The sequence below is a fragment of the Lissotriton helveticus genome, chromosome 1_1 (assembly GCF_964261635.1).
Source record: "Lissotriton helveticus chromosome 1_1, aLisHel1.1, whole genome shotgun sequence".
Lineage (NCBI taxonomy): Eukaryota > Metazoa > Chordata > Amphibia > Caudata > Salamandridae > Lissotriton > Lissotriton helveticus.
In genome coordinates this window covers 1,056,075,269-1,056,363,626 of record NC_136057.1, presented here as the reverse complement: position 1 = coordinate 1,056,363,626, position 288,358 = coordinate 1,056,075,269, and the positions used below count along the sequence as shown (strand labels likewise).

Sequence of the window (288,358 nt, the reverse complement as noted above, 5' to 3'; positions counted from 1 at the left end):
CTGAGGTCATATTCCCTATAGAATCCCAAATGCTCATGTTATTTCCTTCACACTACCAGTCTGTGTGAGGTTTCCCAGACAGACACCGCATGGGCACTTCCTGATCTTGCACCTTAAGCAAGCAAGTGGAACTTAACTACTTGGAGCCCATGGCTTGTTACTTCACATTCACTGCAGCTTAGTCCTCTACCTTCAGCCTGATCTATAGGTCTTCCAGATAGAATTGGGTCTTCATAGCTGAATTTTCAGACCACCTCATCCATCCTGCATGCCCACATCACCCTCCTCCTTGACTGCAACCGGCAAGACAATTCAAGCACAAAACGAATCAAAGAACCCCCTCATCATCTTCATCGACACACTCAACGTAGTATCATGTCACAGAAGACCAAATCCTCCACCTTGTCTTCTTGACGTCATCACCATCCAATGCAAACTTGCTATACAAATGGACCAATCACCTTGTCATCTTGATCAGCATCCAGCCATCACAGCACAGTCAGCACAAATGACAACAGCCAATCCTGTCTGCTTAAAAGACTTAATTGAATACTTTTGCCCTGCCACCTGCTTAGCAGATATCAACACCCAGATTCATAACTTCAGTGCATTTCTGAATAAAACACATGAACACCCATGCGCCAACTGAAAATCCCAAATGTTTGTGAACCCTTTAGCACCCTGATACACCAAAGAACCTGCAAACAATAAACTTTCTACATGAAAAAAACGAAGAAAAACAGAATCTCGGATGGCTGTTTACTACTGAAATCCCTCTGTGCAACACTAAAACAACTCATCACATCAGCTAAAACCAGGTAGTAGCTTGATGATTGAAGCTGCCAGCTGAAACAGAACACTCTAAGAGACATTCTAGCGTTACATCAACCCCTATCTGGCCCTTCAATCCACAGTTCACAGAAGATTGCACTGTCATCAACCTCTTGTTCAGTGAAACAATAAAGATCAGTTAGCACATCAACTAAGCGGCTTCTTCTTTGACACCCACATCTCCATGTTGTATCCCACAATGGTTATCATTTAAACCTTTGTCTCTAACAGACCTCACCGTAATCCTCAAATCTCTGAAATCACCCTTTTTTAAACATGATTGCTTACCCTGTTCCTTCATCAAAAACGTGTCCAGAGATGCTCTTTCACCTCTGCTCATCATCAGCAACACCTCCCTGCATCAAGGCATCTTCACAGAAACTGTAAAAATAGTCCAGATCCTCCCACTCCTGAAGTAACTCACACTAGACCCTGACGGCCCTACCAACTACTTGCCCATCACCAACCTTCCCCATAAGATCATTGAAAAAGTGCTCCCTGGCCTACTCCAATATCACATTGTGCCAACCATCTCATGCCTAACTGGCTAAAGATCATTCTACAGCATGGCGATAGCTACGTTCAAATCATAGTCTGTGTCCCTCTGACTAAAGACAAACTGCTGCCTCCTGTTTACCTCTAAGCTGCCTTTACACCCTGAAGTCTTGAATTAGATTCACTGGCAAAGTCCTTCACAGATTCTCCACATACCTTTCCAACCAACACCAGTTCATTCACATGGACACCTCCAGGTCTTGGAAGATCCATATCTCATGCGGAGTCCACCCAGGTCTTTTCTGTCTCCTATAATCTTCAACCTCTACATGGAGTCTCACGGACTGTACTGATAACATCATCAACATTCACCAATGCTCTGACAACACCTGACTCTAATTCAAAATATCCTGTGCTTCAGGTACACAAAGTCTTAACCTCTGCCTGCATCTCATCCACGCCTGAATGTCCATCATGTATCTATAGCTTACTCCCCACCAAGACAACATTTCTTCAATTCGCTGAGGAGAACAAGCAATAACTAGTCTAAACCTGTCTCAATGACAACTTTCACCCAGTGCCAAGTCTCGCAGATTTACCTTAGGCATCAGACTCAACCCCACGCAACACACTGTGAAGAAAACACAAGATAGCCTGGTACCTGTTCTCTCTGCTGAAGATACTGAAATAATTCTTCCCAGAAAGCCATTTCAGAATTTCTATTCAAGCCCTTATACTTTGCATCTGAATGGTGGCATCCCTTGTACATGACCTCGCAGACTCCACACTCCTTAAGAGCATCCTACACAAATGACTCATCTAGGCCCTGAAGAAATATGGCTCTGCTTGGCAGGCTTAACCATCTTCAAAACCAGCTCTGTTCTCTACAAGTCCATCACCCATGCCTGTTTGGCTCTGTTGGCTGTCAGCGCACCTACTTTCAGGACGCCATCAGACTGGAGATGAAGAAGTGCAAAAAAAGATAACACAAGGCAATAGGAATTCTCCATTTAGGCACCCAAGAACTGCAGAAACAACGTTATAACCATAGGACTGGCCAAACTTGCTCCAGTTTCGGATAGAGCTGAAGATAAACATCTATAAAGAACACTACCTCATGACAAAGTAGCAGTCCAAATCCACTCTCAGAAGCTAGCTTTAGCTAGCTCCAATCATTGTTTGTAATGAGGGTCTTTGACCCTTTACAGCACCCAGCTGTCTTCTAGCTGTACTGGCACTATTCAAATTGCACATACACACCTAGACACATACTACATATGCATAATATATTTTATACAGCTATAACCTGTCCATGATATTCTGCATATAGTCCTTTTATCCATGATATCCCCAACACATTTTCAGTCTTACTCATGATATTTCATTACACAGTTGCTATCTGATCTTGATATTACTAGGCAGTAAACATCCTGCCATAATGTGCATTAAAGCTTCATTCACTGTCAAGATATTCTACATATAGCCACGATCTGGTCTTGATATTCCATTTACAGTCGGTCTATCCATATTATTCCATATAAGGTCTTAGTGAGGCCATGATATTTCCATGCAGAGTTACCATTTGCCCATGATATTCTGTACAGAGTTCATCTGTGCCCGTGATATTCTAGATACACGTACTTTCTGTTTCCTTATAAAGTCTCGGTTTGATCATAATATTCCAAATACATCCACATACTGATATTCCTTGTAAAGTTACAGTCTGTCCATGATATTCGATACACAGCCACCATCCTGCCACAATATTCAATAAAGCCGCAGTGGCTGCCATGATATTCTATATACAGTCATACACTGTCCATGATATTCCATGCACTGTCACAGTCTGGTAGTGATAAGTCTCAGTCTGATCTTGATGTTCCCTTACTGAGTAACCATATTGTCATGATAGTCCATACACAGTTACTGTCTGGGCTTGATGCTCCATATATAGTCACATTCTGCCCTTGAAATTCCATATACCGTTGCAGTCTGTCCATAATATTCCTATACAGAGTTACCTTCTATCCATGATATTCCATATACAGTCTCAGTCAGCCCATAATATTCCATATCGAGTTGCAGTCTGTCCATGGCATTCACATGATGAGTTACCATCTATTCATGATATTCCTTACAGTCTGCCCATGATATTCCGTACAGAGTTGGTCTATCCATAGCAGTCTCATATTGAGTTACCATCTGTCCATGATATTCCATACAGTCCCTCTATCCATGATATTCCGTATACATTCTCAGTGTGACCATATATTATTCTGTATAAAGTCGCAGCCTGTTCAGGATGTCCACTACACACTTACTGTCTGCCCATGGTATTCCCATGCACAGTCACCCTCTTGCCACAGGGTTCATTAAAGCTTCATTGCCTGCTGCAACATTCTCCACACAGCCCCCCCCCCCCCGTCTGCTCATGATACTGAAGGGGGCGGGGCATTGATGAACTGTGATATGCACAACTGACCTCCCATTGGTTACTTGCCTGTCCCTTGTTGTTAATAATTGGCAGGTTCAGGTATGAATGCAGCCTTCCCACCTCAAGCTCTTTTTCCTGCCAGCTGCAAACAGAGACTGAACAGAACCAAAGAAAGAGGTCCCTGAGGAAGAGGCGGAAACCAAGGTGAGCAATGTGGGAATAAATGCAGGACCCTTGCAGAGCCACTGGGCAGGCCTGACTCCTAGGAGACACTGCAGGGGTCACCGACACCTGCACAGTGCGTGGCATGGGGTATTTTTGTCCCCTCTGGGGAGTTGCTCATCTCCTGCAGTGTACAGGCTTTGGAGATCACTGGGCAGCCGCCTTGTACTGAAGGTGGCAGGTATGAACCTTCCTTGTGGTGAGCACAAGCTGTCCGTTACTGGTCTCGTGCAGCGCATGGACTGCAGGAATGATTCACCATGAGCAGTGGAGACTGTAGCCACTGCCGATCTCCTCAGAATCTGTACCCTTCTCGCGTGTGGATGGTAAGTAAATGCCGACCTCGTGCAGGGCGAGGTCTGTGACTGTAAGAGCAATTTACCTCGTGTTTGGAACCGACTGGGAAATCACTCATCTAGCGCACTCTAAGAGGGAATACCTGTTCCCGGCTTCGCATCAACTGCGAGAGAAGAACATGCACTTCAAGGACTCGACACTTTATGAGTCGGGTGCAGCGTAAATGCCAGAGGAATGACCGCCCCTCGCAGTGGAGTGAGCATGACATGCCCTGTGGGGAGTGCGCACTGCAGCGGTCACTGTCCGCGTTACTTGTCCGTGCAGTGCTCCAGCTGTGTACGACTCCCGAGGGTGGCCGCACTGGACAGGCGGTGGCTTTTTAAGGTTTCATTCGACCTGGCTGTGTGCTCGCAGTCCACGAGCTGTCCCTGTGGAGGCTGCAGCGTGGCGGCAGTGGTCGAGTAAACCGTCACATTTAACTGAAGCAGTCGGACATGATTGTAAGATTACAGGGCCTCATTTATGAGGCCATGCGTCACTTTTACGCCGCTGGTGCGTCACTTTTATGCGACGCACCAGTGGCGTAAAAAATGCGCCTTGTTGCACCATATTTACAAAGTGACGCATCTAGGTAGATGCGTCACTTTGTAAACCCCTGAGCCACATTATGCCTGCTCCAGGTATAATGTATGCAAGGGGGCACGAAAGGATCATGGAAGTGATGCAGTGAAATCTATAAGATTTCACTGCGCCACTTCTAGGACACAAATGCGTCAAAATCTTACGCCTGCTTCATGGCAGGCATAAGACTGACGCAAGCACTAACAACATGGGAGTTGCCCATGTGAAAGTACACATTGCTGGAGTTGCGTCACTTTTGTGACACACTCCAGCAATGCATCACTTTTGCGCCTACAGTTACGTCAGAAATACTGACGTATCTGTAACTCCTTGCGACATGATGCGTCATATTATAAATATGACGCATCAATCATGATGCAAGGAGTGCGCACTGAGAAGTGACGCATCGCTGCTTTCACGCAGCGATGCGTCATTTCTCTTAAATGAGGCCCTTAGTGTGCAAACAGTGACGACGTAAGACTGCAGAGAGCAGAGAGTGGCTCTTTTGACTGCAGTAGGAGAGGTGGCTGTAAGGCTGCAATAGTCAGGGGGCTGCCTGTATGACGCAGGGGATGTGTAATACTACAGTGTGAAGGACATCTCTTTAAATCTGCAGTGAGCAGTGGTTGCTGCATAAACCAGTAGGAGGTGCCAGTGGCTATTTAACGATGCAGTGGGTGGATGTCGATGTAAGGATGCAGTGGGCTGTGGTGGCTGTAAAGAGCAGCAGCAGGTAAATGTAGCTGATTAAGGCTAAGATGGCAGTGATATGACTCCAGAGATGCAATGGGCAGGGTGCTGTATATGGCAGTGGTGGTGGATGTGTATGCCTGCACTGGGATGACAAAGCAAACACAAGGAGATGATGGACGGAGCACTGAAACTTTTCAGACACTTACCCCAGTCACAGATCTGGGTTGAATCCATCATCGTTCTTTAGCTCACTTCGCCACCTCAGTTCAGACACAGGTATATGCAAATAAGTCTTGACCCTGTGCCTCAAGGGAACAGTCCAGCCTCAACTGCCAAGCCAGGTCTTCCCTGAATCGAAAACGAGCATCCTGGCACCGGTTTCAGGGTAACACCCCTCATCAGCCAGGCTAGCTTGAATCCAGTGGCAAAGTGAGCAAGGAACCCACGTCTGGGCATACCCTGCCAACTTAGGGCAAACCAAGCAAACAGAAGGATGACAGTGGATGTGTAAGGATGCAGTGGGCCGGAGTGGCTTTATAAAACAGGAGCAGATAGCCATGAATGTGTAAGAATGTAGTGGGAATGAGAGTATCTTGTAAGGCTTCCTTGGACAGTTGTTGAATACATAAAGCTGTTGCATCAGTTGTGTTTTTGCAGTGTAAGTCTTGTTCCTTTTTTTTTTCATCTTGTGTTAATTTTCATTGTTTTCTCTCTTTGTCTCCGTCCTTTGTTCTCACTTCACACGTACCTTCTCTTTACTTCCTCCCGGTTACCCCCAAGTTAGATGCATTTTCCCACTCCTGCCCTTTTTCTCCTTCCTTCTACCTTCTTTTTTATGTTCCCCTCGCTCCCTTCTCTTTTGTCCTTCTTCGCTGTCCCTTCTTCTTCAGCTCTGTGTGTCCTATGTATCCTTACGCTTGCTCTGATCTCTTTCTCGATCAAAACCATTTCAGATGAAGCTCATGCTGTGGGGGTGTCTGGCAGTTCTGCTCTTGGGATGCACAAAGGCTCTTCACCTTCCAGAGTACCATGATTTTATGGTGGAGCTGCAATCTACAGGTAAGTCAGGTCAATTTGGGGTATCTTCTTACACAAAATACTATCAGGAGTCCTTGGGAGTTCTTGTGTGTACAGAATAAGTATAAGTGACATTTACTTCAAAGCTCATGACTCTCAGCTCCATTAATAGTTCTAACCTCCAGGGTTATGCTTTTCGTAGCAGACTTTAGAGGTTCAAACAGGTGTATTCACACCTCCCGCCTTGGCATACAAATACATTTTTGACCAGTTGCAGTGGTCCCCATTGACTTTAGCAAATGTTTTCAGCCCAGGTTTGTCTTTTGCTTGGTAAAACTTTACATTTTGGTCCTAAACCTTCACTTTCCCTCCTGTGCTCCTGGACCTTGAGCTCTGGTGGGCTTATTTATGAGAGCCCTGCTTCGCTTTTGCACCCTGATAAGTGGTACGAGCGTGGAGCTGGGCTCTCATACAGATTTATGAAACCACGCAAAGTCACCCTGCTTGGCTTTGAGTGGCCTCATAAATGATGAATAAGGCAACGTAATGCAAATCGCTGTGTCGCCTTACTCTGGGCCCGGGAGGCGTTCCATGGGTGTTGCGGCGGGTGTTCCCACGCAATAGTTAACAAACAGAGGGGGGAGAGAGAGAGATCAGAATGGATTCATTCTCCCTGGGCATACATAAATAAACAGTAAGAATCCACTCCTGGGAAAAGAGGGTGTCTCCTCCGCAGTGGGGAACACCTTTATGTTTTTAGGCCCCCTCACACACCAACAGGCCCCTTGGTGTCATGCTTCATCATCGGGGTCATCGTACCCCTCTACGGGGTACGGCGTGCTGCGACCTACGAAGACGCGGGAGCACTCGTTTGGACTATGTGTGGTGTAGGTGAGGGGATTATTTAAATGAATACCTCCTGATCGATCCCTTCGTGGCTCCGGTGATAACCGGAGCCACGAAGGGATCGATCAGGAGGTATTTCCTCGTAGAAATTGTGCTAAGTAGCACACCAGATCCTGATGTATGGACTCATGAGGTTTATCCCCAACTGGAAAACAGTTGATCAATAGACAACGTTCTTCTTGTTTTGCTAGGTATATAACCTGCACTGTAATTTTTCCTCACTTTTATTAGAAATTTCTAGTATCAGTTAGAGAAACGTGAGTAAGGTGGGGATTTGTGCACCCCGTCCCGAAGAAGGTGTCTTTGGCACCGAAACATGTCGACGCACACATGATGGAGGTAACGCACATTGTCAGCGTAGAGACCTCCCATCTCTAATTTTAACAGGACCAGCCCGGGGGCTCATTAAATAATTTTTAGTCACCCCACGAGCCAGGTTCTTTTTAATTTTTTCACTATTTTCCAACCCCACTATACACTCACATTAATTTAAATAATCCCCTCACCTACACCACACATAGTCCAAACGAGTGCTCCAGCGTCTTCATAGGTCGCAGCACGCCGTGCCCCGTAGAGGGGTACGATGACCCCGATGATGAAGCATGACACCAAGGGGCCTGTTGGTGTGTGAGGGGACCTAAAACCATAAATGTGTTCCCCACTGCGGAGGAGACACCCTCTTTTCCCAGGAGTGGATTCTTACTGTTCCCACCCAATATCCATGGAATTTAACGTTGCTGCAGATTTTCAAATTGATGTAAACCTTGGGAAGCATCAAATCTGTACGCCTTTCGAGGTGAGGCGTAACAACAAGAAATATGTTAATTTTTCCTAGTTTTTCCCTTTTTCTATATGTGCTCATTCTACAGCAGACACATAGAAAGAGGAAAACACCTCGTAGGATTGTTTTTGTGCAGGAATGTGCCCCTTACTGCACACAACAAATTCTGTCTGCAATGGAGGCATCCTTGGACCATGGTGCAAGGGTGCCTACATTGGCTCTAGGCTGTCAAAACGTCGTCAGCGCAGGCAGAAAGGACAGGAATCCACATTATTGATTAATTAGGTGCATTCCTGCCCTTTCACTTTGGTGTAGGCAGTGCAGCAGCAGCCCTACAGCAAAATCCAATAAATAAGGCTCTGTGTCCTTGATGATAACAGATGTTGAGGGCCTCGGCACACAAGCAAGAAGGGGAGCTGTAACATGGAGATGATGGACATGTGAAATGTGGCTGTTCTCATTGCTGGGGACAGTGGGCCACCTCCATCCACTTCCCTGATGGTGCTCCCTTGTGTGAGTGGCACTTCCTTCTTGAGTGGGGAGTTCCTGAGTGTGGGTGTTGGTGTTTGTGTTAGAGGACTTGAGATGTGGCAGGATCCACACAGACTGTTAACAAATATTTAAATTGTCGGTGCTCTTTGAGAGTGCAGCACAATGGGTTCGTGGTAACTATCAAGTGTTAAAACCAATATCAATGTAATCTTGAATTGAGTGTCCTCCAGGTGCCCCATATCATCATTTTAGCTCACACCTCTGTTCATTCTAGTGCCTGTATTTAAGCATATATTTCACAATAGTATAGCATGTAGTGCATGCTATTACGACGCAGTCTGCCAAACTGAAAAAATGACAATTTTTTCAAAGTAAGGTCATATTTACTAAACTTCAAAGCTTACCCTTCAAGGACCCTTGTACTGCAGCCTCCAAGAGCCCATGCCTGGAGTACAATGAACTTGGACAGTTTCCTGCCTAGTGTGATAAACTCTGCCTCTATTCAGCATGATTATCACAACGTTGCTCTCCGCCCAGAGTCTGGGATCAGCTCACCCTGCCCCAGTATATCAAGCTGTGGTACTGGCTGTCCGGGGGTACTGGGTATGGACATTACCTTGTTGGGGATCAAAAACTGAATTACACCTAAAGGATAGAATCAAGAAGTAATCAACACATCAAGGTCCTCGATAAGAACTCTGAAATGCGACACCGTAGGTGGACGTAAAATGGTAGTCATTATTTCTGCACACAGTGACTTCAGCTTAACTGCTGTACATGGCCATCTTTTTGCTCTCATTATAGTGTCTTCTGAGAATTTCCTGAAATGGGGAGGCTTGTGTTTGAAAAGTAATGTGTCAGGGTGCATGGAGAACATGGCAGGAGCACATATGGAGGCGCCGCTGCCGCTTTTAAGGCCTGGTGTCGTTGGCCCTCTTCGACATTTCCCTACCACCCACTTCAGATATGTCGTCCCAGGTGGGTGTGGTGAAACACACGCCCCTTGCTTCAGGGCAACCACTGCCCATGTGATGGCGACTGAATGATCAGAGCATCGCAGGGCCATGGCTGCAGTCTCAAGCAAACTGCAGAATGCAAAGTGACGTGAGATTAAACAAGCTTTTGCAATGCAATAGGTCTTGAATTTCCTAGAGTTTAAGCTATTGGCATTGTAAATGACAGTGCATTTTATTTATCTCTTTTGATAATTAACACATAAATAAAAGGTATTGTCATTTACAAAAGCTCTAATTCTTGTAAATGCGAGACCTTTTTCATTTCAAAGAAGCGGCCGCCATTGTCCCGGGCTGCTTGGAAAGTGAAAGCGCGCATGGCACGCTGAATGTTGCAGGAAAGCATGTCTTGCCTGCAGCAGGAGAAACTCTTGAAAGAAAATAGTGCTTACAGACTTAATAAGACATTTCGTGTAACAACAGAAGTAAAAGGGCCAGTCCTCATGGGAGGTTACAAATTCTATTCTATTCTATTCTGAATTTGGTAAAGCGCAACAGCTACCCCGGCAAAGGGGTGTCCCGGCGCTAAGAACAGACAAACTAATCTGAGACAAATGAAGACAAGGCGATACTAAGTAGGGACTAACAAGCCTATTAACAAATCAGAAACCAGCATTTATAAGGGACAATGACACAAGTCAATGAAAAATATGGGCGGAGCTTCAAGTCTTTACTGGAATACATTATTTACAACAAGGGGTGGTGATGGACAAAGTCTCTGAATTAAGCAGAATACTCTCACCCAGTCAAGAGATCAGGGCTAGATCCAACACCGTTTTTTAGCTCATTGCACCATCCCAGTTTCAGAACCTGGCTGTATGCAAATTAGTCTGTCCCTGGCCCAGTGCATCATGGGAACAGGGCAGACCAGACTACAAAAGCCAATTCTTACACTGGGAAGGAAACAAGCTTCCGGGGACCGGTTTCTGGCATTTCAGCCGTCTTCGGCCCGGCTTGCTTGAATCCTGATGGTGCAATGAGCAAGGGACTCACATCTGAGTACTTCCACGCTTAGGGTGGACAAAATTATTTACAACAAGGGGTGGTGATGGACAGAGTCTCTGAATTAAGCAGAATACTCTCACCCAGTCAAGAGATCAGGGCTAGATCCAACACCGTTTTTTAGCTCATTGCACCATCCCAGTTTCAGAACCTGGCTGTATGCAAATTAGTCTGTCCCTGGCCCAGTGCATCATGGGAACAGGGCAGACCAGACTACAAAAGCCAATTCTTACACTGGGAAGGAAACAAGCTTCCGGGGACCGGTTTCTGGCATTTCAGCAGTCTTCGGCCCGGCTTGCTTGAATCCTGATGGTGCAATAAACAAGGGACTCACATCTGAGTATACCCTTCCACGCTTAGGGTGGACAAAATTATTTACAACAAGTGGTGGTTTACTGGAATACAGCATGCGCTGCCCAGGCTCGACCTAAAAACGAAAACTAGATAAACATTTCTCACCTGACTAGAGAAAGTGGGAGTCTGTATTATCTGAAGAAGTGGATTCACACTCTGCTGCGCGACGTCAATGGAAGGAAAATCGATTAAACCCAGTCAGCAGCAAAAGGTTAATTGAAGAAGGAACATTTCGGTGTCTAGATAGAAAATAATTCTTGTCACTAGGAAAATGGATGTGGAATTTAAAGAAGGATATTAATTTAAAACACTTTTCACCACTTTCAGAGGTGCGCATTCCAGCCATTGCCTGCTCCCTGCTCATCTACGTCTTTATGGACTGCCCCAGTCTTTCCTAGACCATTTCCCAGATACTGAGACCCACGCAGAAGGTGGCTCACTGCCCGGTGACTCAAAACACACAATTCTCAGACTTCTATCAGCCTGGTTTAGCTTGGTTTTTCTTCTTTGTGTTGCCTGTAGAGCAGCTCGATGCACACCTGAGTTACTTAAACATGGTTTAGCCAGAGTCCTCCTCAAACTCTTCTGCAGGCTCGATTAAATATGTTTCTCTTGCGTTTAGTCTACATAAAACTGATGTTTGTTTCCCAATGTTATTACATGGTTGGAGGGTCTTTAAAGTCCACCACTAATTTCACCACCAAGCACTTTGTCCCATAACACAATGACCACATGTGAGTGGTCCTCATGCAGCGCTGCACCCGAGAAGTTGCGACTTGAATGACTGATACTACTTACCCAAACTGTTTGCAAATGCTGAGAGCATAACAGTTGGCAATGGGTAGCCCCCGCACAATTGCCCAGCAGCCCAACCCACAGAACAACAATCCAGACTCGGTGGCCACGGAAAACGGCACCGCCACGGAGGTGGCACATGTAGTGCTCTCCAACAAGCTGGATTCAGTGCTTGCGGCAGTGGACAAGAGTGGAGCTACACTTGATCAAACCCGCTCTTCACTGGAGTAAAACATTGATAAAGTTACTCCGGATTTTACCCTGCTGCGGGCCGATCATCATAACCTGAGGGAGAAAGTACGCCAGCAGGAGCCAACACTCGCGGAGCTGAAACTCGTTGCACAGAGTCACACCACAGCCCTACAAGACTTAATTGATCGTGTGCATGAGTTGGAGGATAGGTGGAGGACGCCGAGGGGTGGACCTGCCAGAAGGTGAAGAAGGACGCAAACCTGAAGAATTCACAGAGCCTGGATCAGTTCACTGTTGCCCACTGGCATACTGTCCTCCCAATTTGTTATTGAGAGAGCACACCAGGTACCAGCACAGAAACCCCCGCCAGTAGCCCCCCATGCCCATTCCTATTCAAAGTCGTAAATTAGAGGGTCATAGAGACACAATACTAATAAAAATCCGCAAGCTGGCAGACATTCAGATAGGCAACAGCCAAGTTATGATATTTCCAGATTACACGGCATAAGTGCAACGCCTGTCCTGATGAAGACCCTCTAGCAAGGTTCATCCACGCCTGCATTTCAACTGGGTCGAAACGTCGACACTCCCTCCTGTGCTCAGCCTCCCTTATCATTTATTATTATTGATTTTTTCTGAGGCATGACTGTCTCAAATATTTGTTCAATTAATTGTTTTATTGTGTAATAATTCTGTTGTAGTTTGGTCTTGCTGACCTTTTCTTAAGTTCTTATCTTTTCACTATCCCAGCACTACCCTCCCTATTTCCACTCTTATAGGGGCACACTAAAAATGTGATTCAATATGTATTCCATTTTATGAATAACTCTTATACAAAACACGTTGTGATTAAAAACAATGGTGCTATAATCACTTGTGTATCTATTTTTATCCTTGTTTACAAATTGTGCTTATTGCATAGAATGACTGCACAGCAGATGGAGAGGCCAAGTGTATGGCACACGCTATTCTGCCCACTCGTGCGGTGTACTCATCTGGGTGAGAGCTGGTATCTAGTTCATAAGCAAGGACGTGCTAATTGACCCAGAAGGAAGGTACGTGTTAGTCAGTGGGCGACTTAATGGCCAAAAGATACTTATAGGCTCCATCTATGCCCCGAACATCAGTCAGTCATCTTTCCTAGACAGCCTAGCAAAGATATTAACCAAATGGGTTGGGATCCCCTGGCTCCTTGGAGGAGACTTTAACTCTGTGCCTAACATAGACTTAGACAGGTCGTTGCCGCCTCTGACCAAGACGACAGTGGCATCCAATGCACAGACCCTCACAGACTGGCTAGCACACTGGACACTCTTAGACATATGGCGCACCATTAACCCAGACGCCCGGGTCTACTCATACTATTTAGCGGTGCACAGAATGCACGTGCGTCTGGACCGTGTGATAGGATCCCCTGCGTTGCTCCCCTGGTCAATCTGATAGAGTACCTAGGCAGGGCACATTCTGACCACAACCCCTAACTACTGCAACTTGCCTGGGAGCCTGAGCGCACCCCTGCCCCCACATGGAGGCTCTTAACAGCAGCATTAGAAGAGCCAGCATTTCACTCGATGCTAGGGTCAGCACTACTAGGATATTTTGAACTCAATGAAAACACAGCAGGGGACACACTTGTGGAGTAGGAAGCCTTTAAAGTTACAACAAGAGGTCATTGTATGGTTGCGACCTGGAGCATACGTAGGTAGCTAGATTCTAGCCTAAGCAAAATAGAAATGAAATAGATGGGGAAGAAGGGGGAAGGGATGCGCGTCACCTAGAGAAGCGGCGCACAGAACACACTGAACTCCTAGAACGCCTTCGCTGCCACAATTATGCTGCACACACGGACCGAGCTCATGTCACCGCTGATCGGGCGGGCCGTCTTCTGGCCTGGCTAATTCATCAGGAACATGCTCACAAATCGATAGGTGCACTGCGCACTAGCACAGGGCTCCTAGTACATACACAGCGCAACATTCACACCACCATGGCACAACACTACAGTCAACTGTACCAGTCCCAAAGCAGCAGCAACACACACACCCTAGCAGCCTTCTTAGACCAAATACACTTGCCTGAAGTAACGCCGGCACATAATGAGATATTGAGCGACCCGATCTCACTGGAGGAAATCCGGGAGGCAATATTGTCCTTGGCCACAGGGAAGACCCCGGGACCCGATGGGCTCCCACTAGAATACTATAAAGCTTATTGTGTATCGCTAGTGCCGCGCCATCAAGCTCTCTAAGTAACAGATGTAGAAGCAGGGCAACTCCCTCCTACGAAGCGCAAAGCTCATCTAGTATCACTGCCCAAGCCTGATAGGGATCCAATAGACATGAGTTCCTATAGACCCCATCCTCTACAAAAACTTCGACTACAAACTGTTAGCAAAAGTCTTAGCAGACAGATAGGCGCAAGTTGTTCCCCCTCTGGTCCATTCGGACTAAAACGGATTTGTGCCATCCCGAAACACCTCACTCAATCTACGTCGCTTTTCCCGAGTTGCAGCCTTCTCTGTATGCGCGTAGCTGAGGGCGGGTTGCCTCATACTTGATCTCGAAAAAGCCTTTGATTCTCTCGAGCTGGATTATATGTTCCCCACTCTTGAAAAATACAACCTAGATCCCTCTTTCCTGAACCTGACCCGCCTGCTTTATATAAATCCAGTGGTAAGGGTGAAAACGGGCCATACATATCAGACACGATCCCAGTGCGAAAAGGCATGCGGCAGGGCTGTCCATTGTCCCCCCTCCTCTTCGCGCTTGCGATGGAGCTACTCGCAGAATCAATAAGGTCACATCTGCATGATGGCATTCCATTAGGAGATGGCACACATACAGTGTCATTGTATGCTGATGATCTACTGGTCTATCTCAGAGACATATTTGATGTGCCTTCGGCGAAGGCAATCACAACTCAGGGCTTGTACTCAGTGGCAAGAGAGTGCTGTGGAATCAGGGCACATTCCACTACTTAGGCATACAAGTGTATCGCCAGCCGCTGGATCTCTTTGATAGTAGCCTGGACAGGACACCAACTGCCATCAGATCCCAGATGCGATTCTGGAGCATGCTCCCACTGGCAGTCACAGGAGGAGTGGCACTGGTAAAGATCGTGGCTTTGCCAAGGTTTTTGTACTATTTTGCCAATTTGCCTATCTATATACCCACCTCTTTTTTCACCCCCTAGAGAAGATGGTCAGGGACTTCATCTGGGGCCCCAGTCGGCACAGGGTGGCGGTAAAGAAGCTGTAGACCAGGGAGACCTAGCAGCACCCTGTTTCGAATACTACTATCAGGCAGCCCAGCTCCATTGGATTGCCAGGTGGATGGCAGACCGTCAGCAAGGCGACAAGGCAAACATGCACCCACCATATATACCCAGCTCCTCAAGCTTTTTCATCCTGGCGCACGAACGCGACCTTCGGAGCTCCTGATGTTGAATGTGGTGTACAAATGCTATCGAAGAAGCCTCTGCATAACCCGAAGCATTACGCCCTACGCCCCTGCGCTCCCTCTAGAAGACACTCTAGGGGTCAGGCAGTATTTGCAGCTGCTGAACTGCTACATTTTCATGAGGCAGGATATCAGACTCCAGGTGACTTATAATGCGATGGCTCGCTCGCTCATTTCGTACGTGACATTAATAGAAATTGAAGGGCTCCCTGCAGGGCAATTCCTTCTGCATAGATCGCTGATGGCCACGCTAACAGTGAAATGGGGTGACCTCACCACCGAGCCACAAACGCATCTCTGTGCAATACTTACACGTCATGGAACAAGGCAGACATCTTACGCGCGGGTTGGCGCCCTCACTGAGACAGCATGCAGCGCTAAGCCTAGACCCTCTTCGGCACAAGTGGGAGCACGACCTGGGCCGGCAATTTTCAGACAAAGAATGGGCACAAGTACTGACCAGCCCAGTACAGATCACCAGAAATATGAGATTCAGACAAATACATTATTATATTACGCAGAGGGCATATTTCACACCTGTAAAATCAACAGATATTTTCACTGTTCCGACTCTGCCTGCCCCAGATGTGTCGTCCCCGACGCTGATCTCGTACACATGCTCTGGAGTTGCACCAGCCTCGGCTCATATGGGAGGGCGGTGGCAGACGTACTTCACACCTGCACTGAGAGAGACATACCCTTTGACTGGCCGGCGTACCTACTACACAAATTCCGTAGAACACGTAACCTCCAGGTTTTTAGATCTGGGCATAGTGACAGCCAAAAGACTGATCACGAAAAAGTGGAAGGTGCCCAACCCCCCCACATATAAATGCATGGAGACGCTCCACTCTTGCATGGGCTAGAGCAGAGAGCATAGCGATCCGACGTGAAGAAACCATGGGACTTAGGAAAACGCCTATAGCCGCAAACTGGGATGTAATCCTGGCAACGCTACAACAGAGTACAGATCAGCCAGACTAGCCCCTGCAGGCACCTGATCTACCCAAGTGATGCCACGCCTGTGTCCTGCATCTCCAAGCCACTCAAAGACACTTGACCTGTTGTCACCAACCGCATGACGATATCCGGGGCAGGCATTGGCCGGGGGACAGCAGATGGAGTGGCGGGCGTAGGTGCAAGGGACTACTCACATACACACACACACACGGAACCAGTCTCACAGGATACTCCAACTCAGGTCCAAGTTTACCCCCCTTTCTTTTTTGGCCCTGTTCCCCTAGTTCTTTAAGTTCATCATGCATAGGATTATCTTAACAGCACTGCTTATCGTATATCGCTCATTGCACGACATAACTATATACCAGGCTCACTGCCCTAGACAGACATTATGAGCCCAGATGAGTGACACTTAAAAGCATCTGCACGTCATCATGGAGTCTCTTCATGAGGCCTGCGGTGATTCTAATGTAGAGCGTATTTCCATAGTCCATAGCTGGTGATAAGGGTCTGCGTAAAGATCCTTCTGGTGTTGGCTGGGAGCCTCTTCAAAATCTTACAAAGCATGCAAAGGGTGTGGATGCAGGTTGATGAGACCGTGTTGACTTGTTTCTTCATGAGTAGCTGACACGCCATAGATGATGCCGATGTTGCCGGCATGGTCTGTCGGAGTGGAGGGTGGACCGAGTTCTGCAGGCCACCATTCGTTGTTCCATGGCTAGGTGTTATTCCCAAAAATGAGGCCTTCCCTCTTGTCCATGTTGAGTTTGTGACCGTTGTCCTTCATCCAGTCTACAATGTTCCTCATGGATCTGTGGAAGTTGGTTTTGGTGGTTGAAGGATCTTCAGACAGTGAGAGGATGAACTGGTTGTCGTTGGCCTATGAGATGATGTTGAATCTGTGTGATCTGATGGTGGCAGCCAGGGGGGTAATGTAGGTGGGGCTGAGGGACGATCCTTGGGGGGCTCCGCAAATGATCTTCTTTTTGCTCCGAGGTGAGCGGTGGGAGATGTATCCTCTGGGTTCTGCCAGTGAGGTATGAGGTGATGCATCTCAGGGCGTCTCCCTGGATCCCTATGTGGTGAAGCCTGTTGATCAGGATGTGATGGGAGATGATGATGAATGCAGTGGAGAGGTCTAGGAGGATGAGTGCTGCCATTTCTCCGTGGTCCAGGAGGGCTCTGATATCATCGGTGGCTGCGATCAGGGTTGTCTCAGTGCTGTGGTTAGCTCAAAATCTGGATTGGAAGGAGTCCAGGAGGTGTGGTCTTCTTGGATTTGGGTGAGTTGTTGGTTGATTGCTTTCTCAAGGACTTCTGCTGGATAGGGAAGGAGAGAGATAGGCCAGTCGTTCTTTGGATCGGCTGACGGTTTCTTCAGAAATAGTCTCACTTCAGCATGTTTCCAGTCCTCAAGAAAGGAGGCCACAGTGATGGAGGTGTTCAGGACTTTCCTGAGCACTTCACTGATTGTCTTGCTTGGAGGTTGAAAATGTGGTGGGGGCATGACTCCATGGGTGCTCTCGAATGTACAGCGTTCATGATGGAGATAGTGTCTTGTGTGGTGAGGGGGTTCCAGTTGTTAAGCGTGTGTTCTGATTTTGTCTTCAAGGTTGTGAGCCGGTTAAAGCTATTGGTGGCAGAGGGTTGGAGTTCAAAGTTTTCGTAGATGGCTGAGATCTTGTTATGGAAGAAGTCAGCAAGGTTGTCGCGCAGTTCCTTAGAGGGTGTAATGTTCTCGGTGGCTGTGGGATTGGAGAACTCCTTCATGATTCCTTGCTGTGGCATGTGCTGGCTTTAATGCGGTATGCCAGGGAATTCTTTTTTGTTTCTTTAAGAAGGTGGGGGTATTGGTTGAGAGCGATCCTGAAGGTGGTGCGGTCTTCTGTTTTTTTACTGATGCACCACTTCCTTTCTAGCTTCCTGCAGTTGCATTTGGTGGAGTGCAGTTCCTTGGTGAACCAGTAAGGCCTTTTGCTTGGTACTTTGACTTTGGCGGTCTTGGCAGGGAGATGGTGTAAGAGCATTCTGTGATCCAAAGGAAGTCGTTTTTATTCTGGGTCTTGTGTAGAGACTGGGAAGTAGGGACAGAGAGCGGTGTTCCACTGACCTTCTGATACCTTTTCCAGTCTCGGGCGTGGTTCAGGGCGATATGGTGCTGAAGTGGGTGGGTCCTGCAACGGTGAAGTGGGATGTTGTGCAGCGCATAGTGTCTTTATAGAGGATGCCGATTTCACCTCCATGTTTGTTGGTTCGGTCCCGGTGTGTTATCTTGTATCCTGTACTCTGCAGGGATGGACGTGGCGATGTCTGGTGCGGAGGTGGGGTTTAGCTAGGAAGATTACATCCTGGGTGAGGAATGAGATTGTGTCCCAGACCTCCGTGGCATGTTTACCAATTGATCAAGCGTTGAGTAGGATGCATTGGAGTTGTGACTTGGTGGTCTCGGGCGATATGGCGGATGTGGCTGCATTTGCGGTGTCTCTGGTGTTGTTGATTGCTTTGGTGCTTTGGTGAGGTTGCAGTATCGGCAGAAGAATGGTCCTTTGGTAGTGCGTGGTGATGTGCAGCAGCAGTGGGTGTTGGTGCATCTGGGCTCGGAGGTCTGCAGCTGTGTAGCTTTGTGGGATTTAAGATCCAGAGGTCCTGGGGCTGGGTGCGGTCTAGGCGTTGACGGGCGCAGACAAGTTTGTCTTTGGTGCACTGGTGGTGCGCCTGCTGCGTGCGACCACGCAGCAGCCTCCATAAGAAGTCCTGGGAGGTGGGACGGGCCAGCAGGAGGACAGGAGTGGAAATGTAAAATGTAAATGTAAATGTATAGGCATTTATATAGCGCACTACTTACCCGTAGGGTCCCAAGGCGCTTCGACCGCTGCGAAACCCTTCCTGGCTTCCCTGAGAGATGGTCCCTTAATGGGTATCTCCAGGGTGAGACCAGGCATCCCCGGCGGTCTGGTGGGGCCGTTAGTGAAGATGAGGCAAGTTAATGCCCAGAGTTGCCGAGTGTGAACGCTGATCAGAGTGGGCACCGAGGCGAGAGAATTATCGAGTCCGCTGACCCTGGTCCAGAAACCTGCCGCGCCGGGAATCGAACCCTGGTCCCGGGCCGTCCTCTGCTCTCGGGTCTGCCGCCTCTAACCAGTGAGCCACACTACTTCAAAGAGACAGAATTGGCAGGAGAATCGGGGTTTGCAACAGCAATACGTCATGAAAACAAAAACAAAACAAATTACCACTCAACAGTTGCTTATGATGAAATAAAAGTGGAGGTAAAAGAATTTAGGCAAAGCAAAACAGGGGAGCAAAGCCAAAGGTAAACAAATAACAAGGCAAAAACAAACCGAAAAGTTGAATCCACTCAGCGGGATCGAACCAGGGGTTCAGTAACTTAATCAGAAAGCCAAGGCAGAATGAGCGGTAGTGGGAGAGCGGCGAAACTAGACCACGAAGGTCAAGAGTTACTCACAGGGGCCACTCATTGGCCTTCATAAGTAGTCCTCGGAGGAGCCGGCAGGAGGCGGGAGGGCGGGATTGGGAAGCAGCAGGAAGGGCGGGAGAATCCGCGTCAAAACAGCAAAACACAAACAAAACAAAAACAAAACAAATAATGAAATTACCACTAAACAATTGCTTATGATGAAATAAAAGTGGAGGCAAAAGAATTTGGGCAAGGCCAATCAGGGCAGCTAAACTGAAGGCAAACAAATAACAAGGCAAAAACAAACCAAAAATGTTAATCCCCACAGTGGGATCGAGCCTTGGGGGACTACAGCGCAGTACCTTAATTAGGGAGCTAAGGCAGAACGAGCAGCAGCAGGAATGCGGTGAGACTAAACAAAGGACTCAAAGAAAAGACAACGCATTTCCAACCATGCACTCAGTGTACCTTGCTATCCCTATGAGTAAGCGCATCAGCGCCCCACATAGAGGTAGTAAGCGCTATCCAAATGTTATAATTAATACAATAACAATTCTGTAATGTGGCACTGTTGCTGTGGCGTCTTGGGAGAACTTAATTTCTTTGCGTCTTGCTGGTTCAAATTTCTTCACGTTTTCTCTTTGAAGCCTGCTTCCCCATGGCAAGCAGTTCCTGCTTGTTTTCATGAAGGGTACATGATGGAACAAGATCAGCCTGTAGGGACGAAGCTCTCTTATCCTTTTTATTTTAATCATATTTTATTGAGTTTACATTTACAAAGTTGTGAATTCCAGGTCTCCATTACTTACACTTTAACGTAAATTTCCCAACTGGGTGTCCATAATCCAGCAGAACATTTGCACAGTCTGCATCTCCCTCCCACATAAGCTCTCCGTTTCTGATGTATTCCTGTGCACCCAGCTCAGAAAGCTCTTCCTCCCCTTGAAGGGTACTGACTAATCTGAGCTGAGTTTAGTTGGCTCTGGAGGAAGATGATCACTTCCACTCAAAGTAAGTAGTTGAAAATCCTGTATTAGAGGAAAATGCCAGTCTTGAACACAAATGTAGTCACTTGGACCTTTTAAAGTACCAAGTTTATAAGTCTGGTTATCCGGTGAGTCCATTTGAAATCATCCATTCAGAGAAAAGAAATTGCTCATTTCTGAATGTTTTTTGCATTGACCGAGCAACCCTTGAACTTACGCACCTAGGGAAACATGCCAACGGGATTAAGTAATACTTCATTATTTCACCAAACTTAATATCCTTGTGGAAAGGGACCATATATTGAAATCGCTCATGATTATTGTTGGAAAACAGCCCTCTCTTGAGGGGCACACCAAACGTTTTGCCTTCCTCCTCTATTTGCTGAATCTTTTCGTTGGGTTTAGGACGCTGAGCACTTTACCACTGGTACCCAGTGCTAAAGTGAGTCTATTTTTTCTTCTAAACATGGTATAATTGTTTTACACCTGTTTGCCATATTTAATTTACTTGTAAGTCCCTTGTAAAGTGGTATACCATATACACAAGGCCTGTAGATTAAATGCTCCTTGTGGGCCTGCAGCACTGACTGTGCCACCCACACAAGTAGCCCTTTAAAGCTGTCTCAGGCCTCCACTCAAAAGCCTGAGGTTGCAGTTTTACTGCCACTTCGACTTGGCATTTAAAACCCTTCGCCAAGTCTTAAACTAGCGCACGTAAAGTGGTTTTATTTATTTATTTAATTTTCCCTATCCAGTCGTATGTCGACTCTACCCCCCCACCCCGCAACACCCAGCCCTGCCCCAGCCCCACCGCTCTTACCTGTACCGGCCGCGCCTGGTGCTGTGTAAGTCAAAGGTAGGACATGTACTTTTGAGTTTTGCCTGTCCTGGTAGTGAAAAACACCTACATTAGTTTTTCACTACTGTGAGGTCTACTCCTCTCTTAGGTTAACATTGGGGATTCCTTAATAAACATCGACGTTTTAATTCCTTATTAGAAGGGAGTAGTTTTGTCATGTTTTTATATCTGTAGCATGGTAATGATAAATCCTCTTTACTGGTAAAGTTGGATTTAACATTATTATTTTAGAAAGCCACTTTTAGAAAGTGGGCATTTCTCTGCTCTGTGTGCCTGCGACCTATCTTCAATACACGTTTGGGGTCGGTGACAGTTGCACTTTGGGCTTGCACTCTAGATAGCCTCAAACACAGGAAGGAAGGGCTGAGCACTCATCTGCTTCATGGGCAGGAAGGGAAGTAGGGGCTGACACACTTGAATAGGCAGTTCCCTTTTTCCACACAAAGGTCTGATTACCCCCTGCTGGAGCCAGGCCTGGAAAGGAAGGGCTTCTGAGCTCTTCAAAGACTCTTCTTTGCAGTCACTGCCACTTCAAAGGCATAACTGGGTATAATTACTGGGCCTCTGACCACACCAAGAGAGTACACTACTGGACCTGTGAAGAACTCTGCCAGGAGGAAGGACTGCGCTGCTGCTACAAGGACAGCTACTCTGCTGGACTGCTGCCCTGAAAGAACTGCTTTTCTACTCTACTGCCCTGCTGCCATCTGCCCTGCTGAATAAAGGACCTGACCCATTTCACTTGAACCCTGATTGACTCCAAGGGCATGCTGGCTTGCCCCTGTTGGGAAATCTCAGGGACATCAAAGATTTCCTACAACCCTGCAAAAGCACCTGGACTCTGCCATCTGTGAGTCCTGCCTTGCCAATGGGTGTCAATCCAGTCCTGGGCCCTTGGAAGTGACTTTCTCTGTGCTGGCCCAGCAGAATCCACGCATCAACAACTTTGCACTGATCGGAACAGTCGCATCTCCTTCCGTGCCAACACAGTTGCTGCTCGGCAACTGCCTCAACAGACTGCGCAGCTTGACGACGACAGACTGCACGGCTTGAGAATGGCGCAAGGCCTTCAACGAAAAGGAGTTCGTCAATTAAGTTTTGCTGACTATGCAGGTCGAAACCTACGCATCGCCTACATCCATGGGATTGACAACAACGCATTGCCTCCTCTGGTCCTTGCATCAGGTCTTCCACATCGATGCTTCCTCCTTCCAAGGTACTTTTTCAGCAGGACCTGCGTGAGAACTGTAGCCAACCTGCACTCCATTATGGTCAGCCTGAACTTTAGATTTACCCCGGTCTTGCATGACTATATAATCCTGGTTTGCGCTTTATGGCTCTAAGCACTGTAGTTTCATTTATTTAAAAAAAAATCATAACTCTGGTTCTAATTATTGAATTTGTGTTGCTTTGGGCTTGTTTTACTCATAAAATTATTGTCTATTTTTCTAACCCAATGTCGAGTCTTTTGGGGTATTTTCATTATGTTACGGCGTGTGTGTGTATTGCAAAAATACTTTACACATTGCCTCTTTAGATAAGCCTGACTGCTCTGTGCCAAGCTACCAGACGGTGAGCACAAGTTATCTATTAGTGTGTATCTAGCTTACCCTGACTAGAGTGGTGGTCCCTACTTGGACAGAGTGCATACCTCTGCCAACTAGAGACCTAATTTCTAATAATTATTATCATGACTTTCATGAAGTGTGAGCCAATCTGGTCCAAGTCTCCCAAAGGCAGTGATAATTGTTGGAAATTATAGATCATTTCTCTGAGGTTTACATACACATTTATAATAAGATTGCTCTCTACTGTCACATTGTCAAAGAACAAGGTGATCTTACAAGGCTGCAACCAGTCGCTTATTGGGAATACCTGAATAACCTATTTGCAATCCGGGTTGAGACCAAAGTAATTCGCTTCCTGAGTTGCATCCAGCAGTATTCTGAGCGGTGTATGAAAATATTTGAATAAAGTGAGGAACTGTTATTTTATGCCACGAAGCCAAGTTCTTGAAGCATAAAATATCATTCTCCTCCCAAAAAATGTCATATAATCCCAAATGTAGCAAATGTTTTAACACATGAACGTTCCAAACTACCAGGGATAGATTCTCAGAGCTGGACATATCCTAATTGAGATTACTTAGATCCCAAATCTCTGAGCATGCTGAATCCTCCTCGCTCATTCATAACTATTGTTATCTCTCACCATAACAACAATATGCACATTTTCTACGACCTGCTCTACTACCCTATGTTGCTGATTACTAGCTCGCCCACCCTTAGTGACGACTACATATCTTGATCCCAACCCCACATGAAACTTCAGGAAGGAACTCGAATGCTGTTGTCTGACTTCAGAAGGGGCACTATCCTAATTCCTGGGGAAGCTAACTCTTTTCCTGCTGCTATTATAATACTCTTAATAGTGTGGGGAAATAGTGTACCTTTAGTTATTTCTCTGGGCACTAACACCTTCGCAAATCCCACTCCTGGAAGTCTCCAGAATCAATGTGTTTTAGGGAGGAGCAGAATTTAAATGTCTCCGATAACTTGGATCTATTTAATGGCTTCATCTTCTGCCCTTTTTATCCTACTTTTGAAGTATCAAAGTATATAACTAGAGAGTCATCTAGTACTTTTGATAGTACTTTCGATCCTTCACTGCACCTACCCATCTTTCAAGTAGAGCATATCCTGGGTCTAGCCATCTTTTCCCTAGAATTATTTTGATAATTGTAATTACTGTTACTGTACTGAGACTCTGTGTTGGCACCAGTAAACGACGACAACATTTCTATTTGTCTTTTACTACTGAACATATATAAACATAGCAGAAAGTAGTTGTTTTTCTATCATTACAGCACTAACCGAGGTGTTTGGGCTTACTCAAAAAAAAAAGCACATTGGGCATCATGAACCTGCACTGCTCCACAGGGCTTTAAATTGCTACACTGTTTTGCAAGGGTCTGAAATCCCTAGCAGCTATTCCCTGTTGTTGTACACCCACAACACAGGGCTTTTAAAAACACGCATTGGCAAAGCTAAAATGCCTTGCCTGTGCGAGAGCTATTGGCTTTGGTAATGGATTTTAGCCATGTTGTACACCAATGTGGCTGCTGCTCAGCACGGCTTTAGGTTAGTGGCGTGAGGTATAGTGTGGTAGATTTGAGTGGGGGTAGAATGCAGTAGATTGGAGTAGCGTGGAGTTGGTAGATTATGTCCGACGCACTATGTCCGACGCCTGGTGGAGCTGCTCTGTTCAGCTATTGAGGAGATCGGCCTTGGTTCATCCCCTGACCGTCACCTACCCAGCCGGACTTTGGGCACAGTTTTTCTCCCCGCCTCCCTGTCTCGCTCACCCCTCCCATCGTATTTCTGTTACTCTGCTTTTTCCTTGTCGCCTATCTTTCTAACTGTTGCCATTCAGCATTCTTTCGTTCTTTGTCTACTTCCTTTGCTCCTATCCCCTCTCACCTGAATCTTTCCCCTTGCCCGCTACACCGCCTAGACCCCTGTCCTTCTGTGCCCTTTGACTAAGCACTCCTTCTCCCCTTGTTGGGGAAATATCCAAGATATATACGCTGGAGTCTCAGCGTACCTGCGGAGAGAGTCCACAGCGTCAAGGGAGCTACTCACAATTGAGGTATGGTATGGCACCCCTTGCCAAAGCACTCCCTATCCCCTTTTTGGGGAAGAATCCAGTAAGTAGGCCTTGGAGTCTCAGAGACCCCTCTGAGAGAGTCCACTGCGCTTTGGGAGCCTCTCACAACAGAGATGGGGAAATGATACCACTCCCCCTGGGATCACAGCTTACTGGACTTTGGACACAGCTTTGACTCGTCTACCGGTTTGTGTCCCCCTCCCCCTCTTACCATGCTGTGTCTCTAACCCTCCCCTCCTCTTTCCCTCCTCCATTCTCTGTCTACTTCCCCTGCTCCTACCCCCACCCCACTCCTCGGAATATCTCCCCTTGCCTGCTTTTTCCCTTACCCATATGTTCATTTTTATTTGTTTCAACCTTACTTGTCACTATGGTGCCCTGCTCTAATAACTGTGTAACCTTTGTAAAGATGTAACCTGCAATTATTGGCGGATACTCATGTAAAGCGCTCTGATACCTCCGGGTCTAGCCAGCGCTATATAAAACCTTTTAAATAAATAAAATAGATTGGGGTAGAGTGTAGAGTGACAGATTGGGGTAGAGTGGAGTAGGGTAGATTGGGGTACAATGTGGCTGATTGTAGTGGGGTAGAGTGAGGTAGACTGGAGTAGGGTAGATTGTACTGGAGCAGAGTGGGGTAGATTGGAGTAGAGCTGAGTGGGGTAGATTGGAGTACAATGGAGTAATTTGGAGTGATGGCGGAGTGGGGTAGATTGGGGTGGTGTTGGGTAGATTGGGATACATTGGAGTGGAGTGGGATGGATTGAGGTTGGGTAGGTAGGAGTGGGGTAGATCAAGGTAGTTTGCAGTAGAGTAGAGTGGGGTATATTAGTGTTGATGTTAGTGAAGTGGGGTAGATTGGGATAGACTGTAGTGGAGCCGATGGGGTAGATTGGGGTAGATCTGTGTGGGGTAGATTGAAGTGCAATAGAGTAGATTGGAGTGAAGGTGGAGTGGAGTGAAATGAGTGCTTAATTTGAGCCGGTGTTTTCCAGTGCTGAGCACCGGTACTTAATCATCAACACCGGCGCTTTGCTCCAAACGCGAAGTGAGCGCCTGATGGGCGATCACCCACATATGGTAAGTATCTGGGTCTGTATGAGCGATGCGTGTACGTGCAGTTCCTAGAGGCCCATTGGTGAGCTTTGCCAGCTCGTGGGCCTGCACATTTATCAAAGAGACAATCAGTGACTCGCTAGGAGTAACCTGGCACAGGGACACTACGGGATTACCTGTCAGGCTTGTGAGGAGACTCTATGCAGGGGACCTGGGACGCGAAGTGCCTCAGGCCCTCCAGCCCAACCGGACCTATTGCAGACCATTGGCCTCCTTGGGCCTGCATTCTTCTGGTTACTGCACAAACTCTCCGTATTTCATTTTTATGTAATTTTCAATAAATTGTAAATTGGTACGTGATGAGAGGTGTGCAATCCTTTTTTGTTTAACATTTGCAAAAGTTAAACATGTTTTTTTCCTTTATTTTGCCACGTCTACAGAAAACAGTGACAAATTAGGGCCCCTTAAATCAGAATTTAAATATTCTACATAAGATTCTCTTGTTAGTGTTCTGTTCCAGCCCAATATTCATAGTTCTTGTGGTCCCAGGCATTGCTTCATGAGGTGAATCCTACCTCGGGAGACAGGAAACTTCAGCAAAATGCTGCCAGTAATCCTCTGACCTCCCTCATCTGGGCACCCTGAGACGCCTGGCATTCCCAGCATCCCGCAATCACTGCCAAGCGCTTGTTGAAGGCCTGATAGCGAGCAAGGACTGGGAAGAGGAGGGGTAGCATTATCAGTGACGAAGATTACTATTAAGTAATGAGAATGGGACATAGTAGTGAGAGTTGCTGACTCAGCAGCAACATGGGGAATAACGTTCAATTCCTGACCTCGGCTCAACAATGTGTGTGAATCTCGGAAACACGCTTAATCTTCCTGCCCCAGTACTACAGAAAACGTAAAGCACTTGATTTCCCTTAGGCCAGGTGTGTGCTGTAAAAAAGGTTCCAACATTTTTTGGGAGTTTTATATAAAGCAAAATCAACCCTAGGTAGCCAAGCTCTTTACGTGAGCACTGGTTACATTACACAAGGACGCAATCATTTTTGGTAGGCAAGGGGAGATTAAGTTATTTGCCTAGAATCACAGGATGTTGAGCAGACGCTGAGACTCGAATCTGGATCCCAACTCGGAAGTTGACAGCTTTGGACATTAGGCCACATCTTCTCCCCCAATTCATGGTTCTGTTTTAGGCGGCACTAACAGGAGAAATGGACTGGTGCAAACTGCCTCCTGACGAGAAACCCTAGCACTTATTTATTTACAAATTAACCACTGGGTGGAATAGGGTAGTTTGGAGTGGAGCGGGGTGGGGCAGATCAGAATTGGGGTAGATTGGAATGGAGTGGGGTTGATTGTATTGGAGTGGGGTCACTGGATTGGAGTGGGGTGGATTGGGTAGATTCGAGTGGGGTAGATTGGTGTGGAGTGCAGTAGACTGGGGAGGGGTAGATAGAAGTGGGGTAGATCAAGGTAGATTGGTGCAAAGTAGAGTGGGGTAAATTGGGGTGGATTGGAGTGGAATGAGATTGAGTGGATTGGAGTGGAGTGGGTTTAATTGGATTGGAGTGGGGTCAGTGGATTGAAGTAGGGTGGACTGGAGTAGAATTGAGTGGGGTGGATTGGAGTGGAGTAGGGTATATTGGAGTGAAGTAGACTGTAGTTGAGTGGGGTAGATTGGGGTGGGGTAGATTGAGGTAGCGTAGAGATAGGCATATTCTAGTACATTGTTGAAGAGTTGGGTACATTGGAGTGTGGTGGGGTAAATTTGACTGGAGTAGAGTGGGTTAGTTTGGGGTAGATTGAAGTGGAGTGGTATAGAAAGATTTGGAAAAAACATTGGCGCAGGGACAGGCCTGGTACTCCTCGACTGTGCTTCTGTGTCCCATTTTGCATTCCATTTTAATTCAATAATGAGAAAACCGCCTCTCGTCACACGCGGCGCGGCGGGGGACAGCAGACGCTGCAGGCAGGCCGCGGGTGGGCTCCGCGAGCCTTGCTTAATTAATTGGTCGTATCAGGCGAGTCAGCGCTCATAGTCTATGGCGGGTGGGCTCCGCTTTCGGGTGCTTTACAGTCCGGGGCTCAGCTTCGGCCGACGGGCCTGTTCTTCCGCGGGTGGGCACCGCGATGGCTTCTACGTCCTCATAGGGCAGCGCCACGGCAGGGCCGTCCACGGCAGGCTGGAGAGGTGCGGGTGGGCTCTGTTCACCTCTTCTTCTTTTCCTCCAGGCCCAGGGCTCTTCACACGCCTCGTGGGCCTCGCGGCGGCCGGCTCGACTCTTCCCAGGGGTGTGCCTTATTTGCAGCAGGCAGCTCCCCTTTCCTTTTTCCTTCACAATGTTTTTGTCATGGCTGGCACGCGTGGCATCGTATTACCGCCTCGTCGCCATCGTAAAGGGCTGTGATGGGCCCTAGGCCCTCATGCTGGCAAGCACACATATGCTGACACAGGACACACTGGAGGTCTGGTGCAATTGGCGCAGAGCACGTGGGTTCGGCCTCTTTTATTACTCCTGTGTCACCTGACCAGTGACATCAGTGGTGGGTGGGTGTTCAGTGTAGTTACAGGCTTCAGCACTAGAATGCTGACTTCTGCTGGGCATTACAATGAGCACCTGCATAAACCTAAAACACTACAGGAGAGCATTCAAATGGCGACAGCAGATTGCTGCAAAGTCTCTTTTGAATGTATTTCTGTCATCTTGCAGGTGGTTTGTTTTTGTTTGAGTTTTATGTTTTTTTTGCAAAGAGGGTACACCCTATCTAGCCTGGTAAGAGACATCAATCTCAGGTGACAACAGAAAAGATCTCATTAGGGTCTTCAGGTCCACCACCCATTTGCCTTTACCCAGCATGAATGATTACTGAAGTGCAATATGTCTGTCTCTTCTGAGATATATTTGGCTGTGACTGTGTTCAAACTTGTCTTTTAGAGGAAGGGATCTTTCATATGTTCAATCAATCAATCAATCAGGAGCTTATATAGCGCGGCTACTCACATGTGTCTTGCCCTGTTTCTCCAAGATTTTGAGATCTTTGTAAAGAGAATGCGAGAAGCAGAATCCCTTCCTTTGTCGTGGGCTGCTGTCACTTCCTCCGATTACATTGGTGGGTTTCCTGCCACGGAGATGAGAACATCTTTTGGCATTCATTATTTGTAGTTTAACTCTTTACCTTTCCATTTCCTAGAATGAGGTTTCTTCTAAATAATGCAAATCATGTTCCAGAACCACGATGTCCATGCTCAAGGATGTACTGTGTGATCTTCTAAATGTAACAACTTTGCAGAAATTGCTTTTATTCTTGGCAAAGGACAAAGCAGATAATTGCTCCTGATTGTTTTTTAATCCTTCTTCTAGTCCACGTTTGAGCTCTTGGGATTTGTTGGTTCTTCTGTTCCAGAGGAACTCTGCATAATTAAGGACCTGCCGTCACTTGCTAATGGAAGTCTGGCGCGCCTGATTATGAGGCATTAGAGCCTAGGAAATCTTCCACTTCTCTTGGAATCACCAAAATAGGCTTTTTACTTCTTACTATGTTCATTCAGAAAAAGTATCAATAAAAAGTTCACTTACTTGCTTAACGATCGGCAAGTGATATTTTGGCGGTTTATAGCACCCTAGATTGGGTCTGGCTGTGTTCGTCTAAAACAGTCTTTAATTAAGTCACAATACTCAGCCAAGGAAGCAAAGACAAAAAGGGAAATACTCCTAATGGAGAACAGTTGTAGAGAATCAATCAATCAATCAATAAGAATACTTGTAAAGCGCGCTACTTACCCGTGAGGGTCTCAAGCGCTGAGGGGAGGGGGGGGGATGCTGCTACTGCTCGAAGAGCCAGGTCTTGAGGAGCCTTCTGAAGGTGAGTAGGTCTACTGTATATGGGTGGGGAGGTGTTCCAGGTCTTGGCGGTGAGATAGGAGAATGATCTGCTGCCGGAGGTCGTCCGTTAGATGCGGGGGACAGCGGCGAGAGCGATGCTGGCGGAGCGGAGCTGGCGGTGGGGGTGTGGAAGCTGAGTCTGCTGTTCAGGTAGGCTGGTCTGGCGTTGTGGAGTGCTTTGTGTGCGTGGGTGAGGAGCTTTTTTTTTTATTTGTAAGACCTTTATTTGCATTAGTCAGTGAATACACAGCCGTAAGCCTACAACCCGGGGGCCGGCTGCAACGTAGTAACAATGAAATCAAAAGAGGTAATAAACATTATGGTCAGCATATCAATTCGTACCGCCCCTTATCCAACCTCATTAGGCCTTGTGGTGTAACGCATTACCTTGAGTCTTACATTTTGTAATTTTATAGATAACAAACAGTAGAGAAATAACTTAACTCAGAGACCTAAGATAGAGACCATCACAATATGGACCTGTATACATTGCAATCAGTTCGACCCCCCCAGTACACTCAAATAGAGAGGCTCGATCTATATATGATGTTTTCCTCCACATGACTGCACAGATGGACAGTCTACACTTCTGTGTCCTCACTCAGTGAGTTTATATAGTCTGTTAGGAAACACCAAAAATTCTTGGGCCTAGATCTCTCAGGGAGGTTTTCCTCGTAAGTCATTAACTTATCCCGACAACCTGACATGTCATGGAACCATATAGACTTTTTGGGCACTTTCTTACTGTGCCAGCACTGCGCAATCTGTCGTTTGGCCAGCAATAAGGATATCACACAGAATTTACGTTTAATTGCCCGGAATTGTGGCACAATACCAAGCAGGCAGGTTTTTATTGTGCATTCCACTTCCGCCTCTAGCATGATAGTGAGCGTGTCAGTAATGTCCATCCAGTATTTCCGTATTTCAGAACAGTACCATGCCAGATGTGTAAAGTCCGCACCTTCTCTGCCACATCGTTTGCATCTATCTTTGCCTTGAAGCCCGAACTTAAGCATTTTTGTAGGCGTATAGTATGCCTGATGGATGAATTTATAGTGTATGATTCGTAAGTTCCCATTAGGGGTGAGTATTTGTGTCATTGCACAGGTCTGTTGCCATTCTACATCAGTTAACGGATTCTCTAGTGCCATGTCCCATCGTGTCTTAGCCTTCTCAGCGGTTTGTGCTATCTCCGCCTGTGCTGTTGCGTATAACCTTGACACTAGGTGCGATAAGTCCCGTGTTGTGATAATCAGTTGTAGCGGGGCCAAGCTATCTGGTTCGGTGGGAAATGTGGGGTAATGTTCTTTCAACGCGCGTGTTAATCTATAGTATGTGAAGCGAAATAGGGGTGACTTATTCTGAATATACGTTAAGTGTTCAATGTCCAAAAAAGCGCCCTCTTGAAACAGATCTCCCATACTGTCTATGCCCGCTTTCTGTAGTAGGGACATACCCACCTTTTCGCCTGTGACTGACAGTGCCTGATGGTGGTGTAAAGGCATCGCTGGTGCATATAACGGGAGCTTGCGTGCCAATTGACCAAGTTTGCGCCAGGCTTTTACTGTGGTGTCAATGGTGTTGATGTCTTTCGCATGTAAAGGTGGTCTCGCATGGGATATGATTGCTGTTAAAGGAATAGGATCTGCGTCTCCGTTTTCTATGGCCGTGTGGGTGAGATATGGTGTCTCATGATACCAGTAAGCTGCATATTGTGCTTGGGCGCATAAGTAATATAGGAGGAAGTCCGGTACCCCGAATCCACCACATACATACGGAAGAGTCAAAGTCTGAAGATCTATGCGAGCCTGTTTGCCTGCCCATATTAGCATCAGGACCAGTGATTTGATACGGCGAAATATCTCACCAGGGGGTGTGATTGGAATGTTGTTAAAGAGGTACAACAGTTTGGGTAAAATATTCATTTTCACGACCGCTATACGATCCGCTAAGGACAGAGGCAATTGGATCCAGCGCTGTACTTTGTCTTCCAACTTGGATATTGCTACCCCATAATTAGATCTTATGACTTCTTCTGGATCCCTATGGTACATTACCCCTAGATATCGAATTGGACCTTGTTGCCATTCCAGTGGGAAGTCAGTGTCGAAGGGAGTGGTGGTATCTGTTAAGGGAATGATGAAGGACTTGGTCCAGTTGATTGCCAGTCCGGAATGCCCACCAAATTTAATGTATTCTCTGAGTAAGCCGTTCAGATGCGTGGCTGGATCGCGCACATATAGCAGCATATCGTCTGCATAAAGCGATATATGCAGTGGTCTCGATTTGAACCTTAGAGCGGATTGCTTGTAATTTTGTCACACTATGCAGGCCAAGGGTTCTAGAGGCAGCGCGAAAAGAAATGGTGACAGAGGGCAACCTTGCCTGGTGCCACGTTCCACGTTAAAGGGCTCAGATATATAGCCGTTTATTCGGACTCTAGCGCACGGTTTGGTGTATAGTAGCGAAACCCACTGGACGAAGCGCCTGGGAAAACCCATTCTGTTTAAAATAGTAATCATGTAATTCCATTCAATGGAATCGAACGCCTTGGCGGCATCGAGCATGACCGCCACGGCTTTTACGGATGGTTGAAGGTAGTGAGACAGAGCAAATAAGGACCGTGTATTGTGGGACGTCGATCTCGTGGGGATAAATCCGGACTGATCTGGGAGGACCAAATGTGTCATCAGTGGGGATAGGCGAACCGCCAGCAACTTTGCGAGTATTTTTGAATCTACATTAATGAACGATAGTGGTCTGTAGGAGTCACACTCTTCCGGGTCCTTGGAGGGTTTTAAAAGGGCGATGATCATCGCTTCGCGGAGTGTGGGGGGGAGTATGGACTTCTCGAAAGATGTACCAAACATGTCTACCATGTAGGGCGCAATAATATCGGAAAAGTGTTTATAGAATTCATTAGTGTACCCGTCGGGACCAGGCGCTTTGCCATTGGGAAGAGATTTAATCACTTCAGTCACCTCCTCCACTGTGATGGGCCTAGCTAGATGTTCTTGTTGTGCATCCGACAACCAGCCTATTGCTACATTCTCCAGATATTGAAGAATCTCATCCGACGATGCTATTGGCTGTGATTTGTACAGCGTACCAAATGTTTCAACGAAATTATGTCGAATATCTGCGGATTGTGTCTGCAGTTCCCCATCTTTCGATTTAACGCGAAGAATGGCCGAGTGACTCCTCCCTTCGCATATTTTCCTTGCTAGAGTCCCCCCTGGTCTGGTGTGTTTGCGATCCAGGTATTTTATTTCATCGTCCGCAAACGTGTGATGTTCAGTGTGTAGTTGGCGTAGTTCTGCTAAGAGTGCGATATCCTGCGTGTCTTCAAAGGCCAGTTCTATTTCCCTCATGCGTGCTTCGCAGCGCTTAATCTGACGTCTAATGTGTTTTAAGATTCCTATAGTGGTGCCTATGCATGCGCCCCTTGTCGTGGCTTTGAAGGCTTCCCATAGGAGGCCTGGATCCTCAATTACTGGTGAGTTAATTTGGAAATATTCCTTGATTGCCTTTCTTATTGTGTCTGTATAAACAGTATCAGAGAGGGCTTGTGAATTGAACCTCCATTGAAACGGGGGTGGTGTGTAATGTGGTAGCACGAGTTGAAGTAAAACAGGATTGTGGTCTGAAAGCGTGCGCGGTAAAATCTGCATTCCTTTGTCCATAAAGCAATACTATCCGCGCCTAACCAGTAGTCCAGGCGAGACCAGCTGCTGTGAACCGCTGAGACGTGGGTGGCACCTGGTTTGTTAGCATACCGATGCCTCCAGATGTCAGTTAATGACAGATCCTTCAGCATGTGTCCTATCGTCGTCCTCGCTTGTTTATGTTGTTCTGAATAGTTAGGGGATCGATCCAGCCCGTCCACCAGAGTCACGTTCCAATCTCCCCCGCATATGATATGCGTGTTTGTGAATGATTGTAAGTGTCCCCATAGTTCTCGAAAAAACTCTGGTGTATCTGTATTTGGGCCATATACATTAAGAAGTGTTATGTGCTGTCCACGTAACGTGCCGGATACTATCACATATCTGCCATTGGGGTCTTGCGTGACTTTATGCGCTGTGAAGTTTACTCCCTTACGAATCAGTGTGATTACTCCTCTCGAATAAGAGGAATAGGAAGCTCTATAAGACGATTCCGCCCACCGTGTACCCATATGTTGATGTGTGCTAGGCGCAATGTGAGTTTCCTGCAATATTGCTACATCGATGTCCCACCTGTTTAAATAGGCAAATACCTGCCGCATTTTCTTTGGTTGAGTGAAGCCTCTAATATTCCACGTGAGGAAGTTCAGGTGTGTTCTACCTGTATGTCCAATATCCTGAGTCATCTATAAGGCCGTAGTGAACCATCCAGAAGTAAGCAATAATCAGGGTTGAAAGCAGAACCCATCGCAATGCAATTAAATACATCAGAGCACAACGCCCCCAGCATGTTAATTTCACAACATTCATATATCAGCATACAGTTTCGGGTGCACATAAGTGCGTGAGATAAATCGTGTCATCGTACAGCACATGTTTGTAGACCCCATCGTCCAAGGGATTGCACCCTCCACAACCCATAGCTGAAGCGCGATTAGGGTGTACTAGTGATCGGAGTGAGAATGGGTCCTTGATCTTTCTACGGTACCGTGCAGTACAATAAAGAGGCTAGCGATGATTACTAGGACAGCGCGCTGGAACACCAGTGTTTGCGGCCTGCAAGAGCAAAGTTAGGCGTTGAATATCGTGTGATACTGCCTCCCGCCAGTCACCCCAGGTCTATTTAGCTGTACCCTTACTGAAATCTAGAAGGTGATTCGGGTGGTTACCCAGTACATGCAATGTTCGCTGCAGCAGTTAGTTCGTCACACCCACAATCACAGAACAAACCATAGTTCACTGTTCATGACGATCCCAGGAACGTGCAAAGCTGGCCTGCGAATATGAAGAGTCTTACCGCAGGTCTCTGGTAGGTCTCACCGGTACAGTTAGTCCGAGTCTTGATGCTGGCCCCCATGTTCATTGTTCCTTCATTCTTGTATAACTTTTTTGACGAATTCCTGTGCTGCCTTAGGTGAGGGTAGCAGCACCGCCTTGTCGTGCCATGTAACGCGTAGTCTGGCCGGGTATAGCATGGAATAACTGATATTAAGGTCCCTGAGTTTGGCCTTGACGGATGTGAATTCCTTCCTGGCCTGTTGCACTGCGACGGTGTGGTCCGGATAAAATTCCAGAGAATTGCCTTGGTGGGTGATTTTCCCCCTTTCGCGTGCAAGTCTGAGGATGGTATCTCTGTCGCGATAATTCAATATCCTCGCCACAATTGGCCTCGGCGTCGCTCCAGGTGGTGGACGAGGCGCCAGGGATCTGTGTGCACGTTCTACAATAAATACTGGCGACAGCGCTTCTGCTCCGAAAAGATCCTTGCACAGGTTTTCCACGTATAGTTCCATACGTCCGGTGTTGGTCGTCTCCGGCAAACCTGTAATGCGCACGTCATTGCGCCTCGAGCGCGCTTCCAATTCCTCCTCCTTCGCCTTAATCACCTCAAGGATGCGCTCCATACCAGTGCATTTGGTGGTAGACGTACGTGCTTCATCTTCCACAGCTGATAGGCGTGTTTCTGCTTGGTCCAGGCGTTCACCGTGTTTCTCTTGTCTTGCAGCCATGCCATCCATTCTGCATGTCAAGTTATCCAGTTTGCCGTTAATATCTTGTAAATTCGCCTGGATAGCTAACAATATTTTCTCCATGTTGCTGTTCGGCGCCGGATCGGCTGCCCCATCGTTGTCCGTCATGGTCTCCGAGGGTTTGGTCACTTTCCTGTTGTCAAAAGACAGTTTTTGCTGTTGTTTGTCCGGCTTCCCCATCGCCACTGTCTGTGGGGTAGTTGCCTTCGTCGCGGGGCCTGATGCCCTGGTGGTTCTTGCTGCCGCCGCTGTCTTGATCAAGAAATTAAAGGACACAGCCAAGGTCTCTGTGTGCGTGTGTAATCCGGGTACCTCGATCTCCCCTGACCAGGCGTGTCCACGATGCCCCGTGTCTCCTGAGCTGCGTCCAGAGGAGGCACAGTATTTCCGTGGCTGTCCGATAATTGCCGGGAGTGCAAAAGTCTCACCTATACATCCCAATGGGAGATGGGGGGGGGCTGTGTCGCTTCTAGTGGCGGAGCTCGCACAGGAGCGAAGGCAAACTATTACCCCAATCCTCCTCACAGTTTCCTCGGGGTCAGGGGAACTCGGCAGCAAGCGTGAGTATTGCTAGCAACTTCGCGCCAATTTGTGTCTGTTATTTTCACGTTTGTTAGTGACCTGTAGTGTTCGAATTGTTTATCATGAAGCAGCCTGCATCCGGCCACCGCTAGTGCAATCGCCGCTAGTGTTTTACAATAAACAGATAGGGCACCTCAGTAAGTGACATCTCGTACCTCTGGTACCGTTCGGCCATTTTGCTTCCTGTACTGCCGGGATCGGTGAGCTGAATACAGAATGTCACCTGTGTTCCAGCGTGCGGAAGAGGGCTGTCTGCTGCAGTTGTGCTCTCGTCTTGCCCCTACCAGCCTTTAATGCAGTCGCGACCGTTTCAGAGCTTATTCAGCCGCCGCAGACGCATCCAGGTCGGTGATCCCGCACTCCGCCATCTTGTCTGCACCGCCGTCCCGCACTAGGTTCATCGCGGATTTCCGCCTCTACCTCGGGGAGTATTCAGTTCATGTTCAGTCCGCCGATGCCCGGTACATTCCTACACCCGAGGATCTGATTAATGGGCGGAATGGTGGGGCCAAAAGCGGGGACAGACCATATCGTTTGTGGTCGTCCGGCGGAGCTGTGAGCTTACACAGCCATTCCACTGTGCGCCCCCTAGCGCCTCTGTGGGTGAGGAGCTTGAAGGTGATCCTCTTGTCGACGGGGAGCCAGTGTAGGTCTCCCAGGTGGGGGGTGATGTGGTTGCGGCGGGGGACGTTGACGATCAGTCGGGGGGAGGCGTTTTGGATGCGTTGTAGTCGTCGTAGGTGTTTGGCTGGGATTCCTGCGTAGAGTGTGTTGCGGTAGTCCAGTCTGCTGCTGACGAGGGCCTGTGTCACCGTTCTTCTTGTTTCGGTCGGGATCCACTTGTAGATCCTGCGGAGCATGCGGAGGGTGTTGTAGCAGGAGGAGGAGACGGCATTGACCTGCTTAGACATGGAGAGAAAGGAGTCGAGGATGAAACCTAGGTTGTGTGCGTGGTCGGTGGGTGTTGGTGCTATTCCCAGTGTGGTCGGCCACCAGGAGTCCTCCCAGGCTGAGGGGGTGGGTCCGAGGATGAGTACCTCTGTCTTGTCGAGTTCAGCTTCAGGCGGCTGCTCCTCATCCAGTCGGCGACGGCCTTCATTCCCTCGTGGAGGTTGGTTTTGGCGGTGTGTGGGTCCTTGGTGAGGGAGAGGATGAGCTGGGTATCGTCGGTATAGGAGATGATGTTGAGGTCGTGATGGCGGGCCCCTTGTGCGAGGGGGGCCATGTAGACGTTGAACAGCGTCGGGCTGAGGGATGAGCCCTGGGGGACGCCACCGATGATGCCGGTGGCTTCAGATCGGAAGGGTGGGAGGCGGACACTCTGGTTTCTGCCGGCGAGGAAGGACATGGTCCAGTCGAGAGCCTTCTCTTGGATTCCGGCTTCTAGGAGGCATGTCTTTGGAGTGCGATGGCAGACCGTGTCGAAGGCGGCTGACAGGTCCAGGAGGATGAGGGATTATATTTCGCCGTTGTCTAGTTGGCGCCTGATGACAAGGCTCACAACCCAGACGCAAGAGGTATCTAACCCCTTAGAGGAGGAAAGCAAGATGCGTGTTGGAGGCATCATGGAGTCGTATAGTGGGATGAAAAAAATGCGAGGAAACATTTGGTAGCAATAGGTTACTGCAACCTCAAGTGCATCAGGGGTCAACTCTCCAGATAATCTTGCAAAGAGCTGATACTGGGACTAGTGCTTCATTTGTAAAGAAATGAGAGCAGGGACCCAACGATTTGCTTTGGAGCCAGTCACCAGCACTGCTGAATGATGGAGTTGCCAAATACCAATGCTGCCTTCCTTGTTTACAACACATTTTGTCAAACTTTCTGGTACTTGATCTCACCCTTGTAGGTTCATGTCTAATGTCTCACGTTGTCCCTGTTTTCTTATTTATTTTCCTTTTTTCTCCCTTCCCTCCCTATTTCTTGCTCTGGGTCTAATTTTAATTAAGTAAGTTGCAATCCCCAAAAATGAATTTGGGGCAACCGCCTGCACAAACTAAGCACAGACTTGGATTCATAAATTGACCATAGTTTAGACCTTCACAATTTGAGGGGGTGGGGGATGCATTAGGTTGTTTCCATGAATGTGCTATCTTCAGGCGTGCAGCCAAAAGAAAGTGGCTGAAAGGTTTGCCTGTAAGAGTAGTTAAGAAGTACTCTCAATCCCCTCCCGTATCTCCTAATAATAGATTTAGAGGATTCAGGGCAAATCAATAACTGTTCCTAATTTAATGTGATCTAAAGCCTTTCTCCAAACTGGCTGAACTAGCCTTCAAGACCAACAGACATACGTCCCCGCAATTTCTAAAGCACACGTTGGTAACCCAAACATTGCGTGACGGCGGGCTAGGGTTAGGTACCAAGTATTATTTTGTAACTATTTCTTTGTGTTTTTTGCGAATCGAGGTTTAAGCTGCCAGTGTTAGAAATGTTAAATTAGGTGTCCTCTGCTATTTGTGTATCTGGTTCATTTTTCTGAAGGCTTCGGAGTTTGACGTAAGTTGCTGATCGATTTGTATAAATTGATATATCCCTTCTTGTGGACCCACCACTTAGAAAAGACTCAAGAGGAGTTATATCTCTGAGTTCGGCCTTTTTATTGTCTGAAATTGTGTCCAGTGAGTAACTGCATATATTTAAAAGTATCTTCTGTATCAGCGAAGGCTACCAAATTTCCTTTCTGAATTGTGTAGAGTTGTGCTTTAGTCTTCACGCGTTGCGTCATGACGCAACACGCGAAGACACCCAGTCCGAGCGAATGCGCATGCGCGAGAGAGACCGCGGTATCGGAGCAGAGAGGACGCTCGGGGCTCTCCCGCGATCGACATAATTAAATAAAGCGACCTTCCCCCCAGTCCCTGAGTCTGCCTCCTCATTCCTGTACGCATTTAGCACCATTATAGTGGCGACGAGGAGTGGGATTACCCACAAAAAAAATAATTTAAAAAAATTAAATAAAGCAGAAAAACAGAGGAGCAGCACGAGGAGGAGGGGAACACACCCCACATGAGCCCACCTTGACAGGGGACGACGTGGGAAGAAACAACGTCCAGGAGGTCACAGGAAGATCTTAGGGAGAGTGCGGAAGAAGCGCACATAGGCGGAGAGCACCTACTGCATGCACCAGTGCCAGAAGGCGGGAACCAAGGGGGTGAAGCACGGAACAAATCTATAAAACCCCACAGAGGCTCTGGCGGAACTAGAAGACCGCAGAGAAGGGGGTGCAGGAGAACCCCAACCGAACCCGACGCAAGGTGGGAACGCAAGCGTGCCCTGCAGCCCAAGAAACCAGGGAGCAGAACCGGAAGAACAGGCCAGAATGAGCACGCAGACATCATCACTCACTGCGCCAGTCCCGTTCTTGCCCAAACCAGGTGAACCCCAGATGAAGTGAGAAGACAGGAGGGAGTATTTCAAAAATTATCTTGAGTCCCTGGAAGATGAAAACGGGGAACCTTTCCCCAGTGCGAGGAGAAGAAGGATACTCACAATCTGGGCCCGGAGGGGATAAGAGTCTTCACAAACTTAGTGCCCACGACCAGACCACAAGCGGATGTCGACGTCTTCAAGCATGCCTTAGAAGATCTAGACAATCACTACCGCCCAGCAGTATGTGTTCGGCATCGACCGCTACAATTTCCAGCAAAGGAAGCAAGAAACAGGAGAATCCATCGATGATTATGTCGCTGCTCTACGACGGTTAGCGATGACGTGTAAATATGGGCCCCTGCATGACGAATTTATAAAAGACCAAATTGTCATGCACACCACCAACAAGACTGTGCAAGATAAACTATGGGCACACGGAGAAGCGACGCTGAAGGAAGTCATAGCCATGGTAAAGAAAGTGGAATTGTCGAAACGATGTGCCGAAGCAGCGAAAAGGGAATCCACCCTGAAGACCATGGTGAACAGGGTAGAAGATCCGGAACCTTCAGCAAGAAATAGAACTGCGCCTGGAGAAAGTAGAGTGACGAACAGATGGGTGGAAAAAAACGGACAGACAAGGAAACAACCCATGGAAAGCAAGTCCACGTGCTACAGGTGCGGAAGCCTGAACCACGCAGCCCAGGATAAACGCTGCCCGGTGTTCCGGGCGAAATGTATGTTCTGTGGCCTAATGGGCCACTATGAAAAAGTGTGTCGCAGGAAAATGAAGAGACCAGTAGTGTAGTAACACAAGACCACACAGAAGGAGAAGAGGACGAGCTGGATGACGATGACCATGTGTTGTGTGTAGAGGAGCAGGTGCTGGGAATAGGAGACAAGCGTTCTCACAAACCTCAATGCGACATGGTAATAGGAGGTGTGAAAATCAAGATTGTGATAGACTCGGGGTCCCCGTTCACCATAATCCAAAGATCAGTATGGGAGGAAGAGTTCGTGCCCAGCCTAGGACCCAGACTGGAACCACCAGACATACGGCTGGTGACATACTTGAACACACCCATCCCCATGGTAGGGTACAGGACTCTAACGTTTGAATTCAGAGGAAGGACAGCAGAGTGCAAGCTGTATGTAGCAGAAAAAGGTCCATCGGTCTTAGGTTGGTTGGATCAAGGTGACTTGGGGATAAAACTGGACCCTGGAGGAGACATTCAAGTGTTGATGACAGCCGCCGAGAGCTGGCTGGACCTGGAGAAATTAAAAAAGGACTTCCCGAGGGTGTTCGGAGGGAAGGTCGGCAAGCTAGAAAAGTTCACGCTCAAAATTCTGCTCAAGGAGAATTCCAACCCAGTGTCCCACAAGGTTAGGAATGTGCCCCTAGCAGTAAAGGAAGCAGTACAACAAGAATTGCATAGACTGGAAGAACAAGGAATAATCGAACCCATAGACAGTTTGGAGTGGCTGGCGCCCTTGGTTGTGGCAAGAAAACCAAATGGCAAGGTGCGTCTGTGCGTGGACCTTCGGGAACTTAATAAGTGCCTGATCGTGGAAAAATTCCTGTTACCCCGCATAGAAGAAATGCTGGCCAAAACAAGAGGAGTAAAGTGGTTCTCCACTATCGACCTTATGTCTGCCTATCACCAAATAGACCTACACCCCACAAGCCGGAAACTCAAATTCCTTCATAACGCCCTTTGGATGCTATCAATTTCGCAGGATGCCTTTTGGTCTTGCCTCAGCTGCAGCGGTGTTCCAAAAGCTAATGCATCGTCTATTCAAGGACATCGAAGGCATCCAATACTTTCAGGATGATATTTTGGTAATGGGGAAGAACCGGAAAGACCATGACAGGAAATTGGACAAGGTGCTGGGTGTGCTACAAGAAACAGGCCTGACAGCAGAATGGGAGAAATGTCGACTAGGAATGACATCAGTCACTTACCTTGGACACGAAATAGGAGAACACGGAATAACGCCAAAAAAAGAGAACATAAAGGCAATCTGTGAGGCCAGGGCACCCGACAGCAAAAAGGAGGTGAGATCCTTCCTGGGGATGGCCGAGTATTATAGCAAGTTTGTCCAGCACTTAGCTACTAAAACACATCACCTGAGGCAGCTGATAAGAGACAAGACAGTGTTCAAGTGGAATGAGGAAGCGCAGAAAGAATTTGAAGAGTTGAAAAGGAACATAAGTCAAGCGGTGCCATTACAAGGATATGACCCCATGGGACAGACCATACTGACGACAGATGCCAGTGAGAAAGGACTGGGAGCAGTCCTCGCGCAGGAGAGAACAGATGGAACAGTGGAGACCCTCAGCTTTGCTTCCAGGACTCTATCACCCACAGAACAGAAATTTAGTGTGATTGAGAAAGAAATGCTAGCGGTGGTATGGGCCATGGGGAAGTTCAGGCAGTTCCTGTGGGGCACGAGATTTCGACTGCAGACGGACCACAAACCACTAGTCAAAGTGCTAACCTCGAGTGGACATGCGACTGCCATGCCACACATAGCCAAGATGTCGTTGAAGCTACTGGAGCACCGGTATGACGTGGAGTATATACCGGGGACACGCAACAAGGTGGCTGATTACCTTAGTAGAACCTCAGCCATGGAAGAAGCCCCAAACCTATCCTCTGAAGATGAAGAGATGATATCGATAACGGAGGATCCAGAAAGAGTGATCAGTAAGCAAGAATGGGTCCTAGCATATGATGAGGATGAAGAGATCCGTGAGGTCAAAGAACACATAATCAAAGGCTGGCCCGAGAGTGAAGGAGGAGCTCCGGAAATTCTATGAAGTCCGTGAGGAACTGTCTGTGAGTGACTCAGGCATCTTTCTATACCGAGGAGACAAAGTGGTGCCTCCTACGAGATTGATCCCGTTCCTGTTGACACAGTTACATGAAGGGCATCTCGGGATTGTCAAAACCAAAATGAGAGTGAAGCAAATGTATTGGTGGCCTGGACTAGACATACAAGGTGGAAAGACATGGGAGAGACTGTGGCCAGTGCCAAGGAGCTGACAAAATCCTGAAACCTCTAAGGCCAGCTTTGTGGAAATTTGACCAGCCACGCGACCCCTGGGAAGATGTCTCGGTCGACATTTTAGGACCTGATCTGGACAACCAAGGAGTGCCGAAGTATGTATGTGTCTTGGTGGACAAATGCTCAAAGTGGCCGGAAATTCATATCCAAGAAAAAATGGACTCCGAAACTGTGATAAAGTTCCTCACGTCGGTTTTCCTGAGAGAAGGGATCCCGAGGACAATCCTGAGAGACAATGGCCCGCAATTTACCTCTGAGAAATGGTACAAGTATGCAGTAAGGAATGGGATCAAAACCAAACACACTTCGATATACCACCCCTCGAGCAACGGACAGGTGGAAAGATTCAATCGGGTCATCATGGGGTACATCCAAACTTCCATCATGAAAGGCAAGGATTGGGAAAAAGAGATACTGAAGATGATATGGGCCTACCGAATTACCCCCACCTTCACCGGGTACAGCCCATTCCAAATCCTGAGAGGCAGGCACCCCTTCACTAAGGTCAATGTGGTCTGGAGAGAAAAGACCATCACCAGCAAATGGTCCCCTGCAGTAGTACAACATAACCTAGAGAGAGCTCAGAAAGTATATACCGACCATTATAACCGGAGAAGAAACGTGCAAGAGACTGCACTTGAAAGAGGGGAGTGGGTGAGAGTCAAACTGGCAGTGCTGAAAAGGAAAGGAGAAAGCAAATACAGCCCGCCTCTGCAAGTAGAAGAAGTATATGATAGAGCGGCGTTACTCAGCGACGGGAACGTGTGGTCCCAAGACCGCATGGCTAAAATCAACAAAATCCTACAGTGGCCTGCGGAAGAAGAGAGAACTCTACAAGATCAAGGGCCAAGAGACATAGAAGGAGGTACATCAGCTGGGGAAGAGCGCCAGACGGAAGAAGGATCTTACGAGGACCTGGGAAATCAAGAAAGGCCAGTTGCAGAGGAAACACAGGGAGAAAGGTGTGTAACACCAAAAAGAGCAGAGCAGAGTCAGCAGAGAGACAAGACTATAAGCCCTGCAGAGAACTGCACCAGAGAAGCCTCCACGCCGGTAAGACACACACGCGCTGGTAGAGTGGTGGTCAGACCCAATCATTTCAGAGACTTTGAACTAGGAGGATGTTAAACCCCTGGGGACTCAGAGGACTCTTTTTTGTATGTGTAAAAAGGGGAGATATGTAGAGTTGTGCTTTAGTCTTCGCGCGTCATTACGCAACACGCGAAGATGCCCAGTCCGAGCGAGTGCGCATGCGCGAGAGAGACCGCGGCATCAGAGAGGACGCTCGGCGCTCTCCCGCGATCGACATAATTAAATAAAGCGACCTTCCCCCAGTCCCTGAGTCTGCCTCCTCATTCCTGTACGCATCTAGCACCATTATAAATTGCTGGAAGAAAGTCATAAAATAAGTATTTGTTTTTTCGATTGGCACAGAAAGGTCTGCTGAGAGCCGTACAGTGCTCTCTAACTGTCGTGGGTATATCCCATTCTGTTTTCTGACGCTCCTGATAAAGTGCGGTATCTTTCTGTGAACTGTTCTGACACTTAATGCAGAATAAGGATCGTGTTGCAGTCTTAGCACAGCAATGGGATGGGAGATGTATCTAGATTATGGTTACTCAAAATGGCTGTTCCTTCTTTGTGAGGACAAGCTGACCAATAAAGGCACTGAATACAGTGACATCAGCAGGCTCAAAAACACAGAAGGATTACTAACAAGTAACAGCAACTAAGAAAGACATGAAACGCATATGCAGAATCCCTACATTGTTTAAAACATCTGCACGCAGGAGAAGTTCCAGCTTGCAGACAGGAGGCGATTTTCTGCATGCACCTTAAGTATATGCTTTTAAGTATAAGCCTTTACACCATGCAAAGTAATTCCAGGTCCTGCCACAGGGTGGCGTCAAGTTTTCAGGAGCTGAGAACAAGAGCAACGTTCGAGAAGGGATATGAATAGTTTATTTTATGATTAACCACTCTAAAAACCAAAACATGTGGGCGTGGCCAAGATGGCGGGCTAGGAGGACGCACTCTCCATGAGCTCCCGTGTTCCCGTAGCCCCAGCACCGCTTTGCACCGCTGATCTCCCCCGGATCGAGCGGAAGCGACACCTGGAGCCTCCGAGACCACTGCGGCACAATCTGGATCCTCCAGCGGCCCCATAGCCCGAGAACGCGCAGACCAAAAGGTCCGTGGAGCGGGGCCGGCCGCAGAGCAGACAGAGACACCGGAGCCAGCGGACACCGCCCACCGGAGGATCCGGGACCGGTCTCAGCGATCCTGCGGAACCGGCGGCTCATAGACACTGCCAAAGGAAGCCACCGGTGAGACCGGGGGATCGGGGGGCGGAGACCTCAAATGAGGCGATCGACGCCCCGGCCGTTGTGACGCAGAGAGGAGCCGGCGGAGAGCAGCTACGCCAGGCCGGTGATCGAGAGGCCCAGTAGGCCCGCGTGTCCGCACGGACCCCCGATCCATCATTTCAACGCCCGGAAGGGAAGGCGAGGCCGAGTGAGACACGCCTAGCAGTACCCCGGCGACCACAAACACGAGTTTTGGCCCTCGTCCAGCGTCCTCTCCATCGGGCCTACGGCGCGAGGCTGATCCGCGAGCCCGGGGCCTGGACCGGAAGCAGGCATTTGCCTCCACGCCCCCTTGCTGAGTGGACTGGTGAACCCCTGAAGTGTATTGGACACCCCGGTACTCCACACGAAACAGGACGGGGACCGCAGCGGCCGACGAGAGCCAGAGGGGAATTCAGCACGTGGCGACCCTCCCTCACTGGCTGGGCGGTGCGGCCCGATTCCCGGAGGGAGCAGTGAGGCCTGGGTGACGGCCTAGACCGGTGATTGCTCGGTGAGCCACTGCTTTCCTTTTGATCCGGGACGCAGCTGAGGAGGCCTCCGGCGGACCACGACGACCTACCCCACGCCGACATCTTGAATGTCCTGAGAGTCCGTTGCCTGGTGTTGGTTAGAGAAGCGTGTCTTGTGGGGGAGTCGTCGGGCACAGAACTTGTCATCCCCACCAGAACTTCGAGAGTTCCTTTCCGAGTTCGCCGAGCCCGCTCATCCGAGATGACCGTCAACAGAGGGGGAAAGAAAGGAGACCGCACCTTGCCGGAGATGCTGGGCAGGGGCGCCCCGCGACATGACAGAGGTCAGACTGCCCCAAACCCCCCGACGAGCTCTCGTGGTGCGGAGGGGGGAGAACCCCCAGTGACCAGATCCTTTCTGGAGACGTTGTTCGGCACCCTCAGAGACGATTTCCAAACGCTGAAGCAGGAGGTGGCCGGGGAGGTTCGCGAGGTGAGGAGAGAGGTCGACACCCTGGGAGAGAGAGTGTCCACTATGGAGGAAGCTAACCACTCCAGGGATGAAGAGATCGCACACCTGCAACAAGAGGTCTTACGGCTCAGGGACCAACAAATCGATCTCCAGGCCCACAATGAGGACCTCGAGAACAGGTCCAGGCGCAATAACATCCGAGTACGAGGCGTTCCGTCCAAAGAAGAAGGAGAGAACATTACCGCCTATCTGAGAGACCTGTTCCGGGACATCCTGGGAGAGCCCAGCGACTTCCCTGTGAGGATTGATAGAGCACACAGAGTAGGCCCACCTCGACGGGCTACAGCACCACCGCCGGATATCTTGGCCTTCCTGCCAGACTTCCCTTTGAAAGAGCGGATTCTCCGTGAGGCACGGTGGCAACAACCCCTGAGTTTCCGAGGTCAGCAGGTGGCCCTCTTCCAGGACCTGTCAACGATTACGCTGCAGAAGCGCAAGTCATTCAAAATAGTCACAGATTTTCTGCGAGAACATGACACACAGTACTCCTGGGGCCACCCCTTTAGGCTTATCTTTCGCTGGAACGGGACTCTTCACCAGCTGCGGTCCCTGCAAGACGCCTGTGGAGTGCTAGGCCTCACAGCGACCGAAGAAGATACCCCCACACCTCGCCGCCGGCGCAGCACCAGAGACGGTTGGCGGTCGGTCCGAAGGCGGCGATCAGCATCCCCGCCTTTACGTCCCGACTCACCCACGATACGGGCGGAGATGGACAGTGCGGTTCGAGAGGTGATCCGGGATACGTCGTCTGGAGATATGGCCTTGACGGCCTGAACGGACTCCCGGGGAGATCACATTAGCCTCTTCAATAATGCAGGTGCGGGGGTTCCGGGAACGGGGGGGGAAGGAGGAGTGGGTTGTGGCTGGACGTCCACTTCAGTAACTTTCCACGGACTTGTCCGATAAGGACCGGACTGGGACAATGATGTGTTTTGAAGGGTTGGGTGAGAGGGGGGAGGGGGCGGAGGGGAGTGAGGGGGGGGATCCGCGGGGTTGTTGGAGGGAAGTTCTGGGGGGAAGGGGGGGATTGGGGGAGCGGGCTGCATTGTTGAGTATTGTTGTTGCATTTGGTTTGACTTCGCTTCATTTCTGCAGAAGATTCGAGGACCGCGCTGCCCCGCTGCTACACTTGTCACACCCCACGCCAGCACTTCACACGGTCCTTGATGTTGATGGGCCTTGGGACACGTCAGGCTTGTTAAGCGCTACCCTTACGATTATCACCGATGGCCCTTGAGATAGTTACCCTCAATGTGAAAGGACTGAACAACCCGGTCAAGCGGAAGGCGGTGCTGTCCCTCCTTGAAAGCACCCAGGCAGACATCTGTCTCCTACAGGAGACACACCTCCTTGCCGGGTATTGCCACAGGCTGCGGTCACCGAAATTCCCAGTACAGCTCTTCTCCTCCGGGGCTACCAAAACGGCAGGGGTGGCAATCTTGGTGGCTAGGAAATTTAAGGGGGAGGTCCTGCACAAAGTGGCGGAGCAGAAAGGGAGGCTTCTGGCTTATAGGGTCCGGTTGGGAGGTCTGGTGTTCACGAAAGGTTCGATATACAGCCCCAATGACCACCAAGATGGGTTTCTGCAATCTGCTCTAGAGGAAGTTGCGACTACCCCAGATAGGCACATAATTATCGGTGGAGATTTGAATATGGTCTTTGACTCATCCATGGATAGATCAGCGCAGCGACGCCCACAGGTGGGAGAGGTCTCGCTGCGGAGTAAATCCTGCTGAGGCGATCATGACCTGCACGACTTGTGGCGACGTCTCCACCCCACTGCCCGAGCCTACTCCTACTATTCACACGCACACAAGACATACGCGAGGTTAGACCATTTATTAGTAACAGGTCCGTTTTGTGAACTAGCGACGGCCTCTGACATGGGAGTTCTTACTTTGTCAGATCACGCCCCGGTGACGGGTACTTTTCAGCTACCGCCGGTGTCTCTCCCAAGAGGGGTCTGGCGCCTCCGGGACACCCTGTTGCATAGGCAATCTGTTGTGCAACAAATTCGAGACTCAATTGGCGAATACCGACGGCATAATGATAATGGCGACACCGCCAGAGCGACGCAATGGGCTGCTTTGAAGGCAGTGCTTCGGGGTGAGTTTATCGCCATCTCCTCGGCGGAAAATAGGGAGCGGCAACAAAAAAGGGAAGAACTTACGAGTAAGGTGAGGGAGCTAGAGCACGTGCATCAGAGGACGGGTGCCCCCAGAGTCTGTAGGCAGCTTAAAGCAGCCCGTAAATTGCTGACCGCCCTGGACATGGACAGAGCGGAATACGCAGCGTTGCGCCTGAAACACGCATACTACACCGGAGGGGACAGGTGCGGCCGGCTCCTGGCGAGCAAGCTTCGTGTTAAACACCAAAACCATAGGCTGAAAGAGCTGTCGGTACCCAACGGTGCGACAGCCACGGAAGATGGTCAAATTGCGGACGGCTTCCGTCAGTACTACGCAGATTTATATGCAGGCGAGCCCTCCTCGCCACAGGCCGAGACTGACTACCTGGCCTCGGTCGATCTCCCCACCCTTGCCAAGGAACAGGCAGAATACCTGGAACGGGAAATACAGATCGAGGAGGTGATTACGGCGATTTCCCGCCTCAAACACGGGAAGGCCCCGGGACCTGATGGGTACACCCCGCTTTTCTATAAAACATTCTGCCAGGAACTGGCGCCGCTGCTGACACGACTCTTCAACTCCTTTGCGGACCGGGGGGCTATCCCCCCTGACTTGCTCCGAGCGACAGTGTCGGTTATCCCCAAACCGGGGAAAGACCGGAAGGAATGCGGCTCCTATCGGCCGATCTCGCTGTTAAATGTAGACCTTAAGCTGTACACCGGGATCCTGGCGGCATGTCTAGCACCTCATCTGCCAGGACTGGTGGACTTGGACCAGGCGGGGTTTATCCCTGGCAGACAAACGGTGGACAACACCAAGAGGGTAGTCCATATTCTGGAAAAAGCCTCCCGTGTTCCTGGGGAACGAATGCTCCTCTCGGTTGACGCGGAGAAGGCGTTTGACCGAGTACATTGGCCATACCTAGAGAGGGTGCTCTGCAAATTGGGTGTAGGTGAGACATTTCGCACTTTAATATTCAATTGTTACAGATTCCCATCCGCAGTGGTCCGAGTGAATGGCCACAGCTCTCGCCCATTTGCGATAGAACGGGGCACCAGACAGGGGTGCCCGTTATCGCCGCTACTCTTCAATCTCTACATGGAGCCATTTGCACAGAGAATTCGGCAGAATCCGGACGCGACTGGGGTCTGGATGGGGAGGTATATCCACACCGTCAGCTTGTACGCAGATGATGTGATCCTAACACTTGATGAACCACGAAGGGCGCTGCCGGCTTGCATCGCTGAGCTGGAAGCCTTCGCCGCGGTGGCAGGTTTTAAAATGAATATGGGGAAATCGGCGGCCCTGGACATCTCGCTTACCACTGCCACGAGAGTCGAATTACAGAGCCTCTTTCCCATGCGCTGGTCTAAGGAACTGGTTCCTTACTTGGGCATTCTGCTAGCGCCCTGTTTACCTGCTATGGTGACGGCCAACTACGCGGCACTAGGCAGGAAAATTAAGGAAGAGTTGACCCGCTGGAACAAAGGAACGTTATCGTTGCTGGGCAGAGTGGCGGCGGTGAAGATGACGCTCTTACCGCAGGTGCTGTATCTCTTTCGAGCCTTACCTCTTCAGCCCCCGAAGGGATGGATCGGACAAGCCCAGGCGGACATCGCACGTTTTGTGTGGCAGGGCCGCAAACCCAGACTCAAGAGAGCCTTATCCACACTAGCACCAATTTCGGGTGGACTCGGCATACCGGATTTACACAAATACTTCCAGGCAGCGCAGCTGCGGTACTTAGTGGAGTGGAGCAGGTGGGAATCAGATAAGCACTGGTTGTTCCAGGACCAGGCGGTGGCGGGTAGAACCCTACAGGAGATACCCTTCCTGCGCAGGGCTCATCGCCCCCCCAATCTTTACGCTTCCTTTATCACGCGAGTCCCACTGCGAGTTTGGGACGCTGTGAACGCTAAGCACGAACTCACCACCTTCCCGTCTCCATTCACGCCACTTGTAGAGAATCCGGACTTTCAACCTGGGATGGAACCTGGAGGCTTCGCGCACTGGCGGAGGGCTAGGTGCAGTGCACTTTTTCACATATACGGCCCAGAAGGCGCCGTTTCAGGATCTCAGCAAGGAATATCAGCTGCCTGAGACCGAACGGATGAGGTATCTACAGGTACGACACTGGGCGCTTCAGCCGCAAGTGCGTGACCTGGCTGACAGGAAACGTACTCCCTATGAGACGTGGCTGGCGACGCGCTCCTCGGACTCCAAACTCATCTCTGACTTATACAAGCTCTTACAACCACCCCATTTACACATTCACAACCCGGGGCGGGAACGCTGGGAACGGGAGCTGGGTAGAGAGTTGAGTCACAAGGACTGGGAACACATTTCTTACCGCGCACGCCACTCAGCGTACCACACCGGGCTCACCGAAACATACACCAAGATATCCACCTATTGGTACTACACCCCTGAGAGATTGCATGAAATGAACCGAAACATAGTGAATACCTGTTGGCGAGAGTGCGCGCAGATTGGAACACTAACACACATTTTATGGGATTGCCCTCTATTGAGTCCCTACTGGAAGGAGGTCCTAGATTAAATAGACCAGTGCTTTGACATAGAACTCCCCCGCTTCCCAGCCTATGTCCTGTTGGGGTTGCCCAATGGCCTGATGTACCCGCTGAGGTCCAGAAGGGGTAGACAGATAGCGATCGCCCTGGGTTCAGCGATACAGAACATACTCATCTACTGGCGTTCCACCACACTCCCCTCCATTGTTGGCTGGTTACACAGGCTGTGGCACGTTTTGGGGATGGAGAAGTTGTCACTCACGGTGGCGGGAGAGGTAGATAAGTTTGAAGAGCTGTGGCAGCCTTTCCATACCTTACTACAGTCAGAATTCAAAGAAATCACCTGTCCCCGATATCTCCGCCTACTGCGACTAACATCCCTGGATAACCCACCCACCTAGCTGGTATGATAGGGTGGCCTGACAAAGGAAACGGATATTCTGCAGAAGGGCGTGGGGTGTGGACATTCGCACAGCGCGGGAGGGAGGGGGGTAGGGAGTTGGGGGGTGGGGGGTCGGGGGGGAGTTGGGGAAGAGGATAGTAGCTACTGAACTTGTTGTCACCGCATATCCACCTGGACTCATGCAGCGGAGGATGCCATCCTTGTAGCATCATACAGGTTGAGGGCGCCCGTGGTGCGGAAGCTTTGCATCACCCCGTTCTGATGATTGTTTTCATTTGTTTGTATTGTTTTTGCAATGAAGTAATAAAATACTTTAAACCTAAAAACCAAAACATGCTAAATATCCCTCACGATCCAGACTACATTAAAAAGAAGTAAAATCCCTAATTTTTAAACAAACACAGACCATTAAACGAAAATGCAGCAACACAGGTTATATAACACCCTAGCAGGGAAAAATACGGACTCCAAGTTAGGAAGGTCCCAGGGCTCCAGTTTGTTAAGTCCACATTCTTTCAAGATAATATTACAAATCCAAATTTGTAAAGCGCACAATCACCCGTAAGGGTTTCTAGGCGCCGTCGGGAAGATTAAGCAAGCTATTGCCCAGAGTCACATGGTGCTGGGCCAATCTGCCACCACGGATCGAACTGTGATCCTCAGATTCTGGAGTCAGTCGCCCTAGCCACGGCACCACACCTCTTCACTTTGGTTAATGATTGATGTGTTTTGAATTTTAAAATATTATTACTAGCTCTTGTTTTCATTATCTTGGATTCTGCCTTCATTCCAAATATTAATACATTCTCCCTTTTGGTCACTGTGTGTTTTCGTGGGGTGGCTGAAGGGATACTATTTACTAATGCAATGAATGAATGTATTTATAAATTGAAATGATATCATAATTTATGTTGCCTTTTCTTTCTCTCTTTTCATTGTCTTTCCTGAAAAACCAAGACGGGTCCAAAGAGGAGTACCCAAACCCCAACCTCCAGGATGTCATTCCCCCTTTGACTGACAAGGGCGATGAGGCTGAGCTGGTGGAACGGGAGGAAGCCCAGGGGCCTGTCCGGCAGATCCACTTCCCTGATAATATTAACCTGCGCTGGGAGGAGTGGACGGGTTCTCTTCCCGAAGGCGCTGTCTCTATCTGGAACTCGTACACCTCGCGCACGGACAATGTCTGCGCTGAGCCAGGGTGCGCAGTGGGTTTCTACAGCCCTGCCACAGGGCCATACTGCTATTACCCCTATGGAGACCGAGAATACCGCACCTCCACCTTCAGAGTGTTGGTCAATCTTCAGGACTTCGAGTCTCTGGAGTGGAAGTCCGGGTCCTACGGTTCCATTCCTGAAAACTCCATTGGGAGCTGCTCCAGAGTGAACATCTACGTTGGGAAGAACAAGTACGGCTTAGGAAAAGTCGACACTCATCATGAGGCCTTCTTCTTGCCTTACGAAGGCAAGGAGTATTGGTACAAGAGCTATGAGGTGTTGAGCATCTTCGCTGATTACAAGGCTCAGAAGATCTCAGATGTGCAGTACTTAAAAGATGAGATCAAATTTTACCAGCAGCCCCCTCAACTGCTGGCTTCATCCCGGGTCATCAACAACGACTGTAAGACAGTGAAGAAGACCGCCACCTTGAGCAGAAGGACCACCGTTGAGCAGCGCTGGGACATTGGACGTTCAACAAAGTTCGGGGTCAACTCCACCATCAGTGCTGGCATCCCCAAGATTGTGGAGACATCTTTAACCATTTCAGCAGAGGTGTCCTTCGATTGGCGAGAAGGTACAACTCGTACAGAGTCTGTGACGCACATCCACTCGCTGGAGATGGAAGTCCAGCCGAACCACGTGTGTGAGGTGATTATGGAGGGGAGGGAGATGACAGCAGATATGCCTTTCTCAGCCACTCTCACACGCTTTTATGGAAATGGAGAAACGCGCTCTACCATGGCTCGAGGGGCTTTCATCGACGTGCAAATTGGAGCGGTGACGGTGCATGTGAAGAGATGCCAGCCCATTCCTGACGCAGAGCCATGCTATTAGGGCCATGCTCCGAGACACCATCCACTTCAACGGTGTCCTAACATACGCCTTCATGTTGACACAGTCCTCTCTCAAACTTACAGCGTGATAGACCCACTGCCACTGTCTTAGTGCAAGGAGAAGCTATAGCAATATCTATTTCCACCTTAATCATCTCTTTTCTTTACTCTCTGTTTCTCTCCACTCTCAATACATCTGTTACCCCGCCCCTTTCTCGTAATTTTAATGAAACAATGTTTACCTCCAATTATAGGCCGTACTAAGTTTATTCTCTACTGAATAATCATACCATAAAGAGTCTATTTACCCATAGGGCCAGTTCAGGATGCTTCCTATGGTAGATAGGAAACCAGGTGATGAAACATGCCACACTAGACGAGTGTTTTTTTTTTTTTTTAGTTTTATATAGCGCAAACTAGACCTGAAGGTATCAGAGCGCTTTACATGAGCTCCAGTTACGTTACAGGCAGACACATTCATTTTGCTAAGCACAAAATGGTTCGTCATCCAGTTGTGACCAGCTGTCCTGACATAACACAGTAGGGTTCCAACTTTATAATTAGGTGCTAATAAGACTGTGTTCCTTTTCAGTGTAGTTGAGGGAGGACATACGGTCTACCACTGTGGAGAAATTCCCCTTCCTTTTCATGGTTTCAATATCATCACCATGTAAAACTAAAATAGATCTCAGGCCAACACATCTATCCCGTAACCTATCCCTAAATAGCTGTGACCTGATATCCCACGCTCTCGCCATGTATGGTTTCGGTAAACACGGCTTCCAGCAAACCATCTACCTTGACCAGATCACATGGCCGACACAACCCTCACTGTCTAGGGATCTGCTCTCCTTCCCACCCGCTGTAGGAATCAGTGCAACAGCCAACCCTAGACAGTATTTCTCGACTCTTTATATATAATGTGGCCTTAATTAGCCCTCAGGAACGACCATGTCACACTCTCACAGAACAGGCCGATTTAAAATAATCACATGGTTGTGCTAAACTACCTTTATTTATGAGAACATTTTTGACTGACACCTTGGCCTGCATTTGTTAACTCAAGCTGGAGTCCCTTCTACCACTTTCAGAAACGAATTCACCCCATCAGCCTGCCAGCCTGCCTGCCTTAGCACCACCCCCTAGCTCCACACACCCGAAGAGCAATGCTGTGGAGGAAACGCTCCTGGAGCTGCCTCCTCTGTGGATCTGCCTTGTTGAGCAGTGTCCTAGCAGGCCCAGACTTTTGTCCAATCACTGACCAGCTCTCTCCTTCTCAATCGCATGCAGCGTCCTATGTGATACTGACGCATGATCAAATACTCTTGCTCTGGTCTTATTTTCAAGTTTGGAAGTTAATCAATAAAATCCTCTTAAAAGCATTGTGCATTCCTGACTGATTCCAGATGAGAAGGTTGCCAGGCTTGGGCACTGACAGGAGCAGTGAAGGCAGCTAGTGTGATGCCTGGCAGTGTCCATGGAGGGTGATTTGATACAGTGCCGTGCTGAGACTGTAAGGCCGTGGCTGTGTCAGTGGAGATTTTGGGGCCTCATTTATGGCACCTTGCTGCGCTGCCCTGCGCCAAAGTGAAAGGGCAGAAGTGCACCGTAGTGAAGCAATATGGTACATTCCTGTTCTTTCTGCCTGCGCTGGCGCCGTTTTGGCAGCCTAGCACCTACTTAGGCAAACTTGCACCATGGTGCAAGGGTGGCTCCATAGCAGGCAGGATTGTTTTTGTGCAGGAAGGCCATTCCTGCACAAAAACAATCCTGTGCTGTAGAACGCAGCACACATAGAAAGAGGAAATAACTAGGAGAAATTAACATATTTGTCCTCATTACAAGGCGTAACAAGGAGAAATATGTTAATGGTAAGGCACCTCGGGTGGCATACAGATTTGACGCTTCCCCAAGTTTACATCGCTTTGTAAATCTGGGGCAGCATCAAATTCTATGAGGGTTGCATGGGAAAACCCAACGTAATGCTCATGGAATGCTTCCAGGGCACAGAGTAAGGCGACGCAGCAATTTGCGTTGCGTCACCTTACTCATGATTTATGGGGCCACTAGAAGCCACTCAGGGAGGCTTTGCGTGGCTTCTTAAATCTTTATTCTTTACGTGGTGCAAATGTGGCACAGGAATCTCATAAATAAGCCCATCATAGTCTGAGGAGTTGGGAATGCCTTCATTGGGCTGATGAGAGTAGGAGGACCTGGCAGGGGCAGTGGGTGCTGACAGTGTGAAGTTGGGTGGTGCCAGTACAGTCCTGCGGATGCGAATGTGAGTTTGGTGAGCTTATGCAATTTGGGACTTGGGCAGTGCAAGTTCATGGATGAACATGAGATGAGGCTTGGACAGTCCCGGTGCAGTCCCTGGAGGCTGATGATGTGAGGTAACAGCAGTGCCAGTGCTGGACTGGCAGTGCGCAGCTTTACAGCGCCACCACAGGACTAAGCATGCTGCTTGACAGTGCCAGTGCAGGATTGTCACTATGAAAATTCGGCAATGCCAAAGCACCACTGATAGCATGAATCTTTAGGGGCTACCAGTCTATCCAAGGCTTGGCATTGCCAGGGCAGGTATGGCCATGTGAATTTTGGACAGCACCAGAGGTTTTGGCAGTGCCAGTGGTGGACTGTCAGATTGTTTGGACAGTGCCATTACTGGCATGAGAGTGTGAGGCGTAAGCAATGCCTGTGCAGGGCCAATTGTGCGAATCATAACCAATGCCAGTACATTTACTAGCAGTGCCAGTATGTGAATGATAATGTGAGGCCTTGGCAGTCTCATTGGAGACTGTTAGTTTGAGTTGTGGGCACTGCTAGTGCCAGGATGGTAGTGTCGCGCTTTGGCAGTGCCAGTGCAGACTTTTAGTGTGAGGGTTTGGCAGTGCCAGTGAAAGGGTGATGCCGTGAAACGAGGAGTGTGCCAGTGCAGGTTTAATAGAGTAAGGCTTGGGCAGTGGCAGGAGAGGCTCATAGAGTGATCCCTGGACATTCCCCTTGCAGTGGGCACTAGCGCCCCTCTTGAGCACGGACAATGGAATAATGCCAGTGTGCAATGTCATACACGGGGGCCTGGGCAGTGCCAGCTCAGGGCTGATGGGGAGAGCCTAGGCGCCTCCGGTTGAGGCTGATAGTCTGATACGTGGGCCCTGCCAGGTAGTACTGTAAGGCTTAGGTCTGGACGTGCCAAGGCAGGGCTACCAGTGTGAGGCTTGGACAGGGTTGGCATACAGAGGTTAAGGGCGTGTCAGTGGAGGACTGAGCATTATGAGGCCCAGGCAGTGCCAGGCCAGTGACGACAGTAGGAGGCAGGGGTTAGGACAGGAAACAGCCATTGCCTGGCAGGTGTGAGTGGATGAATGGCAGGGCTTCTAAAGAAGTGCTATTTATGTACTGCACAGACTCTTATGGAAGTATAAGGATACTTTACACTGAACAGCAGACACAGCAGTGTTTCTCATTAACCAAAAAGTGTGTAAGCAGGTGGGTAAGCGAAAGGCATGATACCCAGAGGAAATTCAATCTTAGGTAAAGAGGAAAAGTGATCTTGTAAACATTGTCTGGATGCCATGAGCAAGGGTTTGGGTCTCAGATGTGCAGACAGAGCGTTACAAAAAGAAGCTACTGCTTCAGACAAAGATTGCTGTTGGGCTTCCGCCATTCTGCACACATTCTGACGTGCTGATTGCTGGCGAGACAACACCATAAATTTAAGGCTGGATGAATTCAGTGGCTGATGAATGCATAGACTGACTGCCTGATGGATGGGTGCATTCATTGGCTGATGGAGGAATGTATTAGTCCACGGATGGTTGCATGCATTCATTGATTGACGAGAGGGAGCACTGATTGATACCTGGATTCTTGCCTTGATTGCTTGATGGAAGAATGCATGGCTAGATTGTTGGATACATGCGTCCATTGATGGATGGATGATAAAAACATTGAATGAATGTTGGATTTACTGCGAACAGATCCTCACTGACACCCATTGGATGGATATTGAGACCGTTTTATTTTAAACAACAGTACAAATCAAGCACAAATTGCAAAAAAGCCACTTCCTATTTACATATGGTCCCATGAACAATGCCACGGGGAAGGCACAAACCCTGCCAGTCCTGTCAGCTGTCCAACATTCATCGTATGGCACTGGCAGTCAAACAATACACATTGTCAGCACACTCGAGAGAGCAGCAGCATTATGCTGAGACTAACAGCAGCATCTGGTGGGGGCACGGCAATTCCTATGGTCCTTATCCAATTAAGATCTAACATTTTCATCTGTGTTCAGAGTTATCCCTGGACCATAAGCACCGACACTGATCATCCATTCCTAAAGCGGTCCTCAGGATCCAGAGTCATCCCTGGCACTTGAACTCCCATAATGACCATCCACTCCTGAGGAGTCAGAGAGACCCTATTGGTTGAGACTAACATTCAGTCTTGCAGATCTCGAGACACCTTGTTGGCCCCCTGAAGATTGTAAATCCTCTTTGCCCCATGGACCTGCCTCTGGCGTCACTTCCCTCACATCATGCCTATTCATCTTCGTCCTCACTCAAGCAGGAAATTCACCTGGCCCTCACCGAGTGGAAAAGAACACAGTATGAACATCTCTTTATGAAAGAATCTACTCAGAGGAAAGTGATATGGTCTGGGGAGGTGAACATAAAACACACACATATATATTGCACAATATTCTATGCACGGCGCTTTGCTATCAAAAGCCTGTGTATATACATGGCACCAGCTTACAGAAGCTTGTTCTGTATCTTTACTTAATCGAACACTTCTTACCCTCATCTCAGGCCCCTCACTGTTGTTCCCTTCAATTTCACAGTATTCCTAACACGGCCTCTCTCCCTTCTTCCCGTTTCACGAAGTTCCTTCCCTTCAATACAACTCTTCCCTCATCTGCATCAGCTCCCTCCCTTTCCTGCAGGACTTCTCTCATTTTCCCTTGAGGGAAGTAGGCCTTACAGAGCCTCTTTCCCTTCTTTCCCACTCTTAGCTGAAGTCATTTCGATCTGTTGCCCCATCCTGTTCTGGAGGACTCCCCCACTGGAATAGAAAGCTCTGCCCTTTGACCCCAGTGGCACAATACCACGCTGCCCACAGACCTCCACTGACACTGGACCCAATGGAAGCCCAGCGGCTCTCACAGGTATCTTGGTTGGAGCCCCAGCTGCAGCATGTCTTTCTATGCAGTAAGCGGAGTGCTCCAAACCGCACACCGCCTGCCTGGTTATTCTTGCAACAAGCCAGGCATTGGAAGCCAGATGCAGTGATGTGGAAGCATCTTCCATGTCAAGGAAGTGAAGTATGGGTCTGTACTGTAAACCCAACCTGCAAAGGTAGCCTGGAGCCAACAGTGTGTAGGCGATACATTCAAGCATTCATTCTCAGCTAAATTACAAATACACAGCAGGATAGCTCTTTAAAGACTCCAGAGGAAAACACACAAGATAGGCCTGTTGAAACCAGACATGCTTCAAAGCACACAAGTGCCTTTGTCCCGTGTCTACGCCTTTTGTACTGCTGCAGACCAGATCTGATCTCTTGTTTCACCCAATGCCTCTCGGTGGTAATGACTCCTTTGGCACTGGCTTTTTTGAGTAGTGTCCGATGCAGTAATCCGACCAAACCATGCAGCGCTGGCTAAAGTCACTAAGAGCAGGAAGGTTCTGTGACTGAGTTAGAAGCATTTATAACGAGGCTGGACAGTCAGTATCTGACAGTTCAGAGGAAGTACCCAGGAGGTACCAGGTGAGTAGAGGTTATATACATATGTCAGTAGGATCCGGCGGGAAACTGCAGGTCTCTGTGGAAGTATTGACAGAGGAAGATTGAGTGCTGGAACGCCTAAAAACCACACGTCATATACCCATCATGATCCTCTACTTTCAATGGATTACTATCCTGAAGAATTTGACGGACCGCAGACCTGGAGTGGCCCAGAGTGACAGCACACTATCTCCTCACACATTATTCTTATCTCGCTCACATACATTAAACCTATCCCTGGCAATCGCACACACTACTCCTATCTACCGCCCCCTCATATTTACCCTATCTCCATTTTCCTCGTGCTCTCTGTACACATCAGCCCTCATGCATATACGTCACTCTCTCTCTGTCACACACACACACACTGTCCCCATCTGTCTTTGTCAAGCCTGTGTCCTCGCCTTATGCACGCACTATCCCTAGCACCCTCTCTTGCACACTATCCTCTACAGCCCTCCGTATGCCTTCTCTAGACACTGTGTCGCCGGTTGTTAATCATTGTCACGATATGGGTCAGGTCCAGGCTGTTCATCATCACCTCCATGAACTCCCCATCCTTCCTGGCACCTTCCACAAACTCTTCCAGAGAGAGCTCACCTGTGGATGACAGAGAGGCCAAAGGGTCAGTGTGTGGTGTGCACCAGCGTATTAAATGCTGCAAACAAGAGCATGCAAGAGTAAGGTTTGCAAAGAACTGCGATTGCCTGGCACTGATGCCTCAGATCCTCGACTGACTACAAGGACCAAGGACACCTCTGTGGGAGGAGAGAGGCAGGGCCGGACTGGGAACATCAACCGTCCCTGGCAAAGTGCTCCGCCGGCCCCCCACCTCCCCACTCGGGGGAGGGGGGGGTGGAGGTGCTGCCGAGCAGGTGCCGCCGGTTTTGCGCCGATTTTGGTACAGGGCCGATTTTGCAGCTATGCGGCGCACCGGGTGATTGTCCGGTGCCCGCTATGGCCAGTCCGGCCCTGGTGAGAGGATGTCCTTGTCCATTCTCTTATGCAGATTCCATACAGAGAGCAACATGTCCTCAGTGTGTCGGGGTACTACCTGCATCCTCCTTATCCCTGGTCTTTCCACCCTGTTTTCTCTTCAGGCTACCTACATTTCTGTAGGTAGACTGAATAGATCCAAGACAACTGTGTACTGCTTGGTAGCATTTATTCACAACATATGTATCCCAGCGGCGTCTTTCCCCCAGACTTCTTCTGTTCCCTAATGGTGCCTCTTTCCCTAACAACTAGCCCAGACTGCCTCTACTCTTTCGGGCAGCCTATGTTATTTCATGTATTGTAGACATCTCCCCCCTCCTGTTCTGTTTCCTTACTCTAGCCTTTCCCTTTCTTTGCCTCATCTCACCACCGCACTCTCCTGTACTTAATCACCTCATCAATTTATCCTCTACTTAACCCCATAATGTCTCGCTCCTCCACCTGATCCCAGCACAACCTTCTCCTCTACAAGACCCTAGCACTGCCCTCTTCTCGTCCAGGTCCCACCAAACATTCTCTCTCCTCCACCTGACCACCCTATGGATCTCTCCTCTACTTGACGTCATCATGGCTCTCCCCTCCACAGACTTCTATCTCTAATTTCACCATGGTCCTCTCCTCCGTCTGATCCCAGCACTTCCTACTCCTCTAGAAGATGCTAGCACTTCCCTCTCCTTGTCTGTGTTCCAACATAAGTTCCCTCCCCCCATTTTCTCCTATAGTAAATCCCCAAAAGTTTATCCTTTATCAAGCCGCACTCTATAGTGTGAAATCTGGATTTCCACTTTCTGATGCTGTCATAGAAGGATTAGTTACTTACCTGTAATCCTAGTTCTCATCCAGGGATAAACTCATCAAAGTCATAATTTATTAATAATCACCGCCCATATGCGGGATCCCGGAGCATATAGAAAATACATATATATACCTATTTATGCATATGTGAAAACATATAAATGCAGCCTAAAACATTTCCACAATGGCCAAAATGCTGAAATTACATAGGTTTGCATTGTAACACCTATACTCTCCCAACCCCTAAGGAATAAAGAGAGCAGAAAACACTTGTCATACAACAATGCTTTATTGCCATAGAGAAAACCTGTAATTGCAGGCATTTGCCAGTAGGCTGCAGTAGAGTATAAGGAAACAAAGAAAAAACGGACACCTTGCATTTAAGGCATTAGAGTAGGGGTACCGTGACTTTAAGACCTGCAGGAGACCCCTTGCTCCCATGTTGCACAACAGGTGGCAGTTAGGTCAGTTCTTTTTTCCGGCTCCTCCTATGAGGATCCTGGAGCTTGAGCTCTTCAGTTTTTTCACTGAAAGTGATTGAATTGGTATTTTTCTTAGAAAACTCGACATTTTCTGATATTTAACATCTTATTCTACTGGTTTTGTGGCTTTGTCATACATTTTTCCAGTCAGAATGCCAGCTTTATTCAGGGAAAATGCCCTTCCTGTGGTAAGAAGATGGCACTGGCAGATCCACACTCCGTGTGTATCGTGTGTCTTCCATTCACACACTCTCCTGACCAGTGTTACCACTGCCAGAATTTTTTTAAACGAACTCTGTGTGACAGGGAACGTATAAAATTTCATGCCCAGCTGGAGAAGGACAAGAGTCATCATGGAGGTGACCATGGAGGCCTCAGACCACCTTCTTCAAGCAAATTACACCGAAAACGGCGACATACCACCTCTCCTGAGTCCAGAAGAAAGAAGGTAACAGGAGATTCGCCGTCAAAGTCGAAGTCACCGTCGAAGAGACCCAGACACTCTTCAGCGTCGAGGGATAAAACACCATCTCGACATCGAGATTCTCCATCGCATGCAAGTAAGTCGGCTTCGAGGCACAGCACTTCAGGCTCGAAGGCTGTGGGGCCTGACAGGCCCAGAAGATCTCCGTCGACGTCGAGACACTCTCCGCCACCTTCGAGGGGGTCGGCGTTGAGATGAATGACGGTGAGCACTTCGCTGCAAGTGGGAATGTCGACGTCGAGAGCGTCATCCCACCACTCGACATCAAGAAGGTCTTCACCAACACGACGTTGGTCCCCTACTCTAATGCCTTAAAGGCAAGGTGTCAGTTTTTTCTTTGTTTCCTTATACTCTACTGCAGCCTACTGGCAAATGCCTGCAATTACAGGTTTTCTCTATGGCAATAAAGCATTGTTGTATGACAAGTGTTTACTGCTCTCTTTCTTCCTTAGGGGTAGGGAGAGTATACGTGTTACAATGCAAACCTATGTAATTTCAGCATTTTGACAATTGTGGAAATGTTTTAGGCTGCATTTATATGTTTTCACATTTGCATATATAGGTATATATATGTATTTTCTATATGCTCCGGGATCCCGCACATGGGCGGGGATTATTCATAGATTATGACTATTGATGAGTATCCCCTGGATGAGAACAAAGCAATCCCGCTGCTCTTCCTTGAAGGGAATCAAGGTTAGGTGAAGGACTAGCAGGGATAGAAGGAAAGTAGATTAGGAACAGGGGGTGTAGAGATGGTGGGCTTAGATTTAGTAGTGTATGAGAGTGAAACATAGGAAGAATTAAATGTGAGATTGAAAGACAGGAAGCATGAAAAGTGGGAGGGGTGGATGTATAACAAAGGTGGAGGTGAAGTAGGGTGGTCGGGTTGTGGTGGGGAGGGGGCTGGAGCAAGGGAGAACCGGAACGGATAGGTGTTGAAGGTCTCTTAGTAAGAGAGGTAGAGGCAGACTAACAGGATGGAGATAAGAAGATGACTGAAACGTGAAAGTAAGGAGAATAGCGCTAAGTGTGGTAGGCTGGATAACAAGCAGGTAGGGTGAGTAGTAACCGATGTACTAAAAATCAGTGTGTACCCTGAATATCGGCTCCTGCAGATCGATGGGACAGAATATAGAGGACAAAATATCCCCAAAATATTGAAAGGTAACTAGGTCTACATTTTCTATACCTAACTTCACATATATGTACCTACGCGGTACATATATCTTCAAAGCAGGTCGCTGTGGAGTGAGGAATAGTAAATCTGTATTTCACAATACGCACTTACCTCTCAATATTTTGACCCTCGATATTCTGTCCTGGATATTTTTATATGACAATATTATGGGTGTCGATATTCAGGATTGGAGTCCTAAAAATCTAACAGGTTGGAGGAAAAGTGGAGGAAATTGGCCACATATAGCAATAAAAAGTGTTGAAATGAAAATAAGACGGGCCTCACCATCGCCGTTGACGTCGATCTTGTCAAAAACACGGTTGGTAAACTCCTCTGCAGTGCATTCATGCTCACAGCCACTGATAGCACGAACAGCCTAGAATCAGAGAAAGAGGGGGATAGTGAGACAGTTTGGTAGAATAGAGTGTGAGGTAGAACAGCAAGCGTGAGAGAGACATGCAGGAGGGTGAGGTGAGCAGGATGGAAATAGATTGAGCAGCAACTGACAGATTTAACTGAGAAAGAAATAAAGAGGGTTGAGAGATAGACTAAGATTCAAAATGAGATAATCATGTCGGAAAGATGGAGAAAAAGTGGGAAAGAGGTAAGGAAGAGAAGAAGAAGTGGGCGAGAAGATGAAATATAGAGTGAGCCAGAAAAGGAAAGAAAAGCTTCCTAAAGGCAGAGAAATGGTGGCAAACAAAGGTAACATGAAAAAAAGTTAGGAATACGATGTGAGAGAATGGTGGGAGGGATGCATTAAAAAGGCAAGCAGTGAGCTAGGGACGTGTGAGAAAGTGAGAGAGAGACAGGAGACATTAAATAGAGAGACAGCTCTTTGATACACGATTTAGGGATGTCGAAAGGACGTCTTTTCTCTTTTGAAAGGGGTGGATAATTTTAGATTTAGTTTAAAGAACACAGTCATTCATGACAACTCTACTAGTAACATAAGATTATGTCAGTGAGCTTCATACTGGCAGGACGTGTCATGTCGTGGGTCTTTGATACCTGGAATAAACCCATACTCGAACGTGCTTTGCTTTGTGGACTGACTTTAACCATCACAGTAGTAAACCAGCTATTTGTGTGGTCCCAAATATACCATCATGAATGACAGAAATGTTCGTGTGAGCTAAAACAAAACCTTCACATTCCCAATGCACCAACGGCACTATACATGGCCTAGTGCTGACTGGCCTTCCACCATGCCTGTAGGAAATAACACTGTGAATTATAAGCAGGCAGTGGTGGCTGGCATAAACGGGGAAGGGGGTGCGGGATGCACACAAACAAATACAATTAAAAAATATGAAAATAAACGGGCACACTCGCACAAATAAAATTAAATAGTGTAAAAATAAACGGGCATGTGAGCACAAATAAAATAAAAATTATAAAATTAAACTTACCGTAGGAAAGGACTTCCTGTTCCTGACCTCTCGCAACTAAAGCTTGGCCACCATGAAACTACCTACACCAATCCTGGCGCTGCTCTCATACTGTGAGAGCAGCATCCTGATTGGAGTGAGCAGCCTCACTTGATTCTCCCAAGGACACTGGAGCCCTGCACTTAGTCTAACCCAGCTGTCTTAAGACAGCGATAGTTGGGTTAGGGGTTTCAAAGAGCGCATGTCTGGCTGGCCGCCTCAAGATGGCCAGCCAAAGGAACATGCGCACTTTGGAAAGCGCGGAAACAGCCCACCCTCCTCCCTGCTGCTGTCATTGAGCAGCGGCCCCCGCCTGCCCGTCCTGACTTGTAGTTCAGGATGGGAGGATGGAAAATAATAATGAATTACCATTTTATTTTTCATCTCAGGCTTTGGGGGAATTTTTAAGCGGGTGCTACGCTCCTCAAAGTCACCCCTGCAACTGTCTAGCTTTCACTAAGGGAGTGTAGTGTCGTTGGCATGCTAGGTAAAATTCCAGCGTTTGAGGGATATCACACATGAGGTCACTGACAAAGCATCCCTACTTTAGGGACACATGTCTGATACCAACAACCGAGACTCCTCTAAATTTGACGGGCATTGATGGAAAATCTCCCCAAAATGAATCCTCCTGTGATTGATGCAGCCACTTTGGTGGAGACACGGGTGACGCCCTATCAGTACATCCTTAATATTGGATTTTCTAAAGCTGCTTTAGTAGATGTAGAACTTTGGCTATTTGGGTGGATGGAAATTATAGTAGCTATAAAGCCGGACAGAAAGGGAAATAAATGCCCCCATAGAGTTGCAAAAGGTTTGCTCATTAAAATAATATTGTAGAACTTGCCCGTTACTATGTTATTGTAATCTGTAGTTCTGACATGAGAGGAGAAGTATGGGATAGCCTCTTTTATTTTCAAGATAGTAGGCAAAGCATCGAAGATCTATTGTTTAAAGACTCTTGTATGCCTGGAAACAAGGAGGTATTATAAAGGACTGCTGAAAGGATCAGAAGATGTCTACTTGTGTCCCTGTTGCAAGAAAGGAGTGACTGGAGTGGATACCATCTTCAGTAAAGAGTTCATAAAAGAGAAAAATGCCTAAAGGAAGGACAAGAATTGGCAAGTCATCGGCCTGGCTTGCATTTTAAGTCTTGACTAAAACATTAAAGAGTGCTGCTTAAAAAAATGTAATAAAAAAGATTGCTTTCTATATACAATTTATCTATGAGAGAAATAATTTAATTAGTGATGATTGAGTGTACTTTTGAGTTGTTAAATCGTCCCTCATGCAATACAATGCAAGCAGATGGAATGATGCTCCACTCAGCCAATAGCATCCGGTGAGTGAGAAATACATATACACACACACACACACACATATATATATATACACACACACACATATATAATTTTCCACTCACTGGATGCTATTGGCTGTTTGGTGCATCATTCCACCTACTATATATATATATATATATAAATTATGGAGTATTGAATGAACTGATTTGTACTAGCTCAATTTAGTAAAGAAACACACCTGGGAGGATTGAGTACCTCAATATGTTAGGTGCGGTAATGAGTTCATCTATTGGGTATTAATGAGACAAAATACTTAGACCAAAATACTTATAAATATGAATTAATATTGAATAATTATATATTAATTTCTGAAAAGTTTTGCAGTAATAGCATATAAGTAAGAATGTACTGTTAAATAAATACAGACTGAGTTTGCAAGTATATAGAATTGCACTGACAAAGATGGCCCCTATGATGTGTAGGAACCTGATGAAGCAGTCACACATTGTTTCTATGTTTATGTCATGGGAGGCTGATAAGGGGGATTCAATAACGTGGCCGATGTCATGAACAATGCTTGTAAAAGCCGAAACACGCTGACATTTATTTTCTCAGCACTGCAATATTAAAAAAGTTATCTTGAGTGTCAACCTCTTTATGAGGAAAAACAGAAGGAGGGAAGAAAGGAGAGTAAGACGGAGTGGTGGCAGTGTTACAGTTTGTTCATCACTGACAGACGTGTACCCCTGTCCTGAGTGCCCCAGCTGCAACAATGTCTGGATACGTGGTGCTGATTTCTGTTGTTACTAGCGAACACGATCATGGGTGTGTGCCATGACATAGGCTTGTCTCAAGGATTGCCGTCTTTTTGGACTGGGTGGTGCACCCATCTTCTACCCTCAAAGTGGTGAAAGGCTTCAGCCTTTTCCAGAGCTAAGCAACACAAGCTCGGTGGTGGAAGCATGCAGTGTAGTAATCAGTAGAAGTGAACAGGCCTTTTTAGGGGGGTGTGGCATCGGAGGCCAATATGTCAGATGCTCTCAGAAGGAGCTCTGTACCATGTCCCTCTCATCCTCCATTTATCCAATGCACTAGGTGCATTCATTGACGGAGGCGGGGTATGCCTACCCTGCAGATGGATTGGGAGCTGCTTTGACTGCTTTTCCAGCTCCTCACCTCCTGGGCTCCTGACAGCAGAGGGCTGCTGTGCCAAGCCGCGCCCGTGGGCCAGCGCACATCTCCCTTGGCAACTCGGACTTTACCACCCCAGTATCTGGTAGGGCATTATGCTCACTTTCTGTTACTTCCAGTCCCGGCCAATCTTTACTCTGGGGCCCCGCAACCGCCACCAGTGGGCAGGCTTGCACGCCCTTTCTCTGTGTGTGCTGGGAATGGCTGAGGTGCAAGGAGGGCAGTGCTACAACACAGGGACTAGGTCCTCCCCCAGACCGGAAAACAAGGCCCCTCCTCCCCTTATTAGAGCAGGGCCCGGACAGATTACTTTTATCCTGGGGCCACATCTGGAACCGAGCATCCACCCAGCAGTGGAGCGGTGCGCTGGAGTTCGGCGCCCTTGAATTAGCGCCACCACCGACATCATAGTGTGTGTTACTGGCGATTGGGCGGACGCACCGGAGGTGTCATGGGGAACTCAAGCACAACTGCTCTCCCCCTGTTCCTGTGCTGCCTTGTTGGATATGGGGTGCTGACCTGTTTGTTGACCCCCTGGGAGCTGGTTGTGCCTCAGGGACCTGTTGCACAAGATGGAAGTGAAGACATTTAAAGATAGTGAAGTCAAGAAAGCTGTTGCATAGCTCAGCCGGAAATGAGTATGCATCAGCAGTGGCTTAACTTAATTGGGCTCCCCTACAAGGTACATGGATGCCCCCCCCTCCTGACATACTCCGGAGCTTTCAGGCTATTCTTTTGGGCTGAGGGGGCCCCCCTGGAGCTCAGCCCCCCGCCCCCACACTGCGGGGGCTGCGGAGTCCTTTGTTTATTCAGTTTGCTACTTTTGAGGTCACAGGTTCAAATCCTTTAGAGGTTAGTTCATGTTTGCAAAGTATATGAAGTGCGTGATTGGAGTGGGGTAATAGTTGAGTGTTTTGAGGCATTTGAGTTTGATCAGTTAACGAATAAATGATTTATGAGTGTCACTGAAAATTAAGTTGAGCAGTCACAAAGTTAGAATGTTAGAAATTTGACTTTACTCTAGCTCCCTTTCACAGTCTTTAATTTTTAGCATTAATTATGTTTCACCACTAGGAGCTCTGCTGCTCGGTTTTTGTAAACAGGACTGTGAATCTTGTTTTTTTATCTGGTCACAAATGTGGCAGCTGTGTCTCTGTTCCCAGTGGCAATTCCTCTTTCTTAGTCCTCTAGGCAGTGCTACAGCGGTGTCTCTGTTTTACGTAGTATTTCCTCATTCTTAGTCCTCTAGCCAGTGCTGCTAGCTGCTTCTCTGGTCCCAGTGGTAATCTCTCATTCTTTTTTTAATTTTTATTAACCATCAAAAGTCGACATTACAGGGCAATGAAAATGCATACATGCTTCGAGTCTAGAGCATACTTGGGTACAAGGATACAAATATTTCTGAGTGACAACAATGACTATGGTGCAAGTTGGTCATCTGAAACAGGATCTAGGGAGGGTACAAATACATCTGCGATAGTTATTCCATTTGTTCCATATGGAGGACTATTTCCTGGGACACCCACGGGAGAGATAAACCGTTTTTTCCCTGAACATACACCAGTCCATGTCATTTTTCCCGGAGTCCACCCTGTGTGGCTCCTGCGCTCTCCATAGCTGCGCAATGTTCTGTTTAGCTATCATCTGGCCCAGTGTAGCCTAAAGCTTATCTCTACTGTTGAGGTCGGTAGGCTCCCAAATATTCAAGAGACATCTCTTAGCCGCTGGCCAAATGGCTACTCCAGACACATGTCTCATTCATTCATGCACTCGTGACCAATAGGACTGGATAAGGGGGCACTCCCATATTATATGTATAAATGACCAATCTGCCCAAATCCGCGCCTACAGCTACCCTCATCTATCTTTCCCATTTTAACCAGGGTTGGTCCGGAAACATATATCCTGTGGAGTACCTTTAACTGGAACAGACATAGCCTAGATGAGATTGCAACCTCCTGCCAGTCCTCATCGTCCATCTCCAACCCATCTCCCTCCCAGCGCTGTAATCTCTCAATCTTAGTCGTGTAGACAGTGCTGCTGCTGCTTCTCCGGTCCAAGTGGTAATTCCTCAATCTTAGTCTTCTAGGCAGTGCTGCAGCTGCATCAGTGTTTCCCGTGGTAATTCCTCATTCTTAGTCCTCTAACCAGTGCTGTTAGCTGTTTCTCTGGTTCAAGTGGTAATTCCACATTCCTAGTCCTCTAGACAGTGCTGCAGCTTTTTTCTGGCCCCAGTGGGTATTCCTCATTCTATGTCCTCTAGGCAGTGCTGCAGCTGTGTCTCTGTTCATACATCCACTACACTCCAAACCAAAACACATAGGTAAAATACATTGTCATGTACAACACCAATAGCTCTAACTCTCAAAAATGCGAGACCTACTACATTGCAAATGCTTGTTTCATTAGCCATTGAGCCACTGGAGTTGGCACTTCAGGCTGATAGTTTTACCTGGGGTATCCCACTAGGGAACACCTTACACTCAGTGTCATTGTATGCTGACGACCTTTTAATATATCTCAGGGATGTCAAATTGTTGCCGGAAGGCATAGCCTCTATATTCAACATGTTTGCTGTCATTGTCTGGACTGAAGGTCAACTGGACCAAATCCTGTTTATATCCATTCACAACCACAATATTAGACCCAGTGTCCATGCTAAACGGTGTTCGCCTGCCTTGCCAGTCACATATGTTTCAATATTTAGGCATTTATTATTCAACTACAGATCTATTTGATGGCAACCTCACCAGGGCACTAATGTCTGTGCGCGTGCAGATGGGATCGCAGGACGCGTTGCCCTCATTAAGATGATTATGTTACCCCAATTTCTTTATTATTTTGCTAACCTTCCCCTTTATGTATCAAAGCCCTTTCTCACCACACTGGAAGGTCTGATGTGATCATTGATCTGGCATAATATGCACTGTTGTGTAACACTACAGAAGCTGTATTTGCCCAAGGACAAGGGAGGGTTACCTGTACCCAACTTTGAGCAATATTATCTGGCCTCTCAGCTGCAATGGTTGGCCATGATGGATGGCTGGTACATGCCTGACAGACACCGCCACCACCACTCCTGCCTGGGACCAGTCTGCACTGTTGCATTTATTCCACCCCTGCACGTTGCTTTCCAGTGCTAAAGGCTCTTCCTTTTCATCACCAAACATATCTACCCATACACACCAGCGCTTCCATTGTTAAAAACACCACTTGACGTTTCATCCACATTGCTGGCTGAGCTCACCTCATCGCATACTGCAGGAATCCACACTCTTTGGGATCTGTATTGAGAAGGCGCCTTTATACCACTAGATTCCATGATTAAGGATGACAGACTACCCCCGGCCAGTTTCTTCTCTACAACTTACTGATAGTTGTGCTTGGCAACAGCAGGGGGACGTACAAAAAAAATGCCCCATGCATCTCACCATACAAAATGTACATGTCAAGGAAGCAGGCACACACTTGATCTGCTTGTTTGCTGATTCCTTGCGCACCCACACAGCTCCAACACTCCTCACATTGTCCCGCCAGTGGGAAGCACGTAGGCTGCCCATGCGTGAACAAAGAGTGGGATGTGGTGCTGGAGGCACCCAGTTGCATCCCACGCAATGCTCGCTTCTGCCTTATTCATCACCACATCCTCCACAGGGCTTATCTAACCCCACAAAAGATAATTGGTATTTTCAGCATGTTGACGCACCTTGTCCAAGATGTGGTCTTGTTGATGCTGACATCATTCATATGCCGTGGGCTTGCCCCTCCTTAACTTCCTATTGGCCGGAGGTTACCTCTTGGTTGGCGCACTGCACCAAGCACCCAGTTATGGGTGCCTGGGAGATCTGTATAATGGGTTTACACCACTATGACAAAAAACATAGAGCCACAGACTGGTTCCTTGACTTAGGTTACCTATTAGCCAAGCAACTAATTACGCAAAAGTGGAAATCCCTCACTCCCCTCACATACATGGCATGGGAGCGTTCGGTGGTAGCTTGGGCTCAAGTGGAAAGCATCACACTGCATAGGGAAGACACGCTAGGGTTACATAAATACCGCTGAACCGGCAGCTGAGACACTATCCTGGTGCATTTTCAAACGAACACTCCACCACCAGACTACTCACAGTGACCACACTGCCTGAGATTCATGTGGCATAGTAAATGAATGTTTTCCTACACAGAATTGCATATCGTGCTGCTTCTTCATTGTTTAGATCACATCGTTCCTTTGCACCTTCACCTCAATCGCCACATTGCGCACTTGGTAATAGCCTACTACTTCACGAACACACAGATTGGCCGATGTTTAGTTCAATGTTCAGAAGTTTATTACAATTGGCAATTAGATTGTATTTGCACCTATTTGACTGTAACATGATGACAACTAGAATATACCAATGGAGAGATTGATTTATGGAGAGATGGCCCCTGGGCCACTGTTAGTTTGCAAATCCTTTAGGCCACAAATGACACATTTTTCATGATACATTAATCAATGTTCCCTACTTTACAGCTTTTGGTTGCTTTGTTTGCTGAATAACTGTTCAATGGAACTAAAATGATATTCATGTTATTGTATTGCATATCATTGTGTAATCAAAATGACAAAATGTTAATAAACAGATTTAAACAAAAAACAAAACACGCTTATTTTACCTGTGTCATTGAACTGAGGCCTACAGGCACACTCATGTAAAGTTCCTCTGCTCTGTGCAAGTTAGTATGTAGCTATGTGCAGTGTGTGTGTGTTGTATGAATGTGCTGAGTGTATGTGTGTATATATATGGTACAATACATGGAATATTCTGGGAGAGTCAGGACAGATTTGTAGATTGCCGCATTCCTATGAACTGGGGGGCACATACCACACCTCAAAGGGTGCTCTTTGATTCAGAGAGAGGTCACTGGAAAGGGGCCTGGACACATCTCAGGGAGGAGATGGGGGCCAATAAGAGAAACATAAGGAGTAAGTCCTAGGCCCTGGGGTAACCTTTTCATACACATAACACTGTGGCTGACATTTAGGTGTGAGCCTCAGTAATTCCCATGGTTTATGTTGTGGTGCTTTGGAGTGGCTCCTGCTGTGACAGACTGCTATCTGGAGCATGGGCAGGGCAAAGGAGTAGGCATTTCAAGAGGAAGAAGAGCCCAACATAATCTTCAAAGGCTCAGACCCTAAATCGCATTTGATGTCTGGAAATGGACTATACGAAAGGGAGCTCGAGGCCCCCAAAATTATGAACTTTCAAACAGCCAGTCAGCTGTGTGAGAAGGGGAAGCTCTGGATTACTTCTGTGTCTGATGAGGGCTGGAGGCTAAGACCTGCTGGTCTCCCAACTGGGTCAGGGGTCTCACCCAGGGACATCCAAGACTATCTGCCCCTGGAGCACCAGTGCTTGAGTGCCTACTAGGACCAGTGATCCTTGTAAGGTAGCGGAGATTGTTGGAGGATGTAAAGTTCTGGGTGGGATCCTGGTGAATGGATCCTTGTAGTGGGTGTCAGGAGATGGCTGCTGCACTGATCTGGTAATTGCCAGCGTACAGGTACAAATCGGCGACCCTGTATGCCATAGGGAGCATCGATGAAGTTAGTCATGGTCATCATCAAAGCAGTGCCGACTGGCCACTGTCCATGTGAAGTCTGCAAGTCGGCAACAGCTTATGCCTGAGCGGGATGCCATGAAGTGAACCATGCCGATCCGGCCATCGCCCGTGTGTGGTGTGTAACTCTGCGACCCTGTATGCCAGAGGAGCCCTGGAGTGAAGTTAACTGTGCCGATCGGGCCATCACGGGGGTGCAATGTGTAGGTCCACAACCAAGTATGAACACAAGGGAACCACATTTGAATCCCCATAAAGCTGCACAGCCAATTTCACAACGAGTCCAATTAATCAAATGCATAATAAACTCTTCATCTTGTACCATATCTTTATCCATTTTTCATCGACCTATTTCTCCCATTGTATTCAATTCATTTTACTCATTTTCATCTCCATTCAAATATGTTTACGTAGACACAGGAGTAGCACGCCTATCAGGTTTAATTTACTGAGTACATTTACTGAGCAAAGCGATGAAAAAATGGTGTGCATCTCACCATCTTGCATTGTTACCACAACCAAGTATGCCAGAGGGGGCCCCCATGAAGCGAACTGTGCTGATCAGGCCCATGTGCGATTTATAAGTTAGTGACCCATATGCCAGAGGGTGCTGCCATGAAGAGAAATCTGCGGCTGTGCCGATTGGGTGGTTGTCTAAGTACGGATCCAGTGTGGTGACCCAGTATGCCAGAGGGGGCCACCGTAAAAAGACAAGGATCATAGCCTGGTGGTTGTCATCGTCGTGAGGAGAGGCCGCTATGGTGACCCCAGGCCAGAGCCCCGATTAAGTATTGGAACCAGAAGCTGTTGAACTCCACTCGCTCAACCTATGTGGAAGACCAAAGGAAACTCACCATTGCATTAGAGGAGCACCAAGGACACCCAGCTGCAGTCCCTACAGAGCTGCATGTGTGATACTCACCAGAGGTAGCCTGCTGCAGCCGCCACACCTATGTAGAGAGGCTCTCTCAGAGATTACGGTCGGACAATCTGTGCTGGTACAGGTATGACTGATCGAGGGCCAGAAGTCCCCAGGGTAACTTGTCTTCCAGATAGCACTTCGGCGCTGATATACTGTTCTAACAGATTGTAATAAAAGAAGGAGGCTTCCAGTAGAAAAGGTAAGTTTATTTTTTGCAATCTTTGCCCATGACAAGTAACCGCCGGTCAGCAGGAGCTGCAGAATCAACTGACTCTACAACCGACAAACCCACCTACAGGCTACCACTGCCATGGGCTAAGCATAGACATCTCCAAACCATAGCAACTTTGAAAATAAACAAGTAATGGTGGTGTGTCTCGAGACAGAGCTCACTAGAGAGCAGCAAGTAAAGCCACAAGAGACATCAGGTTCCCGCATAGTTCCTTGCGGCGTCTACCACAGTCAGAGTGGGACTCCTGAGACTTGGACTGCTAATGGGGCATAACCTGAATGTCGCCTATAGTGAATGGGAAATAACCACCACTGCTAGGGGAGGGGAATGGGGCTCGGGGGCTTGCTTATTGAACACTAGATCCCTGACTCCAGGAGACTGTGGGTATTGTTTTGTAATGCCATATTTCACTTTGTGTTTGTGTATAAATAATACTTTTATCATAAAAGCAAGTACTTTTGTGGTCCATCATTTATTGCTGCTATTGAATGTACTTTGAAATGTGGGCCTGTGTTCACCCCCCTGTACCTATCTCCTCCTCAGGAAGCCTTGGACTAGTTGATCCGCAATAACTCTGAGTGTCAGGTCCGGGACGGATTCTTGGCCGAGTTGCTCATGATCCACAGTAGGTCAGGCCCGGGAAACCAGGAGTGAAAAACCCCACCCACACAGTTGGGCCTAGTAGCTCCTGCTTGCCCCATGGCTCTCCGGCCCTCTAAACAGTGTTCTAACAAATATATAGTCACGGTCAAAGTATTCCTTTTGATTGTATCCGATTTGATATACTTAAACTAAGTCACAGAGGTAATTTAGGGGAGACAGGGGCCAAGAAAATAATCAAAGAACTGTATCAGTGGCTTTATATGGAAACTATAGTAGCTTTGTACAAAACAGCACAGATTGTGCCAGTTCTGAAAAAAATGTGAAAAGGTTCAATTTCCCCACACTTTCTATGCAATATCCTGAAGCTCTTCAGCAAATCCTTAGCAATAGTTTCTTAGGACGTTTCCACACATTATCTGCTTCCTGTGAATATATTTTAGTATTAGTGAATTACGTTTCCAAATGGGTGGTTAAAGATCCCAGCATTTAAGATGTTTTTTCTATTTTGATTGAACGCTTTTACAGGGAAGGTTTTCCTTTGTCCAGTACCAGAAACAACGGACCATAGTTTACTTCACACATTATGTAAGATTTACACTGGGCTAATGGCACAGAACATAAATACATTACCTGTTACTCAACAGTAATTGTCTTGCTAAGAGGGTTAATAAAATCTTTGTAGAAAGAGAGAAAATGACTACATGTATGTTATGTCTTTTTTTTAACAGGTAACTATGTGACATAGCTCCGCACCCCAACTATAATTCACCTTTTGAAATGTTGAAGAAGCTCGGATTTGTACTCCAAGTGGCTTACCATCTCAGATCGAACATTGGTATCCAAAAATCTATGAGATGGCTAAAAAGAACGTTTTGTCCAAACAATTTAAGAGTGGGTTGTTACATGAGTCTAAAAAACAAGCCCAGCACCACACAATTCTCAAAGGTGATTTAGTCAAGCTCAAGAACCCCAAACATCTGGCCTAAGCTTTGTCTAAGTACTCATCTGCTTACAAGGTATATACCTGGGTAAACATTCAGCAAAATTAGAAGACAATAGTCAGAATACTGTTGATAAGAGGCAATTTATTGCAAAGTTACAGAAAGACGACAGTGTGCATCGCAGTTCTAGTAAGATGGTTCATTCTAAGCACCTCAAAGGTTTGCACATTCTAGCTTTGCAATTTTTCCACTGTTATACTCTATGAACAATTTACTTATGATGCTTTTGTGTTTTAAAGGAGAAATGTTTGCTAAGTACTTGTTTTCTTTGTATGATGTTTACATTATACTACCATTTGTTCTCTTAGTCCTCGTTCCATTGTGTCCTTCCATATCTGTCTCCCCCCCTTACCTCAACTTGTCATTGTGTCCTACGTTGTAAAGGCTTGTGACTTGTTTATCTTTTTTGTGCCATATGTTCAGAGCGCCTTGTAGTTATTTACTTTGGAACTCCTGGTCCCTAGAACAGCCATTCTTGCCTGTTCATGAGTGTAGATGGCCGGTTTAGTATGGTGCACTCTGTAAGTGATGCATCTTGCCCTAATTCAGACAACCCTTAGGGACTTTAGTAGTCTTTGATAATCATAGAAAGCTCTCAAAATGGTAGCTGTGGAGAGTAGCCATGGGGGCTTATCTTTAAAGAGTGTTAAGCAGCTTGTTTTACCAGTTTAACATTAGGATGTAAGTTAAACGAAAGGAAACTACACAGTGTATATATAAACATACTTCTATTTATTACACAACACCCACTAACACATTGGTATATCTCCTACCCAGATATATCAACACAAATACACAATAATACTTCAATTGCAATAAGGTAGGTAGCAAAAAATACTGTGGTTTCCAGGGGAAGACCAAACCGTATATTAAGAAAGTGGAATGCGAACTGCAGAAGAGGACAGGACTTGGACCAGAAGACCCAGAGGAGCCGGGGAGACAAGGAACCACACAAGGTAAGTACCCAGGAGCCCCACGTAGGCTGCGTGCAGAGTGGGGACATAGTCGATTGACCAATGGAAGTCAATGGAGAAGTTGTGGTTGCAGTTTGGTAGGAGAATGACCCAACCCATAGGACCCCGAAGAAGATCCTTGGACAACAGAAGGTTGGATAGCCACCTCACCCCTGGATCTCCGGGGTGGCCAGGTTACCTACATCAGGGAAACCAGGTGCATTGGGGTGAAGAGACCTCGGAGACCTCCGTGGGCGACAATGGAAGACTTGGAGAAAAATGCCTCTGAAGAAGAAGGTGAAGACGTCTGGTGGAGTCCAAGTATGGATTCTTGAAGTGAAGAACATGCAAGCAGAGGGGACAGAGTCTATGCCACTCAAGAGTGACCAGGAGGCATGGTAGAGCAATGCCTACCGATGACGGTTCAAATGGGTTGACTGTAACCTTGTCGCTGCAGCTGTGAGGACCAGGTGACACTAAGGAAGACTAGGCGCCATGCCTGAGCTGTTCCACATAGGATGTCAGTGACTAGGTAGTCAGTGTCTGGGAGGAGCACCACCAACAAGCCTCGGTAGCTGCAATTTACATGGAAAGCGAAGAAGGAGCAATGTTGGGACCAGCCAGCTCCAAGGGACTCACCAACAGCAGGAGAGTCACAGCAGGCCTGGAGCAAGCAAGGGAGCCCACTGAAGCAGGAGAAGACCCTCAGGAGGACCCACATGCTGTATGCACTGGAGTCGCAAGAGGACCTCGAGCAGATCACCAAGAAGGAAGGCCCACGGTGCAGAGGATGCGGTGTGGTCGCTGTACTTGGCAGGAAGAGATGGTGGAGGTTGGAGCTTCTTGTAGCCTGAAGATCTCTGGAGTGGAAAGCCAACAAGCTTTGGCAATTGCAAGTCAATGCAGTACACAGGGGTTCAGTTCCAGTGGTTCCGGAGAGGGATACTGGCCTCAAAATTGCAGAGAGGACATGTCAGGCCTCGAGGGAGTTGAAGAACCACCATCTGTGTTGCTGGGAAGTCTGTGGAACCACAGGAGCAGTAGACTAGTCAGCTTGGTTGTGGTTCCTGCAGAGGCAGGACATTGACTCCTTCACTCCAAGGGAGGTTACTTCAGGTGTCCTTGATGCCCAAGATCCTGGAAGAAGCACAGTTACAGACGATGAAGAGGACTTATAGAACAACGTGACCAGGAGCAGCAGGAGTCTTTCTTGATGCTATATCGTTTTCAGCGAAGTCCAAGTGTCTAGACAGTCAAAGAGTGACGTGGTTTCAGTCTTGAGTATTGTCCCACACAAATCTGAGGACCCAACCACAGGTAAGTCCTAAAGTACCCTAAGGGAAAGGTTGAAACAACTCAAGGGTCCTTCCCAAAGGAAGGGCTAAACAGAGGGGAGGATGTTCCCATTTCCTTTGCTCAGTTTCGGGTCAGAGCGGGAGTCAAGAGGTTACTGAACTGGCTCAAACTAGAGTATGCAATGAGGGCACCAAATGTGCCCTTCAACACAGTCTGGTAGTGCTGGCAAGTGCCCCAACCCCAGCCAAATACACTAAGTCCTGTCTGGGAGGTGGTCTTGCCTCCCTTCAACAGGAAAACTAGTGTTCTACCTTCCCTTGCTCGAGCTTGGCTCAGCAGCAGGAGGGCAGAATCATGTCTGTGGTCGGTAGCAGCACTAGCTTACTGTCTGCACTAGCTTACTATAAGGCTGTAACCGGTAGTAGAGGGGGTACCTCAAGGGAGTCCCCAGTGCATACGATCATACTTCCAACAGTGGAATCAGTGTTTGGGTAAGATTCCAACATGTTTGATACCAAACATGACTGGGTTCAGTGCCGCCACTATATCGTTAAACATCTTGTAATGACTGATGCCCACTATATGTATAAAAATGGCTGACCGCACTTACAAAGCCTGGATAATCGACTCCGGGGTTTGTAGGGCTGTCCTGCTCATGCAGGGCACCCTCACAGTCTTAACCAAGCACTCAGGACTTAAGAGCCTGCCATAGGGGTGACTCATAGGTATTAGTAGTAATGACCTCAGATATAAGGAAACTTATATCTGTTGTGAGAGGTGCAGGCACCAACTCGCAAAGGCTGTAATAGCAGGCCTTTAGTCACAGTTTGAGTGGACTCCCACGGGTGGCACAATACATGTCACAGCCCAGGGGAGTATCTTGGTGTGACTATGCCCTGGGTACCTTAGAACCATATAATAGGTACTTACAAGTGTACACCAGCTGCCAATTGTGGATGTATACAAGTATTGACCATGGTCAATTTCGGAAGGAAGTACAATGCCTGGGTCCTGATTAGCAGAGTCCTAGTCAGACTGAGTCAAAAACATACTGACACCAGGTAAAAAGTGGGGGTAACCATGCTAGAAGAATCCTACCTTCCTACAATGCGTGTGCCACGGATCCCAAAGTTTGTGCTGTGAAGAAACAAAATTCGTAAGGGACAAGCAAGACTATGATTTGAGCCAAGTGTACAAATTTGCTAGGAAATCTGAATCACTGGGAAACGAAACAGCCAAAGAATACACCTCTCAGAGGCAAGAAGTAGCACAAGCACAAGCGTAGGGTCGAGAATGGTCTCAGAACTATAAGATGCCAGTACAGTATCTAATGAGGAACCAGAAGTTATTTGGGGCACTTTTTGGACAAATTCAGATTGATAAAAAGGGACAGCAAAAGCAACACAGAGGCCGGGTGGGACTGAGCGCGACTGCGAGGCAAAGCAAGAGCTCAATATGCTGTGAACAATGCAGAAGAAACAAAAGAGGAGGAAAAAACAGGAAAAAGGGAATAAGAGAAGCAAGAGACAACAGAGAATAATGAATAATCAAATTTAATTAACAGACAAGAAGAATGAAAAACTATAGTTAACTTATCAAAACATATTATGACAAAGGAAGAGGAAGAGACTTTACTTGACGTTTTGCCTAGGGCAACATCTTGGCTGTACACATATGAGGATTGACACCTTTAAATTCAGCAGGCAGCTGAAATTAGCTAAGCATGCTTGAATTAATCTTAGCCACTGGTAATTACTCGGACCGCATCTCAGTCCATAGTTGCCGTCCTCAGCATGTACTCATCCATATGCAAATCAGTCTCAACCCTGCTCCCGTGGGAACAGTCCAGTATGAGGTCCCAAGCTTCTGGTTCAGGGAGGACCTGGCCTAGCAGTTCGGGCTGGACTGTTCCCATTGGAAAGGGTCAAGATTGATTTGCATATGGCTGGGTCCAAACTGAGATGACATGGTTTGCAAAATAACAATGGACTGTGGTGTGACCCAAGAAATTACCAGTGGCTGAGATTAATCCAACCATCACTTTTTGTATACTTCAGTGTATCACCCTCAGTGGGACGTGTATGCTCAGATGTGGATCCAGTGCACACTGTGTCACTGTAACCAAGCTATACCTGTCTGATGAACCCTAATCTGTGTGAAATCGGTCCTTGGCTGTTTGTGTTCTGGCTCAGGGAGGACCTGGCCTGACAGTTTGGGCTGGACTGTTTCCATTGGAGTATGGTCAAGAATGATTTGCATATATGACTGGGTCCAAACTGACATGGCATGGTGTGCAAAATAACTATGGACTGGGATGCGGCCCTGAGTAATTACCAGTGGCTGAGATTAATTCAAGCAGTCCATCCATCCCTTTTTGTATACTCTACAACCCGTTAGCCTATGGAGCGAACAGTGCAGTTCTCTGATGAACAACAGAGAGATCATGTAAAAAACGTCTTTATATCCAGGGAGATTAATGAAACATCATTGTCTGTGACAACAGTTTTGGGAATCCCTTGTACAGCAAAAGTATTCTTTCGGAATTCTGTCACTACTCTGGTAGTAATGGTACCAACACAACTTTCAGTAACCCATTTGGAAGTATAGTCAACCAAGAGAAGCACATGCCTCTCAGATCGCAACAACAGCTATAAGAGGCCTAGTATGTCTAACCAAAGCCTAAACCAAGGATTCTTCAGGAGTCTCCACATGTGAAAGAGGAACAGCCTAACTACTTTAGACCTGCTGTTGGCCACACACACATTGCAATCTCTGACCACATCTTGAACCTCCTTGTCAACCTTGGGTCACCATTATTTCTCTCTGAACTCACTTTAGTCAAATATATTCCCAAATATCCTTGATGGGTAAAATGTACCATCTTCTTTCTGATGCACCACCCAGTCACCCCTAAGTGAATCCTCATAAGAAATGCAGAATTCTCCAATTAAATTCTAGAACTCTTTCACCATCTCAGACAGGTTTGCAAAATGTGACCAACCTTCCAATGCATACTTCATTATTTCCTGCCCCAGGGCATCCAACTTCTGCTTACTTTCCCACTCTGTCAAGGACAAGACCCCTTTGTGTACCCATAATTCAGATGGCTCCATGTCACAACACTGCTTCTTCAAGGGCAAACACGACAGACAATTGCTGCTCCATTCTTAATACCAGGGATCTAGTCAGCCCAGAAATACAATTCCACCAACCCTTAAGTTTATGTCTTGATGTGAGGGGTTGCGTTTCTGCTCACTTGCTGATATAAATTTGGACTTGAGGCCTGTGGTACATTTGTACAATAAATGGCAAACTTGAAATGATGAATTGCCCATGAACAAGCTAGTGCCTCACGCTCAATGACGGAGTAATGTTCCTCAACACCTTTTAGTGAGTCTAAGGGGAGAGCAATTACTCTTTCTTTACTGACTACAAATTGGTATCTTACTGGTCCCACACAATTATGGCTGGCATCAGTGGTACCCACTGCTCTTCTAGTGTCATCACAATGCCAGAATAGGGGCTTCCTCCCAATCTCAGATGTTACTGTCGAAAAAGCTTGTTCTCATTCACCAGACCAGGAGAACCTGACAGCCTTCCTCAACAGCATTCTTAAGGGTTGGACTGCACTGGCAAAATTCTTGATAAATTTGGAATAGTATTTGGTCAGGCTAAGAAAAGATCTTCTCTAATCTTTATCACTTGGTGTGGGTGACTTGATCACTGAAACTACCAGGTCTAGATTCGACTGACTCCATTGCCTGATACCGTGTAACTAAGTTAACACCCTGCACTGGATGTATGACGTTACAACGCATACTTTTACAACGCCTACCTTTACAACGCGGTTTTTACCACGCATACCATTACAACGCATAGCGCTTTGGGGTGCTGGACAGTGAATAGTTTAATTTACTATTCCAACTCCAGTCCCCGTGGATAGTAGGGAAGGTTATTGGATAGTAAATTAACCAATTCCCTATCCTAGAGAACCCCCCAGCGCAATGCGTTGTAATAGTTTGCGTTGTAAAAGTTGCGTTGTAATGTTAGGTCGTTGTAAAAGTTTCGTTGTAAAGGTTGTATACCCCCTGCACTGACCCTGAACTTACACTTTTCTCTCCAGAGGGTGAGGCCACTGTGATTCAACCTTTCGTACACACACATACGGTCTTCTCATGACATTCTTCGTTCCCTGAAATGTCATCCTGGAAAAACATCACATGATCTATACACTCTAAAGTTATTTCTCTTATGTTATTTCATGATTTTCTGGAAATATGCAGCTATCAATGGTATCCTTAAAAGCTTGAATGTTTCCAGAGGTGTCATAAAAGAAATCAAAGTTCTGGCTTCTTTCTGAAGTGATACCTGGTGGAGTGCCATCACGCTAAACAATTCATTGCACTTAACATTGATAGGGCTTCTGATATAGTTAGTAGAGGCTGGCGGTCCACCCATTTACTCTGATTAAGATTGTAAAGATGGACCCCAGTTCTGATCTTGGTGCCACCGTCCTTGGGTTCGAAAGCCACAGGTGCAAACTATTCAGAAGCCTCAATCTCCAAGGCCAGAGTTGTTATCTGCAAAACTAGTTAATGAACATTACTTATAACTCCTTCCACACTTTTCACTCTTGCATGGTGGCAAACACCCAAAATGACCATGTTTGCCACAGTTTTTGCAAGTGGAATTTCATGTATAACACATATCACTGTTATACAACCAGCCCACCGCGTTTTAATCTGGAGTCCCTTCAAGTAAAAAATTCTCTCTGCACAACATCCTTTGGATCTTAAACATCAAGCTTAGGCACCACTCTCTGAGTGATGCTCTCTTAACTCATCATGGCAGCTTCTTTCATCTGTCTCATCCGTCTTGAGGTGTGCTGCATACCTTCAAAAATATCAATCCTCTATTTCAAAGTCTCTGTCTAGAATGGCACAGTAGGCAAAAGTGGTAGACTGCAATTTGGCCCTGAGTGGCTGAGATTAATTCAAGCATTCCTTACATCACCTTTTGTTTTTTTGCCGTATATGGTTACACTAGGCTTCTCCAATGAGTAGCTTGTGAGCAACTGGTAGTTCTCCACCTGACTGTAGGTGTCTCTCTTGTGTGCAGCACAGCCTTTAGAAGCCTTAGAAGCCTTTCCTTGGCTGAATTTATAAATAGATACAAAAATTGAGACTGTATATTTGAGATGAAAATGTGTGTCATTTCAGAACTCTTAAACAGATGTTTTGATAAAAATTGCTCAGTTTTCAAAACATATTTAAAGCTGATATTTGAGAGATAAATCATGTGGTGTTGGGCAGACTTACTGCTAATACCATAATTAGAGCTCCCGTTTTTATGATATTTATTTTTTTGACATTTCCATCAGTATTTATCCATATATATTTTTTGCAAATTTCATCTGTATTTACCCATATTTATTTTGGATTTTGTGAAAAAAATATAACTGAAACTGGTATATTTCCACGTTTATTTAACCAATAAATATGCACTCATGGTTGAATGTCTGCCAGTTTTCAGTGATCTGAACACGGAGAAGATAAATAAATTAACTTATATGAAAATACGCAAATTTAAGGATAAACCTTTTGCATATCTACTGCAGTTTAAGCCTTTTTAATGAAATTCCTGTATTTTTTAACCCCTTTATCTATCAACCCAAACAGCTATTGGCCTGGTGATCATGGCAGCGAGTATTTACAATCACTAAAAAAAAAAACAATTTCCGTTTTTATCCACATTTAAAAATAAATACAGACAAGAAAATAAATGTTATTCTGTCTGTATTTATCTAAAAAAATCAGTAAAAACGGAAAACGGGGAGCCTTAATCATAATTTTGTTGCGACAGGCATTGCAGCTGTGACTTTCATGTTTTACCCATGTAGAGTCATCCGTACTGGCAAAGGCTTTTTTAGGTTTTGCCTGCAAGTGCGCACGTAGTGCGCATGCGCTAAAAAAACCTATTGAGTTGTATATGTGATAGATGACCCGCCTCTGTCTCTCATTGGCTAGCTCCATAAATGGAGGCTAGCCATTGGGAGACAGAGGCTGTCAATCACGCTTTCTGGGGGAAAACGCGATTCGGGGGCGTTTCTCTGGCTTTTTTAAGCCCCGCCCCTTTGTCCCGGGCCGCGCTGTGATTGGCTGCCGGCCCGGGACACCCCGTGACGTCATTTCCCGGGCCGCGCTGTGATTGGCTGCCGGCCCGGGACCGGACTTGTTTTGTTTAGTCTTTTGGATTGTCAAATTGGGTTTAAAAGCAGACAGCTCAAACTTTGCTCAAGGGTTTTTTTTTTTTTTGGGGGGGGGATGGAGGGGACCACAAACTATGAAGCGAACTCCGGTACGGATGGCAAGAAACAGATAAATCTATCACGCTGTTAACAATACAATATACTACTCTTGGTCGTATAATGACGGAGAAAATACATTGCAAGGAATTGTGCATCTTGTTTTTCGAAAAACGTACTATGCTTTTCAATGGAGAAACCCTACATTAAAGATTACTTGCACTAAAACACTTTGTTCCTTCCACTTGAAAAGGCACAGTTAAACATACCGACCTCGAATCCGCGAAGCCTGAATACACATTCATAGGCACAGACTGGCAGGGGCTACACGCAGGCAAATATAGCGAGCGGCCCATAAACACCGGAGGGGGCCCAGCACACCAGACACGTGTCAGTCATTAGTCACAGGAAACACCCCCTGCCAAGAATCGAATCACTGCGTCAACAGCTCTGCCCTAAAGATCCGCTCGGGGTGTGCTGCAGGTACATGCGGTGCTAATGAGAGGGCGGTGCCCCGACAGCCCAAGGCCAAGGGGTGCCCGACCTCGTCAGAGATAAGACTCGGAGGACAGCAAAGGCTGGGCTACAGGAAATGACGGCTAACGACCCAATACACAGCACCTGTAATCCATTTAAAGACGCTTCTACTGTGCGTCAGGGAAAATCTGGCCAAGAGCCCATATTGGAATAGGCTCGTTTTTGGCATCCTGTGATTAGGTAAATAAAAGTACCAAAATATGGTTTCACTTCGGTTTCTAGTATTAACAGTAAAGGTCAGGTCTCATCTTGACCCTCTTTCGTAGAGAGGTGATTTTAGACTAAATAACTTAATCTGCATGTGCTTGTTATATTTCTTCGTAAACTTTCAATCTAAGTGGTAGGGAGTAGCAAAGCTCGTATTTACCATTTAAAAATCTCATTACATTATTTGCTGAAGTACTCAAAACAGCAAATTGAGAAAAAAACGTGTACAAGTGAATGTATGGTTACGTTATAAAAGCTCAGATTTCTCAGGCTGGCCCGTTCTGGTTACACTTAGATGTATAATGGGTCTAATGAATGGAAGTGTTTGAGGGGCGGCGGGCGACTTACTGCAGAGTAGGCGATCAGAACTGCCTACCTTCAGAGGAATTTAGTTATATACGGTTCCCCAGTGCACCTGCCTTCTTTGGAATGATTGGTTTGTTTTTTTCATTCTCGAGTCTGCAGGTAATGAAAATGCTTGTTTCCGTGTTGCGTGAATAGTACAGGTAGTCCGGTATGGTGCGGTAGTAGAAAGCAGTCTGCAGTGACGGCTGCAGGAGATATTACATTCCTGGGCTAAGGGGGGCAGAGATGAACAAAGCTCTGAGAGCCAACATATGAGCCGAGGCGTCAAAGCATCAAAAGATGTGATTCGATGGACAAACATCTATTCAAATATGGTAAAGGCACTTCAAAATCGTTGACTTTACTGCTAATGTGTGTTTATTTTTTTTAAGGCTTATCCCGTGTCCCGTCGTGCCTGGCTGTCTTCTCCGTTTCCCGTCGTCCATGTATTCCTTTCCTATATTTTTAGATGTAATCCATTTTGACTTTGCTGCAAATTTGTCTTTATTTTAAATTCACTTTTTAGCCTTAACACGTCGCGAATTGGGGGCGTTCCCGTGCATTTTTTAAGTCCCGCCCCCTTTTCTCGTCACCCGCCCCTCTTTTCGTCACGGCATTTTGTTTTGGTGTTCATTACGAGTTTTAGAGGTAAGACGTGTTTATTATTTATTTTTATTAGTAATTTTTGGTTTAGAGTTATGTTGACTCTGCTTTTAATGTTTTTATTAAGGCTTCCTGTGTCCCGTCGTTGACTTTACTGCTAATGTGCCCCCCAGTCACAGGGCTGCGGATGGGGCGTCGAGGGTCACGTAAAAGACATTATGGAGTTCTATAGCACTACACAGCCCTGGCGTGGTTCCTGAAGCTGGGAGATCTCTTCGGGAACCTGCTGCAGTAACAATATCTATTGAGCATCATAACACAGCCGTCGAATGAAAAGCAATAATGGAGCTCGGCGTCCTGGCCGCTCACCTGAATCAAATGCATAATACTTTCATTTTTGGAAATATTTTAGGATAGAAGTATAGCATGGCAGACACGCACAGAGATAAATAGTTATATACGCACACTCGCACATTTTGCAAACGTAGCATTAATATATGCTCATCAATATATATTACTCATCAGTTTTCAAACATAAACAAAAAAAATTGTCATGGAGATTGTCAATAGCTCTAACTTTTTGAAAGGCGAAACCGTTGCATTGTAAATGCTTGTTTTACATTACTGCTGGCAACCCTGCCTGATGCATAAAGATGATTTAAGCGGGTAATCTTGCAGAGGATGACAACCAATGTAATTTTGTCTATCATGGTTACTATTACAACACTAATAATGTTACTAGCTCAGCATAGTTTTTATTGAAAATAATTAACTTTTGTTATAGAAAAGTCTAGTTGGTTGGTTGGTTGAAAGCTTTATTTCGATGTGCAGAGATATCTTAAAAGCATTACATACATATAAAACTGCAGATCGATAATACAAATGTTTTTATTGAAAATAATTAACTTTTGTTATAGAAAAGTCTAGTAGAGACCCCTGGTTTATAAAGTCCTCAGTGTATTTTTCTATTGTTATGATGTTTATGATTTACCAATATACGCAGTTTATGAGCAGTGCTCTGCCTCATGGCCTGTGTAAGTGTATTCGAGCAGGGATCTGTGTGTTTTGTACCATGCTGTGTGTGTGATTTGCAATGTACTCTGTGCATTTTGAACAGTATTTGGAAATTGTTATTGTTTCAAGCACTGTGCGTACTGTGGACTATAGTCTGTATTTTGGATAATGTTCTGAGCATTATTATTATCTGATGATGTGCATATTTTGGGTATTATTATTTTGTTTAGTGCCGTATTTCTGTGTGGGCGGAGGTGAATATTTGTATCTGTGTGTTATATTTTAAGTCTTGTGTGTGTTCTTAATAGTACTTGCTTTTTGGAGCACTTCATGAGTCAAACTGTTGTCCCATATTTGCTTTCTTGGGCATTATTGCATATTTTAGACCCCTGTTGTATTTTGAGCATTACTTTGAGTGTTCTTATTGTCTTGCTTCTGCGTGTATCATGTTGTTTCCTTAATGTATTTTCTCATAATGTGTGTATTTTGGGCACTGTGCTATAGATTTTGTTTTACAGTGTGTTTTTTGGGGGGAGGGGTGTAGTGTTATATACCTGTTGTCTAATGTCGTTGGGGTGTTTAGCTGTGCTCTCTGCGGCTGTTGCGCTCCCATAATGGACTGTCGCCTCTATTTGCTGAGCTCGGTTAGATTTAGAAGTGGAGGGCTGTAATTAGGTCATGGATTAGAAGGCGGGGTGAGTTTACAAGAAGAGATTAATTATTATTAGCATCAGCTTGGAGATTACCTCCCTTTACAGGATCAGGTAAATGCCTTCGCCCGCCACGCGATGCAGCAGGCTGGGTGCCATGTAAAAGAGCTAATGGCCCTGCAGGAAGGAACGCAGCCACCTCGAAAGCATGGCGCCTGCCTTAAGGTCGGGTACTGTTCATGCACGCAAACGGAACCGATTCAGGCGGGAGACTCCCGACTTTGAAGCAAAAAATGAACTCATTTTGGCTGTCTTCCGTCTGAAATCGCCTCAGTTTCTATAGAACTCAATGTACATGCTCCCAATTCTTATTTTTTTTAATCTTCTGCTTTCCTCTTTTAAAATGTTGACATGTATGGTTAGAGCACAGTTTAAAATAGTATTCCATTTAAAGCACGGTGTCTCTTTATTGAGCCTACACGTGTAGCAAGTCTAGGCAGCGTTAAGGCTGGGGTTTTACATCACAGGGATTCCCCCGCAGGCTAAGGACCATACAGGCAGTTTTCACAAGTAGTGGGTTCCTCTGACCCGTCCCAGCCATGCGCAGGCCAGGCATGGCCAGTGTCAGAACCTGCAAGCACGGTCTGTGCGACAAATTTACCCGATCTGTCCACGGGCTTCATCTAACCAGTTCCGGGTCACATACATGCGTACGATACAGTCATTTCCCCCGGATCTCTCACCAGCGTTTAAGCTTTATATCACAGTAATGGCTACTGAATATATTATATATATATACTCTGCCCAAAACTCGAAAAAATATTCATGGGGTCGTGTGGGGGGCTGCATAGATAAGGCTGAAAAAAAGTAGTAATTTTGAATTGGAGAAAGTGCTGCCCTAAGGGCACAGGTCAGGGTAAAAAACTAGGAATAGTGCTACATAGAGAAGACGTCAGCATCACCTCTGAGTTGATAGTATTTGATGCTGCGGATTTACGAATGTGACAGTTCTTTATGTGATTGGCTATAGTTATAGAATACCAATGGTGCACATAGATCATTGTACTATTATACAGGGCCTGAATCTCGGTCATCAAGAGATTATGTAGTGCTTCGCCCATAGTATACTTCAATACAATTAAATAATTAGTAATTAAAGCTAACGAAAATTGGTCAATTTTTGATTCTGACTTACTCAACTCAAGTGACATTTCTAAAATATCGAGGATTATATTGAACTTGTGAAACGTCTAAGGGCCCAGGCCCCAGTAGATGTGAAGGGTTGTCATTTTAGAAGAAGCTGATGTAAGGTTGATTATAACGTCTTAAGATAATTAAATATATATTCAACTCTGAATTAATCAACGTTCTGCTGATTTCCACAAGTAGAAGACAACAAATAGAAGTTGCTTCTGCTTTTTGATGTTTGTGCCCCCTGAAGTCTGACTCCAAAGAAGCCAGGGTGTCTTACTGACCAAATAAATGTTATCTGGATTTGTAAAACCTGAATTATCACCCAAGGGGTATCCAGGGGCTGGAGTAGGTGCAAGTTGTCTGAAGGGTTTCAGTGTAAGAGCCAGGTCTTCAGTTTCTTGCTGAATACCAGAAACAAGGAGGAGGACCTTAAGTGTAGAGGGACCTTGTTCCAATTTTGGGTGCTAGTTATGAGAAAGTTAAGCTGTCTCTTCTGCTTTTGCGGTTGCGGGGTGCGTGTGTGCGAGAGAGAGAGGGAGAGAGGCAGAGCATAGGTGTCTGGTAGGCTGATGGAAGTGGAGACAACAGTTGTGGCATATTGGTCCAGTATTGTGCAGTGCCTTGTACGCGTGTGTTAGGATTTTGAATTGGCAGCAGTTGTGTATTGGCAGCCAGTGGAGATCTCTGAGGTGAGGCATGATGTGAGTGCGCTGAGGGAGGTCCAGGGTGAGTCTGGGATCAGCATTCTGGATAGTCTGAAGACGGTGGAAGAGGTGATTGGGGATTCCAGAGTACACTGCGCTGCAATAGTCAAGTCTGTTGGTGATTAGGGCTTGAGTGATGGTGCACCTGGTTCTCTTTGGAATCCATCAAAGATTATTTTGAGAATCACATGGAAGCAGAAGGAGCTAATTGCATTCACTTATGCGGCCTTTGTGAGTTTGTAATCCAATATGATCTCCAGTTTATGTGTTTCGTGGGTGATGGAGTTGGACTGAGCTCTGCTGGCCACTATGTGGAGTCCCAGAGGGAGTTCTTGTTCCCGAAGATCAGCACTTCTGTCTTAACTGTATTGAGTCTCAGGTAGTTGGTTGTCATCTATTTTGCTAGGTGGGTCATGCATTCGGTGAAGTTTGATCTGGTCATAGGGGACATAGAAAGGAGGAGCTGGGTGTCATCGGCATAGGTGATGATGGATATACCGTGGGATCTGATGACGTCAGCGAGTGGTGTCATACCATTGTTGAACAGCGTGGGGCTGAAGGATGATTTTTGGGAGAATCTGCAGATCAGGTCCTTGGGCTACGTTGTATAGGGAGGGAATTTGACTTCTGAGTTCTCCCTACTTGGACGCAGCATATCAATTTGAGGGCTGTTCCTTTGATGCCTGTATTGTGTAATCTTTTGATGAGGCTGGAGTGTGACATGGTCCAGCAGTTTGAGGGTGGCGGTTTCTCCTTGGTCTAGAATCTCATTTGAGTCGGTGATAAGTGCTATCTCTGTACTGCAATTGGTGCAAATACCGGATTGGGAGTGGTTGAGACGATTGTGGAGTTTCAGGTGTTTGGCGAATTGATAGGTGATTGCTTTCCCTATCACCTTTGAGGGATAAAGTAGTAGGGAGATGGGTGGTTGGAAGTTGCTTTGTTCGTTGGGGTCAGCCAATGTTTTTTTTAGGATGGTTGTGACTAGAGCATGCTTCCACTCCTCTGGGAAGTTGGGGACTTGTGGGTGAGGAATTTGCTCTTCACAGGTCTTCCTAAGTTGTAGATATGGTGTCTGTTGGAACCCCGGATTGGACAGTCTTCATGATAGTAGAGGTGTCTTCCTCTGTGAGTCTTTTTTCAGTTGTTTAGATGCCTGTCCAATTGGTAGGTGTGCCGTTTGCTTTTGATGTGCTCAGGGTTTGGTTGCTTTTCAAAATTATAGTAGATCTTCTCGCTTTTGCTGTTGAAGCAATTTGAACGGTCATTCCTGTGAGGGGGCGAGGGAGATGGTTGAGGTGTCTGGGGTGGTGAATTCCTTGATAATGGAAAATATCTCTTTGCTGGTGATGGAGCTGGCTTAAATCTGATCCATGAGGGCTCTTCTCTTGGTAACTCTCTGGAGTTGGTAGTAGTGCCTGAGGGTGGCCTTGTAGAGTAATTTTAACCACAGTGACTAATGTCTTAGTCATTTGTCTGATTGGTCCACTAGTGGGCTTAAATTCTCCTGTTGAGCATGCTTCCACTAACGCTAAGTCTAATTCCACTCACCTAGATGAACAGCATACATTTATATTGAAGGTTTTGCATAGAGATGGTTATGAAGGGAATTTTTCTAATAATGTATTTTTTTATTTTTTTTTATTTTTCAGTTTACACAACATAAACAATAACACCCAACTGGCATCATATCAGTGTATGTAAGCAGATTGACAACCTCATTATCGGCACTTAGGACTACAGGCAGCATCAGGGAGGGAACAGACTCATGGGGAAGGAACACAATAGCATTTAATTAAAACATCATGAGGAAGGAACCAAGCATGGCACTACTTCAGGTGGCGAATATGCCTAGGGTCCACCACCTCGCTCCCTGTTAGACCCAGACCCAACTGGCGTAGTCAACCCACTGCCCCCACTGTCAGACACGTCATGTGAGGAAAGCTCCTGGTCTGTTAGCCCCGATGCACACATAGCTCGCCAGGCCAGTAAGTCGTCCTGCAGCTTCTCATCCTCCCGAGTGAGTTGCATGTGAGTTTCCTCAGCCAGGGATCACTCCCGTACATCTCTGAGCCAAATGGGCACCTCCGGAGCCCTCTGCCCCATCCAAGTAATCGCCACCCTGTGTCTGGCTAGCACCAACATTAATTGTAAGAGTTTATACGAAAGTTTCTGTTTCTTGGGCGTCCGGACTAACGCAAGCAGACAATGCAGGGGGTCGAGTGCCATTCGAAGGCCTGTAGCTGTGACTATTCGCTCCACGACCCCCACCCAGAATCACCTGACCAAAGGGCAGTCCCAAGCTAAGTGTAAGAAACCCGCTTTCTCTGCGTTACATCTAGGGCTCCCGTCTCCCCTATCCCCAGAGATACGCCTCAGGGAAACTGGGGTTAGGTAGGTGCGGTGTAAAAAATTGAAGTGTATCAGTTTAAACCATGCGTTGCATGAGACCTTGCGCGTGAGGGAGCCTATGCACGCCCACTGCCCCTGTTGCAGTGAAGTGCCGAGATCCGCCTCCCAGGCCGCCCGGGACTGTGGCACCGGGGGGGGGGGGGGGTGGAGTCCTGTCTCATGGCCTTATACAGGAGAGAAATCAATTTACGCCCCTTGCTGCAGGAAAGGAGGATGTCTAAGGTGTGAGTCAGTGGTGGAGCATCTGGGAACTGGGGCCAGGTGACCTTCACCACAGCTTGGAGTCCCCGGAAGTGAAGATATTGTCCCGCCCAAGGCCAAAGGCCTCCTCTGCTTGCTCATAGGTTAGGAAGGGCTCGTTGGGGTAAAGGTCAGCCAGAACCCCGCAACCACTCTCCCTCCAGGAGTGAAAGGACATGTACTGCCCCATGTCGATGAAGGGGGCCAGTATCCATATCGGGAGCTCCCTGTGAAAGGGTGCCCTCTGTAAGACCCTCTCAACAATCCCCTGCCATATGCCGGCCGTGTGTCGCACAACATAGGGAAGAGACATGTGCGCCCCTCTGCCCTGCATTATGGTGACCTGCAGCGTCAGGATGTCCGCCCTACCAGAGATGAGGCGCGTCTCCCAATTGTCCGCGTCTGTAAACCAACGGGCCGCATGTTGTAACTGAGCTGCATAGTAATATAAGTCGAAGCGTGGCGCTTCCAGGCCCCCCTCCTCGTAGCTGCGGACAACAGTGTGGAAAGCTACCCTAATGCGTCGTCCTACCCACAGTAGAGAGGTGAGCAGCATATTGAGAGTGCGGAAAACTCACGGTGGGAGCGGGCACAGTGAGTTCTGGAGGACATATAACGTCCTAGGAAGCATTACCATCTTGGTGATGGCCAGACGTCCCATCAACAAGAGTGGCAAAGAATTCCAAAAAGACACTGACTGGTGTGAGGACGTGAGTATACGATCCACATTCCGGGCTAGCACCTGCATGTCTGTCGGAGCCACTTGTATTCCAAGATAACGGAACCCCTCTTGTTCCCATCGCAGCCCGAGGTCTGGTAGGTCCACCAAGGGCACCGAGTACAGCCCCGCCAGTGGAAAGATCAAAGACTTACTGCGGTTAAGTCGTAACCCCGATGCCTCCCCAAACCGATCAAAGTGTAGGGGTAAAAATTACTATTCTAACTCCAGGGGGTGTGCAACAGTAGGGTAAGTGTTGGATAGTGTAGGGGTAAAAATTACTATTCTAACTCCAGGGGGTGCAACAATAGGGTAAGTGTTGGAAAGTGTAAGGGTACTATGCGTTGTAATGTTATGCCTTGTAATGGTATGCTTTGTAATGACATGCGTTGTAGTGGTATGCGTTGTAGTGTCATGCGTTGTAATGGTTGCGTTGTAATGGCATGCGATGTAATGGATGTTGCATTGTAAAAGTTTCATTGTCATGGTAGTGCGTTGTAAAAGTTGTGTTGTAAAGGTTGTTTCCTGACACCAACACCATTTGCTCCTCCCGACCACGCACCTCATGCAGAATGTGATTCAACCGCTGCAGGTTCATAGCCATATTGTGCCCCAGAATGAAAGCGCACTGGTCTTCATGGACGAAGTGAGACATATACGGCTCCAAGCGCGAGGCCAGTAACTTGCATAAAATCTTTATGTCCGTGTTGATCATCATGATCGGACGATACGATGAAGGTTCATGTGTGTCCCACCCCCCGGTTTCAGGATAATAAATATTTCCCCCAGCATCATGCTCGGCAGGAGAGTACAGCTCTCAAACGCCTCAAGATACACCTGCAATACGAGTCAAGAAAGTGTACTCTCGAATGTCTGGTAAAACTCAGGAGGGAATCTGTCGCTTCCTGGGGACTTGGCCCTCGGAAGGCTCTGCAGCGGGGTACGCACCTCACCCAATATCAGAGTTTCGTCTAGGTCCTTTTGCACTTATTTGGGGATAGACCGCAGGGTCAACTCGCAAAGGTAAGGGAGATAAGAGGCCTCGGAAACGGAGGGGTCCACAGCGTACACCCACTGGAGATGAGATTGAAGGACTCGTAGCAGTCCTACTTCAGAGTGGACCATGGCCCCCGTAGGGGCCACAATCCTCTCCGGGGCCTGTTCCCGTCGAAGAATCCAGGCCAAAAGTTGACCGGATTTATCACCCTCCCTATGAAAGTGCTGCATATATATTGTGTGAGGGTATACTTATTGAGCCTCCCCAGGATATCGTGGATACGTGTCCGAGTGTCCTGTTCCCCTTCTCGTGTCAGAGCGTCAGGTGCCTCCGAGGTCAGCAGATCCAAGAGGCTGCTTTCCGCGTCCTGCAGCTCTCGTTGGAGCTGCTTCCGAACCCCGTAAGTTAGGCCCATGCACGCCCCCCTCACCACTGCCTTTAAGTGTGATGCTTCCCCACCTGGTCCTGAAGGATCTCCGTTGGTAACCTCCAGGTCCGGGGGCGACATAACTGGGCCCCCCAAGTCACCACACATGCCACAGGAGACTGATCAGATAGGAAACGAGCCTGATGGGTAACCTCAAGGGACATGGTAGGCTCTGGGTTATCGACTAGGACCCTGTCCAAGCGACTATGTGCATTGTGAGTGGAGGAAAAACAGGTATATACCTTCTGATTCTGGTTTCTCTGGCGCCAGACATCCCATGACCTCCCTTAGTTTCATTGTCATTTGTGGTTTCGTGCCAGCACGGGGTGGAAACCTGTCAAGAGTGGGGTCCAGGACACAATTAAAGTCCCCAAAGCACCGGTACTTCCAGGTCCGGGATCAGGACCTCCTGCAGGGACTGAAAAAAATCTGGGTCATCTGTGTTTGGTGCATAAGAGTTCAGTATGGTGACATCCCTGCCATTCTGTTTCGCTCTAAGGAGCAGGTATCTCCCATGAATGTCAGCTTCCACTTACTGGACAGCAAACGGGACTCCAGGGGCCACCAAGACTGGCACCCCCCAGGCATATGTGGAAAACGAAGAGTGGAAAACCTGTCCCCGCCATTTTTCCCCCAATTTTTGGGCCCCTTCGTCTGTGAGGTGAGTTTTTTGGAGGCATGCGATTGATACTTTATGCCTGCGAAGGTAGGACAGGACCCTATACCTCTTGGTGCACGTACCCAGCCCCCTCACGTTCCAGCTCAGAAAAGTATGCCCCATGCAAGGTGAAGTGACCGATCATGCCGTAGTCCGCTTCCCATGGAGCCACCCCGATCCTGTGCCTGAAATGCAATACATACAATGCCTGAAACAAACCCCCCCCAACAACCCCTCCCTAAAACACCCCTCCCACGAGCAATTTACTGACAACAACAGAACATACAGAAATGCCCTTCCCATGCTCGTGCCAGGACGTGCACAGCCAACCCATGAGCCCAACCGGTCCGAACCACCTAACAAGTGGAGAAAAGAACCTTCCTCCCTAAACATGCTCCCGACCCATGCCAGCCGCCTCAAGTCATTAAGCAGGGTCTCGGATCATCCGAGGATGTGTCTGGGCAATTCTCAGGACCCCCACACCCCCAGCACCAGCGCAAACCCCAATCCAGTCACCTTAATAATGCTCTCACTATCTCGAATAGCCCAGGGGAGATCATCTGAAGCCCTCGGGCTTTGCATTAAGGGTTATCCAACCCTGACTAGGGGCCTACGCACCTCACCCCCTCATGTCTCATTCCCTCCGCTGGCTACTAGCAGTGGTTTGACTACCCCGAGCCCCCCCCGGCATGTGACAACCTCCCACCCTCCAGTGTCGGACCTCCCCCACCACATCCGAATAAGTAAAGGACACAGCAGGACATTTCCCTCATGGCAGAACTGAGGAGGTTGTAAGTGAGCTCCTGACAGTTTCAGGGACCGTATCAGTGGTGGGCTGGAGAGTTTCTGGGACCAGTTACCCCTCCTGAGGAGTTGCCACAGAGAGCACTGGAGGGCCGTCGGCCCCCGAAGACTCCAGGCGGAGGGCGCCGTCGTCTCTCACAGTGATTCGCTGTCTCTCCCCCTGGATGGCATCCGCCGATGGATTCTTGCGCCTGTTACCTCGCCTCCTTGGGGCCTTGACCCACATGTACTCCGGGCTCCCCCACATTCACCCTGTGGGAGGGCATCGCTCCTAATCTCAAGCCACTCCCATAACTCCTCCGGGGCGTCAAAGAAATGCGCCTTTCCCTGGGATATGACCTTGAGCTCGGCAGGGTAGAGTAACATGTACTGCAGGTGTAGATCCCGAAGCTTTTGCTTAACGGCAAGGAAGGATTTCCTCTGTTCCTGTACCTGGTGGGTATAGTCCAGGTAGATAGAAACCCTGGCCTTTTCAAAGGTGAGGTTCCCCGTTTCCGTAGCCGCTTTCAGAATGCAGTCTCTATCCCGATAATTCAGGATTTTAGCAATAAGGGCCCTCGGGGGAGCGCCCGGCCTCGGCGGCGGGACCAGCGCTTTGTGGGCTCGCTCTATCACAAAGACCCCTGACAGGCCTGCGGGGCAGAGTGTTGTGCGTATCCAGTTCTCCAGGAATTGTTCCGCAACGCCCATCTCCGAGCGTTCTGGAATGCCTAGAACCCTGATGTTGCTGCGCCATGCCCTCCCTTCCGCATCCTCCGCTCTGCGTTCCAGTGCCCCTGTCGCGGTGGTAAGCTGCGAAACTGTCTTATTCAGGGAAGCCACCTCTCCCTGCAGCTAGACGACATCCCCCTAAGCAGTGGAAACCTTATCCGCTACTTTCCTCAGATCCGCCCGCAACAGGTTTACATCAATGGAGACTGTCTCTATTTGCTTCTCCAGGGCGGAACGTGACCCCTGCATCGCCTGCAGGAGCTCTGCCTGGGTGGGCTCGTTGGCCGCATCACTCTCCTCATCTAGCCCCGTCTGACACCTGATCCGCTGCGAGGGGAGGTGCTGTGTGGTATATTGCGTTATGGTGTTAGGTTGAGAGGCGCGGGACAGCCTGTCCTTACCCATCGCAGTGGCGTGAGGAGACTGCTCCGGGGTCCGCAAGCGTCAGAAGCGTCTCAGGGCAGCCTCACCCAATGTGCGTGCCCCGCCGGAGAGCCTGGCGAAATGCTGCAGGAGCCCCACGGGATAAGATCCCGGGGCCGACCTCGGTGCACCGCCGCACCCCCTCTGTCTCGGTCACCAAAGGATGTTAGGGACCACCCCTCCGCGGGGCCATCGCCGCAGGCCCCTGCCTCCCCAGCACACGCATCGTTCCCAACAGAACACCGCCTATCCCGTAAGTGTCCGTCACCTGGGGGTAGTATCATAGACCCCGACCTTCAGATGCGCCGCCACTGTGTCCCTCGCAGCATGCCACAGTCCCTGGAGCCTCAGTACCAGCCAGGAGTCAGGAGAAAGAAGTCTCCCCGGGGATGGCCTCGATGACAGTAGGCCTCTCCCCCACACCAGTCGAGTCTGTAGGAGCTACCCCTGGACGAGCGTGGGCCGCCTCCCTGGCCTTGCGTAGTTGTGGCCCCGTGTTCTCGCGTGCCGTCAAGACAGCCCCGAGGCAGGGCGCCGCCACCCCTCACTCACCACTGTACCTCCAGAAGGGTCCCAGGGGCATTCAAAGGAAGGACCATCTGTTCCGGCCTGTAGACTACGTATTGCTGGCCACCAGACACCCAGCGGCCCCCCCGCACAATCCACCAAGCAACCGTGGGGGCCAGAGATGATGTAGGGGCTCAACTCCCTTCAAGGAGCCCCAATGACAGTGGGTGTCTCACCAGAACAGCAGAAGGCCCAGTTCAATCTGCCAGGCGTGGGGAGCCTCAATCGCCGGAACCCGCTTGCGCCGGAGCAGGCAGCGTCCTGGCCCTTCATAGTTACGGCCCAGGGGTCCCGCCTGGCAGTCGGCCCGCCTCAGATAACTCACCTCTATATATTTCTAGTCCTTGTCCAGCCGGACAGGGAATTTTTATTAGTCAGATAAATAGAATCTTGTTTCAATTACATTAGTACAACAACAAATCATTGTAGTAAAGCACACTCCTGTGCTGTACTGTGGAAAAAAGGATAGGGGAGAGAAAAGGGTGTTTCAGGCAAAGGAAAAGAGCAGACAGGGTACTGTTTTAAGTCAGAAGTTAACAGTATCACCTGAAGTGGTACATACAAATACAGATATACATTAAATCACTGTATGCCCACTCAAAGGAGTCGACGTTTCGATGCTGTGCTCGAATTATCAAGGGATCATCTTCAGGACTTAAATAATTGTTTTGCCTGAATTATAGGTTAAAATAAGCCTGTTAGGGAGAAAACAGGGGATAAATAAGAAATAAAGAGAGGTGTCAATATATGACTGCGGAGAGCGGTCAGTTTTAGCCATCTGTATCATTTAAAAATTCGGAATCGCAGTGAGTGGTCTATGCTAGTGCTCGTGCCAACAAACTGTTCTAATTATTCTTGGTATACATTTGAGACATCACAAACATTGTCCTCGGAATCGCAGTGATAAAGATGTGCTTAGTTCAGAACTTATAACGTGTAATGGTGATGACTACAAAATTTGCTCATTCCTCTGTGTTTGTGGCGAGGGGAGCAGGGTGCACTTATATTTTTATGTGGAGGGAGTGAATCTACATTGAGGTGGATTGCTAGATCTGATTTTCGGTGGCGTTAGAGACAGCCTACCTCTCTTAGGTGGTGGGGTGGCAATAAATTTTGCTGCAAGGGCGCGGGGAGGCCGATGGATTTGGGGCTTCCCTTTTCAGTGCAGGCTGGCGCTCAATGAGCGTAACTGTGGGTGGAAAGTACGGGATTAGTATTCGGTTTGGTGAGGTAGTATAAAGTTAATTGGCCGGGAAATTAGGACATACCACAGGCTCAATTTTACGAGCACGCAGGCGCTTCGATTGGATTCACATCGGGTTGGTGCCCTCTGTGGTTTTGAAAAGCAGTCGATGGGGCCAGTGGTCGGTGGAATTTCAAAATCTAAGATTCGGGAAATGAAAATGGTTATTTGCCGCACGGGAGGAAGTTGGTTGCGAAACATATAAAAATTGCGGCGCTACCTACCCTTGTGTTCATAACGTTATATGAACCTAAACAAGGCTTTCGGGGTGAATTGTGCACTCCTAAGATGTAGCACGGCTCGATGGCCGGTGGCGGGGGGCGGTCGGGTGCCTCAACGATCCGCTATATGGGAAAAGAAACAATATTAGCCCTCGGTCCCGTGTGGGAGGCAGTTGTAGGGCATGTGGCGTGGGAGCTTACCAGAATCCGGACGATGCCGGGGACATCAACGATTCTTCAATCTGCGCGCTGGAGGGATAGGGCGGGCATGATGTTATTGGATCACAGAGCAAGGTCATGTGATCAGATTAAAGATCCTATGTGGCTTCAACCTCAGAACGGGCACCATCTTGGAGTGGTGTGTTTACCAGTTATCGAGGCCTATGGGGACAGTCACAATTGGGAGGATACAGATCTAATTAAGAGTAAGACTACTCATTTTTAAAGGCCATGGTTTATGCGGTCGGGACACAGAGCTTATATTGCTTCATGACCGGTGTGGGCGCCATCTAGGGGTAGCTTCTGCTGCAACTGCGCTTATAGATGCCTATACGGAAAACCATTGTTGAGGGAGTGCTGGTAAATAGTGGGGGGTGGTGAGAATTGGAAATTGGATTTGATTGTGAGGGCATGCATGGCTTCAATTAATGAAGGTTTCCTTTGGGAAAGTGCAGGTGATACTAATAGCTGAATGGTTACATTAAAACAAAACAGTTATTGTGAGCTCCACGGCATGTACTTGGTCAAGACAAGTTTAACATTCAAGGTAATTATTCTGTTAGAGGAGCGTTGTCCAATCTTCTCTCCTGTTGAGTCCTGTATGGATGGTGTTAAACTGAATTATGGACTTGAGTTCCTCACGATTCAGGAGTTGGCTCAGGTTCCCTCCTCTTTGTGGTAGCTTAACAGTTTTTAGAATTGTCCATTTCAGGTCATCCGCGGTGTGCTTGAATTCAGAAAAATGTTCAACCAGAGGGGCATTTAGGGTCCCACATCTAATGCGACTCCTGTGTTGGCATATTCGTGTCTTCGCTTTTTGGGTGGTTTGCCCAACGTACATCTTGGGGCATGGACACAGGATTGCATAAATTACGTTACTGCTGTTACAGTTAGTAAAGCTTTTCATATCAACAGTTATGTCATTGTGGCTAAAGTTGCGAGCTTCGATTGTGAATTCACATACAGTACATTGACCACATTTAACATGCCCTACAATTGGTGGGAGGCCCCAATTGGATTCAATGGTTGTATTAGGACTGGGAGCAGGTAAGGCTGCTCGTACCAGGTGGTCCCTCAGGTTCTTACTCTTTTTAAAGGCAAATAGCGGTCTCTCTAGATTTATTGGACCTGCATTTATCGTGGGCCAATGTTTCAAAATTGATTTGCGAATTTTATTCGAGATAGGAGAGAAGGTGGTGACACATGCGATCCTCTCTACCTTGTCCCTAACTTTTGGTTCAAGAAGTACCTCACGTGGGCAGTACCATGCTCTCTTGGATGCGTTTTTCACTAGTTTTCTGGGGTAGCCACGCGCTTTAAGTTTACTTGCTAAGTTGTTTGCTTCCTTGAAGTAATCTGTTTTTGATGAGCAATTGCGCCTAATCCTCAAGAACTGTGAGTAAGGCAGAGAGTCCTTCAGGGCTCTCGGGTGGTTGCTCTCGTAGCTTAGGAGGGTATTCCGTTCGGTGGGTTTTCTATATAAGCGTGTCAGTAGTTCGCCTGCTTCATGATAGATAGTAAGATCAAGAAAAGGTATTTCTGTTTTGTCATGGGCTAGGGTGAATTTAAGATCTGCGCAATTAATATTTAGCCAATGGAGGAATGAATATAATGTGGCAATGTCAGAATTCCAAATCAGGAAGATGTCGTCAATATAGCGACGCCATATGGCAATCCCTGAGCGGAACGGATTCCCATTCGTCAGGATTGAGCCGGTCTCCAGGGCGTCCATAAAGAGGATAGCCAGGTGTGGAGCAAAAATAGCCCCCATTGAGGTCCCCTTTATTTGCTGGTAAAATGTATTGTCAAAAACAAAAAAGTTTCTAGATAAACAGAGGTCGAGTAATTGTAGTATGAATAATGTAGGCACCCTGCGGGGTCGGGGGCGGGTGTCCAATATTTTTTGGATTACCAAGAGAGCCGCTGTTTGAGGGATATTTGTGTAGAGCGACTCTACATCCATGGTGCAGAGTGTGTTAACCTCTGGGTCATAGGGATAGTGCTCTACCAGGTTTATCATCTCCATACTGTCGCGTACGTAGCAGGAAGTCGATGGTAGGAAGTCCTTGATAAAAAAATCCACGTATGACCCCAGTGGTTCCAAGACCGAGCCACAGGCAGAGACTATTGGTCTGCCCGGGGGAGTGTCAATACTTTTATGGACCTTCGGGAGAGTGTATATCACAGGGAGGCGTGGGCTTTTGACATTGAGGAACGCATGTTCCTTCTTGCTCAGATACCCTTCGGCTCGAGCATCAGTGGTGAGCTTGAGTATGGTCTCTTGGATTTCCTTAGTAGGGTTCTTTGATAGTCTTAGGTAATGTTCTGTATTCCCAAGTTGGCGATTTATTTCATTTTTGTAGGAATCGATGTCTTGGAGGACAATGCCACCACCCTTGTCGGCACTCTTTATTACGAGTGAGGGATTGGTTTTCAGTGTGCTTAGGGCATCTTTCTCGCATTTTGAAATGTTGTAAGGGATGTACAGTTTTTCTTTTTCAAGGTCACAAAGATCTTTTTGGACTAGCTTTTCAAAGGTAATGATTTCAGATGGAATCATACCTGAAGTTGGGAGAAAGGTGTAATGGAGTTCGGAGGGGTCGAAGGGTGCAGTTGAAAGAAAGCTTTCAAGCGAATCAGTCTGAAGAATCTGAGCAATTCGGTCTGCAATTCCATGAAGTTAGGACGGATGGTGGGAACGAAGGATAAGCCTTTTTTCAGCAGTTCAACTTCGTGCTCTCGCAGTGTGTGTCTGGATAGGTTAAAGATGGGTATTATCTCAGAGGGCGTATGGAGCGGGCACGATGGAACAATGTTCGTGGTAGTTTCTACCATTGATAGAAATTGTTCCGGTTTTCCGCTCGCCGGGGGCGTTGAACCATCTTTGGGGTTTCTTTACCCTTCCCCTTTGGGGTGTACCTGGTTGGCCTCTGGATAAAAAATTGGACTCGGCACCCCCTCCTCCCCGTCTGGGATTGCTGCCCCCTTCACCGGGATCTGAAGCGTCAGAGGAATCCTCTGAGGTGTCAGAAAAGCCGACTATATTTTGTCGTTTGTTATATCTGCCCCAAGGTCTATTATTGGGATTGAAGTGTGGCCTGTTGGTATAGAAATCCTTGTTTAAGTAGGGATATGTGTTTTCTATATTATAGTTCTTTATGTCTTTTTTGATTTTATTAGATTTCTTGTTTTGCTCAATGCGGTGGAAATCTGCTACTGTTTTCTCTACTTGCTCAAGTAGCTTTTTACAGTCTGGCGTGGGATCTGAGTCGCTGATCTGTTTTAGAAGGTCACTAATTTCAATTTCTAACGATTTTAATGTTTCTGTTGCTATATCGATTCCCAGTGCTAGCCAATGCCTCGAGCATGTGGTTCCAATATAGCTGAAGTTTGAAACGTATTTGGGATTATCCGTAAAGATGCCCGGAATATTACGGACCTGTAGGCCAACTGGGATAACCTCAGCTTTTAAGTAATCCGTTAGCATTAATATCATAAGTTGTAGCCTGACCTGCTTCTTTTTAAGTTTTTCGAGTTGCTCTGGTAGAGTGGAGTTAGTTATCGTTGGAGCATCTGGTGTTTCTGACAATAAAGAGGGTAGGGAGCATAAATGTTTAATGTAATCTGCAGTATACAGTGGGGCATGGTCTGACATCTCCTTAGTGTTGAGGATAGGTTTAAGAAAAGGCAGAGTACTGTGGCACTAGGGGGCCCACCCTCGTGAAACGAGGTATTTAGGTTTACACGAACACCCTACAATCCAGCGATTGTGCTCAATTGATTGAAAAGACAAGGGGACCCAGCGGGTAGCTATGGACCATGGGTATCAGTTAAGTTCAAACGAATATGCCAACACAGGAGTCGCATTAGATGTGGGACCCTAAATGCCCCTCTGGTTGAACATTTTTCTGAATTCAAGCACACCGCGGATGACCTGAAATGGACAATTCTAAAAACTGTTAAGCAACCTCAAAGAGGAGGGAACCTGAGCCAACTCCTGAATCGTGAGGAACTCAAGTCCATAATTCAGTTTAACACCATCCATACAGGACTCAACAGGAGCAAAGATTGGACAACGCTCCTCTAACAGAATAATTACCTTGAATGTTAAACTTGTCTTGACCAAGTACATGCCGTGGAGCTCACAATAACTGTTTTGTCTTAATGTAACCATGCAGCTATTAGTATCACCTGCACTTTCCCAAAGGAAACCTTCATTAATTAAAGCCATGCATGCCCTCACAATCGAATCCAATTTCCAATTCTCATCACCCCCCACTATTTACCAGCACTCCCTCAACAATGGTTTTCCGTATAGGCATCTATAAGCGCAGTTGCAGCAGAAGCTACCCCTAGATGGCGCCCACACCGGTCATGAAGCACTATAAGCTCTGTGTCCCGACCGCATAAACCATGGCCTTTAAAAATGAGTAGTCTTACTCCTAATTAGATCTGCATCCTCCCAATTGTGTTAACATTTAGACTGTCCCCATAGGCCTCGATAACTGGTAAACACACCACGCCAAGATGGCGCCCGTTCTGAGGTTGAAGCCACATAGGATCTTTACTCTGATCACATAACCTTGCTCTGTGATCCAATAACATCATGCCCGCCCTATCCCTCCAGCGCGCAGATTGAAGAATCGTTGATGTCCCCGGCATCGTCCGGATTCTGGTAAGCTCCCACGACACATGCCCTACAACTGCCTCCCACACGGGACCGAGGGCTAATATTGTTTCTTTTCTCATATAGCAGATCGTTGAGTCACCCGACCACCAACCGCCACCGGCCATCGAGCCGTGCTACATCTTAGGAGTGCACAATTCACCCATAAAGCCTTGTTTAGGTTCATATAACGTTACGAACAGAAGGGTGGGTAGCGCCGCAATTTTTATATGTTTCGCAACCAACTTCCTCCCGTGCGGCAAATAACCATTTTCATTTCCCGAATCTTAGATTTTGAAATTCCACCGACCACTGGCCCCATCGACTGCTTTTCAAAACCACGGAGGGCACCAACCCGATGTGAATCCAATCGAAGCGCCTGCGTGCTCGTAAAATTGAGCCCGTGGTATGTCCTAATTTCCCGGCCAATTAACTTTATACTAACTCACCAAACCGAATACTAATCCCGTACTTTCCACCCACAGTTACGCTCATTGAGCGCCAGCCTGCACTGAAAAGGGAAGCCCTAAATCCATCGGCATCCCCGCGCCCTTGCAGCAAAATGTATTGCCACCCCACCACCTAAGAGAGGTAGGCTGTCTCTAACGCCACCGAAAATCAGATCTAGCAATCCACCTCAATGTAGATTCACTCCCTCCCCATAAAAATATAAGTGCACCCTGCTCCTCTCGCCACAAACACAGAGGAATGAGCAAATGTTGTAGTCATCACCATTACACGTTATAAGTTCTGAACTAAGCACATCTTTATCACTGCGATTCCGAGGACAATGGTTGTGATGTCTCAAATGTATACCAACAATAATTAGAACAGTTTGTTGGCACAAGCACTAGCATAGACCACTCACTGCGATTCCGAATTTTTAAATGATACAGATGGCTAAAACTGACCGCTCTCCCCAGTCATATATTGACACCTCTCTTTATTTCTTATTTATCCCCTGTTTTCTCCCTAACAGGCTTATTTTAACCTATAATTCAGGCAAAACAATTATTTAAGTCCTGAAGATGATCCCTTGATAATTCGAGCACGGGATCAAAACGTCGACTCCTTTGAGTGGGCATACAGCGATTTAATGTATATCTGTATTTGTATGTACCACTTCAGGTGATACTGTTAACTTCTGACTTAAAACAGTACCCTGTCTGCTCTTTTCCTTTGCCTGAAACACCCTTTTCTCTCCCCTATCCTTTTTTCCACAGTACAGCACAGGAGTGTGCTTTACTACAATGATTTGTTGTTGTACTAATGTAATTGAAACAAGATTCTATTTATCTGACTAATAAAAATTCCCTTTCCGGTGGACAAGGACTAGAAATATATAGAGCCTATTGTGGTCTATATATCATTGACTTATTATTTGGTATCCGCTCTGGACCTTTGTTTGTTTGAACTTAACTGATACCTATGGTCCATAGCTACCCGCTGGGTCCCCTTGTCTTTTCAATCAGATAAATCACCGCCACCGCTCACACTCTGAGCCCCTCTGGCAGGCTCCCAGGAGCAATCGAGGATTCAGACGTCCACTCCAGCCCGTGTATGTTCTAGTACTGTCCCCCGGGCTCCTCGCGGCTCCCCATGCCGTCCTCCGTTGCCCTCTGGGGGGACCGTGTGCTATGTAGGGGTGCAGCTGTAAAAAGGTCAGGCTACCAATCAGAATAAAAGATCCTTAAGTATTGCCCGGCGGTATCGCCTCTTTAACCCACAAAATAGTAATCAATGAAGAGGCAGGCGCTGGAGACTGGAAGGCAGGAAACAAGGTTTATTCTCTCCAGAGGAGAACACATCAGTTCGGACAGCCAGTATCGTCACGAGGTGCTCTAACCGCATCTCTGAGGCCTGGCCTCTTATACACAGTTTTATGATCTTTATTGCAGGTAACACATTCTTGCAATGCTTTGAAGTATGAAAGGACATCCTCGGAATCTCCCCTTCAGGCCCGTTCCCACACACATTTACAGTTGAAGTCCCCACCCCGGTCACAATAGGTGATGATTATCGCGCAGCTGGACATTCCGCCGATTCACGGAATGTGTGGGGTTGATCGGATGTCATAGGGTGGGGGCTTTGATCAATTCGAGGGTCCTTTAATGGGGGAAGCTTCCTACTGTACGGGGGGCAATAAACAGTATCCGCAGAGCCAGGTGGCGGCCTGGGAACGAGGAAGACAAAATGGGCACACAGGAAAGGGGTTTGTATCAAAGGGCCTGGGACCATGAAAGGAACGAAGGGAGGTGTCGCGCTGGGAACAGGATGGGGTTCCGAGGCAGAGCTGCGCTGAAGAGGGGTTTACGACTCAAGGCATGTGAGAGCGGGGGGGGTTGTCAGCGCGCGGGGGGGTGCCTGCGAGGTTGAGGGAGAGAGAGAGATGCGCTGGCTATCAGCGAGGGGCAGGGAGGCCATGGCGCTCAAAATGGCTGCCGCTTACGTGCACGAATGGGTTCAAGAAGAGCAAGTTGGCGCCGATAATGTTGACGTTTGCAGCCTAACTTTTAACAGTCCTCCCTTTTCAACATATCTAGCCAACATGCCTACTCAATGTCAATCTTCATCAAATTCCTAACCTCGGCATCATATAATGCTCCCATGCGTTCGTTTCCAAAGTCCACAGTCTTAGGGCAAATACAATTTGTACATAATGAACACAGAGGTGGCAGACATTGAATTCCTAAGCATAGACCGCATATTACAACTACAGGAATCAGGATAATGGTGAACAGTCTCCAGCCCCAGTTCTTAACGGTGTTCCAGAACCAACCACCAAGCGACCATTCTTCCTGTTCCTGGTGGACTTCTGAAGAGAGTCTGTGAAGATGTTCGATGGCTCTGTACACTGAGGGTGAGTTGTCCGGTATGTATGTACAGCAGCTGGACCCAATAATGCGGCATGCTCCACCACGGTCCGCAAGAACCACATCTAGGACAAGGCGGTTCTGGAGGGCCACCAAGCGGACCGCTTGAAGTTCGGCGGTGTTGTTAGCAAAGATACCAGCTGTGATGTTCATTGTTGTCTCAACTGCCTGAGTCAGATGTCGGATGGCACGGCTGTTTGCCATCGGGCCCCAGAGGGGAACAAGTCCCTTCATAGCATCGAGGAACTGCGCTCCTGTTGAGTCGGCTTGCTCAATGTCCTTGGCTCGTTTTTGTCTATGATGATTCGCTGGGGCCACATAAGTCGGAGGAAGGATGAAGGAGATGAAACAAGTGCCCCCCCAGCCTTTGGGGAGCCAGGTGTAGGCCTTTGTGCCGCAGACGAAATACATGTTTGGGGACGACACAAAGGAAGGTGGATCCGTGGAGTCCAAAGTTCTGGTAAAACGGCAAGCACTGCGGCCCACCAGCTGTGTCCCACGTCCTTCTATGCACATGTGGCCTGTGACGTTGATGACTGATAGGGCCACAGTCAGAGTGGCGGCCGTTCGTTTACGCAGGTAGGAGAAGGTGGGTCTGGTTGGATTGTTGAACACCTGCATTTCAATTCGTTCTTTAGCAGGGATGTCCATGTGGATTGAGTCGTTGGAGGTCTGCGGGCAGAAGTGTGCCTTTGTTTTGTTTCGCCAGACCCCGTGGAAGAAATGCGTTACGGTTTTGCTGGAGGTGGCATTGTCCTTATAGCTTTCTTGCAGGAGGATCAGCCAAGCAAGGCAGGAGCCATGAACTGAGAAGGGTGAAGGGATGAATGGTATCGAGTGTCCAGTGGCGTGGGGTAGCAACCCACAGATCCAACAGTTGGTGGCATTGGTGGCGAGATTGTGCTGGTGAAGGAGCTGTACGAAAGAGTTATTCCAAAACTCCTTTCGCCTCTCTCTGAGTTGAGGAGAGAGCGAAATCAGATAATGTTCCTTCATGGTGGTAGGCTGAGCAGTGGTCAGGAATGTTTCGTGAGCAGGTGCATTTTCTTCCACAATCCAGAGTGTGGTCATGAGGAGAAAGCAGAAAAGGATTGTGATGAAGAGTGCAATTGTCTTTGAGCTGTGGAGGCTGTCTGTTCTTGGGTTTCTGTAGTGGGTATTTCCTGTTGCCTCCATCATCTTCTTATTTGGCGCTTCCATCATCTTCTTATCTGGCGCTTCCATCATCTTCATCTTCAAGGTGCTCGGTAGTGGGCAGAACCACAGACTTAGTTTAGCTTCTCTCCAGGTAACCCTTGGTTGCTTTGGGTCACCGTTCTGAGATTTAACTTAGTTCGTGGTCTACTTAGCCGAAGCTCCCTCCTTTCGACGCAGGAAATACCCTTCTCTGGATGGCACAGTGGGATCAGAGAATTTTGAAAGTTCAAGTGCTTCGGTATCAGGATAGCAGGTTAGCGACGGTCGGTCCTTGTTCAGGAGCTCTTCTTGGTTGCCGATGTTTTCTGTCGTGGCCAGGGTCGAGGAGACCTTCTTACAGTGGTGTGCGTGCAGCCAGTGCCGTTTCCCCTCCACACGAAGAGCCGTCCGGGTGGTGATCAACACTTGCCAGGGGCCCGTCCACCGGGGTTCCAGACTCTTCGACCGCTGAAAGTTTCGGATCAGCACTAAATCTCCAGGTTGGATGGCGTGACCCGGACCCCTGGAAGCATCGGGGATGGCCTGCTGCACCTGCTGATGAATGACAGACAGAGTTTCAGTCAATTTATACAGATAATCAGACATTAGGACGTCCGGGACGTCATGAATGGAAGTTGGTTTCGGTGCAGACCAGACACTCATGGGTCGACCGAAAACAACTTCATAAGGTGTTAAGTGATGTCTGGTGGGGGTGGAACGCATCGATAGCAATGCCAGTGGGAGGGCGTCTGGCCATTTCAGACCCGTTGTAGCCACTATCTTGGCCAGTTTAAGCTTTAGTGTGGCATTGTGTCGCTCAACAAGTCCAGCAGACTGGGGGTGGAAGACTGCGTGGAATTTCTGCTTGATGAACTGGATGACTTCGGCTATGAAGTGGGGGCCATTATCGCTCCATAATATACGACAAAGGCCGTAACGGGGGAAAAACTCCTTTAACAGTACTTTTGCAGTGGCCATAGCAGTGTTGTCACGGGTTGGGTATGCTTCCACCCATTTGCTAAAAGCGCACACCACGACAAGTACATATTTCAGGCCTTGGCACCTGTCTAGCTGGATGTAGTCCATCTGCAGGACTTCAAATGGGTGATTTGGGACCCCAAATCCTCCCCGGGGCACTACAGTTCCTTTCCCGGGGTTGTGTTGCAGGCATATCAAGCATGGTTGGACCAGACGTTTGGCGGAGTCTGTGATTTTATCATTGTGCCAAACTCTGGAGACAAGTTCAATCATGGGGGCTGATCCTATGTGGGCAGGGGAGTGTGCCATAGTCAGTATGGGAATCAGGTACGAGTCAGGTAGCAACCATTTGTTTGTGTCTCTTGTCCGCCAGCAGCCTTCGTCATCTTTTAATCCCACCCGTGCCCATTCAGTCAGCTCGTGTTGTGTGCTAGCCGTTTGAATGTCTCTAATAGTGTCCCTAGCGTCAGGCCATTTTTCTGCTTGTGACCTGGTCACGTACATATGTGTTGTCGTCCTATTTTCAGCTGTCGTTCGGGCCGTGATGTCGGCTAGCGCATTTCCCTGCCCAATGATGTCTGTCACCTTTTTGTGTGCCTGGCATTTGACGACTGCAAGCTTTTTGGGGAGAAGGACAGCTTCGATCAAGGCGGAGACTAGATCCCCGTGCAAAATGGGGGTGCCGTGTGAGGTCAAGAATCCCCTTTCCCTCCAAAGGAGCCCAAAATGGTGAACCACCCCGAAGGCATACTGGCTGTCGGTGTAAATGTTCGCTGTGGTTCCTGCTGCCAGAATGCAGGCTCGTGTCAGGGCAATCAGTTCCGCTGCCTGGGCAGATCGTTGCGTGATGCGGGCTGTCTCGACTACAGTTCGAGCCGTGGTGACTGCATAGGCAGCGGAAGTGGTGCCATCGGGGAGTTTGATGCAAGAACCGTCCACCCACAGCTCTCCGTCAGGGTCAGGGAAAGCCGTGTCTCTGAGGTCAACCCTACTTCTAGTCTGTTCGTCCGTAAGAGTCACGCAGTCATGTACAGGGTGCACATTGGGATCATTCTCTGGTAAGGGTAACAGAGATGCCGGGTTCAGTGTGGTGCATCTTTTCAGGGCGATATGGGGTGCAAGCAAAGTCAGTTCGTATCCAGTCAGTCGTGCACTCGTCAGGTGTTGCGTCTTGGTTTGGTTCAGGAGGGTGTCAACTGCATGGGGTACCAGTACCGTGAGGGAATTCGAGAGTACGATCCCCTCACTCTGTCGGATAGAGATTGCAGCAGCAGCTACAGCTCGAAGGCAGGCAGGCAAGGCTCTGGCTACAGGGTCAAGAGTGGCAGAGAAGTAAGCGCACGGTCGTTGCTTTGGGCCAATGGCCTGGGTCAGGACAGATAAAGCGCACCCCTCCCTTTCGTGAGTGTAAAGGGAGAAGGGCTTTTTGTAATCAGGGGTACCTAGGACAGGGGCCGAACAAAGGGCATCTCGTAGTTCCGTGAAGGAGGTTTGACACTCAGGGGTCCAAGGGAGTGGGAAGGGGACGTCTTTACCTAGCAGAGAAAGCAGCGGTTTCACAATGAGGCTAAAGTTTGGTAACCACTGTCGGCAGAAGGAGGTGAGGCCTAGTAGGGAGCGAACCTGTTTCTGGGTCTTAGGGACAGGAGTTTCGAGAATGGTTTGGATCCGGTCGGGAGTGAGTTTCCTTCCTTCTTTGGACAAAAGGTGGCCTAGGTAAGTGACCTGGGGTTGGCAGAATTGCAACTTCTTCTTGGAGACCTTGTGGCCATTTTCCGCAAGGAAGTGCAGGAGTTGAATGGTGGCTGTAACTGCTAATGGAGTGGTGTCGGCTGCCAAAAGGATGTCATCGACATATTGCACTAACACCACTCCATCGGGTAACTGGACTTGATCCAGTTGACTCTTGAGGGCCTGGCTGTAGATGCTAGGGCTTTCTGTGTAGCCCTGGGGTGCTCGGCAGAACCTATATGAGCGGGCTTTTAGGGTGAAGCCGAAGAGATATCGGCTGTCTGGGTGGATGGGGATGGAAAAGAATGCGTTTTTGAGGTCAATGACAGTGAAGGTGGTGGCAGTAGAAGGAATCAAAGTCAGGATGGTGGTGATGTCTGAGACCACAGGGTACTGGGGTACCACCACTTTGTTGATCTCTCGAAGGTCAATGATAAAACGGTATGCTTTCTCATCTCCGTCTCCCTGTTTCTTGATGATGGGCAAGATAGGGCTGTTGCAAACGTTGCTAACCACTTCCTCTACCACTCCTGCGTCTATCAGTGACTGAATAATCTTTACCAATGCCTTCTCGCCCTCGGGCGATATCCGATATTGTGGAAGTTTTGGGAGTGTTGCGTCTGGTCGGACAGTAATGTGCACTGGGTCAATCAACATGCGCCCTACGTCCGAATCCGCCTTGGCCCACAGATACGGAGGCAGAGTGTCAAGCAGGGATGTGTCAGCGTCGGTGATGGAAAACATGCGTCGGGGAGGGCAATGTCTAAGCAGAACGGGGTTGTCGTAAAGGAAAACTCGAACTCCGTCTTGAGAACATCTGATCGTCGCTCGGAAGTGTTTCAATAAGTCAAGTCCCATAATGGCGTCAGGGCTATTGGAGGAAAGCAAAAACGTGGTGTCAGTGGTGTTGTTTTCTACGTCAAAGAGGATCGGGGCAGACAAAGGGTTAGTGGAGGGCGTTCCATCGAAACCTGTCGATGTTATAAGTGAGCCAGACAAGGGTGCCCTTGGAATCAGTCGTTTAGATAACGCACTACGTGTTGCGCCAGTGTCTACCAGAAATGGAGACTTGGTACCCAGGACCTTAGCAGTGACGTAAGGGCCTTGCTGGTCAACATAGAGCTCGACTGGATCCCTCCCTTGCCCTTGGCAGTCCTATGCAAAGTTGTGGGCGTCATCGTAGTCAGATTGCTGGTATTGGTTCTGTCTGGGTCGATCAAATGTATTCGGTCTGCCTGATCTGTCGTTAGTCGTGTCATTTGGGGGCCCTCGCTGTTGTCCCTTATTTCTCGGTCCACTTGCTATGTCCTTGGGGTCTTTGTTTCTGATTATTTCCAGAAGAACTGGGCACTGGGATTTCCAATGGCCAGTTCCTTTGCAGAAAGCACACTGGTCCTCTCTAAGGTCTGTACGTCCACTGTGGGGAGTCAAAGTGCGGTCCTGGGGAAATGCAGCCTTAGGGACGTTCGTCTGATAGTTTCCCCGGTATTGGTCTCGTCCTATAGTCACCCCTTGCAGTTGGGCAATCATCACCCTCTCTTTCAAGTCCTTCTTCTTTTTCTCTGTTGCCCTATCGTTTTCATTTTTCTGATGTTCATAATATTGGGCCATCTGGAGGATAGCCGTAGGTTTGGAGGCTGCCCAACTACTCTCGCTAGCCTGCAGTTTCTGGGAGACCTCCGATGACAGACCCTTAACATAATTCTGGACAAACAGATGGTGTCCGGTTGCAGTGGTCATGTCCTGGCCGCTGTAATCGGAGAACACCGTTTCAAACCGGGAGAAGTATTCCGATACATCCTCCTGGGGTTTCTGGCGACAGGCCGTTACTATCGACCAGTCCACTTTCTTTTCTGGAATCAGGGTTTTTAATTTCTGTACGATTTTATCTGGAAGGTCTAGAATGGATTTCAAAGGCTTTTGTCCAGGTCCTCGTTGTTTATCAATGTTATCGAGTTGTGACCAGGTATGTCCAAACAGCTCAAGGTGGTCGACTTTCCGGATTTGCTTCCACACATCAGCTGGTAGACATAACCCGAAAAACAAGTCGATGTCAGCCAGGGTCATAATCGTTGAACCTAGGGCTGTACCCAATTCAGTATAGAAGGCAGTGGGGTTTTTACGTAGGTCAGGCAGAGATTTCCGGAATGTCAGAATCTCTTGCCGGTCCCATGGCTGGTAGACCCAGTTGTACACTACCCTTCCTTTTGCATCTTGGTGGTTTGCATCATCGTTAGTCCCTGCACCTCGCGGAGGAACCCAGTAAGGGGCAGCCTCTCGTATCGGCATCATGGTGTTAGATTGCTCAGTTTGCGGTTCGGTCGCTACGGATGTCGTGGGTTTAGTTCCCAATTCTCGTTCAGTGAGGTGGCGGAAAACCTCAAGCGTACGCGTAAGGAGGTCTGTCACATCACACTCGCCCTCATCCCCAATATCGACCTTCCGGTACAGAGTCGTTAGGCTCTCAGGACCTTTGTCTCGATATCGGTCCTCGTATGCGTTCAAGACATAGTAACACAGTCGTACGGTAAAATGTCGTCTGTGGCTCCCTGTATACGAGTTAAACATATCCGTGATGTACTCTTCATCTTCCTTCCTTTCTACCAGTGTCCTTGCTATCTTGTCGATCCCTGCTCGCTCATCTTTGCTTAGTCTGTTTGTTCTTGCAGAACCAGCCCTTCGGGTCTCAGGGTCGCCTAACGCTGTCGTTTGCGTAGTATTTAATACAAGGGGTTCGGCCGGCACAGAGGCCATGGGGGCCGAAGCTGTGGCGCTACCTTCGTTTGTACCTGGGGGTGGTGAGTGCTGTGCTAAGGGTTGGGAAGGGGCATATGGAGGGGGCATGTAGATGGTCGGAGGCCCTAACAGCAGATCATCGTTGGCTCGTTGTCTCGAGGGTAAATCAGGGTAGAGGATGGAGGACGTTCTAACCGGACACTGGCTTGATGTTTCCATTTCTAGTTTCTGTTTGGCTTTCTCTCTTTCCTTTATCTCTCCTTCTAGTTTCTGAGCAGCTAGGTGGGCTGCTTTTCGCAGCTCTTTTCCCAACCTACTCTCAGTTTTCTTTTTACGTTGTTCAGTTTCTTTGCGCCACATGCCGAAACTATCAAGCATAGTGGGCGTTGTCTTGTTTTTACCAAGGGCTGTTTCTAGCGCATTTATTTTGTCATCATCGAAGGATCCTATCAGTGGCCACTGACTTTCTCGATCCCTTTTCGTATATTTATGCCACAGCTTGTTATAGGCTATAGCGATCAATCCATGCTTCATGAACATGTCCTTATTAGGGGTGCCTTCCAGTGGAGCCGGATGGTCCATCTCTAATAAGCGGTCCGGGCTAAACAGGCCACCAATCAGTGGGGAGAAGACAGACATGACGGATCACAACGGGGACAAAAAGTCAGCACTGCCTATCTTATCACTGCGTGCAAAGACTAGACAGAATATTCCTATTCTACGTTGTTTGCAGGCAGTGAATACCTCATGAACCAATATCAAATAGTCAACGTTCGGTCAATCAAAACAATTCAGTGGGGAGAATAAGTAGGCCCGCAAAGGTCTGCGTTACCTACCCTTTCACTATCTGTAAAAAGGGGGGAGGGGGGCTCTTTCCTGTTTGCAGACAGAGAATCTCCAGAAAACAGTCTGCGAACAATAGTTCAGTTTCAAATAATTAATCAGTGGGGGAGAAAGATAGGCACGACGGCTGCATTACCTATCCTCCACTATTTGCAAAGAGAGAGCCTGTTGTTTCTCCGTTTGCAGACAGCGGATCTCCAAATAAATCAACAAAGAGTAATACTAGTATTTTCTAAACAATCATTTCGCAATTCGTCGTGTTTACACGACCTTACCCGGACCGCATGGACAGTTTCTTGTCTTCCGAATCCAGCGCCCGATCGTCCTCCTTTCTTCGTAATCCTCGCGGCACTCCTGATGGTTCCCAGTCAGGACCGTAGATCACTCGAGAGAGGTCTGTTCGGAACCAGTGAAGTTCGGATGATCGGCTGTCAGACGAGGGTCTATCGGACAGGTGCACTCCCGATCGTTGCAGTCATTCACTCTGTGGTCAGGACCTCTCCCACTGGATCCACGAGTCACTGATGGGCCCCACGTTGGGCGCCAATTGTAAAAAGGTCAGGCTACCAATCAGAATAAAAGATCCTTAAGTATTGCCCGGCGGTATCGCCTCTTTAACCCACAAAATAGTAATCAATGAAGAGGCAGGCGCTGGAGACTGGAAGGCAGGAAACAAGGTTTATTCTCTCCGGAGGAGAACACATCAGTTCGGACAGCCAGTATCGTCACGAGGTGCTCTAACCGCATCTCTGAGGCCTGGCCTCTTATACACAGTTTTATGATCTTTATTGCAGGTAACACATTCTTGCAATGCTTTGAAGTATGAAAGGACATCCTCGGAATCTCCCCTTCAGGCCCGTTCCCACACACATTTACAGTTGAAGTCCCCACCCCGGTCACAATAGTTGATGATTATCGCGCAGCTGGATAATTCCGCCGATTCACGGAATGTGTGGGGTTGATCGGATGTCATAGGGTGGGGGCTTTGATCAATTCGAGGGTCCTTTAATGGGGGAAGCTTCCTACTGTACGGGGGGGCAATAAACAGTATCCGCAGAGCCAGGTGGCGGCCTGGGAACGAGGAAGACAAAACGGGCACACAGGAAAGGGGTTTGTATCAAAGGGCCTGGGACCATGAAAGGAACGAAGGGAGGTGTCGCGCTGGGAACAGGATGGGGTTCCGAGGCAGAGCTGCGCTGAAGAGGGGTTTACGACTCAAGGCATGTGAGAGCGGGGGGGTTGTCAGCGCGCGGGGGGGGGGTGCCTGCGAGGTTGAGGGAGAGAGAGAGACGCGCTGGCTATCAGCGAGGGGCAGGGAGGCCATGGCGCTCAAAATGGCTGCCGCTTACGTGCACGAATGGGTTCAAGAAGAGCAAGATGGCGCCGATAATGTTGACGTTTGCAGCCTAACTTTTAACACAGCCCCCCCGTGGGAGGCACCCGATGACAGTGGGCACCTCCCCCGCCGCAACAACGCGCCCAACTCAGTCTGCGGTAGCCACGAGCTCCGGGCTCCACTCATGCTAATACAGGCCGCATCGCTGGCCTCGCGTAGGTCCGGCCCACCAGTCTCGCGGGCCCATTGCTGCAACAATCGTTTTCAAGCCGCCTGCCAGGTTCACCGCTGTTCAGGGTGCATCTCCTGCCCGCAGGGACCCAGGCACACCCGCAGATCCGGTCCGAGCACCACTTCAGCCCAGGTATGATGTAGTACTGGCCCTCGGGCTCCACGTGGCTCCCTGTGCCGTCCTCCGTTCACCTGCGGTGGCCGGATGCGATTCAGGAGTGCAGCCTCCCTTGGAAGGCCCCCGATGACAGTGTGCACCTCCCTCGCCGCTACAACGCGCCCAGCTCAGTCCACGGTAGCCACCAGCTCCGGGCTCCACTTATGCCGATACAGGCCGCATCCCTGGCCTCGAATAGGTCTGGCCCACCAGTCTCGCGGGCCCAGTGCTGCGACGATCGTTGTCAGGCCGCCAGCGAGGATCACCACTGTTCAGGGTGCACCTCCTGCTTGCAGGGACCCAGGCACACCTGCATGTCCGGTCCGTGCACCTCAAAAAGGATATTTCACTGTTCACAGGGTACTGTTTTAAGTCAGAAGTTAACAGTATCACCTGAAGTGGTACATACAAATACAGATATACATTAAATCACTGTATGCCCACTCAAAGGAGTCGACGTTTCGATGCTGTGCTCGAATTATCAAGGGATCATCTTCAGGACTTAAATAATTGTTTTGCCTGAATTATAGGTTAAAATAAGCCTGTTAGGGAGAAAACAGGGGATAAATAAGAAATAAAGAGAGGTGTCAATATATGACTGCGGAGAGCAGTCAGTTTTAGCCATCTGTATCATTTAAAAATTCGGAATCGCAGTGAGTGGTCTATGCTAGTGCTTGTGCCAACAAACTGTTCTAATTATTCTTGGTATACATTTGAGACATCACAAACATTGTCTTCGGAACCGCAGTGATAAAGATGTGCTTAGTTCAGAACTTATAACGTGTAATGGTGATGACTACAACATTTGCTCATTCCTCTGTGTTTGTGGCGAGGGGAGCAGGGTGCACTTATATTTTTATGTGGAGGGAGTGAATCTACATTGAGGTGGATTGCTAGATCTGATTTTCGGTGGCGTTAGAGACAGCCTACCTCTCTTAGGTGGTGGGGTGGCAATAAATTTTGCTGCAAGGGCGCGGGGAGGCCGATGGATTTGGGGCTTCCCTTTTCAGTGCAGGCTGGCGCTCAATGAGCGTAACTGTGGGTGGAAAGTACGGGATTAGTATTCGGTTTGGTGAGGTAGTATAAAGTTAATTGGCCGGGAAATTAGGACATACCACGGGCTCAATTTTACGAGCACGCAGGCGCTTCGATTGGATTCACATCGGGTTGGTGCCCTCCGTGGTTTTGAAAAGCAGTCGATGGGGCCAGTGGTCGGTGGAATTTCAAAATCTAAGATTCGGGAAATGAAAATGGTTATTTGCCGCACGGGAGGAAGTTGGTTGCGAAACATATAAAAATTGCGGCGCTACCTACCCTTGTGTTCGTAACGTTATATGAACCTAAACAAGGCTTTCTGGGTGAATTGTGCACTCCTAAGATGTAGCACGGCTCGATGGCCGGTGGCGGGGGGCGGTCGGGTGACTCAACGATCCGCTATATGGGAAAAGAAACAATATTAGCCCTCGGTCCTGTGTGGGAGGCAGTTGTAGGGCATGTGGCGTGGGAGCTTACCAGAATCCGGACGATGCCGGGGACATCAACGATTCTTCAATCTGCGCGCTGGAGGGATAGGGCGGGCATGATGTTATTGGATCACAGAGCAAGGTCATGTGATCAGATTAAAGATCCTATGTGGCTTCAACCTCAGAACGGGCACCATCTTGGAGTGGTGTGTTTACCAGTTATCGAGGCCTATGGGGACAGTCTAAATGTTAACACAATTGGGAGGATGCAGATCTAATTAAGAGTAAGACTACTCATTTTTAAAGGCCATGGTTTATGCGGTCGGGACACAGAGCTTATATTGCTTCATGACCGGTGTGGGCGCCATCTAGGGGTAGCTTCTCCTGCAACTGCGCTTATAGATGCCTATACGGAAAACCATTGTTGAGGGAGTGCTGGTAAATAGTGGGGGGTGGTGAGAATTGGAAATTGGATTCGATTGTGAGGGCATGCACGGCTTCAATTAATGAAGGTTTCCTTTGGAAAAGTGCAGGTGATACTAATAGCTGCATGGTTACATTAAAACAAAACAGTTATTGTGAGCTCCACGGCATGTACTTGGTCAAGACAAGTTTAACATTCAAGGTAATTATTCTGTTAGAGGAGCGTTGTCCAATCTTCTCTCCTGTTGAGTCCTGTATGGATGGTGTTAAACTGAATTATGGACTTGAGTTCCTCACGATTCAGGAGTTGGCTCAGGTTCCCTCCTCTTTGTGGTAGCTTAACAGTTTTTAGAATTGTCCATTTCAGGTCATTCGCGGTGTGCTTGAATTCAGAAAAATGTTCAACCAGAGGGGCATTTAGGGTCCCACATCTAATGCGACTCCTGTGTTGGCATATTCGTGTCTTCGCTTTTTGGGTGGTTTGCCCAACGTACATCTTGGGGCATGGACACAGGATTGCATAAATTACTTTACTGCTGTTACAGTTAGTAAAGCTTTTCATATCAACAGTTATGTCATTGTGGCTAAAGTTGCGAGCTTCGATTGTGAATTCACATACAGTACATTGTCCACATTTAACATGCCCTACAATTGGTGGGAGGCCCCAATTGGATTCAATGGTTGTATTAGGACTGGGAGCAGGTAAGGCTGCTCGTACCAGGTGGTCCCTCAGGTTCTTACTCTTTTTAAAGGCAAATAGCGGTCTCTCTAGATTTATTGGACCTGCATTTATCGTGGGCCAATGTTTCAAAATTGATTTGCGAATTTTATTCGAGATAGGAGAGAAGGTGGTGACACATGCGATCCTCTCTACCTTGTCCCTAACTTTTGGTTCAAGAAGTACCTCACGTGGGCAGTACCATGCTCTCTTGGATGCGTTTTTCACTAGTTTTCTGGGGTAGCCACGCGCTTTAAGTTTACTTGCTAAGTTGTTTGCTTCCTTGAAGTAATCTGTTTTTGATGAGCAATTGCGCCTAATCCTCAAGAACTGTGAGTAAGGCAGAGAGTCCTTCAGGGCTCTCGGGTGGTTGCTCTCATAGCTTAGGAGCGTATTCCGTTCGGTGGGTTTTCTATATAAGCGTGTCAGTAGTTCGCCTGCTTCATGATAGATAGTAAGATCAAGAAAAGGTATTTCTGTTTTGTCATGGGCTAGGGTGAATTTAAGATCTGCGCAATTATTATTCAGCCAATGGAGGAATGAATATAATGTGGCAATGTCAGAATTCCAAATCAGGAAGATGTCGTCAATATAGCGACGCCATATGGCAATCCCTGAGCGGAACGGATTCCCATTCGTCAGGATTGAGCCGGTCTCCAGGGCGTCCATAAAGAGGATAGCCAGGTGTGGAGCAAAAATAGCCCCCATTGAGATCCCCTTTATTTGCTGGTAAAATGTATTGTCAAAAACAAAAAAGTTTCTAGATAAACAGAGGTCGAGTAATTGTAGTATGAATAATGTAGGCACCCTGTGGGGTCGGGGGCGGGTGTCCAATATTTTTTGGATTACCAAGAGAGCCGCTGTTTGAGGGATATTTGTGTAGAGCGACTCTACATCCATGGTGCAGAGTGTGTTAACCTCTGGGTCATAGGGATAGTGCTCTACCAGGTTTATCATCTCCATACTGTCGCGTACGTAGCAGGAAGTCGATGGTAGGAAGTCCTTGATAAAAAAATCCACGTATGACCCCAGTGGTTCCAAGACCGAGCCACAGGCAGAGACTATTGGTCTGCCCGGGGGAGTGTCAATACTTTTATGGACCTTCGGGAGAGTGTATATCCCAGGGAGGCGTGGGCTTTTGACATTGAGGAACGCATGTTCCTTATTGCTCGGATACCCTTCGGCTCGAGCATCAGTGGTGAGCTTGAGTATGGTCTCTTGGATTTCCTTCGTAGGGTTCTTTGATAGTCTTAGGTAATGTTCTGTATTCCCAAGTTGGCGATTTATTTCATTTTTGTAGGAATCGATGTCTTGGAGGACAATAACACCACCCTTGTCGGCACTCTTTATTACGAGTGAGAGATTGGTTTTCAGTGTACTTAGGGCATCTTTCTCGCATTTTGAAATGTTGTAAGGGATGTACAGTTTTTCTTTTTCAAGGTCACAAAGATCTTTTTGGACTAGCTTTTCAAAGGTAATGATTTCAGATGGAATCATACCTGAAGTTGGGAGAAAGGTGTAATGGAGTTCGGAGGGGCCGAAGGGTGCAGTTGAAAGAAAGCTTTCAAGCGAATCAGTCTGAAGAATCTGAGAAATTCGGTCTGTAATTCCATGAAGTTAGGACGGATGGTGGGAATGAAGGATAAGCCTTTTTTCAGCAGTTCAACTTCGTGCTCTCGCAGTGTGTGTCTGGATAGGTTAAAGATGGGTATGATCTCAGAGGGCGTATGGAGCGGGCACGATGGAACAATGTTCGTGGTAGTTTCTACCATTGATAGAAATTGTTCCGTTTTTTCGCTCGCCGGGGGCGTTGAACCATCTTTGGGGTTTCTTTACCCTTCCCCTTTGGGGTGTACCTGGTTGGCCGCTGGATAAAAAATTGGACTCGGCACCCCCTCCTCCCCGTCTGGGATTGCTGCCCCCTTCACCGGGATCTGAAGCGTCAGAGGAATCCTCTGAGGTGTCAGAAAAGCTGACTATATTTTGTCGTTTGTTATATCTACCCCAAGGTCTATTATTGGGATTGAAGTGTGGCCTGTTGGTATTGAAATCCTTGTTTAAGTAGGGATATGTGTTTTCTATATTATAGTTCTTTATGTCTTTTTTGATTTTATTAGATTTCTTGTTTTGCTCAATGCGGTGGAAATCTGCTACTGTTTTCTCTACTTGCTCAAGTAGCTTTTTACAGTCTGGCGTGGGATCTGAGTCGCTGATCTGTTTTAGAAGGTCACTAATTTCAATTTCTAACGATTTTAATGTTTCTGTTGCTATATCGATTCCCAGTGCTAGCCAATGCCTCGAGCATGTGGTTCCAATATAGCTGAAGTTTGAAACGTATTTGGGATTATCCGTAAAGATGCCCGGAATATTACGGACCTGTAGGCCAACTGGGATAACCTCAGCTTTTAAGTAATCCATTAATATCATAAGTTGTAGCCTGACCTGCTTCTTTTTAAGTTTTTCGAGTTGCTCTGGTAGAGTGGAGTTAGTTATCGTTGGAGCATCTGGTGTTTCTGACAATAAAGAGGGTAGGGAGCATAAATGTTTAATGTAATCTGCAGTATACAGTGGGGCATGGTCTGACATCTCCTTAGTGTTGAGGATAGGTTTAAGAAAAGGCAGAGTACTGTGGCACTAGGGTGGCCACCCTCGTGAAACGAGGTATTTAGGTTAACACGAACACCCGGCAATCCAGCGATTGTGCTCAATTGATTGAAAAGACAAGGGGACCCAGCGGGTAGCTATGGACCATGGGTATCAGTTAAGTTCAAACGAATATGCCAACACAGGAGTCGCATTAGATGTGGGACCCTAAATGCCCCTCTGGTTGAACATTTTTCTGAATTCAAGCACACCGCGGATGACCTGAAATGGACAATTCTAAAAACTGTTAAGCAACCTCAAAGAGGAGGGAACCTGAGCCAACTCCTGAATCGTGAGGAACTCAAGTCCATAATTCAGTTTAACACCATCCATACAGGACTCAACAGGAGCGAAGATTGGACAACGCTCCTCTAACAGAATAATTACCTTGAATGTTAAACTTGTCTTGACCAAGTACATGCCGTGGAGCTCACAATAACTGTTTTGTTTTAATGTAACCATGCAGCTATTAGTATCACCTGCACTTTCCCAAAGGAAACCTTCATTAATTGAAGCCATGCATGCCCTCACAATCGAATCCAATTTCCAATTCTCACCACCCCCCACTATTTACCAGCACTCCCTCAACAATGGTTTTCCGTATAGGCATCTATAAGCGCAGTTGCAGCAGAAGCTACCCCTAGATGGCGCCCACACCGGTCATGAAGCACTATAAGCTCTGTGTCCCGACCGCATAAACCATGGCCTTTAAAAATGAGTAGTCTTACTCTTAATTAGATCTGCATCCTCCCAATTGTGTTAACATTTAGACTGTCCCCATAGGCCTCGATAACTGGTAAACACACCACTCCAAGATGGCGCCCGTTCTGAGGTTGAAGCCACATAGGATCTTTACTCTGATCACATGACCTTGCTCTGTGATCCAATAACATCATGCCTGCCCTATCCCTCCAGCGCGCAGATTGAAGAATCGTTGATGTCCCCGGCATCGTCCGGATTCTGGTAAGCTCCCACGCCACATGCCCTACAACTGCCTCCCACACGGGACCGAGGGCTAATATTGTTTCTTTTCTCATATAGCGGATCGTTGAGTCACCCGACCACCCCCCGCCACCGGCCATCGAGCCGTGCTACATCTTAGGAGTGCACAATTCACCCCGAAAGCCTTGTTTAGATTCATATAACGTTACGAACAGAAGGGTAGGTAGCGCCGCAATTTTTATATGTTTCGCAACCAACTTCCTCCCGTGCGGCAAATAACCATTTTCATTTCCCGAATCTTAGATTTTGAAATTCCACCGACCACTGGCCCCATCGACTGCTTTTCAAAACCACGGAGGGCACCAACCCGATGTGAATCCAATCGAAGCGCCTGCGTGCTCGTAAAATTGAGCCCGTGGTATGTCCTAATTTCCCGGCCAATTAACTTTATACTAACTCACCAAACCGAATACTAATCCCGTAATTTCCACCCACAGTTACGCTCATTGAGCGCCAGCCTGCACTGAAAAGGGAAGCCCCAAATCCATCGGCATCCCCGCGCCCTTGCAGCAAAATTTATTGCCACCCCACCAGCTAAGAGAGGTAGGCTGTCTCTAACGCCACCGAAAATCAGATCTAGCAATCCACCTCAATGTAGATTCACTCCCTCCCCATAAAAATATAAGTGCACCCTGCTCCCCTCGCCACAAACACAGAGGAATGAGCAAATTTTGTAGTCATCACCATTACACGTTATAAGTTCTGAACTAAGCACATCTTTATCACTGTGATTCCGAGGACAATGTTTGTGATGTCTCAAATGTATACCAACAATAATTAGAACAGTTTGTTGGCACAAGCCCTAGCATAGACCACTCACTGCGATTCCGAATTTTTAAATGATACAGACGGCTAAAACTGACCGCTCTCCCCAGTCATATATTGACACCTCTCTTTATTTCTTATTTATCCCGTTTTCTCCCTAACAGGCTTATTTTAACCTATAATTCAGGCAAAACAATTATTTAAGTCCTGAAGATGATCCCTTGATAATTCGAGCACGGTATCGAAACGTCGACTCCTTTGAGTGGGCATACAGCGATTTAATGTATATCTGTATTTGTATGTACCACTTCAGGTGATACTGTTAACTTCTGACTTAAAACAGTACCCTGTCTGCTCTTTTCCTTTGCCTGAAACACCCTTTTCTCTCCCCTATCCTTTTTTCCACAGTACAGCACAGGAGTGTGCTTTACTACAATGATTTGTTGTTGTACTAATGTAATTGAAACAAGATTCTATTTATCTGACTAATAAAAATTCCCTGTCCGGTGGACAAGGACTAGATATATATAGAGCCTATTGTGGTCTATATATCATTGACTTATTATTTGGTATCCGCTCTGGACCTTTGTTTGTTTGAACTTAACTGATACCTATGGTCCATAGCTACCCGCTGGGCCCCCTCGTCTTTTCAATCAGATAAATCACCGCCACCACTCACGCTCTGAGCCCCTCTGGCAGGCTCCCAGGAGCAATCGAGGATTCAGACGTCCACTCCAGCCCGTGTATGTTCTAGTACTGTCCCCCGGGCTCCTCGCGGCTCCCCATGCCGTCCTCCGTTCCCCTCTGGGGGGACCGGGTGCTATGTAGGGGTGCAGCCCCCCGTGGGAGGCACCCGATGACAGTGGGCACCTCCCCCGCCGCAACAACGCGCCCAACTCAGTCCGCGGTAGCCACGAGCTCCGGGCTCCACTCATGCTAATACAGGCCGCATCGCTGGCCTCGCGTAGGTCCGGCCCACCAGTCTCGCGGGCCCATTGCTGCAACAATCGTTTTCAAGCCGCCTGCCAGGTTCACCGCTGTTCAGGGTGCATCTCCTGCCCGCAGGGACCCAGGCACACCCGCAGATCCGGTCCGAGCACCACTTCAGCCCAGGTATGATGTAGTACTGTCCCTCGGGCTCCACGTGGCTCCCTGTGCCGTCCTCCGTTCACCTGCGGTGGCCGGATGCGATTCAGGAGTGCAGCCTCCCTTGGAAGGCCCCCGATGACAGTGTGCACCTCCCTCGCCGCTACAACGCGCCCAGCTCAGTCCACGGTAGCCACCAGCTCCGGGCTCCACTTATGCCGATACAGGCCGCATCCCTGGCCTCGAATAGGTCTGGCCCACCAGTCTCGCGGGCCCAGTGCTGCGACGATCATTGTCAGGCCGCCAGCGAGGATCACCACTGTTCAGGGTGCACCTCCTGCTTGCAGGGACCCAGGCACACCTGCATGTCCGGTCCGAGCACCTCAAAAAGGATATTTCACAGGATTTTTACAGCTGGCCGGTCGGGAGCCGAAGGAGCTCACGTCCTGTCGGCCATGCTGCTTGGCCACGCCCCCTTCTAATAATGTCTTTAACCTGTTGCATGAATATTCTCGAGTCATGCATGCACATGACTGGTGTATATTCACATATTTACCTGCATCTACTATGGCGGGAACGAAATACCATCACCTACGTCTCAACTATATAAGTGTATTTCTTAGTCTTCTTTATCATCCGGGCTATTTTTCAAATTTTGATTTTGATTTAGTCTTTTATTGAGGTGCTTCTGTACAAACATTTGAATCCTCGTTATAATGCTAGATATATGGATACAATATGTCATATATTTCGGCCACAAACAAAGATTGATGTTCCCTGTTTTCAGAAAGAAAGGATAACATGTAAATTGAATAGACTTGAAAAGGATGTTTTTGAAGAATTGGAAGACAAAAATGAATACATTGAGTTACATGCAAAGAGAGGATGTAAAGATGAGTGGGACAAAAGAAGAGAAACTAAAGAATGCAGGATTACACCCTAACTTGAGTTTGGATTAGCAATGTCAAAAAAATCTTTGTTTTATGAGGAAAAAAAAGGAAAATTAGAAACCCTCAGATAATGGTGGAGTGAATGCGTGCAGAGAATTGAAGTTTTGGGAGATCAAGTGTTCGGAAGAAGAAATCCAGTTTTTCCTGCAGTTTATTATGTGTGCATGAAGAATGCTTATTTTTAGCTTATAGCATATTGGGTAGGCAGCTGCTATTTAGGTTTAGATTTCCCTAAGGCGTATCAGGGAGATGAGATAGATGATAAGGGACTAATGATTCATGGGAGAGCTAAGCATAATGCTTTGCAATTAGTTGGAGACCTTTATGATGCAGTGATTCCTTCTGTAAGAGTATTTTTGAATGATCTGAACGTTAGAAAGCTATCTACCTTGGTTGATCTTCTTGCAGCCAACACAGTTGGTGCTTTATCCACTAATAATAGAGGCCTTGTGGCAATTAGAGCCATGGTTCTACAGAACAGGCTTGCTTTAGATACCTTACTCCCTTAAGAGAGCGGAGTCTGTTGCATGTTACACGTTCAGCAATATTGTACTTATGTGCGTAACGAAGAGTAGTGAGATTAACAAGTTTATTACTAATATTGCTGATGTTTCTAAAGATTTGAAGTAGCTGGAAGCAACAGGTGCCTGGGAGGCCATAGGGAAAGGATTTTCTGCATTTGGTAGACAGCTTAGTGGCATTGGCAGTGGATTATTATAGACTATTTTGACCACCATCTTGATCATTGCTATCTTATCTATATGCTTGTTTCTTTTTATGAGGGGAATCAGGTTGATGACTTGAAGGAACAGATCAAAGTGTAAGGGAGGAGGATCAGTGATAAAGGGAAATGGGAGTAAACAAAAGAAAGAAGAAGCGAAGCTTGAGGAGATGGAGTCACCTGTATGATGAATTAAGGAATCAAGAGTGCAGACGTAAATAGCAAAAATCAACAGCTGGTATTTGAAATTCAGTCATCTAAGAATGATGAATGTAATGTTTGATGACTCTTTGAGTCATCAGAGGGGAATTGTCTGTCACTATTTCATAATTTACATAACAATTTGTTACATGCAAGGCAAGTAGGAGGGGTTTAAACGCTTTTAACACTGTCAGGTGTAAGTTGATCCTAATCATGACAAACATTGCCGCAAATCAGGCAAATGTCCAAAGTTAGTGTCGTGTATTTCTATAGGTTCTGAATCGATCCCCCTATTCCTGACCCTATTCTGGTTAAACTACCTAGCTAGTTAACTAACAGTCAGCCCATGAGGCAAGAAATCCCCCATGATGCAGATACCGTTATCTGACGCAGTCACACTACGGCACAGGAACGTGTTATCTGATTAGGTCATAACGCTTGAGATCTAATTAGACAAGCGACATTCCTCCAGCCCCTGATAAGGCATACGACGTTCTCATAACAAATCAAACCTATGACAACCTGGAAAATCCGTGCGGCCATTGTTTTGATTTCACAGAGAACTTTTGCAAAAGAATGTGCTAACGAGCAAGTCGTATGACATCTTTATTGACGTATCTATGTCCATCCTTACGTCAATCTCGGCACCTTTAAGGTATAAATATTGCCGACCTTGCCCTATGCAAAGACACGCGTGGTGACAAGACGGAGCAGCCATACTTGCCGAAGCCGAGAGCAGAAGCAGACCCCGCAGGCAGCAGCCCCGCCTTCCTGACGCGCTGAGAGACGCGCTGCTATCTCAAGCCGAGCGCTTCCGGGTAGCCCTCGCAGGCAGCCTGGAATATCGAGAGCAGAGAAAGAGATACCATTCCTCATTCATCCTAAATTCCAGGTACAGAACTGAATAACCCCTCATAGAGAATTCTTTAGTTATTCACTTGGCAAAAACAAACTTAACTTAAACTGTAACTTTCTATTCCCGCCCACGCATTAGACTTAGGTCAGGTACACGGGGTAGGCGTATTTAGAAACACCAGTTGAGTACGTTTAGTCAAATGTATATGTGTATGTAAATATATTTTAATCATTTTAAACATCATATGGCTCAGAAACCATATCAATGTTTTTACAGTATTATTTTATACTATTGCTTTTAATGTATGCACTTTACTTAACTATAAGTATTGCAATAATATCGATCCATTTCTCTTGTACGAGAAAAGAGACTGATCAATAAATAACATCTTTTATTGAACACGCCCGTCTCTTCCTTTTCTCTACATTCTGATGAGACTAAGAATGCACGTACTGACTGAGTAAAATAATTGCCTTGTGCTCACACGACTCTTGAGATTGACTCTTGATTAGGGGAGAGCAAAGTTGTCATGTTCTATGGTTGTCAGAAACTAAATCCCTTCTTGTCTAATCAGGGGAGGTAATTCTTTCCTGAACATTCGAGAAAGTTTCTAGCAAACTCTGAGCTTAGCTGGCAAACCCAAAAATTAAGTCTAGTATCGACAGTAGTAGACCTAGTTAACGTCTGGCCTAGGCCTTTACTGCTGTAGGTACTATTCCAATGCGCAGAGCCTATTGGGAAGATAGGAACTACACTACATGGCGCCCAACGCGTTTGGAAAGGGCGATAAAACTAACGTAAGACATTTAGAGTAACTCAGTCGTGCTTTCTCACTCAGACCCCTTTTCCCAAATACTCCAAAGACGTCTGGAGTGGGTGAAAGGTTATTATATCCTCCAAAACCTCGCAGGAGGGAACTCCTATGTATGGTTCTTGGTCTAGTCAACGTTGAAGGATAAAACAGTTCCAGAATATTGTGCATCTAATCTCTGTTTCCATAAGAAACCTGATCTGCAAACAAACATAATACCATCCTGTCTGTAAAATGGCAGAGAGTGATGATGAAAGAGAGGCAATTAGATTAGCTACTGAAATAGCAGATGCTGATGCTACCATGCAAACAGCAGACCCGGATATAATACTCATCCAGGTCGCCAAAAGGAGATCTATAACCTTAAAACTTATAGAAAATGGACTGACACCTAGAGGTGGCACAGTCATATTCGTAATTGAGGCACACGAATATCGGCAGACAGAGGTATACTATACATGGATACATTTTCCAGCAGCAAATGCTGTAACAAAGTACTTCCACTATTACAAAGTAGAGGAACCTCCTGAAACGTACACTCCTTTCGAGGAGGTGGAAGTACCACTCAAATTCCAAGAGCATTTGCTCTTATTTGATGGCGCCCTAAAACATAACAATCACATTACAAGGCTCGGTCCTTTAGGAAGACCAGGAGCAACGTGGCCGGTCCTAGCCGGATACACACCACATCCAGACATCGAAAGAATGCCTGCAGCAGAGCTGTTAATACAGCTAAAACAACTACTAAAAATTCACAGACAATTAGTTCAGTATGTAATGCGGACTTCAACAATTCAGCCAGCGATTAAACTACCACAGCTGACCCCTCACCAGGGGAACACAAATAAAATTACACCACAGAACATCCAATCCTGCCTAGGTAAAGTTCCAGCTAAACGGGAACAGATACCATTCTGGTTGGCACAGAAAATTACCCAAATAGAGGCGGTGTTTCCTGACACCACCCCATTAGAAAAACACAGGATTCTGACTATATGTCTCCCAATGGGAATCGCACCACACATTGAGGACTGTGACACTTGGGGTACAGTCTTTGCTTCCATCTATACAAAAACGCACGGTGTTCCATCCATTTCGGTGATACCAGATGTGCTAAAACAAATTCAAGATGAATACGGTCCAGAACCTGCTTTAACTCTTGGTATGAAATTACTGAAAGACTTCAAGCAGGTCTCGGCTATATTATTAGCCAACATAAAAGGTGAAGCAGCAAACGTGGCGATCCGCCAGAGGTTAAAAGAGACAGATATAGCAGACCAACCAGCTGAAATTGCCAGAATCATAGAAAAATCCTATGAAGAACTAGGCAGAGATAGTCTAGGTGGAATACCAGTAAAACCGCAACTGACTACAAGTCTAGAAAAAATGTTTTTTAATAATAATAATAATTCACCAAAAAAGAACTGGGATGGGAACAAACAATCCAATCCGAAAGAAAAGAAATTCCAGTCCAGAGGAAGGTCTCCTAGGCGAAGAGAGAAATCTCCAAACCCGAGACAAAGGTCACCCCAGAGTGACCCCTCTGGGAATAGATATAACCTTAGAAATAGGGATAACATTAAAAAACCTGATAGATATCAAGACATTGATACACGCCCCTCTCAATCTTTTCAGAATTCCTCGCAGAAATCGGAAAGAAGAGGACGATCAGAAGAGCACGCCAAGTCCAAAGACAAGGAACCTGCTCAACTGAAAAAGAAATTACAATTTCCAAAAAAGAAGGTAGCCAGTATCAAGGTAGTTAACAATGCCGAGAATACTGAGGACACAACTGAAAAACGGAGAGTGGGCTCAGACAATGCTAGACAGCGCAGCAGAGGTGAGCATAGCTCGCAAAGTCCTTATGAATCATCTGGAGACAGTGGACACGAATGAATACCTTCAAGTGGAAACTGCAGATACCAGAGTTAGCAAGCCCCACAAAATATACGAGATAACATTACGTATAGAGGGAGATAAGACTAGGAAAATAAGGGGACTATTTTGGGATAACCTCTCCAAGGGCTATGACATCCTTCTAGCTGAAAAAGACTGCCCACCAGAGTTTGTCAGGGAGTGCCCTCATGGCGAAGAAGTAATTATGCCTGCCTTCTCGAATCAAATGCCGATTCATAAAAAATATACACTTGCTAGAAAGTGGGCAGTGGCCTTAGCACCTGCTTTATATAAAAATCATGTAGGATGGGATGAGGATTCTCCTCCTCACAAAATCCAGTTAAAATCACAACCAACTGCACAAAGGCAGTACCCAATTAAGCAAGAAGCTAAAAAACAAGTAAATGAAATACTAGATCAGCTAGAATACCAGGGGGTGATTGAAACTTGCACCTCACAAATGAACAATCCTTTGTTTCCGGTCTCCAAACCAGACAATTCATATCGTCTAGTTTTGGATTACCGACACCTTAACACATGTTGCAAAACCTTTGCAGTGCAAAACTCACACAGTGCTGCACTAATGAATAACATAGTGCGCAAAAAATACAAAACAACCTTGGACATCTCCAATGGATTCTTTTGTCAAAACATAGCACCAGAGAGCAGATATTTAACAGCTTTCTCAGTAAATGGCACTCAAAAACAATTCTGTCGGTTAGCCCAGGGGTACAAGAACAGCCCGGGGGTATTCTCAGCGAGAGTAACAGAATTACTACAATTATATGATGATGAAGCATTATCTTATGTCGATGACATTTACTTAACAGATGATGACTTGGAGACCCACTTGAAAAGAGTGAACACCATAATACTTGGTTTCGCTGCAGAGGGTTACAAATTCAACTTCAAAAAGTCCAGAATTGCCCATCTGACGGTCCTATTCTTAGGATATGAGCTATCAAGTGAAGGTAAAAGCCTGGCAGACAATTTCCTAGAGAAATGTGCCGTAATCCAAGCTCCTAAAACACTAAAAAACCTACAGTCAATTCTAGGCTTCCTAAATTTCGGAAGAACATACATTGCAAATTACGCAGAAAGGGTCAAACCCCTTTACGATCTAATTAAACCAGACTTTAAAAGATCCAGTTGGACTCAAAAACACACAGAAATTTTGAGATCCTTACAAACAGACATGCTAATTAAAACAAAATTAGAAACACGTGATAACACACGCAATCTTGTGATTCGAGTCATCCCAGGGAGATGCGGATTCACATACCTGACCTCTAATGAGGGAGAAAAGGTACCAATTGCATTCAAATCACACTTGTACACAAAAGCTGAACAGACATTCAGCAACAAAGGAAAAATTGTTCAAGCAGTTCAAACCGCAATAGCTAGAGAAAAAGACATAGCTGACGGTAGACATATCACAGTCAGAACAGCTGAATCAGCCTTTGAGGCATTAACAACACCGTGTAATTTACCATCAACAACATTGGATCCAGAATGGATACAATGGGTGAATTCAATCACAACGGACAAAGTATACTACTACTTTGATCCAGAACTAGAAGAATTAAAAAATCTAAAATATGAAAAGACGTATCCTCTGCCAATCGACATTTTGCCTCTACGACATTACGCCTGTGTAATCTATACAGACGGACATGCTCAACCCTCCGTTTGGGGAGAACATGCATACAATCCCACATGTGAGATTACAAAAGAAGTGTGGCGCGGAGGTAAACTAAGACCTCTATTAACAAAATCACACTCAGTAGAAACTAATTCAGAACTACAAACTGAAATAATAGCTTTAAAAATGGCGCTAGATAATGCGGATCGCGAATTCCCGACACTTATAGTGTCAGATTCATATTTTTGCGTCAAAGCATATAACAAGGATTTGCAGACATGGATTCAGAACGGTTACAAAGATGACACAGATGCACCAATAAAGCAGAGACTGCTCTGGGAACAAGTAGCTCTTTTGAAAAAAGAACTACCAAAGACTCACGTGACACACTCACTGAGTCACCAGCGTGATGGCGTTCACGTTGTAGGGAATTCATTGGCTGAAACAGCCGCAGCGGCAGCCAGTAAACCGGCTCCCGTAGATCGAAAAAAGCGTACATTAAAATACATTGACGGCGAAACATTGCTGGCGGTGAAAACGTCATCAAAAGGCGACTGCTCAGCGTTACCGATCAACTATCCACTCAATTATACATACATAATCGATGCAAACTCCGTCCCTTTTGCTCGAATCCCTGGAGTGGGGGATAGAGTGATTCCAAACATGGACAGGAGAAACTTGTTAATCGCAGACGCACACATGGGCGAGGGTCTCAGACACCTTAAATTAAAAGATTCTCTGGAAGAATTACAATCACGGTACTGGTGGCCAGGCATGAGCCTGCACTACACCATGTTTGTAAAAAACTGCCCAAACTGCAACAGAGATCGCAGTGGGGAGAGAAGCAGTTTAATACCTCGTCGTAGCAAGGCAGATAATATTACCAACAAAAAGAATGGCTTGCGATTAACATACACAGGCTAGTTCCACTTATCATGTAGATCCACAGCACTCGGCTGACGTCCGGACTGTTATACAAGATTTGCGAGTCTAAATGGCATATACGCTAAGAGCATGCTACGTTCGACCATTTCTTTCACTCAGGCAAACCAGCCTGGGGGGGAAACATGGCCAAATGAGCACAGCCCAGCGGGAATCTTCTCACTTCCTTCCTGAGGGTATGGGATGGTGTAAAGAAAAAACCAAGGCAGAAAGCAATCTATAATAGAAAGGATATTAGGTTCGGGAGCTGGATGGGTCAAACATCTAATAAGTGTCCAACGTAGTCTAAATAACTTGCCAAGGAATTCTCTGAAGGGATTCAGTCCGTACGAATTATTATTCGGAACTAGGATGTTGATCTCTGACCTTGATAGTCAGACTTCAGTGGTAATAGAAAAAACCTTTGATGTCAAAGACCGTTTGGCTATTTTGCAGGACTTAAACAAAACAAGAAAAGACCTGAGCAACATACAGTTGAAACAACAGCCAACAACCACTGAAGAATCACCACCTGTCCCAGCAAGACCTGTCTGGATTCCAAAAGTCGGGGATCTAGTCAGGGAGAAGATCGCGGTAAAGAAGGAATTTGGGCCTTCTTACAGAAAAGCAGTTCCTGTCTTGTCTGTCAATGGGACAAGATCAGTTGTATGCCGCCACTTGCTGGAAAAAAGGAGAACCGAGTTGTATCCATCGACCTGGTAAAACCACAACATGTGGCCGATAACAAACAGTAGGCCAAGTGGACTCCCAATAAGTAGCAGAACACCAAGGTTTGCTACCAGTACAGAGGTCCTATCAAAGAGGCTCATCACATTCGAAACGCCTACAGAAGAACAACAAGGACTATGCAACAATGCAATAGAACTAAGACCTCTGAAAACCCAAATAAAAACATTTAGCAGAGACACACCAATCTATACTGAAGTACCAAGTGACAATGCAAAAAACAAGAATCCTGAACCAATTGGAACAATTGACAGAACTGCATCTGGTTACTTCATCAACTTCGATGATTCCTCTGAAGGTTTCAGCGAACAAAAGACACAGCCATCATCAAAATCCTTTAAAGACAAAGCTAAGGAACTTTTGAAACAACTGAGAGAAACATATCTGGTTTCTCCATGGATTGAATTTTGGGTGGGTTTTGGTGCATTTATCCTCATACTTTGGCTCATCATGGTATTTACCTTGGGACGCTTCATTGAGGGAAAATATGCTAAAATGGACACAGCAAGTCAGAACATCAACTTGGTCCTCAAACCACACACATCTTCACACGTCGAGAAACGAGAACTTTCTTCAGAACTTTCTTCAGCCAACTTCACAGCAATTCCAATACCTGGTGGGGTAGCCTGGGACAACACTGACTATGAAATTTATGGTCCGGTCGAGATCCTGAAATATCCACACCAAATCAAGATCTCCTTGAGTGACTTTGCAAAACCAAACTCATTTGCTGATGATTGGGACTTTGACAGTATAAACAATATGATGTCTGACTTAGTAATGTCTGCTAAATTGACAAAACATGATTATTTGCAAGGTTCTACAAATTATGATAGTATGTATTGCTATAACCATTATGGTAACCATTTCTTGCATAAATCTGCACAACCTAGAAATGTTTTAAATTATAATCAATGGGAACATTGTGCTACACCTCCAAAAGGGAGCTCTAGAACCGTTTATGACAAATATTCATATTTTTCAGGTTTTAACATAACTAATGCTGAAACATTTTATTACAAATTGTCAAACAAGACAGGGATGAAAACCATGATAACCAACACGAAATTGATATATTCAGATTCATTCTTTGAAAAAATGAATACTTTTGGATTTGATTATTGGGACAAAAATGTTGATTTGAAAAGTGTTTGGGGTACAAAAGAATGGCAAGTACAGGGTATAGAAGCTTTGTTTAGAGCCTGCATGATCCCAGAACAAATGATATTTTTAAATGACACTGTTCAACAAACCACCTGTCTTGGCTTAGCCAAAATCAAAGAGTTAAATAAACCGTCTATTCCAAAGCCAACAATGTTTAGCAATAGCTCTGATACAGATGAAGAGATAGACGTAAACCAGATATTAAACCAAAACAGAACACATCCTGATTGGAAACAATGGTTGATCTGGCCCACAGATACAAATAACTGTCAAGATAGATTCCTGAATAAAACACAGGGTTTCAAAATGACCAGGCCAGACCCTAGATATCCCCAAAGACATCACCCAGGGATAATAACAACCTACAGTGTGGGCAAATTATGCCTTCAATGGCTACAAACTTCCACACTGCCTGAAATTAAGCAACACCTAACTTTACTTACTGATGGTGCTGACTTGCGTGATTTCATACTGGGACCACGCAAACAGCGTCAAAAGCGTTTCATAGCAGCCTCTGTATATGCAGCATACAATGAGGCCTGGAAGGTTACTCAAATTGAAACAGCAGAAAGAATACGGGAAATTGACCGTATTAATTTGGAAAAATCACTTTCTGTAGTGGACAATGGGTTAATGACTCTGTCCTCCAGAATATTTTCATTGGACAGCATTGTGTCTTCAGCAATCGATATATTATCGCAAGACTTACTGTTATTACAACATGGTCAGTCACAATTGCGCTCTATTGTACAGCTTGGCTGGACGTTACAAAATCTGCGTTCAGGCTATGTGCCTTGGCGTTTAATCAACACAACGTCACTATTCCAAATCTTTAACCTTACTGATAGACAAATCGGTATGGCGCAGAAGGGTGCTGATTATACAATCTTGAGCATTGAAAAACTAGAAAGATTACCAATGACAATGTCAGAACGACCTGTCAGTGAATGGATAATCCACGGAATCATAAATATTCCAATCTCAACCTTCAGGTTTCAATACTGCCAAAAATATATACAGGCTGGCATGTACGAGAAATTGGGAAAGGGGTACCTTAAAACAACTTGGAACCTGCCCTATTCACATGCATGTGTCAGTAACAAAGGACAGAAAGTGTTTCTTAGTGGCAACAATTGTGCTATGTCACTAAGCGGCACGCTTCTGTGTAACGGTATTAGTTTGCACGGAGCCTGTGAAGGGAATTCATACAACCTTTCATGTCACCAGCAAGGCGCACCTGCAACTGAAATAGAACCATTCTTTCAAAGACTCTATAATGGGAGTTACATTCTTATTGTAGACCGCAGATGTTGTAGTCTTATGCCCGGGACTCCTTATCTCGTCACCACGACGGCGAAGGTCAAGTGCTGTGGACGTTCTTTGTTCCCCAGCTCTTTTCCAGACAGGGAGGCAAGGGCATGGCCCAGTTTGAAAATTACTTCTATTCGAATAGACACTTTAAGCAGAATGAAAACAGTGCTTCTTCAGACGCCTACAAGGCTCACGTCATCTAAAGAAACGTATGATCTACAAGTCGCAAGGACGACTGCAGAGATACATACATTATTATCAATTAATTCCCCCGTACATTTCGCGGAAATCCTGAGCGAAATCTTAAATATTTCTGATACCACTGGGGTCTCAAAGGTATTTAAGACAGTATTTTCGATGGCATTAACACCATTCAAAGCCATACTGGGTATTTTTCCAGATTTCGTCCATTCGATTTTTGGCGGACTTCCCCTGATCCTGGGACTAATTGCAGGAATCCTATTCCTAGTCCTTATTTTTCGTTATGGCAACCCATGTCACAGATCAAACTCTCGCGACAATGGAAGATACGATCCTAGCCATTGGATACCGGGACCGGATATCAAAAATCCTGGGACTCTCCCGGCTTAGAGACCTAAACATGACTTGGTTTCTATCATTTCGACCAATGTGGCAAAGGTGTGTTTTACCTGTACTAAGGTGTCTGCTATGCGGAGAAGAATGCGTGTTAGACACCTGTCTGACGCTACAATCGGATGCACCGGTGGATGCAGATACACTGTTGGTTCCTACCAAGGTTCACGCTTTGTGCTGCCCTCAAAGGCTGCCAATCCTGATGACGGCATTCCTGGAATCTTCACCACTGCGATTGAAGAGTAGTGAAGTTCAAGATGAAAGCAGCATCGAACAGGTACGACCTTCTGTCAGCAATGCAAATCAGAATGTCAATGGAGACAATCATGCGCACGAATGCATGGTTACCCCTATTTCCGACTTAGTGGAACTTTCCCATGAAGCTGTTGACAGTTTTTTCGAAAGCCTGAATGATATGATGTTCTCTCCGGAACAGAAATAGAGTCTTTTGAGTAAACTCGCACACGGCGTTCCCTGAATTCGGCCTTCAACCTTTAAAAATAAAGTCACATGAACAATTACAATCCAGTTCACGGACAGCAACTTTTTTCAGCACGCCCCTTAAAATATTTTTCTATATATTTTTTCCCCGGGACACTGATCTTCTGCTTAAAGTAAGAAACTATTCCTAGAGAACTAAGATTTCTATTTTAGATACTTTATATAGACTTTAGCTGCCCGCTGGTATGTTCACAAATATTTTATTATGTGATGAAATGGTCTCGACCTTCCTTTCTGTATAGCTATATTAAGAGCCATTTCATGTGTATTTCTCATATACCAAAAAGCAATAATGCATAACAATGCGTGTTTACTTTTGCATTTAATTCATAGCTTAAGTGCATACAATATATATGACTGCAATTTTTCAGTATATTTGAAAATTTCGAAATGCATTTATGTATTTTGGGGTGGTAAGGTATACACTATACTCTATAGTATGTTGTACTATGTTATACTATGCATAGATTAGTAGATATGACCATAGTTAGCGTGGAGTGGGTGTCGTGTATTTCTATAGGTTCTGAATCGATCCCCCTATTCCTGACCCTATTCTGGTTAAACTACCTAGCTAGTTAACTAACAGTCAGCCCATGAGGCAAGAAATCCCCCATGATGCAGATACCGTTATCTGACGCAGTCACACTACGGCACAGGAACGTGTTATCTGATTAGGTCATAACGCTTGAGATCTAATTAGACAAGCGACATTCCTCCAGCCCCTGATAAGGCATACGACGTTCTCATAACAAATCAAACCTATGACAACCTGGAAAATCCGTGCGGCCATTGTTTTGATTTCACAGAGAACTTTTGCAAAAGAATGTGCTAACGAGCAAGTCGTATGACATCTTTATTGACGTATCTATGTCCATCCTTACGTCAATCTCGGCACCTTTAAGGTATAAATATTGCCGACCTTGCCCTATGCAAAGACACGCGTGGTGACAAGACGGAGCAGCCATACTTGCCGAAGCCGAGAGCAGAAGCAGACCCCGCAGGCAGCAGCCCCGCCTTCCTGACGCGCTGAGAGACGCGCTGCTATCTCAAGCCGAGAGACCCAACACCGGCGCTTCCGGGTAGCCCTCGCAGGCAGCCTGGAATATCGAGAGCAGAGAAAGAGATACCATTCCTCATTCATCCTAAATTCCAGGTACAGAACTGAATAACCCCTCATAGAGAATTCTTTAGTTATTCACTTGGCAAAAACAAACTTAACTTAAACTGTAACTTTCTATTCCCGCCCACGCATTAGACTTAGGTCAGGTACACGGGGTAGGCGTATTTAGAAACACCAGTTGAGTACGTTTAGTCAAATGTATATGTGTATGTAAATATATTTTAATCATTTTAAACATCATATGGCTCAGAAACCATATCAATGTTTTTACAGTATTATTTTATACTATTGCTTTTAATGTATGCACTTTACTTAACTATAAGTATTGCAATAATATCGATCCATTTCTCTTGTACGAGAAAAGAGACTGATCAATAAATAACATCTTTTATTGAACACGCCCGTCTCTTCCTTTTCTCTACATTCTGATGAGACTAAGAATGCACGTACTGACTGAGTAAAATAATTGCCTTGTGCTCACACGACTCTTGAGATTGACTCTTGATTAGGGGAGAGCAAAGTTGTCATGTTCTATGGTTGTCAGAAACTAAATCCCTTCTTGTCTAATCAGGGGAGGTAATTCTTTCCTGAACATTCGAGAAAGTTTCTAGCGAACTCTGAGCTTAGCTGGCAAACCCAAAAATTAAGTCTAGTATCGACAGTAGTAGACCTAGTTAACGTCTGGCCTAGGCCTTTACTGCTGTAGGTACTATTCCAATGCGCAGAGCCTATTGGGAAGATAGGAACTACACTACATTAGTCACCTTGTATCAAACACCAACGGGGTGGTGGAGAGACATATGAGCAAAGATCACCCTGATGCATTATGTAACGAAGGGGAAGAGCAAACTACAACTCCCATGAACACTTGCTGGTAGGTGGAGTAAGCCTTGTAGTAATTGGTAGCTAGCTCCGATCCAGAAATACTATGAAGGTCACTTCCGCTTGTGATACTAGGCAGATTATTCCTTCCTGGAACCTGTCCTGAATCCATCAAAGTTGTTGTTTTCCCATGTACGAGGTGGCATGGGTACTTGCACCAGCTCATTTGTTCTTGTCTGCCTAATACTAAACTGTGATGTGCTTAGGAACCAATTCTGGTTTTTAACAGAGTTACGCTGTTCTAACAGCCTTATCTGGAGTACAGTGTGTGTTTCTGTGTCTAATTGAGTTGGGGCCATATTTCGAAGTTTCACGTGGGAATCGCATCTGTTGTGGCTGCAGCTTTTGTGCAGTGTGTTCAAATCTATTCTGGGGCTATTAAGGCTTGGAACCCATCCTAGCTGATGGATGCAGCTTTCAAACCGAGACTTGGGCTTACTGAGAAATAGTAAGGCCATTAAATGCATGTCAATACGTATTTGTAAAGCGTGAACTACTCACCCTTATGGGTCAAAAGGTGCTGGGGGCCGTCATGGAAATTAAGTGAGCTATTGCCCAGAGTCACATGGTGCTAAGCTAAGCTGCCGCCGGAGTCAGGGATCAAACCGTGAACCCTGTGCTCCGAAGTCAGCTGCCCTGGCCGCTGCACCACACCTCTCCACCCTGTCAATGCTACTCTAAGTTCCTAGAAGAGAACCAGATTTTGGACACCTCCCAGAATGGCTTTAGGCTGATGCATAGTATAGAATCTGCACTTCTTGTGGTGACAGAACAATTCTGCAGTACTTTAGATGAAGACAAGTCCGCAGCTCTGATTCTGCTAGACTTAAGCGGCGCATTCGATACGGTGCCCCATAAAATCCTGCTCTAGCGCCTTAAGGATATTAGCATTGGCGGATCTGCACTGTCTTGTGTCACCGCAGTCCTTTCAGAGGGATCTTTCCAGGTTATTTCCCTCTCCAGTTCCAAATTGCATGGTCTGCATCACGGCATTCCCCAGGGCTTGTCTCTGAGCACTACTTTGTTTAACATTTGACTTAGGTCGTGAAATCCTTGGGGTTGAGCTGGTGTCTTAGGCGGATGACACTCAGCTCATGTTCTCCATCTCTGACAACCCCAAGTTAGACCAGGCCAATTTTCAAAGGGGTATGCTTACTGTTGCTGAGTGATTGGATGCTAACTGCTTACACTGGAGCACGTGCAAAACTGAAATTCTTTTATTAGGAAAAGATATCCCCTTCTGGGGTGATCACTGTTGGCCCCCACAATTGACCCTCCCCATCTCCTCCACCTGAGATTTCTGTAAAAAATCTAAGCATCTGGGTGGATAACACCTTATCTTTTGAAGCGCAGGCGAGATCGGTGTCAGGCACCTTTTGCAAGCTTTCAAGCCCATTCTTGGATTTTTTGATCCTTCCACTCATCAGCTCATCATTCAGGCAGCCATTCTACTGTGGTTGGACTATTGTAATATTCTGTATTTGGGAGTCAATAACTCAGTAGTCAGTAGACTCCAAAGGGCTCTAAATGCAAAGGCAAGACTGCTATTTTACCTTCCAAAATTTTGCCCTGCCTCTGGTCTCCTTCGTAAATTGCACAGGCTCCCTATGGAGAAGTGTGCGCCCTTCAAGACCCTGTGTACCGCTCACAAGATCCAACTTTCCCAGGGGCCCCCCATTTTTTCTAACCTGCTATCCTGTCTCCTATGCTCAGCTCCTTAATCTGGCCCCTGTCCCTCATGTCAAGAGAGTAAGAACGGGAGGCCGCTCATACTGTGCGAATGCCCCAGCTCCTGGAACGCACTCCCCCCTCCACCAGGAGCATCCAGAACCATCTGTCCTTCAGCAAGACTCCAAAAATCTGACTTTTCTCCTGTTAAGATTGTTTTCTTTTGTGTTTCTTCTTCTCAGGCTGTTACTGCAGTCAGTTTTTCCTTCTGGACTAGCGCTTGAAAGCCCCATTTCTGGGGCAGCTATGCGCTATATACATTTTATAAGATAACATATGAAACTTGCATGGTGGATATAAATTGTGGATTGCTACAACAGCAGATTATGGTGTACAATAAGCACTGCTGACACTAATACGATGAATCACAATAAGGAAGCGATATGATAGGAATATGCGCTCATTTAGTCGTACGATGTTCATTATGATTACATTTTGCCTTTCTTAACAGGAGTATCTTTGAGTCTTTGAAGTTGGTTCTTCCCCTATGAGGCAAGGCATCGTACTAATTTCGGTTGGTATTTGCCATAAACCATTATAGTCAGGACTAGGTTGAATCATATCCTGAAGTTCATGAATAAAGCTCACTTAATATTCCAGCAAAATACTGAAGAGGTGTATGGAAGCATAAAACAGAACTGAGTTGTTATCTATCCTTCTCTGAGTCAGAGTAAAGATTACATTTAGTTACAGGTAATAAATGTTAATAGGACTGAGGTTAGCACATGGTAACAAAGTGTTGCAGAGTAATTGCTATGTTTTAACTTCTAGGTCTCCTTCCCTGCTACGCCTTCCCTTCCTTCCCTCATTTGATCACCTCAAGCTTCTGTGCTGTAATAGCAATCAGGATTGAGGCTGCCGAGGGGTGGAACCAATTGAGCATTGAACCGACCCTGAGGGATTTGACTGTGAGACCGTGACACATTTACACTAATCTGCACATTATTTATACATATATAAAGTGTGATTTTTACCTTAAGTTAGCCATAGTTAATGTAGGCCTCTGTGTAAATGATTCATGCTAACATGAAAATGTACTTTTGGCTGCTTTGTCCTTTTCTTTTTCTGCCTGTTTCTGGAGCCAAACAGCGGTAGTTTGTGTTAATTAGATTGTTAGAAATGTTTTGGTTTCTTAAGAATTGTTAATCTATATGTGTTCCATAGAGAGTGAATAATGAATTTCCACTCCTGTGTCTGGAACAAGCTGGCCACGATGTATCATTGTGCAATGAGATATCTCTGCAGGAACAGTACATTCAACACTAAGGTGAACACAACGTCCGCCTTAATGTTGACTGTAGTGTTGACACTACAGTTAACACTGAGGGGAGCGCAAATTGTGGACTGCATGTACCATGATGTAAAGGAGCAAACTTTTCTAGGATATGTTGTAGTGCCTGGCCACAGCATTTTCCCTGCCCAAACTGATTTTCATGACCTGCTCTACCATTTATCACACTTTCCTAATGTTCTTTTTTGTAAAAATTGCAATCCGGCCTATTAATTACACTTCATCCAGCCTGAGCCGGAGAGTACGGCCCGCGCCTGAGAGTACGGCCCAGGTGCGGAGAGTACGGCCCAAGCCAGAAAGTACGGCCCAAGCCAGAAAGTACGGCCTGGGAGCAGAGAGTACGACCCAAGCCGGATATTCCAGCCCAACTGCGAACGTAAAGATACGACTCGTAAATGACCTGTGTGAATACCAAAAGTCGTAAAGTTAGACTTTTGTCTCAGATTGCCTTTGTGCATTGGGCCCATTGTGTTTTTTTAATGCACCCCCAGGTGACAGGTATGCACCATATTAATATGCAAAGCACCATGAAATACACCAGGCCACATGCAGCATTAAATGGTACTACATGGAAATTACAAGTCAGGAATACATATATTTATGTAGCAAAAGGTGATTTTTCAGATTAATAACAGGCAACAGAATATTGTACATCGAAATGCTACAATTGGTGTCCTTTATCCAAGTGACCATTATAACTTTCTCTTTTTGTGTCGCTCTTTTCAGCACTATGACCTATCTGGTGCGCTCTGTTCTTCCCCTTTGACTGTACTTGCACTGTGTAGGATTCAAATAGCATGTAGAGGAGGTTGTGTGTTTTCGATTAAATACAATATCTTTTCGAACAATCTTCCCCATTTCTAGATGTTGTTCCATTGATCTGTTAAGCTCCACCTGCTTGTAGAGCTCTGGACAGTCTGATGTAGCAGTAGGTCACTTCAGGGTAACAGTGCTTAATTAATCAATCACTTGTATATGATAACTTAGGGCCTGATTTAGATCTTGGCGGATGAGTTACTCCGTCACAATGGTGATGGATATCCCATCCACTGGAGTATAAATCCCATTATATACAATGGGATTTATATTTTGGCGTACCAGATAACCGTCACTGCTGTAACAGAGAAACCCAATCCGCCGAAATCTAAATCAGGCCCCTATTAATTTAACAGACCCTAGAAACAGTCAGTGTTCAAAGAGATCGGAAAGTTACTGTAAAAAACGTTACAAATGTACAAGGAAAATATTCTGTACTAAAATACCATCTTCAAACCTTGTATTAGACATTATTTCACCAATTTCCAAGCATCAACATTATCTCACAAAGACTTTCATTGGGCAAAGTTATCATATACAAATTGTATTTTAAGCATTTTCAGTTGACATCCTCCATTGATGACAAGCTATGACACTCCCTCAATAGCTTTCATTTCTCAACATTCGAATATTGCCCATCTGTATTATGTTTGAACCATCTGATTGTAGCTATAGATCTATACATTGTTCTCAATATGAATCAATGCAGGCATCAGTTTCCGCAATGCAGCAGTTTGTCTGTCATTGTTATTTTAATGTTAGCGTTCCTTGTGATGTCGTATTTTCTTCTTGAAATTTGCAAAAAGAGGTATAACACTTTTACGTGGCAGACAATTTTGTACATTTTCTAATATCACATTCCATATATTTTATCAGTATGTGCTGATAAATCTGCTCTTTTTCCAATAAATATAAACAAAGTGTACACATTTTCTATCCATTTGTGAGATGAAGCAAAATAGAAATCAAAATACCTTGATGTGGTCAGTATAAAAATATACCGGAACTATATTCACAATGACTCTCACAAAGGAAAGCATCTTGTTAGACCTGTCAGGCTTAGGGTGGTGTTTCCCCAAACATTTTGTCTTTCTCCTCCATTATTTCTGACCTTGTTTTTGCTGGACTTAGGACTCAGTGCTCTTTACCACTGCTACCCAGTGCTATAAGTGCTTGTGCTCTCGCCTCTTAACATGGTGACATTGGCTTATACCCTATTGGCATATTTAATTTACTTATAAGTCCCTAGTAAAGTGGTACTACATGCGCCCAGGGCATTTCGATTAAATGCTACTGGTGGGCCTGCAGCACTGATTGTGCCACCAAACTTAAGTAGCTCCTTAAACATGTCACAGGCCTGCCATTGCAGAGCCTGTCTGTGCAGTTTTAAACTGCCATTTCAACCTGGCAAAATAAACCCTTTTGCCAAGTCACCTCTAGGGTAGGCTGTGGATAGCCCAGAGGACATGGTGTAATGTATTTAAAAAGTAGGACATGTACTTTCATGTTTTACATGTCCTCGTAGTAAAAAACTCCTAAATTCGATTTTCACTACTGCAAGGCCTGTGTCTCCCATAGGATAACATTGGAGTTGCCTATTACATTTCATAAATTTAATTTCCAAATGCAAATAGATAACCAGCTCATTTTTGCTGCCTGTAGCTTGTCTTTGGTCACATGACTGGGTATAGCTGACAGTTGGACTCTGTGTATTCCTTCTAGACAGACAATAGGGAGCTTAGGTGTGCCTTAAAGGGCCATCATTGACGTGATGATAGGGAGGAGCTGGGCACATCCTCCCTTGTACTTGAATAGGCTGTGTCCTGCCTCCACACAAAGGGCTTCGTGCCCCTGTAGTTAGTCTAGAGCCAGGATAGGGAAGGCAGGATGCCTGGGGACTTCGAAGGGAAAGCTGTAGAAGCTTGTCATTCACTTCAAAGGCCCAACAGAGTGTAAATAATGGACCTCAGACACCATCTCTTCAGTACACTTCTGGACCTGTGGATGCACTGCCAGGAAAAAGGACTGCTTTGCAGCTAAAGGATTGACACTGCTGGATTCCTGCTTTGCTGTGCTCACTTGCCTGCTGCCCTCTTGGCTGGGTGAGAAGGACTGGACCAGCCTCTTGAACCCAGAACCCAGAGTGACTCGAAGCTATCTGGATGGCCTCCTGATCTGAAGCCTAAAGGACATAACAAGCTTCTAACAGCCTTGCATCTGACCTTGGAAGAGGACTTAAGGTGCTTTACCAACTTCTGCGGATTCAGCGGAACCGATGCCTGTAGTCCACTGTGCAACCACCTGCAGAACCCATGCATTTCGCTGCTGCGGGGGCTGGACCTGTCGCAAAGACCCGCATCGCTGTCGCAACTGGCAATGTCTTCGGACCCACCACTGAGCGAGCATCCTCAGACCAGGCCCTCACATCCCTCGTCGCCGGCAGCCTTGACAACAATGCCGAACTCTGCCTCGCAGCCTCACTACTCCTCAGAACCAATGCATTGCCCTGACTGCGTGCTGCATCCTTAATGCCGGACTTAACATCACAAGCTTTGTCGATGAGATCCTTGGCAATGATGCAGGCCATTGCATTGCAGTCTTGCTGCATCTTGGAACCAATGCATCGCTTTAGCTGCGCGACGCATCTGCGATACAGATCCACGTAACATACAGCAAACCAGGATTGATGGTACTTGGTTTAGTTGGCCTAACTTGGTCACTGTAGCCGGCCCGCGCTCCGTCTTGGTCGGCCTGAACTTGTGACTTTGTCCCAGATATCCAGTTTCGAACAGATATCCAGAGTTGCCGCTCTACGACTTTTGGTGCTATTATCTCTAAAAATGTCAAAGTTCAATATCTCTAGTTGTACTAATTAGATTTTGGTAGTTTTGGTCTTGTTTTATTAACTAAACTAAGCTCTATATGTCTAACCTGGTGTGGGATCTTTTTTTATGGGGTGTTTTCACTGTTTTAGTGTTCGAAGTTTTGCTCTACACACTAGCTCTAAGTTAAGCCTGACTGCTCTGTGCCAAGCTACCGAGAGTTGAGCACAGATTAATTTGAGGTTTCTTTGTGCCTTACCCTGACAAGGATTGTGGTTGCTGCTTGACCAAGGCTCACGCCCCAGTCAACCAGTAACCCATTTTCTTACAAATCTCCTTAACTACAATAGTTTTATTCTATCAACTTAACTGCAAATATTTTAGTATAAAACACTTCATTGTTATTCACACCATCACTAATAATAATGCCTAGCCATTTTAAGTTTGTTGACTGAAAACCTAAGGAGAAGTTATTCATTAATTAAATAACCAAAATGTAAGTGCCACCTAGACTTCACCAGCAAGTGTTTACTGCCATATAAGCCTCACTATGTTTGCTCTTTTTACCATAATACGGAGATTGGGTTGAATAATGCAGCACCATTAAATTAATGAATATGCATGAAGAAACGTATTTATTTATTATGTTTTGAGTGAGTCTAACTTTAAGTTATGAGTCATAAATAATGTACAGATATTTAACCCAATCAAATGATTCACGCATCTTTAAAAATAGACACTATAAGAATGTTTTACAAAGGAAGTGAATGAGTGGGGCATAGTCAGTCATCAATTGAGTTTTTAATAGTCATATCACATGAGATGTCGATAGGAAAATTATTACAATACAGTTTTTTAATGATACCTTTTAACAATGATAGCCTTTGTGGGATAATTTTGAATTGAATGCTTTGAAATACCTAAAGTAATATTTAATACAAGGTGTGATGTTGGTACAAACTAATTTAGTTCTGACATCAGAAAAGACTGCCACTAAACACAATATTACTGCATGGAACTTCTTTACCTCCTTTTGTTGTGTTTTGGATCCGTAAACACTAACCATCTAAATAGCCACATTAAAGTATGGGATCCTTTACAGTGACCACGCATACTGAAATGTTTATGCCTACTCTAGCCGGAAGTTCTTTAATGGACTGGACTTATATTCTTTCCTTTATTTAAATCATATCATTTAGACTGATGGAGTTTATTACTGTTAAACATACTTCCATAAGTAAGCACTGGTTGAGACCTCGTTGCCTAATGTATCCTATTGTTCCCTCCCACAACCCACATTCATCTTTGTTTTTTCTCCTTCACAATATATTGGAATATAGAGGTATATCCTTTTTCTTTTATATATAAGTGTATGCTGTCTACAACCATGCTGTACACTGTATTGGACACCTGTGTCAGAAGATAACAAATGAGTATACGGGCTGCTTAAAAACTGTTTTTTTTATCAAACTTTCATGAAACTATAAAAAACAAATAAAATAAAAAAAAGTATGGGATCCTTGAAATGGTAGCAATTAGTCTTTTAAAGCCTACAACTGACCTTAGCTAAGATTTCCTTCTTCAGAGATGCAATGACCTTCCATTGTTTTCAAGATGGCATCACCATAGGAATTGTGGGGGTGATGAGCTGCACTTGGGGAGACTGTGAAGTTAACAACTTAGCCCTTTCTTTGTTAGTGCTGGTGCTGTTGTGATCACACACTTGAACACAACAGATTGGTAGTGAACTGTTTAAACCCCCCAAAGGAAGACGCACTCTCGGAGCTGTGGGGACACTTCTTTATTCTTTCAATGCCCGTCCCCAACTAACTTTCCCTTTCCTTTTCCGGCTCCTCCTCTTCCGTCTCCGCCTGCCCTGCACACAGACGAAGGTCAGGCGGGACGACATGACACCTCCCCCTTTTGTACAATAATACTTACTGTCTCTCAGAGTTCTTCAATGAGTCGAACAGGTCGCTTGGTTGTTCTCCGTGGGCGGCTGGTTTGCGCCTGTTCTGGAGTACGGCGATCCCTGGTGTCTTCTAGCCTCGCTGAGCTGGGGTGTGCCCCATCACTGTTTTCTCCTTGGCTCGACGAGTTTGTACCGGAGCCACAGTCTTGGAGTCGAGTGTGGGCTGCGGGATTGTACCTCTTGAAATGGGATATGTTTCGGATTTTTCGCTTGCCTTCCGCCTCAGCTGTAATCATAGTCCCTTTCCGACTGGAGACTCGCAGTGGGTGATCGAGGTATCGACTGTCTGCCTTCGTCTTGCGGTCTCGTTTTACTAGCACCCAGTCTCCTTCATGAATGTCCGTCCGTCGCGCGTGTCTGCGCTGATCAGCATAGTCCTTCATTTTTTACTTCCTTTCCTGGTCAGTTTCACCAGAGTGTCGTGATCGGTAGTCACGGTTCGGGATTGCATGACGGTGTCCGACGCGGGCAGCTGCGTGCGAGGGACGCGCCCGAGCATCAGGGTGGCGGGGCATTGGTTCGTAGTACTGTGTGACGTTGTCCTATATGCTCGCAGCACTTCGTTCAGCGCTTGCTGGATGTCACGGTGAGCGAGTTCTGCTTGCTGAACCATCTTCTTAAGAGTCCCCATGAATCGCTTAACCATTCCGTTAGCTTGAGGCCACAAGGGGGTAATCTTCCAGTGTTTAAAATTGAGATGTTTCGCAAACTCGGCGAATTCGTGACTGTTGAACGGTGGTCCGTTATCTATTTTTACTCCTAAGGGAATTCCCCATGCTGCGAATGTTTCGTCGATGACGGGGATGATAGCTGTCGCTTTTGTGGAGGACACTTGATGCGCGATGGGAAAACGGGACTATTCATCCATAATGACGATGATATATCTGCCTGATTTTAATGGCCCGAAGAAATCGATAGCCACTTGTTGCCACACCCTATCAGGTAGTTCAGACGTCTGCAAGGGGGCTGGTGGTTCATCTCGACCCACTAGCTGACATGAGGTGCAGTCCTTGAGTGTGGCTTCCACCATTTGGTCGAGTGATGGGAACCAGACGCGTTCCCGGAGTGCTTTCTTGGTGGCTACAACTCCTCTGTGCCCTTCGTGAGCCAAGTTGTTGACCCCTTGACGCAGCCGCTGAGGAATGACTATCCTCCCTCCTCTCAGTAATAAACCATTCGTGCTGATTGATAGTTCTTCTTGGACATGTTTAAATGCCATGAGTTCTTGAGCATCAGCAGTTGCGTCTTGGTGGCTGTGGTCCAGATGTCTCCAGGAGTTAGCGCGTATCTGGACCATGATAGCCTGAACAGTGGGATCTCAAGCAGATGCTTCGCGAATGGCTTCTAGAGGTACTGCCGGAGGGCATGCATTGTCGGTGACAAAGTGGATGTACTCCTCTGCTACCGAGCATCGTTCTAGCGTGTGGGACTGTGGGTGCCTTGACATATAGTCCGCTGGGTTTTCCGCTTTGCCAGGCTTGTGGACAATGGTGTAGATGTAGTCTTGCAAGCGTAAACCCCATCTTTCTATCCGTGGAGGCATCTTCGCCCGTGGATTGCCAAAGATGGTAATAAGTGCTTGGTGGTCGGTGATGAGTGTAAAGTGTTTCCCATATACAAACAGGTGAAAATGTTCACAGGCCCACACAACTGCGAGACTTTCTTTCTTGGGCTGTGAGTAAGCCTTCTCCGTGTCAGTGAGACTACGACTGACGTAGGCAACGACATGATGTTGGTCTGCTTCATCATTATACTGTGCCAGGATGGCGCCCAAACACACGGGGGTTGCGTCCACGGTGATTTTGGTCTTTCTTTTGGTGTCAAAATACGCCAAATTAATAGCAGTGCTCACAGCCTTCTTTTTTTTTTTTTTTTCTTAAATTTTTTTTCCACATTTCTAGCATCTTTTAATTCTTCTGTCTTTAAATGTGTCATGAATTGATGAGAACTCAGTTTATGAAAAATACATTCACAATAGCTAAATATCTGCATGATTGTTTACTTTAGAAATGTTCAACATGCCGCTGATACAAACCTCGGATGTGCTGTGATTTTTGTTATACCAGGGATGTCATAACCACTTTGACCAATCCCTTTCAAATGTGATTATTTCCATCATTTCTTTCCTAACCTTTCAATTTCTCATCACTTAATTTTTCAGACTTTTTAATCTTTTTTGAAAGTGGGATTTTTTTTTTGTCCTCATAATTGCCACCAGAAAATATCAACTCTAGATGGGTTTGTATTGTATATAGGAATTGGTGGTAGTGTCTCTCTAAAAGAGAAAACGCCCGCACATAATGTCAATACAACTCTCACTGAAACAATTCCACGTGCAATGTTATTAATATGGTAGTCTGAGTATTCTCCTATGAGGTGCACTGCTGTCCTGTTATTACACCCACCACCAAGGGTGTCAAAAATTAGCAAAAAAAGGGGAATTCTTGCTAATGTCAAAAGCCAAGAGAGAACAGGTTAAGCAAGCCCTCTCAAAGTTTCTAGTATTTCAGAAGATAGTTATCATCATTCTCAAATCCTGACATGAGTAAGGCAGATAGTTTCAATAATGGTCATTCTTAGCTGCTGTAAAGGTAAAGTTCATTTGTGGATTGTAGGTTTCAAAATATGGATCCAAGTCAGATGTTTATATTCCAAATTCTTTATTTCATACCCATTACAAATTTTCCAGCATACACCGCCGACACGTGTTTCGTCTTTAGAAGACTTTTTCAAGGCAACGAAAAGTTCTTGTGAAATGTTCTAATGGGACGGATCTTGTCTCGCAGCAAAAGTGTTGAGAAAATCGATGGTCACACATTACATATGAATCCGAATAAAGTAAGCAGGCAAGACGCAGTTGTAATAATCACGCTCTTCTCACCACGCGAATACTTGACTACACACTTCTGCTTCCAGGTGGGTCTCTTGTAGAAGATACACATTGGCCTCAATATTTTTTAAGAATTCACAGACTCTTTGTTGTTTCTTCCGGCTCCCTAAACCAGTCAGATTCCAAGAAAGGAATTTACTACTAGATGTCATACTTGGAACCATTACCTAAGAGTACCACACGTATAACCAGTAGCGGCCTGTATTCACAGTTAGATTTAAGAGCATATAAACTTATGGCAAATGAGGACATTTTTATTAGTTTTTTCCCCCTCTCCCCTGTGACCCCACCCCTCCCACCCCCCGAGGAACCCTCCCATCCTGTCCGGCCTAAGCACACCTTAGGAGGCCCCGCACCCTTAAAACACCACTTTAAGTGAAAAGAATTAAAAAATAATTTTCCCATACTCAGTCTTACAATTTACCCTAATAACATTCTCATATTTGTTTTCCTTCCTTGCCTATATTTTTTAACAGAGTTTTTTTTTAATGTGTTTTGTTATTTGTTATTTATTATTTATTTTTTCTTTGTCATTTTCCAATAGACAAACTTAGTCATATACATATGCAAGTTTTAATAGGGGACTGACTATTTCCTCATTTTTGATAGCAGGTCATCAACTTCCTCTGGATAATTACAAGTGAACATCTTATTATTCCACACAATTTTAAGTAAAGCAGGGAACTTCAGCTGGACTTGGGCTCCCAATGAATGAAGTTCTGGCATCCTAGAGCCCAGCTTCCATTGCCTTTGAGCCGTCTTTCCCCCTATGTCGGATCAAATTTGATAGGGGTTGGCACGATAATGGAGAGAAGAACGTGCGAGACACCTGCTAAGAATTAGTTCCTTGACCCTGTATGTTTGGAAATAAACCAAGATCTTCCTTGGCGCTTTACGGTCCGGATGTAGCCTAAAGGGGTCTCTGTGCACCCGCTAAATCTCGGCTTCTACGTCGATGTCTAACCGATCTTTTAGTATATCCTCTCGAAGTAGCCTACACGCGAATCCCTTTATATCCTCAACTTCGGCCCCTTCTGGTATTTTGAGGATTCTGAGGTTATTCCGCCGACTCTGCGTTTCCAGTCTCTCCAAATCCATCATAAGAGTTCGGTTTTGAGCTTTGATGGTGTCTATATCCTTGGAGTTCCCTGTCGAGGTTTCTGAGAGCGTAGTGACTTTACTCTCCAGTACGCTGGTCCGGGCAGCTATTCCCTCTAGCTTGGTCTCTAGAGCATAAAATCTGTCATGTAACCCCCTTTGGTTTCTCTCAGAGATCTCGAACTTGTCCAGAAGGTCCTCCCTCAGTGTTTGGAATAAAATACCAAGTCTGTCCCTCTCAATCTCAGCCTCAACAGGCCTGTCACTGCCGCTAGGTTGAGAGGCAGAACTATGTGTAACACAAGTAGAGGAAGGAGAGGACCGAGACGAGGACTGAGATGGAGGCTCGGTGAGAGCTATGTGAGGAGCTAGGGGAGAAGAATGAGCTACAGAGCTCGGTGAGGCATGGACTGTAGATAAAGTAGATAAAGCAGAAATTACACCCGCCGAGGCTACTGGAGCGATTGGAGCAAGAGACCCCTGTAGCTCTAATGAAGGTACGCCAACACCAAGGTCGCTTTCCGGGTTAGAATGTACCAAAACCCCTAGAACCCCTTCATTAGAGGCTGGCTCCAGTACTGCGTATCTATTCTTCAGGGGTCTAGTAGAGGGAGTAGGCACTCTATCTGGTCTCTATCTGGTTGAGCGGTAGCCCCACCTTCTTCTGCTCCCTTGCCCCCTTTCTCTGTAGTCACTGTAGTCTCAATATCAGCTACTTTAACCCCTGGCTTTACTCCTGAATTGTCTCTTATGTCCTCCTTGGAGTTTACCGTTTGCTCCATTATCTTGAAGTAACTTTTGAGCGAGGGAGTGCTTTTCTGCGCCTGAAGTTGCTTGACCACTTTGGCTGACCCGCCCTTTCTTACTCCCCCTTTCTTCTTCTGTGTATAGGGAGACACGGGCGTCGGCCCCCCCCTTTCGGCAATCTCAGCCAAGTCCCAAACCCCCTGCCTCCTCAGGTCCTGCTTAGACCTAAGCTGATACCTATTCCTTATTTCTCCCACTCTTCCTTTAACTACAGAGTCCTGAGTTTGGTGGAAATCTGCAATGGGAGCCTCTGGATTTAATGACACCCCCTCCTCTACACTGCTGCCCTTAATAACACTGGCTGCTTTGCTGCAATCACTCTGGCAAACTGCTCTCGGTGTTTCAGCCTCCATGCAGTCCTCCCCTCTAGGAACCTCCTTACCGCTGGTCAAAGCTGCATGGACGCTCCAGCACACCGGGCCTCTTATGCGGGAAACGAGCGCTCCCCTGGAGCGAAGCCAGAGACTCCTACAGCTGACTCGAGTCTCTCGTTGTTTGCGCTTAACCTCCGCCGTCCCAGTACATTCAGGAGCCAACTTCCAAGACCTGCAGTTCCTAACGCGGCTCAGCTCTCCCGTCCCTGGCCTTCTGACGTAAACCGCTCAGGCATTCCGCACGGTCCTAATGCCCTGGAGCGCTCGTTGACCTCCAAACCTCCGAACAAAGAACAAGGGGGAAAACGCATTAATTTAGCATATTCCGCTCATAAATGAGAAAAATCCGTCCAGAACGCTGTTTTGTGGTGCTTCAGAGTGCGGAGCCCCACAGCAGCCGTCAGCCTGCCGCCGCCATGTTCCTCCTCACGGCCTTCTTGATTTTGTTGAACGCGTGTTCACACGCGGGTGACCACAGGAATTGCTGAACCTGTCGGGTAAGTTCCCTGAGTGGGTAGCTGATGGTAGCATAGTCTTTAATGTAACGGGCTCAATAGCTCACCATTCCCAGGAAGGAGGGGAGGTCACTGATGCCTCGTGGTTGTGGAGTGTCCGCAAGGGCAGACACTTTCTCAGGGTCTGGTTTCATGCCATCTTTGGAAAAGATATGTCCATAGAACTTTAGTGTGGATTTGTGGAATTCACATTTATCTGGATTGAGTGTGAGGTTGGCGTTGAGTAGAGCGTGGCACACCCTGTCTGAGGCTTTGTCGTGCTCCGCTTGGTTTTCTCCAAAGACTAGGATATCATCGCTGTAGTTGAAAGCATTAGGGATACCATGGATTACCCGTCGGATGGCTTCCTGAAAGATTTCCGCGGCTGATGATATTCCAAAATGTAAGCGTTTATATCGGAACAGGCCTTGATGGGTGGTAAAGGTGGTAATATAACGGGATTTCTCATGCAGTTCTATCTGGTGGTACCCCTTGTTGAGATCCAGCTTCGAGAAAACAGTTGCTCCATTGAGACGGGCAATCATATCACTGATGTGGGGTCCTGGATGTCGTTCCCTCTCAATGGCTGTATTCGGGGCATGCATGTCCAGACATAGGCATACTTTGTTGTCTTGTCCTTTATTGGGCACTACCACCACGGGTGATACCCAGGGAGTGGGTCCTGTGGATCGTTCAATGATGTCTGTCCTCAGCAGGTCTTGTAGCTCGTCATCTACTGCCTGTTGCAGATGAAACGGCACCTTCCTGTGGTGTTGCGCTATCGGTGATACCTGCTCATTGATGTGTAGCTTGACCTTGAACTGGTTTAGCTTACCAAGGCCCTTGAAGAGATTCGGGAACTTGTTGATAATGTCCGGGGAGTCATCCACCGTGTATAAGAGTTCGACAAGTTTGAGGCGCTCTGCAGTCGGCAGACTGAGAAGGCAATCCGCTGCATCAGGACCTTCGATCACATGGATGTGGGCTTGGATCTGTCGGTCCTTGTAGGTCAGAGTCGTGCGGAACTGTCCCAGGCATGGTAGGGGTTTTCTGGACATCCAAGTGTAGACTCGGACAGTGGCTGGTTCCAGTTTTGGCTGAGGCTTCATACTGTGATATTCCATGGCACATATGTAGTTCAGGGATGCTCCTGAATCCAATACAAACTTGGCAGGGTGACTCCCTATTTGAATGTTCAGTCTTGGATATTTCTTCAGTCTGTCAGGGTCTGACACCATACACACGTATTCGTCTCTGTCTTGTGACACAGGTGTGGGAGATGACGATTCTCGAGACGTCGACCTCTGAGATCTGTATGAGTTGACTGACTGGACGCTCGACCTTGATGAGCTAGATGAGCGGCTTTTCCTTCCTCTTACTGCTCTTGCATGGTGACAGGTCTCTGACCTTGAATTGGCCGTCTTCATTTCCGACCGTCACGTTTGACAGGCTACTTCGAAGAGATTTTCTCTTCCACAGCTTTGACACTGCTGTCCTATGGCGGGACATTGTCCTGAGTGCGGGTAGTCCTGTCCACACCTGTAACATTTTGAGGCTGGTCTGCTTGTCCGACTGCTTTGGGCTCCGTTGCGCGACGAGGTCGCTCAGAAGGTCTGCGTCGGTCTTCCCACCTTGCGGCGGTCGGAGTGGCGCTTCGAGTCCACGTGAGACTGCATTCGAAAAGCCTGTTCCTTTTTTTCAGACTTGCTGGCAGCCATTTTCTTTGCATGGTTTTCCGCTTGAGCATTAATGCGAGTGAGCTCCTCTATTTCTTCAAGCGTATAGTGTTTCTTGAGAAATCGGCGGCGCAGTGATTCTGACTGGCATCCATCAATAATGCGTAGTCGCAGGGCATCTTCGGTGTTGAACGTGTCAAATTCGCAATACCGGGCTAGGCGCCGAATGCGAGCAATGAAGTCACACATTGATTCATCCTTTTCTTGGGAGGCAAGGTTGAACGTGTATCGCTCGTAGTCTAGGTTTCGCTTATGGAGGAATTTCCGATCTAGGGCTCCTTTTACATCTTCATATGAAGCGGTGTTGGCAACAGGCAATTCTTTGATAATTTGCGGAATGTCTTTCCCTATTAAATTTCGCAGGGCTATCAATTTCTGCTTGGAATCTTGCACTTGGGAACCTGTCATAAAATCCTCGAAGTCCTCAGCCCAGCTCTTCCATTTAGGTCCCATGCTGTTCCCAGACGTCAGTTCTAAGGGTTCAGGCGGGCGCATGTATGACACTCCCAGCATCATTGGAGACAATTGGGGAACTTGCTGAGTGGATCCCGTGGCGGTGGGGCGTGAGGTGTCAGCTTCTACTGACATCCTGAGCCAAACACGAGTTCTTCAGGCTGGGCAGAGCTTTATTAGCAAGAATTCACATGTTTTTTGATGTTCTATGTGAATTGCCTGACTTAAAGATGGCCGCCGGGGTGAGAGCCAGTAGGGTTCTAGGCACAGTGCCTGACTTAAAGATGGCCGCTGTGAGGACGTGAGTCTCTTAGTCTTAATGCCTGCTTCACATTTACTGGCAATCTGTCAACAAGGGTAGTCACTGCTTGGACTCACCCTTTATGTGGCTCCAAATTACTGCTGCATGGCACTCTGGCAGTGCACGGCTCCTCAGGCGATTCCGATCGTGTTTTCGCACTCTTTTGCTGCTCACGGTGCTTTAGGCAGGTGAGTCTTCGGCTGTGCGCTCATTCGAATGCTGCAGCGAGGGGCAGAAGCGGCGGTTCTCCAACGATCCCACCCTCGTCGGCAGTGAACTGTTTAAACCCCCCCGAAGGAAGACGCACTCTCGGAGCTGTGGGGACACTTCTTTATTCTTTCAATGCCCGTCCCTAACTAACTTTCTCTTTCCTTTTCCGGCTCCTCCTCCTCCGTCTCCACCTGCCCTGTACACAGACGAGGGTCAGGCGGGACGACATGACAGGTAGGATGGTATATACTTGTGTCTGCCAAGGCTTTGACATTTTGTAATGTATTTGTAGTCCTGTAACCCTTGCCTGATCCCTCCTGAAAAGAGATACATTAATAACCCAGAAGCATCTGCTGCACCATAGACCTTGTATTGTTGACAATACCCTTAGGTATTTTTTATTGATTATCTGGACCTTTACTATTATCCTGAAAATAATATTGAAGAACTCCCAGTTTTTGGTTGAGGACACTAGTGTAGTACCATCTTACTCAAGTGCGGGGTGTCGCCGATGATGAAACATTTCAGGAGAAGTTGTGGGTGATGCGACCCCTTAACTACCTTCACATATCTTTATTTGAGCCCACAGGTAAGGTATTCTCTTGCACATAGAGAAGTAGTTTTCTACTTAAGGTATTATACATACTCAACTACTTTGTGTGTGTACATGCATAGACGCTGCCATTTTGAAAAAATAATTAATTTAGCAATTCAGATAAACACTACGGACAAAGATTTGGAGGATGCTATTTAGTTGTGATTGATTCCATCTTTAATCAGAAGATACCACTTATTAATATCAATGCCCATCTATTTTCTTACTGATCATATAATTTCTCTCCCCAGACATATTCTACTTTGTGTGTGCTCCAACGGAATGCAACAGAACACAGCGCCTTTCATCCATCTTCTCAGGCATAACTCAAATGAATTACCTAGGCATTATTTATGAACATGTTAATTTTTTTAGAGTTTTACTTGAATAAATAATCTTTGAATTACTTGTGATCATTTACAATGTATTGAGCGTTTTCCAAGAGCCATAGCAGATCATTAGTCAGTATTATGTAGCCTAAATCCTGGCTGCACGATTAAAGTGGCCATAAGAGCAAAGATAAGTGCATAGCAACAGTATGAAAGGCTAATTCTTAAATGTCATAAGGATCTGTGTAATGTAACATTTATTTTGAACATTGATGCTGTTCAAAGTCTGAGTAGTGACATTACTATAATTTAACTTATTCAGACCATTACTGGAAATTTAGAAAGAGAGATTTAACTGAATTAAATGACTACAGATATTCTTTCAAGCAGGCGAGTCACAGATGAACTTAAAGTGAGTGTTTATCTAACCACAAAAATCAGATTTTTAAATTCCTCTAAACCCACATCAAAGAAAGATACAACTGCTTAATAAGTAATGAGTTCCCTTTATGTTACAGTCCCAACTGATCCACAGGCAGCTCATCCCCTGATAGCAAGGGCCAACTATACCATTATATTGGGGCATCTTAGTTGTGACAATACAGAATACAACATTAAATAGCATGCTGGAGGTGTCAGTGCAGGCCTGGCTAGTGGCTGCTGAAAACTGAGACCACCCACATATGAAATACGCACAGATGCAGTAGTTGTAGTGAATTTATGAGCGGTATCAAATGTGGTGTTTGCTGAATATTGGATGTGTTGTACACTGCTCTCTCTTCAATCTGGGAACAAACTTAAAATCTTACTATTACGGAATACCATGTCTACAACAAACATAACCTTGCAACAGAGGGACATATTAGAGAAACCTCTGTTACTGAAGAAAAGAAAAAGCCATCGACCAGTTGGTCAGGGCAAAGAAACCTGGATCAGACAGGCTCCCTTAGGAATTATATGCGACATACACAATGTTGGCTAGCCCTTCAGCTGCTGACAGTGTATGAAGAGGCAAAGAGTAAAAAAACTTTGCCATAGACGACCAAGAGGAGGTACAAGTGGTAATGCCCAAAAAGGGAAGGCACCCCTTATGTGTAAAGTTATACCACAGTTTCCCCTTTTTAAAAAGAAAAGAAAATATTAAAGAAACAATAGCAAATATGCTGTTACCTGTGACACAAAGCAACTTCAAACCAGGGTATAACTTGTTCATCAATCTGAGGCAATTACTCCATGTCCTGGATGGAGCTCCTAGAGATGGACCAATGCCAGCAAACATCGAAAAGACATTCAATACACTCCTTTAGGTCGTTGAGATCCTCAAAACAATGGGAATGATAGCGGGATTCCTGAAATGGATTAAACCTTTATATTCCACCCCATTAGCCAGGGTCTGAACTGGATGCATAATTTGGGGACAGTAGTCCAAGGCAAAGGCACAAGACAAGGATGCAGATTGACACCCATATTGATTGCCATTGCCATGGTGTCATGTAGGGCAGACTGATGGCTGACAGTGAGACCAGTAAGCCATGTTTGGGTAGAAGCAATGCCAATCAATGCAATACCTAAAACTAATAATATGTACAAGGGAAAGTACTCAGAGAATGCTGCTTGATAGAGGAGCTGTCATAAAGACCCCAAAGTCAGACTCCATTTTCCGCATGTTGAGTTAGCCTGTCTGCTTTTGGCTCATGTACCACTTGTCTTTATCTTTCTCGGAACTTGTGAAAGTGTCAAATGATTCAAACAATGGTTTTGTTAACATCTAATTCCCTGATTTCTACATTTCAAGGTTTGACAGTGAATGTGCAAAATAAACATGTAGCCTCCGTTGATGTATATTTTGATCATGCTGGTTTATACTGGTTATATCTTGGACTAAATGGAAAGTTCCCTTAATGTAGGGCAAAAGATAGTGGTCCACCTTATAAAAACCCCATGAAGTGACCACTGAGGCAGAGAGGTTTGATCCAGGTTATCCCAAGAGGTCCTGCCAGACTAATGTACAGCTGCAGCATTCATTGCCATGCAGAGAGCCGATACAGAGTGGAGAGGAGCTGAGCCCAGATGATGTGCGTTTTCTTTCTGTTGGAACACTCTCTCCCAGCCAAAGTCTCATGACTACAGCTTCTCTAATGTGAACAGGCATGCAGTGTGCTGAATCCCAAAAAACTCTAGCTACTCCATGCTCTAATAGTGTAGCACATGTAAGTAGTCTGTAGGGTGTTAGGTTGCCAAGAACATTCCAACCATGTTAGAAAAGTTCATATTATTCTCACTTTTAGTGACATGCATTAGTGCTGTTCTAATTATATTCTGTGTGGTTATTACTCATCTCATGTACTAAGCAACAGGATGAGTCTGTAGAAATGAACACTTTTAAATATATAGTGTTTTTTTAGTGCAATATGGGTATGTGCTATCCTAAAGAACGAAATTAAGTTTGAATTACCACTCTGTCCCTGACCTCTTTAGGGGACTGTTAGTAACCCATAAATCATAGACACCACATTGACAAATATGTTATGTGGGGTTGTGTGGGGCTACAAAATCCTGGACTTTTACACTCAAGCATTGGTGCACTGAACTAATTTCAGGCACCTGTGGATGGGAAAGCCAAATCATGTAGAACTACCCAGAGCCTAGTCTACGCAACAGGGCAAGCATAACTCGGAAACAATCTGATTACGGGCCATAGGAGACAATTTAATGCATCATACAGGTTAATAGTAGGTGAAGTTGAATGCCCAATGAGCGGATAACGTCCTTCGAAAATGCACTGTAATGCCAAACTAACTGTACTAAGTGTGCTATAGAAGCCAATTGACAATAATAATATAAACTGTAAAAGAGGAGGGGTTGGCAAGATGAATATCATGCACTGCTGAGCCTATTCCCTTCTTATCCTGGAAGGTACCCTGTTGGGCAGTGCTATGCTTTTTTTGAAGGTCTACATCCCAGAAGTTGACACCAATGGGAAAAAAACCTATTAATGCAAATATTTTGTTTTAGGGATAACTCCTCAGCTTGTTAGAAGCTTATCTTGCAGTCAACGTAATCCTATTAAACACTGCAAGTAGAGATTCAATGCATTTTCCTGAAACACTGCCAACGATCGAGGGTGGATTTCTGTGTGATGTATCTCCTCCAGTAATAGACTATGTTTGGGCAAGTTAGTAATTTTCTTTTTTTTTTAAAGTTCTTTTTATTAAACAATTGCTCAATACATCTTCCATACAGTATACATACAGGGTGTGGTAGGGTAACATTAACTGAAGGATTAGTACAATTACAAGCAAGTATGTCTCGTTGTTCCTAAGCCTGCCAACTTGGGCTCTGGTCTTGCCTAGTTTAACAATTCTCCAGCTTCATGCAACTAACTTCTGTAACTCACCCACAGGGTCCAGATTTTTTCCCATTTTTTCGAGCACCCTCTACTTTGATAAACCACGTTCTCTGCCTGCTATCACCAGTCTGAATCTTGTATCCAGGCCCCAACCTTTGGTGGAACAGCCGCCACCATGATCTTGCAATGTTCCTCTTGGCCTCTCCTCATGTTAGCATAAGCCATGGTTAGTGTGTTTGGGCTAGGTTGTCTCCCCTGTCACTCCCAATAGGTGCCATTGCGCCTTGACTGGGACCTGCAAACCCACTACAGTGGACATGACCCAGGACACCCCATCTCAGTAAAGTTAGTAATTTTTTGCATTTGTTTTGCAACAAGTATCTTAGATGTGATCTGGAACTGAAAACCACTGGAAGAATACATTCAGCTAGCATATCTATTCTAACCAAATAAACAAGCATTTACAATGCAACGGTCTCGCCTTTGCAAAAGTTAGACCTATTGGCATTGTAAATGACAAAATTGCCTCTTGTCACTGCATCCTGTACGGTGTCTGCAAGGTGCAAATCAAGCACGATACCTTTTCACGAGGGGTGGAGATTCCACGCACTGACCAGTGTATTTGTGCCGGGAACCCCGAAATGCTGGGGACTTTGAGAAACCTTTTATTTGTATCTTACTAGCGCTTACTAAAAGCTTTTCGCTGCACAAAAGCCAGAACGATTGGCTTTGCTAAGGCTTGCTCATTTAGTTGCTGCCTGTTGTGTCGCCCAGTATGTGTTTTTAGGGGGGTGGGGGGGACACACAATTAAATTAAATTAAATATTGAATGGCGCTAATTAAGGCGGCCGAGAAGGCCAATCTCGCGCTGTTCTCTCCTGGGTGCGGGGAGGGGGGAGCGGGGCACAGGGACAGCACCCCAGAACGGAGCCTCGCTGACAGATCTCGCTTGCCTCCGCGGTCCTGTGCTGTGGAACCACATACAACTGCACTACGGCAGGTTTGGACTTCTGAGCCCACCTGGAGGTGCTGGGAACGAAAAGCCACTGAACACCCCCTCGCCCCTCATCCCCTCTCGATTGGGGAACGTCACGTGTGGCGCAGAAGACAAAAACGTTGCACCCTCACACACTCCTCAGTGTGAATCACACGTAGTAGGAGACGGCGGGGGGGAGGTAGTACTAGTATTCAGTTAACTCCTGTTTCTCCGACTTGCAATGTGCCCATATCTACTGTGACCTACACTTCAAGAGCTCAAACCCGGGCATCGCCTAATCAGCATGCCATCCTTCCGGAGTCTGCGCATCGAGCACCATTAAATAAAGGATTCAGAATTTACTCGGGGCTGTGTATAGCGTTCAGGAATATCTTGCCTCATGGCACAGACATGAGAAGGAGGGAGGCATGCTTCCTCGCCAAGCAGCCCCACCAACCCCCGCCAAGGCTGCAGCAGGCAGCGTCTGGCTTGAGGCTCAGACGAGTTGCACTGCTGAGGGACCTGAGCCTGTGAAATAACTGTGTCAGATAGGCAAGCGCGCGGCTAAAAGATTGCAGAAGGGCAGATAGGAATGGTGGACACCCCCACCCCAAAGTGGGCATCATCTATGAATGGTTCAAGAACTGAGGGGAGGGCTTGGGTAGAGAGCCTGATCAGCCTTGGGAAAACCTGATGTACAGAGTGAGGCGGCCGGGGGCCCGGGGAAGAGCACTCTGCCTTGATGACACTAAACAGCAATATACAGATTTACAGGATGCTGCCCGGTAAGAGATGTGGTCGAAGGACGGAGACAGTCTCGGGGAATACAAGAGCGCAGCTGGTGCCCTGGGAGCGTGGGGGATCAGCTGGTGCATCTGGTGGCGGGGCAAACTTTCAGGCGCACCGGAGGACCGCCTGGAGCCTGGGGGGAGAGGGCTGAGCCGTAACTTGCCCATGGACGGCGGCTGGAGGGGAGGTGGCACTTGGGGGGCCCGAGAGATGAGCACTGCGAATAAGTAGATAATGATAGGAGGGCAGCCGAGAACCTGGGGAGAGAAAGTTCAGCACTGAGCGCAGGCGGAGAGAGGAAGCAAGCCTGTGGGCAGAGTCAAGGGTGCTGCGATTATCCAAAAATGCAAGAAATAGAAAAAACATCTATTTCTTTCATTTTAGTATAATCGCGGCACCCGCGCATTACTTTTAAAATGTTATAAGTAAAGCGCAGGTGCCGCGATTATACTAAAATGAAAGAAATAGATGTTTTGTCTATTTCTTTCATTTTAGTATAATCGTGGCACACGCGCATTACTTGTAACATTTTAAAAGTAAAGCGGGATTGCGCGATCATACTAAAACGAAATAAATTACTCTTCACAGCCCTGTCCCTTTCAGACTGGGTTCCCCGACTTCCTGCTGGGGTAAAAGGTTCCTTATCTTCTTTATGGGGCCATCTGGGCCCATAAAGAAGATAAGAAACCTTTTACTTCAGCAGTAAGTCAAGTAACCCAGTCTGAAAAGGACGGGGCTTAGCGAGAAAGGAGAACGTCACTAGGACCTCTTCTCCAATGGCTGGCCACCGTTTAGGAGGCCAGCCAATGGAGAAGAGGGGCGGGGCTTAGCCTCGCTAGTGAAACTCTCCCTACATCATTAAATCTCGCCAGCTCGACTGCGCATGTCTGCGCAGTCTTTAGCAGGCCGAGACCTAAAAAGTGGGTTTTGGCATTTGACAATGGTTTGAGTGTTGCGACAATAAGAGTGTTTTCCCAAACGTTTTTCACAGCCTTATATTAGAGAGCGTGAGAGCCACCTTTGGATAAAACAAGGGGAAAATGGTAGAAAGATTAATTTTCTATTTATAAGTGTACGTTTTCAAAATTCTTAAAAATACATTTTGATTGTAGTTGTTGCTGGTAGAGGTTAGGTTGTCACAGGTTCCAGGACTTTCGAATGCACCCAGCCAACACATTTCACCCATTGGTGGCTGTTTGCTTGGGACTCTTTCAAGGCTTATAACGTTAATAAAGTGAGGTCCTGTTGTATAGCTGAGGTCGGATACACATGTTCTTCGTTCTTTAGAGTTGCTATATACAGCTGCAGACTGGGGTTGGTATTTATTCCTGCTGCCTAAGAGTCTGTAAAGAGCTGATGTTCAAATGGCCACTGCCTCCTGCCAGCTATGATTACAAGGAACTGTCCCACAAGCATGTGCTGATATACATGTATTCCCTGCAAGGTACTAATGTAGTATTCGAATCTTTATGATAATGAAACAGATAAGTCGGGACTTTGAAGAAAGCTCACTGTGTGAGATTCTCTCCGATTACATCACCCAAGTTGGAAAACATGTGATATAAAGCACCTAACATTGACTAATAGGTGAACAGTGGTAAACTTTTGATTCACAGAGAGCCAACTTGATAGCCCATAGTCATCTGCACACTGTTGCCAAGTCCTGCCATTATGGATGTTTTTAATGATCTCTTTTGCCTCTCAAAAACTGTAACATCTGAAGGAGGCCTTTCATCTGTACAAATGTTGCAGCAAAGGTTGTCCTCGGTTCAGCAGCTGCTCCCCAGCACATCCGATGCTGCAGAGTGTAGTGGCAGCTATTAATAGATGAATATCAGCTTTTATCAACATTTATGAAACTTCAGATTGTTAGAATACCAACCACAAGCAGGTTCAAACCCTTGGATAAAGACAGTGTGATAAAGAATCTGGTGGCACTGAAAGACAGTGAACACAACTACAGCTTCTGCATATAGAATAGTCAAAGTCCCTAAGACATACCCAGGGCTTTGAGGTGAGACATGCACCTACGGTTTGTTCAGTGTTTTACAGAAGGGGTTCCAGAGAGGATAGTCAGTCACAGGCATCAGATGCTCACACTCCTGTAGTTCTCTTGGCTCCATTTGTTAGAAAGTAAGTGACAAAGTAGACGTGGGGTTGGTGCACGCTTGTACTGACCCTTTTAGAATGGATGAAAGCGATGCTGGGCTTTACTACTGATGTGGAGAGACAGAAGTAGGCAGGTATATTAGACTTGATTTGGGATATTTCAAGATAAGTGAATGACTCACCCTCCAACCAGAAGCTAGGGCATACAGAGTACATGGGCTGCAGCCCACGGGGGCAGATGTTGATTTTCAGAGAGCATATGCTGGAGTCAGCACTCCATTCATTTTAAATGATCAGATAAGATATACCCCGTCGATTACATCTCCATAGAGACTATTACATTTGCTAGAGAGTTTAGCAGGAATGCGATATTTTGAAAGCACTAATGCATCTTCTCGAGTCAAGCCCTTGAATTGACTCTCTTGAAGACAAATAGAGGGTTTAGAGGCTCATTGGGGCTACCTGGTGCCCTTGAGATAACCCTGCAGCACGCATGACAGCGACTTTCCTCTACCATCCTTCTCATCTCTCTCAAACCTCTACTTGAAGGGACATATGAGGACAGTAGACACCCACGCGTCTCGTTCCTTATTTTGGTATACCCTCTTCTACTCCACCCCTTCCTATAGGACTGCAAAATGTCCTACAGATGATTAGATTCCAGCATAGCGTACATAAAAATGCATATCTTCAGAATAAACAGACAATTAAACATAATCCCATGCAGGGCAGGTATGTGGTCGAGGAGGACTAAAGTATAGACCACAGACTATTGAACATTTCAGGATTATGAAAGCGAAAATGTCTATTAGTGTTTAAAACTAGGGCTGTCGGATGTGCAAAGCAAAGAAAAGTGACATTGCAGATCAGCGACACCAATATCTCTTCAGGTGGAGTTAAAGCCTACTCAGAGGTTTAAAGTTTGGCAGATTGGTTATTCCATTGCAAACGTGATAGCTATCCTGCTTGCCATATTGTCAGTGACATAGGATAATACACTTGTAATATTCTGGACAGAACATTCGTCACCCTTGAACACAGTAAGTGGTCAGCCAAACTCTAAATCAGGCCCTCAGTCTTTTAGTATCCCTTTAAATTCACCTTTCAAAATATCTAACAAAGTAGTGCTCAGTGAAATAAAATCTATGACATAAAATCTATGACACTCTATTATAGATACATTGAATAGTCACATAAGCCCTAGCAGTAGTACTTCATTAGTTAATTGAATATATTTCTTAAAATCATGTACAATAAAAATAGAAGATACAATACCTAAACTGTAAAGGTCATCATTTTAAAATCACTGAACTAGTGGATAAACATCAAATTACACATTTAAAACAGTCTTCCTTAATAAGCATACATTTCGTCACATCAAATTGTTTTCCTTACAAGCCATTAAAATAAAATTTAGTGACATCCTTAATTGTCTTCATTCCATTCTCTCTGAACAATGATCTTAAAAAAATCTGCATGTCAAGCAATTTAGGACAGATACAGAGAACATGTTAAATTGCTTCATTACTTGAATGGCACAAATGACATAACATCTGAGTTGATGATTTCTTGCATAAACCCTAGAACTGGAGGAGTGGTATAAATTGGAGACAGCACCGTCAAAAGTTTTTATCGCAGATGGATCTATTGGTAAATCTAAATAATCCTGTATTATATGTTTGTAGGAATCTAGGACGTAGCAGTAATTATTTTTAATCCCAAATATTTGTCAATATCAGCTTCATATTTAGATGAGTTAATTGCTTGTAAGTTGCTTAATTAACTTTTTACATTGCAGTCTCTTCATATTAGCAAGATCAATTAGTGATTGGAGATTATAACTTGGCAACAAGGCTTATCCCTGATAATTAGAAAACATATCTTTGGACCCACTAGTGGTGAAAACAGCAGAATACACTATGTTGTCGCCAATGGCTTCAGCAAGACATTTTGAGAAAGTATCATAAAGAAGAATGTAATACTCTTTGCTAAGAGGTCTCTCAAACGTGGTTACCCTACTTAGCAAAGTACGCTCTTTCGACCTTTACACCGTGGATATGCCAACACAGCAAAACACTCCCAAACATAAGTATATAAATAAGTGTTATGGGCTTCTAAATGGGGTTAAATGGAAGAGCTAATGAAAACCTGGTGATCAGTCACATTCATATGTGATGTAATATGTCATCTGGAGGTAAATGTCCTCCAGATGCTCATACAGGAACTGAGCAGTGTATAAGTGAACTGTTATTGACTCCTGAGATACTAGGGCCTGTCATTGATAGGCAGGAAGGAATGTTCTGATTGCAGAAAATACGCTTACGTTAGGACATGTATCATTCACAACGCTGGATTTATCAAATCATTAAGGCTTTAATATGTTGTAAACATAATTTGGAAATTAGATGAAGATGATCACTATTTTAGATTATAGTTCCCGAGGTCATAGAAGAAATTCCTTATGCACACAGTCAAAAGGGCCAGCATTTCATGCTAACGAAAAGCTGTGTGATATTTCCATAAAATCGATGCTGTGCAGCAGAACTCTGGTGCAAAACCAATCGCACAGCTTCTACAGAGCACGTCACAACCTTGTTTTGATTAAAGTTTGTTTTTATGCAGTCGTTTTTTCCACATGTAGTCACACTTATCTTGCTTATACACGATGAAACAGTCCAAATATCCTTTAGCTTCACATAAAATAGTTGTGCCAATCCAGGCGTGAGGTGCATGTAGGTTTTTTTAAGACAGATGGGGTGTTTAGTGTTTACTCGGTAACGCGAATATATGGGCAGGTTTTACATCGAGGAAGGAGCGGGGGAGGTTATTGCGTTCGGTAAACTCTGCACATTTATAGAATAAACACTGAGGGTCAGGGAGTTTGTTTATCGTGTATTATTAGGAAAACTTACAATTCACAATGTTAAAATGATTTTTGGGGAAAATTCGAGATAGCGTTGTAGTACGGAGGACTAACATGGGCTTTTCTTTACCTTTTTAATCTTAACAGCTTCCCCTGACAAAGGGCTAAAAAAGGCCCGAAATGCATTGGGAATATGATTATGGCTGTTTTCATTAATTATGTGTCCTTAACGTGAAGTAGTACGAGGCCTGGATTGGCACAACTATTTTATGTGAAGCTAAAGGATATTTGGACTGTTTCATCGTGTATAAGCAAGATAAGTGTGACTACATGTGGAAACAAGCATTTGCAATGCAATAGGTCTCGCATTTGCGAGAGTTTGAGCTATTGACATTGTAAATGACAAAGCCTTTTATTTGTGTTTTGAAATCCTGCATGCGGTGTGTCAACACGCACATTGTCCTTCCTTACCAGAAGCAGGGTTGGAAGTAAAAAAAAAGGTGCAGTTACAGCCAGTCTGGCTTCTGGTGAGCAACTACTAGAAGTACAAAGTGTGACAGTCATTTACAATGCCAATAGAGAAAACTCTTGCATATCTGAGACCTATTGCATTGCAAATGCTTGGTTACCCCATGATGAAAATCCGCCTTTGCTGCTGTTTTTAGGGCTGGGTAGAAAATAAGGGAGGGGGTCGTTGATCAATACAGTGTTTACAGAGTTGAGGCAAGATGCACATTTCCTGTGGAATCTGATAAAAATTGGAGCTGAAGAGAATTGTTCCACTCATTTTGGGATTCTATTTTTATCCTTAACTTGGGAGTCAATAATTGGGTAAGGGGCGGATGGTCATATGGCACATGATTATTTAAAAAAAATTAAAAGCAATACGGATTGGAGAAATGTGATTGGGCCACAGAAACGTACACTCTCCAAACCTAGAGAAAGCCCAAAAAATAGCAGAGCAAGCAGAGTAGCGTTTTATCTAGCTCGTATTGTTCACACATCTTGACCGGAGAGTCACATAGCTTTCAAACTAAACGAAATCCTGCCTTGTTTATTTTGGAACTTGTATTCTTTACTCTAATAGAAGGTGGCATGATAATTATACTTTGTTTTGGGGTACAGAAATGCACAATCCATTGATTATCCATCTGAAGCAAACACAAGCCGTCAAAAGGATTATATTATTTATTTAACTTGACACCCCGAGCCACAAGACGAATACACTGCTCTCCCAAGTTTAATTGAAAAGAAATCCCGTTTAGTATTATTATGAAATAACGAGAGGGAAACACACAAACAAGGGTGCATTATATGTTGTTTTAATTATCAAACGAATGGAAAGCGCCTGCTAGAGGAGGCTGTTTGCAGAGTGTGTGTTTTTTGGTGGTATTAATTATCAGTCTAGGCTCATTTTAAATTATTTGCACAGCCTGTGCTCTATTGTCCGCTCCCCTTTCAGAAGAGACCATGCCGCTGCCATTGTCTGGCGGAGCATTGATTGGCCGGGACGCTAGCCTAGAGGTGTTGTCATCATTCAGGAAGACCATTCATCTGTGTACTTGGGCGTTTTACTCCGCATCTTATTAACGGCAGGAGATTTCTCTATTTCCCCCTTGTTCCCTTGTTTGTATTTGCAGCGCGCGATGTGCGCTTCAACTTTAAAGAAAAGCTTCCATCCCACACAGTGTGTGGGACAGGCAGATATTGTTAAAGTACAAGCGCACAAGGCACACTGCAAATTCAAACAAGCAGCCGCCATTGCCAAAGACGGCATCCCGCAGGTGCTGTGTGTGGTGGCAGCCATTATAAAAACAAACAAGCAGCCGACATGGCAGAAGCCTGTGTTCCATTGTTTTGAGCTCCCCCGCCAGCTTCGGCAATGGTGCCTGTTGTTATTAATTGCAGCAGGCCTTGTGCGCTTTCGTTTTAAGAACAGCTGCAGCCCCTTACAGCACTTGCGAGACACAAGTGCTATGTGGGGCGGCAGCTGTTCTTATAGTGAAAGCTCGCATGGCACACTGCAAATACAAATAAGCAGAGTCCCACGATTGCTGTGTGGGCTGCATTTCAAATATCTGTATAGCGGAACTTGAATCATCAGCCTTTTAATCCACTTTCTCCCTTGGCACCAGCGTGCTGTTCTTCGAACTTGTTGCCATCCAGAATGGGCTTGTATGTGTTTAATCACAAGGTGCGACTATTCTCGGATTTCTCCTGTACGCACTATGTTTAAACACTTCTCGGCAGAAAACAGCTAAGTGCATGTATTTAGTTTCACTCCGGTTTGTACAAACCTTCAAACCTGCCTGCAAATTGTACAAAACAGAATAGTAAAATATTAGTAAGAACAAAGATTAATTTATTTACAGTACAACACTCATTCACGTTAAAAACAAGTGCGCAGAACGACTGCCGATATTTTATACACTGTTGCGGGACAGTTCGGTTTCGAAAACGAGGCCTGACAAGCAAAAGGGATTTCCGGCCGGGAGAAAGGAGAGGCGTGACACGCACTGAAGGGGCGGAGAAACAATGGAGCGGGCTGCGGAGTCTGGTGTGACACGGAGGGACAGGACGAGAGGAGCCGGTGAGGGGGGGCGTCGGGGCACATTGACGATGCCCGCCCCCCCCTGTGATGGAAGCCCTGCTTGTGCCCGGTGAGCGGGGTTGGGAGTGTGTGTGTGCGGGTTTGTAAGAGGGGAGAGGGGGGGTGCGCGCGCTTGTATGTGCCTGCGTGTGTTGTGCCTGTCTGCGTGTGTGTGTGCGCGCGCGCGTGTGCCTGTGCGTGCAGGGGATGGGGCCTGCCTGTGTGCGCGCCGTGTTTGCATGCAAGCCCTGCGGTCTGCGCAAGCGCGCTCGCTCCCGCGGTGAAATCCGACACTGGGAAAGCTCGTGACACTTTGGTGTCCACTCTCCCAAATACGGATAGCATTAGTTGTCGAGCTGACAGCATTCATGCTTCGCAGGAATGCCACATCAGCTCGACCTAAAAAACGACTTAATAGGAACAAACTTTAATCAAAACAAGGTTGTGACGTGCTCTGTAGAAGCTGTGCGATTGGTTTTGCACCAGAGTTCTGCTGCAAAGCATCGATTTCATTTAATTAACATGCACTGAGGCGCGGCATGCAACCAGTCTCCACGCATAAAAGGATTCTTTCCCCTAAACTGGAGAAAAATTGATCAACAGGTGTGCCATTGCTCCTTCCTGTACATTTTCACTTATATTTTCATAATACATCGGGGGTCAGTTAAAAAATGTCAAAGAGTGCTGAGCAAATAGATCTCTGGGGCAAGTCCACAATAGAACAATGTCTCATTTGAAACGTCATCTACAAATTCTTTGATGCCATATGTACTTTTAAGAACAACTAACTAAAAGGAAAAGTTTTCATAAAAGCTATAACTTCGAGTTAAAAATGTCACTCCTAGAATGCTGCAGTTGTTCTACACTTTTGATCAAATGTGAAGGTATTTTAGATTCCAGAACAAATCCTGGGGGCTATTGGATGCATTTAGATGTAGCTACTATTCTTCTTTTAAGTTTCTTAGAGAAGAACAATGCTTCATAACAAACACATACTTATAGTCTAAGCCATATAAATCTAACAATTATCTGAAATGTTGTACATGTTATATAAAGGGGATATTTACTATTATCCAGTTTGCACAGTCAAGTAAGTGGCGAATTCGGTATTTATCTAACCCTATCAAATTGGACTCCATGGTGTTCAGAATTTACTAGGTGCGAAAAACAGCATCTATTTCCAGTTTTTCCACAGTAATAAGGAGTACCATCCGCAGGCCCCAGGAATGACCAGCCCTTCTCTACCATTGTATTCCAGAGGATGTGACATGTCGAAATTTAACCTGGAGGAGTGACATTTATCTCACCCGGTAATTACCAGGTGTGATAAAGTCTCCACAATCTGTAATTCCAATCCCTGCACAAACACAGCCTCCCAAGCACATCGCAGAAACAAACTGTTTTGGGATAATGTATGACATTGTTCTAACCCTCAACTAAGTGCTACACTGTCATTATTGGCCCTCTGTCTTCGTTTGTTGTCTGCAATAGAGCTCCCTACATTCCATTGTTCAGTTAATGTGCAGCGACAAGGAACAACAAGGATTTAAAGAAAACACATAAAAAAAGTAACAATTTGTAGAGGACATTATTCAGTACTACGGGCAATTATTCACAAGTAGCTTTATATCTTGGTGAATTAACATCGACCTACTGTAGTGAACAGGGATATTGTTGCACCTCAGGGGCGCATTATTATTTCAGAAACCTTCCACTGTGTACTAAACAATAAACGTAATATGAAATCTATGTTGACGTGAACGTAAAAGGAATAGCTGACTCATGGGGGCTTACAACGATCATTGAAGAGTAGGACGTTGTAGGATTGTTGTGACACACACTTAGAGATGAAACCAATGCATGAAATGCGGTGACTGATACCAGGCATCCGACATAGGTGTATCCTGGAAGACTATTCAACACCATTAACAATATGTATGTCTACAGGTGGGAATAAGAATGTTATTGGATCCCAGACTTTGGTGTTATGGTTTCCCTCTGGGTGATTCCATATCATGAGTTTCTTCCAAGGATTGCTGATGCACTTTGAAACTAGGAAATATGTAGCGCACTGACACATGAACATTTAACACAAACCAAACCTACAATGACAGGTTCCCTCAAAGGATTGAACAGACAACTTTTTAAAGTAATTATAATTGGAACACTTTTTGGCTAGGTATTTTTTCAGTTGAGGTGAAGAAATAAATAACAGTTAATGGTCTGGAATTAAGGCACATTATTGGCACATTACTGGCACGTTCCATGTCCCACAGAGCACACTTTACTGACTGGACATACTTCAGACTTTCTTTTTTTTTTTTGAAAACCTTTATTCGTATCAAAAGGATATACAAATCTAGGCCTACAACCAAATTGGCTGGCCACAATACGGAAAGCAGTCAAAGGATCCAGAGCGAGCATTACAGAATCAATCATTAAGGAGCATGAGCAATACAATCCTAGAAAGGGGAAAACACAGAAGATCTAGGCGGCCAGTAACCAGGAGCAGAGAAGGTTAATTTTATAATATGGGGATAAGGAGTACGACAGGCTCAGTGTCAACGTAGAAGAATCCGAATTCCCCAAACAAACCCTCAGCAACTGTAAGGGGGTATAGGGCCGCAACACAGGAGAGGCAACACAATATACATAGGTAGAAAAACAGATGCGTTAAACACAATCAATATGCGATCATTATCAGCTTTGCATGCCCACCACCCAATAGCACATCAGAACCAGAACGAAGGGATCGGATGGATATCTTACCAAGACTAACCCGTCATACTGACCTTGGGTGAAAAAGAAAGGGAGGAAAGAGGGGGGGGGGAAAGAGGAGGACAAGATGGGAAAAAAGAGGAAGAGAGGGAATTGAAAACACAAACCAAAGAGAAGAACGCCACGCCGACACAGGCGTCCCGCGGCGGGGAACACAGGAGAGAGCAGGAGTATTAGCAACGAGGAGGGTATGGCAGTCGCTATGGAACAGCAGAACTATAAGAAGAAGATCAACGACGCTACAGACCCCACCCCAATCATACCACGGAAGGCAGGGACAGACGCGGCACTCCTATAAAGAGATACAAAAGGGCCATAGAACTGAGGAAAATGAACATCAAGAGGACCCAACCCACCCATCCCACCCTGCACCCCTGTAGAAGGCTACGGCCTACCCTTCAGACAGCGTGCCTGTCGCCCTAAACCAGAACCCGAAATGCAGTAGAGAGAAGAAGAAAGAATAATGAGACAAAAAGAGACATGAACACAAAGGAAAGAAACGGGAGGGAGGAGCGAGAGGGCAGAAACAAATACGGTCGGCCACAGCCCTCCGCCCAACCTTACAATCGTTTTACGAATGAACCAGAACGACACGGTCTCGAGCGCCATAAAACTTACAGGGGGGGACCTCCCACCGCACTATGAATATAAGCAACTGCACCACGAGTTCGTACACCAATAATCCACCGGGAGTCGTGCACATCACCCCAAGCCTTTCCTAACCACAAATCCCACCCGCCACATGACAATGCGAAGTGAGCTACTCGATGCGAGGCAAGCACACAATTGAAAGAAAGTACGATGAAGACGTAGACAAGGGGGGTCAATCAACCCGCAAGTGAGCAAAAGTTCAAATAGGTATCCTAAATGTATCAGCAACAGCAGCACGGGCGGTGAAAAACAGGAGTTCAGTTTCGCTGTTCGGAAACGCGGGAGTTTCCCTGCAATGTAGAAATACGAACTCGTCGATGCAGAAACAGGCAGCAGTCCACCATTCTTCTCAGGCACCCAAGTAGGACTGGGCTCCGGCACGATATCCGAGTCCCCGAACTCAATACTTCGAAGGGCAGGGAGTTCCAAAGCCACTGGCCCACTAAATGGTCGATGAACAGCGGTAATAACCTTCGCAACAGCCGAGGGGGGCGAGGCGATGGAAGCACCGGGACAAGAGGGAAGCATGAAGAAGCGTCCACCCAAAATGGCGGCGGACCGCGACAAGCGTAGAGGGGCATCGGGGCCATGGACGCGTGCAAGGATCTCAGGGCATCAAGGACATCTCCAATCGTAGGCTCACGCACACATGTCCAGGCCCCCGTGCAGTCCGGCAACCCAAGTCCGCCGCCACGTGGTGATCCATATTCCAGATAGTCGGCAGCCATTTTGTGAAGTCAGCCCCCTCACCACCCTCCGCGACTCTCAAGACAGTTAAAAAATGTAGGACTTTACAGAGCTCCGGGGGGTACCCAGCGATGGCGGCCTCAGTGCAGAAAGGATACTCGCCCAGTGCGGGGGTCCGCCTATATTAACGCCGGCGCTCCTCACAAGCAGAGTCCAGGCGCGAGGGTCCAGGGTCGCCGGACGCAGCAGTGGCGGGGGGGACCCCTTCACATGATCAGTCCCCGGAGCATCGCGCCCCGCATCAGCCTCACGGCCACCAGGACTGGCCCGGCTCAGGATCACTGGGATGTTCGCACAACGGCTCTCACCAGTGGCTCACTCTCTCGGCCGGGGCCGACAGTCACAGCAACACCAGGCCGGATCCCATAGGCGAGGTCCCGGTCCAGGCTCCACGGAGGCCCCGGTCCATTCGGGGGGCACAACTTCGGAACCGCAGCACGTCGGAGCTTCCGGGTCAAACGGTGAGTATGAGCGAAATGTTATGTTCCCATTTCTTCGATAACGTGTCGTCTCTGGACAGGATATAAAGCAGGATATACGAGTCAGGCCGGAGGGCTGACGGAGCCGAGCTAAAAGGCGACCATTACGCTCGCGAGCTTGGCTCCTCCCCACTTCAGACTTTCTTAATTATATGTTACAGCGAGCACTGATGCACAAAAACAAACATTATGCTTAAACTGATCACATCTCCTAAAAGTCTCGAGGGTCTTGTGGCTTTAATGACAGTGAGTAGAATGGATGGGTAGATGGATTGATAACCAAGGCACATTATCTGTTATGCTAACCAGGATGCAAAGGTGCATCATTCTGCTATCACCTGACTTAGGAAGATGTTTTGTACATCTAGCACTTGAACACTCAGGACGTTTTGGAGGCACTGAGTGGCCAGATTGCCCACATAGTGACACCTTAGGCAAATGCACTGCTGTCATCAAACCGTTTTGCAGAAAGTGGATTTCAGGGTCACCTTTAACAAAGGTAGTAAGTGATTTAGGCGACATCATCATCATCATCTTGATTAGTTCTAGGAATGATCCTAGGGTACTCCGGGTTGCGTTACTTGTGCTGCTTGCGCAACTCACTAGCAGGCGGGAGCATTGGAGAAATGCCAAATTCTATTATATAAGATTATACGATAATCCCATCTACATAACTGCCTGCATGACTCAATTTCATAGTATATCCCAGCTCAAGAGATGAGGCCTGCTGTCTATAAATAACAGACAGCTACATGGATATAAGTCCTCAGCAAAGGATGAAAAATCCTACACAGCAAGGATCAGGTTGTTTTTACAGGCGTCCAATAGCTTGTTGTCTCACTTTCATTGTTAGTGAATTTTAAAACAGTTTTTTTCCACTTAGTTATCTTTGTACTTGGTTCAAGGCATAGAGTGTTTGTAGGTTATGTTGTCTTTGGTTGACTTAGGTACATTTACAGTTGGCTAATTTTGTAAGACTACCACAAATAATATTGAGCGGTTTGTGGTGTTTGGTGGTGATAGTTTTGCTGTGCCCTCAAATTTCGGTGACATGTCTGATGTTGGTCATTTTGTGTGGGATCTGACCATTATTGTTCTTCTGTGGTTTAGTATGGTTGGTATAGCACATAGTTTTTTTGGCTGCACATTAAATAGTTTGGAGTCATTGGGCAGCCATAATTTATGCTTAAGGTTGCCTTAACTTTTTAGTGGAATGTTTAGCTTTCAATTGATCATTTCAATTCCTTTTTGGCTGATGAAAATTCATGTGCATGGACTAGTAGGTGGGGGTGTTGTCTTTTACTCTCTTAAATACTAAGTAAAGTATGTTGACTTGTTTCCTCTAGTTCAGTGGTGCTTAAAAGGGGTGTGCTGAATGTTTAGCGGGCGGAATATGGTGAACTCTGTGTTACTTTCGTAATGCGGAGTCCCAGCCAAATTCCGCCAATTGCCATGTGGATGATTTTTTTCCTGCAAGGCTCCAGAAATGTGAGCTGGCAAGCACAAGCGAGATTTGGCATCCCCTAGTGCAATTTTTGAACGGAGGTGGTTTTGGGCGGTTGCGGTCAGAGGTCTGCTTCTCATACAGATTTGCTGACACACAAGTACATTTTCTCATCGAGGGGCAGCGAAATCAACTCGAATGGTGACATGGTCTTTCACACAGCATGGTGCCATTTACACTGATTTTTCAGCGTTGTTCGCGCCAAAGACGCTAATTTGCAGCACAGGCAGCGCAAGAGTAATATTTTCTGCCCGCTCGCAGAACTCTGTGGAATCTTGAAGAGTTTTCATGTAACTCCATGTAATTCCATGGAGCAAAACACACCGAGTTCCGTCCACCCCTAGTTTTTAACCTCTGGTACAGGCCCCCTGGGAGGGGGGTCTGCGAAGCCTACTCAGGGGTCCAAGACTGATTAGGAAATAAAATAATGTTAACAGATTAATAAATAAAGAAGCAACATTTTATTTTCATTTTGCTGAAGAAGCAAGGTTTAAATTTAAAATTTTGAGTTGAAAATTTTAAAACATTCTGTGAGTGTGTAGGAGTTTGAAATTGAAGGCTGAAATTAAGATAGTATCCTTAGGTGTATTCATGAGAGCAGTGTAAGTGGATCCATCAGAATATGGCATAGATGATGAGTGGCCTAAATTGAATTTAGATAAGCTCCAACCTTCCCATTAGAATTAAAATTCAGATTTTTATAATAATTGTTTAGGAATTAAATAAACATTTAATCATGTATTTGTTTGATGAGTGCTTGTTTCTGTATTTTGTGTTTATTGTTTAGCCTTTTAGATGCATGCTCTGAAGAGATTGAAGCATGAAAGCCCTGCGTAGAGCTATGGAGTAGGTTTATGCACATGCAACAACTACTAATAACAATTTGTAGGACGATGATGGTGTGCATGTTTTTTTAGAAAAGGCTCTAAAGAGATGTGTAGGTGAAAAACAGGGAATGGTATCTGCAGAGAAATATTTGGCATCAGATTTGCTCTAGTCCAGTAAGGATGAAATTGTCCAAACTACACATTAGCAGTTCTGGCATCTCTTCACCAGAATCATAGGATGGCAGAATCATATGGCAGGGAATCATAGGGTTACAGAAGTGACACCACATTTCTTTTCATTTGAAAATCCGAGGTAACCATGGGAAGCAACATCAGTCAACCCATAACCCTGGTTACATCATTAGGAATGGAGCAACACAGCGTGTGACCATGAGGAAGGTAAACATTATAAAAATACTTTAGGATCTCAGAGAAACAGATTCAAGACAGGTAACAGAGTCACAAAGGGATCATAGGAGCTGCAGTTGCATCCTCTAGTCGGACTTAAATGACACCCTTGACATCCTCATTGTGCTACCAAAAAGACAAAGCAAGTAGCCTCCTTAGAAAGTGTATTTATATCTTTGGGTTAGGCTTAAGATAGGCTTGATCAAACTCCTTTACTAGTGGTGGTTGAGGTCTTTGGTAAGTTGCCATGCATGGTCTTGCATTTGCAATGGTTGGTGTTTTGACATGGAATTGGTTGGGTGGGTAATGCACAGTGACATTGACACTGTGTACTCCTATACCAAGGCCCTCTGGATTTGTATTTCTGGGTTAGAATGAAATTACGCTGGAAGTTCAACTTTACATATGTTGGCCTAGTGCTAGTGGTAGAATGGATCAGATTCCTGCATTTCCTCTGCTGGATTGAATTTGCTTCATTGGATGATAAAATGTAACACTTAAATGTATTGACTTGCACAGGGGATGGGTGGAAATGGCTCTAGTTGTGTAAAGTATGAGATTTACTTTTTATTTGTGTCTATGACCAATTTTATGATGGCCCTACCCTGCCAACTTGTATGACGTGATGAGAGGTGCACATGTAGTTCTTAAACTTGTACCTACAGGTTCATGTTGGATGAAATGGATAATTCATTTTTTATTACGTTCATTTGGAGCGGGCGGGAATACTAACAATAGTTCTGGAAGGGCTAGATACAGGCCATATTTTCAGGATAATTGCTGACTATGTAAGTTTGTTCTATTTGCATTAAATTAATGTAAAATTTTATTTCATGGATATCCTAAAAATCAGGTATGAATTCACGACTTCTGGACCTAGACTGAGAAAACTGGATAAGAGCTTCAATGAACTCTGCCAGCACTGGGGCTGCGGTATCAGGTTGTGTTCTTTGTTAAATGGACTGAAGTAAATCTGGCACAGGTGCTATATCAGGGTGTTATGGGATATGACCATCCCACAAACGTTTCCCTGGATATGATGTGATGGATCACATTGCACAAGGGTTGGGCACATATCTTTGACATGCACATATTTTTCAAATGAAGAGGTTTGAGTGACAGAATGAGGCTGGTCTTTTAGTTTGTCCGTCCTGCACTGAGGTCAGGGCCCTACTCATGTGACTGGTCACATGCTGGATACAATTTACAGATTTGATAAGAAAGTTAATACTGTACTTTATGTTTTCCTTGGACTCACCATTCAGCCATCCTTTTATCTGTCAAAATGTAGCCCCACTCTAACATTCTAACATCTAGGGTCTGCAGGCCTAACCTTACTTTTAAAGACCGATCGAAACTTGATTCCACTAAATTCAGTTCAGCTCTGGCACCATCCATTCCCACCCTATCAACCGATCTTGTAGCCTGTGGAGATACAGTTTAAGCCTGGCCTCTGACAGCTGTCAATCTAGTAGCTACTATTTGTGCTAGCTTTAAGAGTGGAAGATGACTCTCGTGCCTTGGTTCTCTCCCAAGGTCTAAATCAGGTAATCTGTGCTAGCAGATTGAGCTTGAATGGTGCAGAGATTTTACTACACCCTAAAAAGGAATTATAAAGCAATTTTGGCCATCTTCAAATAGCCATTTTTTCCCCAAACCCATATTTGCTCCCCTTCGAACACCTCTAATGAGGGTTTCCTATTGCTAACGAACTTGACAGTCCTCTCTCATTCTTCATCCCACTTTCTGTTCAGCGTGCCTTGACCCGTCCCCATTCTTTACTAACAAGATGTGTGAAATGCATATGTAACACACTCCATCCAGCTCATTCCATCTTCCTGCTTATGGATCCCTTGCCCCCGCTCATCTCCGAAAGATTCAGGCCCTGTGCCATGATCCTACTTGTTTTCCCTGGAGCCTTTGATATTGTAGACCACTTCACTTACTAGACTGCATTCTATGGGTGTCACATCCTTGGAATTAGTTTGTCTTATAATTTTTTCACTGACACAACAAGCTGTTTATCGCCCTACTTTCACACTTCTTTCTCTCCACTTGATTCTGTTGTCCACCTAAGATCTTTCCTGGGTTTAAATTATTTAATGATCATGTTATCGCATGGCTGCTGTTATCATATCCTTTGTTTTGTGTTTGTTCACCTAGCTGGGTGACACTTAGTTACTTATTTTCATACAAGTGGATGGCCATAGCTCTGATTCTCCTTCTGTTTTGTGTAGTTCCCTTACAGCAGTGTCAATTTCGATTACTACAAATGCTTTGAAACTTAACTCAGAGAAGAGTCAGATCCGAATTTAGAGACCAACTTTGCACATTTTCATTTTTATGGCTGCCCTTTGCTTTGGGACATTTATTTGTTTATTTATTTTTAAAATTTATAAAGCGCGAACAAATGCCCATAGGCGTCTCGGCGCTGAGGATTCCATGCTGGATTCAGGACTGATTTTACTGATTGAACAACCATGCTTTTATCCTTTTGCGGAACTGGAGTAGGGATTGACATGAACGGATAAGCAACGGTAAAGCGTTCCAGAGTCTAGCTGCTGTCACCACAAAGCGTCTGTCTCCCCAGGACACAGTCTTTGTGCGTGGTACTACCAACTGATGAGCCGTCGCAGATCTAAGTTGTCTGTTAGGGCAGTAGGGGTCTAGCTGTTTTATCAGAAATTGGGGGCCTTGTTTGTGTACAGCTTTGAAGGTAAGGCAGAGAGCCTTAAATTTTATACGGTTCTTGATCGCCAGCCAATGGTAGTTTCGGATAACCTGTGAGATAGGTTTGAATTTTGGAGTCCCCGAAAGCATTCTGGCGGCTGCATTTTGGACCGTTTGCATTATTTTTATGACTCTGCATTGTGCATTAGCAAACAGTCCATTGCAATAGTCCAATGATGACATTACCAGTGTGCTGACCAATGTTTTTCCTGCACTTTCTGGTAAGTAGGGAATTATTTTCTTAATCAGTCTGAGCTCATGGAAAGCTGTTGACACGACTTGTTTAGCATGGGAAACAAAATTCAGATTATCATCGAATATGATTCCCAGGTTCCTGACCCTCGAGACCGGGTTGGGCAGAGATCCCAGTGAGGGTGGCCACCAGGAACTTGACCAGGCAGGGGATAGTTTTCCAAAAATAACAACCTCCGTCTTCTCGGAGTTCAATTTGAGGCAGTTGCTAGCCATCCAGTCCTTGATGGCCAGCATGCCTTCTTGAAAGCGATCAGCTACCTTCTCTCCGTCATTGTTTATTGCCAACACCAGCTGTGTGTCATCTGCGTAAGAAGTAAGGCTCATCCCGTACGCTTTTATAACTCTGGCTAAGTCCGACACATAGATGTTAAAAAGTTTCGGACTTAGGGATGAGCCTTGAGGAACTCCGCACGGTAAGGCTAACTCAGCCGACTGAAAGGCTCGCAAGGTGACTTCCTGTGTTCTGTCCGACAGAAAGGAGGCGAGAAGATTTTTTGCTCTAAATTGAATGCCCATAGCTGAGACACGGTCGAATAGGATGGAATGATCGACCGTGTCAAAAGCCGCTTATAAATCCAGCAGTATGAGCACTGCTGTGCCTCCCTGGTCTCTGATGAGTCTTATATTTTCGGTCGCTTTAATGAGGGCAGTTTCGGTGCCATGAAGCTTGCGGAACCCGAGCTGCGTATCATCCAGCAGATGATATTCCTCGATAAATTCGGAGAGTTGTGTGTTCATTGCTCTCTCTGCCACCTTGGCCAGAAAAGGTAGGCTGGCTATGGGTCTATAGTTTTTCAGTTCCTCCGAGTCCAGATGAGTTTTTTTTAGGAGTGGTTTAAGTAGAGTATTTTTTAAAGTGTTTGGGTAAATCCCGGCCATAAACATGGAATTGCAAATGTAAGGTATCACTGGCGCTATTGAGTCAATAACAGGGGAGAACACTTTAGGAGGGCAGGGGTCTAAAGCTGATCCTGATTTTATCGTTTTAATAATGTCAGCTATAAATTGTTCATTTACTTCATTGAATTGTGACAAACAGTGATCGGAGGGTCTTGAGATGGTTAACTGTGTGTTGGTTTTAACTATAGCAGAGAATTCTGAGTTGATGTTATTAACTTTTTCATGAAAGTAGGTGGCCAAGGCATCACACAATGCTTGTGAGGGGGGAGGGGCAGCATCCGGTGCTTTTCCCGCTAATTTCTTCACTACTTGGTACAGTTGTTTATTTGAATTTTTCGCAGTTTCAATTTGCTCACTATAAATTTTTCTTTTTTCCTCCATAATCATCTTTTTGTACTTAACAAGTTCCTCTTTATAGCGCTTTTTTTGCTCTATGGTGTAGGTTTTGCACCAGTATCTTTTATAATTCCTACATTTCTGTTTCTGTTCTCTGAGGGAATCCGAGAACCATGGGGCAGAAGGAGAGGACCGATTATTAGAGATGGTTTTCTTAGGCACTAGTAGGTTAATGGCATTGCTTATCCAGCCCGTGTATTGCTTGGTGGCAATGTTCGGATCGGTGGACATAGCCGGGGTTGTATTATTTAGGAGTGCTGCAAGGTGTGTATTGTTTATGTCTTTCCAGACCTTAAATGTCCCTTGATTAATTTCCACCGCCTTCTTTGGTGGTACGCTGTTAAATAATATATTAAAAATGATGGCGTGATGGTCTGACCATGGAAGAGGAAGGATGTTCTGACCATGAATTTCCTTTGAATTGGAGAATATACCATCCAGCGTATGGCCGGTTCAATGCGTAGGTGAAGTGACCAACTGGGAGAGCCCTAAAGTCTCCATGTCGGTCAGTAACGCCAACGTTTCATTATTTACTGTTTTTTCCAAATGGAAATTAAAATCGCCTTAGACAGTGAAAGAGTGCTCTATCACTAAAGATTCTAACAATGTATTAAAAACGGACAAGAATTCTGTACGTGCTCCTGGGGGCCTGTAAAGGAGTATTCCTTTAAAGTTGTACGAGGGCGTTAACATAATAGAAAAGTGAACAGCGGGGAGGAGCCAAGCTCGCGAGCGTAATGGTCGCCTTTTAGCTCGGCTCCCGCAGCCCTCCGGCCTGATCGTATATCCTGTATCATATCCTGTCCGGAGACGACACATTATAGGAGAATTGGAGACGGTGCACCTCGCTTGTACTCACCGTTTGGCCCGGAGGTTTTGACGTGCAGCGGTTCCGAAGTTGTGCCCTCCGCAAGACCGGGGCCTCCGTGGAACCTGGACCGAGACCTAGCCTGTGGGATCCGATGACTGTCGGCCCCGGTCGAGAGAGTGACCCAATGATGAGAGCCGTTGTGTGAACATCCCGGCGATCCTGATCCGGGCCTGCCCTGGTGGCCGCGAGGCTGAGATGGGTGAGATGCACCGGGGACTGATTCTGTGAAGGGGTTCCCCCCCGCCGCTGCTGTGTCCGGCGGCCCTGGAACCTGCGCCCGGACTCTGCTTGTTGGGGGCACCGGTGCTGGTGTAGGCGGAGACCCGCATTGGGCGGACATCCTTTCTGCACCAAGGCTGCCATTGCTGGGAACCCCCCGGAGCTCTGTAAAGTCCTACATTTTTGGACTGTTTTTTGAGAGTCACGGAAGGTGGCGACTGGGCCAACTTCGCGAAATGGCGGACGACTCTCTGGAACCTGTATCGCCTCGTGGCGGCGGGCTTGGGTTGCCTGATTGGGCGGGGGTCCGGTCTGGTGAGCGTGAGCTTACAGTCGGAGATATCCTGGAAGCTCTGAGATCCCTGCACGCATCCCTGGCCCCCTATGTCCCTGTGAGCCCGCCGCGATCTGCCGCCATTTTGAGCAACCGTTTCTTCTTGCCCCCCTCTTGTTTCAGAGACTCCATTGCCTCGCCCCCCTCGACTGCTGCAAGTGTTGCTGCCGCTGCCCGACGATCATTTTGTGTGCCAGTGACTTTGGAGCTCCCTGCTTTTCGAGGTTCGGACCCCGGAGACTTGGACATTGTGCCGCGGCCCTGTTTGGCTCGGATGCCTAGAAATATTGATGGACTGCCGCCTGCACCTGCATCGCTGGCTACGCATTTGTCTATTGCAGAGAACCCCTCGCTCTCCCGAACGGCGAAACTGAACTCCTGTTCTTCATCACCCGTGCTGCGATTGCTGATGCATTTAGACTCTCTACTCGGACTTTTGCTCACTTGCGGACCGATTGACCCCCCTTGTCTACATGGTAGTCATAATTTTTTTCGATTGTGTGCTGGTCTTGTATTGAGTAGCTCATTTTACATTGTCATGTGGTGGGTGGGATTTGTGGTTCGGAAGGGATGGGGGTGATATGTACGACTCCTGGTGGATTATTGGTGTTCGACTTCGTGGCGCAGTTGTTTGTACCCATAGCGCGGTGGGAGGTCCCCTTCTCTGTAAGTTTTATGGTGCTTGAAATGGTGTCGTCCTGGTCTGTTTTTTGCTGCGATTGTCTGGTTGGGCGGAGGGCTGCGGCCGACCGTATTGATTTCTGTTCTCATGCTCCTCCCTCCTGTTTTCTTTATTTCTGTTTCTGTTTTTTTTGTCTCGTTCTTCTTTCTTTCTTTTCTTGCTATATTTCGGGTTCTGGTTTAGGGCGACAGGCACGCTGTCTGAAGGGTAGGCCATAGCCTTCTACAGGGGTGCAGGATGGGATGGGTGGGTTGGGTTCTATTTGTTGTTTGTTTTATAGTTCTATGGCCCTTTTGTATCTCTTTATAGTAATGCCGCGTCTGTCCTTGCCTCCCGTGGTATGTTCGGGGTGGGGTGTGTGGCGTCGTTGATCCTCCTCTTATGGGTCGGTTGCTTTTAATCTCGATTGCTGTACCCTCCTTGTTGCTGATACTCCTGTTTTCTCCTGTACTCTCGCCACGGGACGCCTGTTTCGGCGTGGTCTTCTTTCTTTCGTTTTTGTATTTCATTTCCTTTCATCATTTTTCCGCCTTGTCCTTCTCCCCTTCCCCTCTTTCCCCCCTTTCCCCCCTTTTCCTCGCCCCCCCCTTTTTCATAGAGGTCACGATGACGGGTTAGTTTTTGATGTAATGTATATCCGATCCCTCTGTTCTGGCTTGGCTGTGATGTTGGGTGGTGGGCATGTAAAGATTATAATGATCACGTGTCGATTGTGTTTGAATTATCCCTATCTCCCTGTGTGTATTGTGTTGCCTCTCCTGTATTACGGCCCCGTACCCCCTTATTGTCGCTGAAGATGGTTTTGGGACTTCGGACTCCTCTATATCGAAAGTGAGCCTCTCGTACCCCTAATCCCCATTTTATAAAATTAACCTTCTTTGCTCCTGTTTCTTGGCCGTCTGGTTCCTATGTGCTTTCTCCCTTTTTACGATGGTAATGCCTCTGATTCTTGCTGATTGTATCTGTAATGTTTGCCTTGGAACCTCTGACCGCTTTACATATTGAGGCCGGCCGATTTGGTTGTAGGCCTAGACTTGTATATCCTTTTGACGCTAATAAAGGTTTTACAAAAAAAAAAAAAAAAAAAAAAGTGAACAGCTTCACATATGAGGGAGGGAATTTGGGATGTTCTTACAGAAAAATGGCTCCGGGAGATGATTGCCAGACCACCGCCTTTTTTATTCGGTCTGTCCTGCCTTTGAACCATGTAACCTTCAGGTATGGCAACCACCAGATCCGGTTCAGACGCATTGTCCATCCACGTTTCCGTGACAAACAATATATCGATATTTCTATCAACAATTAAGTCTGCTATGTCCTGTCTGGGTTTGCCCAGTGAGCAGGCGTTGATGAGTGCTGTTACTATGTTACAACTTTTGTTATTGTTTGCTTCGCTAGAATTGGTGGTGTGTTTAATAAGAGGCAAATTAGACTTGCAATGGGGGCATCTAGTTACCTTGAGTTGAATACGTTCTCTGGTTCCACCCGTTTGCAATTACTACCTAGAGCTGGGCGGAGCTGGATCAAATCACCTCTGGTGTAAGAAATCACGACTCCTGTCATTATAGGACCAGGGGGCATGACCCTAGGCCCGGTCCCGGCACGGATGGGTGCAGATGGGCTTGCCTTTGGCGCGCCCGCTGCGCCCGCCCGCTGCGCGAACGGAAGCTGGTATTCATTTTGTAGTACAAGAGGAAGGTGGGAGGCTGCCAGCAACTGGTCCGCAATCCTCGCAGTCCCCGTAAGATGGCGGCTACCCCTCTCTCCTACCGCGTCAGCGCCTAATCTGCTGCGCGGGGAACAGGGGCCGTGTTGCGGCGAGAAACAGGTATGTCAGCACCTAGAGTGTGGTGCGAATAAGGGTGCAGTAGATAGTCCGAGATTAAAAGGCCAAAACAAAATAATTAGCACACTTTTAAAAATTCTATCTGAGAGCCTAAACCCCCGGCTTCTGCCTCAGGGGAGAATCGAGCACTGAATCTGCGCGGTTTAAATCTCAGGGAGGACGGAAGGTTGCCAGCAACTGGTCCGCAACCCTCGCAGTCCCCCTAAGATGGCGGCTACCCCTCTCTCCTACCACGTCAGCGCCTAATCGGCTGCGCGGGGAACAGGGGCCGTGATGCGGCGAGAAACAGGTATGTCAGCACCTTGAGCGTGGTGCGAATAAGGGTGCAGTAGATAGTCCGAGATTAAAAGGCCAAAACAAAATAATTAGCACACTTTTAAAAATTCTATCTGAGAGCCTAAACCCCCGGCTTCTGCCTCAGGGGAGAATCGAGCACTGAATCTGCGCGGTTTAAATCTCAGGGAGGACGGAAGGTTGCCAGCAACTGGTCCGCAACCCTCGCAGTCCCCCTAAGATGGCGGCTACCCCTCTCTCCTACCACGTCAGCGCCTAATCGGCTGCGCGGGGAACAGGGGCCGTGATGCGGCGAGAAACAGGTATGTCAGCACCTTGAGCGTGGTGCGAATAAGGGTGCAGTAGATAGTCCGAGATTAAAAGGCCAAAACAAAATAATTAGCACACTTTTAAAAATTCTGTCTAAGGGCCAGATGTAGGTAAATCTCATTTACCGATTCATAAAAACCGAATTTTACCGATTCGGTATTTATGAATCGGTAAATAAGATGTAAGAAATAATTCGGTATTTTTTACCGAATCGGTAAGATTCGGTAAATACCGAATCGGTATTTGCTATTGAATCCTATGGGCCTTGAAGCCCATAGGATTCAATAGCAAATACCGAATCGGTATTTACCGATTCGGTAAAAATACCGAATTGCAAAGGGGGACAGGGTGTAACTTTGACACCCTGTTGCACCCCTGTAACTGGATTGTGCACCATGTGGCACACATACATGCTCTTAGCATGTCTGTGTGCCACATGGCACAGGTCTACATGCACAGACGTGCATGTACACAGGGATTCGGTATTTACCATGCAATTGTATTACATGGTAAATACTGAATCCTGAAAGGCCTGAAGCACTGTTCAAAGTGCTACCTACATCTGAAAATACAGATTCGGTAATTTTACCGATTGGTAAATTTACCGATTCGGTAAAATTACCGATTCGGTAAAATTACCGAATCTGTATGTTTTTAGAGCCCCTACATCTCCATAGCCCAATACGGGTCGGAAACGGCCGAAAATCGGTATTTTCGGCCGTTTCCGACCGGTATTGGGCTACCTACATCTGGCCCTAAGAACCTAAACCCCCAGCTTCCGCCTCAGGGGAGAATCGAGCACTGAATTGGGACATTTAGGGCAGGGTAAAATCCCAGGGAGACCACTGACCAGCCTTTCTCTTTTACGCCACTTGTGAACAAGCTCACTTAGACCTGCTTTGCTCACCTTACATATTATAAGAAGAGTCGTCCTTTTTTTTCTTTCACTAACAAATTTCTTGTGTTCTATACTGACTTCTCATCTACCTTCACTATGACTAGAACACTGTTGGAACTAAGAAAGTATTATCTTGCTCGGCTGCAGACTATAGAATGCTCCTATCCGTATTTTACTCGGTTTTCACAAACGCCTTCCTGTCCAAGCATATATTGTTCACAAGACTCTAGCTTGAATTGGTCCTAGCTTTGTTCTTGCTTTATGTTGTATATCGGCTCTGAACCTCTTCCCAGGCCTGGCGGAAAGTCCCCAAATATCACATTTCCATAGCAGAAGGCAGATTGTTTTTCTACCTTGGTGCCACTCCCTGGAATCGTCTTCCTCTTTATTTTCATCTTCTATCCAATCAGCTAGCATTTTGAAAAAAACCTTGAAAAGCGTTATTTTCACTGCTTGTCTTAGAAACAGTCTCCCCGCACTCTGTCCTGTTTTCAGTGCCAGAACGCCTTTGATAGATGTGCGTTTTATATTCACTCATTCAATTTATAAGGTTTAGACAGAGAGACAGACAAACTCAGTCTCTATCCTTTGCAAAAAGTGCAGGAATGCAATTTCTAATGCCCTCTTTCCCCAGGAGAGGTTTATTAAAGTGTGAAAGTGAAAGTAAATAAAAAACATAAAAACAGCACATGCAAAGTACTCTGCTTGGAAATGCTATCGGAGGCTTAAGGAGGCATATGGGTCAGCCAGTTGTTCCATACAGGAAAGGAGAGTGGCAATTAAAAATGCTTAACGTGAAGTAGTGAGGAGAAATCTCTGCTACTGGGATGCTATAGCTGACAGAATTGCGAGAACCGGACCAATTCACCTCCCAAGTCCAGGTGAGCAGGCAAGTATTCACTCATCCATTCATTCCTGTAGATGTGAGATTGATAATGAGTGGTTGACTGAATTGATGGTTTCATATAGACTGACTGTGTGAATAACAAGCAACTCAGACCTGTTTTGACGGTCAGGTTTTTGGTAGGCCTCTATGAAATTTCAATTATGCTGAAATATTCTGAGTAATTCCAGTAATTGTGCATTACTCTTTGACACAGAATTACCGGCAATAAAGCGAGTATGCCGGCCTGCGTAATTAAGTCTAATTTGGGAGAAAAAATCCTACCACAAGAGCATATTTAGCGAGCCGCTGCTCGCGCTACTGTTGCATTTAGCGCAAAATTCTAAGCGCAAAATGCATTCCTACATCCATTTTCGATGTGAGGCTGCCTTTTGCGCTAAAATACAAGCTCTAAATGTTGGGAGTAAATTGGGGCAAAATCCTGCCCCAAGTGCGCATTTAGCAAACGCGAGCAGCTGCTACGTGATTATGCTACACAGAATTTTGCGACTTACGCCCACCCCTAGTTTTTGGTGTGATGTTTGAAGGATGCACTGATGGATCATGGATTGGAGGAATTATCACTACTACTGGTACTCTGTGGAAGTGCTAGTGAAATGGGATGTTGCAATGTTTTTGTGGACAAGTTTAAGGAGGTCACATTGGGACACTTGAACCTTGTTATTGCCATTACCTTAATGATATTGAGCAGCTCATATCGGTCAATACAGCCGTTTCCATCGACATCGTAAAGCTTGAAATACCACCGCAGCTTCTGTTCAATCTTCCCACGCAGAACAAGGCTGAGGGCAGCCACATACTCCATGAAATCGATATAGCCATCCTACAATACAAGACCAAAATAAAGACTGAGTTATTCCATCAAACACTACTTCAACAGAACGACACCCTAAGCACAAATAACAGTACATAATGACAGTTACCGAGGTCAGGCTAGGACAGCTGCCTCTTGACTTGTCCAGAATAGGTCCAGGTCAGTTGGCACATGGCATCCAGGGTCACTTTTTTCAAAACACCACGCAAGCACTTATAACATTGTAGTAAAATTAAATGTAGAACAAATCGAAGACAACCATGAGAAGGGGTCAAGATAGAGGTGTAGAATATGACTTATACTGTTTTCGGAGAAGGTCAAATGAATTTGTGGTAGAGATACGGAATAGAACGAAAAAGACAGTCAAACCAAATGTTTGGTAGTCTGGAAAACTAGCATTTGCAATGCAATAGGACTCGTATTTACGCAAGACCAATTGCATTGGAAACGGGAGTGCGGGCGGGAAGGCACGAACGTGAGTGGGGGTTGGGGGGGCCAGAAGTCACGGTCTGCAGGAGGGGGCGGGGTGCGAGATAGGGAAGAAAATAGTGTTCGGAGTATTACCCATGTAAATTATTGCTGACGTTGCACAGATCTACTTAAAATAAATTGCACTGTTAAGTTTGACCGCACTTTAATGCACTTTATTATAATTCCCTGGCTGATTTGCACAAACTGTTCTAGACTCATATTTTGCCCAATGCCATCTATGCTGCTAGTTTTTAGGCCCATCAAACCCCTTTTTATCATGTTTTTATCCCTGTATTGTGTATTTGTATTGGATGATTCTGTATATTTATATGTTTTTAATATTTTACTGTATCTGTCTTGGTGGTGACGAACTGTACTTTTATGGATATTTTTATCCGAGTAAAGATTATTCAGATTCAGATTCAGTGTTCGGAGTAAAGGGGCCAGTAGCCATGGAAGGACACAAATGATGACATGGCTATCATGAGGAGGGACTAACAAGCCTAAAACCAATCAGAAGGCAGCATTTAGGACCTAGGCCAATGGAAAAGATGGGCGGTGAGTGAGTGGAGCTTCCATGAAGCTTCCCCTCTATACTGAATACTGCATGCCTCGCAAAGGGAGCAGCGCATGCGCTGCAATGCTAGGCTCGACCTAAAAATGGGAACCGGAGTTTGGGCTCGAGGAGGGTGTGAGGACAAGATGAAGTTGGCAGGCAAAACACAGTGATAGATGGTGAAGAGAGAAGCCGTGGAGGAGCAAGGCAGCGATTTTAGTTCAAGAGCTTCCTCTGAAAGTGAACCATGAACCACATCATAAAGGATAATAAGACGGCTGCTGCTGGATGAAAGACTCACGGAAGAGGAGCAACGGACCAGGCAGGGAGGCGAAGAAAGGAAGAGGAATAATAGTCTAGAGGAAAAAATTCGAGGGTGAGATTAAGTCATTTCCCCATCATGAAAGCCCAAAAAGGAGGGATCTTGATAATATTATAACATTTGAACAGGGGGTGCAAGCAATAGTAGAGATGGATTTTTATAACGAGAGAACCTGACTGTGAAAGGTGGAAGAAACTGAAGAGACAGGTGACAGAAAGTACAATCTGGAAGATTACAAGCCAGCTGGGAGAGTGTTAGACAGAACAGAATCACACAATGCACATGCACACGATGTAGATGTAGATGTAGTGTATTTTGTAAAGCGCACAGCTGCCCCAACGGGGCGTCCCGGCGCTGTATAACGCTGTGGAACCCTTCCTGGCTCTCCCTGTGAGATGCCCCTCCTGGGCACCCCCAAGGTGAAGGTGAAGCCAGGCATCCCAGTGTTGTAGGGGCCATTGTGGAGATTAAGCAAGTTATTGCCCAGAGTTGCAGCGTGGGACCCATGATTGAGTAGGCGTCGAGGCGAGAATTATTGAGTCCGCGGACATTGGGCCCAAGACCCTTCCGCGTCGGGACTTGAACCCTGGTCCCGGGCCCGATCTCTGCTTCAGAGTCTGCCGCTCTAACCAGTGAGCCACACTTCTCCACACCATGTCCTACCACTAGGACGAACACGCTGCAGCCTCCTGAACTGCTTGACTCTAATGCTAAACTATTAATAGTTCATTTACATATTTCAGGCAACATAAATATTTTGCAACTGTGGCTCGACAGACACACTTTAACTACTCAGTGTTCTCCCAAAGGTGAGAGATATCTGCATCTGGCATGGAGGAATACGTGGCAAAAGCCTATCGAGATATCAGGTTAACAAAACAAATTTACTTTTGGAGTTCACAGGTGAAATAACAGCCTCGCAGAAATCATTCTTAAGTTACAAGGTTAAGTGAAAGACACCATTTAGCAACCACTGTTGTGTTTTTAAATATGACTTTCAATCCAGAGTATTTAGCGCTTGGAAGCAGAAGCAGATCTGCATATAGTTTCCACCGACACAGGTAGCAGCAAGGAGGGATTCTGGGCACAGTAAGTGATGGCAAGGCTTGGCATAGCTATGGTCCCACCAGAGTTTTCAACTGTGATCTCCCTGCCTCACTGAGATTCCTGTAACTGCCTTTCACCAACTTATGTTCTACTGCATGTTTCTAATTTGTATATAGGTTCTTATATAGCGCTTCTGTACCCATAGGGAGTCAGAGCGTTTACAAAGCAACAACTGTGCCCAAGGAGTCGCAGGTGTACAAATAGTGTTATGCGTTATAAGGTAGTTCACCTCATCAAAAAAACGACTTTAGAGCAAGAAGGGAGATGCATAAGAGGGAAGGAGGATTCGTTTTCATAATGACCACCTGAACGATGGGAAGAAGAGGTAATGATTATAATTATTTACCGGTAGTTACACTCTTCCCTGTTTTGATCATTCCATGCTTGCCTCTCTCCCAGGAGAGGTTTCCAGCCCGATTGTGATGGGAGAAAAAATGTATAACGTTTTGTACTTAAGGATTTGCATAATGGACTGCATATGTTCATAGACGATAGTGAAATGCTGGAATGCGTTGGTGACTATGTTGCTCTAGCAATTGTAGCCTGCCAAAGCTTCATAATGATCAGAACAGACAAGGGTGCAAAGAGGAAACATGAGTTATCTATAGACCAGACACCAGCCATTGTAGTTGTTTTTGTTTGTGAATTTCTCCAAAACTTAATTTTTTGGGATCGCCAGTTGTTAGGTTGTTTTTTATGTATGTCCCCTGTTGTGTGCGATGATTCAATCAATCAATCAATCAATGTATTTATAGAGCGTGCTACTCACCTGTGAGGGTCTCAAGGCGCTGATGGGGGGGGGCTGCTACTGCTCGAATAGCCAGGTCTTGAGGTGTTTCCTGAAGGTGAGGTGGTCCTGAGTCAGTCGTAGGTGTGCAGGGAGGGAGTTCCATGTTTTGGCTGCCAGGTAGGAGAACGATCTTCCTCCGGTGGTGGATCTGCGAATCCGTGGGACGGTGGCGAGGGTGAGCCTGGCGGAGCGGAGCTGGCGGTTGGGAGTGTGGAACGGGAGGCGGTTGTTGAGGTATTCGGGGCCCATGTCGTGGAGCGCTTTGTGTGCGTGGGTGAGTAGCCTGAACGTGATCCTCTTGCTGACAGGGAGCCAGTGCAGGTTTCTCAGGTGGGCGGATATGTGGCTGTGGCGAGGGATGCCGAGGATGAGTCGTGCGGAGGCGTTCTGTATTCCATTTTAGTCGTTTCTGGAGTTTAGCAGTGGTTCCTGCGTATAGGGCGCTTCCGTAGTCCAGTCGGCTGGTGACGAGGGCCTGGGTGACGGTCTTTCTGGTTTCGGTGGGGATCCACTTGAAGATTTTTCGGAGCATGCGCAGGGTGTTAAAGTAAGTGTTATGGTTGTGTTTACAAATGTCACCTGTACACCTAGTAGTTACTTACCTGTTTAAATACATTTCCTTAGCTGCAAGTTAGTGCAGTGTTTGTCATCGTTCTGTGTTTGCAAATGTCATCTGTACACTTAGTGCTTTGTATTTTAGGGCAGGGCCTGCGATTGTAGATGTTACTAGTGTGTTCATATCACCTGCACAATTTCTACGTATACAGTCAGTTCTTGTGAATGTATATGCTCACCTTGTACCTCCGGAGCAGGGCCAGTGCTCGTGGGTGTTTTGTGTGTGCATGCTATTAGCACATTTCATAGTTGTACAGTCTTTTCTTGAGCGTTCATAAGCATGTTGGGTACTTGTAGTGCACAGTGTTTCAGATTCTTCTACGTGGTCAACTCCACTGCCCCCTGAATATGGGTACCATGTGTTCACAAAACACATTTTAGCATGCATCATGTGTTCACACAGTATATTTAAATACTACTCTCGTTTCTTTACACTATGTAATTTGACTTTGATCCCATATGTTTTCAAAGTATGTTCCAACATGAAACTCAGGCGCTTACACACTGTGGACTACCATGGATCCCGTTTGTTTTCCGGGTGTGTATGAGTATGGATTCTGGGGATTTATAAGTAAGGATTTACATGTATCCCATTCGTTTACTAATTTGATGTTAACATGAATACCAATTGTTTAAAAACAATACTTTAACCCAGATTCTTGAGTTTCCAAAGTACATTTTGTACCATAGAGCCCATGTTCTTAGCCACTATATTTTAAAATATCTTTACAAAGTTGTTATACCGTGTGACTTCTTTGTTTACAAATTATGGTTCAACATGGATGCCATGTTTTTACCAAGTTTATTTTCTCATGGATCACTTGTTTACATAGTTTGTTTTCACAAGGATCCAGATTTTAACGAGGATCTTAGGTGATAAAGTATAGTTTAACATTCATCCATATGTTAATAAAGTATGTAGTCCAGTATATTTTATCTCGGCCCTGTGTGTGTACAAAGTATGTTTAACCTTCTTTGGAGCTAAACTTGAGCATTTTTTCCTTCTTGGAATTTTCTCTATGCATGTCCCTTGTTCATAGTCACATATGCAGTTATAGATTCTTCAATAGCTACCCTGTCTCTGCATGACACTGCTAATCTCATTTTAGCGCACCCCATGAAAGCAGCACAGCTACAAGCACCGCTGTATCTTGAGTACTAAAACACCTGGGTGCGTAACATTACTATCCTTGACCCCTGACAAATGCTAAACAACATACAGAGTACAGGGAGAGGTGCCCGAGATTGAGTACACTCATAATCCTCATAGTAAATGAAGATGCCAAGAGGAGAAGAAAACTGTGGTACAACCACCAGAACCTCCCTATAGGAGATCCTTAACCTCAAGCCCGCCTCAACCCCACACCCAAAGACATTTTACAGCCATTTTAAATGAATGGACTACCATATTTTTGTTATCTCCGGTTTTTAGTCTTCAGTAACTACTTAAACTGCAAGTTTATAGGAATGGGTGTGTGCAAAATTGGCACTTAACCCGGGCAAGTCATGCTGATCCAAGATGCAAACACAAACAGCCAAGGGCCATACCAGTTTATGAAGCCCTAGCCAAGGATAATGAAAAGTCAGCCTTCTGGCAGTGATTTATTCGTTTGTAGAATGCACAATTGCCCACATGGGCGTCCCATTGCTATCAAACGGGCTATCCGATAAACACTGCTTAATGTATAAATAGCCAAGTCTTAAGTTGTTTTTGAACTTTTGAGCTTGGCAAATTGGTTTGAAATCTCACTTCGATTTGTAATGAATTTCATGCTTTGCCTACCTGGTAAGTGAATGATCTGCCACTCTGCCAAGATTTTTTTATTTTGGGGATCTGAAGAAGAAAAACTGAGGATGATACTATGCTAAGGGAAAAGTAACATTTAAAGATTAATTGGATACAAAAAGGACCACAGCCGTGCAACTCTCTAAAACAAATACAAAGGCGTTTGGAAAGAATGCACATGTCAATAGGGAGCCAATGCAGAATCCACAGGTAATCTGAGATTGAGACATGTTGTGGTAATTTAAGAAGCAGTTGTGATGCCCTGGTCTTTATCCATCGAAGATGTTGAATTAAATATGCAGAGAGACCGTGATAAAGAGCATTGGATTAGTAAAGTCAGGCTTTAATCACAGTTGAATGAAAGGATAATGTGCCGATTTGTGAAGAAATATTGGAAGAGCATCTCCTCTACCATCCAGTAACACATACATGAGAGCTGAAATGCCTTGATCAAATCAGCTAGAATGATCACATAGAGATCAAACAGAGTATGATTTAAGAAGAACCCTTGAGGGATCCGCATAGCAGGGTCTTGGATGAAGATCTGAAGGGCAGCAAAAAAGACTCACAAGGCTATTAACTCCTTTCTACATTACTTTGGTACAGAAGGGAAGCAAGGAGATGGGATGTTAGTGTTGTGATATTAATGAAAGATTCCTCACACAAATTCTTGATGATGTGTTTATTTCATCAGAGGTAAGTCAAGACATGGCCAGCGCCAAGCACAGTCAGCAACCGAACTGCAGTATTCAAAAGCATAGAATGTGTACATGTCAGACAGGCTCTTCACATGAACATTCCCCCACATGTCATAGGCTACATAAACCCAAGCTCATTACAACACACTCCCCTCCCTTCCCAACAAAACACAATGAATGAATTTACAACTGAAAAACAAACGAAGACACAAATAAATAGACTACGTAACTGCATGAAAGAGATAACACCACCCCTTTGACACAAACCCCAAGATAACTTACTACAACAACTAAAATCTCAACTAAAAATAAGTCCCACCCATACTATGCCATAACATAATTTCCTAAAAAAGTATGAGGTCTCCGAGGCCTGCTCACCCTATGGACCTGAACCCCACCAGCATCACCATCACCCCTCTCAGGAACCTAGTCACACCTACTCCTTTGTTCGTTTTGAAACTCCTTATTTCCCATAAGGAGCCATGGTGAGCAATTTTTTTCACATTTTTTTTCACCATTGGTTTTTACTTCAACCTCCCCCTGTCGTTGATGTAAGGCAACCTCCTCAGATTCCATGTCTGTCCATTCTCTAATTTACCCCAACTTCCTCCAACCACCCTCACTTTATAAGACTCCCTGAATTTTGACAAGCCTTTGCCAATGCAACCAGGTTTAACCTTGACCCACATCCGAATATCAATGAAATGTCTTTGCTGGTTCCCCACAGTCAAATTCTTAGGACAGTCCTCGCGCATCCATGAAGGCACTAACTTGGTGCCCGCCTGTCTACCACGCATCATTTGAAACGGGACTTCTCGTGCTGGTATTGACCGTGGTGCGGTACTAGGGATCGCAGAATTTGTTAAAGAAACAATGCAAGTCTTTTTCGAAGCGGAGAGTAAGGAGATGGTCCCGAGATGACCAGCTGATGATGATCATCTGTGGACTCTGATTTGGTGCCATTTAGAATCTGTATGGTCCAATCTCAGGAGATAGTTCTAAATTCAGATAGCATGCATGCAGATTCTAAAATGTTATTTAGGCGCAGAAGTAGGGAGAGAATAATAATAATTTGCCTTGAACTTTTTGTTAAAGGACCTTGAAAAGAAGAATACGATCGGATAATTCCTAGGGTGCGAAATGCTCTTCTACCAGGATACACACACGCGGGCGGGAAGGGCACCTTTAACCACTGATGTTAAGCCGTTTCCCACGCAATTGATTCAGTGCATGGATATTACCATTTTGAAGAGCTGCTACAACAAGAGCACTGGGAGGTGCTACGGTTTGGTACATGGGTAAAGAGTGTTTCACCAATATGCAATAGGTTTGTTGCCCAGACTGGTGTTAATCACAGCTCACCATGGTCTTCGTTTTATGTTCCTAATCTATTTACCTAAGGGATTCTGTTCACACTCAACAAAACATGCATCATAGTCAGAGTTTGGCACACTCGTCTCTAACCTGACCCTAAGATTGATGGTGCGAGGAGCCATGCGGGCTCCCCATCTGAGACTGGTCCTGAGCATCCTGGGAGCAGTGAGAGCAGTGTGACGTCTGCAGTGCGGTGGGAGGGGTGAGCCTCCAGTGTCAGCATTGATCACCTTTCAAGGCGCGACTAGAGCCCTAAGGCTTATGAGTTTGTGCTTCTCTTTTCTCCTGGCCCTGTTATCCCAGACAACAGTGCCACAGGAATACCTTTTCAAATAGAGTCCTATTATATGGTCGAAATGAGACGTGAAATACCCCATGAACCAGAATAAACTCGTTATCAAACCTTTAGCCAGGACCAGACTTAAGTGAGCAGAGCAACCTGACTTTGATCACAGCCGAGGGACTACTGCTGACCCACAGACCCCCAGGAGGGCTAACCTCTGTACACTCATTGACCCTAGTACATATCCCAATAGTAAGTTAGTTGTCATGTCTTCTTTGAGTACACTTGAGGTACTTTATTCCTTATATTACATGATTCCCTATATAGAATATATAATCATGCAGGACTATCCAAAATGAAATCTGTTAATATTTAATGTGCTCATTATAGTATGCTGCATTAAAAACGACTAATACATTTGCTCAGGGTTTGTTGACACCTTGGGCCTAAAGACTGATAAAAAACGTACTGTGGAAAGTTTGATTTGTTTTTCAGCACCAAGGCCTGATCGACAGAGGGTTGTGGATCCTTTAGGGCTGTGTTAGAGGTGAAAAGAACAAAGGGGTGTGTTCCTGGTTAAAGGTAGCCATTGTTATTCCATACTTTTACACACAATGGTCAGTGCTTAATTTGAGCCATTGATTACTGGTAGGGCCCACTGGCACTCATTTTCGTGGGCGATCACTTATTTAATTAATCACACTATGACTCACAGCAGGAGATAGAAGAAACACAAATGTAGGAAGGAAGAAAGGAAGAAGAAAGAGAAAGACAGAAAAACAGCAAAAAAGGGAGAAAGCAGGAAATAAAAAGAACCTGCAAGAGCGAGACAAAAATGCAGGGAGTGTCTGGTGGTGGATTCGTGAGGCACGATGAGGTGGAATAAAAACTACTCAGCCTTAGTATTCCGCACCCTGATCTTAGACAGTGCCAGACGTGAGAGCAGAAATTTGGTCCCCGGCACAAATTAAGCAGCAGTCAGACGACGCCCAGAGGCTTGGAGGCAGGCAGCACGCACCTTTTTTTTGCAGCACCTCTGCTTGTTAATGAACAAAATGATAAAAGAAATATCTCTAGCAAAGACATGGATGGAGATAGGGCAAATGTTTATACTGACTGTGTGTTCCATCATTCGTTAAATGTTTGCTTCATTTTAAATTTGTTTCTCATCTTCTTTGAGAACGAGAGGAAATGGAGCGCTTCTCCCAAAGCGATCGCCAGCCTGTCATTGTTGTGAGTTCACACATTGCTGTGTGTTGTTATGTCAAGCTGATTTGTGACCTCGTTTTGGGTAGATTATATTTAGGCTTTCCTGTTTTCAGTTTCTATTTTTGCTAAATTCTGGTGGGGTTTTTTCCAGTGTTTTCAAATGATTTCGATACCTTAAAAAAACAGTGGTTATCAGTGGTTACATATTTTTAAGCCATTAAAAACAACAGAAACAGTTTTTTTCCGGTGTTTATGGAACTTTTGGATTTTGTTATTGCTTGCTTTCTGCACTGATAGTGCATGATATATAGACAGTGTACGTAAAGTGTAAATTAAGTCCAAACACATTTTTACAAATCAAACTTATCGTAGTACACCTTACAATACTACTTAAGTGAGTCTTTGGTCATGCATGCTCGCTCTTTCCTTCCCATGTAAACTTTTATTTGTGAAAAGTCCATCTCAACATTGGCACTTGAGACAGGCAACACCAACATAGCCAGTATACAATGTGCTAACTCTGGCCACTGACATAACTTTCATGCCAATACTGGTGCACCTGAAGATTGTGATTCTCTCCGACAGGTTCTGCAACATATGCGTTGAAATGGGCTCATATGACCTCAAAGTTATTGAAGCGGTCAAAAATGAGGCAGCACTTTTGAAACTCCAGAGAAAAGTTCCCTTTACGGAAGGGATCTATAACTTGTGTAGAGGACGACAGTGAGGCTCCATTGACTTCAAATGCCATGGTTGGTGAAGGGCTATTTCTCATACATTGTAAAATAAAAGTTCCTGAATTGCTCCTCAACATTGCTTTGCTTACCAAGTGGCAAGCACTCTATCATGGGATATGTTGCAGTGCCAAAGTCACTAAAAGTGTTGCCCAGCCTACTCTCAAGGAGATGTTTCACATCTACACCAATTATGCTGAACACGAGGTAGACAAGGGTGTTTTTAAACTCTAGTTTTTATATTCTGTCCACTACAGCAGTCATGCTTTCCTGGAAAATCTTAGAATGCAGTAGAGTGTACTTTTTTAAAATCACTATCAATATGTGACCAAAGATCCTCACATATCTTGCCTTTGGCATCATCACTCAGCAAAAGTTCTGTAAACAGTTGCCACATGGATAATATAGCATTCATGGCCTCTAGGACTGGGAACCACCAGCTAAATGACCCAGTTGGGATGGCTCTTTCATTGATGCCACTCAAAGCACAGAATGAGAAATATTTGCCTTTTAGTTTCTGTGCATAACAAAACAGTGCACCAGAATGGACTAAAAAGTCAATAGCATTCTTCATTTACCCTGAAGATTGTCAAGTTGCTTTCAGCATACCATCGAACTTAGTGGCAAGGATTTCTTATAGGGAAGCACTTCAGCTCAGGTATCGATTTTGACAGGTCATCACACAACTTTTTCATATACGTAGCTGAATCACTGCAAACACAAACAAAATCATTCCAATCTTTGTTGAACTTAGTAAGAACTTTTTGCAGCTTCATTCCGAGTGACACAGTGTTCCATGTTTTCCAAAATTCTGGTGTCATGTTTTCACCATTATCCCAGATGCTTTGTGATGGCACTCTTTTCACATATACCTGTCACTATACCTTGCATTGAAAGCCTGGGGTGTTTGGCAATTCACCTACTATCAATAGTGACTCACTAGAAAAGGGGGCTTATGTATCAAGGGTTTTACCCATTCTCTGTGGGTAAATGTGATGGTACATATTGGGAAAGATTCTTATGAAACCTATATTTTTCCTATCAGTGACTCAAATGTAGCGAAAAATCAAATATGATTTTGATATTGCCCGATTCTCTACAGTTTATAAAATAAACAACACTTAAAACATGCTTCTAACCCCTGTATCTTTAGACCAAAGACCACAAACTGAAAAAAGTAAGAAGAAACAATATTTTAGTAACATCCGTAAATGCCAAACCTCAAGTAGAATAATGTTAGCCCAGTTTTTCTTCCTGCTACCTTTTATATAACAAAGTTACATTGTATTGACCCCTTCAAGAAGAAATAACAATTACTCTTTCACTCTCCTTTTCCTTTCTTTGAATGGCATTTAGTTTGTGATTGTGCAGGTTTTTTTCCAGTGTTTATATGTTTACACTGGTGAGGGCTATTTCCCTTCCGGTGGGGTTTTATCAGTTATTATAGGTTTAAACCTAAAACCGGACAGCCTAATTATATTCTAACATATATTATAAAGGTATGCAGACAAGTCACTTTGCATTGAAATGCAACATACTGAAAGGTTGCGTAGAAGGGTGAAGTTGTGTCAGAAGGTGAGTAATTTGTGACTGAAAGCCTCTGGTGTGGTTGGTACAGACCTTCTTGCAACGCACCTTGTTGGTCCATTCTGGGTGCACTGCCCAGGGTACTTTATTTGCAATATGGTTGGCACCAACTGCCCTTCACTGATCGAATGCAGTTTGGGAATCCTGTGTAGCATCCAACAGTCATCAGCAACAAGTGCTTGGTGTTTCCCTATAAAATCCACGCCCAAACCTAATCTCCTCAGCAAACACCCACCAGCCCCCAAAAGGAACTATACAAACCGTTACTGTCTTTGGCCTCCTGAAACAGGTACACACTGGGTGCACCTACCCTGCCTGCAGTAGGGACAACCGTCCAGGTTCTTCTGAACAGCTCCTTAGCGGTCGAAAGACCTGGATCCGAAAGTCACCACTAACCACTGTCACCTTGGCACAACAAACCAAGCCACTTTATGCACACAGTTACTCTCAGAATCTGTTGGTAAGGCTGAAAGAAGAAATACTGTGTCACGCCATAACACAGAGCCATTATCAATCCAAAGCAAACGCTAAAGGCTGTTATAACTAAGTATGAAAATATAAACGTACTTACCAGCATAAGCGAGGGAAGTAGAACAGGACCTTGAATCAGGTGTGACTACCCAGGACTGGTTGAGAGACCGATGTGTACACAGAGGCAGGTGGCATCCAGCACAATGAAAGCCATCGGAAGAGTGAATATTTTCAATGGCTGCAGAAGGGAGTGTTATGTACAATGCAGTTGTGTTTCTGAAACCACCACCACCAAGAGGCAGAATATTGGTGCCAGGTGGACTGCATGGATTGAGACGTTTGATGATTTTATAGACGCTCTGGTAGAAGCACATGACAAGAAAATCATTAAGTACTTAAAGAACCTTGCTGGTGATGTAGTGAAAAAAGTGATAAAGAAACTATCACAAGCTGATGCAATATCATACTGTCAAATCAAGGAAGTATTGAAAGCCTAAAGCCAAGTTCAATCCAATGCCAATTGTCGATCTTGATGGGTACATTTTCAATCAAGCATGACAACAAGCTGGTGAAACAATGGATGAATTTGTTGAGAGACTTGACATGCTTATCAAACATTGCAAGTTCAGTGAATTCAATGCTGAAGCTGCCATGCACCTTAGAGTCATCGATGGTTGTCTAGTTTCAGACTCGTTCAGAAGACATATGTTGAGAGAGACACTCAGTTTAGAGAAAGTGGTAATGGCTGCGAGGGCAGAAGAATGTGCAGATCGACAGGCCTCTGATATGGAAGCTGTAATAGTGCAAGGTGAATTAGCATTATCATGAAAAGCAGGCACAAGGTAGATGAGTGCAAGTGCATATCTACAGAGAAGAAAAAGTTGTGTTTCTGATGTGGGTTTTCATTTCCCCATGAAGGTAAATATCCAGCCATGAAGCAGACATGCAAAGGCTGCAGGAATGAAAACCACTTTGTAACGGCCTGCTGAGTGAAAGAGAAACCAAATGCATCACAACGAGAAGAGAAAATTGGTGCCAGAAGGTTCCAGAAGCATTCTCTACACGCTCACAAGGCCAAAAACGCAATATAAGTTACGACAAGTAGAAACAAGACAAAGACAATCAGCGTCAAGTTCCCCTACAAAGACTCTTCAACATCATTATCAGGCGCCAGTGAAGAAGATGGATGTGCGATGATGGTATCGACCGACAACAGGCACATATAGGTTTGGCTGCTTGCTCGAAAAAACAAAAGACAAAGGCAAACCACCAAACGAAACAACTGAGTTAATTTAGACACTGTCCACATATTACAATAAAGGTCAAGGGTTACCCCATAACCTTTATCATACACAGTGGTGCATCGATTAATATCACACCAGTCGAGAAGTTAATAGCCTGTCTCCTGTGCGAAGCCTCAACCCATCAAACACTAAGGTATACACGTGGGCTGCTTCTAAACTGTTGCAGAGTCAAGAGTAATTCACTGCGACAATGCGTCATAAAGCAGGATCAGCGCAAGCACCAATTCACGTTCTTCAAAGAACTTCGTCCAGTACATGCCTACTCAGTTTTGCCACTGTTGCTGAAATGGGACAGATATCTCTCAACTACAACCTCCATACTCAACCTGAAATTGTGAGTCAGTTTCTGCCATTTTTTCATAGCCTAGGCAGGCTCAAGACAATGAAAGTGCAACTTCACATTAATGAGGACATTCCCCCAATTGCCCAACAGCACAGCAGAGTCGCTTTTTTTGTTAGAAACACTGTTGAAGTATGATATCATCGAGCACACTACAGGTTCTGCGTCATGGGTTTCACGCATAGTGGTGGTGCCACAAAAGGACAGTGGAGGTGCGGTGTGCATCTGTGTTGCTGTGAGCCAGGCCACCAAAGCAATTGAGAGAGAAAGAGATCCTGGTCCACACATAACAGACATGACCATGCAACTGAACTGTGCCAAAATCTTCTCCCGTCTTGACCTGAAAAAGTAGGTAAATCACTACTTTCTTGACTCATGTTGGTCTGTTCAGATACAAAAGGTTGAGTTTTTGAGTGTTGTCAGCTGCAGAAATATTTCAGGATGTTAAATGTCAGATAATTCAACCTGTCACACATACTTTTTGTTAAATTGGTTACATACTGGTATTTGGAGCAACGCAAAAGAAGCATGACACAGGTGTGCCAGTTACTTGCTGATGCAGGTCTCACTCTGAAAGCAGCAAAGTGTGAGTTTCACAAGACCATACTTAACTCCTTTGAGTATATGTTCTCTGATGGGGGAATGACTCCTGACCCAGATAAAGTACAAGCACTGTCAGCTACTTGCCACCCACAAGATGTCACCATGCTGCGATTCTTCTTAGGCCTGGCTATTGTGCAAGGTACATTCATGACTTTGCTACTGTGAGTGCTCCTTCAAGAGACTTGATAAAACGAGATGTCCCTTTCCAGTGGTCTGCTGAATGTGATCAAAGCTTCAAAAGAATAAAACATACGATTGAAAATGCAACCGAGAGAGCCTAATTTGACTTCAAATTACATACAGAAATCACAGTAGATTTGAGCCCTGTGCTGCTGGGGGCAATCCTTCCTCAAAATATTGGTCATCTGAAAGCTCAGAGACTCATTGTGGCATATGCTGGTCGAAGCCTGTCTGACACAGAACATGCTTATTCTCAGCCAGAGAAGGAGATTCGGGCTGCAGTGTGGGCCTGTAAACATTTTCATGTGTTTCTATATGGAAAACATTTCGTTATCATTACAGACCACCAAGCTCTGCTCACTATTTTCGGAAACCTGAAAGCAATGATCCCCCTTGAATTGAGAGGTGGGGGTTGCAACTGCAAAAGTACAACTATGCAATTGTACACAAGCCGGACGGAGTTCAGAATCCTGCTAATTACTTTTCACAAGTACTGCTACATTGTCACAGTTCGACATCCAAAATGGCTGAAAGAGTACATTAACTTCATTGTGAGGTCCAGCACACCAGCAGCCCTATCAAGTGAACATATTATGGCTGATAAAAACATGCTTATGATCAAAGACATCATTTCAACTCGATCGTGGCAGTAGGTTGCTCAACGTTTTGCTGACAATGTTGAATTTTAAAAATTCAAAAATGTACAGGATGAACTGTCCACTACCAAGGAAGGTGTTGTATTGAGAGGCTTGAGCATCATCATACTGGATAACCTAAGACAGCAAGCCATTGACCTAGCCCATGAAGGACTGAGTGGCATTGTAGCCACCAAAAGAACCCTAAGAGACCAGGTGTGGTGCCCACGCTTAGACGAGCGAATTAATAGGGAACTAAAAGAGTGTCATCTTTGCAACTACGTTTCCCCCAAAGTGACACAGCATCCCCTGGCAATGCCTGACCTTCCTGCACAGGCCTGAGAAAGACTTGCAGTTGATTTTATTGGGCCCTTAGGAAACAGACATCCTCATCGTAATCAGTGATGAGTATTCAAGCTTTCCTTTAGTAGAGAAGTTATCATTAACAACCCATGATAAGGTCATCGAGTAGCTGGATGACATTTTTGCAGCGTGGGGTATCCCTGCCATTCTCAAATCTGACAATGGTCCCCCATTCAATAGCAAATATTTCAAGATGTTTCTAGTTAGACTAAATGTCAAACATCAAAAGAGTACTCCTCTGTGGCCCCAAGCCAATGGTGTTGTGAAACGAATTATGGGTACCCTCAAAAGGGTCAGTATACAACAAGCATGGATGGTGGGGATCGAGTTAAACCAGGCCCTGTGTCATGCGCTCCGTGCTTATCATTCAACTCCTCACTCCAAAACTAGTGAGAGTCCTACCACCTTGCTATCTGGGATAGCCATCGGAACCAAACTGCCACCGTGGACAGTAGACCGATCCTTGAATGCTGATACGGTTTGTGTCACAGACACTTCTCGAAAGTGCAAAATGAAAACATATGCTTATCAGCGTTGACAAGCTTAGGAAACAGTCTTCAATGAAGGTGTCTGGGCCCTGGTCAAGCAGAAACGAAAGCGGAAAACAGACACTCCCTTTGCTGTCGATCATCTTAGGGTTGTGTAGTGCAAAGGACACATGGTGATGGTGCATTGTACCGGAAAGTCCAACACAAAGGACTCATTACACTTTAGGCACCTACTTCAATGTACGCTAGCTCCTGCAATCATGAATGAGGTGATCCAGCCTCACAGTCTAGATCAAGCATTAGAACCTGTGCCATCGATGCACAATTCAAGTGCATCTCAACAACCTCATGCCACCCAATCTGGCCGACTAGTGCAAGCGCCTCAACAACTTATTGAAGAAATATAATGTAACTGTTGTTTATACTTTTTATTTAACAAACGGGGGAGATGTGGTATAGTTAGACTGTGTGCGCTAGGACCCTTGTGTTTCTGAGCGGACTCAACAGAGGAATTGGGTAACTTGCTGAGAGGTGTTAAGGAGTGGTTATTAATGGTTATGACGCAATCAGTGGGTAGTGTGTGATTGTATGCTGAGGAATTAAGGCATGTGTTACAGAGCTTCATGTTTGGCATATCCATTTGCATGTTCCCGGGCTGTGGAGGATGCTACACCACTGATTTAGGGATTGGATGATCCCCTAGAGAGTCAGGCCAGCTAGTGGGGTTGTTGTCAACTACTAGCACATCAGTTTTATCACAATTTAATTTCAAGCAGCTAGCAGACATCCATTTTGCTACTTCCTTTGGGCACACATTTAGGTGATTGGAGACTGTCAGGGGTAAGCAAATGGCAATCTGCATGTCATCTGCGTCTAACACCATTGAAAACCCATGTGCATTTACAATATCTGCTAGCGGGCCAACATGCAGATTGAATAGCATCGGGCTTAGTGCAGATCCCTGTGGCACCCTACAATTTAAAGGGTAAGATTTTGAAAAGAAAGGTTTCCTGCCTTGGAAGTGTCTGTCATCCAAAAAATTGGCAAGTCATTTATGGGTTGAGCTCATGTTTCTAACCTGTTCTAGTCTTCGTAGTAGAATGTGGTGGGAGACAGTATCAAATGCTGCACTGAGATCCAATAATATAACTGCAGCCAATCTCCTTGAGCAAGGATTTTTTTAAGCTCTTCCATGATAGCTTACAGTACAGTTTCCGTACTGCATCCAGGACACAATCCTGTTTCAGTAGGATGTAATATATTATAATTTCCCCAAAATTATGAAAGGTGTCCATTAACAAGTGTTTCCGGTATTTTACTGATGCCTGGAAGTAGGGAAATAGGCTTATGATTTTCTGCTAATGCATGATGTAACAATGTTTTTTTAACAGGGGTCTTACTACCACATGTTTCTAGGAAGGCGATACAGTATCATTCTTAAATGACAAATTAAATATGTCAACTAGATCTGGGTAATTTGTGCTTTCAGGCACCCACACCGATCCAGAACCCTATAGGCCAACGCAACAGTCTCCTTGCAGCAGTATGACCTAGCCCGAGCTTAGACACCAACGCCCTCTCCCCCAGAGCACACCCAGCCAGCCATACTAGAAACTCGTATCAAGCCTTTTCAGGCAATCTCCTAGCCTTTCATGGGAACTCCACACAGTTCCCAGAACTCAAGGTCCTGAAATGCACAAAAGTCCAAAGCTTTTGGACCTTTTATTCAAAAGATTACTGGCCTAGTTCACAAATTGCACATGTACTACGTTTTGTAGTATTATAGTATGTTTTGTACTACTACAATACGTTTTGTATACTACAAAACATACTACAAACTGTACGTTTTGCCTATACTTATATGTGCAGTAAATGTGGGTGGGACACAGGGGAGTGTGTGGGCAACGGGGTAGACTTTCTAATAAAGGGGATGGGATTAGGGATGAGTAAGAGGGAGCTAGGGCAGATTAGGGAGGTCTTTAGGAAGGGATGTCAGCCACCCACACAAGAAAAAGCCAATTGCATTATTCTGGGGGTGGAGACATGTAACTTATACTTTTGTTGTAGGTTTACACTCCGAGTGTGTGCATACTGAACATACTAAACTTACTAAAGTATACTCAAAAGTGTAATTTGCCTTTGTGAATCAGGCTGAGTGGTTAAGCTACATTAATTTTTATATGGATTTGAGGCTGAGAGCAAGCTGTACGACAAGAGGTGAGAGTAACATCCAGAAAGTTTATCTGAGCCGCTATTATATCCCCAGATCACTAGAAGTTGTCTGATGGTAGAGTTTCCTATCATCATTCCCATCTCAGTCCTGGCGGTAAGAGGGGATTCAATCAATCAGGGTTTGTAAAGCACGGCTACTCACCCATGAGGGTCTCAAGGTGCTGTGGGGGGAGGGAGCGGATCAGGCTAAGTGCTGAGTTCATCCAAAGAGCCAGGTCTTGAGATCCTTCCTGAATTGAGTCAGTGAGGGTGATTTCCTGAGGTGGATGGGTAGGGTGTTCCATATCTTGGAAGCGAGGTAGGAGAACGACATTCCTCCAGTTCTGCTCTTGCGGATTTGCGGGATGGTAGCCAGGGAAAGCTGGGTGGAACGGAGTGGTCTGTTGGGTATGTGGAATGTGAGGCGGTGTTTCAGGTATGTGGGTCTGGTGCTGTGAAGGGCCTTGTATGCGGGGGTGAAAAGTTTGAAGGTTATTCTTCTGTCGACTGGGAGACAGTGGAGGTCACGGAGGTGCAGAGGCATGTGACTATGACCGGTGATGTTGAGGATTAGTCTTGCTACGGCGTTCTGGACATTCTGGAGTCTGCGGAGGAGTTTGTGGGTGACGCCGGCATAGAGGGCGTTGCTGTAGACGAGGCTGCTGCTGATGAGGGCATAGGTGACTGTCTTCCTGGATTCGATGGGGATCCTTCTGAAGGTCTTTCGAAGCAGGCAAGTGTGTTGGAGCAGGCCAAGGAGACGGTGTTTATCTGGTGGTCCATTGTGAGCTAGGAGTCCAGTACGATGCAGAGGTGTTGTGCGTTGTACGTGGGGGTAGGAGGACTTCCTAGAGCAGAGGACCAACAGGAGTTGTTCCAAGCGGAGGGGGAAGCTCCCAGGATGAGGACTTCTGTCTTTTCTGACCTGAGTTTCAGGCAGCTGTCCTTCATCTAGGCGGCAACGGCTTTCATTCCTTTGTGGAAGTTGTTCCTGGCAACAGTGGTTTTTTTGGTGAGGGAGAGGATCAGCTAGGTGTGGTCGGCATATGAGATGATCTTGAGCCCATGGTTTGTGATATTGACTGCGAGGGGAGCCATGTAGACGTTGTAGAGTGTGAGTCTGAGGGAGGAGCCTGGGTTCTCTGCCACTGATATCTGTCAGTTTCGAGAAGCTCGGTGGGAGTCTAACCCGTTGTTTTCTGTCTGTGAGGAAGGAGCAGATCCAGTTGAGGGCCTTATCTTGGATGCCAGTGTTGTGGAGTTTTGTGGCTAGGGTGAAGTGGGATGTGGTAAATAAATAAATAATACCCTATTTTTGACTAGACTTATAGCATAACAGATAGCTCAATAAATAAGAGTCAAGATTCGAGGTAGTAGGAGTTTGTGCAGGTTTATTACAGCATAAGGACAGGATCAGGACAACCTGCATAGAACAGAGGTGACAGGGCCCAGCAGGACAACTGGGGCCCAGCAGGGGAAAAGAGGCCCAGCAGCTGCTGGGGCTAGGTCTGGGATGAGCGCGCTAACATTCAATAACAAAACACAGGCATATATACATAGCGCGAACACATAGCATTACATTGCAGTAGACGTAGCAGTGGGTGGAGCAGAAGGCGTGACGCGTAGCAGTCGCGAAAGATAACAGTAAAAAGAGGTGTAACTGGGCGTATACATAGACATGTGGTGCAAACGTAACAGAATATGTCATGAATGGGCGGAAACATAGGAGGGGGCTACCTAAGGAGCCGGGACCTCTAACCTAATGGTGCGCGAAAACTGGCAATGACGTGTTACTAGGAGAAGCTGGGGGCTACGAACTCTGTGCTAGGAGCAGAGACTAGAGTCTGGAGGGTCGGAGCGACATGTACCTAAACCCTATCTGGTATCTGATGTTTAGGGAACATGTTGATATAAACTAGAAGTCATGAGGGGAGAAGCTAACTTGATTCTAAGACTGGACCATGCATTATTCTACATGTAGTGCGTGATGAAGAATACTAAATGACCATTAAATACAGTATTTCTCTAACGTGGAGCCGAGTAGGCTAGACAATGACGGAAACTATTGATGCAGTTCAGTAGCTTAGGAATGCAGAAGGAGGACTGAACTGATAGCTGGAACTATAACATACTTTTGGCAGACTCAGAGGCAGAGCCAAGTTGCACCGGGCACTGCGAGGCAGGAAGTAAGTGAAAGGTCGAGGATACAGGTGGGGGCTGTATCGCTCCTCAGCGAGGCTTTCAGGAGACAGGAGCTGAATCTGTGGTCCGGGCCCTTTTGAGGCCTGGAAACGGGGACTTTATAATGGAATAACGTGCACACTGGGAAACGTGGCAACATTACTTTACATAGGCCTGATATTCGTAGTATTCACGAGGACTGGAAAATGACATACCAGAGGTGGACACAACTGGAATTGCGTCTTTAATCGGACATGGGGAATAACATATGCATATTGGTCATGCACACATAACATATGATGGATGAGGCGTAGGGACACAGAACATGGCAAAATTTACTTTTCCACATTCCCTCCTTGTCACTACGTTTCCATCAGGAAACATCAATATTCATGATACCATCTATCATTTCATACAGTACCATTTGCTCGTCTCGAATTGTCTTGGAACGGGATTTAGAACGGGGCTTGGGACTAGGAATACAAGAGGTAGCACACATGCTGCAAATCGCAGGGCCACATTGTATACAGAGGCAGCAGCTAAATATGATCGCTACTGCAATACCTAGAAAGGACAGGACTTTCCATCCCCATGCGGAAATTATATTCCAGAACCAACCTGACCATGTCCAGGTGCCTGGATCTTGGTGTAACAGATGGGCAATTTTATGGAGTCTGGTTATAGCTGAATAAACAGACGGCGCGTTATTTGGAATGAAAATGCAGCAACTAGATCCGATGACTCTACAGGCCCCGCCCCTATCGGCCAGTATGACGTCAAGGACGAGACGATTTTGCAAAACGACAAATCTCATAGCAGATTGTTCTTCGGTTAGGTTACCTAGAGCAGAGGCAGTCTCATTAACTACAGCTTCAAGGGTTCTTGTTAACCTACGGATCAGTTTACTATTCTGGACAGGTCCTACAAAGAAGAAGAAACCTTTATTGAAATCTGTATACTGTTCTAGAGTAGTTTCAGTATAATCGACAATTGGGGACTCCCTTCTATGTCTAATGTGTACTAGATGTGTGTTTCTGTGATAATCAGATGGGGCTAGGAAAACAGGTGGCAGTAGGAAAGCAATGTAACAGGTTCCCTCCCAATCGAGGGGCAGACGGACATATGCAGTTTGACCACAAATAAAATAAGAATGACGTGAAGCTTTGAAAATAGATTTCCCACTGTCACTATACTTGATAACAGTAGTACATTCACTATGACCTATGTGTACAGAACCATAACTACGGACACATAATTCGCCTTTGACTGGTAGTACTGAAATAGCAGGTAAGTCTGGAGTAGTATCAGACTGAACATTCAGGACCATGAAATTCGACGAATAATTACCTAAATTATATACTTCGTTTTCTAGATCTAAACCTGTTCTGTGGGGGAAACCTTGCTTGTCTGGAAAACATGTACTGTTAAGAAAAGACATATCTGTTGAGGATGACGTTAACGTGGACCATGCTCCACACGAACCATTATGTGAGAATGGATAAGGAAACAGTGGCAGAACTCCCTTCGGTGTCTGAAAAGGGGGGAGTCGACCACACACCCAACAATTTGTGGCATTGCTGGTCTGGTGTGAGTAATGTAACATACGGATAAATGTGTTGTTGCGCATAGCGAGGCGGTAAGAATATTCGTGAGGAGGCAGATCACTAAACGTGTGCTCTACTGTAGCATTAGCAGACATATTTACATGAGGAACTGGAAAACACAGGAAAAGTGCGTAACTAGTGCAGGAAATCATTATGCTGATGAATAATACGAAACTCAGAAAAACGATACATTGAAGTGAACTTCGACTGACTCTCTCACTATGGGGGTCTATTTTATACATGTCAGAAACAGTCTAACCGTTTCACCTAGGGGAGGACTTATACAATCAAACTGACTGACTTATTTTACTAGACCTTAATTTGAGCTTATACTCCTGTTGCGGAGTTTTCTCTAACAAGGGAGGGGTTGTAATAATGTCTTGTGCGGGACAGTCCTTTAAAACAATGTTCTGGCAATCTTTCGAATCCTGGAAATCCTTGGAAATGTTTTTAGAGGCTGGTTTCAATCCATTGAAAAGTTTTACATGAGAAAGGTGGACCCACCCCTTCCTGCCTTCCAACTTGACGGCAGTACGGGTGGTCAAGAGGACCTGGCGTGGCTCCTTCCAACGTGGTTCCAGCGGACTTGATCTGTCGAAATTCCGGACCATCACAAGGGAGCCTGGAACGATCTCGTGCGGTGCCACCTCGGTATTGTCTGGAAATGCGGCGGCAACCTGTGAACGACATGAGTTGAGGGCAGACATCAAGGAAGCTAGGTAATCTGTCAGCATATTACATGAAACATCGGTAATACTTCGGGGTCTAGGAGTACCCCACATGTTAGGGGGGCGGCCGAATACGACCTCATACGGGGACAGACCTGATCTGGAATGTGCGACCATGCGCATATAAAATAAAGCGACTGGCAGAGCTATTAACCAGTCCACACCTTTGTCCTTACAGACTTTTGCAATGCGGATTTTCAGAGTCTGATTATGTCTCTCTACGAGACCGGCTGCTTCAGGATGGCGTACACAATGGAACTTCCACTGGTACCCTAACAAAAGGGAAACGTGTTTCATGAGTTCAGATGAGAATGGCTGACCATTATCAGAATATACGACTCTAGGGAGTCCGTATCTAGGGAAAAATTCACGAACCAACTGCTTGGCAGTGGTCGCGGCTGTGTAATCTGGGACTGGATATGCTTCTGTCCACCTGGACAAAGCGCATACTACTACAAGGACATACTTGAAACCTCGACATCGCTCCATCTGAATATAATCCATCTGGAGGACCTCAAAAGGGTGGTCAGGGGGCTGGAAACCACCTTGTTCCACCGGGACACTTTTACCTGGATTGAACTGACAACATATCATACAGGTACGGACTTTCTGCTTGGCTGCAGCTCGTAAATGCTTATTGAACCAAATGTTCTGGATACTGTCTAACATAGCTTTTTCTCCTAAATGTGCTGGACTATGTGCGGTATTGATAATGACTTGAACCATAGAATCAGGGAGAAACCATGTGGCTCTACCCTTCGTTAACCATCCTTGATCTGTCTGGACCCCTCCTTGTTCAGACCATTTCTTGATTTCATCGGGAGTAGCATGTAACTGGATATCTATGACATCTTGTGTAGGGTCCTTAACTGTCATGCATATAATCGGATCTGAAGTATGTGTCATGTTAACTGGAATGTCTGGAGTCTGTGCTGTAAGCTTGGCTGTGCGGTCTGCTAAATCATTACCTTGGGAAATAATGTCTGTAACTTTCGTATGTGCTTTGCATTTCATGATAGCAATGGATGTCGGTAAATGTATGGCATCTAACAGGGCTTGAATAAGGAGACCATGCTGAATCTTGGTTCCATGAGAAGTCATGAAACCTCTCTCCTGCCAGAGCACTCCGAATTCGTGTACAACTCCGAATGCGTAACGTGAATCTGTGTAAACATTAACTTTCAGGTTCTTGGCATGTATACAGGCTTGTGTCAGAGCGACTAGCTCTGCTGCTTGAGCGGACAGGGTGTCAATACGGTGTGTTTCAATAACTTCAGTGTCAGTAGTTACTGCATACGCGGCGACTAGTTCTCCTGTACTAGTTCTCATACATGAACCATCCACATAAAGTGTCAGGTCAGGATCTGGTAACGGAATGTCTGTCAGGTCTTGTCTTGGCTTCGTCGTAATGTTAACTACTTCCACACAGTCATGTGGGTCTGGATTTGAATTAACTGATGGTAACAGTGTAGCAGGATTCAAGACGTTGCAGCGTCTGATTTCTATGTGTGGCTGGAACAGTGTCAATTCATAACCCGTTAAACGTGCAATTGTCAAGTGCTGTGTTTGTGTTCGGTTTAAAAGAACTTCTACTGAATGTGGGACTTGTACTGTCAGGGAATGTCCTAAAACTATGGAATCACTTTGTCTGATAGCTAGTGCTGTGGCTGCAACTGACTTGAGGCACGCAGGCAACGCCTGGGCGACTGGATCTAGTGTGCTCGAAAAATAAGCACAGGGCTTGTATTGTCCTGCTTGATCTTGTGTGAGAACAGATAATGCTGTACCTTCCCGTTCAGTAACGAAAAGTGTAAAAGGCTTACTGTAGTTCGGTGTAGCTAGAACTGGAGCTTGACATAGGGCTTTCTTTAACTCGTTGAAACTAAGTGTATGTTCAGATGTCCAAGGGAGGACAGTCGATACGGCTGCCTCCTGTGTCGTTAACTGTATCAGTGGCTTGGCTAGAAATGCATACTGGGGAATCCATTGTCTACAATAAGAAGTAAGGCCGATAAAAGCACGTACCTCCTTCTGGGTTCTGGGCTGGGGGAGACTCGCTATTAACTGGATACGGTCGGGTGTCAACTGCCTACCCCTCTTGGACAGCAAGTGTCCTAAGTATACCACTTGCTGGACACAGAATTGAAGCTTCGAAGGTGACACCTTGTGCCCCATCTCGGCTAGAAAATACAGAACTGTAAGGGATGCTCGCTCGCAAGCACGTTCAGAACGGGCAGTGATCAGTAGATCATCGACATACTGGAGCAGGGCAGTGTCAGTTGGCATGTGAATATTGTCTAGTTGTCTCTTGAGTGCTTGACTGTAAATACTAGGACTTTCTGTGAAACCTTGAGGAGCGCGTGTAAACATATAGCTCCTTCCATTTAAACAAAATCCGAAAAGAAACTGGCTGTCTGGATGAATTGGAACACTAAAAAATGCATTCTTGAGGTCGATAACAGTGAAAAACGTGGCTTCGGAATCAATGGCTGTTAACAGGGAAGAAATATCTGGGACAACTGGGTACTGAGGAATAATACATTTATTAAGCTCTCGTAAATCAATCACTAATCGATATACTGGGGGTGCATTTGGATCAGTACGTTTCATGACTGGAATGATCGGAGAATTACATACATTGGAGTCAGTTTCTACAACTACTCCTTGAGCCATGAGCTCGTCAATAATTTTGGATAAGGCTGCTACAGCCTCGGGTGGCAATCTGTACTGTCTGATTCGGGGTAACACTACACCTGGCTTGAGAGTCACACGATGGGGTGTGATTTGCATGTAACCTACATCAGTTGGACCTTGCGCCCATAAATGCTGTGGAACATTAGACAATCTTGAATCAAAATCTCGTAATACATAGTGACCCTTAAAGTCACGTAGGAACAGACGTATTCCCTCTGGGGAACAGCAAATAACTGCACCTAACTCTTTCAGTGTCTTAATGCCTAATAGATTTTCTGGACATGACTTAGTAAGTAACAGATCAGTAGTACGGGACAATGGACCTACTTCTAGAGTGACTGGCTTTGATATCTCGTTAACTATTGGTTTTCCTGAAAATCCAAGGGAAACATTTCTTGAGCCTGAGAGCGGAGCCCCTGGAACTTCGGCATGACTAATTGTGGTCCTACTTGCCCCTGTATCGATCAAAAACTTTCTGTCTTTCCCTAATACTTGACTGTGAACATAGGGACCTTCTTGATCTACAGGTATCTCGATGAGAGGCAAGCCTACCTCCCTCTCTAGGCTGTTTCATGAATATGACTGGTACTCTGGATACTCGGACTGTGCATACTGATACATCTGCGATGTAACGTGCTGTGTTGCAGCTATAGGCTGCGGTGCGGAAACTGTCTGTTGTGCATTCTGTGACTGAGGAATCTGTGAAACTTGTTCTTGTCTAGGCGGACGTGGTCTTTCTTTAGTCTTACCAGTAGCTATGTTGTGTTTCAGAACTGCACACTCGTTTATAAAATGACCTGGCTGTTTACAATAATTGCAGTTCCCTCTAACGGGAGCTGCAGGATGACTGGCTTGATTCGGACCCCTCTTCTGACTGTCTTGAGGAACAGATTGTGCAACTAGCACTTTCATTTTTGTGTCTTTCATACGTTTTCTCTCGTGTTCTTGCTCCTCTCTGATTCTATTCTGGTGGTACTGGAGCATCTGGAGCATCTGGGACGGAGTATTTGCTTGCCAGGTGCTTTCGACTTTTAAAACTCGGTTTTTAATTTGTGGACTTGAATTCTCGACTAATTTGGTGACGAAAAGATGAGGGTATGACTCACTACTTGTCTTGAGACCACTATTAATACTAAAACATTTTTCAAACCTAGAATAAAAATCACTAATATCTTCATCTTGTTTCTGTTTACAGGCTGAGATTGCATCCCAGTCTTCTTTCCTCGTTGTCAATAATCTGGGTAAAACTTGAATCAGTAATTCTGGTAATTCTTTACATTTATCTCCAAGACCGGTACCTGGTACTCGTGCCTTGTCTTCAGCTTCTAGAGCTGCCCAATCGATCTTTTTCTCTCCCACCTCCCATTCCTTTTCCTTTAACTTTTCATACACCCCTGCGGGTAACAGGACCTTTAACATTTTAATGATATCTGGGTAAGTGTATTCTCCCATACGGAGCATGTCTTTTAATTCTCTATGGAACCCTGCTGGATCTTTGTCATGACAGGGAATTAGTTTCTTCATTTCAAGAAGTTCCATCTTTGAAATCGGAGTGTATACAAACACTCGTTGCATTACGCCCCCCGCCCCTTGGACTGGGTGGACTTCTCGTAACGGATTCTGTCTGTCTATGTAGAATGGCTTATTTTCTGGGGGTGAGACATGAACAAAATGCGGGTTCAGGAACGTTCTATATTTGTGGCGCTGTTCTAGAATGACACTTATTAAATCGGTACCTAGACCTCTCCATCTATACTGGAGTAACTCGTTCAGGATATCGTGCAACGGACCTGGATCAGAATGTTGACCCTCATACAGAGTAATGAGGTACTGGATCATATACATACCCACCAGTCGTTGCTCGGCTGGGGGCAGTTTCAGAAACACTTGTGCCACTATTTCGTCTGGAAAAGTGGTAGAATCAGTAATCCATCGGACTGCTGATCGGGCTAGTTCTTGTTCATGCATAGTACTTAATTCACTGTAACCGACTCGTGATTTCAGAATGTGGTCGGTAGCTTGAAATACTTGTTCTAGAGAACCTTGTTCTGGTGCTAGATGAAAAATAGACTTGGGTTCTAGGCGTAAATGGCGATCTGGAAATCTAGATTTTCCTACATACGCTATTCTGGCGGGATTCTCGTTCTCTTCCTCTTCAGGATCAGAGATACTTTCTTTCTCGCTTACTTGTGCTGCTTTACGCTGGTCGTGTAACCTTATTATTTCTTTACGAATTTTCTTGTACATACTCTCCATGGCACTGATGGTCTTGTGCTTACCCTCGGCTATATTATCACTCCACCTTGTCAGGATTCTCATTTCGGCGGGATCTTTAGACGGATAATCTTGTTCTCTTATTAGACAATTGATCAGGAACTTTAATATCATGAGCTGGATCTCGGCTTTCCTTTGAGACATAATCTCGCCAATACTTTCTGGATCATCCCCTGTACGGATGAAACGATATATTCTGTCTAGATCTTCTTTCATATTCGGCAAGGTGACTAGATACTCGGTCACTCTCCTTACACGTAAGGAATATAAAACCATAGTATATTCGCCTGGAACTGGATCATAGACACATTCGTTAAGGGCTTGTCTGATTTCTGTAACAGACTTATTACTTTTAGGAGTACGCTGTGATGCTTGAGCATGTAATTCGAGTGCTGATAAACGCTTGTGTGGCGGCGGGGTTTGAGGAGTAGCTCCTCCTGCGGCCCCTAGACTGGAGTCGTCTACTGAGGCTCTACGTCCTGGCAGAGTGGGAAATGGAACTGTAGGCTGGACCGGGGGTACCGTAACAGGTACTCCGGTGTCTGGAGGAGCGGGAAGTGCCTGATCTACAGGGACTAGCGGAGCGCGAACAGGATTTGCATATTCTGGGACTGTGTCGTCCAGATAGGACGAAATAAAAATATCAGCTGCGGTCGGTTTGTGACGTAGCTTGGTCGGAACTAATGGTGGCGGGAAATTACTGGATGCCTCTGGGGTCGCTTTTGGCAAACCTTCGGCAAGGAGAGGATACATACCCTTAATAAGGGCATGCCTCTGTCTGTCTGACTGTTCGGCTTTGACTTGTTCACCTATCTCGATTAATTCTCTTTCTTGGGCTCGTTCTTGGGATTCTCTACTTAATTCTGACTTTCTGACTTCCTTTTCCGTTCTTCTATGAGCTTCCTTACGCCATAACTCGATGGCATCTTTCTGTGACTGTCTGGCTTTCTTTTTCCATAATGCTTCTTCTACTCGCATGATACATTCGGCATCCCATGTACCCGATACGGGCCATCTATACTTTTCTTCTAACTGTTTGGTATACTCTACCCATAAATCTAGATACAATATGGCGCTTATGCCATGTTTCTGATACATAAAATGACCTGGACTGTCCCTAGGCGGGACAGGAACTGCTTCCTCTAACAGACCCTTTCTAGTTTTTATCTGACGTAACTTGGAAAAGAGCGGCATGACTGAACTGTAATCTGGACACAATACAATACACAATAAAAACACGAAATCACATCGCACTCATACCACAACAGTAAATTACATGAAGAACATTATAAATAACAGTTCGAACAGAATATTACCTGAAAATACTGAAAACAGAAACAGAACAGATTTTCTCGAGAACGGAACAGACTAGAGTTACTGGATGCACTGCTGTAACAGTACGGAACATACCGGTCCCAAAAAGGGACGCATCAGGACCCGTATCCACCTGGGTGAACACTTCGTTTGTGAGTCTGGGCACCACCAACCCACGGACCAGGAGTCAATTTAGATTGGTCCTGTCTAGATACTACCCCAGCAATGGTACTCACCGGGCAGCACGGAACGGAAGGCCTCGGACTGGACTGGACGACGGACGACGAACTTCGGACTTCGGACTTCAGTTACAGGTGGGCCTCCGGATACCTCGGACCTTGGACTCTCGGCTTGGGCTCTGGTCGGGACTCGCCGCGTTCCTCCACCGTCTCGTTCGGATGCTGGACCGCCTCCTCCGTCTCCTCCGTGGGCCTGAGGGATACTTGAGCAGAAATATCTGCCACTGCGCAGAAGAGTTCCGTCACGACTGCAGAGGGTCAGGGGGTCGGCGTGGCTTCACCGACGCGTGGGGAAAGGGCAAGTCCCTATTCGGGCGCCATTATGTGGTAAATAAATAAATAATACCCTATTTTTGACTAGACTTATAGCATAACAGATAGCTCAATAAATAAGAGTCAAGATTCGAGGTAGTAGGAGTTTGTGCAGGTTTATTACAGCATAAGGACAGGATCAGGACAACCTGCATAGAACAGAGGTGACAGGGCCCAGCAGGACAACTGGGGCCCAGCAGGGGAAAAGAGGCCCAGCAGCTGCTGGGGCTAGGTCTGGGATGAGCGCGCTAACATTCAATAACAAAACACAGGCATATATACATAGCGCGAACACATAGCATTACATTGCAGTAGACGTAGCAGTGGGTGGAGCAGAAGGCGTGACGCGTAGCAGTCGCGAAAGATAACAGTAAAAAGAGGTGTAACTGGGCGTATACATAGACATGTGGTGCAAACGTAACAGAATATGTCATGAATGGGCGGAAACATAGGAGGGGGCTACCTAAGGAGCCGGGACCTCTAACCTAATGGTGCGCGAAAACTGGCAATGACGTGTTACTAGGAGAAGCTGGGGGCTACGAACTCTGTGCTAGGAGCAGAGACTAGAGTCTGGAGGGTCGGAGCGACATGTACCTAAACCCTATCTGGTATCTGATGTTTAGGGAACATGTTGATATAAACTAGAAGTCATGAGGGGAGAAGCTAACTTGATTCTAAGACTGGACCATGCATTATTCTACATGTAGTGCGTGATGAAGAATACTAAATGACCATTAAATACAGTATTTCTCTAACGTGGAGCCGAGTAGGCTAGACAATGACGGAAACTATTGATGCAGTTCAGTAGCTTAGGAATGCAGAAGGAGGACTGAACTGATAGCTGGAACTATAACATACTTTTGGCAGACTCAGAGGCAGAGCCAAGTTGCACCGGGCACTGCGAGGCAGGAAGTAAGTGAAAGGTCGAGGATACAGGTGGGGGCTGTATCGCTCCTCAGCGAGGCTTTCAGGAGACAGGAGCTGAATCTGTGGTCCGGGCCCTTTTGAGGCCTGGAAACGGGGACTTTATAATGGAATAACGTGCACACTGGGAAACGTGGCAACATTACTTTACATAGGCCTGATATTCGTAGTATTCACGAGGACTGGAAAATGACATACCAGAGGTGGACACAACTGGAATTGCGTCTTTAATCGGACATGGGGAATAACATATGCATATTGGTCATGCACACATAACATATGATGGATGAGGCGTAGGGACACAGAACATGGCAAAATTTACTTTTCCACAGGGAGACGGTGTCTAAGCCCACCGAGAGGTCCAGTAGGACGAGGGACGATTGCCCATCATTCTTTTTTTGGCTTACCCTGCTCTCTATAATTGCACACCCTTTCTTCATTCAGGGGCTTGGATAAAATGTAATATAAAATATTAATCATGCAGTGTGAATCTATCCTATATTCACTTGCTTTACATCATCCCGTAATAGCGTGGTTGAGCTTCAAGGGGCATCTTGTTTGTATGATGAAAGATTTTGGGGCCCTGACCATGGGCGCACTAGAGAAGAGTCATTATCATTTTGACTGCAAGCCAATAATGTTACACACTTCAATGTCATCTCAGATTGTTTTTCCTATCTTCAGGTCCAGAAGCATAAGTGCTATCTCGAACACAAACTAGGCCACTTCACTCAAGAGTGCCTGAGTTCTTCCCCAACATATGGTTTTGTCAGCTCCAAAGTAACGACTACTAAAGTTGACAAGGTCATGGCTTTCTCCTGTTTTTTTAGAACTTGAACTAGGAGACAACGACATTTAATTGCTACTTGAAGTGTATGTCTTCTTCAATGCCATTGGGTAGTAAAGCGGGTTGCAAAGTTTTTTTTAGGAATGCTCCAATTGCACTGATGAATGATTGGGTTACTGAATTCTAGGGCAGCTTATCTTCATTTCATCTCATGGCTTTCTTCCCCTACCCTGGAGTTCCCATCTCTTCACCTTATCTGACTGTTATTTTTTCTCCTACTCTCTTCCATTGCCACTGTTCACCTATCTTTCAGTGCCTGCCTCTTTTTACATTTTCTATCTCCCTGTGTCTTGCTCTAGGTCAAAGGCTGAGGAAGAAACATAAGTACAGTACCCCAAAAACGAGCGCCAGTAGTCACCTGCAACCACTGGCACAAGTTAATCACTAATTTTAGACAAAGTGTAAAAATCCTCTTAACTCTCAATGCCGGACTTGTGTGTAGCTCCTTTTCAAGCCCCGCCCCCTGGTCCCTCATGCATGCCCATATTGATCACTCTATAAACATACTCACTTCCAACCATACGTGTGCCCCTCGTGAGCTTTACAATCTAAACACCTGTGTATGGGAATAGAACAGTGTTATCTTAATTCTACTCAATGTGGGAATGTTTCCACAACAGAATTTGACCGGTTACATATTTGTAGGGCATGAAATTCAGGAATACTTATTTTTGTACGAGTGTCATGTATTAGTGCTTCCATTCAAGAATGTTATATAAGAGTATCTTCATGCAGCATGTTGACCAACCTGCCAGGCTTAAGAAGAACCGAGGTTGATTTACACTCAGTAAACTGGCAATCATTATATTGCAGAGTCATATGGTGGCCATCTTGCATAATAATACAGAATGGGGAACGGATAAATCAGACAGATGTGTGCAGTGACTTGTTGCTGTCATTGTGACTTTAATTTTTTTTTAACCATTTTATTGGAATTTTCATTTTGTACATTATCGGGCATGTTATGGGCACTTGCTATACTGCAGTAACTCACACCTGAAGTTGTATCTCGGTGCTTTGCTACTCAGTCAGTATAGTGCAGTTAGAACATCCACGTCTTTAAAAGTGTTTTGATCTTGGAAGGATCCGGACAGAACTGAATTTGCAAAAGAAGCTTGTTCCAGGTAAGTGGGGCAGGATCTGAGAAGGATCTACCTCCAAATCTGGAAAAGCAGATATGAGGGATTCTTAGAAAAGCTTTTTTTGCACACCTGAGCAATCTTCTAGGCTGGTAGTGGCAGAGTCTGGTGTTCATATAGGTTGGTAGCCGCTGAGTAAGTGCCTTATGATTCAAGCAACATAGTTTAAAGATGGTGCGTTTTCTGACTGGCAGCCAGTGCAGGGCTTTCAGGATGGGTGCGGAGGAAGGGCGTGAAGGAAGGTCGCAAATCAGTCCAGCCGCTGTGTTCTGCACAATGTGAAGCTTAGCTAGCAGTGAATGATTTGCTGCCACTAGCTTAGTCGAAGCCATCCATGATCAATGCTTGGACAAGGGTTTTTCTTGATGAGGAGGGGAGCCATGGAAATCATTTTTTTAGTAGGATATTTCATGGATTTGATGCCAAGATTTTTTACCACCTGTTTTAAAAAAGGGGTTGGTACTAATTCAGTAGGCCACCAGTGTGCCGACCAAATCTCTTTAGCCTTACCAAACAGCAGCATCTCAGTTTTTTCACCCTTTAATTGGAGGCAGTTGTTGGTCATTAATACAGCATTTTGGCAAATAGATGTTAAATAATGTCAGACTCAGGAAGGAACCCTGCAGGACTCCTTTATTGACCAGCATAGTTCGAGACTTAAAGGAGTCTAAGGAGATAGTTTGGGTCCGGTTAATAAGAAAGTCCCTGAGCCAGTGCAGTGCTCTGCCATGTATACCTGCGTCATGCAGTCTGTGCATTAGGATTGAATGAGAGACCTATCAAAAGCTGCTGATAAGTCCAGCAGTGCCAACATGACCAGTGTGCCTGCATCTAATGACAGTCTAGTGGTATCGGTGAGTGCCACTAGTGCGGTCTCAGTGCTGTGCATCGCTATAAAACCTGATTGTGAGGGATCCAGGATCTTATGCTCTTCCAAGTAAATGGCATATTGTTTATTTATACGGCTTTCTAGGCGTTTCCCTTACAAAAGAAGCAGTGAGACGGGTCTGTAGTTGGAAAGAATTTCAGGATTGGCGGTGGACTTTTTTAGAATTTGAGACACTTGGGTAGACTTGCACTCTGCCAGAAGTTTAGTTGAATCAAGAGAAAGGCTCTAAACAGCCGCAACTGATGGTGTAATAACTTGGAATAGGCGGGAAGTGATACTGGGGGGGTATAAGTCCCATGGGGAGCCTGAGTTGGCACCAGGCAATAACTCCTCTACCTGCTCCTGTGAGCATGGCTCAAATTTGAATAAGGCAGAGATAGCATTCGGGGGAGGCAGATTGAAGTCAAAGTTCTCATAGATGGTATTAATCTTTCCTTCTAAAACGTCTGCTAGAGAATCACATAGCGTTTGTGAAGCCGGAATGGCATGATTGCAAGCTAGAGGTTTCACAAATTCATTCACGGCTTTAACAAATTATTTGTAGAATGTCCTGCTTGGTTTATTTTTCTTGTTATATAATGTTTACGGCTGCTTTAATTTTCTTATTATAACTACAGCGCATCAACATATAGGCTTCTCTGTCAGGGGGAGATTTGGACATGCGCCATCTGTGTTCCAGGCGTTTGCATTTGGATTTTTCCAAGCGGAATTTATCTGAGTACTAGGAGGCATGGCCTCTAGTTTAAGTAAAAGACAATTGTTTGAATGGAGCAACCTTACCGAAGGCCTGCGTTAAAGATCAGTGGTACGCTGCTGGGGATACATTTATACTGGTGCATGATGTGGTTGAAGTGAGCGCAAAGATTTCAGAGAAGGAGTTGGGTGAGACCGCAAACCATTTTCTCCTTACTCCACTGGTCCCTTCGCTGGGCTTCACTGATTTTTATTTTTATTTATTTTTATTTAAAAGAGTTTTATATAGCGCTGGCTAGACCCAAAGGTATCAGAGCGCTTTACATGAGAATCAACAATGTAACAGAACAAGTTCAACAAATTACACAATACATCAAAACATAAGCAATACAATTAGGAGGGGAGAGAAAGGACAGAGAGAAGTAGTGGAGGGGGCAGGGGAGGTGAGAAAGGGAGGATAAGGGAAGAGACAATCAGGAGAGACTAAAAGAAGTCTGTCTAAAGACCGACTGGGTAGGTGACGACCAAGGAGGGAATCCACGGCCCATCTCCCCTATAGCTAAACCAGGTAGCTCCATCGGGCATCAGACAAAATAGTTCAATCTCAATACATTTAGAGAGGAGAGAAGGAGAGACATAAAATGGAGGGAGGATGTGGGAGGAGAGGACAGGAGAGACGAAAGTGGAACGATGTGGTTCAACAATATAATAGAAAAAGATCAACAATTACACATTACATCAAGCAATACATTAGGAGAGGAGAGAAAGGAGAGAGAAAAGTAGCGGGGGGTAGGGGAGGTGAGAAAGAGAGGATAAGGGAAGAGACAACCGTAGAGACGAAAGGAAGTCTGTCTAAAGACCGACTGGGTAGGTGACGACCAAGGAGGGAATCCATGGCCCATCTCCCCTACAGCTAAACCAGGTAGCTCCATCGGGCATCAGACAAAATAGTTCGGTCTCAAGTTTTGAGGGAAGAGGTTCACTCAGAAACAGGGTGGGGACAAGGGGCAGGGGCAGGTGATGGCAGAGGACAGAAGCTGGAAAGAGTAGGAGCGGAGAGGGGAGAGGGTTGGGGAAGAGAGAGGGGAAAGATAAGGTCAGGAGAGATGCAGGAGCGTTTGCCCGAAGTCCGGCTAGGTAGGTGATAGTCAAAGGAGGGAGTCCAAAGTTAACCCCCCCTATGGTTCGTGGGGTAGCTCAACCGGGCATCATACAAAGGTAGCTTTAGAGTTGAGGCCACAGAGTTGAGACAACAGAGTGTAGTGACGCAGGCTCCCGCACAGCCCATTGTAAGACTTTTTCTTTGGTGGAATAAGGTGGACCCTCCAGGAAGGTGATGACGTCCAAGAAGGTGGGGGTCCGCTTCAGTTTCCACAGGGGTAGTAGCTTGAGGTGGAGATTAGTAGAGACACGCACACCAGTCCCCCCGCCTTTCAGCAGCTTCCAGGTAGTGCAGAACACGGGGAGTGCAGGAGCACCCCCCCCTGGCGTGAAAAAGGTCAGAAGAGCAAGTGAGGCAAGGCTTGCCGTGGAGGAGCAAACGTCGCCCTGTGAGGAGTATCTTGGAGCAGTACTGGTTACAGGGTTGAAGGCCCTTGCTGTGTGTAGGTCACAAAAAGGCCCAATGACCAAGCAGCATGAGTCATGGTGCCAGTTGCCGAAAGCCAAGATGGATTCCAACCAGAAAGCAGGGTCGTCAGGCGGAGGGCGAGCGCGTGGAGTGCACCTTGCCGTTAGGAGAGCACAGTCGGTGTTGTAGGGGACATGAAGACAATGGGGAGCTGCGTGCCTGGGGGAGGAAGCGTCCTGTCACTAACGCAAGGATGAAATACAAAGCGTTACCTCCCAGTGGACACCGATCCCACCGCAGTGCAACACATCCGTCATGTGGAGGCAGGGGCGGGTTAAACACTGAATGCCTCCCGCGGTGATCCGATGGCGCCGCCACAGAGTCTGAAGTGGCCGCCATGTTCAGGTCAGGTCAGGCGCAGGTAACCCGAGTCCGCTGCACAAATGCGTGGGGACACCAGAGATCCCTCTCCGCTGAACCGCCTCCGCCTGCTGTCGCTCCGCGCTGGTGCGCAGCTGGTTCCGATCCGCCGACCGTGGAACGGGAGAGGGACTTTCGGCTCTGGGCGCCGCCCGCCATCTTAGGGCCTGCCACCGGAGCTCACGGGAAAGATGCGGGCTCAATTAAAGGATAAGCGCAGAGCCCGGGCGGATACGATGTCTCTTGGCATTTGTCATTTAACCAAATAGTGATCTGACAAGCAGTGGGGGTTATGTACAGCCCAGCCAAGTATCACGCAACAAGCGTTAGACTAAAGCATTTTCGTGTGGTGATCCGCATCACCGCACGAAAATTCAAAGTCACGCATTATTAGAGCCTAGTGAAGTTGCTGACAACAGCTTGCGCAGGAGATGGGAGCACTGCTATTAGCACTCATCTGGCAGCTCAGCCTACAGGCTAGTCTAGTCAGAAGTGTGCTGCTCCACAGCGGCAGTCACGTGAGATGGGGTCACATGACTGCACCATTGTGTCCGTGAATTGCCATGGCGCGATCAGCGGGCGTCAGTTTAAGCATAAGTTTAGTTTTGCACAGCCTTACCATTCCTCACACTGTTGCCCGTTGGTCTGCTTTCTTCATGCAAATAAGTTCCTGCGACCGGACAGCTGCTGGAAACTCGTTCTCCGTCATTGACACTCAGGTCAGACTGTAATATCGGACTTTAAATATATTTAATTTTAGAGCGTCACTGAGCAGCGCCCTGCTCAGCTGACGCAGTATGACGATGGTAACCACCTTACCGCCGGCTGGTGGTGGTGAGCCTGGGCCACACGGAGCAGGCTGAGAATATAGCCTGCCATTCCTCTGAGTTGTTTATTTCATCGAGGGCAGCCAAGCCAAGTATCACGCAACAAGCTTTAGACTAACGCATTTTCGTGCGGTGATCCGCATCAAAGGTTACCATTTCATACTATATATTACCAAACATCGCAAAAGTCTGCCACAGACAAGTAAATAACTAAGAATAAACTCAGAACTTTACATCTTGGAATGTGGGGGTCTATGGGAAACGCTGAGGAGAAGAGAAACAGAAGATCACTGGCAATCTAATCTAGTTGTCACACTTCAACAGGAAGGGAAGGAGGAGAAGGAGAGAGCCCTTGTGACTTAGAGCTTAATTGGTGCTTCACAGATTAGCCCGGCTTTCAGCAAACTAGACAAGAATCACACACTGCTTCAGGGTCATAACTTAGCAACACTCTATATAAATTTTAATTCCACTAAAATCAAGCAATAGATGTTGGGCTATGAAAATTCCATACAACTAGATCTGCCAAAGTACTACATCCAAACCCTACAACATATTCAGCAGTTAGGGTGCTGCCTTGTTTGTCTTTACATCTTACTTTATTCTGTTGACCATCCAACCTTCCTCTACACCCAGAAGTCTCAAATGAGATTCATAAAAAGGTCCTCTACTGCTCTTCCTCCTATCCATGAAACCAAAGACCTGCCAGGTGCTACTGGGCTTTAGCTGTAAAAGAGATCTCTCTCCTTAGCCAGAAATATGACTCCGAATTTTATCATAGTGTTTATGGACTTACACTTTATGTTTACAGTTTTACAGGGGGAAGCAGCAGATTGGTGTTCAACTGGACAAGGCTCTGGATCTTCAGAAGTGGCTTGTGATCATTTCCCGGATCCTATTACCACAAATAATAACTCGAGTCCCAGACTCTTAAAATGTACACTACAAAGCGTCAGGGTGTCTGTTCGTATCGTTCAAAGGGAAAATATGTTGGGCTGTTCACTTTGTTCGGATTTTAGGTTTTCTTAAATGAAGTTTATTAATTTTTGGCACACACTGCATACTTTGCAAATGCTTTAATCTATCAATGTCCTTTAAAAGACATTCCATTAATGTTCATTTTTATCCACTGCATTTTGCATCAACCCAGTAGGTGGATATTTAATAACAAAACATTTGATTTAGTAGAATGGGAGATTTTATATGCAATCCTCCATAAATGTTATTTTCCGCCGAGTTTTCTGAAACTGTTAAAGAGATTATACTCTGGGGCTAAGGCCAGTATAACCATGTATAACATTTTGGTGAGGGAGATATCTGTCAGATGAGGCATGCGTCAAGGATGACAGACATCTCCTATTTTGTTTGCTCTATTTATAGAGCCGTTAACTTGTGCCATCCAGCAAGACCAAGCTGTTAGTCCGTCAATTTTGGGAGCGGCAAAACTCAAATTATATGTGGATAATATTGTGCTATATTTAGCTGCAGGTAAGGTGAATATTCAGCGTGCCTTTGACAAGATTGCCAAATTTATCGCAATACGTGGTTATAAAATCGGAATCCTTATTGTTGAACTGTTCCCCAGATATTCTTCCATCTACTATGTGTACGACATTTCAGGCAGGGCGCCCCATTAGATACTTGGGTGTTAGGGTGACCTCAAATTTTAATGATCTATATGCTCTAAATTATGGTTCCTTATTAATCAGGGTTAATCAACAATAGGAAATACTTCCCCTTATGACTATATGTCAGATCTCGCTAATAAAAATGAACTTGTTGCCTTTGTTTTTGTTCGCTTTTTCTAATGTATTAATTAAAATCATTCTTTGAGAACATCGACATAGAAATGCGTGCATTTATTTGGCAAAGGAAACAAATTTGGTTTAAACTGTTAATTCTTTAATTAACTCACGGGAAAGGCAGCTTGGCGCTCCCACGCTTAAAACGTATTATCAAGCAGCTCTTCTAAAGAGGGCATTTAGTGAACATAATTGCTATTGGAATAATATGTCAAAAGCAATAGGAATTGACCATGCCTCCTTTTTACAGATTCCCAGATTGCCAAAGCGTTATAAGACTCCCCAAATTGTGGTCGACCTTTTTAATCTTATTCTGTAAGAATAAAAAATGCCCCGTTTTGGCCCACAAATAAAACTCGATTCAAGTTCACGGCTCGGCTTGAGCCTCGATCGGTCCATACTTGCCACTGGGCGACTTTGGGCTTTTGGAGGCTTAAGGATTTTTTTTTTTTGCAACAATCAGTTTATCACATGGCCGGCATTAAGGAAGGAGAATCCACCAATTAACCCCACACTCTGTTTTAGTTCTACCCAAATACAGCATTTTTGTTCTGGCTACCCGATGGACTTAAATGAAATAATGGACAAAATCCCATGGACCTTTTTCATGTCCCTCAATCAGGAGTTGGAAACTGGCATCAAATTTTACATCAGCTGTGCGGTCCGAAGTTTTTATTTGATCACATAAGTAAAATAACCGCTACCACTGGTTGCATAATATCTTTAGCAGAATGGCATTATTGCAATCAGCTCAGCAGGAAAGCTATTTGTGCGGTCAACTTCAAGAGAACGGCTTTTTATTGCAAATGGATGATATGTTATACACCAGATAGAACCAAGAAGATGTATGACTGGGCCGAACGTAGATGTATTCGATGCGGGTTGGAACCAGGGGATTGGCTCCTTGTGATATTTAACTGTCCCAGATTGTTCTTATTTTGGACCAATATATTCAAGGAAATGGGGAATCTATACAGGTAAGTACAGTTACATTCTTAACCCCACATCTATTTATCTTGAAGACATATATGTAAATACATATCTTCAATGTCCGTAGATGTGTAGTTTAGAATAGTACGTGCATACTTACCTATAAATATGTATGTTCATCACATTGCATTAGTCAGTATTCTAGATATAACATTTTAGCATCACTCCATTTTATGACATACATTTGAGTGGTCACTACTAGTAATCCGCTAGTGCAAAGTGTGGTTACTATTGTGATTGCCACTGAAGTGGTCTCTACTGCCACAAGTGTCAAAGTCATTAGCAGCTCAGAACTGTTTTTATCCATCAGAAATAGCTCTTGTTATAGAGGAGGTTGGAGACCCCTCATTTATAGTGTGCTAACTGCGCCCCGCAGCGTGGTGGCCCGCGTTAAATCAGGCTCATCCTCACAGCTATGGCTCTTGATGACTTTTCTCTTGGCCTCCCATGCTGATATACGTCAAGGATGATGATGTTGTCTGACTTTAGAGCAGCTGGTGGGGCTGCCTCTTGTCCAGAAACAGGTGTGGTATAACAGCAGCTCCCATTGGTCCTCTCAGCCTGTCGGGCTCTGGTTTTTATTCTACTTTATTTATTTAAAGCTGCCTTTAGACCTCATTGGCAGGCAGAATCTCATGAAAGACGCAGCGTGTTTCTCCACAGTCAGGCAGAAAGAGGATGCAGCACTTAATAAGACTCTACCTCAGTAATGCCACACTTCTCAGCTAACACTGTGTAGCTCCATCCTTGGATGTTGAGAGATTGGTAAGCAAGCACTGGTCAGGAGGCCAAGTACTTATGACCAGTCCTGACCAAGCACAGTGTCTGCACCTTTCACATTTGGAGGACCCATCCAATCCTGAAAGAGCATAGACAGTGCTTGATCTGTCCATGCTTGGGTCATGGCATACCGTCCTCCCTCCTGGTCAAGGAGGAATATACATTGGCCCCCAAAGAGCAGACACACAACTTTATGCAGATAGCATCAAAAAAGTGGCAGGAGCTAGTAACATTCATGCAGAGGCATTACACCTACTTCAAAGACTACAAGGACTACCTCCCACACCCAACATGGCCCTTCCCCTAGTGCATAAAAGCCTTGAGGGTGCCAAAGTGTGAGCTTTCTTGCAATATGTGGGATGCATGAGGAAAAACAAAAACAACCATTAAAGTCTGCTCTTCAGCCATACCCCAGCAAAAATGTCCCTACCTGTTGCGTGCTTCTATAGATAAGCTGGGAGTGGAGGGGAGTAACACAACATGGATTAGGGGGTGGGAGAGGTATACAGGTTTAAGCAGCAGACGAGGTAGAGTGCTAGAAATTGCATGTACACTCATTGAGTGCGGAATAAAAAAAGAAAAAAGTAGTCCTTTAAATGTGAGCAGTGCAAGCATATCTCTCCAGTTCTCCCCATTTTAGACAACATATTTCCAGGTGTGTGCTCTGAACTTCTAACAAATGTATCAATATCAATGTATTTTACTGTAACTAAACACCTCTGAATTGGCTCTTTAGATAGGTTCCGCCAGTTCCACATACGCACCTCCACCTAATCTGCTACAGGAACCACAGCCCCCTCACCATCCCACCTGAAGGCATCTCAAACAGTCACTCTGAGGACCCCAACCAACAGCATGTTACCTGCGAACACCCACCTTCCTTCCAGCTCACCCAACGAACCTTCTCAGGGCACTCCACCCAGCTGTCTCTAGGGAACCCTACACAGCTCTCTATGCATACACCCACTCAGACCTATATGGGTACCCTCACCCAGTACTCTTTTCCACTGCTGCCACTAGTAACCCACACCCAGTCCACTGAGGCCACATCACTGAGACACGACTGGACCCTGCAGGGAAGTCCCTCTGTGTGCAAACTGATCTGGGACTGTTGTGTGCATCCTGTGGCACACTGACACTGCTCCCTCCCAACACATCCATTGGTCCCCTCTGGAGATTCACACCCAGCCTCCTTTGTGGTACGCACCCAGTCACCCCAAGCGACATAGTGCCCCACCCAGTGCTTAATTTGAGCCTGTGGTTTCCAGTGCTCTGTACCGACACTTAATTGTCAACGCCAGCACTTAAGACGGTCTGACACATGGTGCCACTGTTCGTTTAATTTAGAGAGGAGTATAACAACTGTTGTTTAATAATTTAATGTTCATTAGAACTGACTAATGCCTGCCGCCAAATTCATTCTTATTGCTCTGGGAGCCTAAATAGGCTGAATTGTCACACTTGTAGGAGTGTGATGGTAAGTCGTTAGGTTGTTACGGTCATTGGCAGCGCTGGCAGGGACAACGGGTGGTACAAGCTGCAGTGGCCTCATGAAGAGAGGCCTGGCACTTATTTTTTTTATTTTACTTTTTTACAAATTAAGCACTGCTCCACCCCACTCCTTGTAGACACCAACTCCATAAGGATGCTGCCACCTACTCTCCTCAGCTAAAAACAGTGCTTGAAATGGAAATAATCAAGGGCAAGTGCCCACTGTGCCAAACTGCCTGCTTGCCGCTGGGAAGTGCCGGGACGCTCCCAAAGCTCGTACTGCATCCTTGCTGAGAAGTGTTGGTACTCTCCTTCTAATTAAGTAAGTGCAGATAGTCAGATGTCCCAGAGTCTGCATCCTGTGTGCGTACATGTCCATTCTGTGCACAAACTATATATACACAGCCTGCACATCTCTGACAGACGTCTGTGTGTTGTGTGCCTCTATATGTACACAGCCTGCACATATATGATAGACGTGTGTGTGTCGTGTGCCTCTATATATACACAGCCTGCACATATATGATAGACGTGTGTGTGCCTCTATATATACCCAGCCTGCACATATATGATAGATGTGTGTGTGATGTGTGCCTCTATATATACACAGCCTGCACATATATGATAGACGTGTGTGTGTTGTGTGCCTCTATATATACACAGCCTGCACATATCCGATAGACGTTGGTGTGTTGTGTGCTTCTATATACACACAGCCTGCACATATCTGACAGACGTTTGTGTGTGTGTTGTGTGCCTCACCAATATTATAAGCAGGGACATTGATGTACTGCGAGTCTGCCTGTTGAGTAAGGGCTATTATGTACTTGGTAGGCGGGTGTGGGGACTCCCAGTCTAAAGGAATGTTTTATGTCCCTTGTTGTTAGCAGTATTAGCAGCAGCATTAGCAGGGCACGAGTCGGGGGCACACGCGGTTGGACTGCGTCCACCCACTTTTTTCACAGGGTGGATGCCGTCCACCCTGCCAAGAATATGGGCTCCACTAAATAATGTGCTGAACTCGTCCCAGTGTAATTTCCAAACACCCCAAACACCGGGAGACTTTCAGCAGTAGCAGTGCCTGCACGTTGTTATCTGCTTTCGATCTGCAACAAGCGGGTACAGGACGGGGCATTCTTAATTTTGACTCCTGCTAGAAAGGCCGAATCTGAGGGGTCATCAGGCCACCTTTTGTTGAAGTCTACTGGCTGAAATCAGTCAGGAGCCTCACACCAAGAAGCAAATGCAGCAGAGGGGAAATAAAGGATCACACCTTGTTAGCACTTCACACATACTTAAGAGAGGCAGCTTTTCACTTTGTTCAGGCTCTGTTTACAAGATATGCATGCACTGTAAGGCCATCAGATGTGTTGATCTTTCCCAGTATTTGCACAAAATGAATAGCATTGATACCGCGCATACTACCCCTGAGGAGGCGTTGTGATAATTTAAATATCACTAGTCAAGGCAAGTTTATTGTGTGATTACTTAAACTCATTACAAGTTACATAAAATGCAAGAATCACAATAAGAACACCGTAATAAAAACCCTTCAAAATTATTTTTCCTGTATGGGAACATATCTTGCAAGCACAGTAAAATAATTACAGAACTTATAAAAATGCAAGGATTCAGGCTAATATGTACAAAACGCCTAGTCTTCTCTTTTTTAAATTTTTTTTTAAAGTGGTAATGCATGCTAATGACATATGTGTAGCAGCTCACAGGCATGCAGAGGATAGCAACATCTCAAAATGCCACCTAACCATGACGTTGATGTGCGTAGAGCAGTGGCAAACAGTGTATGGTGAGTAAAATTGAGCGATGCGTGTATAAGAGCTAAAACTAAAGTGCTAAGTGCTGTGACTGGGGGCCAATATCTTTCATAGTGCAAATTGCATGATGAAAAATCGTATACAGAAGCAGCATGCAGTCGCTATTTGATGAGACGCAGACGGCAGGGTTGATCAAAGACTGTTGCGACTAATCCAGCCATGTAGGTTAAAGTGCTAAAGTACCTAGAAAAGTAGGGGCTATAAGTGCAGGCAGTATGTTATGATTCATGTATCAATCAATCTTTGTTAAATATCCCTATTTTTTCTTTTAAATCACTATGGGTAGAGGAAGCTTTACGCTGACAAAAGGCAACATTGGTTTATGTGAAGCTTACAAAAGTGTGAATCTTCTGCCTAAATCTGGAGGGTTTGCAAGTAAACTCGAAATGTGCTCAAATGTACTCATTATAGACTTGCTAAACATATATGTGAGGGCTTAAGATCTGATGTCACTTCTTGTGATGCCACTTCCTGTGATGTCACGCGCCTCAGGCAACGCGATGTCATGTGCCATGATGTCACGTGCTGTGATGCCACTACCATACTGATTAATTAGTTTAGCCCCCCACTTCTTTTTTTAGGACTTGTGCCCTGATCATTAGAGACACAGTTGAACGACCTGTTTATATGAAAAACTCATCTTCCTACCACATACAGTGGTATAACACAGCCCCCATCTGACCCCCCGCAGTGCGGGTGGCAAGCTCCAGGGGGCCCACAGAGCACAGTACTTTGGCCAGAGAGATTCAGATTGAATCCGGAAGGGGCCCCATCACGTATCTTGCAGGGGGTGGGGTGGGGGGGGGGGGGTAGCCTCAAGTTTTGTTACGCCAGTGGCCACATATGCACATAGCAGGACAGGAGTACACAAAGAAAACACGCACCTTATGGCCTAATAGTCCTAGTGTGCCAAGCGTAAAGCTATTCACAATATTCTCCTCATATTAGGCCCGGTAAACAATCATGAGTAAATCTGCACCCTGTGACTTACACCTCACATAGATCCACGTTTACTGATTTTCAGAATTCACTGATGTCAGGGTGGGCCTGAAACCTACCCCAGTCATAGGTTCAAAGGCGCCCTCTTGGTAAACTTTTGTGAATTCTAATTTCGCACATGCATATATACAAACACATTTTCACTTGTGAAAATAAAACACAGAGGAACTGCATATACACTTGTTAGCTTTTGTTATTACCCCACAAGGGAAATATTTTCCCCATTAAAAACCCCTTTCGAGAAATCCCCAACAATTGTGTGGTGTTCCTTTTCCTATCCAATTTTGGAAAAGGATATACTCCAACCAATGACAGAAGTAAATCAACATTTCATAAGGCGATTAGAAAGGGAATCAAAGATGAGTTTGTGAACGCAGTCAGTCGTGTAAGTTTGTGTTTACAAAATGTGCCGTGTAACATACACTCCTGTTCCTCCACACCCCTGGTCATAGATTTACTAAAACAAATAAGTTTGTTTAAGTAAAACCATGCATGTCTGCAAAACTATCTGCTCTGATTTTAAAAAGTTGATTGACACTCAGAAAACAAACAATTTACTATTTAAGTGCAGCCCCTGTTCTATCGGGTGTGCCGGGTGGGCCAGGCCCACACAAACATGAGCCTTGGCCCACCTAAACAGGAGCCTTGGCCCTGGCAGTGACGGCACGAAGGCCAGTAGTAAATGGCATCTTTCATGTAAAACGTTCCTCCGAACGTTGTTTTTTCTTCCTGTTCTAGGAGTTGCATGATTGGGCCTGGGCTCTCTCTCACAGGCACCCTCAGTCACACATCTCCTTTTAGAAAGGTGGCCTGTGTCCCCACCCACTCGTGCAGGTAAAATAGGGGCATGCCGAAGGGGAAGAATCCTCTTTAGCACCAGGTAACCTTAAACCGTGAGGGAATTCGAGGAGGAGGTCAATAGGAGGAGGGGCTACGAAGTGATGAATGGCATTGGAGGGGTGTGGTAGTGAGGGAGTCTGAGGAGGAGGTCAAGAGGGGCGTTATGGAGAGATGAGGGGCGATGGTGGAGGGTGGCAGTGAGGGAATCCAAGGAGGAGGTCAACAGGGGGGCTAGGGAGAGACGAGGGGCGATGGTGGAGGGTGGCAGTGAGGGAATCCGAGGAGGAGGTCAACAGGGGGGCTAGGGAGAGACGAGGGGCGATGGTGGAGGGTGGCAGTGAGGGAATCCGAGGAGGAGGTCAACAGGGGGGCTAGGGAGAGACGAGGGGCGATGGTGGAGGGTGGCAGTGAGGGAATCCAAGGAGGAGGTCAACAGGGGGGCTAGGGAGAGACGAGGGGCGATGGTGGAGGGTGGCAGTGAGGGAATCCGAGGAGGAGGTCAACAGGGGGGCTAGGGAGAGACGAGGGGCGATGGTGGAGGGTGGCAGTGAGGGAATCCGAGGAGGAGGTCATTAGGGGGGCTATGGAGAGATGAGGGGCAATGGTGGAGGGTGGCAGTGAGGGAATCCAAGGAGGAGGTCAACAGGGGGGCTAGGGAAAGACGAGGGGCAATGGTGAGGGTGGCAGTGAGGGAATCTGAGGAGGAGGTCAATGGGGGGGCTACAGAAAGAGATCAGGTGCGCTGATGGAGGGTGGCAGTGAGGGAATCCGAGGAGGAGGTCGTTAGGGGGAGGAGCTATAGAGAGATGAGGAGCGTTGGTGGAGGGTGGCGGTGAGGGAATCCGAGGAGGAGGTCATCAGGGAGAGTCCGAGAAGTGTCACTTGCCTGATACTCCCACCTCAGAAACCTCCTCTTCCCATCAGGATATTACATGGAAAAAACACTTTTTGAGAGTGATAACATATAGAAAGAGATTTGGAAAGAAAAAAGTGTGTTTTACTGGGCCGCTGTAAGATTAAGGAGCGAGAAACTAGGGCCCTGAAGCAGGAATGACTAGATATATAAGTGACAAATCGTGCCTGCAGTGGCCCACCCAAATGCATCCTTGGCCCACCCAAATAAAAATTCCTGGAGTCTGGCCTGTTAAAGTGCGTAGGTCTGGCTTACTTGCACCTTGGAAAGGAAGAAATGCGGAGCTACCAAAGGGGTTTTGTGGGATTACGCGATGGCAGTGGTGGGTGCAAAGATGCGCCGTCTTATGTATGCTACACCCGCCTATCCTCTGTAGTTGGTGATGAAGAGTGAATTTTTTGTGTGCCTCATACATATACATCAATGCTTGGATTGATTTGAAATGCTTCCACAGTGTTAAATTTTTTCACAATATCAATTTTCTTCCTCTACCACTACACAACCTTCTACTCTCCCAACTCCTTAAACCCCCTTCTCCTGCTCATTGCATCGTCTCTTGGGCCCCAGATTTGCTAAACTTTATGCAGTCACCACTACTGTGCACATGGGGGAGTGGTGCAGGCCATACTCACGAAGCACCCACATAAAAATGTTTTGCATGATGCTGTTAGAAGGGGCGATCCCAGGGGGCCAGGATATGCTCTCCCGACCACTCCGTGACCCACCTCTCCCAAGAATACTGCTGAGTCTTAACGTGAGGTCCTCGCCGGGGAGGACTTCGGGTCTAGGATCGTACACACTGAGCTCACACCACACTTATGAACGGACACCACACTGTGGATTTCAATAAGCAAGTTCTTTATCACACAGTAGAGATTTAGGCAAAATGAACACGTATTTACAAGCGATCGAGGGATCGTAAAGTCTCAGTGGTAAGGAGTAGGGAAGCGGGACAGTCTCAGTATTAGGCCAGGACGAAGCGTACCCTGCGCACAGCTCTCAATCCTCGAGCCGGGGGAATCGGAAGATGGCGGTCGTACTGGCTGCTGCACTCACTGCTTCTCGAACCAGGTCGTGTTGGTAGCGTCGATGGTCCAGCCGGACCAGAGTACTCCTCGAGCCGCGACGAGGTCAGCAGGGCTCGATCCGGAGTGAACAGAGTGTCTGTCAGTTCTTGAGGAGCCGCGACCACGTCAGCAGGGCTCAGGGAGTTCCACGAATGTCCTTAGAGTTCAAGGAGGAGCCGCGACGAGGTCAGCAGGGCTCCGAGGTTTCAGTTCCTTCTTCACGAGGAGGAGCCGCGACAGCGTCAGCAGGGCTAGATAAGTTCCAAAGTTCGGTCTTCTCCACAATGGTTGAGCCGCGATCAGATCAGCAGGGCTCTCTTGTCCAGGATACAACTGCCCGCTAGTTCTTGGGCAGGCCTTGATATAGCGCAGTGGCCCTTTGATGTCCGTACCCCCGCAGGCGTAGATCTCATGCCTCGGGGCTAGTCGTCGGATTGTTCCGTCGGCTGGCCCTTTGATCCCTTTGAAGATGTGACCGGGGATTCCCAGATGCCCAGCAGGTTCTGGAGCCAGCTCTCGGGGAGGCCAGAGGTGCGATCGAAACCAGTCCACAGGGGCAGGCCAGAGGTGTGAGAGAAACCAGTCTCCCAGGGGAGACCGGAGGTGCAATCGAAACTCCTTAGTCTTATCTCACTCAGGCTGCCCTCTACCCCCCAGCCGGGCATGGCGCGTCTGCAGCCTAAGTTTCGCTGGGGCCGGGGTCAGGCAATGGCTATGGAGTCAGGGGCCTCGGGAAGGGTAATGGCGGCCGGTGGCCCGGTGGGGTGATGCAGGTTCTGGGCGCCCGGTACCGGGAAGAGAATGTGGGGATGGTCGTCCGTTGGTAGGGTCGTGTAGGGAGCGGGGCGGACAGGGAACGGGACGACCAGGGGTTTCTGGGTGCAGGGCTAGGCTAACGGGGCGCTGAGGAACGGGAGGAACCATGCCACGAGGCCAGGTCCAACACGCGTCCCCCCAGCTGAAAGGCAGAGAAAACTACCCATCCCCTTGGGGGTTCTCTTCACTGAGGCGGAAGAACCGGGACAGGCCGTCCGCGTTGGCGTGGTCAGCACCAAGACAGTGCTCAACAGTGAAATCCATCCCCTGGAGGGAGATGGACCAGCGTAGCAGTTTGGGGTTCTCTCCTCTCATTTGCATTAGCCACCGGAGGGGCCGATGGTCGGTTTGGACCCGGAAGTGAGTACCGAACAGGTAGGGCCTCAACTTCTTCAGGGCCCAAACCACCACGAAGGCCTTCCGCTCGATGGTGCTCCACCTTTGCTCTCGAGGGAGTAACCTCCGGCTAATGAATGCCACTGGCTGATCTAGGCCCTTTTCATTCATCTGAGACAGGACCGCTCCGATGCCATGCTCGGACGCGTCCGTCTGGACTACGAACTCTTGGGAGTAGTCGGGGGCCTGCAGTACGGGGGCAGTACACATGGCGACTTTCAATGCTTCAAACGCCTTCTGGCAGGCGGGGGTCCAGCTAACTCTCTTCGGCTGCTTTTTGGAGGTCAATTCTGTGAGGGGGACTACGATGCTGCCATACCCCTTTATGAATCTTCGGTAGTACCCTGTGAGCCCCAGGAAAGCCCGCACTTCCGTCTGGGTCGTGGGGGCCTCCCAGGCAACGATGGCATCGATCTTGGGTTGGAGGGGGGCCACTAGGTCACTCCCGACCTGGTGCCCCAGGTAGACCACTGACCCTTGTCCGATCTGACATTTGCTGGCTTTGATGGTGAGGCCCGCTCGACGCAGGGCCATCAACACCTCCCAGAGGTGTTGTAGGTGTTCGGTCCAGTGGGAGCTGAATACCGCGATATCGTCGAGATATGCGGCGCTGAATCCCTCCACCCTAGCCAGTACCTGGTTAACCAGCCTCTGGAAGGTGGCGGGGGCATTTTTCATTCCGAAGGGCATCAGCCGGAAGTGGTAGTGGCCATCCGGGGTGAAGAAAGCGGATCTCTCCCTGGCCCCCTCCGTGAGTGCGATTTGCCAGTACCCGCAGGTCAAGTCAAAGGTGCTGAGATAGTGAGCAGACCCTAGGCGGTCATTGAGCTTATCTGCTCGGGGAATTGGGTGTGCGTCGGTTCGGGTGACTGCGTTGAGCCCACGGTAGTCCACACAGAACCTCAGCTCGGGAACAGCGCCGGGGGCGGCCGCCTTCGGAACCAGGACCACGGGGCTAGCCCATGGGCTGTCAGAGGCCTCGACCACTCCCAGGGCTAGCATCTTGGAGACTTTGGCCTTGATGGAGGCCCGGACTCGGTCAGGGACGCGGTAGGCTCTGTGCTGTACCGGAAGGCTGTCCCCGGTGTCCACATCGTGGACGCACCAACCGGTGACGCCTTGGACGAGAGAGAAAAGGTCAGAGAACTGTCCCAGTAACTGGCGATGGTCCTCGCGTTGCTCAGGGGTGAGGGAGGAGGAGAGACTCACTCCCTCTACGAAGCCATCTTTTTCCTTCGCACACAGGAGATCGGGGAGAGGCTCAATGTCCTCTTCCGCTCCGTCGTCGGTGGCGAGGAGCAAACCCAACTCCGACCGCACGAAGTGGGGTTTGAGGCGGTTCACATGGAGGACCCTCAAGGGGTTCCTGGGAGACTGCACATCTATGAGATAGGTGACTTGGCTCTTGCGTTCCACCACTTTGAAGGGCCCAGCCCACTTGTCCTGAAGGGCACATGGTTCCACCGGGGCCATCACCCAAACCTGCTGGCCGGGCTTAAACTCGACCAGAGTGGCATTCTGGTCATACCAACGTTTCATTTCCTCTTGGCTTGCCTCGAGGTTTGCCAGAATGTATCGAAACACATCTGGGGGTGGATCCTGGGGTGCCGCTTCCCAACACTCCGTGACCAGGCTGAGGGGTCCCCGGACGGGGTGCCCGTAGAGCAGGTCGAATGGGCTGAACCCCAAGGATTTCTGGGGGACTTCCCGGTAGGCGAACAGGAGGCAGGGTAGGAGGATGTTCCACTTGCGCCTCAGGGGCTCCTCGAGACACATGATCATTCCCTTGAGGGTACGGTTGAATCGCTCAACCAGGCCGTTACCTTGGGGGTGGTATGGGGTCGTGAACTTGTACGTCACACCACACTGTTGCCACAGGGACTTCATGTATTTGGAGATAAAGTTCGTTCCTCTGTCGCTTACCACTTCTCGCGGGAATCCCACCCGGGAGAAGATCCCCATGAGAGCCCGCCCCACTACAGGGGCCGTCACCGTTCGGAGGGGAATGGCCTCGGGGTACCGGGTGGCATGATCCGCCAGGATGAGGATGAACCGGTGGCCTAAGGAGGTCCGAGGGTCCAGGGGCCCCACGATGTCTATCCCCACCCGTTCAAAGGGGGTACTGACAACGGGGAAGGGTTGGAGAGGAGCCTTGTGCTTCCCTCCGCTCTTCCCGCTGGCCTGGCACGTGGGGCAGGACTTGCAGTGGGTCTACACATCGGCGGCGCATACGGGGCCAATAAAAATGAGTGACCAGACGGTGATAGGTTTTGTCTTGTCCCAGGTGTCACGCCAGGGGCACATCATGGGCCAGGTTCAGGAGGAAGCTGCGGAAGCGTAGGACTTCTGTTCACTATACAAGAGGCCATTTTCCCAGTAGACAAAGTGGGAGCCGGACTGGTCACCGGCAGCCTGGGCGGTGGCCTGTTCGACGGGAGGGCCTAGGGGACCTGCGTCGGGGTCAATTTCTTCGCCGGGGGGTAGTTCGAGGACCTGGGGTCGCTCGCTGCCCTCCGGGTCGTCCGCTGCCATCCGGGTCGTCAGAGACCGGGCTAGGGGTCTCTGGTTCCACCCCCCCCCCGGGGGTGGACATTCTGGCGGTCATGGCTCGTGTGCTCACGCAGGCCCATTTGGGCAGGCCCACCATCTCTAGGTGAGTCCTTCGCTCCACCTGCTTCCACGGGGAGCTCTCCAGATCGTTGCCCAGTAGACAGTCCATGGGCATGTCGGTGCGGACCGCTACCCGTAAGTCACCGGAGACTCCCCCCCCACTCAAACGGGACCTGAGCTATTCGGCAGGTGAGGACGGAATTGTCGGCTGAGATCACCCTGCAGGAGGTGTGGGGTCTTCTGTGACTAGGTGACATCGCACTGCGGTGATGCTGGCTCCAGTGTCTCGGAGGGCCCATATGCGGTGCCCGTTGACGGTCACCTGTTGTCGGTACTTCTCAGTGTTGTCGGGCAGGGGGCTCCTGGGACCATCTCCCTATCCCCGAGGGAGACTAATGACATGTCTGCTGATTCCCACCCCTCTGTGTTCTCTATCTCTTCCTCTTCTAGGGCCCCGGTGGCTATCTGGCGCGCGGGGGGATTTGCAGCAGCGGGTTTCTTGTTGAAGGGGCAATGGGCATCACTGGCATAATGCCCTGGTTGCTGACATCTGTAGCAGGCCATGCTGGCTCGGGGTCCCTGTCTACCTAAGGGGGGCCCGGCTCTAGTCATGGGAGGAGAGCTTCCGGACTGGTTTCGGGGGGGGGCTACGCTGGGGCCCGGACTGGGACCCTCACTGCCTACCTTGACCTACCCCTCCTCTCTGGCGGGAAGATCCTTGTTCGTTTCGGCCACAGTCTCCCACGGGCCCCCTAGGGACTCGGGTGTTCACCCAACAATCGGCCTCGACAGCAAGCTTCCGTGGGTCTGTCAATTTGCTGTCCAGAAGGTGCTGTCTCAGTTCCACAAAGCAGTTTGTGGGTAGGTGTTCATAGGCGATGAGGTCGAATAGCCCTTCAAAGGTGGTCACCTTGCTGCCCTTGATCCACCCTTCCAAGGCCCGGCTGTAGAAATTCACGTATTCTACCCATGTAGTGCCGGGGAGCTTTTTGCAGTCTCGGAACCGCTGCAGATACATCTCCGGAGTGAGCCCATATCGGGATAGCAGAGCGTCCTTCATGTGTTGGTAAGAATTCAGGACGGCGGAGCGCAGGTCCAGCATGGTGTCTCTTCCCTCACCGAGGAAGCGCCCCCACAATCCGGCCCCCAATCCTTTTCGGGCACCCGGTGGGAGGTCATGACGACCTCGTACGCTTTGAACCACTGCTGGATGTCGTCTCCCTTGTAGTACTCTTTTACTACATCCTTGGGGATGTGTACTTTGGCCTCCACCGGGGAAGAGGTTTCTCGGTTCCCCGGGGGTCGGGTGTCTTCACTTCTGGCTTTCAGTTCAAGTTCCTTTAGGCTGCGCTCAGGCTCGAGCTGGAGTTTCTTTCCATGATGCTCCCTCTGGAGCTTCTTTTCTTCTAGTTCCCCTTGTAACCGTAATTGTTCGACGGCCAACTTTTTCTCGGCCAGCTTGAGCTCTCATTCTATCTTGAGGCGTGCTAGCTCTAGCTCGTGGATTCGGGTTCAGTCTCGGTTTGTCACCTCCTCTTGTGATAGACCCCTTTCCGTGCTGGGACTCTGTGCCAGGGAGTCTGTTCTCTCACCTTCCTGGGCGCTGGTTTCGGTCTGCGGCCCTCCCTCTCCGCCGTCTCCTTCTGGTGGGGGAAGGGGGGTCCCGGATTCTACCCAGGCTGTTAGGGCTTTCTGGAAGTCTTTTTTTCAAACCTGTGGTAGCGATGTGAAGATCCTTGCAGAATTGTTTCCTCCAAAAGGTCCTTTTGGAATGTGGGCTTCTCGCTCGTTCCGGTGGAACTCATGATTGCTCTTCGTTCAGGTAGTGTGTCAGTCGTTTTACTGTATGATCTCTAGATGTAGGCTCTGATCCCGTCACTTGCCACCAATGTTAGAAGGGGCGATCCCAGAGGGCCAGGATATGCTCTCCCGACCACTCCGTGACCCACCTCTCCCAAGAATACTGCCGAGTCTTAACGTGAGGTCCTCGCCGGGGAGGACTTCGGGTCTAGGATCGTACACACTGAGCTCACACCACACTTATGAACGGACACCACACTGTGGATTTCAATAAGCAAGTTCTTTATCACACAGTAGAGATTTAGGCAAAATGAACACATATTTACAAGTGATCGAGGGATCGTAAAGTCCCAGTGGTAAGGAGTAGGGAAGCAGGACAGTCTCAGTATTAGGCCAGTACGAAGCGTACCCTGCGCACAGCTCTCAATCCTTGAGCCGGGGGATACGGAAGATGGCGGTCGTACTGGCTGCTCCACTCACTGCTTCTCGAATGAGGTCGTGTTGGTAGCGTTGATGGTCCAGCTGGACCAGAGTACTCCTCGAGCCGCGACGAGGTCAGCAGGGCTCGATCCGGAGTGAACAGAGTGTCTGTCAGTTCTTGAGGAGCCACGACCACGTCAGCAGGGCTCAGGGTGTTCTACGAATGTCCGTAGAGTTCAAGGAGGAGCCGCGATGAGGTCAGCAGGGCTCCGAGGTTCCAGTTCCTTCTTCACGAGGATGAGCCGCGACAGCGTCAGCAGGGCTCGATAAGTTCCAAAGTTCGGTCTTCTCCACAATGGTTGAGCCGCGATCAGATCAGCAGGGCTCTCTTGTCCAGGATACAACTGCCCGCTAGTTCTTGGGCGGGCCTTGATATAGCGCAGTGGCCCTTTGATGTCCGGACCCTCGCAGGCGGAGATCTCATGCCTCGGGGCTGGTCGTCAGAGTGTTCCGTCGGCTGGCCCTTTGATCCCTTTGAAGATGCGACCGGGGATTCCCAGATGCCCAGCAGGGTCTGGAGCCAGCTCTCGGGGAGGCCAGAGATGCGATCGAAACCAGTCCACAGGGGCAGGCCAGAGGTGTGAGAGAAACCAGTCTCCCAGGGGAGGTCGGAGGTGCAATCGAAACTCCTTAGTCTTATCTCACTCAGGCAGCCCTCTACCCCCCAGCTGGGCATGGCGCGTCTGCAGCCTAAGTTTCACTGGGGCCGGGGTCAGGCAAGGGCTATGGAGTCAGGGGCCTCTGGAAGGGTAATGGCGGCCGGTGGCCCGGTGGGGTGATGCAGGTTCTGGGCGCCCAGTACCGGGAAGAGAATGTGGGGATGGTCGTCCGTTGGTAGGGTCGTGTAGGGAGCGGGGCGGACAGGGAACGGGACGACCAGGGGTTTCTGGGTGCAGGGCTAGGCTAACGGAGCGCTGAGGAACAGGGGGAACCACGCCACGAGGCCAGGTCCAACAGATGCTAACGATTGAACTGTGGTGCAAGGGCAAGCTATTGGTGTGAAATGTGCTATTGAGGTACAACCTCTAGCACAGATGTTTGTGGAGTGGCCGCTATTTAAGGGTAAATTGCACACATTGCATGACTTTGTGGAAATAACACACATTCTGCATGGGAATGTCGTGCAGAATTCCACTTGCCCTTTCTTTACACCCACTTTCATTCAGGACTGGGATTTCAATTTTAAAGCACATACAGATCACAATGTTTTAGCAGATCGGATGTTGAATGAAATTCTATGGGTGTTTGCGTATTTCACACTACCTTATGGCCCCTTTGTCTAAATATTAGGAGGCTGTTGCTCTGCGCCAAAAAACTATTTGTTTCTGTGCGCGTGCTAAAGTATAATGATGAATGATGGCATTCTTCAACTTTTTCCCAGCTCAACAATATTAAATCAGGGCCTGAGTTGGGTCTCACCACTCTTACAAATCAAGCCTCGCCCCTGGCTGCAGCAAGGGTTGTCAAGTTTTAGAGAGAGTGTCTGCGAACCCAGGGGCTTATTAGTAACAACTTGCGATAATTATCGCATACCTCGCTTTGCGTGGATTTTTTTACCGCCTCCTATCGCTGGATTTTATCGCGGAGATAACGCAGTATTACCAACGTTTATCTCCAATGCGATATAAAATCCAGCGATAGCGGCGAAACCCATGTTAAATGTGAGATTTCCAGCGATAAAATTCCTATCGCTAAGGAAAATCTTGTTAATAGGCAGGTGGGGACTTAGCTTTAGAATCCACCTCCCATTGACTAATATGGCTAAGTCAGGTTTTTACCAGGTGTAAAATCCTGTCGCTAATCGCGGTTAGCGCATGTGTTGTTATCGCATCGAGGGTATTGCTAATAGGCGATAGCTGTGTTAGAGACTGCTTTCAATCGCTAACAGGTTGGGTACGCCCACTTTGCATGTCATTAGCTATAAATATCGCTGACATGCAAAGCGGGCCCCAAACAGTCGCTATCGCCTAAAAGCTGTCGCTTAGCGACAGCTTGCTGATAGGGCGATAAAAATATTGCTGCTTTAGCGGGAAAAAAGTCACGCTAAAGCGGCGATATTGCCCTTGCTAATATGCCCCCCAGTTTACACATTAACCGCTGAAGTGTCGTCTGCGTGTCGGCCCAGGAGAGACAGTGACGCAGCACCAACAAGGCTGCGAGTCTGTCACCCTGCTAACATCAAATAGAGAGACAGCTCTGAAATAAATGTATGGGGCATGGCATGGAACATGCAGTGGGAGTTTCACGCGAGACCTTTGCAGGTCCGGAGAACCGCTTGCATTGCGGTGTACCTTAAAGCCACACCATGAGTAACACCAAATGAAGGTAGCAAAGGAGAGGAGAAGATGTGGTCTCACAGCTAGACTGCCGACCTTGGCACTGGAAAACCAAGGTTCGAGCTTTGGGGTCAACTCCACATCCTGTGATTCTGGGCAAATCACTCAATTTCCCCGTGCCTACCAAAACACATTAATGTGTTCTTGTGTAACATAACTGTTGCTCATGTAAAGCGCTCCAATGTCTCCGGGTCGATTTCGCGCTCTAAAGAAAAAGAAATGCCCAATGTGATGAGGGCTCTGAGACTCGTATATCATACAGATGATTATTGGCTTTTGGGCCTCCCTTGAAGCTGCCCCCTGAGGGTTATCCTCCCCAGCCGCCCCTCCCACTTTGAAGCTTGGCAGACAGGTTCGAATCTTGGCGAGAGGCTCGAGCATCCTGTTATTCTGGGTAAATAAATCCCTTAATCTCCCAGTGACTTTAAAATGAATGTGTAGGTCTGCAACTACGCAATTGATGCTCATGTAAAGCGCTCTGATACCTTGGGTTCGAGGGCGCGCTCTATCAAACTACAAAAAAAAACACAAATGAGTCTGGTCTGCACCCTGCTGCGTGGCCAGCACTGGTTATTATACACGTGTTAAAAAAACATGTCTCCTCGTTGTTCGCTTAGCACACACCCCAGAACAGGGAGTTCCGGACAAAGAACGCCAGATTATCAGCTCTGTCCGTTAATCCCGCAAGCCTTCCCGGCGCACAGGGGCTGTTTCTCTCCATTACTTCCCTTTTCTTTTTAAAGCACCGTCTGTGCCGACACGTCATGCAGATCCGGTGCAGCAGGACGCTGTACACGTACCCGGCAACAGTACAGAACGTCGCGTCACCATGCTTTATGAAATGTGCAGTCCTGGAGAGCGTTACTGGGGCCTACAGCCCCTACGGAGCGGGGACGGGGGGGGGGGGGGGGGGTTTGTCACCGTTCAGGGTCCCAAATCAGCCTCAGGTCTATACAGATACAGCAGTCTCAGGGATCCCTCGCAGATTTATGCAGGCGGGCCAATCAATTTGCATGATACCACCAGTACAGACCGGCTAACTTTTTACACCACGGCTCCTGGTTCAAAGCGGCAGAACCCTGCAGACACGACACCCCGGAAGAAAGACTGAAATGAAATACGTGGGATGTGTCGCACACGTCTTAAAACAAGCATTTACAATGCAATAGGTCTCGCAGCATTTAATTTAGAGCTTTTAACATTATTTTGTGACCAAGTTGTTTGTAATGAAATGCTAATGCTTAATATTTATTGTTCATTGTTTAATTTTTTGTTGTTTATTAAGAAGTAGTAAGGCATTTCTTGTGATATAAATCATTCATAATGAGTATTTCTTTAGTAATGTAATTGTTTAAAAATAAATTTGTAACAATTGTTTTTTGAAGAAACTTGTATTTATTTTTAAACATATGATATAAATGCACAGCAAACATATAATTTTGTAAATGGCCTGATATTCTTGTTAAGTAAGCAGCAGAGGAGAAAAGTGAGTGGCAGCGGAGCGTGAGGGCTGCTGGAGACTAATTAAAAGGTGCGCAGCCTTAAAATAATGTACAGCAAATCTATTTTAGTCTCCGTCGATGAATAAAACACTGCTCCCGTTGTGTGGTTCAAAGTTTCCACTCTCTACCAATCTGTAGGGGGGAGAACATGTCCCAATTGTTGTGGACCGGCAGTTTAAGGATCCAACGCCGATACATGTAAAGAGAGAGCACTGTGTGCCACGCTGATCTGCTTAACCAAATTAAAGCGGGTGGCCTCCATATTCATTGAATGATGAGGTAAGGGTGAGGCGATAATGAGCCCAGCACTGCAGCGTGTCTGGAGCCCTCGGGGACCGTGCAGACTGTTACTAAAAACAAGAAACCATGAGGCTTTGGTGAGCAGCGCCACGTCAACCCGGACAGCAAACACGGGATTCAAGCACAATTCATCGACAACTAAACTGGAATGGGAATGAAAGGCTTATGCAGAAGAAACCTTGCCAGAGCAAAGGTCTAGCGTTCCTTCCTTTCCCTTAAACAGTCATGGCCACAATTCTACCACACCTGAGAATGCACATATGCGAACAGAACCAAACTATAACTGTTCTACCTCATGTATACTGAAAACGTACACAAAATATCGTGGGAGTTAAAAAAAAATGACCATGTGCGAGTAAGTCAGCGGTTGGAACACTCCGACCCTGGTGCTTCCTTCTACATTTCTAATCCAGGTGTGCATAGCATGCCGCATGCCCTGCGCACCGAATTGTTCAAAAGAGTCTTACACCCCGAGAAAATGTTACATTTCAGTAAAACCAACAAATGATAAAGGTTTTAGCATTTAAACGAAAGTAGACCAGTACTTACCAGACAAGCAGGAGATGAGGAAGACTGCAAACGCCAGCTTGGTGGCAGCTCCCATTTTCAAAGATCCCTCTCAAAGGGGCACCAAGGTTAGTTAATCCAGACAGTTCCAAGAGCATAAAATGCAGCACAGACCACTTTCCCTACAGAAGAAGTAAACGATCATACAGCCACATAAAGAAGCACATTTGGGAAGGCAGCGGGGTAACTTGCCAAGCGGTAAACGTTAATCATGGAAGAGAGGTCGGGGGTCGGGCCGCCGGACGAGCATGTGCGGTGTGGCATCTGCTCGCACACACGGTAGTACCATGGGACAGTGCACGGGGGAAGGTAAGCGAGCTTCTGCGGCACATGCCGCCCACACCAACCGGAGGGTCCTTCGCTTCCACTGCACACAACCGCAGGAGTGGGCGGGTCAGCTGTCAGTGAGAGAGCCTCCGGGCAGCCGGAGTCCGAAGCATGGCCTGCCGCAGACCTCCCCGGGGAGCCGCGGGGGTCTGTGCAGCGCGTGGTAGACTAGGGCGATTTATGTTGCAGCCACACAGGCTACAAATCCAGAGATGTCCCACACACCAGGCTCCACCCCGAGGCCGATGCCTTCAGACCGGGGAGCTTTGGTCAGCCTGCCCACTAAGCACGAAGCAGGGGCAGAGGTCGCACCGCCAGGGACCCTGCAGGCGCCGGAGGAGCTCGGGGGCGCACCTCCTGCGCTAAGGTCCAGTGGATCCCATGCAGCCTAGGGAAGAACAGAAGTGTGAGGCGATGTGGCAGGAACACCCGCCGCTCCCTACAGGAAGAAGGGCGGTGCTCCAATGTCCGGGAGGCGCTCCTGTACGGGGCAGGCTTCTGTCCGTTTCGGCTACCTCCCACTTCTTCACTTCGTCTACAGACCCGGACAGCACTCTCCTGGGTAAGAAGCGGCAGCCTTCGGATCATAGGCTGGACCTGCGCAGGCTTCCTTGCAGAGGAATGAGACGCCACGGGCAATGAGGAGCAGAGAGTTGAAAAGCGGTGCTCTGCAGGACAGCACCTACTTCCGGTTTGGCCTGCGCACGCGTAACCCCCTCCCGCCTGGCGGCTTACCGTCCCCGGGTGAAATGGTCTCGATCTCCACTCCCATGACGGCAGCTGGGAAAAGAAAAGGGGGTGTCCTCGCGCGGGCTGGCTCTGGCTGGCACCCCGGGCTGGGACGTGCTCGTGATGCCTTGGCGGGGCTTGCTGGGCTTGCTTGTGTGCTTCCCAGAGAGACAGGAGATTGGGAACGCGCGCGCGCGGCCGGCTCCAATCGCTTTCCTGAGCGTGCGCGCGACAGTCTCTGTCTCCTGGGAAGCAGACTCCGCAACTATAGTATCGCGCCTGGCGCGATGCATATGGCTTCGCCATATGCATCGCAGGCGCGAGACCTAAAAAGGGGGGGGGGGACAAACTTAGTAATCAGGATGCAGGTGGCATCACGGCGCGTGACATCACCTGTGAGTGGCAACATAAGAAGTGACATCTGATCTTAAGCCCTCGCATATATGTTTAACATGTGTATCATAAGAACATTGGAGCATATTTAGAGTATATAGGGAAACCCTTGTGATTTAGGCAGAAGGTTCATACTTTTGTAAGCAACTCCTAAAACAATGTTGCCTTTTGTCTGCGTACACGTTCTCTACCCATAGTGCTTTCAAAATAAAATATAGAGGTACTTAAATTATTTCAACGCTTCATCAGGAGTAGTAAGCACTATATCAATTACATTTATTGTGTGTAAATACAGGGAAAGACCAATACATCTGACATTCTTACAGTGAATGGATAGCTTGTGAACAGGGACTGATCAAAGTGAAAAGCTGCCTCTTTTTAAGTATGTGTGAAGTGCTAACAAGGAGTGATGTGTGAAGTAACAAGGTGTAAGCCTTTATTTCCCCTCTGCTGCATTTGCATCTGGGTGTGAGGCTCCTGACTGCTCCTCCAGGAGACTTCAACAAAAGGAGGCCTGATGACCCCTCAGATTTGGCCTTTATTATGGGCCCAGCAGGAGTCTGAACTGAGAAAGCCCCCTCCCCACCTGTACATTGTTGCAGAGCGAAAGCAGACAACAACAAAGCAGACAACAACGTGCAGGTGCTGCTGAAAGTGTCCTGGTGTTTGCAAATTACACCAGGACGAATTCTGCATATTTTTCAGTGGGGCCCAACTTCTTGGCTGTCCACCTGCGTGCAGGGCCGGACTGGGAACCAAAACCGGCCCTGGCATCAGCCAGCCAGGAAGGGGGGTTGTTTGGGGGTGCGGACGCGCTCTTTGCCAGGGCCGGTTTTCGGCCCGATTTTGTTACAGGGCCGATTTTGCAGGCCCAAAAAAGGCCCCAGGGGCCCAAAAGCGGCCCCCACCCATGCGGCCCACCGGGGGAATGGCCGGTGCCCGCCACAGTCAGTCCAGGCCTGCCTGCGTGCACCCCCCGACTCGTGCCCTGCTTGTGCCCCTTAAAGACATCAATTTGCTGGTGCCATCCAACTTAGCCACTGTTACAGAAAAGCATCTCTTTCTGCTCGAAAACAACTATTGCTTTCTTTTGCTCCACACTTGTCGTATTTTATTTTATTTTATACGCATAGCAGTGTTTGAAACAAACAATCCATAGAGTGGGCTAAGAACACACAACTTTTAGACAGCACTAAGCATTTTGGGACTTGCAGTTCTAATTTTCCTATTCTATGCAGGGTTCTATAAATCCCTAGATGGTGAGCACTGTCGACAAAAATTCACACTCATGATATAAGGGGAAGAGCACAGGTGGGATTTCCAAAATGCAGCAACCCCTACCTTATTCATGTCAAAGGTCCGGAACATTTGTTCTATGTAGCTGTTGGCTTCCCCACTGAGCCCTCTGAGGCCAAAGAATTGCTTGAATTCATGGAGGGTCAGCTGCCCCGAAGGACACTCTGTCATGAACTTCTTGTACCAGTGGTGGATCTCCACAGCCTGTAGGTCGTCCACCGTGGAGCTGCCGGCGCTTCCCATGGTGGCGGTGATTGCCCAGGAGCTGTCCAAAAGGTCCACGTCCTCTGGCAGTCACCTCCCTGATACCTCCCTCCCAACTTTCCAAACCAGCATAAAACTCGCAGGAGCCTTTAAACAGAGAAAAGTTCCCAGGAGCCAACCAGTAGCTAATCTGCTCAGATGCTGATCAGGGGGGATTAAGGTGGTATAAACCTTGAGCGGAGGACAGAGGTGAAGGTTAATCCGTGGGAGCTGCTACTGCAGTGTGGGAACACAGGGAGGAGGGATCGAACACATGCTGTCAAACACACCTTCTCTGCACAAGGGCACACTTCCAGGGGCTGCTCTGCATGGCCTTTTTTACTCCAGGATTTCTAGCGCTGTGATTAGCCAGGAATGAAGGAGAAGGGCTCTCTACTCCCATAGACTCAACCAACTGTGTTTTGGGGGCTGGAGCTTGTTTGACATTAGGGGTGGCTCATTTCCAAACATGGGGTCTTGCAGCCCAACATCTGGGAATGATCACTTCTGCATCTGAACCAGTGCCGTCCTTTTCCAAGGTGATGGACCATTTATTATGGGTTCATTAAAGCTCTTTCCAAATGAAAGTACCCTAATTTGGGATAATGAAGAACCCATTCAGAAAGATTTATCACCTAAGCATGGTTATTAGCGCATAACATATAAGAATGATCTGCCTGCTGGTGCACTGCTGGTTAGGGGATGAACCCATACAGCCATTCACTTACACTCAAATACAGCCACTCACATACCAACTTACTTAACCGAAACCCACTCAAACAACCAGTCACTCACCCACACAGCCATTTTCACACTAGGTCACTTACTCATACGCCCATTCAGACACCCACTCACTTACTCATACAGTCAATACACACCCACTTACCCACCCATAGAGCCATTCACACTGCCACTCACTCTCATACAGCCACTGACACACCCCTCACATCAATACCACCACTCATATAGCATGTCACTCACCCATTCAGCTACTCACACACCCACTTATACACTCATACTGCCAAATACACACCCATAAACACAGAGATACATACAGTCACACAGCCATTCACATAATGTATGTTAGAAGTAGTATCACTCAGTAGTAGTGCACCTAGTATACTAATGTAACTTTTGTAGTAGGTTAGTATATATATTTAACATCAATAAACTCTTGAAAACATTTACACTCACTTGATGATGTCATCAGTGATGTCATCAGAGACGACATTTGAGATGTCATTAGTGATGCCACTGACAATATCATGAGTGATGTAATACGTGAGGTCCTAAGCAGTGCATTGCGGGGACATAAATTATAGTTAGCTCAGGTAACTATAACTGCATAAGTTTACTGGTTTTGTATGAGCGACATCTCAGACTTACTAAAACATGTCTGTAATCTGTGGTTTTTTTCCAGTGTATATATATATATATATATATATATATATATATATACTCACTGAAATAACAAAGGTTCCAGGGATGATATAGTTAGGAAATAGAATTACAAACTCCTTAGAAATTCAGTGAAAAACACCAAAGGTTACAGGGACGTTATAGTTAGGTTCAGATTTTACACACAAAAAACCATAGAAATTGAGCTAAAACTTGTGCCCTAAGGTAACTATAACTGCAACCTGCCATGCACAGTTATCTCACCAATACATTTATTTGAAACGTTACAGTTATTTTATCAATTATGTCATAGAAGATGTCATGACTGATGTGGGATAATTAGCAGTGCATGGTAAGGATATATATATATATATACACTCCAAACTCCACGATGTCTTTCCATGACAAACCGGAGAAACAGACTCTTGTAGTAACTTCAGTTGCAGGTTTTTATTATTTCTTTTACATTTTAAAAGTGCATTGCTGTGCCAAAAAACACCAAACGCGTTTCAGCGATCCCAGTCGCCTTGATCGCTGGTAACTTGTGCAATTAACCCCATTAACATTTAAAACCACCATTGACCAATCATAGACTGTCATCTCATTTTACCATAGATATAGAAAACAGACTTTTTTTTTTTGTTGAAATGTACAAGCGGGAAAACAAACTGTTTTGTAACTACAGAATGCATTCATTTTAAAGTGCTCCGTGCGACATATAATAATAAAAGAATATTTCTTTGTCCACTATGGTACATGCTTTTATTCCTTGCCCGACCATGACAATGAATAGCTGTTCAAATACATTAACGATAATCATTACATGCATATCTCCATTTTACTTAAAATGTATTAATCTTAGGTCGTCTTATGCATTCATAGTAATGTGTCAGCATTGGAGCTTATCACATCCCGTTGAACATACAGATTAATTAAATATATATGTAAACGTAAACATTTTTGGGATGACAGTAAAAAGTGCATGTGCTATAGTGCAATATTAAAGTGCAAAATAAACTCCCAGCCAAGAGTTACATTAAACTTGGTAGTAAATATATCACTACGGGACAGGGTTAAGGGATAGAGGTAACTGTTTCAATGAGATATAAAAATTCCATTACTGTGCAAATACTAATAGATAGATTTAAATTCATAACTCGGAAAAATGATGACAACATAGGACTTACATATGTGCAAACGCAACCTCAGATGTTAATCAATTCATGTGGTCAATAAATCCATATTATGGCATCAACTGATAGTAAAAAACCATAATATATATATATATTCACTGAAAAAACCATAGGTTTCAGGGACATTATAGTTAGTTGGACATTTCTCTCGTACAAAACCATAGAAATTGCCCCGTTATAGTTAGTACAGCTAACTATAACTCGTGCACGCGCAATGCACTGCTGATGATGTCACATATTACATCATTCATGACATGGTCAGTGACATCACTGATGACATCATCCAGTGACTGTGGTTTTCTTTAAAGTTTAAATATGTATTATATATTTGCCAAGGTGTATTGAAGAATGAGCAGGGTGTATAAGTGTCTGAATGGAGGATTTAGTAGGTGCGTGACTGACTGTTTAAGTGAGTGATTACATGTGTCTTAGTGAATGCATGGGTTAGTGACTAAATTGTGTGAATGTCTGTATTAGTCTGTCTATCGTTGTATGAGCAGCTGCATGGGTTGGCCAGTAGCTCCATGAGTGTCTATATGGGTTATCAATTAGTTGCCTGAGTATTTGTATGGGTGCCTGAGTGCGTGTGTGGGTGGGTGGGAGGTTGTGTGACTCTGTGCATAGATGTTTGAGTGGTTGATTCACTGTGTTTATGGGTTAAAGAGTGCATGTGGAAACAGCTGTATGGGTGGGTGAGTGTCTGTATGGGTGTGTTGGTGAGTGAATGGATGTCTCAATGGTACATGTCCAAGTAACCACATATGTAAAAGGCAGTGTATGTGAAAGTTGAAGTATATAAATGACTATATGTGAGAGTCAGTGATTGTGAGAGTGGCTGTATGGATGGGTGTGTACTTGTATCAGTGATTGTATAAGAGTGTAAGTATGCATTTGTTTCTGTTTGAATAAGTGATGTGGTGTGTGTATAACTGTATAGGTCAGTAAATGGAACTGTGATTGATTCTTTGCATGACTGACTAGGTGTGTGAGTAACTCTGGATGAGTGGTGGTGTGTGAGTGTCTGTATAGGTGTATGAGTGCATATGACAGTGTTGTATTGATGACTGACTGCATGTATGAGTGATTGTATGGGTGAATGAGTGGATGTGTGTGTAGACCTAGGAATCAGTGCGTATGTAGTAACTGGTATTGGTGTGTCGATGGTTTTGAAAATGGTAGACTGCATTTTACAGTGCGTTTATCAAAGGTTATATTAGAGTGTGAGGAGATGGATCAGATTTTAACATGGATGATGTCATCAGTGATGTAATTTGAGATGTCTTCAGTGATGTCATCAGTAATGTCACTGACCATGTCATGAATGATGTAATATGTGACGTCCTTAGCAATGCAGTGCGGCTGCACGATTTATAGTTAGCTGAACTAACTATCACAGGGGAATTTCTATGGTTTTGTACGAGAGAAATGTCCAACTAACTATAAATTCCCTAAAACCTATGGTTTTGTCAGTGAATTTCAAAGGTTTTTTAAATGCTAATTTCGAATTATAATGTTCATTAAACCTATGTTTTTTTTTGTAATTTTCAAAAAAAATTGGATATATTTTGTAACTTTAATATCCTAAAAATAGTTTTTGTAATTTTTTTTGTTATTAAAATAATATAATGTCTTCTGTTTTCTTAAATATTATTATATATATATATTTATTTTTTGGATAAAAAAGTGGAGTTGCGCACCCATTGTGTACCTATCTCGGTGGGTGTGCGGATTCAAACTGCCATATTGATAAAGTCGTGAAGGATGCACGTTTCAGCCAGCCAACTCCACTTACGATTACAGGGACGGAACTACCACGCACATGTCCCAGGTCTTTCCTGTAGTGATCTGCTAATCACAGGTCTAGTTGTCAGCATGCCACAGCCACCCCCTCACTGCTGATTTACAGCCACACCACACCCTTTCAACACAGGCGTCACAGGAAATGTGACCCTGCCAATAAAAAGGATTGGGCGCACATGCTTGAGGCCATTTCCATTCTCTATCTGGGTGTGTCCGTGTGGTTATTATGAATGCATGATGGCCTAGGGACCTACCACATAACATTTCCCACTGCCGGAGGTAACATGATGACGTCCGCACCACGATATTCAATCATAAAGGGCCCATGACGTGAGGTGCACAGAGTTGGTGGCAGCCGAGGCACTGTGCCCGACACTGGCCTCCTGCCACGTGGCGATGACTTGAGGTGCACAGAGTTGGTGGCAGCCAAGGCTTTTTGGCCGTCACAGGCCTCCCGCCATGTGCGGATGACTTGAGCTGCGCTGAGTTAGTGCCACCAGAGCTGAGCGGGTGTGCAGCTTGCAATGATGCATAGGCTTCGATACACCATCCTGGCAATCAAGACCCAATTTGAATTGTGAGCTAGTCTGGACCGCGTGTGCGCCAAAGGCAGCTGGCTGTACAGGCATGACTCCTTGGCGCGGTGCAGGAGGATGCCACGGAATCCAGCGACAGCTGAGGAGGTTGCTCCGGCACGTGGTGGTCCCTCTTGGAGACATGCTGGTGGCGTCATGTGAGCATTGAGGTTTGGGTGCGCAGGGTCAGGCAGTCATTGCTTAGCGTTGGACTGGTCTGGGGACCAGGGCTGGGATGCTTGCGAAAGATGTAGGAATCATGCACACTGCCTGAGAAGTTTGCGATGACATTAATGTACAGGCCCCAGTGGTCCAGTTTTGCCTGCATATTGATTGTTGGAATGCATGTGGTTTCTGTTGCGGTGATTGTGTGCAGTGTCGGCAGGGGGCACAAGTAGTACATGTGTGCAGTCAATTGCCCCTAACACGTGCAGGAAGTCTTGCTTGGTCTCCAGCTGTTCCTGTGCAGTGTGGGTGAAGTGAACATGCAGGTGTATCAAGCTGAAATGAACCGTGATGCTTACAGGTATGATAAATCCTGCATAATGAGACCGTAATAGAAGTTTGTGTGGTTATAATGTTCCTTTTCTTTCCTAAGAAGGTTACGACCAAACAAACTACTGTTATGGTCATTTTGTGCAGCATTGATCATACCTGTAAGCATTCCGGTTTGTCAAGTGCAATACATTGTACCATATTACGTTTGTGACCATACTAACGCTTGACCATTGTCTTCATTTATCCAACATGTTTCTGAATATGGAGTATTGGGATTTCCAGGACGATCTACAGTTATTTAGATCCACAAGTTGCCCTGATGATGTCCCCCGTTGGGTATGTCACTCGTTGTTTGATGTTTTTGTGTTGTTCGTTTATGTTTTTCTAATAAAGTACTGTTTTTCCACTACTGTTGACACTACTGTTGACTACTAGACTTCATGACCTGGTGCTCCCTCATTTCAGTGACTACAATCTTGGATCTGGAGCACAGAGGCATCAGGCAACGGCTGGGGTTGGGGTTGGTTGTGCAGGAATAATACGAATTGAGACGAGCGGGTGGTGCGGATACAGGGGCCCTACGTTGCATTATGGACATGCATCCAAGACGTGTGAGGAAGTTTAATAGGGCTGGCTGTAATGTAGTGTAGTTTCTATATCCCTAATAGGCTCTGTGCATTGGAATAACATACACTATAGATTTGACATAGGACTGAGTTCAGTATGTCTCTATTGAGTATATTAAACTTAATTGTGTGTGTGCCAGCTAACTCAGAGCTCACTAGAAACTTTCTCGAATGAACAAGAAGGGATTAGTCTCTGACAGCCACATAAACATGACAACTTTGTTTCCCTTAGAGTCGGAACAATATCTTCAGAGTCGTGGAAACAATACATAACAATTTCACTCAGTCAATCGTTCATGCTTCGTTTCAACAGAGTTGCATAGAAATAGAGAGAGACGGGCGTTTCAATAAAAGGGGTTTATTGAACAGTCTTCTTTTTCATGCAAGAGATATGAACTGCTACAATCGTTAGACAAAATGCGAAGTATAATGTGTACAGCGTAAACAGTAATATAAAATAATACTGTAATAGCATGATCTGTTGCTATTGTGGTATATAAATAAATAATACCGGATCTAGGTTTGACTAGGCATAGCAATAACAGATAGCTCAATAAATAAGAGTCAAGATTCGAGGTAGTAGGAGTTTGCAGGTTTATTACAGCATAAAGGACAGGAACAGGACAACCTGCATAGGAATAGGATGGCAGGGCCCGGCAGGGGGGACAGGATTGGACTGGCGTGGCCCGGCAGCTGCCGGGGCTGGATCTAGGATGAGCGCGCTAGCATTTAATAACAATACGCAAGTATATATAGTAAAACAGTTGCATTACAGTACATATGACAGGCGGAGCAGTGGGTGGAGCAAAGGGTGTGACGCGTAGCAGTCGCGAAAGATAAGGGTGAAAGTAGGTGTAACAGGGCGTATACATAGACATGTGATGCAAACGTAACAGAATATGTCATAAATGGGGCGGAAACATGGAGGGGGCTACCTAAGGAGCCGGGACCTCTAACCTGATGGTGCGCGCAAACTGGCAATGACGTGTTACTAGGAGAAGCTGGGGGCTATGAACTCTGTGCTAGGAGCAGAGACTGAAGTCTGGAGAGTCAGGGCGACATGTACCTAAACAGTATCTAGTATCTGATGTTTAGAGAACATGTTGATATAAACTAGAAGTCAGGAGGGGAAAGGCTAACAGACTCTAAGACTGGTGCATGCATTATTCTACATGTAGTGCGTGATGAAGAATATTAAATGACCATTAAATACAGTATTTCTCTAACATGGAGACGTAAGGGCTAGACAACGACGGTAACTATTGATGCGATTCAGTAGCTTTAGGAATGCAGAGAAGGAGGGCTGGACTGATAACTAGAATCATAACATACTCTTGGCAGACTCAGAGGCAGAGCCAGGCTGAACCGGGCACTGTGAGTCAGGAAGTAAGTGAAGGGTCAGGGATACAGGTGGGGGCTGTATCGCTCCTCAGCGAGGGCTTAGGAGACAGGAGCTGAATCTGGCGTCCGGGCCCTTTTGAGGCCTAGGAACGGGGACTTTACAATGAAATAACGTGCACACTGAGAAACGTGGCAACGTAACTTTACATAGGCCTGATATTCGTAATATTCACGAGAACTAGAAATAAACATACTAGAGATGGACACAACTGTAATTGCGTCTTTAATCGAACATGGGGATACATATGCATATTAATCATGCACACATAACATATGATGGAGGACGCGTAGGGACACAGAACATGGCAGAATTTACTTTTCCACATTCCCTCCTTGTCACTACGTTTCCATCAGGAAACATCAATATTCATGATACCATCTATCATTTCATACAGTATCATTTGCTCGTCTCGAATTTTCTTGGAACGGGTTTTAGAACGGGATTTAGGACTAGGAATACAAGAGGTAGCACAAATGCCGCAAATCGCAGGGCCACATTGTATACAGAGGCAGCAGCTGAATATGCTCGCTACTGCAATACCTAGAAAGGACAATACTTTCCATCCCCAGGCGGAAATTATATTCCAGAACCAACCGGACCATGTCCAGGTGCCTGGATCTTGGTGTATCAGATGGGCAATTTTATGAAGTCTGGTTATAGCTGAATAAACAGACGGCGCGTTATTTGGAATGAAAATGCAGCAACTAGATCCGATGACTCTACATGCCCCGCCCCTATCGGCCAGTATGACGTCAAGGACGAGACGATTCTGGAGCACGACAATTCTCATAAAGGATTGTTCTTCGGTTAAGTTACCTAAAGCAGAAGTAGTCTCAATCACTACTGCTTCAAGTGTTCTGGTTAATCTACGTATCAGTTTACTATTTACAACAGTACCTAAGTAGGGGAAGACACCTTTATTGATATCTATGTATTGTTCTAGAGCAGTTTCAGTATAATCGACAATCGGGAAATTTCTCTTGTGTCTAGTATGTACTAGGTGGGAATTCCTATGATAATCAGGTGGGGCTAGGAAAACTGGTGGCAGTAGGAAGGCAATGTAACAGGTTCCCTCCCAATCGAGGGGCAGACGAACATATGCGGTTTGACCACAAATAAAATAAGAATGACGTGAGGCTTTGAAAATAGATTTCCCACTGTCACTATACTTGACAATAGTAGTACAATCACTATGCCCTACATGTACGGAACCATTATTTCGGACACATAATTCGCCTTTGACTGGTAGTACTGAAATAGCAGGTAAGTCGGGAGTAGTATCAGACTGAACATTCAGGACCATGAAATTCGAAGAATAATTACCTAAATTGTAAACTTCGTTTTCTAGATCTAACCCTGTTCTGTGGGGAAGACCTTGCTTGTCTGGGAAACATGTACTGTTAAGGAAAGACATATCTGTTGAGGATGACGTTAACGTGGACCATGCTCCACACGAACCATTATGAGAAAATGGATAAGGAAAGAGTGGCAGAACTCCCTTCGGTGTCTGGAAAGGGGGGAGTCGACCACACACCCAACAATTAGTGGCATTGCTGGTCTGGTGTGAATAATGTAACATGCGGATAAAAGAATTGTTACGCATAGCGAGGCGGTAAGAGAGTTCATGAGGAGGCAGATCACTAAACGTGTGCTCTACTGTAACATTAGAAGACTTATTTACATGAGAAACTGGAAAATACAGGAAAAATGCATAACTGGTGCAGGAAATCATAATGCTGAGAAATAATATGAAACTTAGAAAAATGATACATCGGATTGAGTTTTGACTAACTCTCTCACTATGGGGGTCTATTTTATACATGTCAGAAACCGGTCTAACCGTTTCACCTAGGGGAGGACTTAGACAATCAAACTGGCTGACTTATTTTACTAGACCTTAACTTTTTCTTATACTCCTGTTGCGGAGTTGTCTCTAACAGGGAGGGTGCAATATCATTGTCTTTTGCGGGACAGTCCTTAAGGATAGTACTTTGGCAATCCTTTAAATCCTCGGAAATGTTCTTTGAAACTGGTTTCAATCCATAAAACTTCTTGATGTGCGAAAGATGCACCCAGCCTTTGCGTCCCTCCAACTTCACGGCTGTACGGGTGGCCAGGAGGACCTGTCGGGGCTCCTTCCAGCGAGGCTCCAGCGGACTTGAACGATCGAAATTCCGCACTAGGACCATGGATCCGGGAACGATTTCATGCGGTGCCACCTCGGTATTGTCTGGAAATGCGGCGGCAACCTGTGAACGACAAGAGTTGAGGGCAGACATCAAGGAAGCTAGGTAATCTGTCAGCATATTACTTGAAACATCGGTAATACTTCGGGGTCTAGGAGTACCCCACATGTTAGGGGGGCGGCCGAAAACGACCTCATACGGGGACAGACCTGATCTGGAATGTGCGACCATGCGCATATAGAACAGGGCAACTGGCAGAGCTACTAGCCAGTCTACACCTTTCTCTTTACATACTTTGGCGATGCGAATTTTCAGGGTCTGATTATGTCTCTCTACGAGACCGGCTGCTTCGGGATGGCGTACACAATGGAACTTCCACTGGTACCCTAACAACAGGGAAACATGTTTCATTAGCTCGGATGAGAATGGCTGGCCGTTGTCAGAATATACGACTCTAGGGAGTCCATAACGGGGGAAGAACTCACGAACCAACTGCTTGGCAGTGGTCGCAGCTGTGTAATCTGGGACTGGATATGCCTCTGTCCACCTGGACAAAGCGCATACAACTACAAGGACATACTTGAAACCTCGACATCGCTCCATCTGAATGTAATCCATTTGGAGGACTTCAAAAGGGTGGTCAGGGGGCTGGAATCCACCTTGTTCCACCGGGACACTTTTACCTGGATTAAACTGGCAACATATCATACAGGTACGGACTTTCTGCTTGGCTGCAGCTCGTAAATGCTTGTTGAACCAAATATTCTGGATACTGTCTAACATTGCTTTTTCTCCTAAATGTGCTGGACTATGTGCGGTATTAACAATGACTTGAACCATAGAGTCGGGGAGAAACCATGTGGTTTTACCCTTCGTTACCCATCCCTGATCTGTCTGGACCCCTCCTTGTTCGGACCATTTCTTGATTTCTTCAGGAGTAGCATGTAACTGGATATCTATGACATCTTGAGTAGGGTCCTTAACTGTCATACATGTAGTCGGATCTGGAGTGTGTGTCTGTGTTGGCTTAACTGAAATGTCTGGAGTCTGTGCTGTAAGCTTGGCTGTGCGATCCGCTAGATCATTACCCTGAGAAATAGTGTCAGTAACTTTCGTATGTGCTTTGCATTTCATGATAGCAATGGATGTCGGTAAATGTATTGCATCTAACAGAGCTTGAATAAGGAGACCATGCTGAATCTTGGTTCCATGAGAAGTCATGAAACCTCTCTCCTGCCAGAGCACTCCAAAGTCGTGTACGACTCCAAATGCGTAACGTGAATCGGTGTAAACATTAACTTTCAGGTTCTTGGCGTGAATGCAGGCTTGTGTCAGAGCAACTAGCTCTGCTGCTTGAGCAGACAGGGTGTCAATACGGTGTGTTTCAATAACTTCAGTGTCGGTAGTCACTGCATACGCGGCTACTAGTTCTCCTGTACTGGTTCTCATGCATGAACCATCCACATAAAGTGTCAGGTCGGGATCTGGTAATGGAATATCTGTCAGATCTTGTCTTGGCTTTGTCATAATGTTAACTACTTCCACACAGTCGTGTGTGGCAGGATTTGGATTAACTGATGGTAACAGTGTAGCAGGATTTAGAACGTTGCAGCGTCTGATTTCTATGTGTGGCTGGAACAGTGTCAATTCATAACCTGTTAAACGTGCAATTGTCAAGTGCTGAGTTTGTGTTCGGTTTAAAAGAACTTCCACGGAGTGTGGGACTTGTACGGTCAGGGAGTGTCCTAAGACTATGGAATCACTTTGTCTGATAGCTAGTGCTGTGGCTGCAACTGACTTGAGGCACGCAGGCAGAGCCTGGGCTACAGGATCTAATGTGCTCGAAAAATAAGCACAGGGCTTGTATTGTCCTGCTTGATCTTGTGTGAGAACAGATAATGCTGTACCTTCGCGTTCAGTGACAAAAAGTGTAAAAGGCTTACTGTAGTTCGGTGTAGCTAGAACTGGAGCTTGGCATAGAGCTTTCTTTAACTCATTAAAACTAAGGGTATGTTCAGATGTCCAAGGGAGGACAGTCGATACGGCTGCCTCCTGTGTCGTTAACTGTATCAGTGGCTTGGCTAGAAATGCATACTGAGGAATCCATTGTCTGCAATAAGAAGTAAGGCCGATAAAAGCACGTACCTCCTTCTGGGTCTTGGGCTGAGGAAGACTCGCTATTAACTGGATACGGTCGGGTGTCAACTGCCTACCCCTCTTGGACAGTAAGTGGCCTAAATAGATCACTTGCTGGACACAGAATTGAAGCTTAGAAGGGGACACCTTGTGCCCCATCTCGGCAAGGAAATACAAGACTGTAAGGGATGCTCGCTCGCAAGCACGTTCAGAACGGGCTGTGATCAGTAGATCATCGACATACTGGAGCAGGGCAGTGTCAGTTGGCATGTGAATGTTGTCTAGTTGTCTCTTGAGTGCTTGACTGTAAATACTAGGACTTTCTGTGAAACCTTGAGGAGCGCGTGTGAACATATAGCTCCTTCCATTTAAACAAAATCCGAAAAGAAACTGGCTGTCTGGATGAATGGGGACACTGAAAAACGCGTTCTTGAGGTCTATGACAGTGAAAAATGAGGCTTCAGAATCAATGGCTGTCAATAGGGAAGAGATATCTGGGACAACTGGGTACTGGGGAATAATACATTTATTAAGCTCTCGAAGGTCAATCACTAATCGATATACTGGAGGTGCATTAGGATCAGTACGTTTCATGACAGGAATGATCGGAGAATTACATATATTGGAGTCAGTTTCTACAACTACTCCTTGAGCCATGAGCTCGTCAATAATTCTGGATAAGGCTGCTACAGCCTCAGGTGGCAATCTGTACTGTCTTATTCGTGGCAGGACTACACCTGGCTTGAGAGTCACACGATGGGGTGTGATTTGCATATAGCCAACATCAGTTGGACCTCGCGCCCATAGATGCTGCGGAACATTAGACAATCTGGGATCAAAATCTCGTAATACATAGTGACCCTTGAAGTCACGTAGGAACAATCGTATTCCCTCTGGGGAACAGCATATAACTGCACCTAACTCTTTCAGTGTTTTAATGCCTAATAAATTCTCTGGACATGACTTCGTAAGTAACAGATCAGTAGTGCGGGACAATGGACCTACTTCTAGAGTAACTGGCTGAGATATCTCATTTACGATAGGTTTTCCTGAAAATCCAAGGGAAACATTTCTAGAGCCTGAGAGCGGAGCCCCTGGAACTTCGGCGTGACTGATGGTGGTCCTACTTGCCCCTGTATCAATCAGGAACTTTCTGTCCTTCCCTAGTACTTGACTGTGAACATAGGGACCTTCTTGATCTACAGGTATCTCGATGAGAGGCAAGCCTACCTCCCTCTCTAGGCTGTTTCATGAATATGGCTGATACTCCGGATACTCTGACTGCGCATACTGGTACATCTGTTGTGTAACATGCTGTGTTGCAGCAATAGGCTGTGGTACTGGAACTGTCTGTGGTGCATTCTGTGGCTGAGAAGTCTGTGAAACTTGCTCTTGTCTAGGCGGACGTGGTCTTTCTTTAGTCTTACCGGTAGCTATGTTGTGTTTCAGAACTGCACACTCGTTTATAAAATGACCTGGCTGTTTACAATAATTGCAGTTCCCTTTAACGGGAGCTGCAGGGTGACTGGCTTGATTCGGACCCCTCTTCTGACTGTCTTGAGGAACAGATTGTGCAACTAGTACTTTCATTTTCGTGTCTTTCATACGCTTTCTCTCGTGTTCTTGCTCTTCTCTGATTCTATTCTGGTGATATTGAAGCATCTGTAACATCTGGGACGGGGTATTAGCTTGCCAGGTACTTTCGACTTTCAAAACTCGGTTTTTAATTGGTGGACTTGAATTCTCGACTAGTTTAGTTACAAAAAGATGAGGGTATGACTCGCTACTTGTCTTGAGGCCACTGTTTATAATAAAACATTTCTCAAATCTAGAATAAAAATCACTAGTGTCTTCGTCTTGTTTCTGTTTACATGCTGAGATTGCATCCCAGTCTTCCTTTTTAGTTGCTAATAGTCTGGGCAAAACTTGTATTAATAATTCTGGTAATTCTTTACATTTGTCTCCAAGACCGGTACCTGGTACTCGTATCTTGTCTTCAGCTTCTAGAACTGCCCAATCGATCTTTTTCTCTCCCACCTCCCATTCTTTTTCCTTGAGTTTCTCATATACCCCTGCGGGCAACAGGACCTTTAACATTTTAATAATATCTGGATACGTGTATTCTCCCATACGGAGCATGTCTTTTAATTCTCGGTGGAACCCTGCTGGATCTTTATCATGACAGGGAATCAACTTTTTCATCTCTAAGAGTTCCATCTTTGTAATCGGGGTGTAAACAAACACTCGTTGCATTTCACCACCCTCTGTCTTAACTGGGTGTACTTCTCGTAACGGATTCTGTCTGTCTATGTAAAAGGGTTTACTTTCTGGGGGTGAGACATGAACAAAATGCGGGTTCAGAAACATACTATATTTGTGGCGCTGTTCTAGAATGACACTAATTAAATTGGTACCTAAACCTTTCCATTTATACTGGAGTAACTCGTTCAGGACATCGTGTAACGGACCTGGATCAGAATGTTGACCCTCATACAAAGTAATGAGGTGTTGAATCATATACATACCCGCCAGTCGTTGCTCGGCTGGGGGTATTTTCAGAAACATTTGTGCCACTATTTCGTCTGGAAAAGTGGTAGAATCAGTAATCCATCGGACTGCTGATCGGACTAGTTCTTGTTCATGCATAGTACTTAACTCGTTATAACCGATTCGTGATTTCAGAATGTGATCGGTAGCTTGAAATACTTGTTCTAGAGAACCTTGTTCTGGTGCCGGGTGATGGAAAGTTGACTTGTGTTCTAGGCGTAAATGGCGATCTGGAAATCTAGATTTTCCTACATACGCTATTCTGGCGGGATTCTCGTCCTCTACTTCTTCCGCAGAGTCATTTTCTTTTTCGCTTACTTGTGCTGCCTTACGTTGATCATGTAACCTTATTATTTCCTTACGAATTTTCTTATACATACTCTCTATACTACTGATGGTCTTATGCTTACCCTCGGCTATATTATCACTCCACTTTGTCAGGACTTTCATTTCGGCTTGATTTTTGGTCGGATAATCTTGTTCTCTTATTAGACAATTAATCAGAAACTTTAATATCATGAGCTGGACTTCAACTTTTCTTTGGCACATGACGTCACTAATACTTTCTGGATCATCCCCTGTACGGATGAAACGGTATATTCTGTCTAGATCTCCTTTCATATCTGGTAGGGTGACTAGATACTCGGTCACCTTTCTTACGCGTAATGAATATAAAACCATATTATCCTCGCCTGGGACTGGATCATAGCCACATTCGTTAAGGGCTTTTCTTATTTCTGCAACAGACTGATACCTGGGCGTACGCTGTGACGCTTGTGCATGTAATTCGGCTAACGTTAAACGCTTGTGTAGCGGCGGGGTTCCTGGAGGACCTCCCCCTGCGGCCCCTAAACTGGAATCATCGACTGATGCTCTTCGTACTAGCGCGGCGGGAAATTGAAGTGCGGGCTGAACTTGTATGGCGGGCTGAACCTGGGGGACCGTAGCAGGTACTGCAAAGGGTGCCCCGGTGTCTGGAGGAGCAGGAAGTGCCTGATTTACAGGGACTGGCGGAGCGGGATTTGCATATTCTGGGACTGTGTCGTCCAAATAGGATGAAATGAAAATATCAGCTGCGGTCGGTTTGTGACGTAGCTTGGTCGGAACCAATGGTGGCGGAAAATTACTGGATGCCTCCGGGGTCGCTTTTGGCAAGCCCTCGGCAAGAAGAGGATACATACCCTTAATGAGGGCGTTCCTCCGTCTGTCTGACTGTTCGGTTTTAACTCGTTCACCTATCTCGATTAATTCCCTTTCTTGGGCTCGTTCTAAGGATTCTCGACTTAATTCAGACTTTCTGATTTCTTTTTCGGTTCTTTTATGAGATTCTTTGCGCCATAACTCGATGGCGTCTTTCTGTGACTGTCTGGCTTTCTTTTTCTATAATGCTTCTTCTACTCTCATGATGCACTCGGCATCCCACGTACCTGATACGGGCCATCTATACTTTTCCTCTAACTGTTTGGTATACTCTACCCATAAATCTAGATACAATATGGCGCTTATGCCATGTTTCTGATACATAAAATGACCTGGACTGTCCCTAGGCGGGACAGGAACTGCTTCTTCTAGCAGACCCTTTCTAGTTTTTAACTGACGTAATCTCGAAAAGAGGGACATTGCAAACTTGAATCTGAACACAATACAATACACGAGGAACAATAACAATTGAGAAAACAATTCAGGCATACCACGACATTGAAAATACATTGAATAACATTATGAAGCAACAGTTCGGACAGAATACTACCTGGAACACTGAGAACAGAAACACATGAATTTCTCGAGAACGGAACAGGCTAGAATTACTGGATGCGCTGCTGAAACAGCACGGAACATACCGGTCCCATAAAGGTACGCATCAAGACCCGTATCCACCCAGGTGAACACTTCGTTTCAGATCTGCGTACCCAGACCCATCGGACCAGAGACAATTTAGATTGACCCTGTCTAGATACTACCCCAGCAACGGTACTCACCGGGCAGCAAGAACGGAAGGCCTCAGACTGGACGGGACTGCTTCGACGCCGGACGGACGAACTTCGGACTTCTGTTACGGGTGGGCCTCCGGATACCTCGGACCTTGGACTCTCGGCTTGGGCTCTGGTCGGGACTCGCCGCGTTCCTCCACCGCCTCGTCTGGATGCTGGACCGCCACCTCCGTCTCCTCCGTGGGCCTGAGGGATACTTGAAGCAGAAATATCTGCCGGTGCACGGTATGGTTCCGTCACGGCTGCAGAGGGTCAGGGGGCCGGCGTGGCTTCACCGGCGCGTGGGGAAAGGGCAAGTCCCTGTTCGGGCGCCATTATGTGGTATATAAATAAATAATACCGGATCTAGGTTTGACTAGGCATAGCAATAACAGATAGCTCAATAAATAAGAGTCAAGATTCGAGGTAGTAGGAGTTTGCAGGTTTATTACAGCATAAAGGACAGGAACAGGACAACCTGCATAGGAATAGGATGGCAGGGCCCGGCAGGGGTGACAGGATTGGACTGGCGTGGCCCGGCAGCTGCCGGGGCTGGATCTGGGATGAGCGCGCTAGCATTTAATAACAATACGCAAGTATATATAGTAAAACAGTTGCATTACAGTACATATGACAGGCGGAGCAGTGGGTGGAGCAAAGGGTGTGACGCGTAGCAGTCGCGAAAGATAAGGGTGAAAGTAGGTGTAACAGGGCGTATACATAGACATGTGATGCAAACGTAACAGAATATGTCATAAATGGGGCGGAAACATGGAGGGGGCTACCTAAGGAGCCGGGACCTCTAACCTGATGGTGCGCGCAAACTGGCAATGACGTGTTACTAGGAGAAGCTGGGGGCTATGAACTCTGTGCTAGGAGCAGAGACTGAAGTCTGGAGAGTCAGGGCGACATGTACCTAAACAGTATCTAGTATCTGATGTTTAGAGAACATGTTGATATAAACTAGAAGTCAGGAGGGGAAAGGCTAACAGACTCTAAGACTGGTGCATGCATTATTCTACATGTAGTGCGTGATGAAGAATATTAAATGACCATTAAATACAGTATTTCTCTAACATGGAGACGTAAGGGCTAGACAACGACGGTAACTATTGATGCGATTCAGTAGCTTTAGGAATGCAGAGAAGGAGGGCTGGACTGATAACTAGAATCATAACATACTCTTGGCAGACTCAGAGGCAGAGCCAGGCTGAACCGGGCACTGTGAGTCAGGAAGTAAGTGAAGGGTCAGGGATACAGGTGGGGGCTGTATCGCTCCTCAGCGAGGGCTTAGGAGACAGGAGCTGAATCTGGCGTCCGGGCCCTTTTGAGGCCTAGGAACGGGGACTTTACAATGAAATAACGTGCACACTGAGAAACGTGGCAACGTAACTTTACATAGGCCTGATATTCGTAATATTCACGAGAACTAGAAATAAACATACTAGAGATGGACACAACTGTAATTGCGTCTTTAATCGAACATGGGGATACATATGCATATTAATCATGCACACATAACATATGATGGAGGACGCGTAGGGACACAGAACATGGCAGAATTTACTTTTCCACACTATGACATATATAAAAATACATACATAAATAACACAGCCTAAAATACTCAACTGGTGCTTCTAAAATATGCCTACCCAGTGTACCTAACCTAGGTCTAGTACGAGGGAAGAAGTAGGTGCTGCTTTAGCATAAGGTTTAGTTTTGCCAAGAATTGCCAAAGGTTTCTCTAGGTTCTAATCAGCTCCATACCTTAGAATGAGAGAGGATGGTATCTTTTTTCCGGGATTCAATTTTCCGAACCCCGCAAGAGGAGTCAGAAACACTGGAGCTGGATTCTCGGCAGGAGGATGACAGCGTCTAGTCAGTGCATCAGCTGGGGAGTTGGCTCCCTTCGGTACTTGCTGTGGCGAGCTGCGTCGTGCAAGTAGGTAGTCGAACTGCACCGAACCACACCGTGCTTTGCCATAGCAAGTGAAGGTATATTTATACCTTTAAGGTGTTTAGGAAAGCCAGTATTGACGTAAAAGTCGGGCACATGAATGTCATGAATGAACCCCTAAGGAATAGATGTTCATGCATAATAATGAGTTCTTGGAGAAATCAATATTCAAGCCAGGGGAAGTCCCTAATGGCTTAAGAGTCTGTTTTTCCAAGAAATCGTTGTGACGAAGATGAACGGATGTAAGTAGCCATGCCTGTATTTGGGTAGCATGGACTATGCCAAAATAAGGACTGGATATCTATGAATATATAAGGGCAATGTGAATTGTACCTGTATAAGGGCATGAATCGGGAAATTCATACGGAATCTAAATCGATACACAACAGTAAGACTCCTCCGACTCTGGCAATTGTTAGTTGGAAGGTATCAGAGGTCAACAGGTGCAGCACAGCCAGCAGCTTTGTCAGCAGAAGGATGTTGATTGTCTGCTGTTTTGGTACCGTCAGCCTGTGAGCAATGTGGCAGTGTGCACCAACTTGAGAATGGGGCGATAATTCTGTCGCCACTTTTTCTGCGCTAAAGTGCCGATAACTCGGCGATAAGTCCACACTGTTGGGTTATAGGGTGTCTCTGAAATGAGCCCTTGTGTTTATTAGGACTTTGTTGTAGCTACATGCGAATCATTCGAAAAAAGAACAAAAAACAAGAAAAGTGGGCAGGTTGCAAACACCCTGACCCCCTAGGCCTGCTCAGGGGATCCCACAAAAACCCCCAGGGCCAAAAAATTATTATTATTATTTTTTTAAAAAGCCGCTGGGTGTGCAAATCCGAATGAAAAAAAAAAAATGATGGGGCGTATTCTCAAGGACTTATCGCCGAGTTATCGGCACTTTAGCTCAGCAAAAAAGGCAAATGAATTATCATCCCATTCTTAACCTTGTGCAAACTAGCGATATCGCCAGTTTTCCACCGAAAGCGTCCTCAAAAAACATCGCCACGAATGAGAGCGACAACTAACACTAATGATATGCAGAGTAGGCATTCTCGTGCAAAAAAAATCATGAAAACACCACTTCCCAATATTTTCAACGACCAGCCAAATCTGCGATGCAATCCAAAAACAGGCGATAAGCTGCGTTAGCAGTAAGAATTTAACATCTGCCTTTTACTGGTGTAAAGCAGGATGACTACCTACAGTATGAAAGGGAGCCCAACCCAGAGCCACATCTGAAGGCCAACACATGTCATAGAGCTACTGATCATGTAACTCTGACACCCAAGAAGGCCACAACACCCACCGCCTCCAGCCCCAGGACCAACCCCGCTACCACCACTGAGGCAGTGCAGAACAGGACAGAGGACCTTCCCAAAATGGCATGGCCCCTTAGCCACACAACAGCTGAATGTTGGGAGAGGTGGGAACCAAGTATGTGTGAAGGAGGCAAGTCACCCGTCAATAACAATGCACACAATGCCAAGTGTATTATCAGTGATGTGCTGGACAGACCTCACTATACAGATCACAGACCTCTCCATGTGGACATATACTGCTGGTGCTTGTGGTGTTGTGGACAGTGGATGCAACCATGTTACCTCAGGTAGTGGGGAATATCTTGGTCATGTAGCTGTGTCGTCTCCCCCTGTATTTATTATTTTATTTATTTATTTATTTAATTATTTTTTCGTTTCCCCCTGTAAGCGGAAGCGGAGTGGGCTGGTCCAAAGTACACCACTCCAGTGTAGGAGTGTGAATAAATAGGCCGGGGCTCTGGGCGTCGTTCACTTCTGGGAAGGCCAACGGGTCTGCCAGAGCGGCGGCCCTCACCCTGCCATGAGGCAGTCATCCATCATGTAGTTAACAAGGACCCTCTGTAAATAATCTAGAGCTCATAGGACAGGGTATACCAACAATTGTGGAAAAAAATCCTAGGCCGTTCAATCGATACACTTACATCAACATTTTTTTCATCAAGAGACAACTGATAATTAAGAACTCAGTGTAAAGAAGAATGAGTTTGTTAAAACATACAAAATTTCATTTTATTCATATTTTTGTTAAAAAAAGGAATGCATGTTGAAAATGGATTTGAATACAAAATCTGTTACACGCTTAATATTATACATTCATGATTGGTTATGATGGTTTAGTGAACAATATAATATCAACAATCAAGAATACGAAACTATGATACTGGAAACATATTAAAACAAGGACTAGTGCAAAGTGGCTGTAAGGTGTGAATTCTCGACGCGCGTTTCAGCACCAAAGGTGCCTTCATCAGGAGTGCCACAAGTGCAGAGATGGTAGGTCTAGTCTATATTTTTGATGGTTCGAGGGAGGTCAAAACAGGATACCAGGTACTGCTTGAGAACGGAAATATTCGCAGTGTAGAGGGAAGGTCAAATGAGTGCCACGTTCAGGGCCCCAAGTAGTGGAAAAAGTCTAGGTCATCTGATGTCGGGTGCTCCACTGCAAGCGGGAAAAATCTCCTGAGGCCAATGGAGGATATGGGTAAATTATTTTCACATTCGCAACTATTCGATATCTGGCACGAAGACAAGCTTCAGCTGTGTGTAGATCCAAGGGGAAACATCCATAACAACGCGGGCATTACCCCGCACTGCTATTAAAACGCAAGTCGTTACAACGACTTGCGCTGGAGGGCGCTGTAGGATAGGGAATATTTTAAGTTTCTTTCCAACACCTTCCATACTGTCAACGTGGGCTGGAGTTGGAATAGAAAATTAAACTATTCCACTATCCAGCGCCCCCCAACGCAAGTCGTTGTAACGACTTGTGTTGTAATGGCATGCGGGGTAAAAGCCTGAGTTGTAATGCTGTACAATCGATCCAAGGATAGTTATGCTAGTCTCTGTCCGTGTTGCTGTGAGTTTATATAGGTTGCCTCAAAAACGGAGTTTCCAAAAGCATAACACGTTATGGGAGGATAGGTGGAGGCAGTCTGGTTGGGCAGCCGGGAGTCTGGTTGGGCGGTTAAATGGACCCCATATACAATGAGTGGTGGTGCTGTGAGTCGTATCGGTCTGTTGAGTTCCCTCGTGGAGGCAGCCATCCAACAGCCGGCTTCCTCGACACAGGCCCCCTGCGAACCTGGCGGCACAGCACCACAGACTTATGTCTGTACAGACTACTGCCTTCAATATACACTGCGGACATCAGGGCTCAAAATTCAGATCGAGTCATGATTGCAGATGACGCAGTCCAGTAGGCAACAGCCATTGCTACCAGTGCGGCCCGCCAAGACCACGCATCATCTCAGGCTGCTCACACGCTGAATGCTTCTGGTGCCACTAACTGTGCAGCTCAACTCAACGCCACATGGCTGTGGGCCCTTGCTGACCGCTGCCTCAGGCCTACACTGCAGACAGCAGGGTTCACAATTCAGATTGAGTCATGATTGCAGATGATGCAGTCCAGTAGGCAACAGAAATTGCTACCAATGTGGCCCTCCCGGACCACACATCATCACTGACTGTGCACACGCTGAGTGCTTCAGCTGCCACTAACTCAGTGCACCACAAGTCACTGCCACATAGCCTTATTAATTCATTAGGTAAAATACATTGCTCCCAGTGCTCTCGCCCGGACTAAGCATCATCGCTGGCTGCACACCCGCTGAGTGCTTCAGGTGCCACTAACTCTGTGCAGCTCAAGTGAATGCCACATGGCTGCTGGCCCTTGCTGACCGCTGCCTCAGGCCTACACTGCGGTCAGCATGGCTGACAATTCAGATCGAGTCGCGATTGCAGATGACGCAGTCCAGTAGGCAACAGACAGTGCTACTAGTGCGGCCCGCCTGGATCACGCATCATTGCTGGCTGTGCACACGATGAGTGCTTCAGGTGCCACTAACTTTGCAGCTCAACTCAATGCCACGTGCCTGTGGGCCCTTGCTGACCTCTGCCTCCGTCCTATACTGCAGTCAGCAGTGCTCACAATTCAAATTCAGTCTTGATTTATTAATTGCAGAGTGAATTGTTCTCTATGTCCTCGGATTTTGTCAAGAGGAAGTGACAAAAAGCATTCCTCAAAGCGCTTGGACGCCCCCGGGCAGCAATCGCGCTCTACAAATCTACATACAATACAAAGTCTATGCTGACTACTGCCTCCGATCTACACTGTGGACAGAAGGGCTCACAATTCAGATCGAGTCACGATTGCAGATGACACAGTCCAGTAGGCAACAGACATTGCTCCCAGTGTGGCCCGCCCGCACCACGCATCATCGCTGGCTGCACACAGGCTGCATGCTTCTGATGCCACTAACTCAGTGCCCCACAAGTCACCACCACGTGGCCTTATTGAGGCAGAATTCATTAGGCAAAAGACATTGCTCCTAGTGCGGCCCACCCAAACCACGTATCATCGCTGGCTGCGCACACGATGAGCGCCACTGTTGCCACTAATCAGTGCACCAGAAGTCAACACCACGTGGTTGTGGGCCCTTGCTGACTGTTGCCTCCGGCCTACACTGTGGTCAGCAGGTCTCACACATATCCAATCCAATCCTGTCCAGCAAGGACATGCCATAATCGCTGGCTGTGCACACGCTGAGCTCTTCAGGTGCCACTAACTCTGTACATAACAACTCATGGACCCTTTATGATTCGTGCTGTAGACACTGGGTGCAACAATGTCACCTCAGGCAGCAGGAATATTCCGAAGGGATATTAACAATCTCTTCACATGAGCATGCTAATCTCTGGTGCCCCTACCTTACTGCACCAGAACTCATGGACCCTTTATGATAGAATCTTATGTGTATGATTTCAGATCTGCTGCCCGTACCTTAGTGCACCACAAGTCATGACCCTTTATGATTGAATCTCTGTGTGTGATCCGATGATCACTGTTATAGTTGTTTCCAGCACCAACCATTCCCTGAGGGTTGGCTTACACTCACCCCACACGCATCCAGCACAGAAGTCCCTGATCATGTGACCCTGATAATAAAAAGGGGCTGAGCGCACATGCCCGTAGCCAGTTCTACTATCTATCTGTGTCTGTGTGTTCATTATGTATGCATGATAGCCCTGGGCCCTACCATATTACATTGTGCTGTTGACTGTGCACGCAACCATGTTACCTCTGGCAGTGGGGAAGACCTTGGTTATGTAACTTTGTCTGAGTCATTCTATGAGTACATGGGTGTGGACTGGATGATTAGAGCACTGCAAGGAGAGTGTATGGTGAATTTATAAGTGCTTGGGGATTGGCAGAGTGATTGGATAAGTACATATGTTGGCGGAGCCTAACCCTCGAGCACGAGCTTGGCTCTAATTGACTGCCAAACTGTGGCAAGGCTGACGGAGCTTCAGGATTGCGAACCATGCCTTGGGAGAGCCGACACTACGCACGGAGCGTGAGTAGGCACCGCGCCGGTTCCTGAGGCACCAGCCTTCTTTTTTTTTTTACTTTATTTATTGAGAATTTTTCCATACATCAAGAACATTCAATATCTGTAAGTAGCATACATTTGAGACAAGTAGGACCAGGTTCAAAAGACACATCGAAGTACAGCATAATCCGTAGCCATGTATCAAGTTTAATAATGTGGAACATTACACATAAACAAATAGTGACAACAGTACAGAGGGAGCAAAACAAAATCGGGCATTATATAATTGCTAGTATAGGCAGAAGGTAAAAATTAGATATTCCAGAGGCTCCAACAGAATGTAACAGAAACCGTCATGGTCCAATAGGGCTGTTTAAAAAAGAGGACAAACCAGTCAAAGGCGGCCCAATGTAAAGGGAGACGGGGTTACATTTTAAGTCGCGGACTCATCAGTGAACAGGTGTTCCAGGAGGTATGTCTGAAGTGGGCTCCAAATATCACGGGGACGGGAGGAGTGGGGAAGAAGTTCAGCATAGGTGCAAAGTTGGTCTTGCCAGAGTATCATGTAAGAAAGCCAGTCCTTAAATTTGGGAGCACAACCCCTACCCCATCGGCAGGCTATATGCCGTTTAGCCAAAGTAAGGCAGAAGGACGTACATTTTCGGTGTTGGACTGGGAGTTGTTCAGTATACCCCAAAAGGGCTACAAATGGCGACCTTGGAATCTGTACAGAGACCATAGAATCAATGGCCGTAAGGACAGTGTCCCAATAAGTACGAATATCGGGGCAGTCCCAGGCCAGGCGAAGAAAGTTGGCTTGTTCCATCCTACATCTATCACAACTGTGTGTGTCCCTCAAGCCAAATGTATGCAGTGTAACTGGGGTGTAGTAGCTGTGGTGTAGAAATCTGTAATGTATGACACAAAGTCTGCTATTGGCAGAGATCAGCTCTGTCTGCCGACAGCAGTATAGCCATTGTGCATCAGTGAGATCCTGGCCCAATTCCCGTGACCATTTAACACGTGCTGGGCATGGGGGGTACTCTACGTCTCCATATAACCCATGATAAAATATGGACACTAAGTGAGAGGCAGTGGGGGCGCGTAAGACACTATGTAAGGGGGTGAATATTGCAGGTTCCGATGGGAAAATATCACTACAGGCTTGAATGCCATGGCGAAGGCGAGCATACAAAAATGTGTCCATAATAGATGGCGGAGGAGCTGGGCACAGCTGTTGTTAGGTGCAAAATTTGCCATTACTATATAAGTCTCCCCAACAGTGCATATTGCGCATACGCACAGTTTTTTGAAAGAGCCCTTCTTGTTTTAGTGATTTTGCTGGGTGGTATGAGATATATAGCAGGGGGGAATACAAACTGGCTGCGGGTGTGTAAGCCAAAATGGGAGACCATGCTGTGAGTGTGCAAACTACAGAAGACGGGCTACGGTCCTGGGGCGTAGTGGAGGACAAAAGAAACCCATCCAGCGGGATGGGGTCTACAAGCCAGTGTTCAGTGGCAACATGAGGTGTGTACCGGGGTGGGTGGAACCAATAATGGGCATAATGAGCCTGGGCACATAAATAATATAGTTGAAAATTGGCTACATCTTAACCCTCTTGGAATAGGGTTTCATCAACGTATTCCACTGTATGCACGGCTGTTTCTCACCCCACACCAGTCGAATCAATTCCGACCATAGAGTGGCAAAGAAATGGCGTCCAGGGTCATGAGGAATATTTAAAAAAAGGTATAACAATTTGGGAAGGATCACCATTTTAATGAGGGATATAGGTCCAGCCATAGTCAACGGAAGGGCAATCCAACGAGCAACACAGCCAGTGATGCTCTCTATTGCACAACCATAGTTCATACGCATTAGTTCATCTCTATCAGACGTGATGCGGATCCCCAAATATTTAACCTCGTCCGAGCACCATGCAAGTAGAAAGTCTGTATCAAAAGGAATAATCGAGCTAGTCAACGGGAAAATCCGTGATTTGGACCAGTTTATGTGGATACCGGATTGGCCCCTGAATTTGACGAATTCTCTTAGTAACGGGTTAAGGTTATGCTGTGGGTCTTTAATATAAAGGGTAACGTCATCTGCATATAAGGAAATGAGTATCGGGCGGAGGTAACAACGAAGGCCCACGTGACTAGAATGTTGTCGAATTTTTGCTGCCAGGGGTTCCATAAGCAAAGCAAATAAAAGAGGGGAGAGGGGACATCCTTGCCTCGTGTCACAAGAGAGAGGAAAGGGAGAAGAGGTGTGGCCATTAATTAAGACTTTCGCCATGGGTGAAGTGTTCAAAGGCCTAATCCATGCTATGAAACTGATGGGTAGGCCCATACATTGCAAGATGGTAAATTGGTAATCCCACTCCACGGAATCAAACGCCTTTGAGGCATCAAGAAAGACCGCTACCATTTGCAACTTTGAGTCTATCGCCTGCAAGAGGGAGAATAAGGTCCTAAGATTATGGGATGTAGCTCTACCCGGGATGAACCCGGCCTGGTCTGACAAAACCAATTTATCCATAAGTAGGCTGAGTCGATTTGCCACTAGTTTAGCTAGGATCTTCGTATCTGTATTGATGAGAGCGAGTGGCCTATAGTATTCACAACGATCTGCCGGCTTGCCAGGTTTTAATAAGGACGTGATGAGCGCTTCTCTCATAGACTCAGGCAAGATCATTGACTCGTGGGCCTCTAAAAAACTCCTTGAGCACAGGGAGCAGATGGTCAATGTAAGTTTTGTAAAAATCAGAGCCTGGTGCCTTTCCCAAAGCCATCTGCATTATAGCTTTCCGCAACTCATCGTCCTCGAATGGCACAATTAGAAATTTGCGCTGCGAGTCTCCCAGCGAGCCTAGAGCGATATCTTGTAAGTAAGGGGAGAAATCATAAGGAACCGCACGCTGCATACTATATAATTCCGAATAATATGCAGTGAATGTTTTAAGAATATCGAGGCTGTCCCTGTGTCGCACACCATCATTGTCCACGACATCCAGGACATAGTTGGAAAAGCGTGGGTTCTTAATCGCACATGCTAATGCCCGACCCGGCCTCTCCCCCTCTCCATAACGGCGGGCGATAAAGTATTTGCCCCGGAATTTTACCTCCCGGTTGGCAGTGTCAATGTAATCTGTGAGTTTCTTGTAGAGTGCTGCACGTTGGGTGCCCGAATCAGAGGCCCACATATTTTTTTCTAGGCATTTGATTTTGAGTTCTAGGCACCTCAGGTTCCCCCTAATGTCACAAGCACTCCAAAACTTTTTGATATACAAGTACCCCTGGCTGTAACCTTGAATGCCTCCCACAGGAGACCCACACTATCCACCGAACCCTTATTTCTGTGAAAGAAATCAACAATCTCCTCCCCAAGTTCAGCCTGGAACACTGCATCTAAGAGAGCCTCTGGTACTAGCCGCCAACAACGGGGTAAGACAACGGAGCTAGGGGCAACAGTTCAAGGCAGACTGGTGCGTGGTCCGAGAATGTGCGTGCCAAATTAGTAAAATTTTGTATCCATGGCGCAACCCCGCGGGAACATATCCAGACCGTGTTGCGTGCCCGGCCGTGTAAAAAGTGCCTTCTCTAGCATCAGGGTGAACATGCCGCAAGGCATCAAAAAGGCCATGCTCAGCAAGCTGCTCAGAGAGAGTAGTACGGGCGTTTGTGTAATGATGAGGTTGGGGATTAGAGCAGTCCGTGGTGGGACAGAGTGCGATATTAAGATCCCCTCCCCAAATGACATGTGTGGAACTAATTTTAAGTATATGCCCCCATCATTTCGTGAAATACCCTGGGTCATCTGAATTGGGGCCATAACTGCAAACCAGGGTGACAGATTGCGTGGCCAGGGTACCCCAAAGTAAACAACTGCGGCCCGAAGGGTCACTATACGTGCCTCCTAGTATAAACGGTGTGTTTTTCGTCACTAAGATGAGCATGCCCCTTGAGTATGTTGAATAGGACGAGAATGTACGTGCAGTGGCCCACCTGGAGCCAACGCACGATGGTCGTCTAGGGTCCATATGTGTCTCCTGGAGCAGGGCTATTTGTATGTGATGTGTATCCAAAATATGACAAAATCTGTCGCCTCTCGCGAGGCTCGCGGAGACCCCTGACAATCCATGTTAGCAGTTTAATACAAAGTGGAGTTGTCTGCATTGGCATTGTATTGGGGATAAGCTTAAGGGTGGTTATGTTGATGCCTCAGGTAGAGTTGTCTCAGAGCAAAAAAAGGGTATATGTAGCGATGTGTACCTGTCCAATACTGTTTAGAGCAATAAATACAGTTCCCGTCCCAGTCTCTCCCTCTCACAACATAGAATTTCAATGCGTTGTCGTAAAAACAGAGCAGTAGATCCTACCCCACCCAACAGTCCCCAAAAACTCGGCCAATATACTCTAAACTACGCAGCCCAACTTAGCAGAAAAATAAAAACAGAACAACATATAACAGACGGTGAAAACCACCATGGGGGATCTCCCATGGAGGGGTGTGGTGCCAGAGGGCAGAAGTCCCTTCCCTTAGCCATCCTCTAACTGCAACGCAGCCCTTGGGTGTCACCCCATATCAGCGAGAGAGCAGCAAAGGGGGAAGTGTGCTTGGCGGGTGAAAAACGTGTTGACCTTCACACCTAGGTTAACAATTGCTAATGCAGAAATATAGTCAGCCCAACAGTCAATGAGTGTATTGCTACAGACACTTATCTGGTCTCTCTTCTGAAAAGGATCATTAGTTCGATCTCAAGATGCAGTGTGGAGTGGCGGCTGCCCAGTGGGAACAGCATGTCAGGTTGAAGGTGCTGCAGCATAACATAGACTTGTGGCAGGCAGGGCGGTGGCAGCCTCTGTCAGAAGAAACAAATCAGGTACCCAACTAGTCTTATCTAGCCACTGGATGAGGAAGACGATCTGGAGTTCTGCTCACGGAGTGGAGAACGTCTCGTGATGGTTTTCAAAAAGTCCTCGACCTGTTGCGGATAGGTTCAGATAGTCTGCTTGCCATCGTGCGTTATTGGAAGTTCGCCGGATATAATAAAGCATACTCAATTTGGGCTTTTCGAAGTTTTTGCTTCACAGTAAGGAATTTTCAGCGCGCTTCTCGTACCGCAATGGTAAAATCAGGATATATGATGAAAGCGTTACCATCAAATTGTAACAGCTTCATTTCTGAGGCTTTCTGAAGTGCAATGTCTCGATCGCGATAATTGAGCAGGCATGCTATAATGGGTTTCGGAGTCTCTCCAGGGGAAGGCCATGGCCCAAGGGAGCGATGAGCGTGCTCAACTACCAAATGCGGTGAAAAGGATTCTTCCCCAAAGGAGCTTTTAAGGAGGCGTTCTACATAGTCTTCCATACGCCATGTGTTCATGCTCTCCGGTATGCCTAAAACGCATACGTTGTTGCGACGGCTTCTGGCTTTAATATCTTCATTTTTTGCGGCAATTACCTTCAATAATTAATCCATTTGAGCTACTTGGGTCTGCATCCGATTAGTGGTGTCCTCATTTTCGGATATGCCTATTTTAGCTGCCCATCATGCTTATCCACCTTTTGCACTAAGAAATCCAATCTATTGTTCATAGTATCCATCTTTCTGGCCAGGTCTGTAATACTGTGTTGTACCGCCAGAAGCAGGGTTTTGACATCGTCATCAGGAACTTGTGCAGATGATTGTGGTTGCTCCATAGTGGTGGCTATAGGTTCATTGGAGGCAGATCTCGTTGCCGCCTTTTTCTGCGTGTCGAACGTTAGTCGCGGTTGGCGGTCATCAGGCTTCCCCATTGCCCTACTGCGTATCCAATAGTCTGCCTGTAGCATAAGTAAGTGGCTGTACCCAGCCGAGAGAATTATGATGTCGAGGTAGGACCATGTGGCGGTGTAAGCAATGAAAGAATGCGTCTTAATCCACAAGGAAGCCGCAGTGTCAACAAGCAGAAGTCCCCCACAAGCGTCTCTCTATTGTGCCTCACCTCCCCAGAATAGCCTGTGATGTGGTGAACAATGCCCAGTAATTGAAAGCAGAATGGGCTCAGGCACATCGAGGGGGCACAAGACAGGTAGCAGCGTCCAAATGCTATCAGCTGCAGGCTCACATCAGTCACCAATAGCACACAGAGCAAAGCAGGCGCATGGGGGATCCTGCCTCCTTCCTCAGTGATTAGAAAGCAGACATCGAGCTCAAAGCGGGAAGAACAGGGCCATGAGAGGGGAAAAGCGGGGAAAATGAGGCAGATATGATGAAGACAGCCCCCTCGAAGCGGTAGATGAGGTGTCCACAAGAGCAAGTCCCAACCGAAGCAACCACAGTCCCAGATGCCGGTCACCTGGCTGTGGGGGAATATTCCGCTGGGTGGTATTCACGCCTCTCAGGAGAGAGGAGATGGTCATCAGTGAAGCGCGATCGCAGCGCTGCGTGGCGGCTCAGCAACAATGTCCCTCATGCTGCAGCAGGGTCAATATCCAGCCCGATGCACACAGGGGAGGAGGTCAGTGACCGCTCAGAGGGGGGGGTCGCCGAAGAGCAGTCTCACGGGCAAAGATGAGCCTTCAGTCCAAGCAGAGCCGCAGCAGGACCCAGTGCCACGTGTGAAGCCATGGGACTCGCTTAGTCACATCGGCCAGCCGGGGCTCCAGCGGTGACAGCAGCCTCAGTGCCCGAAGCAGGTATCAGGGCACAGAGAAGTGTACAGGGAAGTAAGAGCCGCAGTTTTTAGGTCGAGCCTTGCTCGACTTTGAGTAAAGGGTAAAAAAAAAGTGCTACCTACCAGAGTTTTGCTGGTCTGAAACTTGATTGCACGTGCATGTGCACGCGCGCAGCCGCCATTTCTCTCCCCGTCACAGGTCATTAAGTTGGTTTCCCCTCTGCCTCCGTCCGATCACTTTCACTTTCGTTTGAATCCAAAGGTAAATTACCATGGTATGCAAACTTTTTTGAGTTGCTTCAAAATAGTCTTATTATTATTAGTCTTATAAATAAACTTATTGGTCTCAAACTTTGTAGTCTCTTCGGTGCACAACCACGTATTTACTCTGCTCGTCAATGCCTACCAACTATACAAATTGGTATTGGGCCTAATTTAATTGCTCCCAACACGCAACTTGCATGGATTACAGTACGCACACACACACAACCACACACACACACAAAACCACACACACAACCACACCCACACACAACACCACACGCACAACCACACACAACCACACAAAACCACACACACAACCACACACACACACAACCCCACATACAAACACACACAACCACACACACACAACACACCCACAACCACACCCACAACCACACCCACAACCACACCCACACACACAACCAGACACACAACCACAAACACAACCATAACCACACAAAACCAGACACACAACCACACTGTTAGAAATGGCGATTTCCGGTTGGCTGAGGCTTGCGCCAAAGCCAGGCAGAAAGCACCATTCTAAGTTAGGGCAAGGGAGTTACACACCAAAGATAACCCCTGCTCACCCTCTAGGTAACGTGACGTGAGCAGTAAGGATTATCCCGAAGGCAATGTAGGTTAAGTGTTTGCGCGCGCACCCAGCAACAACACCCAAGGCCCACCACAAAGGAAACTCCACACAAGGTTATATATAAAAATAGCCTTTGTATTATACCAAACACATTAGATAATGAACACACACTTTACAATGTGCCATAGGCACGGGCAGAATTTACAGGGGATTATATACATGGGACAGGGCCACGTGGGCCACTGTCTGGAATAAGCACTTTTAGAACTAGGATACTTGTTAGAATTAGCACTTAGAACATATAACTGTAGCGCAAAATAGAAAATAGAGCACACAACCAGTAACCACTGGTAAGAGGTAAGTACCACCTATGCAACCCTAACCACCTTATATCACGCAGGGAATCATGAACTCACTAGTAGGACCTATATTAGGAAAAACAACCTCCTAAGCATCACATACATTCAGAGGTATAAACATTACACATGATGCGGAAATCACATTAGGCAGGTAAATCACATTTGCGCAAAAATCACATAGGGCCAAAAACATGTACCCCCCACAAGGGCACAACACAGAACTGTCCCCAGGCCAACTTGGGCTGAAACACCCTGTGTCCAAATTGTCAGGGCAGGCTGCGCAGGCAGCCAAAGGAAGATTGCACAAGGGTTCCTGGGGGCCTAAACGAAGCAGCTGCCCACTAAGTGCTGGGCAGCTGGGAATCTCCTTCGGGCTTCCACAGAGACAAGGGGCCCAAAACAACGTGGGAGCCTGGAGCCTCGTGGGCTCTGTAACAAATATGGCCCCCTTAGAGCCTCGTGGGCTCTATAACAAATGGCCGGGAGCCTCATGGGCTCTAAAACAATTATGCCCCCGCCGTGGGAGTCCCTCTCGAGGAACTCAAAAGGGAGCAATGCTGCGGGCAACAAGGGAGCGGCCCACTGCCAACCGGGGCCGCTCTACCCCTACAGACACGGCCCCAAAATGATGATGGTACTATTGTGGGGGGGCGGGCACCGGCAATGTGCCCCAACGCCCCCTCTCTCCCCACAGGACTACAACGGGCCCCCACTCACCGGAGGTTGCTGGCTGGACTCGGGCTCCGGACTCAGTCTCCTCTGTCCGGGCGCCAGGGTAGCAATGCGGCACCCGCGGGGCTCTCTCCCGCTACCTGGGGGGCCCCGGGTGCAGGCACAGTCTTTGGTCTCGCGGCAGGGTCGGGCAAGCCTCCTCTCCAGTCCAGGAGCACGGGGTGGGCTCCCGTCCACTTCCTTTTGTGCTTTCCGGGGCAGCCAATGGCAGCGCGGCCCTTAGGATGAGCCTCTCTGCTCCGGGGCGCGCTGGCCAATGGCAGTGCTGCAATTCTTCTTTGGGGCTGCCAATGACAGCGCGTCCCTGCGGACGAGCCTCTAGGCTCCGGGGCACGTTGGAAAATGGCGGCCCGGTGATTCTTTTTTAAAGAAAAACGAAACCACGGCAATGACACAAAGTCCCTGGCAGGGTGGGCACCTGCCGGGGATCTCAAAATCGGCAAATAAGCAGGGGGGATCCCCACGCCGGGGAATCCCTCGAGGGTAGGGCTTGCAGCACAAGCGGTGCCACACGCTATTCTTGAGGGGGGGAGCACTCCCTAGGCCCTGGCAGGCCACAAAAAGCCCCAAAGGTGCAGGGACCAGATCCAAGAGGTAAGGCAGGAGAGGGGGGGCAATGGCTGGGCCCAGGGGCCAGCTCACAGGTTCCCCCTAGGCAGGGAGGCAGTCCCAGTGGCGGTTTCTCCTGGCGCCCAGCAGCAGAAGCCCCCCTCCAGTTAGTATCAGCAAAAGAAGAACATTTTACATGGGGTCACAGCCCCTTCTTAAACACAAGATTCCTTTGTCCTCAGGTGCAGGGCAAAGGTAAAACCAGATGCAGCTGGTTTTGGAGCACTTTGTTGTGCTCAGCCACCTTTTCCATTCACTGGCCAGGCTAGGGACATTAGACGTACCACAGGGGGTGGAGCCAGCATTGTGTGGGGAAAGCCCAGCCCAATTCAGGTCCCAGGTGCACTCCTCCCAAGCCATCAACATGCAGATCTCCCATTCACCACTGGAGCAGACCAATCCTGACTCCTGGCTCCTGGAGCCTGGCACACCAGCCAGCTCCAGCCAATCACAAGCCAGCCAGTCATTTTATTACACAGACATGCCAACTTCTAGAAGTGGCACTTCCACACTAGACACATTCACGCCGCACACATCATCGCGCAGCATTTAATCACACGAGTCCGCACATACCAAACTCGAGCCTGCACTCCCCACACATCAGGAACTAACATGGACACAGACATTCCCCATGCATTCCTATGGGAGGGCAGGCCAATCTCACGACACGCATGCACTTTACCCTGGGACACAGTGGTAAAGTGCGCAGAAATCAAAAATCACTATCACCAGGTCACCATTAAAAAGTAAAAAGTTTGGGGGTGAACCTGCAAGAAGGGCCAAGTCCAACACACACACACAACCACACACACGACCCCACAAAACCATACACATAACCACACACACACACACACACAACCACATACACACCCACCCACTCAAAGACACACACAACCACACACTCACACACACAACCATACCCAACCACACACACACAACCACATACAACCACATACACAAACCACAAACACACAACCACTCACACACACACACAACACACACAACCACAACCACACACACACAACCACACACACAATCACACACACAACCACACAAACAACACCCCCACACACACAACCCCCCCACACACATCCACACACACACACAACCACAACCACACACAACCACACACACAACCACACACAAACACACACAAACACACACAAAACCAGACACACACACAACCACACACACAACCACACACACACTCAACCACACACAACACACACACACAACCACACACAACCACACAACCACACAACCACACACACAACCACACACAACTACACACACATCCACACACAACCACATACACCACCCCAACCACCCCCCACCACACATGCAACCACACACACACACACAACCATGCACAACCACACACACTCAACCACACAAACTCAACCACACACACAACCACAATCACACACACAACCACACACAACCACACACACAACCATGCCCAACCACACACACAACCACACACACACATCGACACACACATAACCACACACACACAACCACACGCACACAACCACACACACAACCACACACAAAACCACACAAACAATGACATGCAACCACACACCCACAACCACACACACAACCACACACACCCACACCCACAACCACACACACAACCACACACAACCACACACACAACCATAACCACACACAACCACACACACTCACAACCACACACACAACCACAACCACACACACAACCACAACCACACACACAACCATACAGCCACACACACAACCACACACCACACCCACATCACACAACCACACACACATACACAACCATACACACACAGCCACACACACAACCACACACACAACTACACACACACACAACCACACACAACCACATACAACCACACACACACACACACACACACACACAACTATACACATAAACACACACAACCACACACACAACCACAACCACACACACAACCACACACACACCACACACACACCACACATACACCACACAACCACACACAGACAACCACACACATGCAACCACACACACAACCACAACCACACACACACACCCACACACACACAACCGCACACACACAACCATACACACACAACCATACACACAACACCACACACACAACCACACACACACACAACTACACACACAACCACACACACAACCACACACACAATCACAACCACACACACCCAATCACACACACAACCACACACTTATAACCACACCCACAACCACACCAACATCCACAACCACAACCACACCCACACACACCCCCACAACCACACACATCCACACACACAATCACACACACACACACAACCACACACACACACAACCACACACACACACAACGCCGCACACACACAAACACACACACAACCACACACACAGCACACACACAACCACACACAAAACCACACACAAAACCACACACATAACCACAACCATACAAAACCACACATACAACCACACCCACACCCACAACCACACACACAACCACACACAACCACACAAAACCACACACACACAACCACACACTCAACAACACATACACACAACCACACACACAACCATGCAATCAAAGACACACACAACCACACACGCACAACTACACACACAACCACATACAACCACACACACAAACCACACACACACAACCACACACACACAACCACACACACAACCGCACACACACAACCACACACACACAACCACACACACACACACACACACAACCCCACACACACACAACCACACACACACATCCACACACACAACCAGACACACACAACCACACAAACAACCACACACAACCACACACAAAACCACACACAACCACACACACAACACACACACAACCACACACACGCAACCACACACGCACACAACACACAAACACACACACCCACAGCCACACAACCACACACACACAACCACAACCACACACACACAACCACAGACACAACCTCAACCATGCCCAACCACACAGACACAACCACATACAACCACACACACAACCACACACACACACACAACCACACACACACACCCACACACACAACCGCACACACACAACCATACACACAACACCACACACACAACCACACACACAACCACACACACACAACTACACACACAACCACACACACAACCACACACACAATCACAACCACACACACCCAATCACACACACAACCACACACTTATAACCACACCCACAACCACACCATCATCCACAACCACAACCACACCCACACACACCCCCACAACCACACACATCCACACACACAATCACACACAACCACACACACACAACCACACACACACACAACGCCACACACACACAAACACACACACAACCACACACACAGCACACACACAACCACACACAAAACCACACACATAACCACAACCATACAAAACCACACATACAACCACACCCACACCCACAACCACACACACAACCACACACAACCACACAAAACCACACACACACAACCACACACTCAACACATACACACAACCACACACACAACCATGCACTCAAAGACACACACAACCACACACGCACAACTACACACACAACCACATACAACCACACACACAAACCACACACACACAACCACACACACAACCGCACACACACAACCACACACACACAACCACACACACACACACTCACACACACAACCACACACACAACCCCACACACACACAACCACACACACACACATCCACACACACAACCAGACACACACAACCACACAAACAACCACACACAACCACACACAAAACCACACACAACCACACACACAACACACACACAACCACACACACACAACCACACACGCACACAACACACAAACACACACACCCACAGCCACACAACCACACACACACAACCACAACCACACACACAACCACATACACAACCTCAACCATGCCCAACCACACAGACACAACCACATACAACCACACACACAACCACACACACACACACACACAACCACACACACACAACCACAATCACACACACAACCACAACCACACACAACCATTTCCAACCACACACACAACCACACACACACAACCACACACACACACAACCACACACACAACCACACAACCAAGCACACAATCAAGCACACAATCACAACCACACACACAACCACACACACACACAACGCCGCACACACACAAACACACACACAACCACACACACAGCACACACACAACCACACACAAAACCACACACAAAACCACACACATAACCACAACCATACAAAACCACACATACAACCACACCCACACCCACAACCACACACACAACCACACACAACCACACAAAACCACACACACACAACCACACACTCAACAACACATACACACAACCACACACACAACCATGCAATCAAAGACACACACAACCACACACGCACAACTACACACACAACCACATACAACCACACACACAAACCACACACACACAACCACACACACACAACCACACACACAACCGCACACACACAACCACACACACACAACCACACACACACACACACACACAACCCCACACACACACAACCACACACACACACATCCACACACACAACCAGACACACACAACCACACAAACAACCACACACAACCACACACAAAACCACACACAACCACACACACAACACACACACAACCACACACACGCAACCACACACGCACACAACACACAAACACACACACCCACAGCCACACAACCACACACACACAACCACAACCACACACACACAACCACAGACACAACCTCAACCATGCCCAACCACACAGACACAACCACATACAACCACACACACAACCACACACACACACACAACCACACACACACACCCACACACACAACCGCACACACACAACCATACACACAACACCACACACACAACCACACACACAACCACACACACACAACTACACACACAACCACACACACAACCACACACACAATCACAACCACACACACCCAATCACACACACAACCACACACTTATAACCACACCCACAACCACACCATCATCCACAACCACAACCACACCCACACACACCCCCACAACCACACACATCCACACACACAATCACACACAACCACACACACACAACCACACACACACACAACGCCACACACACACAAACACACACACAACCACACACACAGCACACACACAACCACACACAAAACCACACACATAACCACAACCATACAAAACCACACATACAACCACACCCACACCCACAACCACACACACAACCACACACAACCACACAAAACCACACACACACAACCACACACTCAACACATACACACAACCACACACACAACCATGCACTCAAAGACACACACAACCACACACGCACAACTACACACACAACCACATACAACCACACACACAAACCACACACACACAACCACACACACAACCGCACACACACAACCACACACACACAACCACACACACACACACTCACACACACAACCACACACACAACCCCACACACACACAACCACACACACACACATCCACACACACAACCAGACACACACAACCACACAAACAACCACACACAACCACACACAAAACCACACACAACCACACACACAACACACACACAACCACACACACACAACCACACACGCACACAACACACAAACACACACACCCACAGCCACACAACCACACACACACAACCACAACCACACACACAACCACATACACAACCTCAACCATGCCCAACCACACAGACACAACCACATACAACCACACACACAACCACACACACACACACACACAACCACACACACACAACCACAATCACACACACAACCACAACCACACACAACCATTTCCAACCACACACACAACCACACACACACAACCACACACACACACAACCACACACACAACCACACAACCAAGCACACAATCAAGCACACAATCACAACCACACACACAACCACACACATCCACACAACCACGCACACACAGCCACACACAACCACACAACCACACACAACCACACACACAACTACACACACAAGCACAGCCACACACAACCACACACAACCACACACACCCACACACAACCACACCCACAAGCACACAAAACCACACACACAACCACACACATACATAACCCCACACAAACACACACAATCACACTCACCCACAACCACACCCATAACCATAACCACACACACAACCACACACACAACCACACAAAACCACATACACACACAACCACACACTTAACCACAGACACACAACCACACACACAACCATGCACTCAAAGACGCACACAACTACACACACACAACCACACACACACCTAACCACACCCAACCACACACAACCACATACAACCACACACACAAACCATACAAACACACAACCACACACTCAACCACAACCACACACACACAACCACACACACACTCACACACAACCACACACACAACCCCCCACACACAAAACCACA

The 288,358-nt window shown here is 46.5% G+C and overlaps 2 protein-coding genes across 2 annotated transcripts; one reads left to right on the top strand and one right to left on the bottom strand.

Moving 5' to 3' along the window:
• The first annotated feature begins 3,858 nt into the window (after positions 1-3,858).
• On the top strand, positions 3,859-54,995 carry LOC144820703 (natterin-3-like). The gene is made up of 3 exons (XM_078677954.1): positions 3,859-3,964; positions 6,547-6,652; positions 52,521-54,995. Exons 2-3 carry the CDS (start codon positions 6,547-6,549, stop codon positions 53,612-53,614), a joined length of 1,200 nt encoding a protein of 399 aa, XP_078534080.1. The 5' UTR covers positions 3,859-3,964; the 3' UTR covers positions 53,615-54,995.
• Positions 54,996-59,730: 4,735 nt separating this feature from the next.
• Positions 59,731-249,017, bottom strand: LOC144772059 (guanylyl cyclase-activating protein 1-like). The gene is made up of 4 exons (XM_078656252.1): positions 248,755-249,017; positions 187,518-187,667; positions 63,629-63,719; positions 59,731-60,006 (listed from the first exon to the last, which is right to left on the bottom strand). Exons 1-4 carry the CDS (start codon positions 248,950-248,952, stop codon positions 59,879-59,881), a joined length of 567 nt encoding a protein of 188 aa, XP_078512378.1. The 5' UTR covers positions 248,953-249,017; the 3' UTR covers positions 59,731-59,878.
• Between the last annotated feature and the right edge of the window lie 39,341 nt (positions 249,018-288,358).

Bases quoted from the DNA above. Each gene is read 5' to 3' on its own strand.
- LOC144820703 (XM_078677954.1), top strand. From the start codon at position 6,547: ATGAAGCTCATGCTGTGGGGGTGTCTGGCAGTTCTGCTCTTGGGATGC. The intron at 6,653-52,520 runs GTAAGTCAGGTC...TGAAAAACCAAG, and splicing joins GGTGGAGCTGCAATCTACAG to ACGGGTCCAAAGAGGAGTAC.
- LOC144772059 (XM_078656252.1), bottom strand. From the start codon at position 248,952: ATGGGAAGCGCCGGCAGCTCCACGGTGGACGACCTACAGGCTGTGGAG. The intron at 187,668-248,754 runs GTAGGGGTTGCT...CTTGTATTGTAG, and splicing joins GGACCTTTGACATGAATAAG to GATGGCTATATCGATTTCAT. The intron at 60,007-63,628 runs GTGAGGCCCGTC...TGTCATCCACAG, and splicing joins GATCGACGTCAACGGCGATG to GTGAGCTCTCTCTGGAAGAG.